Source organism: Aquarana catesbeiana, linkage group LG13, assembly GCF_042186555.1.
Source record: "Aquarana catesbeiana isolate 2022-GZ linkage group LG13, ASM4218655v1, whole genome shotgun sequence".
In the NCBI taxonomy this organism is placed as follows: Eukaryota; Metazoa; Chordata; class Amphibia; order Anura; family Ranidae; genus Aquarana; species Aquarana catesbeiana.
In genome coordinates this window covers 166,095,171-166,383,528 of record NC_133336.1, presented here as the reverse complement: position 1 = coordinate 166,383,528, position 288,358 = coordinate 166,095,171, and the positions used below count along the sequence as shown (strand labels likewise).

The 288,358-nt window shown below is 44.0% G+C and overlaps 1 pseudogene; it reads left to right on the top strand.

Annotated features, from left to right (window-relative positions):
- The first annotated feature begins 52,063 nt into the window (after window positions 1-52,063).
- Window positions 52,064-272,667, top strand: LOC141117404 (NACHT, LRR and PYD domains-containing protein 3-like; annotated as a pseudogene).
- Window positions 272,668-288,358: the final 15,691 nt, after the last annotated feature.

The window sequence follows — 288,358 nt, the reverse complement described above, 5'->3', positions numbered from 1 at the left end:
CTTGTCTCCCCCCTGTGGCCTTTCTGGGGAAGATATCAGTCAGTTTTTGTGGCTGATTGAGAATGGGTTTCCCCTTGGCAGGTTCCTCTCCGTGTCGAGTGCCGGTACCCGCATTAGCAGCAGGTGTCAGCACGGCTGCCATCACTGTGGGTTACTGTACAGAGGCAGGACGGAGCTCCTGGCTCAGGCTGCGATACGGCTCAGCGGCTCGGACACTCCCCCTGAATCCTGGCCTTTTTTAAAGCATACGAGCTGGACAGAACCAGCTCTTGAAGGAGTCAATTCCACATTCACATCTCCTACTGTGAAGAAAGCTTCCGTAAAGAAAGATTCCGTAAATCTCTTTTTCTCCAAACGTAAAGCGTGCCCCCTTGTCCCCTGTAATGACCTTAAACTGAATAACTCAACACCAAGTTCACTATTAGTGTGTCAGAAACCATGAAATCAGGCCGAGACAGAAGTACAGTTAAATCACACTTGTAATAATAAAAGTAAAAAGAACAAACATAGTCAAAACATAGCCAAAGTTCAGTAACCGGAATGGATAGACAGCCAAGCCAGAAGTCAGGGGTCAATGTAGTGGAACAGCAAACAAAATCTGGAGCCAGAAGGAATGTCAGCAAAGCAAGTTTTGAACAGGATCGCAGGAGATAGTTTCTGTGATGTGACCAAGGCGAAGGCAGAGCTCCTCTGGACTGGACGGCTTAAGTAGGCAGGACTGACGAGCAGGATATCATCAACAGCTGAGTAACTGTGGAGAGATAGAAGCTGGCAATTAGCCGACAGCTAAGTGGCCATCTCAGAGAAGGAAGGGCTGACTCCAGCCCTGAACATAGTGTTGGGTGAGCAGTTTGTGCCGAGCATATTGCCCATTCGTATGTCGGCGAACACCCAAATTTGCAGGGCACTAGGCGGGATATTCGCTTGCTGAGTGGCCCACAATGCACTGTGTGCTGCAGTTTATTCTAGGTCCCTAATTGGTAATAGCTGTCACACGTCCAAAATTTAAAAAAACGTTTTTCTTACAGTTCTACTAAATCCTAAGGGCTTGTTCAGACAAATTGCAGTGCAGGAACATGCATGTGTTTCCCCGCACGATACTAAAAATGCACTGCCATCTGCAGGTGTCATTAATTCCTAATGGCCCCCACACATCTAGCAAACATGGATGCATGTTCAGCCATCAGAAAGCAAAATACCTCAGTACTGTGGGGTTTGGTGTGGTGCAATTTTAAAATTTGTGTCTGCTGAGCTCTTTTTGTTTTTGGCAGCCAATTTAAATTAATGCGCTCCCAAAAATGCACAAAAACTGGGTGCACTTGGATGCACCTGTATAGTTTGAATGCCTCCCCCAGAACACCTCTACCTCCAACGTCTCCCCCAGAACACCTCTACCTCCAACGTCTCCCCCAGAACACCTCTACCTCCAACGTCTCCCCCAGAACACCTCTACCTCCAACGCCTCTCCCAGAACACCTCTACTTCCAATGCCTCCCCCAGAACACCTCTACCTCCAACGCCTCCCCCAGTACACCTCCAATGCCTGCCCTCTCCAGCACTATCCAATGTTCCAAGTCCCCCCTCCCCCAGCACACCTCTACCTCTTATTCCTATTCCTAGCATATCTCTGCCTCCAATGCCCCCAGCACACCTGTGCATACCTGTGCTCCCCCCCGCACACCTGTGCTTCTAATGACCACCCAGTATACCTCTGCTTCCAACACCCCCCAGCACACCTATGTCTCCAATATTCCCCCCAATCCATCATACATATGCCTCCAATTACCCGCCCCCTAGCAAGCCTCTTGTTCAATTCTTCAACATATCCATGCCTCCAATCCCTCCAATCCAACACATGTACTGCTTCCAATCTCTTCCACCCCCAACACACCTATGCCATTACCATTCTCCTGGTGTCTCCATAAGTTAGGAATTGGTGCACACTGAGGGTGGACCGAGAGCATTTGAGCTCACCCACTTGGGACATGCACAGCCCCACTCCTTAGATCTGCGTCAGGAGGGAGATGGAGAGAGGCGGTCTCAGGCGGATGTTCAGTACTTCACATTAGTGCTGCGAACCTGTGGGGGGGAAAGGCTATATAGAAAGCAGCCTGTATGACAAAGTGTGTGGCAGTGGTTATTCCCGGGACAGCACAGTTAAGGCGGGATCCCTTGCGAACAGGCGGGACAGTTAGCAGATATGGAATCCCCAGCAAATGGACTTTACCGCCCTGCCACCCCCCCATGGTGGTGTCCTAAGGTGGCTGCCTAATGCTGATGCTGGCCCTGGGGTTTGGGGGAAGGCAGTTCCAAATAGTGTAAACCTCAGGAAACCCCAGAGAACTCTGCTTCTCATGCCTCCACAACCTTGCAGAGCATAGGCTCCCTTATTCTTCAAAGACTGCAAAGGGACCCGAAAATTTGTGGCATCAAGGAGAAGGACCACCGTTACAAGGGGAAGGTCTCAGAACTAATCCTGCCCTCGCAGAGAGAGCACCTTAAAGAGGAGTTTATGTAACATCTTTCCAGTTGCTGGTAGGTTACAGTCTCATGGAAAAGGTATTTTTTAGACTTCTGTTGGTCAGTGGAGGAGTGGTGGAGAAGGGGACTGCCTAAGTGATGCATTTAAAAAAAAATGTAGTCCTCGGCACCCATGGCTGTCAGCTTCAACATCCCATCGGCAGCGTCTGCATCATATGGTTGAAGCTTATCTAGGGGAAAAAACAAACATGGAGAGCTTTCCAGTAGACGATCCACTGGGTTACTGGGTCATGAGAATAGACCACTGGCCAGAACTTGCCCAGTATGCAATTGAGCTGCTGGGCTGCCCTGCATCCAGTGTGCTTTCCGAATGGGCATTCAGTGCTGCCAGAGGTTTTGATGACAGATAAAAGAGTTCGTCTGTCCACAGACTCCATTGACCGGCTGACATTTCTCAAATGAATCAGTCCTGGAGGACGAGCAGCTATCAAGCCTCCTGATGCCCATGCTGCTGACTGATGTTGCTGATTAAATTTGTTGGGAATCTGGAATCTCTGAAAGACTGTCTAGGCTGCCTAGCTTTGTGGGTGTTGATTTTATCTTAAAGCATTTTTTTGGTATAGGTTTCATGGGCACAATTAACACCCAAGGCCCAATTTTTCCACAACTGTTTGACAGGTGCATATAATTTAATTTTTTTTATAGCAGGGCCAAATCTTGCTTTCATCATGTGTACCTCTATAGGATTACGGTAGGAAGGCACTAGAAACACCCAAGGCCTAATTTTCTGCACCTGTTAATTCTATCCAAAGTCTGCAAAAGAGACATCAAACTTTATATTAAAAAAAAAACTTTAATCTTGGCCTGAGTGTACTATAATTTGGCTTCTTCACATAAGGCTTGCTCATTGTGGTGCAAAACTTTATTCCCATCCAAAGTCTGTCAGAGACACAAGAATATATCCAAAAAATCTCTAATCTTGTTCCAAGTGCACTAAAATGTGGCCTCATCATACAGACTGGCTCAATTTAAATGTAATCATTTTTTTCTTTATCTTTATCAGTTTTGCTGCAGCAGGTTCTACAGTATACGCAGTACAGATGCACTACTTTACAGGCAGACAAAGGAGACCCCCAGGCACTATATATAAAGGAATTTTTATTGTTTCATTTTAACCATTTTAAAATCACTGCTTCTTTACATACAATCTTTTTTTTTTAAACAAAACATTTTTTTTGCATTGATACATGTCCCCCAGGGATGTACCCAGGCCCCCCAGACCCCCTTTTTATGTCCAATAACTTGAATATATACCTTCAAAATTGGGACTTTTGATTTTCGAGTCTGGGTGTGAACTGAACACGTTAATCATATCCCTCTTCAATCTCCTCTTCTCAAAAGAGAATACATTCAGTTCCTCTAATATTTCCTCATAGCTGAGCTCCTCCATGCCTGTTATCAGTTTGGTTGCCCTTCTGTGCACTTTCTCCAGTTCCCCAATATTTTGTGAATTGGTGCCCAAAACTGAACTGCGTATTTCAGGTGAGGTCTTACTAATGATTTGTACAGGGGTAAAATTATCTCTCTCTCTCTCTTTCTGAAGTCTATATCTCTCTTAGGCTGGATTCACACCTATGCATTTTTTGTGCTTATTGCATTTGACAGATTTGCACTACAGTTCCTGTTCCATAGGAAACAATGTTAAATGGACTCTAGTACAAATCTGTAAAATGCAAAAAGCACTAAAACTGTATAGGTGTGAATCCAGCCTTAATAAAAGAAAATATTTTGCTCACTTTGGAAACCACTTCTTGGCAGTGCATGCCATTATTAAGCTTATGATCTACCAGAACACCCAGATTCTTCTCCACCATTAATTCCCCCAGTTGTACTCCCCCTAGTATGTATGATGCATGCATATTCTCAGCCCCAAGTGCATAACTTTACTTTTATCAACATTAAACCTCATTTGTCACATAGTTGCTCAATTAAACAGTGCATGGAGGTTGGCTTGTATGTTGGAGACATCCTTTAAGGATGTTATTCCACCGCATAACTTGGTGTCAGCTGCAAAGACTGACATGGTACTTTTAATCCCAGACTCTATATCATTTATAAATGTTTTAAAAAGTAAAAGGTCCCAACACTGAACCTTGGGGTACACCACTAATAACCCTAGACCATTCAGAATATGAATCATTAAGCACTACTCTTTGAATACAGTGTTTAGCCAGTTTCTTATCCATCTACAAACTGATTTTTCCAAGCCCGTAGACTTTATCTTCCACTTTAGCCATGTGTGGGGAACTGTGTCAAACGCTTTTGAAAAATCCAAGTATACTATGTCCATAGCCACTCCTTTGTCTAAGGTTTTACCTACTTCCTCATAAATATAAATTAGATATGTCTGACAACTTTTGTCTTTCATGAAACCATGTTGTTGGTTGCTTAAAACATTTTTTTCCATATGAAAAAAAAAGTTTCCAGCAAAAACACATCTATGTGGTCTTTTATTAACCAGTTCAGATCCGCGCTATAGCCGAATGACAGCAACAGCTTGGACCTGCTTTGCCGGGACTATGTCTATTGACATTGTCCCGTGCATGAGCGGCCTGCACGCCCCCTGCAGGGTACGCGCGGCGCACTCTGTGATCAGCGAGTCTATGAGACTCACCTGATCACAGATCGGAGTAAGGGGTCGGTCCCGACCCCTTAACACGTGATCAGCTGTCAGCCAATGACAGCTGATCATGTGATGTAAACAGAGCCCGTAATTGGCTATTTTTTCTCCTCGCACTGACAGCGTGAGGAGGAAAAAAAGCCGATCACCGGCGACCATGAGAGGGACATCAGTCCCGATCACGGCGATCCTCAGTGCCCACCTGTGCCCCCTGCCAGTGACACCTAGCAATAGGCAGCAGTGCCATCTACCAGTGCCCACCATCATCACCTATCAGTGCCCATAGTGCCACCCATCAGTGCCCACAGTGCCACCCATAAGCGCCCACAATCAGTGCCACAACAGTGCTGCATATCAGTGCCACCTATCAGTGCCCATCAGTGTCACCTACCAGTGCCGCCCATCAGTGTCACCTACCAGTGGCGCCCATCAGTGCCACCCATCAGTGCTCCCCATCAGTGGTACCTATCAGTGCCCATCATTGCCACCCATCAGCGCCAATCAGTGGCCATCAGTGCTGCCTTATCTGTGCCCATCAGTACCGCCTTATCTGTCCCCATCAGTGCCGCCTTAACTGTGCCTATCAGTGCCGCCTTAACTGTGCCTATCCGTGCCCATCAGTGCAGCCTATCAGTGCCCACCAGTGCCGCCTCATCAGCGCATATCAATGAAGGAGAAAAATTACCTGTTTGCAAAATTTTATAACAAACTATGAAACATGATTTTTTTTCAAAATTTTCCATCTTTTTTTGTTTGTTTAGCAAAAAATAAAAATCCCAGCTGTGATTAAATACCACCAAAAGAAAGCTCTATTTGTGGGAAAAAAAATTATAAAAAGTTCATTTGGGTACAGTGTTGTATGACCGTGCAATTGTCATTTAAAGTACATCAGCGCTGAAAGCCGAAAATTGGTCTGGGCAGGAGGGGGGTTTAGGTGCCCAGTAAGCAAGTGGTTAGACTCTCCAGTATCTTCCAGACTATAGAAGTGAAACTAACAGGTCTATAGTTACTTGGTACAGACTTTGATCCCTTTTTAAATATAGGCACAACATTGGCCCTACGTCAATCCAGCGTTACTAATCCAGTCATTAACAAATTCCTAAAAATTAGAAACAATGGCTTTGAAATGACAGAGCTCAATTTCTTTTAGGATCTGTGGGTGTATGCCATCTTGCCCATGTGCTTTATTCACCTTTCTGGACCATATCAATTTTGTGCCATGGTAGATTATTTGGGGCTGTGTCAATACCATCCCCATTATGGACTTGAGCTTCCCCCTGCTCCTTTATATACACAGAGCTGAAGAAGTTATATAATACATTTTCATTTTTTGTTGTCCTCAGTCACCCACTCCAGATTATTTTGCAAAGGACCAACATGTTCAGACCTGACCTTTTATTTTAACTTAATATATTTGAAGAATTTTTGGGGGTTTGTCCTACTATCTTTTGCAATCTGTCAATCGTTTTAAATTTTTGCATCCTTCATTTCCTTTTTACATATTCTGTTATACTCTTCGTAACATTTAAACAATGATAATGTTCCTTCATTATTGTATTTTTTATAAGCCCTTTTCCTATTATTTATTATACCTCTTAAGTTTGGCCAAGAGCCATATAGGTTTTATTTTTAGCCTTTTAAACGTAATGCCCATGGTAATATATTTTGCAGTGTGTTCACATAGAGTCTGAATTCAAGAATTCACATTTCTGTTCTGTGTTCATTGATGCCAGTGCCAGGACATCCAGCGCCCAGGACAAACATGGCAAGCTGCACCACCCCCCTTTAGATAATGGTGTTATGTAATGTTTGGGACATGCACTGAAATAGTACTAACATATCATTCAACTTTTGGAAAGGAAATGAGGAACATTTCAGGGAGAAAGTGGCATGTGGCGCACATAGCGTGCTGCAGTGATAAGTGGGTGTGGTTAAATTATAATGGCCAGGAGGGGGCAAACTGGCATTCCCAGGGTGCCTCAACCGCTACACCCTTTAGCTTCAGAGGGAGTGCCTGGGATGTACACATGCTGCGGCCATGATGTTTTGCTTCACTGCTGCAGCATGAATGATACTCCTTGTTGAACTTGACCCATTGAAGTGAATGGTGCCCCCCAATTGTGTCCTGTAGGTTACAGCATGCTAATGCAGGGTTGAAGGGCTTAAAGCAGGCAATAAGGAGGTGATACTCCGGCTCCTTGCCACCTGTCAAATGCTATCTGAAGAGAAATCTGAATGCTGTTCACTTTTTTTAGAGATCAAAACACATGTGAACAAGCCCTTATTTATTTCTTAAAACAATGTTATACTTTTTATATAGTTTTTTAGAATTTAATATTTTTTGTGTACATTTTTAACTGCCCTGTTGGGGGCTTTGATGAAATATCAGGGTTCTAAACAGACCTCAGATGTTTCACTTTTGAGACACTATATGGTTTGGTGCATGTGAAAATGCACGTGTTAGCAGATGTGTGGGGGTGCCCCTTAACAAGTAATGGCACTGCCACATGTCTACTAATGGACAGGGTGTTTCTATGTGTGTGTGAGAAAAGCCACAATTTTGAGGCTGACATGGAAAGGTGTGAACCTAGCCCTATAGTGGGCTCATGCTGGTGTGCTGCAGTTTGGCCACAGTATTGCCGCGTACACACGGTTGGAATTTCCAACAACAAATGTTCGATGTGAGCTTGTCGTCGGAAAATCCAACCGCGTGTATGCTTCATCGGACATTTGCTGTCCGAATTTCCGACAACAAATGTTTGAGAGCTGGTTCTCAAATTCCGAGCGAAAGTACACAATTCCAACACAAAAAATTCCATGCATGCTCGGAAGCAAGCAGAAGAGTCACACTGGCTATTGAACTTCATTTTTCTCGGCTCGTTGTACGTCTTGTACGTCACCACGTTCTTGATGTTCTGAATTTCTAACAACATTTGTGTGACCGTGTCTATGCAAGACAAGTTTGAGCCAACATCCGTTGGAAAAAAAATCCACGGTTTTGTTTTCGGAATGTCCGATCGTCTGTAGACAGCAGAGGAGAGTTTGCAGCAGAAGAGTGTGTGCGGTTTACCTGGGTTTCAGGTGCACTCCCAATAATTCTATTATACAGTTAGTTTTCTGAAAATGCATCAAGGATGCAGCATGCGGGACTTTTGATGTGCTTTCATGTAAACACACTGTAATGGAATTCAATGGAATTCCATGGAAGTGCACCTAAAACCCAGGTAAACTGTACATACAATCACACTGTGGCCGAACCACAGCACAGGGTTATTAGGGATAAAAAAGAGTTAACCACTTAAGGGCCAAGCCTGTATCTGAGATTTGTTGTTTACAAGTTAAAAACTGTTTTTTGCTAGAAAATGACTTAGAACCCCCAAACATTATACTTTTTTTTCTAACACCCTAGAGAATAAAATGGCGGTTGTTGCAATACTTTCTGTCACACCGTATTTGTGCAGCAGTCTTACCAGCACACTTTTTTGCAAAAAAATACACTTTTTTGAATTAAAAAATAAGACAACAGTAACGTTAGCCCATTTTTTTTTTTTTTGTTAATAATTTCTTTATTATTGCATAAACATTTTATTGAGAAGATATAAACTTAGCATATACATCCATGGCTCAGCGAGCCTGTCTTATTAATACATATGCGATTACAGTACAATCAGAGAAAGGCACTCTGAACCCGAATTAAACAACTTTTGATTATGAGTAGAGGGTCAAAGGTGATTATGATGGCTAGTTGTATATATCTACAAAGGGAGGTTTAAGTGGGAAAAAGGGAGTTAAAGTAGAGCGAGAGGGGTACATGAGGAAAAGGCGGGAAAGGAAAGAGGGAAAGAAAAGAAAAACAGAAGATATATATATATATATATATATATATATATATACGCATATAGTAAATAGAAGGGGGAAGAGAATGGGGGGAGGGGAGAAAGAGAAGGGGGGGAGGGGGAAGGGGGAAGGTACTGAGGCAGAGAGCACGGGGTGGGGAATGCTGCTGAAGAGAGGGGGTGAAGTCTGCACCAGCTACCCTCTCCAGCTTCTAGTGTTCTAGTGTTCAGTACCCTACAGGTGAGCTTGAGTCTGAATTTGGCTTCAGGGGCAGGGGTGAAATCACCCCAGTTAGGAGTTAGTTTGAAGTGTTCCTAAGATCCCGATATGATTGGGTTCTTTTGAATGCTATCCATGCTTCCCAGATATCTGTGAATTTGGAGATATTATCCAGGGTGGTATAAATCAGCTCCTCCATCAAAGCAACATGATTTATTCTGATAAGCCATTCAGGGATAGAAGGTGGGGATGTGGACCGCCAGTGGATCGGTGTACACATCCTTGCAGCATTGATCATGTGCACGGCAACTGACTTGTAATATCGTTTTTTTAGGGAGTTTAATAAAATGTAAGAGATATTGCGCAAGGCAAAAGTTCAGTGGAAGCAGTGTCATTTGTTTGGTTAATTTGTGTACTTTGCTCCAGAATGGTTGGCGAATCGGGCAATCCCACCAAATATGGAGGAATGTGCCCGGCTCCGTACCACAGCGCCAGCAGCGATCAGAGACAGAGGGGGAGAACTTATGTATTAGGTCTGGCGTACTGTACCAGCAAGATTTCAGTTTATATCCATTTTCTTGAACAGAAACATTTAGGGATCCTTTATGGATGTATAGATGGATGCGATCCCAGTTCTCCCCATCTATCTCAGATCCCAGGGCAGATTCCCAGTATGCACATTCCGAGTGTAAGAGTGTGGACGATTCTTCGAATAACGACGGATAGAGCATGGAGATGACATGACTTTGGGGGGTCGAACGAGTGACTCCAAGGCTGTGGGGAGCTTTGTAAAGCCTTGCTTGTGGGACGGGTACTCTAGAAAATGTTCAGGCTGGATATAGGGCGAGAACGGGAATGTACCCGTGTTAGAGAGTTTAACAAGATCAGTTTGCTGTAGGAGGCGTCCTCTTTGGAAGAAATGTTTGGCTAACATTTCTGTGTGTGGCCACTCGGCTTTCAGGAAGGCTTCTAAAAGGCCTGGGGGAAAGTCAGGGTTACCTCTCACTGGAGTGATGGGGCAGAATTTAGCTGAGACTGCATGTATGTTACATGCCCTGTCAAATTCGTGTAGGGTAGCTCCTACTAGTGGATGGGTTGAAGCTTGTGGAGAAATGTTTCTTCTAGAGAGCCAGGGAGCATGACATAGATCTGAGTTTGTCATCAGATATTCTAAGGAGACCCAATCTTTACACCTACTGTGTAGTCTCCAGTCAATGATTCGTGCTAAATGGACCGCCGGGTAATAGCGTTGAAGGTCAGGGAGACCAATTCCTCCGCGCGCTTTGGGAAGTACCAATTTCACCCAGCTGATCCGTGAGGGTTTATTATCCCAAACGAAGGCTCTGCATATGGACTTATAAAGTCCAAAGAAGGAAGGTGGTAGGCGAATAGGTACTGTTTGCATTTTATATAGCAGCCGGGGCAGGATCCTATGGTCGGTCTATCCCATTTTTGGAGACCTTGGCGTATCTTATGTAGTTCTGTCTCAAAGTTTCTATTATAGAGCTCTGTTAAATCAGCAGGGAGTTGTATGCCCAGGTAGGTTATGGCTCCCGCTTTTCATTGAAAGGGGAAGTTGAGCTGACATTGTTTGGCCAGATCCGTGGGTAAGGATATATTTAACATAAATGATTTGGAGTAGTTTTTTAAGGTTGGATAGGTGTTTGAAGTGTTCCAGAGTGCGTAGGAGATTGGGTAAGGATGTTAGTGGCGAGGACAGAAAAAGTAGGACGTCGTCCGCAAAAGCTGCAATTTTAAATTCCGTTCCCGGATCTGTATACCTGTGATGTCTGGATTGGCTCAAATGCAGCGTAGTAGGGGCTATAGTGTGAGTATATAAAGCAAGGGGGAAAGGGGGTACCCCTGTCTGGTTCCACTATGAATGGAGAAGGCGTCCGACAAGTGGCCATTGACCCTAACTCGAGCCCTGGGGTTGGCATACCACGATTGGATGAAAGCTCTCATGTGGGGTCCAAGCCCCAAGCGGGGTCAAGACAGCGTCCATATAGTCCCAAGCCACTCTGTCGAACGCCTTCTCCGTTTCCATTGCCAGAAAGAAGCCCTCCCATTGCAAGGAGGTAAGCCAGGTATGTAGGTTCAGAGCCTTAATGGTATTGTCCCTGGCCTCTCTTCCAGGGACAAATCCGACCTGATCAAGACCCACCAAACTCGGTACGTAGAACAACAAGCGATTTGCCAAAATTTTGGCATAAAGCTTGATGTCCGTGTTCAGGAGGGATATTGGACGATAGCTAGCAACGTTGGTGGGGTCTTTCCCTTCTTTGGGGATTACAGAGATATAAGCTTCCAGGAGTCTGTCTGACCTGCTAAACATGGTGGGAGTGAATTAAATGCTTTGAGAAAGTGTGGCGCTAGAACGTCTAAGAAGGTCTTATAATAAAGGGCCGTGTAACCACCTGGGCCCGGACTTTTACACGGTTTTGTGGTTTTAAGTGCTTCTAGAAACTCCTCTAGTGTCAGGGGAGCCTCTAGAGCTTGTGATTTTTCTGTCGACATAGCAGAAGGACTATATTTACTCAGGAATTCTTTAATCAATTCCTGACAGTTCAATCGCGCACTATGATCCGTGGCTCCCGAACGCAAATTGTATAGGTTACTATAGAAGGAATAGAATTGGTGTGCAATATCCTAGTTTTTAGTATATGTCCTACCTGAGGAATCCACAATATGATGGATCGTGGAGGCTAATTTATGTTGTTGTGTGGCTCTAGCTAACAACCTACCTGGCTTGTTACTCTGCTCATAAAACAGTTTTTGAGTCAAGGTAATACGCCGGCGTGCCCTTTTAAAAAGTTCTTCTAGAAGAAGGGAGCATGTTTCCGTCAACTCCTGCGATGTTGCAAGTGCTAGCGTGCGTTTGTGCTGGGCCTCCAGAGTATGTATTTTATCTGATAGTGCTAATACAAGAGCCTGGTGTTCCCTCTTTCTCCGCGCTGAAGCAGAAAGGAATTGGCCCCTAATGACACATTTATGAGCTTCCCATTGCATTATGGGGGAAATGTCTGGCGTGTCATTGCGGAGAAAGAAGGCCCCCAGCTCCTGTCTAAGATTCACCAAGTCTCCAGGGTCCGCAAGAAGGGACGCAGCTAGTCTACAAATTTTGGTGGAGGTGACTACCTCAGGAAATCGTAAAGTAGTGGTGATAGAGTGATGATCAGATAATGTCATGCTCTCTATAGTGGCGCTATGAAGATATGATAAGTCTGCCTGTGTCACAAAGAGATAATCCAATCTTGAATACCTATTGTGTGGGGGGGGAATGTAGTCTCTGTCTCGGGGGTAGAGGGTTCGCCAGGTGTCATGTAATGTCAGGGATGCGAGTTGGAGCTTAATTTGGCGCAGAGCAGAATATGGAAGGGAGGAAGTGCCAGTAGAGGTATCTATTAGAGCATCCAGCGGTACGTTGAAGTTGCCTCCTAAGATTAGCAGGCCCGTGTGGAAAAGTGTGAGTTTTGCTACGACCTCCTTAACAAATGTGACTTGTCTGGAGTTGGGGCAGTAAATGTTGGCTAACGTCACCGATCTGTTTCTCCATTGACCCTTCAGGAAGATAAATCTGCCTTCCGGGTCTGTCATCTGGTCTCTAACTTATAGTTAGTAAGGTTGAATAAAGATACCAGTCCATCCAGTTCAACCTGAGTGAGTGTGGGTGTGTGTCTACAATTATCCCTATTTATTTAAGGTACCCATAAAGCGCTGTCAATTTACGCAGCACTCCACACACACACATTGCACACTCACATCTACCCTCAAGGAGCCCACAATCCAAGGTCCCCAACTCCCATTCATATACTAGGGCCAATTTTGGACAGAAGCCAATCGACCTACCAGCATGTCTTTGGAGTGTGGGAGGAAACAGGAGTACCCGGAGGAAACCCACGCAGGCCCAGGGAGAACATGCAAACTCCAGGAAGGTAGTGTCATGGTTGGGATACTTTTTACTGCTAGGTGATAGTGCTACCCACTACACCACTGTGCTGCCCAACTTCAAAGGGTAATGTTTTAGAGAGCAGAATGGAGACTCCCTTCATCTTAGAGTCAGGGCAGGTGGCATGGTAGGCAGTGGGATAGCGATCGTTATGGAATCGTGGCGTTTCCTTGGATTTAAAGTGTGTTTCTTGGATAAAAAGGATCTGAGCCCTAAGTCGGTATGCCTCCATCAGGACACTGCTGCATTTTTCCAGGATGTTTAATCCTCTAGCGTTAAGAGAATACATTTTAAGTGAGAGGGGAGCTGAGCATGTTGGATCGAGCGTCATGGTCTAATTGCGTGGCAGATATATTGGAGTGATCTTATCAGAGGATAACCAGGGTTACGTGGAGCTGGAGAGGGTAGTGCACGAGGTATGAGAGGGAGGGGGAAGAAGGGAGGAGAAGAGGACAAGTAAGAGAAAAAAAAAATTAAGGGGGGGGGAGGGAGAAAGGTGAGAAATAGGAAAAGGGGGGGAATAAGAGGATTACAACTTAACTTCCGGAGGTGGAAACAGGCCTGCTAGACCACCTATTTGGACAGGATATGGGGTGTAAATGTGAGAAAGGGAGGGTGAGCCGGATATGGTTCAAAGGGGAACCTGCCACTCTGAGTTGGGGTATGAGTCTAGTACCGGGTAGTGAGCCACATCGACAAACCAGGGATAACACATAATAAAATATCAACATGTAGAACAGGAACAGTCAACAAAAATAACAGTTATGCCCCGTACACACGATCTGACATTGATCGGACATTCCGACAACAAAATCCATGGATTTTTTCCAACGGATGTTGGTTTAAACTTGATTTGTGTACACATGGTCGCACAAAGTTATCGGAATTTCCGATGGCCAAGAATGCGGTGACGTACACCACGTACGACGAGACTAGAAAAGGCCAGTTCAGAACCAAGCGCTGCACCCTTTGGGCTCCTTTTGCTAATCTTGTGTTAGTAAAAGTTTGATGAGAGACGATTCGCACTTTTTCAGACTCATGGTTTTCAGATCATTTTCTGCTGTTCAGTTTGTGCTTGTGGGTTTGTATCTGCTCTTCAGTGCATGCAGTCAGTTCGTATTGTACTATTCAGTGCGATCTTGTCCGCTCATTACTGTTTTTCAGGTCGATCTTCACAGGCCTTGCTGTTCTTCAGTGCATTCTGTTACTTCGTTCTGAGCAGCCGACCGTTTTCTAGCCATGTTGCGTATACGTACTCCTTGTAGAGTTCGTGCTGTGCGGGGGCTTGGTGTTGGGGTCCTTACCTTGACACAAGTCCAGTCCATGAACAGGGTGGGGAGGAGTTCATGGACCAAGAATTGGTTGCTTCAGCGTGACCAGTTCTGTCATATGCCTTTGCTCCGTGAGATCCGTGAGAATAATCCTGATGATTTCAGGAACTTTCTCCGGATGACGGACCCCGTATTTCACCGTTTGTTGGCTTTGCTGACCCCCTATATCAGCAGGCAGGATACCTGCATGAGGCAAGCCATCACTCCGGAGCAGAGGCTCGTCACCACCCTGCGGTACTTGGCGAGGGGGAGAAGCCTGCAGGACTTGAAGTTCTCAACAGGCATCTCTCCCCAGGCTCTGGGGATCATTATCCCAGAGACCTGTTCTGCCATCATCCAGGTCCTGCAGAAGGAGTATATTAAGGTAAGATTTTTATCCTTTAACATCACATTTTATTGTATTTAATGTTTGATAATATATTGTATTTCTTTCCTCATTCCCAAATTACCATGATTGTAATATGCTGTGAATGTTCCCTTTGTCCTCATGCATGCTGGATTTTTATGTCATTATTTTTGTTGTCCTTCATACATATTTGCCTTCACTTACCTCCCCAGCATGGTCTCCTGGCCCTATATCCACTTCATGTAGTCACTTAACAATGTATTTTATCAGCTCCATAGTAGTGCTTTGCCCCAAACACCCCCTAAAATGTTTTTAAATTTGATTTGTGCTTTAAATTCAGGCAGAGTGCCAGAGGCTTTTTTGGGGGGGGGGGTCCCCAAATCATTTTTAACCCTCCCTCTCCCCAACTGCTAAGTCAGCTGATAACAATTCTCTATCTATCCTCAATCTTCTATCTGCTGACTTTGCCAAACCCATACACACTATAACCACCTCTTTTGTGGTCAGATTTATGGATGAATTCCCCAAAGCATGTAGTGCAAGGGCCTGCCTGAATACTTTCAAATGGTACTGTTTCAAGTTTCTGCATACTATTATTATCTTGATCGGTAATAGCAGAATGTCCAAATGTGCTCAAATGTGTACGTGTGTATTTATATCTTAGTATTATGACACTTCTTACCTGTTCAGTGGGCTGCCAATACTGTAACTAAGGAGGGGCTGTTCAAAGTAATACCCATTATTTAGGCATTCATCTCTCAATGAAGTGGAGAGGGTTACCTGTCCAAGAGTTCCCCCCCTATAATGTTAGAAATGGCCCATGAGAGGGAGGGGAGGGTGAATCTGATAGGTGTACCTTATACTTTGGTCTTTAAAAACTCCCTCAAATAAATGTTATCTTGATGTTGGCCAAGAAAAGAATGTTTGTGTCTAATCAGCTTTCCCTGTTTATGTGCAAAATGACTAAATTTTTTTTTTTGTTTGACTCCACAGTTTCCTTTCACGCGACAGGAATGGCAGACTGTGGCCTCCCACTTTGCCCAGCGGTGGGACTTTCCTAACTGAGAAGGGGCAATTGATGGGAAACACGTCCACATCGTCCCACCACCCAACTCAGGGTCGTACTATTATAATTATAAGGGGTTCAATAGTATTGTGATGTTGGCGGTGGTGTCGGATACTTATGAGTTCCTGTATGTGGATGTGGGGAAGAATGGCTGGATGTCCGATGGTGGAGTCATCACCCAGACGGTGTTCTACAGGCGTCTCCAGAATGGCAGCTTGGACTTGCCACCTCCAGAAGACAATGTGGAAGGACTCCCATTCGTATTCGTTGCGGATGAAGCGTTTGCCCTGGGGGACCATCTTATGCGGCCATTCCCGATGAGGACCCTCACCCCAGACCAGAGGGTTTTTAATTACGGGCTGGCCAGAGCCAGAAGAGTGGTGGAGAACACGTTTGGAATCATGGCCAGCCAGTTCCGCCTATTTCTTACACCCATACATATGGCAGAGTATAAACTGAATCATATAACCTGGGCGTGCTGTGTTCTACACAACTTTTTACGGCAACATTCTGCTAACTATGCTGTCTCAGTTGGGCCTGAGGCTGGAATTTAAAATGAAACAACCCTGACGGCGCTTGAAAGTGGCCATCCTGGCTTGCCCCCCCTGAGTGCCCGTGATGTTTGGCTAAGATACCTTGAATTCTTTGCAGGTAGGGGGGCTATCAATATGCCAGACAATGTCTGAAACCTTTTTCAAATAAAAAAACAAATAACTACTCAAATCTTTGGTGACATTTACTGCTTGTGTTTGTTTTAGCTGACCCTAACAGAAATGTGATGAGTCCTAAAAATAGCGTGATTGTGTAACCTTACAAAGCACTGTTGGGTGCTATTTACTAAAGGCAAAGACACTTTGCACTAAAAGTGCACTTGAAACTGCAATTGTAGTGCAAAGTGTCATTGCCCTTAGGAAATATTACCCATTGTCACAGAAAACACCAATTAGAGCACCACAAAAGTGTTGGAGCGTTGAAACAATAATCCACACATTCTTGATTAACAATCTTTTTAATACCAGCACAATCACATGTGCATTTAGAAAAGGTTTTTTATAACAAACCAACATGTTTGTTGTATAACAATTTTTGGGGTCACATTAGAAAAAGTAGAAATGTCCATTTAAGAAAAAACAAGCATGTTTAAAACCAACAAGAAAGACAGAAATCTTGAACTTACAAAGTTCACATTTGGTAGAACTTGAAGGCAATATCAGACAGTATTTTTTTTTTTAATTGGAAAACCAACTTTATTGAAAAAATATATGCTTGGTACATAAAATAACATAAGCCAACATGGCCAAATCAGTAATACATACATGAGCACATTAAGTCATCTACATGATATAGGATAACATATCCATCGGGGACATGAAGCCGGTACATAATAGAGAAGAAGGGGGAAAAAAAAGGGGGGGAAAGGAGAGAAGAAGATAAGAGATGAACATGACAACATTTCAAGTACATGTTTCACCATCCTTCAACCATCTGTTCCAGACCTACTCGTATTTAAGCGGGCATCCTCTATGTACATAAATCAGCTTCTTATATGGGAGAGTGTCATTGATTTCTTTTTTCCAACACTGGATTGTAGGGGGTAGGGCCTGCATCCAATTACGGGCAATCGCTTTTCTCGCCAAGAATAGCGTTTCATGTAAAAAGGTATGGAGGGGTTTCTCAGCATCTAAGTCAGGTAGCAGACCAAGTAGACACATCTTAGGATCTAGGGTAGCCGGGGAGCCCATTTGATCATGCAGGAAGCGTATTACTTGTATCCAATATGCTTGAATAGTTGGGCAGGACCATATAAGGTGATAGAAGGAGCCCGGGGTGTAATCGCATAGTCGGCATCCTGGATTATACATGGGTTTGAAACGCACTAACCTCTGAGTAGTCAGATATGTCCTATGTATAATATATAACTGTGTTAGGAGGTCCGACAGTTTAAGGGAAACTTTTTTCACATCTTCCAAAATCTCATCCCAATCCTCATCCTCAATCAGTCCAACGTCCGCCTCCCATCTAGTCTTAGCACTATAGGCCAAAGCTATGGAGTTGGGAAGGCGGATGGTGGAGTATAGAGTAGAGATTAGTTTGGCTGGCTCGGCACCTGTAATCGTGTCAACTATGGAGGGGACTATAAGGGATGGGGTAGAACCAGCAAACTGAGTTTGTATAGCATGGCGGAGTTGTAGGTGCCTGAAAAGGAGGTGATTGGGAAGTGAGAATTCATCTTTTAGTGTTTGGAATGTTTTAAGTCCCGTGGTGGTCATGATCTGGTGTATATACAAGATCCCACTGCGTATCCAAACTTCGGGGTCTGGGATAGACAACAGCTCAGGCAGGCGTGTGTTGAACCAAAGGGGGTGTGGGAATGAATCAGCGGAGTCCCTAGTTTTTGTAGTGCCAACCGCCACACCTTCCGATGATGTGTCAACATGCCTGTTTTGTATTGGGGGGTATGTCCTGTCGATGGGGCCCTTAGGACTGACTGAAGTGGGGTATTAGCAGGGTTATTAGGGTGTTCACAGATTAGTAGCTGGTATCTTGGTAGCTCGTTCTTGTCAAAATGATAGAAGTGGGATAATTGGGAGGCAAGATAATAGTCCTGAAAATCTGGAAGAGCAACTCCTCCCAATGTCACTGGGTTCTTAAGTATTTTCCAGGATAATTTATGTCTGCTGTGTCCCCATATAAACGAATTAAGAATAGATTCAATTGTCTTGAAAAATGTTTGTGGTATATACAGGGGAGCATGCCACACCAGATAGAATATTTTTGGGAGAAGTATCATTTTGACTAGACTGATGCGTCCCATGACACCCAGGGGTAGTCGAGCCCAATTTTGTGCCTTAGTCTTGATCAGAGTGTACAAGGGTTCAATATTCAGGAGTATGTAGTCTGTAAGCGATCTAGTAACTTGCACACCGAGATACTTGATTACAGAGACCCTGGGGAGTGTCAGAGGGGGGGATGTGAGTGCGGGGGGGGGAAATGGTCAATCGGAAGGATCTGGGATTTAGACCAATTTATGCTTAGGCCTGAGTGACTACCAATATGCTCTATGGAGTGGAGGGCTGCTACGAGGGAGGGACCCGAGTCGGCCAAGTAGAGGCATATCATCTGCATACATCCCAATCTTTTCTTCCAGATTCCCTATCCTGAGGCCTTGAATATTGGTGTCCGCACGAACCATAATGGCCAACGGCTCCACAGCCAATGCATACAGCATGGGGGAAAGGGGGCAGCCTTGGCGGATCCATCTCTCCAGCAGGAATTGATCGGAGAGCCAGCCATTTACAAACACCTTAGCCTTCGGGGATTGATACAGGAGCTGGACCCAACGGACAAAGTTGGGGCTAGACATGAGTATTTACAAACTGTGTTTGATATTGCTTTCAGATGGGGTGAAGTCACCCCAGGAAAAGCCAAATTTTGAAGATGCACACAAATTTACGAATGTCAACATGTGCTACCTGCCATCACGGGGGATCAAGGGACGTGTTTTGGGGGTGCAACCTCTTCCTCACAGCTACTTTATTATTGAGGAAGGCGTTGCACCCCCAAAACGCCTACATTGATCTCCCATGATGACAGATAGCACATGTTGACACACTGTGTGCATCTTCAAAATTTGACTTTTCTCAAAATTTCACAAAATGTCAATAATTTTTAGCAAACAAAAAACCAAAGGAATTTGGAGGGGTTTTAAACTCTCCCTAAAACATCAATGATGTTCTTCATTTTTTGTTGAACATCATTGATGTTTTTCTGGATGTTTTCCAAGTCCCTATTATACCCCATGATCTCCCCGATCAGGATCTGTGCACTTTTCGAGGTGAAAGGATCTGGATCCACAACATCACGATCACCTAAAAAGATAGAAACCAAAAAACACCATGTATTATAAATATGCCGGCATCCATCTCTTACCTGAGCCTGTGGTCGCAGACACTCACCTGTTGTGGTGCCAATTTCCACCATGTCTTCCTCCTCCTGCTCTGCTTGTCTTGGGTGGATTTCCCCTTCTTCCAGAGGTGGGGGGTCTCTTCGGATGAGGGGTGTCCTTCGAGTCTTTTCTCCCCTATGTTAAAAAAAATAGGTATACTTAGCACACACAGGTATTTGATGGCAGAACTATTAATATGAAACATTGCATGGAAGTGGGGTACAATTGTCTGTTTTGGCAGAGTTCCAAGATGTTGCATTTTTCTTGTCCTTTGTCAAGCTTCAATACTTTACCTGTTTTGTACAAGCTTCACAGATGGAGACACCCCTATAGTATACACTGGAGCACCTGTGTAGGCCCCCTAATAAAAAGGGTGTTCTTAGTGCTCCAGCGTCCAGATGTGTAAACAGCTGCTGAGTGTCCTCTCCTTACACAGAATCTAGTTTGGATTTCATCCTAGTAACAAACCCATCTACACAACCAAATTATTTTCAGACAAGTAGGCCCTAAAAAATGTTGGCAAATGCATATGGCCAAAACAATGGTGTTTTCTAAGCCGAAAGAAAAATGTTTGATACGAACGAATAATGTGCCCATGAACATGAAAGTTGACATTTTAAACTGGATAACAGTTAAGAAAAGCACATGGAGCAGCACGAACGTAATAAACATAAAAAGAATAGGAACACAGCACAACTACTTACTTTTTTGCAGCACTCTCCGGATCTTTCTGTACTGCTCGTGCTCTCTTAATTTGAGGTCCGACCACCGTTTCCTGAGCTGATCTTTCGATCGATGTACCCTGAAATTCCGCTGCAGACTTTTGACCACTTTCGCCATGATCTTGGCCTTTCGGACATTGGGGTTGGGGTAAGGTCCATACTTCCCGTCATAGTCAGCCTTCTTCAGGATGTCCACCATCTCCAACATCTCCCCAAAGGACATATTTGATGCCTTAAATCATCTCCTTCTGGATCGGGACGTTTCTGGTTTCGGGCTTTCCTCCTCCTCCTCCTCGTTGGTGTAATTATCTGACACCTGCTGTGTCTCCACCATGTGCTCTTACCCACTGCGACGAACGAGAAGGGGCAGGGAATAGAATAGAAATGCAAAATGATGCAGATGGAGGAGGGCCAACGACTCCTGTGTGGGTCCTTAATTTTGGAAGCTCTCAATAAGGGGTTGAGGGGCCAAATAACATGTGCTACCCACATTTGTGACCTCACACATAGTCCTCCTCCTCCTCCTCCTCCAGGTCCTACTCCTCCTCCTCCTCCTCCTCCAGGTCCTACTCCTCCTCCTGCCACATCTCCAACACCAGAGCCACAGCCGGGAAGGAAGCGTGGAAAGAAGACCAGAGAGTGATGGCCCTGGGCTCAGTCTGGTCTGGCAAAAATGAAGGCTCTTGTAGTACCACAGCCTGGGGACACAGATGTCATCTGCTGCTTTCATGATCTCTGGTACTTCTGGACCAGACTGCACTCCCTTAGATATGGACTCCTCAGGCCACCAATTTTGCAGGAAAAGAATTGATGTGTGCCCTGGGGGTCTAAGGCTTTGCCAATGTCTGCTGTTTCTCCAGCGTTGCCTCCCTCTTTGTTTGGTTCTGAGCCCTTAATAAAGGAATTTTTGTTTCAATTATACTCGCCTATGTGTGTTTTCCTTCAAAAAGGACAGTTTGTTTGTGAGGAGGCAGGTACATTTCAAAAATACAATGTGAAATTAACAAGGGACACCAACACCAAGCAACCTCCTTGAGATTAAATAATACAAGATATCAATGGTGTAGTGGTAACTTGACACACAAAACACACACAAAAATATTATGGCGTAAAACCCACAAAAAAAAAAATCAGCCTTGAAAAAAATACAAACCCCCCCAAAAAAAAAAATCAGCCTTGAAAAAAAACAAAACAAAAATAAAACAACAAAAAAAAAATTTGGTCAGATGTGACAAATCAAAATATATTGAGGGAATCACGATAAATAATAAAGAAAGAAGTTTGTGAGAAGTCTGTGTGAATATGAGCAGCAAAACTACTTCATTCTTCTCACATTATAAAGAAGAAGAGAGTGCGCTGTATTAAACAATTTAAAACATTGCAGCGTGACGAAAGTGCTGTATCCATTCCGAACACTAATTTTACCAGACCGAGCTGTTCCGTCTCGGAATTTCTTCTGAGCATGCGTGGGTCGGAATTGGCCATCAGATTTTGTTGTCGGAAAATTTTATAGCCTGCTCTCAAACTTTGTGTGTCGGAAAATCCGATGGAAAATGTCTGATGGAGCCCACACACAGTCGGAATTTCCGACAACACGCTCCGATTGCACATTTTCCATCGGAAAATCCGACCGTGTGTACGGGGCATTACAGTGCGAAGAGACCGAGAGATAATCTCTTTAATAAGTGAAAGGTTTGTTGTGAAGTGCCCACGTTTAGATCTAAGGGCTAAAGGGGCACTCAAAAAATCACAGAAACTAGATATTCGGGCTGCCTTAGGAGCAGTGTCCCGCTGGGGTGCCCCAAATGAGAGGAGTGTGGGATAAACCATGACCTCTATGCCCTTAGGTCAGGGTCAGAGCGGATGATCCTCTGGCTGCCCGAAGTTACTTTCACTCACTTACAACTTGCATGGTGGACGGTTTACCTAATAAGGCCCATCTTTGAGCTATAGGGGGCCAGGGAATGAGTCCACCCAACCAGGTAGTGTTGTGAGGACGTTGCAGTCTGGGACGCACGAGCCCATATGCGCACGGTGGGTCAACTGTCTTTCCCACAATCCCGCTCCTTGTAATCAAGGGTGGGTAGCTTAGGACTATAAATGGTCTTTATGTGGGGCTGTGACATCTCCCCCTGCAAAGCCCTGACAGACTGTCAGCCTGCACTGTGTACCTTTCCTTCCATCGATTGATTCCTGTAGCCCGCGATTTGTCACAGGCCACGGGAAGCAGCTAGTGGATGCAAACCCCATATGTAGGTAACCTTATCGCTTCGCTGTCAAACATATCAAAATACATGTTAAGTGATAGTGTTGTTAGAGGTTCAAGTGCTACAAATCATATCTAAATAATGGTGAGGCTTGGCTGTTAAACATAACCTCCATCACAAAAATGTTAGCCGACTTACAGGTGCAGACCTTAGATTGGGTGCAACTTGTAAAAGGATTACAGATAAACTTAAAAAACCTGAGTACGGACTTTGTGCTATATTTCTATCCATTAGACCAAGAAGATTTCTTATGTGGATGTTCAGATAGCAGTCCGGGCGAGCAAAGGAGGGAGAGCAAAAAAAAAAAAAAACAAAGCAAAAAAAACAAAAACGGGGCAAAAAACATGAGGGGGAGGGAGAAAAGCAGAACAGGTGAATTCCATTACAAAACCGCATAGTGTCAATGGCACCAGAGCCTCTCAAGGCTAAGACAGTATGTAAGGGTAATGAGAGGTAGGCATTATTGAAGGAGGTAGCCGCATGTCAGCTATGGGTCATGAGCGGTATTTCGGCATGTCACTCTTTGTGTAAAGCTTCAAAAGACAACTTGTAATGCTGTCCGTAGTATAATAGCATAGAGATTTAAGCATTCGCAGGAGTCTCAGTGAGGGGTAACGTATGGGAACCAGGTAGAACACAAACTGTAGGTAGCGGCGGACATGCCAACAAGAGGTGCGGGAGAGTTCAAATCGCGGGGCTACTCACAACGTCAGCCGGTGTGGGTTCAGTGCACCGTTTTCTGGGGGGCTGATGAGGGTGAGGATCTCGGTTCACGATCCGTAATGTCGTCTGCGTGTCTCCACGGTTAGTTGGAGGCAGATCTGCGGCGTCTCTGGCGAGAGCGTTGTGTCCCAGGGGTCACTCCTTGGTGTGTGGGGATCCAGGGTTCAGGTTGCATGAACGAACTGTACCATTCAGGGACGGCCACCACCGGGATATTCAGGATGTCACAGAATGCACGCAGATCCATTGGAGTGCGTAGGAGAGCTGTGCGGTTCCCCACTGTTGCTGCCAGGCAGAATGGGTATTTCCATCGATACATAATGTGTCTGTCATGCAAAACGTTGAGAAGGGGCGGAGCTCTCTTCTGTGTTGAAGTGGTATGGCCGACAAATCCTGGAAAATCTGTATGGTAGAGCCTTCATGCTACAGTTGCCTGTGGTTACGAGCTAGGCGTAATATGTACTCCTTTTGAGTGAAACTGACTAGGCAGCACACTATGTCCCTGGGGGGATCCCCGTCTCGGCCTCTGGGTCTAAGGGCCCTGTGGGATCTCTCCATTTCTATGGGGGCGTCTGGGGGTCTACCAAGGAGGGTGTTGCAGATCGCCCACACCGCTGATTGCAATTGGGGGGTATCTACAGTTTACGGTATTCCCCTTATATGGAGATTGCGGCTGCGCCCCTATTGTCAAGATCCTTCATATGACAGTGCATCTCAATGAGGTGCTGTGCATGCGTATCAGTGACTTGCTGTATCTGTTTTATGGCTGTGCCATGTGTCATGGCTGTTGATTCTACAGTCTCTAGGCGGCAGGCTACAGTTTTCAGGTCAGCTTTTAGATCTGATATGGCTGCGGTCAGGGTATTTTTAATATCAAGTGCCACTGACTGCAGGTCTGCCATGCTTAGGAATGGGGATGCCTGTGCAGCATACCTGGTATTGTTCAGATGCTCCCCGGGATCGAGTAGGCTGGGCTGGGTGTGCTGACTCACAGCCTCGTGGCAGAAAAGCTGTGTCGGAGCCTGTGAAGATGCCTGTGTGGAGGCCTAAGTGAGGGTCTGTGCGGCCGCATGCTGAGACCGGAATATCTCAGGAATAGTGCGGCTCAGCTGTGTGGCTTGATCTGCTTGGGAGCGGGCAGCGGGGCCGCTTCTCTCTGCCATCTCCTTGTCTGTGGAACAGTACTGTTCTGCTAATGAGGGCTGATGTGTTCTCCCTGGATGTCAGAGCACGGTCACGGTCTGGTGCCAGGCCACACCCCCCAGCCCATTTTTTTTATATTGTGAAAGATAATGTTACGCCGAGTAAATTGATACCTAACATGTCATGCTTCAAAATTGCGCCCACTCATGAAATGGCGACAAACTTTTACCCTTAAAAATCTCCATAGGCGACGTTTAAAACATTCTACAGGTTGCATGTTTTAAGTTACAAAGGAGGTCTAGGGCTAGAATTATTGCTCTCACTCTACCGATCACGGCGATACCTCACGTGTGTGGTTTGAACACCGTTTTCATATGCGGGTGCTACTCACGTATGCTTTTACTTCTGCTTTTACTTCTTTTTACTTCTACTTATTTTTTTTCTTATTTATTTTACCTTTTATTTTTTATTTTTACACTGTTCTTTTAAAAAAAATGGTATCACTTTTATTCCTATTACAAGGACAGTAAACATCCCTTGTAATAGAAAAAAAGTATTACAGGACCTCTTAAATATGAGATCTGGGGTCAAAAAGACCTCATATTTACACTAAAATGCAATAAAAATAAAAAAATGTTGTCATTTGAAAAAAAAAAAAAAGCCCTTTAAGAGCTATGGGCAGAAGTGACGTTTAGACGTCACTTCTGCCCTGCAATGGTATGGAGACGGGTGGGGGCCATCTTCGCCTCACTCGTCTCCATACCACACACAGATGATGACCCGATCGCTTCCGCCACTGATAAAAGTGATCTCGCAGTGAATTCGCTGCAGAGACCACTATTATCGGAAACCGGACCACCTGCTGAAGAAGAGGATACCAGGGTTATGGCAGCTAGCTGCTGCCATGACAAAGATATCCCTCTTCAAACAGCCGACGTATATTGGCTTGCGGTAGTCAGAAGTGGTTAATAGGTAAGGGGGTCTGGGTAGTAAGAATAAAAGTTAATGAAAAGCAGAGTGAAGGACTATAGAGAAAGTGCTAAGGCTGTATTTTAGGGACAGGACAGTTAGTAGAGGAATAAACTGGGATGGAAAGGGTGTCAGCCAAACGGCTGCATTGAATGTCCAGACCTGAGACCAGAGGTTAAAGGACATGTAGTGCAGATTTATGGACAGGACAGATGATAAAAGAAGGTGAGAGTTATTGTGAACAGGAGAACTGGTGCTGACTTACGATTGTGCAGGGAAGGTAAAGAGACTGTACAATGCTGGAAGTGAGATGAGCCGGACAAAGTGAAAGTGAATAACAAGGAAAACTGAAGTGACCTGGGAAGGAGAACAAGCAGAAACTGAAGCGACCTGGGAAGGAGAACAAGCAGACAGTGGGAGGGGAGTGCCACCTGTCCGAGATTCACCGGAAAGTCCGGGTTTTGAATCATGTGTCCGGGTTTCAGTTCCCCAGAAACCCGGACACATTTTTTCAGACATGAATGTAGTTCGAAACAGAGCCTGACAGGAGGGTGATGGGGAGCTTTGCACGCTGCATTACTATTCTCTTTGGAGCACCCAAAAGGTGTCCCAGGTCAGTTATCCTATAAAGCAGGGGTCTCCAAACTTTCTAAAAAAAAGGGCCAGTTTATTGTCCTTTATGGCAGGAGTGGACATTTTCCTGGCATCAGTGGGAGTAAACATCACCACAATTGGTATTAGTGGGAGGAATAGTGCCCCTTCATTGGCATCATTGGCAGGAATTGTATTGTGTTGGTGTCAGCGGGAGAAGTGGTGCCCCATTGTTGGTGTCAGTTGGCAGAATAGTGTCTCATATCAGTGGGAGGAATAGTGCTCTAAGGGCTGGATAAAGGCAAGAAAAGGGCCACATCTGGCCCCCGGGCTGCAGTTTGGAGACCACTGCTATAGAGTATATTAAAAAAAGAAGAACAAAAAATTGCTGTGCGCCACTAAAGTGTTCGGGTTTGATGTGAAGATAAAGTGGCAACCCTAACCACTATGGGTGAAGACTGGCCTTTGTGCAAGGATTGCTTTAGCCATCTCTGAAGTTACTGGGCTCTTATCATCATGTACTGGCATGCTCAACAGCTGTCGGGTATACTTGCTTGCCCAAAACTGTCATTGCCGTTGGTATGGGACATCGCCACTGTATATTCCTCACTGTCAATGGATGAGTATGTCCTTGTGATACTGGGTGAGTCTGATCTATCAACAGATACTAAGATTCAGGCTGCTCTGCCACTCTCAAATGCACTTGATTGCAGCGATAGAGCGTTCCTTCAATATCCACAAGATAGGAGCATGGTGCAACCTTTTGCAGACAAGTACAGTACCTATTCTCCAGTGGCCTGTTCGATCTCCAGGTAATAGTTTCATACAGATTAGTTCCCCAATATTCAATTCTGGCAAATCTCTGGCTGATGTGTCATATCGTGCCTTTAACACTTGTCTCTTAACCACTTCCCGACCGGCGCACGCCGATGTACGTCAGCAGAATGGCACGGCTGGGCAAATGGACTTACAGGTACTTCCATTTGAAATCCCCGCCGTGCCATTGCGTGCGCGCCGCTCCGTAAGTCGGGTCGCGGGTCCCGCGGACTCGATCGCCATGGGGAGAGGACGAACGGGGAGATGCTGATGTAAACAGCATCTCCCCGTTCTGCCTAGTGACAAGTGTCACTGATCACAGCTCCCTGTCATCGGGAGCAGTGATCAACGTAGTCACACACACAGCCTATCCCCCCTACAGTTAGAATCACTCCTCTAGGACATACTTAACCCCTCCCCGCCCCCTAGTGGTTAACCCCTTCACTGCCAGTGTCATTTACACAGTAATCAGTGCATTTTTAATCGCACTGATCGCTGTATAAATGAAAATGGTCCCAAAAATGTGTCAAAAATTTCCGACATGTCTGCCATAATGTCGCAGTCACAATAAAATCGCTGATCGCCGCCATTACTAGTAAAAAAAAAAATAATTAATAAAAATGCCATAAAACTATCCCCTATTTTTTAAATGCTACTTTTGCGCAAACCAATCAATAAACGCTTATTGCAATTTTTTTTACCAAAAATATGTAGAAGAATATGATCAGCCTAAACTGAGGAAAAAAAATGTTTTTTTATATATTTTGGGGGGATATTTATTATAACAAAATGTAAAAAATAATGCGTTTTTTTTCAAAATTGTCGCTCTTATTTTGTTTATAGCGCAAAAAATAAAAATCGCAGAGCTGATCAAATACCACCCAAAGAAAGCTCTATTTGTGGGAAAAAAAGGACGTCAATTTTGTTTGAGAGCTACGTTGCATGACCGCGCAATTGTCAGTTAAAGTGACGCAGTGCCGAATCGCAAAAAGTGCTGTGGTCAAGAAGGGGGTAAAATCTTCCGGAGCTGAAGCAGTTAATCATTAACTTTTCTGTAACACCTTGTATGACAGAGGGTTCAAGAAGCCTATTTGCTAATGGTAAGGAGTTCTTTAATCTCCTTGACATTAGTCTTTGTGCGGGACTACTATCCATGCCTTCAGTCAGAGTATTTCTCCAAAGTAAAATGGCCTTCCATGGGTCTTTACTTTGTGCTTTCTTGCATAAATTTTTAACAATCTTTACAGCTGATTTAGCTTTGCCATTAGCCTGTGGATGATGTGGTGAGGAAGTAACATGCTCAAACTCCCATTCAATGGCAAATTTTCTGAATTGTAGGCTTGCAAACTGAGGGCCATTGTCAGAGATTACTGTATCTGATTGGCCATGACGTGCAAACTGATCCTTACACCCTTTAATTGTAGCTTCAGTGGATAAGTCGGGAAGAAGGTCTATTTCCCAGAAGTCTAAAAAATGATTGACTAATAGCAGGTATTCCTTGCCTGCATAGTTGAATAAGGCCATACTGATAATCTGCCATGGACGTGTAGGTATCTCATGTGACATCATGGTTACTTTTTATTGTAAATGGACATATTCATAGCAGGTGGGACAATTACTGACAAAGTCTTTGATTTCACCATGCATGTTGGGCCAGTAAAGAGTATCACTAGTAGGAATGAGCTTGATGTTCGGGTCGAAGAGCCGAAGAGCGAACATTATGGGGTGTTTGCGGCAAATGTGAGTGCTGCGGAATGCCCCATAATGCATTGCGAGATCGCAGTGCATTGCTGTACGATGATTGGCCAAAGCATGCACCTGATCTGCATGCTTTGGCCAATACCAGCGCCCTCTGCTAAGAGAGCCATAATTGGCCAAAGGCAGGGTGCCTTTGGCCAATCATGGCTCAGGGGGACTAAGTCCACGCCCCACACTATATAAGGCTGCTTACACAGCGGCCCTGTGTAGTGTTGTTGGTGTGGACAGAGAGATAGCTCGAGTTAGATTAAGCAGGCAGGTTATTCAGTTAGTGGCAGTGTATTTGATATAGATTATATATATATATATATATATATATATATATATATATATATATATATATATATATATATATATATATATATATACACATATACACATACACACATACATACAGTATCTCACAAAAGTGAGTACACCTCTCACATTTTGTAAATATTTTATGATATAATTTTATGTGACAACACTGAAGAAATGACACTTTGCTACAATGTAAAGTAATGAGTGTACAGCTTGTATAACAGTGTAAATTTGCTGTCCCCTCAAAATAACTCACCACACAGCCATTAATGTATAAACCACTGGAAACAAAAGTGAGTACACCCCTAAGTGAAAATGTCCAAATTGGGCCCAAAGTGTCAATATTTTCTGTGGCCACCATTATTTTCCAGCACTGCCTTAACATTCTCGGGCATGGGGTTCACCAGAGCTTCACAGGTTGCCACTGGAGTCCTCTTCCACTCCTCCATGACGACATCACAGAGCTGGTGGATGTTAGAGGCCTTGCACTCCTCCACCTTCCATTTAACCACTTGCCGACTGCCTAACGCAGATACACTGCTGCAGAATGGCACGGGCAGGCAAAATCACGTATCTGGTACGTGATCTGCCTCCCGCGGGCGGGGGGCGCAGCGCGCCCCTCCCCGGTGCCCGAGGCGGTCGGCATCGTTAGGGGAGAGATCCGAGATGAGGGGGAGGCCACTCATTCGTGGCCACCCCCTCGTGATTGCTCCCAACGAATGACAATCTTCCTCTGTCTCTGTAATGTAGGCAGAGGAAGTGATGTCATCTCTCCTCGTGTCGGTCTTTTTTGTCCCGGTGCTGAGGAGAGAAGACATCCAAGTAAGTGCACCAACACTACACTTACAGTAGAACACTCTAGGCACACTTTTCACCCCCCATCGCCCCCCCCCCCCGATCACCCCCCTGTACCCCCTGTCACAGTGACACCAATAGCAATTTTTTTTTTTTACTGATTATTGCATTGGTGTCAGTTTGTGACAGTTATAAGTGGTAGGGCAGTTAGTGTTAGCCCCCTTTAGGTCTAGGATACCCCCCTAACCCCCCCTAATAAAGTTTTAACCCCTTGATTTCCCCCCGTCGCCAGTGTCACTAATTTTCATTTTTCTGATCGCTGTATTAGTGTCACAGGTGACGCTAGTTAGGGAGGTAAGTATTTAGGTTCGCCGTCAGCGTTTTATAGTGTCAGGGACCCCCATATACTACCTAATAAAGGTTTTAACCCCCTGATTGCCCCCTAGTTAACCCTTTCACCAGTGATCACCGTATAACTGTTACGGGTGACACTGGTTAGTTAGTTCCCTGATCGCCCGGCGGTGATACACCTCCCTTAGTGGTATAGTATCTGAACGGATCAATATCTGATCCGATCAGATTTATACTAGTGTCCCCAGCAGTTTAGGGTTCCCAAAAACGCAGTGTTAGCGGGATCAGCCCAGATACCTGCTAGCACCTGCGTTTTGCCCCTCGGCCCAGCCCTGCCCAGCCCACCCAAGTGCAGTATCGATCGATCACTGTTACTTACAAAACACTAAACACACATAACTGCAGCGTTTGCAGAGTCAGGCCTGATCCCTGCGATCGCTAACAGTTTTTTTGGTAGCGTTTTGATACAGTCGCTAACAGTCAGGAGCTTTTTTACCTGTGAGTCTCACTAGTGTACCACTAAATTTAGAGCCCAAAATGGCAAATCAAAGGTACACTAGTGAAGAGGCCTACACGCTTCTGAGCATGACAGATAGTGAAGAGGAAGTCACTCATCTGTCAGATTCAGTCTCAGAATACGATCCTGTAGGGGATGCAGGCTGGAGCAGAAATCTGATTGCGGGGAGGATGTTGACGTGATATGTCAGAGCGTGGGGAGGGCCTGTCAGTGTCGCTGGTGTGTGGGAGCTGAGGCGGGATGGTCGGACCGAGCGGCGTGAACTCAGAGCAGGGTGAGAGCCTGCAGAGGGAATGACAAAGGAAGCCCCGGGACAGACCTCCACACACTGCATCACTTCAGTACTACTGCAGCTGCCGGGAGAAGCTGGAGGCTAACGGTTCCTCCACGTGGGAAGCTCGTTCCTGTGTAGCTGGACGAATGTTACTCCCCCTGTGAGATTCCCCCCTCCCTGCAGCCCTTCTCACATTCCTACAAGCCATTTGGAGCTGACATTGGTATGAGAGAAGACAGGAGAAGAAAATAGGAAAGGAGGTGGAGCGTACAAGCAGCTTGTGATACCGGTGAACCAGGACGTCTCTGGCACGGTGCAATCAACAGCTGAGCACGATATCCTGCAGAAAACAAGTGTTTGTCTCAGGACATCTCTGGAGGAATGGAGATAAGATCATTCCAAGGTATGAAAATTAACCCTCTCTTACCTCAAAGAACAGCAGTACCATGCCTTTGAAAGTTATAAAGTATATCTAAAGCTACTTAAAGATACTACAAGAGACTGTTCTAAATAATTATCTCCACTGAGTGTATGGTACATTTTTATGGCACATTATAAATTCTCCTGTCTACCTCTCTGTCTGTGCTAAGCAATCTTAAAGAGATTGGGATGGACATTGGGTTGGAAAACTATTAAATACAATTAAATATAACACACGCTAGCATACTTCAACAGACCCCTGAAAAAGAATATACCATCACAACAGAGGTGTTCCCCCAGCTCTTAGGGGGTCTAGCGGGGCATTCTGCTACCCAAGCCCCTCTGGTTAAATACAAGCCGTAGCGCTGGGTAAATAAAGAGGAAGGGGAAAAGATAAAAGGAGGTAATATGAGAGGTCGATCACAAAAGCAGCTGAACCCAAAACCCCAAGAGAAAGCCTAAATTCCAGCACAATCCAGAAATATCTTAAAGACGTTAGTACAAAAAGTCCAGGATTGGATAAGAAACAAACAGGAACAAAAGAAAAAAAGAAAGAACTGGCGAAACAAAAGGGGGAACCGGGGGAGAATCCCAGGGAAGACTTGGAGCAGGCAAGAGTGCCTGATTGCAGCGAGATGGAAGAGCAGAGAAACAACGCGCTAATCCCAACCAAGTCAGAAATGCTAGAAATGTTTTCCAAGTTAGAAAACTCTATAAAGTCAGAGATATTGAGCATGCGGACTGACATGGGCCACCTGCTGCAAAGAGTAGAGGTGGCAGAGGAAGCATCAGGAAACCAGGCTAAAGAAATACTAGAATTAAAATCACAGATGAAGAAAATGCAGAGCGATTATCGCACCCTGTTATATAAAGTAGAAAATCAAAGTCGTCGCCAAAATTTGCGGATTAGATCTCTACCCGAACAACTGAATGAAGATCTGGTGATCAAAATGAAAAAAAATCTTTAAACCAATCCTGGGCAGACGGGAGGATGAGGCCCTAAAGATAGACAGGGTACATAGGATTAGAAAGCCCCCAAACCTGAGACAAGACGTACCCAGAGATGTAATCATTAAATTCCACTCATATGAAGATAAAGAAAAAATCTGGAGGGGACTTCGGGGAGCCCCCCCAGTTTGTTTTGAGAGTACGCAATTACAAATATTCTCGGATTTATCGGCAGGGACTCTGGCGTGGAAAAGACAGTTAAGACCGCTGCTTGATCAACTAAGAAAGTCCAACATAAAGTACAGTTGGGGATTTCCTTCATCCCTAGTAGTCCTGAAAGAAGGAAGATCGATTAGGCTGAGGTTCCTGGAAGACCTCCAGGACTTTTGTGAAAATTTGGGCATTCCCGTACCGGACATTCCCAGTTAAAGGATGTAAGGACTCTCATTTTCTAGACTCCAGAGTGGAGCTCGTTTTTGGACTGGGGAGTAAATTGGTATAGGGTTATCTCTTCCTCAAATTATAAATTATAATGAATATGATTTGGGATGGTGGGGGGGTGGGGGGGACTAATACAGGTAAAATGGGATGCTGGTGTGGGGGGTCACGGGGAAGGGCATTGTATGGTTCGGATCACCCGTCCCGGCCCCCAACCCCCACCCGCTTGTTGCGGGGGTGGGGGGGCACCGGTGGCCGCGGTTTAGAGTCACACCCTGGGTATGGAAGCATGTGGCACGGGATCAGTTGAGATCCAAGGCTACAGGCTTAGGGCCGGACCGAGGCTGGGGATGGAGGGAGGGGAGTTGGGGAGATTTAGGGAGGGAGGGTTTGGGGAGGGAGGGGGAGGGCGTTTTTTTATCCTGCTGGGATGTGAACAAATTCCCTTAGTAAGGTTGTTGATGTTAGGCAGACAAAACCCCTCGATAGATCAAAAAAAATGACAGAGTTAAACTTTTTATCATACAATGTGAAGGGCCTGAACTCTCCGGTTAAGAGACACAAAGTGTTAGAAGAGCTACATCATTACAGAGCAGATGTGGTATTCCTCCAGGAGACTCACCTTGCCCTGGATACAAGTATTAGGTTTTACTCTCCCACTTTTCCTGTCTGGTTTTATAGTGATTCTCCCATAAGGAGAGCTAAGGGGGTTGCAATTGGGTTTTCAAGGTCGGCTAATTTCACCCTGATTAATAGATTAACGAACCCCAAGGGTCGCTATCTGTTCTTGAAGGGTAAGTTGGGGGGAAAAATAATTACTCTCGCTAATGTTTATTGTCCGAACAAAAACCCGACCATATTCTTGAAGCAGGTGCTGGACAACTTGATGGAGTTTAAGACAGGGGAGGTAGTCCTGGCAGGAGATTAAAATTTTTGCCTTAATCCTGTTTTGGATAGTACGTCCCGGGCACAGGGGACAAGTAAGGTTCAACTAAAGAAGATTGGGCGTAAGCTGCATCAATGCCACATTATGGACGTGTGGAGAGTGCAGCATGCAAAAGTAAATGACTATACCTTCTTCTCCTCTGTGCACGGGATGTACTCAAGACTAGATTACATTATGACTGATCACAGTTTACTGGATTTGGTGGAGGAAACCAGAATAGAAATAACCACGCTATCGGACCATGCGCCGATCTCAATGAGGATTAGGTTACTGGGGTCCCAAAGACAACCATTCTCATGGAAACTAAACAAAAATTTACTAAAAGACGACAAAACGGCAGAAATAGTACAGACAGAGATCAATTTTTTTTTAAGGCTAATGAAATAGGAGAAATAGCTTCCTCTACACTTTGGGAGGCCTTCAAGGCATATATTAGGGGGATCCTTATATCTATTGGGGCAAAGGAAAAAAAAAGAGAGATTAAAAAAAAGGGGAAAACTTATAGAGGAAATACACTTACTGGAACAAGAACATAAAAAACATAAGGGACACCATCAGGAAAGCTTCCATAAGCTGACCATTAAAAGGGAGGAGTTAAGAGACAGTCTGGAACTGGATTCGAGGAGGGCCCTAAATAAAATAACAAGAGATAGATACTTTTGAGGAAATAAGTCAAGCAAGCACCTCGCAAGGTTATTAAAAAGGAAAAGAGACCCGAACTTTATTGAGAAAATCCAAAATAAAAAGGGTGCGGTAGTATCTACAACTAAAAGTATAGCAGAAGAGTTCAGGAAATACTATGAGGCACTCTACACTGTAGGACAAAAGGGACACCCAGAACAGATAGAGGATAGGAGGGTGGAAGAATTCCTGAACGAAGCAGGGGTGTCAGGGCTGTCAGAGGGAGACAGGACTGACATGGATAGACCCATAACTGAAGCAGAAGTCTACTCCGCATTAAAGGATTCCCCTGCGGGAAAGAGCCCAGGCCCAGACGGGTTTACTACTTTTTTTAAAAAAAATTATAAAAAAACCTTGGTGCCAAAGCTCTGCCATTACTGGAACAATCTGGGTACCAAATGCGTAATGGGAGAGGACTCCTTATCTGCAACTATTACCCTGATACTAAAAGAGGGAAAAAATAGTATGTTGTGCTTCAGCTATAGGCCTATTGCCCTCCTAAATGCGGATACCAAATTATATGCCAAGGTTATGGCGGTCAGGCTGAAGGATAAAATGACGACTCTGGTACATCCAGACCAAGTGGGTTTTTTTCCGGGAAGAGAGGGGAGGGACAATGGAGTGCGTTCATTGCTCCTTCTCGAGTCTACCAAGTCTGGTGGGTCCCCAGCTCTATTCCTGTCGATGGATGCCGAGAAAGCATTTACAGGGTAGACTGGGGACTCTTAAATTCAATAAAATACGTACATCAAGTAAGCATAAAAGCAAGCAATCAATCAAACAGGCAGGTAGTGAGAGTGTGTAAACTTCACCCAGAGATGTCAGCGCCGCTACACAGGAAATGATGAATACTTCCTGGAAGTATTCATCATTTCCTGTGTAGCGGCGCTGACATCTCCGGGTGAAGTTTACACACTCTCACTACCTGCCTGTTTGATTGGTTGCTGTTATGCTTACTTGATGTACGTATTTTATTGAAGGGGGGTTGCTGTCTTTTTGTGTGGAAGGGGTTTTAGTCAATAAACGGGATTACGCTATGTGCACTTTTCTCTCCGTTTTTTTATTTAATACGAGCCCTGAAAATCTGTGACCCTGATTGATGTGATGTTGACAACAAACTGCTGACAAAGAGTGATTATTCTGAATGCTTTATTGCTCCCCATTTCTGGTGAGTTTAACCCCCTAGGGGGAGAGTGTTTTGGCACCGGGTGGATTTCGTAGTGATCGGTGGAAGGTGCATGCAGAGGATTGTTTTCATGATCACCTGATTATTACTTCTTTGAACTACACCCTGAACTTTACATCACTACCCTATATAAGGGACTTTCTCCTAAGGGACTTTTCTGTTAGAGGATTTTCCTTTACATGTGTTGTTGGCCACATGTTGCAATTGCTCAACATTAGCGCTGTCTAGTGTGATGATGTAGTCCAATTTTGGATTATTTTATAACACAGTCTTTTCATTTATGTTATTCCCTTTACTGATTTCTTTTGTGCTTTGGACATCTTTTTTGCTATTTGGGTACAAGGATAAGCCATATAATAGCTACGGCATCATTATCTGTAATAGTAAATCTACAAGAATGGGTCCACCAGCATCCCATAAAAACAAAAAAACATATAGCACATGTGACAAGTAATGCTAATAAGCAAATAGTAAATGTTCTATTTTTCTTGTTCCTTGGAGAGTGAGGGGGGAAAAAGAATTTGACATGTTACTTCACCAGTCTTGGGAATAGGTGGGGGGCTAGAGTCTCTGGGGAAGTTGCTGTTGAAAAAGAGTTCCATTGATCCATTTGTGGCTGTGTGTCTTTTCCAGTGTTCAGGGTGCTTTCTTTAGCCTTGATGCATGGATCCATTGTGGGCTCTGGTCAGTCAGGACTGCTGTTCCGGAAACCTTCAAGACCTCAAAAGGTCCTTGGAAGATCAGAGTGTGTGTCTTCTTGCTGCTAGTTGCTTGACGAACACCCTGTCTCTGGGTAGAGAAGGATGTGTTGGTTCTGTGAAGAGGGAAGGAAAGTTGACAGCTACCTTGTCATAATTTTCTGTAAGGCTACTTACCAGGTTTTTCACGTACTCTTCCTGTAAAGAATATAGGTTAGGTTGCTCTCCTATTTCTGTCTATTTCCTCTGTGCTGGTTTTCCTATTAATATCTCATAAGGGCATAAGCCGTTTCTGGAATGGGGTGTGGTACAGATTTGGAAAAGTATTGCGGGAAGAAAAGCTAACCAGTTTCACAAAGTTCCTCCTGTCGCTTTCTTTAGTTTGTTTTTAATATTTCTGTTCATCCTTTCTACTACTCCTGCACTCTGGGGGTGATAAGGGATGTGTAGTTTCCATTGAATACCTAACAAATCAACCTATCAGCAAGTGCATTCCCTTTTGCTATTTCTGTTTTGTCATATGAGTGCCCGCGAACCTTAATGTGGCAAGGAAGAAGGAGCGCTTTCAATAAAGCGTCCACATGCTATATGTGTAAACATTCACATCCTGTCCTTCAAAGAGCTGACATGCTCTAGTAAGAGCAATTAGTTCTGCTTGTTGCCCTGAAGTTACTTGCAGTGGTTTACTTTCTAAGATAATGTCTTGGAGCATGACAACTGAGTAACCAGTCTTCTATGTGTAATCGTCAGGACGTGTACAGCTACCTTCTACAAACACATGTAGGTAATCAAGGTTTAAATCAGAATGTGTTGAAGTAGATTCTAAAAGCTGTTGATTACAGTCATGTTGAGGAATGGGATCAGTTTCTGAAAGATGCAAGAGAGAGTGTAGAAATCGGACTTGTGGTGTTGTCTCTGAGCATGATTTGATTTCAAGGTTCTGTGTGTTAAAGAGTATAACTTCATAGCCACTTGTACGTTGTGCTGTCATGTGCTGAGTACTCATGTTCTGCATAAGGTGAACTACCGAATGTGTTGTGTATAATGTTGTATGTCCTCCCAATGTGATTTTGGATGCCTCCTTTACAGCCATTGCACAAGCCGCGAGAGCTTGGAGACAAGAGGGCATCCCCTGAACCTGCACGGGTAATTTCTTTGACAGATATGCAACTGGTCTCAAAACCCCAACGCTGGACCTGAGACTACACAATATAAACAGAATGGTTTATTATGGTCAGGTAGACCCAATGCAGGTGCCCTTGAGAGGGGCGCAGTGAGGGTGGCAAATGCTTGTAGCATTTCCTCAGTCCAATTAATCATGTTTGGAGAGCCCAACAATGTAGCTGCTCTAAGGATGGAATCTCAGTGTGAGCAATCAGGTATCCATTGTCTGCAGTAGACAATCGAGCCAAGGAAGGAGAGAAGCGCGGTTTTCTCCTTCGGGGACTCAGGCATGTAAATGCTTTGACCTGAGCCGGTGACACCAAGCATTCCCCTTGTTTGATTATACACCTCAAGTTCTCAACCTGCAACCTGCACCACTGGATCTTTTTGCAAGGGGCCAAGTGACCTTCTGAGGCGAGGTGATGTAAAAGGTGCTCAGAATTGGACTCACAGCATCCCTGGCTCTCACTACACAGCAGTAGGTCATTTACATATTGGAGCAGTATGGAACCCTGAGGAGGTGTCCAGCCATCAAGGGATCATTTCAATACCATAGAGAAGGCTGCTGGGCTGTCAACAAATCCTTGTGGGAGCCGTGTCCAGGTCAATTGACCCGGTCCCCAAACAAAACCAAAGATCCTTTGTGAGTCCTCCCCAACCGGTACACACAAAAAAATGTGTTCCATGGACTAACTATTTCCTTTAGTATGCCTTCCTTTTTGTATTCTTCAATCAATGGTGAAATGCCCTGCCGTTTTTCTTCTGTAAGGGGATATTGTTTTTGGAAGTGTGGTATTGTGTTGGGTTTGAAAGTAGGAGAGTAAGGTGTACAATTAAGATGTCCTACAGAGGTTTTGTCCTTAGCCCAAATTGGATGATTTTCAATATTTTCAATACCTCCTCCCAATCTTCCACGGAACATGGTCCCGATGATCCCAAACCTGAAAGATGCAACTGATGTTTGCACATTTTCCCAAAAAGGATCGACACAATTTGCCCCACAAGTGCCTTTTACAAAATCATAGGGGGAAGGTTGGTCCCGCTCACCTTCGGGAACTTCCTTCCCTAACTTATTTTGCATACATATTTCACAATATCCTTAATGTCACAATGTACTAAAGACCTGGGACAGACCTGATATGAGTCTCCCCTTTTTAGTAATAATACTTATTACTCCTTTTATGCCCCGTACACACGGTCGGATTTTCCGATGGACAATGTCCGATCGGAGCGTGTTGTCGGAAATTCCGACCGTGTGTGGGCGCCATCGGACATTTTCCATCGGATTTTCCGACACACAAAGTTGGACAGCAGGAGATAAAATTTTCCGACAACAAAATCCGATCGCGTCAATTCCGACCGTGTGTGGCCTGTTCCGACGCACAAAGTGCCACGCATGCTCAAAAGAAATTCCAACACGGGACAGCTCGTTCTGGTAAACGTAGCGTTCGGAATGGATACAGCACTTTCGTCACACTGCAATGTTCAAAATGGTTTAATACAGCGCACTCTCTTCTTCTTTATAATGTGACAAGAATTAAGTAGTTTTGCTGCTCATATTCACACACACTTCTCACAAACTTATTTCGTTACTATTTATCGGGATTCCCTCAATATATTTTGATTTCTCACATCTGACAACATTTTTTGTTTTTTTTGGACTTTAATGTAGATTCTTTTTTTGTGTTTATCTTTTTTTTTTTTTTTTTGGTGATTTTGATTTGTATTCCCGAAAATGTTTGTGTGTGTTTTTGGTGACAAGTTCCCACAACACCATTGATATGTTGTTCTATTTAATCTGTAGGAGATTGTTTGGTGTTGTTGTCCCTTGTTAATTTCACATTGTACTTTAGAAATGTACCTGAATCGTCACCAACAAACTGTCCTTTTTGGATGAAAACACACACAGGAGAGTATAATTTACCCAAAAAAATTTTAGTAAGGGCTCACAACTAAACAAAGAGGGAGGCAACGCTGAAGAAACTGCAGAAGTGGGTGAAGCCTGGGACCCCCAGGGCAGACATCAATTATTTAAAAGCAAAATTGGTGGCCTGAGGAGTCCATATCATAAGGGAGGGCAGTCTGGTCCAGAAGTCCCAGAGATCCGGAAAGCAGCAGATGACATCTGTGTCCCCAGGCTGTGGTCATACGAGAGACTGCATCTTCTGTCAGACCAGACTGAACCCAGGGTCATCACTCTCAGGTCTTCCTTCCACGCTTCCTTACAGGCTTTGGCTGTGGTGGTGGAGTTGTGGCAGCAGGAGGAGGAGGAGGAGGAGGATCGTCCCTCTCAATGACATCTGTCTTGTGTGTCAGTTCCCCAGTCTCCCCCTTACGAAGGACTTTATAAATCAGGTCCTCAGAGATCTTGCGTTGACCCTCCTGCATGCCCTGCAATTTTGTGGCAGCCATGCAGGCAAAGGCCTCTTCAGGACTGGGGAAGGCTCTGAGGGATGCAGAAGCCTCCTGGATCAGCCTGTATGCTGAATCCTGCACGGGACTCGGAGTGGCCTTCCTGGCTCGTTTATATGGCAGGCGGAGGGGAGGGACCTGAGACTCAGTCAGGCTGCGACTTGTCCCAGGCTTCTCTTGGCTGCCACTTAGCCCCGCCTCCTCCTGGCTGCCACTAATCCCCGCCTCCTCCTGGCTGACACTAATAATCCCCGCCTCCTCCTGACTGCCACATTCCACAGCCTCCTCCTGGCTGAGGTCTTCCTGTGTATGAAAAAGGGACATAGTTTTAGTTTTTTATTGATCAATCACACACAATTTTCACCTCCTGACTGCTGCAAATTGAATGTTAACAAATATAACAGACTATCCTTCTGAGCCCAGCAGTTTTCATTCTTTTCCCAATTTTGGGTGCCCACTACTGTCTATTGATATGTAAAACACTTTCAATCAGCAATTAGTGATCAATAATAACATCTAGTAAACATAATTTCTTTATTGCCCAGAAATCTGTTGAAGAATGCTATACCTGACTCCAGCTGGGCTCCTCCACTTCTTCCTGGCTGGAAGGCCCAGGTTGGACATCGGAAGCCTCAGCTGGGGTGGAAGGAAGCGTGGAAGGAAGAGTAGAGAGGGATTCCCTGACTTCAGTGTGGTCTGACAGAAATCGCAGTCTCTCATAGTACCACAGCCTGGGGACATAAACGTCATCTGCTGCAGCTCCGGACCTCTGGGAATCTGTGACCTTCTTGCGCTCCCTAAGATAAGTGCTCCTCAGGCCACCAATTTTAGCTTTCAAATAAGGGATGGTTGCTGTGGGGACCACCGGCTTCACCAACTCCAGCAGTTTCTCCAGCGCTGCCTGCCTCTTCTGTTTGTGATTATAGTGGGGGTGTCTCACTTGCCACAGACAGGGCAGCTCCCTGTACTTGTCTATGAACAGGGGCAGGAAATTGTGGTTGTTGAACCCATCCATTTTCTCTGTAAGACACAACACAAGACAAAGCCTAATGTCAGGCCAAACTCCCCTAATCTTGTTACAATATAGGCTTCCATTTCGAAGCAGTATAGGCCCAAGTTTAGATCCTACCTTCGTTAGCACGATCGGCGTCTCCGATGCTCCTTCCTCCGCTCACAGATCGTACGTAAGACGCGCGCGTTACAATTTATACACACTGCGCATGCGTATAACTCCGCCCGCCCCTGACGTTCTTTCTAGTCTATTCCCCGCCCTTTTTCGTTCGGCGCAGTGGGGGAAGAGCACATGGCGGATAGACAGCAGGATCCACATCCCTTGATCCCCCCTGATGGCAGCTAGCACATGTTGACATTGGGAAATTTGTGTGCATCTTCCAAATTTGGCTTTTCCAGGGGTGATTTCCCCCCATCTGAACGCAATATCAAACACAGTTCCTAAATACTCATGTCTGATATTGCCTTCCAGTTCTACCAAATGTGAACTTTGTAAGATCAAGATTTGTGTCTTTCTTGTGGGTTTTACACAGGCCTGTTTTCTATAAAATGCACATTTTGATTTTGGATAATGACACCACAAAAATTGTTATACAACAAACATGTTGGTTTGTCAGAAAAACCTTGGGTAAATGCACATGTGATTGTGCAGGTATTAAAAAGATTGTTCATCAAGAATGTGTGGATTATTGTCTCACGCTACAACACTTTTGGGGTGATGTAATTGTTGTTTTATGAGAAAATGGGGGTTATTTCCTAAGGGGAAATCCACTTTGCACTACAAGTGCAGTTGCAAGTGCACTTGTAGTGAAAAGTGTCTTTGCATTTAGTAAATAACAGCCAACAGTGCTTTGTATAAGGTTACACAATCACGACATTTTCTGCACTCCACACATTTCTGTCAGGGTCAGCTCAAACAAACATAAGCAGTAAATGTCCACAAAGAAGAGCCTGGGGGGAGATGCCTGTCGAGAACTTGAGGTCCTGCAGGCTTCTCCCTGTGGCCAAATACCACAAAGTAGCGACCAACCTCTGCTCCGGAGTGATGGCTTGCCTCATGCAGGTATCCTGCCTGCTAATATAAGGGGTCAGCAAAGCCAACAAACGGTGAAACACGGGGTCCGTCATCCTGAGAAAGTTCCTGAAATCATCAGGATTATTCTCACGGATCTCACGGAGCAAAGGCATATGAGAGAACTGGTCACGATGGAGCAACCAATTCTTGGTCCATGAACTCCTCCCCACCCTGTTCATGGACTGGACTTGTGTCAAGGTCAGGACCCCAACACCAAGCCCCCGCACAGCACGAACTGTACGAGGAGTACGCATACGAAACATGGCTAGAAAACGGTCGGCTGCTCAGAACGAAGTAACAGAATGCACTGAAGAACAGCAAGGCCTGTGAAGAGCGACCTGAAAAACAGCAACGAGCAGGCAAGATCACACAGAAAACTCTGATACGAACTGACTGCACGCACTGAAGAGCAGATACAAACCCACAAGCACAAACTGAACAGCAGAAAACGATCTGAAAGCCACGAGTCTGAAAAAGCGCGAATCGTCTCTCACCAAACTTTTACTAACACGAGATTAGCAAAAGGAGCCCAAAGGGTGCCGCGCTTGGTTCTGAACCGGCCTTTTCTAGTCTCGTCGTACGTGGTGTACGTGACCGCGTGGTTGTCGATCGGAAATTCCGACAACTTTGTGCGACCGTGTGTAAGCAAAACAAGTTTGAGCCAACATCCGTCGGAAAAAATCCTAGGATTTTGTTGTCGGAATGTCCGAACAAAGTCCGACCGTGTGTACGGGGCATTACTGTTAAACCTTCTTCAGATACAGAATTATTATGTATATTGAATCTCAAAGTTTGAACCCTTGGGGTACCTTCTCTAAATAAAGGTCCCTTTCCCAGTTTAAGGTGGTAACCTCCCTGGACAGTAGCTACAAGATGTGTCCAGGGACCATTATAACAGAACAACAAACCAGTAATACACTCAAAACACCTTTGTGACATGTGTTTAACACACAACAACTCTAGAGCTCCATACACCCGTCCTGTATTTTAAGAAAGCATCAAATGCTCTCTATAATCCTATAAGTCCAGCCAGCCTAGCGGGACATCATTTAACTATTAATACTATGCAACTTCTTTATCCCAGGAGAGCCAACCTAGCAATCCTCAAAATTATAAAATTTAAAAAAAAAATAATAGGGGTCAATCATGCCAGGATAAGTGAAAAGACTTCGCAAAATGAGTTTACGAAGTTCCACTCACCTGTCAGTCGATTACCCTACTTCTGGTACCATCTGTAAGGTCGCTTCCTTTCATGATAATCTGGGTTGGACTTATGGGTGTATGGATAGTGTCACGGAACGTCCCACACTCCGCTTGAGTGCTTCCGTCATATACCACTTCCTCCCAGTCTGTATACAGATATCAGATATTCCAACCGCTCATAAGCACAAAACAAGACGAGACTTGCTTAGATGCTAACATGGACTAACTTTATTTAGAATCAAAATTACAACACTTTATATGCCGTTGGAACCTCCTCTAACAATACAACTGTAACCTAATTAACATGAGCTAGTTTACTAAATCATTTACCCAGGCTAGGTGACCATTTAATACACATTACCATAAACTTCAACACAGGGTTAATTAGAACAAACAACAATGTGTGGAATAGAAGCTGTGGTAAGCCAGACTGTTCATCTCCTAGCCAGTCCTGGTGGCTAATGTGATCAGCTCACTCAATTAACAGGTTGAGTTCAGAATCAATCAAACCAAGAATAGTCTCTACATACATCCTGGGAGATATTGTGGACAAATATTACTGTCCCATTTTAAGTAGTCCAAGATATATTTTCTCACTCACCCTGTGCCAGGATAGCACAGGGTGACGTAGACATAAGAGGTGTATGGGGAGCTGAAACTAGGGCATCCCCTACTTTCCAAGGGATCCTGAGTTCCACGGGCCCTCCCGTCACAGATAGAACTCTCTGATCGATCGAGTAATCAAGACTCCAAACACATAGGGATGGTGAATCAAGATTACAATGCTTTATTGGGTTCGCATATATCTTATACACTTACAGAGAGAGAAAAACCTCCCACTTGTTATCAGCCAATGAGATTGAAGCATAAACTTTATAAAAAAATAAGCATAAATGTCAAAAACTGCATATTCTGCCTCAAGACGTCTCTTAGGCTATGTTTAAATATACAGTAAATATATATGAAATTACGCATATTAGGCAATTTGCCAATGTTCCAGACACCCAATTTCTAACTTGTTATAACTTTGTTATTCATTGTCTAATATTAAGTGTCAGACTGACCACATGTACATCCTGTATGAGCACATAGCATCCTTGCATCAAACTTTTGCAGCCTACATTTCTAACTTTCTATTTATCAAAGCAAAATACATTTCTTCTTGTATAACATATTATAATGACTTAAAGCAGCACTCTAACTCCTTACAGAAATATGGGAAGCTACGGTGGCTTTTAACCACTTCCCGACTGGCGCATGCTGATGTACGTCGGCAGAATGGCACGGCTGGGCAAATGGGCGTACCTGTAAGTCTCATTTAAATTCCCTGCCGTGCCATTGCGTGCGCGAGCCGGCCGGGAGCTCTGTGAGTTGGGTCGCGGGTCCCACGAACTCGATCGCCGCAGGGATACCCGCAATCGCCTCACAGAGAGAACGAACGGGGAGATGCTGATGTAAACAAGCATCTCCCTGTTCTGCCTAGTGACAGTCTCACTGATCTCTGCTCCCTTTCATTGGAAGCAGAGATCAGTGACGTGACACAGCTAGCCCATCCCCCCTACAGTTAGAAATCACTCCCTAGTACTGACTTAACCCCTCCCCACCCCCTAGTGGTTAACCCCTTCACTACCAGTGTCATTTACACAGGAATCAGTGTATTTTTATAGCACTGATTGCTGTATAAATGACAATGGTCCCAAAAAATAGGATTTTTATAACATCTTACCTGTAAAATCCTTTTCTTTTGAGGTACATCACGGGACACAGAGCCTCAGTAATTACTGATGGGTTATAGGGTATCATTAGGTGATTGGACACTGGTCACACCCTATACAGGAAGTTCAACTCCCTATATAACCTCTCCCCTTCCTGGGGATACCTCAGTTTTGTAGCAAAGCAATACAAGTGTATTAGAAGAGGGGCGGGACCTCTGTGTCCCGTGATGTACCTCAAAAGAAAAGGATTTTACAGGTAAGCTGTTATAAAAATCCTATTTTCTTTCTCGTACATCACGGGACACAGAGCCTCAGTAATTACTGATGGGATGTCCCAGAGCAATGCTATTTGAGGGGAGGGGACAACACAAAGTAGGGTGTAATCAGACCTGAGGACCTCGTACCGCTGCCTGCAGCACACTACGCCCAAAGGCGATATCCTCATGCCTTCCCACATCCACCTGATAAAATCTGGAGAATGTATGGACTGAAGACCAGGTTGCGGCCTTGCAGATTTGAGTCATAGAGGCCCGGTGATGCATTGCCCAAAAAGCACTAATAGCCCTTGTGGAGTGTGCCTTGATTTGAAAAGGTGGAATTTTCTGTTTCAAACCGTAAGCTTAAATAATCATTTGTCGAATCCATCTTGAAATGGTAGACTTTGGCGCTGTCTGTCCTCTATTGGGACCTTCTGGCAGTACGAACAAAACATCCGATTTGCGAATTTGAGCAGTTGCTTCTAGATAGGCCTTGACTGCTCTTACTACATTCAAAAAATGCAGTGACCTTTCTTCAGGGATCTGGAAAAAAGGAACAATAAAAAAAAAAAAAAAAAAACAATATCTTGGTTTAGATGAAAATCTGAAACCACTTTCGGTAGAAAGTTAGGATGAGGGCGCAATACCACTCTATCCTTGTGTATGATTAAAAAAGGCTCTTTACAGAAAAGAGCTGCTAATTCTGATACTCTTCTAGTAGAAGAAATGGCTACCAGAAAAAAATTTACTTTCTTGTCAACAAGACCAAGGGAATTTGATGTATTGGTTCATAAGGCTGTTTCTGTAAAACTGACAGAACCAAATTCAAGTCCCAGGGGTTTAGGGGCGCCCTAACCGGAGGATTAAGACGCGTTACCCCCTGTATAAAGCTTCGGACTAAAGAATGCGAAGCAAGCGGCCGTTGAAATAATACTGACAAGGCCGAGACCTGGCCCTTGATGGTACTCAAGGCCAGCTTCATTTCTAATCCCATTTGTAGAAAGTCAAGAATTCTACTTATGACATATTTTCTGGAATGCCAAGCCCTGGATACACACCAGGAGATCTAAGCTTTCCAGACTCTTATGATAAATCATTCTGGAAGCTGGCTTTCTTGCATTGATTAAGGTACAAATCACAGGACCTAAAAGCCCACGACTCTTCAGAACGTGGGTTTCAATAGCCAGACCCTCAAATTTAGCATTTGTAAGGCAGGATGGAACACTGGACCTTGGGATAGCAGGTCTGGATGTGACGGTAGGGTCCATGGGGGACCTACTGCCATCTTACTATTTCTGCATACCAAGCTCTTCTGGCCATGCTGGGCCAGCAGAAGTACCGACTTCCTTTCCTGCCTGATTCTGCAAAGAAGTCGTGGCAGTAGCAGAATAGGAGGAAATGTATAAATCAGGGAGAATTGATGCCATGGAGTCACCAACGCATCTGTCCCGCATGCAAGAGCATCCCTTGTTCTTGACACAAAGCTATCAAACTTGTTGTTGAACCTGGATGCAAAGAGGTCTACATCCGGAACCCCCCCATCTTTGGCATATGATCAAGAAGACGTTGGGGTGAAGAGACCATTCCCCTGGGAATAACTACCGGCGACTCAAGTAGTCCGCCTGCCAGTTCTCTACTCCCGGAATGAAGATTGCCGATATGCACGGCACATGCTTCTGCCCAGATTAAGATCTGGTTTACTTCTTCTTGGGCTGCACGACTCCTGGTGCCTCCCTGGTGATTGATATAAGGCACTGCTGTGGCATTGTCAGACTGGATCCTGACAGGGCAACCCTGTAACCTGAGTGTCCAGGCCTTTAGGGCTAGATACGCCGCACGGATCTCTAGAATGTGTATGGGTAAGGTCCTCTCTGTCTTGGACCATCTCCCTTGGACAGTCGACTAATCCAGAACTGCTCCCCAACCTGAAAGACTGGTATTTGCTGTTACCACTGTCCAGGCAACTGGAAAAAAGGGTTTTCCCTTTTGCAGATTTTCGGGTATCAACCACCAACTGAGGCTCTGATGCACTGTAGGAGACAGACGCATCACGAAATCCAATGCCTGAACCTCCTTGTTCCAGGCAGACAGGATACTGTTTTGCAGCAGTCTCAAATGAAACTGAGCATAGGGAACTGCTTCGAACAAAGCCACCATCTTCCCCAGTAGCCTCATACAAAGGCGAATAGGAGGATCTTTCTTTGCCCTGACTACCTGAATCAGTTTTTTTATGGTACTGATCTTTGCCCTCTTCTGGGCTGTGTCTATGACCAAAATACTCTAGTCTTCTTACTGGTTTCAAAGAAGACTTTTCTGAGTTGAGGAGCCAACCTAGGTATTCCAGGTAGTTGACTGTGGTGTCCAAGCGGGCTACCGAGCGGTCTATGAAGAGCAGGTTGTCTAGGTATGCTATTACCATTATACCTTGGGCCCTTAATCTGGCCAGCGGAGGGGCCAAGATTTTTGTAAACACTCGAGTTGCAGTAGCTAGCCCGAAAGGCAGAGCTATAAACTGAAAGTGGCGTCTTTCTACTTTGAAACGCAGGTACTTTTGATGAGCAGGTAAAATAGGCACATGCAGGTATGCGTCCTTGATGTCTATTGATGCCAGAAATTCTCCTTCTTGTAGGATGGAGACTACCGATCGGATCGATTCCATGCAAAAGGATCGTATCTTTAGGAATCGGTTTAGATCCTTGAGATATAAAATGGGTCTGACATCCCCATTTGGTTTCGGAACCGTGAAAAGGTTTGAATAAAACCCCAATCCCTGCTCTTGCGTGGGAACAACCACGATAACTTTTTGCAACAATAGTCGCTCCAATGCTAGAAGAGAGACTTCTTTTTCTCTGGGTCTCTGGGAACATTTGATCTGAGGAAACGAGGAGAGGGGAATTCTCGAAACTCTAGTTTGTAACTTAGAGTTAATGTGGATATCACCCATCTGTCCTGGAAATCCTCCTACCAGAGCCTTGAGAAGTGTAGCAGTCTTCCCCCCACCCGAGCGAGCGGGGGCACTCCTTCCTAAAGAGGCTTTAGCATCTTGTCTAGTAGGCTTCCTCCCACAGGACTTCTTTTGTCCCTGGGTTGACTCTGAGATTTATTTCTTGAGCCTGACGGAGGAGGCTATCGCGACTGCCTGGAGGCTGATGCTCCTGGCACTGTAGACAGAGCCTGTTTAAAAGAGGGACGTATACCAAATCCTCTCTGAACAGCCTTGCACCATGAAGGGGAAACCCAGCCAGAAGATTCTTACATGGTGATTCGGCTGAAATTTTCAACCATAAGATTCTACGCATATGTACCAACCCAAGCTCAAGGCGAAAGGTTTGGATGATAGAATCTCTGATTGCGTCAACAGCAAATACAAAGCCGCTGGTAGGTTGGCAAACCCCCGGGCTTGCTGTTCAGGTAAAACTTTGAGGACCTGTTTAACATGGTCTCTCAAGTATTGACAGACTGATTGCTGCCACTGCAGGTTGAGCTATTAGGACCTTCTGCCACTGAACCTGCCAAGAAGAAAACACTTTTCAACAGGAATTCCAATTTCTTATCAGTTGGATCCCTAGGTATCTGAGCGTTGTCGACAAGACAAGCCATACTTATATATGGAGGAATGGCGGCATCAACTGCCGGTATACCCCCCATCTTAGTACATTTTTCCTCCATAGGATAAAGTGTTGCAAACTTTTTTAGGCAGAAAAAATGTTTATCTGGGTGATCCCACTCAGAATAAATAAGCTTTTTCAGTAACCATAAAACAGAAAAGCATGTGTAGTTTGAGGAGGCTTCAGTGAACCCAAACCAAAGGAGGGTTGTTTAACTGACTCAGATACGGGTAACCTGAATGTGGAGCGGACCAATCCAGCCAAAATTTGCACTAACACCTTCTCATCCTGAGAAGCTGAAGAGGGCCCTTCTCCACTTGATTCCTCAGAAGAGGAGTCATAAGTCTCATCCAGATCTTCTGAGAGGGATTCCTCTCCTTTTTCCCCAGCGTTCCTCTGCTTGAGGGTCCTGGGTAACAGAGGGAGACCTAGTGCGTTTTCTTTCACAGAGTGAAGATGCGATTAAGGCCACCAGTCTTTTCTCTAATCCATTAATGGTTGAGGAAAGAACCTCCTGTGTAATGTATACAGGGGCTGAAGTGCCAGAAGCACTGCAGCCCCTGACCCCGACGGCTCACCCTGGCCAGCTTCCCCTGGTCCTTCAGGGGGGAAGGTGCTGCAGAAGGGGGGTCCTCAGAGCCTGAGGGAGTCCCTTAGAGCCCCTATTGTTCGGGGTATATGTACCTCTTTTGCCCCTAGTGCAAAACACAAAAAGCAGAGGCACTACCAGAATGCACTGACTGCTGAGCAATGTAGTTCAGCAACTGCCGCTGCTACCAAGTCTCAGTTTGGTGCTCAAGTAAATGTTTGCCTGGGAATGCCTGTGTCTCCCACCTCACATGCGCCCGTCTGCTCTGTGTCCCTCCATAGGCCGTGTGCATCTGAAAAGAGTGCACCTTATAGCCTGTATGCAGCCTGCAATGTGAGCATTTCACCACGCCGACGTTGCGTTAACGCTCCACCCCCCCGCCACCCCTCCCGTACCCCCCTCGTCCTTTTTTTAAAAAAGACTGTTTCCCGTGTGAGCCGAAGCTCTAGATCCTCGGATAGCATGGAGGGGGGCCGGGGCAGAGGAGAGAGGAGGGCCGGTGGATGGGAAGCCGCTGTAATGGCATACTACCGCTTCCCTGTGCCTTTATCTAAGCCGTGGGGGGAGAATCCCTGTAGGAAAAAACCCCCTTCCCACATTCTACCTAGAGCATGGCTTGGAGGAGCATACAGCATGGACACCGAGACAAGACAGATCAAGCATGAAAAGGTATGTGCTCTTGGCAGCCCCCCGGTGGTGACTATAGACATAGCATACATTTACTTAAAGGAGAAACCTCATAAGAACTGGAAAAATTCTTAAGGAGTCTCCCTTTCTTATCCAGCTGAAGAGTTCTGTTGTAACAGACCCAATCTTCACCTCTCACAGTGGGCTCCGTTTAGAGAAAAAACCTTCAGAGGCTGGGGCCCCCTATGAATAGGAGGATCCACAGTTCTGGACCTGTAAAGCACCCTGCCAGGGATATGGCTGAAAAAAACAAATACTGGATCCCGGGGTCCAGCTCTCTAAAAAGAGAAGCGTTACAGGTAAAACCTAGTTTCTTCGGACACGAGGCCCGGGTACCATCCAATTTGGCCTGGAAAAGACACTTTGAATGGATCCGGCTGCATGGCTCAGCACAGCACATCTTATTCATGACCAACACCTAAGACACTGGCGAAAAAACTGAGGTATCCCCAGGAAGGGGAGGGGTTATATAGGAGGTTGAACTTCCTGTCTAGGGTGTGACCAGTGTCCAATCACCTAATGATACCCTATAACCCATCAGTAATTACTGAGGCTCTGTGTCCCGTGATGTACGAGAAAGAAATGTGTCAAAAATGTCCGATGTGTCCGCCATAATGTCGCAGTCACAATAAAAATCGCTGATGGCCGCCATTACTAGTAAAAAAAAAAATATTAACAAAAATGCCATAAAACTATCCCCTATTTTGTAAACGCTATAACTTTTGTGCAAACCAATCAATATTCGCTTATTGTGATTTTTTTTACCAAAAATATGTAGAAGAATACGTATCGGCCCAAACTGAGGAAAAAAAATGTTTTTTTAATTATTTTTTGGGGATATTTATTATAGCAAAAAGTAAAAAATAATGCGTTTTTTTCAAAATTGTCGCTATTTTTTGGTTTATAGCGCAAAAAATAAAATCCACAGAGGTGATCAAATACCACCAAAAGAAAGCTCTATTTGTGGGAAAAAAAGGACGTCAATTTTGTTTGGGAGCCACGTCGCACAACAGCGCAATTGTCAGTTAAAGCGACGCAGTGCCGAATCGCAAAAAGTGCTCTGGTCAGGAAGGGGGTAAATTCTTTCGGGGCTGATGCGGTTAAGCAACAATCTTTACCTACTTTCAGTAAATTAGAAACACTTGCTGAAGGCATGACACTCCCTGATATGCCATGGATGCCAACTATGGTGGTCCCTCTGGGGAGAGTAGTAAAATTAGTTCGGACACAAGTCTGATGAAAAGTTTAGGCTCGTCTTGCCTAATGACTTTAACCTCAACTTTCCTGACTTTCCCATCTTTGCTTGGAAACACTTGGGTTATAATACAGTTCAGAGTATACAGTGCAGTCAGTATAATATATATATATATATATATATATATATATATACACACTATACTGACTGCACTATATACTCTAAACTGTATTATATAATTATATATACTTCCCGCGAGCACACCATTTGTTTTTTTTGCTCTACGTCCAGCCTCTCCCTACGTATAAGCCTCCAAAATGGGCACTTTTGACTTTTCAAGTTTGGGTCCCATAGACTTTAATAGGGTTTGCAGTTTGGATCTGAACTTTTGTGATTTTCAAGAGTTCTGGCACAAACTGGGGAGGAGGGAGGGTGTTCGGCCCAACACTCATGCTCTTGAAACCAATCCCTGCCCAGTGTTTGTTCCACTTCTTTTAGTTGTTTTGCCCAGTCAGAGCCCAGTAGGACTACAGCTGTGTTTATTTGCAAGTCCAACTGCTGGCTGCCAATTGTACTTATATGGGACAACATGGAGCACTTAGGTGTCCATAGGACCCTGAAAGTTTGGTAATGTTGTTGGGAAATAACATCAGATACCAATAAGATGTTAATAGATAAGGAATGAGGGGCATGATAATAAAGGGCGGAGGATCCTGAGTAGATCTACACAAAGGCAGAAAGCAGCCTTTCCTGTTTTAAAGTAAAAGCAATATAGGTCACAGTACAATGCTTGTGCCACACCTAACATTCTCCTTGCTTTCTTGCATTGTGAGTTGCCTGAATGTCTTATGATAAATCAGTCTGAAAGGTAAGGCTAAAAGTTACTTTATATATTTGATAGACGTATTCATGAAAAGGGAACGTTTAAAGGTGGGATAAGAGTAAGGTATACGGTTTAGGACTGCTGATCTTCAATCTGTTTTCTTGCTTGTATAAAGTAGGTTTCCTGTCCTCTACGATGTCAGTGTCATCATAATATTTAATGCTTGGTAGTTTATGTGCTGAAAACATTTAAAAAGCCAAGTGTGTAGCCACAGATAAGAACAAAGTTGACTTCTCTCAGTCTTAAAGCCAGACTGAACTTTTTGTGTAAATCAGTACATTTGACATTGATCAAAACAAACCATGTGCAGTATCTCGCAGCCCCTTTTCCTTACAAAGCAGCCACAGCCTAAGTAAAAAAGTGTGTCCCCTGCGTGTGTCAGCAAAGGACCCTCCTACTCAATATGTAAGCAGTGGTTTTTCAACAGGGGTCTGACACTGCTCCTGCTGGATCACAGATAAAGTCCTAGAGCTTTGCTGATTGCAGAGCTATAGGTCTGACATGTCCACCATATCTAAGGGCTGGCGAGTCACATCATTTAACATTTTTAGTTTATGATTCAAATAGTTTGAACATTTTAAAGAGACAGTACACAATCCTTTTTTTTTTTTTTTTTTTTTTTTTTGTATTTTATTGTTTTGTTTTTTTTAAACATTTAACATATAACAATAAAGTAAGGAAAAATAACAAAGAAACAAAAAGCAGGAGGAAAAAATATTTATTTATTTTAATCACATCATACATGATTATGTTCATGCAGAAAACATACAAATGAATAAATCCACAAAATAAGTAGGAAATTTCAAATTGAAACATTTCTATGGTCTTTATAGAATGTTTTTCAGAAATGTTTTTGGTGCATTGTGCTGTTGTTTTAGGGATTTTACACTGTTATTAAAAAGGGTAAAAATAACAATGGTATCACTGTTTCTGTTTCAATTTCAGAAATGCTTAAGTTGCTAAAAAATGGGAAAGTGGTACATAATATGAGCTAGGGTAGCTGCACGCCCCGTTGCAAATACAAAAAATGGAAGAGATTTCCCTGTGGGGTTTTGAATTGCAGCAATGGAGTCATATGTTGGAAAAAATAATTTTATTACAACAATTAATAAAGTTACATTGGCATAACCATTGTTAAAAATATGTGCTCTGTAATGGAGGTTTGGCATACATTCAGAGGATACATAGAGAAAACTGCTGAACAGTGTACATTAAAACATTACATGATCTGACACAAAAACCATGCTGAGAGAGCCCCGATGCGTTTCCACCATATGTAGTATCGGTCTTGTTCAGGGGAAAAGCATTATAGATTTCTAAAATATATAGTGTATAAATAAGTAGATAATTAAACAAGTTATGTACAATAACACATACGTTTAAAATGGTATACATAAGTATATGATAGATAATTACCACTAACAGCAGTAGGACAGACCACTAGGACAGACCACTCATATGTATGCCTTAGAGTGTCATTTAAGGATCCAGACCACTTGGCAGGAGCCTGAGGTGAAATCCCCCATGCCAACAGTGGGGTGAATGCTCGCACCGCCAAGAAAGGCAACTACGAGAGGCCTCACTTGAGGGGAGAAGAAAGGGGTGTGGAAAGTAGGCAGGCCGGACACCGAACCCCAGAATAAGACTCCAAAATGCACTGTAGGGATTTAATAATACATGTAGTCACTTGGTTGTTCTATAAAGAAGAGTGTCATAACAGACACAGAGTGTGAAGTTCCCATACTCAAAAGGGTGTTGATGATATAGTGTGAATGAAAGATGCTTGTGAAACTTGTGTTAAAAACCACCAGATAGAATACAGTGGTTGGCTGGAAGCTGTGCAGGTTGAGGGGTGAAGAGGAAACAAGAAATAGTGTGGTAAAAGTGAAACCTAAGTGAAGTCCAGAATGGGTGTGAAACATTGGGGGGCATCATGGGAAAAGAGTGAACAATGGGCCAGAACAGTGAGTGTGCATGTTGGATAGGGATAGGTGAAAAGAAAACCACATAGAGTTCCAGGGTAAAAAGCAAAAAAAGGGAAAAAGGGGATAAACAAACTGCAAAACAAGTATGTGTGCAGATTCTAGCCATAGGCTAGTCCAGTGAAGGATATGAACAAAACAGTGCAGCATGAAAAAGGGACACACAAGGGAAAACAGGGAAGGGGAAAGGGGAAAGAAGAAAAAAAAGAAGAGAAAAGCAAAAGGGGTGAAAAGTGAAAAGGGCGGTGAAGGAAAAGAATAGACAAAAGAAAAGAAACAGAAGAAGAAGAAGAAGATAAAGGAAAACATATGAAGGGTGACAGGTGAAGGGTAAAGACATGTATAGGGAGGAGAATGGATGTGAAGCAAAGGGCAAGAAAAAAGGAGAAAAGACCAATGAGCAAGAATGTAATAAGGAAAGACTGGAAAGAATAAAACGTGGATGCGAAGTGCTAAACGACCGAATGTGAATACTAGTAAGAGTGAAACTGCTGTGCTGGGATGTGCATGTAGAGTGAAGATAGCCAGCAAGTACTAAACACTGTATACCTTGTTATAAAGGGGGCCAAGCTTCAATGGAGTCTGTATGGCGGTATACAGGATGAACCTGTAGACCCAATAATAAATCATTACACTAGAAGTAATATATTAGGCATAAAGGTCCAGCAAATACTAGTCAATACACAGCAAATTACTTACTGTTGCATCTGAACAAGATCTATCCAGTCTGATGCCTGTTCAATCTGGTGGTAATCAGAGACCTAGCTTAAACTAATGTGTCCTATTTAACTTAATGTCTTCTAATGAGGTGGGTAACCCGATTGGTCCAGTGTCCAGGTCAGCTCCCGCCCCCACCCTCACCCCATCCCGCAATACTCCGGCCAGGTGAGGAAGAATGCCACTCAATGGCGGAGTATTGTGTGATGGGGTGAGGGTGGGGGGCGGGGGCTGACCTGGACACTGGACCAATCAGGTTACACCCCTCATTAGAAGACATTAAATTAAATAGGACACATTAGTTTAAGCTAGGTCTCTGATTACCACCAGATTGAACAGGCATCAGACTGGATAGATCTTGTTCAGACGCAACATTAAGTAATTTGCTATTGACTAGTATTTGCTGGACCTTTATGCCTAATATATTACTTCTAGTCTAATGATTTATTATTGGGTCTACAGGTTCGTCCTGTATACCTCCATACAGATCACAAATTATAAGAGTGGCCATTGAAGTTTGGCCCCCTCTATAACAAGGTATACAGTGTTTAGTACTTGCTGGCTATCCTCACTCTTCATGCACATCCCAGCACAGCAGTTTCACTTTTACTAGTATTCACATTCAGTCGTTTAGCACTTCGCATCCACGTTTTATTCTTTCCAGTCTTTCCTTATTACATTCTTGCTCATTGGTCTTTTCTCCTTTTTTCTTGCCCTTTGCTTCACATCCATTCTCCCCCCTATACTTGTCTTTACCCTTCACCTGTCACCCTTCATATTTTTTCCTTTATCATCTTCTTCTTCTGTTTCTTTTCTTTTGTCTATTCTTTTCCTTCACCTCCTTTTTCATTTTTTCACTCCTTTTGCTTCTCTCTTCTTTTTTTTTTTCTTTGTTCCCCTTTCCCCTTCCCCTTTTTTCCCTTGTGTGTCCCTTTTCCATGCCGCACTGTTGTTTTGTTCATATCCTTCGCTGGACTAGCCTCTGTGTCTGTTATGACACCCTTCTTTATAGAACAACCAAAAAGTGACTACATGTATTATTAAATCCCTACAGTGCATTTTGGAGTCTTATTCTGGGGTCCGGTGTCTGGCCTGCCTCCTTTCCACACCCCTTTCTCCTCCCCTCTCCCGACATTTCCTCTTGGTTTCGGTGGCAAGTGTGGCCTTTTGTAGTTCCGTTGCTTGGGAGTGCGAGCTGTTACCCCACTGCTGCCATGGGGGATTTCACCTCAGGCTCCTGCCAAGCGGTCTGGAAATAGTTTTTGTCTCTTAATTTATTCTGAGCATGCATGGCACTTTGTGCGTCGGATTTGTGTACACGCAATCGGAATTTTAACGATCGGATTTTGTTGTCGGAAAATTTTATATCCTGCTCTCAAACTTTGTGTGTCAGAAATTCCAACGGAAAAAGTCCGATGGAGCCCACACACGATCGGAATTTCCAACAACACAATCCGATCGCACTTTTTCCATCGGAAAATCCGACCGTATGTACAGGGCTTATGGCATACATCTGAATGGTCTGTCCTAGTGGTCTGAGTGGTCTGTCAGTGGTAATAATCATATACTTATATATACCATTTTGAACTTATGTGTTATTGTACATACATTGTTTAATTATTTACTTATTTATACAATATATCTTTGAGAAATCTATAATGCTTTACCCCTGAAGAAGACCGATACTACATATGGTGGAAACGCATTGGGGTTCTCTCAGCATGGTTTTTGTGTCAGGTCATGCAATGTTTTAATGTACACTTTTCTCTATGTATCCTCTGAATGTATGCCAAACCTCCATTACAGAGCTCATATTTTTAACAATGGTTATGCCAATGTAACTTTATTAATTGTTGTAATAAAATTATTTTTTTTAATTATTAACATATGACTCAATTGCTGCAATTCAAAACCCCTGCATTTTATGTTTAAGTTGCTTTTTAGACTACACCTAAAACAAGTGAACATAATGTGATAAAAAATACCCCTAAAAGTATATGACATTTGTTTTCTTTGTCTTTTGGATTTTATTTTTAAATGTGTTGATGTTATTTGAGGTGTTTTACACAATAGGTAAAAATAAGCACGGATGTTTACACTTTTCACACTGACTGAAAAACCTCAAAGCCTATGTCGGCAACAGCATAGGGTTTTTCACACAACGCTAGCTCTAAAGACACCTGAAGTTGGTGCCCCTCCCCCAGCTTGACCCGCCCACCATGTTTCCTGGGCTCTGCTGTCTCAATTGCAGGTCAATGACTGCCATGGCAGGTGTCACCGGATAGAGGGGGGGGGACCAGCTAATGTGCGTTCACTGATCTCCTAACAAGCTTGTGTTCAACATTAAAGTCTTTTATTGATTATGTTCCATGCAACACGCCTATTCAGTTCAGTTGAGGATAGTGACTTCCATGATCATGTCACCTGCTTTGCAACTGTAAATACACATAATATCAGTTTAAATTAAATAGAAGTAATAGCTTAATGCAGTATTAAGCCAAAAATTGCAGCTTATCAATTCTTAGATGTGATGGCTTCATTCTTTTTTAGACTTTATTCTCTGCTATTTTCATCTGGTGATCAGGCCAGCAAGTCAAGTCCCTAAGGGTTAACAATATAAAAGGAGTGGTACACAACAGAGAGATGGTGTAGAAAATCAGTAGTAACATGTACAGTTTAGTACTAACATGTACAGTTTAATAAACCAAATGCCAATTTATTAAAAGACCATTATGCGATACTGTATTTGTCTGTGCAGAATGACCAGCAGTTGTCAAATTTAATGCAGCTCAGCGAGTTGATCGCTAACAGTCGCTCATAGGTATGGTTAAGTTGTACAGTACTGATAACCTCAGATATGTTTGCAGAATTCCACTTCTTAAGAATAGTATTACTTGCTGCTAGTAGTATAGGAGTTACTACTTGTCTCATGGGGGCTGGATATATGTCTATTCCTAGACTTAAAAGCTGTTGTTTTTCAACAGAAAAGCTCTCTTGCAATGAGAGGGCCTGGGACAAACCATTTAACATGGCTCCCAACTGTCCCTGATTTTGAGGGACTGTCCCTGATTTGGAACAAAGTCCCTCTGTCCCTCTTTTCTCATTTGTCCCTCATTTTGGTCTGATCTATATAGTTGTATATAAAAGACACTATTTATCTTTCAAAAATTATTTCCCAGTACTAAACCATTCATACAATTTCTAAATTGCTGCATTTGTAAATTTCAGAGGTCAGTATAAAATGATTGTAGTGGTAAAAAAAAGCATTTGTGGGTTTAACTAATCTTTTTTTGGTTTAATTGTTCTTTAAGAGGGTGTGGCAGGGTGTGTGTCTGATGCTACATACTTTTGCCAATAGGTGTCCCTCATTCCCATCCAGTGGCGGCTGGTAGTTTTTTTTTTGAGGGGGGGCGGCAAACAACCCCCCTGGGCCGCCAGTGGATCGGCACCAGCACAACTGCCCCTACCCCCCTGCAGCACGGCACTAACACTCCCAGCAAACCCTCCACCCGCTGTTTGCCAGTCAGTCCTTACCCTGGATGCGGGCAGTGAGAGCAGCGGTCGCATTATGTAATGCGGAGCTGATGCGGCCATCTTCCAGCGCGGTCTCCCCTGTCCTTAAAGCGGAATTCTGCTGAAAAAAAAAATACTGCAGCTGCTGACTTTTAATATTAGGACACTTACCTGTCCAGGGCGCCCGTGATGTCCTCACCTGAAGCCAATCTGTTCCTCGGCTCCCGGGTGCAGGCACTGGCTTCTTCAGTAAGGGAATCAGTAAGTGAAGTCTTGCGGCTTTGCAGCCTGGGTCCCTACTGCACCTGCGCGAGTGGCGCTGAGTGTCCTGACTGGTCCCTGCTGTCTTCTGGGACCTGTGTGTCTCCCAGAAGACAGCAGGGGGGGTGGAGGAGAGGCCGGACATGGCGTAGATGGCCGCGGATTCTGCGGCAATCTATCTCCGGAAGTGGAAGAAAGTACCTGTATTAGACAGGTATCTGCTCCCCCCTGAAAAATGCCAAATGTGACATCGGAGGGGGGGAGGAAACGGAAAAGCAGAAGTTCCATTTTTGGCTGGAACTCCGCTTTAAGCGTGGTGGGCTTGGGGAAAGCTGCTCCAATAGGATGACGTCATTTCACGTTTTGGGAAACGGGTTTCATACCCACTTCCTTATTGGCCGGGAGGCAACACACCTGGGTGGGATTGGAGCGCATTCTCTGCAATCCAAGCCCACCCTATTTTGAAGCCTATTAGAGCCTCTGCTTCAAAAGAAAAAAAACCTGGCTGCTGTAATTCATGCACCCGGTGCTCTGAAAGGGGCCGGACGCATGAATAGGGGGTGGCCGCGGCAGCTGTGGATAGATTCATGCTATGCATGAATCTATCTATTGCATATAGGGGTGTGTCGTGGAGGGGGGCGGAGCCCAGGCTCACCTAATGGACGGGCCGCCACTCTTCCCATCTCAAAAAGTTGGGAGGTATGCATTTACCACTGACCGGGGTGCTTACAATGATCAGCTTTTATTTATTTATGTAAAACCTTATCCCAATTGTTACGGTTTATAAAGCATTAGTTGGAATTTGGCTTCAATTTGTTATTGTATTTAAATCTGCTATCACATCTAACACTCCCTTCTGCCCATACTGACAATGGTGCTGTCCAAAGGTGCCCCCTGTGCTCTTTCATCCAGAGTGGACTCTAATACAGGCCAGATCACCAGGTGAAAACAGAGGAAAAAAAAATTAAAAAAAGAAAACTAATGCAGCCACCACATCTAATGATTGGTAAGCTGCAATATATACAATTTTTGGCTTCAATCACTAGTTACTAGGGATGAGCCGAACACCCCCCCGGTTCGGTTCGCACCAGAACCTGCGAACGGACCGAAAATTCGCACGAACGTTAGAACCCCATTGACGTCTATGGGACTCGAACGTTCAAAATCAAAAGTGCTCATTCTAAAGGCTAATTTGCATGGTATTGTCCTAAAACGGGTTTGGGGACCCGGGTCCTACCCCAGGGGACTTGTATCGATGCAAAAAAAACTTTTAAAAACGGCCGTTTTTTCGGGAGCAGTGATTTTAATGATGCTTAAAGTAAAAAAAAAAAGTGAAATATTCCTTTAAATATCGTACCTGGGGTGTGTCTATAGTATGCCTGTAAAGTGGCACGTGTTTCCCGTGTTTAGAACAGTCCCTGCACAAAATGTCATTTTTAAAGGAAAAAATCTCATTTAAAACTGCTTGCGGGTTTAATGTAATGTCGGGTCCTGGCAATATGGATAAAAATCAGTGAGACAAACGGCATGGGTACCCCCAGACCATTACCAGGCCCTTTGGGTCTTGTATGGATATTAAGGGGAACCCCGCACCCAAATTAAAATAAGGAAAGGTGTGGGGCCACCAGGCCCTATATACTCTGAACAGCAGTATACAGGCGGTGCAAACAAGACAGGGACTGTAGGTTTGTTGTTAATTAGAATCTGTTTGTAATTCTTAACGGGTACATTTTTAACGTGTTTAGCTCCAGCCAAAAAATCTTTTTTAGGCTTTTTGGAAAACATAGGGAAGGTTATCACCCCTGTGACATTTGTTTTGCTGTCTTTCCTCCTCTTCAGAAGATTTCACCTCACTTTTTGTCCCAATGACAAATGTTTTTTGAAAATTTGGGTTTTTTTGTGCAACAAGGATTGGAAAGCATCAGTGGAAAGGAGAAATGTTTTTCCCATATTAACTCTTACAGGAGAGAATTTCCCTTCCTAGGGGTAGATTTCATCTCACTTCCTGTTGTCTCCTTCCGTTTGCAAGTAGGAGTCGTTTGTAAGTTTGATGTTTGAAAGTAGGGGCCTGCCCTATATACTCAGCAGAAATTTGGGCCTTAGGTGTTGTTGTGGCCACGACACTGTAAGCCCTCACAGGGCCCTGCTGTGAAATATTAGATCAAGAATTGTAATTACATGCCCCTGTTGAACAAGGGCAGAAAAATTGGGCCTTTGATGGTGGTGGTGCCACAACACTGTAAGTCCTCACTCGCTCTTGGTGGGTGCAGAAATGGGCCCTGCTGTGAAATATTAGATCAAAAATTGTAATAACACGCCCCTGTTAAACAGGGGCTGAAAAATTGGGCCTTAGGCACTGGCGCTGGTGCCACAACACTGCAACCTCTCACAGATACTCTAGTTGTAACGCAGAAACAAGCCCTGCTGCAAAGTATTGCATCAAAAATTGTAATTACACGCCCCTGTTAAACAGGGGCTGAAAAATTGGGCCTTAGGCACTGGTGGTGGCGCCCAGAACCAAAAATGTTCTTACAAGCTATCAGCGTGATGATTGAGGAGGAAGAGGATAATTACTCAGGGATAGTCACTCAGCATCAGCATAAGCAGTCTTTGAAGGGATCTGAGATTTCAAAAAAAATTATTCGGTTACATCAGCATCAGGTGCTTGATAGCTGGTGGTGATCCAAGACTGATTCATTTTTATGAAGGTCAGTCAATCGACCGAGTCGGTGGACAGACGCACCCTGTGATCGGTTACAAAGCCTCCAGCAGCACTGAATGTGCGTTCCGAAAGAACGCTGAATGCAGGACAGGCCAGTAGCTCAATTGCATACTGTGCAAGCTCTGGCCAGTGATCCATCCTCAAGACCCAGTAACCCAGAGGATTTTCGGTGGGAAAGGTGTCCAAGTCAGATCTTGCCCCTAGTTATTCCTGCACCATGTAAAACAGACGCTGGCGATGGTTGCTGGAACCAATCATACCTTGGGGCTGCGGACCAAAAAATTGTCTGAACGCATCGGTCAGACGGCCACCTTCTCCACCGCTCCTTCCTGACTGACCGAAGCCTCAGCAACACGTTGTCCAGAAACAGGAGTTTGTAACCTCCCAGTCTCTGGGAACGCGTTGCACAGACCTTTCTGCAAGGCCTCCTGAAGATGTTTCATCCTCTTCTCCCTCTGTGATGGCAAGATAAGGTCTGCAACCTTACCCTTGTAACGTGGATCAAGGAGGGTTGCCAGCCAGTATTGGTCCTTCTCCTTGATACCACGAATACGAGGATCCTTACGCAGGCTTTGCAGGATCAGGGAGGCCATGCAGCGTAGGTTTGCTGAGGCATTCGGTCCGGAGTCCTCTGGGTCACTAAGGATGACATGGTCCGCAGCCACCTCCTCCCAGCCACGTACAAGTCCATGTGTTTCTTGGGACTGATCCCTTAAAGACTGCTGCTGATGCTGAGTGCCAGGCTCCACCTCCATACTGACACAATCCTCCTCCTCCTCCTCCTCCTCTTCCTGTGTGATCGGCGGGCACGCAGGAACACTGTCTGGATAAAAGGGGCCTTGAGAGCTAAGGAAGTCCTCCTCTTCCTGCCTCTGTTCTGCCTCAAGTGCCCTGTCCATTATTCCACGCAGCGTGTGCTCCAACAGGTGGACAAGGGGGACAGTGTCACTGATGCATGCATTGTCACTGCTCACCATCCTCGTGGCCTCCTCAAATGGTGACAGGACAGTGCATGCATCCCTGATCATGGCCCACTGGCGTGGGGAAAAAAAACAAGCTCCCCTGACCCTGTCCTGGTGCCATAGTCGCACAGGTACTCATTGATGGCCCTCTGCTGCGTGTGCAGCCACTGCAGCATGGCCAACGTTGAGTTCCACCTGGTGGGCATGTCACAGATTAGGCGGTTCTTGGGCAGGTTAAACTCCTTTTGGAGGTCCGTCAGCCTAACACTGGCATTATATGACCGGCGGAAATGCACACAGACTTTCCTGGCCTGCCTCAGGACATCCTGTAAGCCCGGGTACCTGCCCAAGAACCGCTGCACCACCAAGTTAAGGACGTGAGCCAAACAGGGCACATGGATCATTTGTCCCTGTCGGAGGGCAGAGAGGAGGTTGGTGCCATTGTCACAAACCACCATTCCTGCCTTAAGTTGGCGTGGCGTCAACCACCTCTGAACCTGCCCCTGCAGAGCTGACAGAACCTCTGCCCCAGTGTGGCTCCTGTCCCCCAAGCACACCAGCTCAAGCACCGCATGGCATCTTTTGGCCTGCATACTTGCGTAGCCCCTTGAACGGCTGCGGAGCACCGCTGGTTCCGAGGACAAAGCACAGGAAGAGGCCATGGAGGAAGAAGAAGAGGACGGGGTGGAGGAGAGAGGTGTGTCACAATCATTAGCATTTTGGAGGCGTGGTGGAGGAACAACCTCCAACACTACTGCATCTTGTCCTGCATCCTTCCCAGCTGCCAGCAGAGTCACCCAATGCGCCATGAAACTTAGGTAACGTCCCTGTCCATGGCTGCTGGACAATGAGTCAGCGGTAATATGCACCTTACCGCTGACCGCCCTGTCCAGCGAGGCATGGACATTGCCTTCCACATGCCGGTAGAGAGCCGGAATCGCCTTCCGTGAGAAAAAGTGGCGTTTGGGTACCTGCCACTGAGGAACCGCACATTCCACAAACTCACGGAAGGGGGCAGAGTCTACCAACTGAAAAGGCAGCAGTTGAAGTGCTAGCAATTTTGCCAAGCTAGCATTCAACCGCTGGGCATGTGGATGGCTGGGAGCAAACTTCTTTCGGCGATGCAGCAGCTGGGGCAGGGAAATTTGCCTGGTACAATCTGATGTCGGTGTACCAAAAGCAGATTGCCCACAAGTACTTGGCTGTGACACACCTAATTCTACACCTTCATTCCTCTCAGTGCAGGTCTCAGAGAGGACTGAAGGTATAGTGGGGTTGGAGATCTCAGCTGATGAGGAGCAAGGAGAGGTCCTCTTTGTTCTTTGGTGTGGGTCTTTTAGATACGCTTGCCAACGAACTGCATGGCAGGTCAACATATGTCTGGTCAAGCATGTGGTACCCAAGCGGGAGATGTTTTGGCCACGCGAGATACGCTTGAGACATATGTTGCAAATAGCAGCGGTGCAATCTGATGCATTCGTCTTAAAAAAGGCCCACACCAAAGAACTTTTTGAATAACGCGCAGAGACTGCAGCGCCCTGCACATGTGGAGCTTTGGGGTGTGATGCAGTCAAGGTGCTGCCCTTAGGCTGGCCCCTGGAGGGCATCCTGCCTCGTTGGTGATGTGCCACCTCCTCCTCCTCCTCTCTCCTATCAGGCACCCACGTTGAGTCAGTGACCTCATCATCCCCTCCCTCCTCATCACTGGAGCAAACCTGGCAGTATGCTTCAGCAGGGGGAGCATGACTGCCAGATTGCTGTCCTTCTTGGGCACCCCCTCTGTCCGTGCTCATGTTACTGCCTTCATCGAGCTCAGTATCATCATCAGAGCCTTCCAAACGCTGGGCATCCTCCTGGAGCATGTACCCAACACTGTGGTCAAACAGTTCCAGGGACTCTTCAGGAGGACATGGTGGGGCTAGGGAAGGAGTCACTGATGACATTGAACCAAGGGAAGAGGCCGCTGCTTTGCCAGACAAAGTACCCTGGGCATGGGTGAGAGAGGATGAGGAGGATGAGGACGGCTTGGTCATCCACTTGACCAAGTCTACCGCATGTTGCGGCTCAACATGGCCAGCTGCCGAAAAAAAGGCCAAGCTTGTCCCACGGCCACATGCTGATGAGGATGCACGGTTTCCATGACCAGCACTAGACACAGAGCCTGCTTGCCCTCTCTTATTGGCTTGTGACTGTCTGCCTCTCCTTCTTGGCCTTCCAGACATACTAATGGCCTGTAGCTGCACTAAGCTGGGATATATATATATATATATATATATATATATATATATATATATATATATATATATGTACTGATACTGCAGCTAGCAAAATCAACTGCCTGCCTGTAGTATGAGAACACCACCAACCTTCTACAGGTAGCTTTAGCTGAACACTGTGCAGAGCTCGCAAAAAAATAACTTGTAGCTTTTTTAGCTGCCTGCGGTAGTGATAGGATCAGGAAAACACCACCAATCTTCTACAGGTAGCTTTATCTGAACACTGTGCAGAGCTCGCAAAAAAATAACTTGTAGGTTTAGCTGGACACTATGAGGAGGACGCACCACACTAACTTGTAGTTTTAGCTGAACACTGTTAGCAGGACGCACCGCACTAACTTGTAGGTTTAGCTGAACACTGTGAGGTGGACGCACCACACTAACTTGTAGTTTTAGCTGAACACTGTGAGGTGGACGCACCACACTAACTTGTAGTTTTAGCTGAACACTGTGAGCAGGATGCACAGCACTAACTTGTAGTTTTAGCTGTACACTGTGAGCAGGATGCACCGCACTAACTTGTAGGTTTAGCTGAACACTGTGAGCAGGACGCACTGCACTAACTGTAAATAGTCTAGTTGCCTGACTGTGGTACTAATAGGATCAAAAGAACACCAGCAATTTTCTTCAGGTAGCTGTAAATACTGTAACAAGACAAGCCTGCCTGTCAGTAAGAAGATAACAGGAACGGATCTAGCTGAACACTGTGAACAGGACACACTGCACTAAGTTGTAGCTTTAGATGAACACTGTGCAGAGGTCTCACTACGCTAACTTGTAGGTTTAGCTGAACACTGTGAGGAGGACGCACAGCACTAACTTGTAGTTTTAGCTGAATACTGTGAGCAGGACGCACCGCACTAACTTCTAGGTTTAGCTGAACACTGTGAGGTGGACGTACCCCACTAACTTATAATTTTAGCTGAACACTGTAAGCAGGACGCACTGCACTAACTGTAAATAGTCTAGCTGCCTGACTGTGGTACTAATAGGATCAAAAGAACACCAGCAATTTTCTTCAGGTAGCTGTAAATACTGTAACAAGACAAGCCTGCCTGTCAGTAAGAAGATAACAGGAATGGATCTAGCTAAACTGAATACAGTGTATATATATATATATGCAACACCTGGGATGCATATATATACACAATACACTGTAAGTGCAGCTAACTGACTGACTGTTCTGCCTAATCTATCTAACTCAGATCAAATGACACTGTCTGTCTCTCTCTCTCTCTCTATGAACGCCGGAACACACACTACACAGGGCCGGCGTGCAGGCGGCCTTATATAGTGTGGGGCGTGTGCTAAATCCCCTGAGCTATAATTGGCCAAAGCCTCCTTGGCTTTGGCCAATTACGGCTCTCTGTTCAGACGGCGCTGTGATTGGCCAAGCATGCGGGTCATAGTGCATGCTTGGCCAATCATCAGCCAGCAATGCACTGCGATGCCGCAGTGAATTATGGGCCGTGACGCGCCACACGAATTTGGCGCGAACGGCCCATATCGTTCGCAATTCGGCGAACAGGCGAACAGACGATGTTCGAGTCGAACATGGGTTCGACTCGAACACAAAGCTCATCCCTACTAGTTACTAAGGAAATCGTCTTTTCCACACAATAAGGCGGTGACACCAGACATACATGTATGAGCCTGGCTGATTACAGCTACAGAAGCATGCGGGGAGTCATTTAAAATATAGGTGGCAACGTATTGCACAAGATTCCATCGTTCACACTGACACAAGCTTAGTGAGTACAGTATGGTGGGCAGCACAGTGGTTAAGTGGTTAGCACTTCTGTATAGAAGCACTGGAGTCATTGGTTCAAATCTCAACCATAGCATTACATGCCTGGAGTTTGTATGTTTTCCCTGTGGGGTTCCCCCGGGTACTCCGGATTCTTCCAAAGTCTAAAGACTTATAAAGACATGCTGGTAGGTTAATTGGCCCTATATGTGTATCTATGATTTTGCGTTAGGGACCTTAGATTGTAGGCTCCTTGAGGGCAGGGACAGATGTGAATGTACAATATTTGTGTAAAGTGCTGCGTAAATTGATGGCATTATATACAGTAAGTACCTGTAATATATATATATATATATATATATATATATATATATATATAGATTATAGTATGACATGGAATGAAGTAGTGAGACTGTTGGAGGAGGAAGGGAGATTTTGAGAGCTATTTATTTTGTGTTGTTAATGGTCAAGCTAAAGAGGAGGGCAAAATGCTGAAGGCTATCCATAAGATTGGATAATAAGGTAATGGGAATAGTAATGATAAGAAGAGCATCATCTACAAACAAACATATCTTGTGTGATGTACCTGCAAGGTCTAGGCCAGACATATTTACGTTACTACGTGTCAATGGTGAGATGGGCTCTGTTGTCAGAATAAAGAGGAGAGGGGATAGAGGGCAGCCTTGTCTAATACCTCAGAAGGCTAGAAAGGGAGCTGATTAAAACCCCAAATACTTGACAAGAGCAATAGGAGAAGTATATAAAGAAGATATACTTCTTGTTGATAAATCAATTATCAAATTTCCAAATTTGGTATAAATTAAGTAGGGCCATGGAAAGATATAAAAAATGTCTCTGATACTCATAAAGGATAGCATTGCAGATATTCCATGTTGGGTAGCCAGGTGAGTTAGCAGGGTAATCCTGCGGATGTTATCACTATGCTGGCAAGTAGGAATAAAACCCACCTGATCTTTCCCTATGCAGCTGCCTAGTATGAAGTTCACCTTGTGGAGAAAATCGTGACTGGCATTTCTGTGTCAACATTTATCAAGGATACAGTGTAGGCCTAAAATTGGATCAGTGTGAAGTGTCAGAATTGGGCTGAGATATCATACATAAAGATGCTATCAGGGGTTCTTGTATTAAGATTCCCTGCCCGTCAGATGCTATTAAAGGCCTTTACAAGCAAGGGGGTTAGAAGGTCTGGGAAATTCTTGTAATGTGAGGCTGTAAAGCTACCTGGCCCTGTTTTTTTATGTGGCTTTAGTGCTTATATGGCCATCAGTATTCCTAAGTTGGAAAGGTTTAAAAGAAGGATAAAGGTTTTGTAATCTAGTAGATAAATCCAAGTCATGTTTATTACTCTTCCAGCTGAATTTATGAGCTGTTCTGAGTAAATGTCTTTCTGCATGACCTGTTGGCAATAGACCAAAGTATAACTAAAGGCTATCTTTTTTCTTTAGTCTTGGATAGTGTGAAGAGGCAATAGAATGCTTGTCAGTTTTTTTTTTATTGCTGTCTGTGTCCCCCATAAACACCCCCCCCCCCCGTTAAGGAGAATCTCCCTCTCTATTTATTTATTATTATTGTTTTTATAATAATATTATATTATCTTAATAATAGCATGCAATGCCAAGCTCAGGTTTCCAAAGCGAGCAAAGTTCTTTCTTGTATAAAGAGAGGTATGGACTCCAGAGAGAGAGATAAAAGCGCCCCGCTAGTGGACGAAAAGTGCTGCTAAAACCAGCAGCGCTTTACCGCTAACGCGACTAGCGCTTTAGTGTGAAAGTGCCCTAAGTGAAAAAGGATATCCCCTCCTCCCCCCACACTGTGTGGATGAGCATTCACTTACCTGAAGTTGGGGCTGTATTATAAAATCACATTCCTTGCTGTTTATGCTAACATTTTTTGATAGGACTTCTGAGGTGCTACATAAATGTATTCCACATATATACTATATCTTATTAAAAAAGAATGATTTTATTAAGATATAGTGTGAATGTTGAATACATCTATGTAACAGAAGTCCCAGTAATTCATATCCTAATCAAGAAAGTTACTTTCCTTTCAGTAAATGGTCCCTGCAAGGTGCAGGACAGGGTTACAGCATAGCATTGTATAGAAGGAGAAGGTCAGGACTCACATGTGGAGAAGATGCAGGCTGCCATCTTCATTCGGCCCCAAGGAAGCTGTGCTGTGTATTTTGGCAGCAAGTAGTGCTGGGACTCCACTGTGATCATCTCTTCCTGCTCCGCCCACCTGCACTACAGCTGTGAAAGCCCCGACTTGTCAAGAGAATGAGAGACAGTCTTCCCTTTTCAAGCTTTTTGTGGCAACATGAAGAATTGGATGTGGTGGGCTCTGGTAACCCCTTACTGCTGTCAGTACTGCAGCCACCAGCTGTGTAGTAAGCAGTCAGGAATCCGATGCTGCCTCTAAAGTCCAGGCTACAGCATCTCAACTGAGAGCTGGCAGTGGAGTGATATGCAGCTGTCAGGGAAGCTGTATCTGGAACTATAGAGTCAGTATCGGAAAATTCGGCTGCCTGACTGCTTACTCCCAGGAAGGATATTGGCATCCAACTGAGAGATAGTCCCACTCCCAGCACTACAGGTTAGCAGGGGTGCCAAAATGGAGTTATCGCAAACACATTCTGACTAGGGATGAGCCGAACACCCCCCGGTTCGGTTCGCACCAGAACCCGCGAACGGACCGAAAATTTGCACGAACTTTAGAACCCCATTGAAGTCTATGGGACTCGAACGTTCAAAATCAAAAGTGCTTATTTTAAAGGCTAATTTGCATGGTATTGTCCTAAAAAGGTTTTGGGGAGAACACGTATCAATCCAAAAAAAAGTTTTAAAAACGGCCGTTTTTTCGGGAGCAGTGATTTTAATGATGCTTAAAGTGAAAAAAAAAAAGTGAAATATTCCTTTAAATATCGTACCTGGGGAGTGTCTATAGTATGCCTGTATAGTGGCATGTGTTTCCCGTGCTTGGAACAGTCCCTGCACAAAATGACATTTTTAAAGGAATAAAAGTCATTTAAAACTGCTTACATCTTTAATGTAATGTTCGGTCCCGGTAATATGGATGAAAATCAGTGAGACAAATGGCATGGGTACCCCCCCAGTCCATTACCAGGCCCTTTGGGTCTTGTATGGATATTAAGGGGAACCCCGCATCCAAATTTAAAAAAAGGAAAGGTGCCCCAGGCCCTCTGAACAGCAGTATACAGGCGGTGCTAACAAGACAGGGACTGTAGGTTTGTTGTTAAGTAGAATCTGTTTGTAATTTTGAACTGGTACATTTTTAAAGTGTAGCTCCAGCCAAAAAATCTATTTTTAAGCTTTTTGGAAAACATAGGGAAGGGTTATCACGCCTGTGACATTTGTTTTGCTGTCTGTGCACCTCTTCTGAAGATTTTACCTCACTTTCTGTCCCAATGACAAATGTTTTTTGAAAATTTGGGGTTTTTAGTGAAACAAGGATTGGTGATAAAGCATCAGTGGAAAGGAGACACGTTTTTCCCATATTAACTCTTACAGGAGATAATTTCCCTTCCTAGGGGTAGATTTCATCTCACTTCCTGTTGTCTCCTTCCGTTTGCAAGTAGGAGTTGTTTGTAAGTTGGATGTTTGAAAGTAGGGGCCTGCCCTATATACTCTGCAGAAATTGGGGCCTTAGGTGTTGGTATTGCCACAACACTGTAAGCCCTCACAGTTACTCTTGGTGGGCGCAGGAACGGGCTCTGCTGTGAAATATTAGATCAAGAACTGTAATTACATGCCCCTGTTGAACAGGGTCAGAAAAATTGGGCCTTTGGTGGTGCTGGTGCCACAACACTGCAAGTCCTCACAGTTACTCTTGGTGGGTGCAGAAACTGGCCCTGATGTGAAATATTAGATCAAGAATTGTAATTACATGCACCTGTTGAACAGGGGCATAAAAATTGGGCCTTTGGTGGTGGTGGTGTTTCCACAACACTGTAAGTCCTCACAGTTACTCTTGGTGGGAGCTGAAACAGGCCCTGCTGTGAAATATTAGATCAAGAATTGTAATTACATGCACCTGTTGAACAGGGGCATAAAAATTGGGCCTTTGGTGGTGGTGTTGCCACAACACTGTAAGTCCTCACAGTTACTCTTGGCGGGAGCTGGAACTGGCCCTGCTGTGAAATATTAGATCAAGAATTGTAATTACATGCCCGTTAAACAGGGGCTGAAAAATTGGGCCTTAGGCACTGGTGCTGGTGCCACAACCCTGCAAACCCTCACAAATACTCTAGTTGAGTGCATCAACGAATCCTCCTTGCAAAATATTGCATCAAAAATTGTAATTACAGTGCGCATAGTTTGAGTGTGTGACACCAAACAGCATTCGTGAGAGGGGGGAGGAGCTGCTGATTAAGATGGCCGCTCTGTAAAGATCGTGACCATGAGCTGGTCATGAACCTGAACCTGTCATGCCGCAGCTGAGCTGAGCGAGGAGTGAGGAGATTCTGAACAGCTGATTGTGAGGAGACTGAACCACACTCAATGTCAGGTACTCACCAAGGCCGAGTTGCTGGGAGAGGCTCCCCTTGCAGCTGGGCACACAATACCCTCTGGAAGTGGCACAGTGGGTATTGGGCACGAAGAAGCACGTTTCGCCAGCAGGTAGCGGAATAGCTGGGAGGTTCTTTAGGTAGACAAGAGATCCGTGCTGGGTGGCTGACACCTCACCGGAGCCGGCTGGACAGGAGTCTGGAGATGAAAACTGAAGCCAGATGCAGAGGGTCAAACACGAAGGCAAAAGTCCAGGAACAGGCCAGGGGTCAAACACAAGTGGTCAAGCAGGCAGAAGATCCAACACTAGGGTGAGGCAGAAGCAAAGTCCAAGAGCAGGCCGAGGGTCGAACACGGGTGGTCAGGCAGGTAGAGAAGTCCAGAAGGTAGCCAAGGGTCAAGCACGAGAGAGGTTCAAGCGAGGTCGAGGTCGATCCGGGTCACAACGGATAGGCACAGGCACACAGGTTCAGGAACAGGTTACAGGAGCTGAAAAGACAAACCAGCAACAAACACAGGACATAGCTGTCTTTATATAGGCCCGCCAGGGGAACGTCCCGTTGTGCGCGCACGTGTTCGTGCTGATGCGCTGCGTCGTGCACCCACGTGAGCCGATCCTTTCGGGACACGTGCTCGTACCCGCCGATTGTGTAACGGTACACGCTGATGTGCAACTCCACCACGCAGGCGCATGGGGAAGCACCGCTACTGACAGGCTCTGTTTCTGCCATTCCCCTGACACTCAACCTGCGTTATAGGATACATTGCCCAAACTACCTCCTAAACTTGGACTATATGCTTGTAGCCGTGGCTCTCAGTGGTGTGGCGAGGGCAAGGTAACAAGGTAGGAAGGTAGGAAGACCGGGAATCGATCATACCTGTGGGGTGCCGCAGACCAGAGCAGAGGACAAAGCCAGGAGTCAGGAGCGGGTCGGGGCGAGCGATTCGGCTTCGGCTTGGCAGCACACGCCGATAGCCGTGGCTGCGAGCCTGTGGATCCACCCTCTGGCGGGAGCTTCGAAAGCACGCGGCAGAGATCAGGAGTGGACAGAAAGATCCCGGAGAACCTTCAGTGGAGCCCAAGAAGTGAGAACGCTGAGGAGTATCAGCGGCTACATAAAAATTTACCCAGACCCAGAGAACAACAAGAGAGTTCCTCAGGAGGATACAGGGGAGCAGAGAACTAACCCCGAGGCTGATCAGAAACGAAACTGAAGGAAGAAAGGGAAAAAAAAACAAAAAAAAATCTCGGGAAACTCAAAAGTGGTGAGTTGGCATTCAAGAGGCAATGTTTGTTTTACAATAGAAGCTTAATCTAAATGCTATGCTAAATGGTAATGCTTGGCTCCATAGAGGATATTGGCTGACGAATGTTTAAAAAAAAAAAATCTCTGCTGCATACAATATATATGAGGACAATTGCTGAAAAGTGATTTAAATATAATAAAGTAAAATAGCAAATAGCAACAAGAGGAAGACAAGAGAAAGACATCTGAGACAAAGGGAAAAAAAAAAAAAGAGGGGTAAAGGCACATTATTAAGTAGAAAAAGTTTATATTGTGACTTTATATAGTGACTGAACTATTTAATAACAAAGGTCAGCAGGAAAGAACTCACTAGCTGAATATAGTAGCAGGATTCATCAGCATCAATATCAAAGATTTCAGCCTTCCTTGCTTCCATAGAGAGGTCATACAATAAATATATATTTCTACACATCTTTACACATCCTTACATTTTTGTGGATTTTAGGGTGCAGTCATGGCGCCCAAAAAGGGAAATAAAACACCACAACCTCAAAAAGATAAAAAGGACAAAACAGAAAAAAATAGCAAAAACGCTACAGGGGCTCAAGTAGTCCAAAACACAGATATCAAAGAATATCTACTACAACTACAATCCCCCCAAACATTACAGGCAATACAGTTATGGCAGGAATTGCTGAATATTGCGGAGTCATCTATAGCATCAAGATCATTGGGAGAAGAACAAATAAATCAACCTAGAAATATTTCACCAATGGACTTGTTGAGTTCGTCATTAGAACAGAAAGAAATAGATAAGGATGAATGGGACATGAGAAAATATATCCGCTCTCTTCCGACTAGGGCGGATATGGATCAATACGTACATAGACTGGAAAAATCATATAAAATGGAGATACAGGAACTCAAAATATCCACACAAAAAACACAGGAAAAAATGGATAAAGTAGATACAAGAGTGACAAATATGGAGCAAGAAATTATACAAGCAAGGGAGAAAATTCAGGAGCAAGATAAACAATTAAAGCAAGCTATAAATACTTTAGATGAACAAGAAAACAGAAATAGAAGAAATAATGTAAGAATTAGAGGATTAACAGAAAATGTGAACTCAAAAGATCTAGTCCAAAACCAAGATCCAGCTGATTTAATAATCGATTGAGCACATAGAACTGGGGGCCCAAGAAGATTAGAGCCTGGTAAACCAAGAGATGTTATCTGTAGGATGCACTATGCTCAAACAAAAGATAAAATCATGATAGCCGCAAGGCAAAATAAAAATATTCAATTTGAAGGGACACAATTAACATTTTTTCAGGACCTATCCAAATATACACTGGATAGAAGAAGAGCGTTAAAACCCCTTCTGGAGCAATTAACAAAGAGAAATGTTCAATATCAATGGAAATTTCCATTTCAGCTGCAAGTACAACATGAAGGTGCAATAATAACATACAGGGACTTGGAGGACCTACCGAAATTCCTGGAGGCGTTCGGCCTCCCGGAAATAAAACTACCAGATTGGCCCAGGACATATATAAAATCATTTAATAAGCCTTAGGGATTTATGGGGGGGGGGTGGGGGGTTAAGGGGGGGGGTTAGGAGCCTTTAGGGGTTTTGGAGTGATATACAACACGTGTACATTAGAATAACTGATTGATCACATAGGTCACAATATAGAGGCACTGATTAATAGCAACATATACATTATGAAGGGAAGAAGTATTTTTATATACAAGTATGCTGCACACCAGAGATCACATAACACTTTTGACACAATATTTGGGGAGGGGGGAGGGAAAGAGGGTGTTTATAATATTAGTTGTATACATTCACTTATTTATACGTTTTGCACAATCATAATTATTTATATATTTTGCACATAATCAACAACACTAATGAAGGCGTTTAGGCCTAGAATTTAATGGAAGGGAAATGGGAGTTTTTTTTTTTTTTTTTCTTCTTTGAAGGTATTTAAGGTAATGGAATATAGGGGTGGGAGATGGAATGCACTATAATTTAGGTGTTTTTTTTTTTTTTTGTTTGTTTTTTTTTCTCCCTGCACCCCCCCCCCCACTTGATCCCCTGACCCCGTATCTCCCCTTTTTTTAAAAGGGAATTATATGTTCACATATTTATGTTGATAGAAAACAACAAAGATAATAAAGGAAAATGGTAAACTGTTCAGGCTCCTTCAGAAAAGGAAAGGAGAAGGAAAAATAAAGAAAGGGAAATAGTAATAGCGGCATGTGGGTAAGGGACGAGCGGTAGATCTGAAGCGGCAGCCCCGATTTTCCCCCTCAGTAGGGACCTTACTTTAGTAAGATAGACTTTATATAAGTCAAATTAGGTTAGAGTGACTGGGAAGATTGAAGAAGTAATAACGTGTAACTGATTTGTGTGAAAAGAGTGTATTTTGGTAATTTTTTTTTTTTTTTTGATTTTTTTCTTTTAATGCAAGAAGCCTTAATTCTCCTTCTAAAAGAAACCAAATCTTGAACTCGTTTCATAAGCAAAAGATAGATATCATATTGTTTCAGAAAACGCATTTTCATTCAGATCACATTCCGAAAATTATTAGTAGAAATTATGTTACCTGGATCCATGACACATTTGTATATTCCAAATCAAAAGGAGTATCTATTGCGTTCCACAGAAATATACCCCAGCAAATATTGCAAAATTATAAGGGGGGAGATGGTAGATTCTTAGTTGTGAGGGTAATGATATATGGGAAAATCTTTACAATTATAAACCTCTACCTACCAAATTATGAGCAAATTAAGAGCGGGATGGAAGCTCTGTCAAACGCAATGGAGAAAGAGGAAGGAGTTATTATTATGGGGGGCGATTTCAATTTTATATTGGATACAAAAATGGATACTACTAGTAATCACATAGGTAGAAATAAAAGACAGTTAAGGGAATTTAAAAATCTATTGGGAAACTATCAGATGATAGATATTTGGAGGATTCAACATCAAACGGAAAAGAACTATACATACTATTCAAACATACATGACTCATATCATAGAATAGACTATTTTTTCATTAACTGTGCTGGTATAATGATGACCCCTTTAACAGATATAGGTGGATTTTTGTGGTCGGACTATGCCCCAATATATTTGGAACTTAAGATAACGGAACATAAAAAAAACTAGAGAGCCATGGAGGTTGAACGATAATTTAATTAAAGATAAAGAATGTGAGAAGGATATTCGAAAAGAAATTACAGAATTTTCGTTAACTCATGAAAAAGATGAAACCTCTAATCCAATACAGTGGGAAGCTTTAAAATGTGTATTACGGGGACTACTCATCAAGCACGGATCTAGACTTAAAAAAGAAAAAGAACAAAAGAAAGCTCAAATTATGATAGAAATTGAGAATTTGGAAAAAAAACATAAACAAAATCCTAGCTCGTTTGATAGGATTATTTTAAAAAATAAGCGAATGGAATTAAAAGGTGTGCTTGATGAGGAGTCTCTTCGATTAAGGGATAAAAACAAAACTCAATGGTACCAATATGGAAATAGAACTGGGAAAATGTTAGCTAAAACACTAAGGGATCAACAGCCCATGACATCCATAGTAAAAATCTTAAAAACAAATGGGGAAATTACTTACGATCCAATAGAAATAACCAAAACTTTTCATACATATTACTCGAATCTGTATAATATAAATAAACATCTTGGGAATAGAGAGAAAGAAAAAAAGGGGGAAGAGATTAGTAAATATATAAAGGAAACTGCTTTACCCGCATTCTCTAGGGAGGTAACTGAGGATCTGGAAAAAAAAAATTTAAACAGAGGAGATTCAACAGGCGATTTCAGAACTGGTCCTGGGGAAAAGCCCAGGTCCGGATGCGTATACCCCCAGATTCTATAAGACATTCCAGGATTTAATTATACCTATTCTTAAAAAAACATATAATTCCATATCTAGAAACCAAACATTTGCACCATATAGTACAGAAACTCATATAGTATTAATTCCTAAACCAGAGAAAGATCATACATTATGTAATAATTATCGCCCAATCTCCTTGACTAATATAGACATAAGACTATATTCAAAAATAATTTCTGGTGTGTATGCTGTGCTCCGTCCAGACATATCCCATCCATTGCCATCCCTGCCTTATTTCCCTTGGGAAAAAGCCCATCCATTGCTGGGAACGACCCCAACCCTCTCCGCTGCAGATCCGGCTGGTTCTTGCCTGAAATTCGGCACATCTGAGCCTCCTTAGGCCTCCGGCCTGCCCTGGACTTTCAGCTACCGCTGCCATATTGAGGCCTGCGGCCTGTCCGGAGCCTGGCGCTCGCCTACAGTGCGGACCGGGAGACGATCGGATCCTTCACCTGGGACTTCCCGACCGGGACATCCGAACCACCACCGAGAGGTGGCAGATGCCGGCAGCGTGAAGGAGAGCCGAGCGGGACCCTCTCTCCCCGTCCCGGATCCCCCCGCAGTCTGCCGCCACTCCTGGGCTTATCCACCGGCCATCCTGGACTCTGTGAGTACATGGGCTGTTGCCCGAGCCCTCTACCGCTGCTACTCTACAGTATCTGGCCCCAGAGTCCCCGTTTCTGAGGCCCTAGAGTCCTGGTCCGGGCCCGAGGGAGGACCCCCCCGGCCGGCCTCAGCCTCCAGGACAGACCGCGGCTTCGGCCTAGTCCTGGAAGTCGGCGGCCATCTTGGTACTCCAAGTACCCCCACAACCTATTCCCTGCAGATTAATCATCTATTGACTGCTTGTAGACACCATATCCTGCCTTACATCTGCAAATCTTACAGCTGTCATCTCAACACCCCCTGATCCTTAATGTGACCACCTCCAGACCGGCGTGCAGGGAAGCAGACATGTAAGAGGAGTCCTTTGATCCCCGTCTCTTTAAGAGATGCTCCTACAAAGCTAACAGTTCCCTATTAATCGCAGGAGCGATATCATAACAAGACATCAGACCTTTCCTAACACTGCATGGGGAAGATTGGTTTCTCAGAAGGCAATATACAGAGGTTTTATCCCGCCGCCAACGTCGCAGACCCCTAATACCATGGAGCACTTCTTATATAAACAGAGATCTCCGATCTCCAGTGAACAACCGAGATCCTCGGACACTGCTGACCCACATTCTCTGCCGGAAGGCATGACCCAAGATGATAACAGATCTCAATCCTCCCTACACTCTCTTCCACCCGATCACCCCGTGGATGTAGTGACAGTAGCTGTCCTAGACACAAAGTTGAACTCATTACTACACAAATTAACCCGCAGCATCGCTAAAGAAGTGAGCAAAATAGCACATGAGTTACGGGGTGAAATCGACCAACTAGGTGAACGCACCAACACATTGGAGAACAAATTTGATGAACTGACCCAATATGTACACGTTCTCGAAGAAGACAACTCCAACCTGAAACATACAGTCTCCCTACTTCAACTCCAACAGGAAGACCTGGAAAACCGTGAAAGACGCCAGAATCTGAGGATTAGGGGAATCCCTGAGACGTGAACGACAAGGAAATACGTCCCTACCTTTTAGGCCTATTCGTCACTTTAGCCCCACATATTCCGGACATAGACTGGCGTATGGATAGGGCGCATAGATCTCTGGCCCCAAAACCTCCTCTTACTGCCAACCCCAGAGATATCATTGTCCGCTTCCACTTCTACGAGAGCAAAGAAGCCCTCACACTTGCAACGCGTAATAAGTCACGTATTGACTATAAACAACACAAAATCCAAATATTCAACGATCTGTCTCCAATCACTTTGGCCAAAAGGCGCAGTTTCCGTCCTGTTACTACCCACCTACAAAACCATCAAGTTCCATTCCGCTGGGGATTCCCCTTCCGTCTAACCGTTTCAAAAGATGGTGTTCAACATTCCCTGAGAGATCTCTACGAAAGTGAAGCCTTTATCCGCAACCTAGGTCTTCCCCCACTGCCTGAGGAAGATTCTATACCCCAAGCTCTGAACCCCAAACCACTTACCACACCAGCCAAAATTTGGACCCCAGTTCAACGAAGATCCCAGAAGAACTTCTCTACCCCACAACGAGCCAATCGTCACAGATATCCAACCTGATGTGACTTATTTTTTTTTATTTTTTTTTTTCTCAATATTTTTGCCCTTTTTTCCATGGCCAGAAAATATTTACCATGGATACCCTAGTGACCTCACAGTGATCGGGTCACTTTGTTGAGAGGTCACACCTCTTATTGATGTCTCTGTTAGATGCCTTCTTGGGTTTTTTTTTTTCTCCCCCCTTTAACTTTTTTTTTTTTTTTTTTTTATATATACCTCTCTGTCATATACCAGCTTGTCTTAAGATTTATCTACATGTTCATAATAACATGCCAAACACCTTTGCTCCTCCTGTCTGTTTGTTCTTTTTTGGTTTTACAAAAACAGAGACGAGGATCTACCCATCTCCCCCCTCCTCTATTAATCCCTGCAGGCTAACATGCCCCCCCTCATGACCCAAGGCTTCTGCCTGGGCAGCCTGAAATTTTTTCTCAGGCTTTACAAAAATTATTTTTTCTTTTTTCTTTTTTCTTTTTTTAACATTTTTCATCTTCCTATGCAATTTAGTGCCTATTTTTTTTACCTCCTTTGGAGTTTTCATATGCAGGTCTTTTTTCTTTTTTTCTCTTTTTGACCTATATATGTTTTTTCAATGTTGTACTTACATTATTATAACAATTGTAAGAAATGTTTGTTTTCAAATGTTCCTTTTTAAGGATGCTCAGTTACATGCTCTCAGTCTTTATACTGCATTAGCACTTTTTTGTTTAACCAAATATGGCCCTCAAAATCTATTCTTGTAATGTTAAGGGACTAAATTCCATAGGCAAAAGGTGGCAGGCCTTAAAAGAATTTAAATCATCCAAATCAGAGGTGATTATGGTTCAGGAAACCCATTTTAAGCCCAGTGGCTCCTTTAAGTTTGCTTCTAGACACTTTCCCATAGCATATACTGCCTCTGACCCCTCTGGAAAAGCGGGAGTGGCAATTCTTATTAAACGCACAAGCCCAATAAAAATGCTTTCCTCCTACCTAGACCCTCACGGTAGGTTCATATTTCTGAAGTGTAGTCACTTTTCTACCTCTTTTTCCTTAATTAACATTTATGCACCAAATGTAGGACAGATCGGTTTCCTTGAAAAAGTTTGAGAAACTACAACCCTTCTCCCAGCCTTTCATGATCATGGGAGGCGACTTCAATGTGTGCATGTCCCCGACCAGGGACAGGAAAACTCTATTCCAAACCACCTCACAATCTTCCTCTAAGAAATTATCAACATCCTTTCGCAAACTAGTTAGATCCCATAATCTATTTGATTCTTGGAGGATAAAACACCCGACCCAAAAACACTACACTTTTTATTCTCATCCCCAGAAGTCTTATTCTAGACTAGATTACTTCCTTATTACAGGCCCTCTATTGCCCTATGTAGTATCTTCTGAAATAAATCCTATTACCTGGTCGGATCATGCACCTATTGAACTCGATGTATTATTGACAAAGTCTTTTACTAAAACCTGCCACTGGTGCCTCAACGAATCCCTGCTTAAAAACCCTTTATCTCAAACCCAACTACAGCAGAAACTAACTGAGTTTTTCCAGCTTAATGATGGCTCTGTCCCGGAGATTTCCACCCTGTGGGAGGCCCATAAAGCCTTTTTTAGAGGTGAATGCATAGCTATAGGCTCATGCCTAAAGAAAGATTCTGTACAACTTAAAAAGGATCTTATTACCCAACTACAAACAGCAGAAAGAATTCTGTTGGTCTCCCCCATGGTGGAAAAATTGAGAAATGTCATCTCAATCCGAGATCGGATTAAGTCTTTCGATATGAATCAAATTTCCAAATCCATGTTGTGGGCTAAGCAAAAATTTTACGACTATGCAAACAAACCACATAGGATGCTAGTGAACAAATTAAAACCTCGGCCCTTTCTATCTATACCCGATCACTTGATACAATCTGATGGCACCCCCACATACTGTCCGAAAACTATGTCAAAGGTCTTTGGTGATTTTTACAAACAGCTTTATAACTGTTTAGGTCCTGATTCACACCCTCAATTCTCGCAATCAGAGTTTGATAAATTTATAAATTCCCTCCCACTACCAAAGATCTCTGCTGACCATCTATCCTCTCTTAACGCTCCGATTACTGGAGAGGAAATAGGAGAGGTGATTAAAAATCTTCCAACCCACAAATCTCCGGGCCCTGACGGTCTCCCTTACATCTATTATAAAACCTTTACACATATTTTAACCCCCTATCTACAATCCCTATTTTCCTCCTTTTTTAAGGGATCCATCCCGCATTCACAATTCTTACATGCCAATATAACGGTAATCCCTAAGCCAGGTAAGGACCCTGCACTACCCGACAACTACCGCCCAATTGCTTTATTAAACTCAGACTACAAAATTTTCACTAAGATATTAGCCAATAGATTATCCCCACTATTAACGTTCCTGATCCACAGAGACCAAGTGGGATTTGTTCCCTCGATACATGCTGGAGATAATACAAGAAGAACCATAGATCTGATAGACCTAATAACTAGAACTAAACGCCCCACCATAGTCTTGAGCTTAGATGCTCAAAAAGCTTTCGATCGATTAAGTTGGCCCTTTATGTTCACAGTCTTAACCCGATTTGGATTCTCAGGCCCCTTTATACGAGCCCTACATACCCTATACTCCCTCCCTACGTCTCAAGTCCAGCTGTCCTCCTATATCTCGCAACGATTTACTCTCAGTAATGGTACGAGACAAGGATGCCCTTTGTCGCCCCTATTATTTATATTAAGCCTAGAACCTTTAGCAGCAGCTATCAGATCCCATCCTAATATCAGAGGAATCCCACTACGACATCAGGACTACAAACTCTCTCTTTTCGCAGATGACATTCTGCTAACCATCACACACCCCGAGATTTCATTACCCTTCTTACACGAAACCCTCTCCACATTTGGGTCCTTATCAGGATTTTGTATTAATCAGACTAAAACAGAAGCTCTCCCCATCAATATACCCTCAGATATACTCAGCTCCTTACAAAACAGGTTTAAATACAGATGGTGCCAGACTTCACTAAAATATTTAGGAATTCATCTTACCACTCTCTTTATCAAGCCAATTTCCCTGCTATGTTCGCAGAAATTGCTAAACTCCTACAACATTGGTCTTCCATCCCAATTTCCCTTCTTGGTAGGATTAACGTTCTCAAAATGTCGGTTTTGCCCAAATTACTGTACCTTTTTGAAACACTTCCGGTCCCGGTCCCGGTCCCTATGTCGCAGTTGAAAAATCTCCAGAGAAAGTGCCTTAACTTTGTTTGGAACAATGCATCCCATAGAATTGCTCAATCGGTAGTCCTTTCTCCTAGAGCTAGAGGTGGACTAGCTTCCCCCGACTTTATTAAATATTACTATGCCTCTCATCTTAGAGTATTGACAACATGGACCTCAAGGAAGGCTGCAAATAGATGGGCCGAAATTGAAATGGGGATTAATGCCCCTGTACATCCATGCTATCTATTATGGCCTTCCTCTCAGAAATTCATACCCCAACTACGGTCTCTGTGTCTCTCCCCGATGCTTTTTACGCTATCAATCTGGAAAAGGTGTAGAGACAAATTTCATCTCTCCTTACCTTGCTCCCCTCTCCAGAATTTCCTTTTTAACCCAGAAATTCCGGACGGATTATAGTACCTGCGAACAATTTCGTGGACACACGCGGGGATGTTTCAGCTGCGACATTTAGTTCACCCAGTAACACACAAACTTTTACCTTTCTCAGTCCTTAAAGAAAAACACGCCCTACCGAAATCTACAGAATACTTCTACCTACAAATTAAACATTTTTTCCAAACCTGCTTCCCCTCCTTATCCTTAGAAAATCCCACTGCTTTTGAATTATTATGTACAAATGGCCCTTACGAACCAAACCTAATCTCATCCATATATAAAATACTCCAGACAACACCCCCTTTAAATGACTCCATACATAGATACATGACAAAATGGTCCAAAATGCTAAACAGATCAATTTCATTACTAGATTGGGGTAAAATCTGGGAGTCGGCTTTTAAAGTTTCCAGATGCGTGGCACAAAAGGAGACCGCCATTAAGATAATATTTCTATGGTACAAAACTCCTGAGTTGCTACATGCCCAAAATGCGTCTCTTTCTGATTTGTGCTGGAGATGTGGACGGTCCGTAGGTACACACCTTCACATTTTCTGGGATTGTCATGTCTTAAGTACATATTGGACTGAGATACAAAATCTATTGCAATCACTTTTCGCCACATCTATTCCATTAAAACCCATACATTTCCTGTTAGGTCTACCCTTACCGGGTATCCCTAAACCACTACAGAGACTAGGGTCTTTTGTACTTTTGGCAGCAAAAAGAGCCATCCCTAGACTTTGGCTCTCTACCAACGCTCCCAATTTACACCACGTCCTTTCCATTGTTGCAGATATGCGTAAAATGGAACATTTAACAGCAAAAATTGAAGGTAAAATTCTGCAATTTGAAAAAATTTGGAAACCTTGGGATGATTCAAAATTTTGTTCTGTACCTTCCATTTCTGCTCCTTTTTGATTCCAACTTACATGTTCTCTTGAGCATCCTTGTGTTTTGAACATGTAATTGAGTTAGCAACATAGATACTGTATGGAATTATTTCTTTCTTAATATATGACCCAATTCGGGAAGAAGCTGACTTCTATCTATACAGATATCCTCACCATGTCTCTTTACAATGTATACAATTGTTTGCACTACTTTTATTTTGATTGTTTCTGTGTAAACTGTCATGACTTTTCCTTATTCCTTTTGTTATGCTGATTTATATTTGTTGAAAAACTTATTGAAAATAAAAAATTTATAAAAAAAAAAAAATAATTTCTAACAGAATAGCGCCGATATTACCTGAACATATAGATTTAGACCAGACGGGCTTTACTAAAGGTTGGGAGACTAGGGACAATGTTATAAAAACATGCACTTTGGTGGAATATGCGCAAAGAGCCGACATCCCGATGTGTATTTTGGCTATTGATGCTAAAAAAAGCATTCGATAGAGTGGGATGGCGGTTCTTAGAAGAAACATTAATTCAGATTGGAATGGGCCCTAGAATGATCGGCAGGATTGTCGCACTGTATTCTAACTCTAGAGCCAGGGTAAGAATGGGTGGGATAATGTCAGAATACATACAAATATCAAAAGGTACCCAGAAGGAATGCTCCCTCTCTCCTCTGTTATATATACTAATAATGGAACATTTTATTACGGCAATAAGAAAAAATAAAGATATTAAAGGGATAAAAGTTAAGGATAAAGAATATAAAATAGCCGTATATGTAGACGATCTGCTAATTTATATAACTAACCCTATTATCTGAATATAAAAATAAATGGTTACAATATCATCAATTAAGGATATTTATGGAAACAATAATACCCTTGATAAGCTTAAGAAAATATTAATGGAAGAGCAGGAACCGTCTAAAAAGCTTTCAAAAATGTACAATCTATTACTCCCTTCTGATCCTCTTAGAGAATTAACAGGAATGAGGAAGTGGGAGGAGGAAATAGGAAACTCCATACCAGACGAAAGAATACATAAAACATCTACAGCGATTAAATACCTAGAAAGAAATTATAAGATTGTAATGAGATGGTATTGGAATCCAGTGGCACTGAACGCAATTAACAAAAATAACACTGATAAATGTTGGAGGTGCAAGGCAGAAAGAGGTACTATGGACCACATATGGTATGGATGTCATGTGCTGAGGAGATTCTGGAATAAGATATATGAAATTCATCAAGTAGTATCGGGAGTAGAAGCGAACTCAAGTATTATTAGCTCATTATTCTCCTACACATCAGATTCGATAAAAACAATCAAAAAGGGAATTCTTCACCATATGATAACTGCAGCTAGAACATTAATAGCAGGTAGTTGGAAAAAAACAAACAGCCCAACAGTGACGGAATGGGCATGTGAAATGAACGAAATTCAATATATGGAAAAACAGATAAGAGAAGAAGGGTACACAAAAAATCAATTGCCAGTAATATGGCAAAAATGGGATGAAATTAATTGGGTCCTCAATAAAATTGAGAGAATACTTGTAAATAGAAGAATATGAGTAGGGGTGGGGCAGGGGGAAGGAGAGAGAAGGGTACCAAGCTATTTTTTTTTTTGGGTTATGTAAGGTGAATGAATGTAGAAGTAGTGGGAAAATGGGTAGGGCATGAATAATGAATATTAAGTTATAATAAGGTATAAGAATAAATGACATAGAGGGCTATTAATATGATCCTCTATTGTAACTAATATTAATGTATTAAGATAATATATAAGTTGAATGGATGTACATATGGTATTGTAAATTTTTTGATGTAAAAAGAGATTTGATACAAAAAAATTGTAATTACACGCCCCTGTTAAACAGGGGCTGAAAAATTGGGCCTTAGCCACTGGTGGCGGCGCCCAGAACCAAAAATATTCTTACAAGCTATCAGCATGATCATTGAGGAGGAAGAGGATAGTCATTTAGCATAACAGGATAGTCACTCAGCATCAGCATAGGCAATTTTGAAGGGATCTGACATTTCAGAAAAAAATATTCAGTTACATCAGCATCAGGTGCTTGGTAGCTGGTGGTGATCCAAGACTGATTCATTTTTATGAAGGTCAGTCGATTGACTGAGTCGGTGGACAGGCGCACCCTGTGATCGGTTACAAAACCTCCAGCAGCACTGAATGTGTGTTCCGAAAGAACGCTGAATGCAGGACAGGCCAGTAGATCAATTGCATACTGTGCAAGCTCTGGCCAGTGATCCATCCTCAAGACCCAGTACCCCATAGGATTTTCGGTGGGAAAGGTGTCCAAGTCAGATCTTGCCCCAGGTATTCCTACACCATGTAAAACAGACTCTGGCGATGGTTGCTGGAACCAATCATACTTTTGGGCTGTGGACTAAAAAATTGTCTGAATGCATTGGTCAGATGGCCACCTTCTCCACCGCTCCTTCTTTGACTGACCGACGCCTCAGCAACACGTTGTCCAGGAACAGGAGTTTGTAACCTCCCAGTCTCTGGGAACGCGTTGCACAGACCTTTCTGCAAGGCCTCCCGAAGATGTTTCATCCTCTGCTCTCTCTGGGACGGCAAGATAAGGTCCGCAACCTTATCCTTGTAATGTGGATCAAGGAGGGTTGCCAGACAGTACTGATCCCTCTCCTTGATACCACGAATACGAGGATCCTCCCACAGGCTTTGCAGAATCAGGGAAGCCATGCAGCGTAGGTTTGCTGAGGCAATCGGTCCGGAGTCCTCTGGGTCACTAAGGACGACATGATCCGCAGCCACCTCCTCCCAGCCAAGTACAAGTCCATGGGTTTCTTGGGAGTGTAAAAAAAAAAAAAAAAAAAAAAAAAACAAGCTCCCCTGACCCTGTCCTGGTGCCATAGTCGCACAGGTACTCATTGATGGCCCTCTGCTGCATGTGCAGCCGCTGCAGCATGGCCAACGTTGAGTTCCACCTGGTGGGCATGTCACAGATTAGGCGGTTCTTGGGCAGGTTAAATTCCTTTTGGAGGTCAGCCAGCCAAGCACTGGCATTATATGACCAGCGGAAATGCACACAGACTTTCCTGGCCCGCCTCAGGACATCCTGTAAGCCCGGGTACCTGCCCAAGAACCGCTGCACCACCAAGTTAAGGACGTGAGCCAAACAGGGCACATGGGTCATTTTTCCCTGTCGGAGGGCAGAGAGGAGGTTGGTGCCATTGTCGCAAACCACCATTCCTGCCTTAAGTTGGCGTGGTGTCAACCACCTCTGAACCTGCCCCTGCAGAGCTGACAGAACCTCTGCCCCAGTGTGGCTCCTGTCCCCCAGCTCAAGCACCGCATGGCATCTTTTGGCCTGCGTAGTTGCGTAGCCCCTTGAAAGCCTACAGAGCACCACTGGTTCCGAAGACAAAGCACAGGAAGAGGCCATGGAGGAAGAAGAAGAGGAGGGGGTGGAGGAGAGAGGTGTGTCAGAATCACCAGTAGTAGGATTTTGGAGGCGTGGTGGCGGAACAACCTCCAACATTACTGCACCTTGTCCTGCATCCTTCCCAGCTGCCAGCAGAGTCACCCAATGCGCGGTGAAACTTAGGTAACGTCCCTGTCCATGCCTGCTGGACCATGAGTCAGAGGTAATATGCACCTTACCGCTGACCGCCCTGTCCAGTGAGGCATGGACATTGCCTTCCACATGCCGGTAGAGAGCCGGAATCGCCTTCCGTGAGAAAAAGTGGCGTTTGGGTACCTGCCACTGAGGAACCGCACATTCCACAAACTCATGGAAGGGGGCAGAGTCTACCAACTGAAAAGGTAGCAGTTGAAGTGCTAGCAATTTTGCCAAGCTAGCATTCAACCGCTGGGCATGTGGATGGCTGGGAGCGAACTTCTTTCTGTGGTGCAGCAGCTGGGGCAGGGAAATTTGCCTGGTACAATCTGATGTCGGTGTACCGATAGCCGATTGCCCACAAGTACTTGGCTGTGACACACCTAATTCTACACCTTCATTCCTCTCAGTGCAGGTCTCAGAGAGGACTGAAGGTATAGTGGGGTTGGAGATCTCAGCTGATGAGGAGCAAGGAGAGGTCCTCTTTGTTCTTTGGTGTGGGTCTTTTAGGTACGCTTGCCAATGAACTGCATGGCAGGTCAACATATGTCTGGTCAAGCATGTGGTGCCCAAGCGGGAGATGTTTTGGCCACACGAGATACGCTTGAGACATATGTTGCAAATAGCAGCGGTGCGATCTGATGCACTCGTCTCAAAAAAGGCCCACACCAAAGAACTTTTGGAATAACGCGCAGAGACAGCAGCGCCCTGCACATGCGGAGCTTTGCGGTGTGATGCAGTCAGTGTGCTGCCCTTAAGCTGGCCCCTGGAGGGCATCCTGCCTCGTTGGTGATGTGCCTCCTCCTCCTCTCTCCTATCAGGCACCCACGTTGAGTCAGTGACCTCATCATCCCCTCCTTCCTCATCACTGGAGCAAACCTGGCAGTCTGCTGCAGCAGGGGCAACATAACTGCCAGACTGCTGTCCTTCTTGGGCACCCCCTCTGTCTGGGCTCACGTTACTGCCTTCCTCTAGCTGAATACCATCATCGGAGCCTTCAAAACGCTGGGCATCCTGCTGGACCATGTACCCAACTGTCAGAGAGTTCCCTTGGGCAGATACGCTGTTGGTGGGCATCGCGGCGCGTCGGCGCGCGTCGGCAGGCGCGCGCGCCCGGTGTTTGGCGCCAACCTGCCTATTTAGGCCATCTGCACAGGGGGCTCGGTGCTGTCCGATCTTCAGCTTCCTGTGTTCCTGCTTCCTGCTTCCTGTTTCCTGTTTCCTGTTTGGTTCCGATCTCCTGACCACCGGCCTGTCTCTGTTTCTCCTTGTTTGCTGCCTGCCACTGATCCCGGACCGTCCTGACTACGAATCTGCCTGCTCCTCTGTACTGCGTTGCCCGCCTGCTGCCGACCTCTGCCTGTGACCGACCAACCCGCTCCACTCCTGCTCTGCACCCACTGCCTGTGCTCCAGTTGACTGGTGATCTCCATAACCATCTTAACCGGGATCTTCCTGCAGCTACCCGCCAGGCTCTCATACCACTCTGTGCTCCCGTGCCTCCTGTCCATACTACCAGGGGCCGGTAACCAGATACGTAAGGGAGGCCTCCCCCTGCTACATCGGGCTCACCTGTCTGCTACGCACAAGTCTGACACCAACACTGTGGTCAAACAGTTCGGGGGACTCCTCAGGAGGACATGGTGGGGCTAGGGAAGGAGTGACTGATTCCATTGAGCCGAGAGAAGAGGCCGGGTTGGCAGCTGCTTTGCCAGACAAAGTACCCTGAGTATGGGTGAGAGAGAGTGAGGAGGATGAGGACAGCTTGGTCATCCACTCGACCAAGTCTTCCGCATGTTGCGGCTCAAATCGGCAAGCTGTCAAAAAAAAGTCCAAGCGTGTCCCACGGCCATGTGCTGATGAGGATGCACCATGTCCACGACCAGAACTGTTGCCTCTAGACACAGAGCCTGCTTGCCCTCTTTTATTGGCTTGTGACTGTCTGCCTCTCCTGGTTGGCCTTCCAGACATACTAATGGCCTGCAGTGAGATGTAGCTGCATTAAGCTGGGATATATATATATATATATATATATATATATATATATATATATATATATACTCTGATACTGCAGCTAGCAAAATCAACTGCCTGCCTGTAGTATTAGTATGAGAACACCACCAATCTTCTACAGGTAGCTTTAGCTGAGCACTGTGCAGAGGTCACACTACACTAACTTGTAGCTTTAGCTGAGCACTGTGCAGAGGTCGCACTACACTAACTTGTAGCTTTAACTGAGCACCGGGCAGAGGTCACACTACACTAACTTGTAGCTTTAGCTGAACACTGTGCAGAGGTCGCACTACACTAACTTGTAGCTTTAGCTGAACACTGTGCAGAGGTCAAACTACACTAACTTGTAGCTTTAGCTGAACACTGTGCAGAGATCGCACTACACTAACTTGTAGCTTTAGCGGAACACTGTGCAGAGGTTGCACTACACTAACTTGTAGCTTTAGCTGAACACTGTGCAGAGGTTGCACTACACTAACGAACCATGTTCCTTGGTGATGAGGCTCTATCGATGTACACGGACCACATTCTTGGGTGGTACCGGTACATCGATGATATATTCATCATCTGGGATGGACCAGCTGACCTACTCCAGCAATGCCTCTTGAGGATGAATCACAATGACTTTAACTTAAACTTCGCCATGTCTTTCGACACACAACATGTCACTTTCTTAGATGTAGATGCATACAGAGGAGAGGGGGGAGTGATTTTGAGCAGGCTATATAGGAAACCCACCGCAAGTAATGCCATCCTACACGCTACCAGCTTCCACCCTAAACCCTCTCATGGATTCTATCCCTTTCAGCCAGTATCTTAGAATAAGACAAAACTGTTCGGACGATAATATTTTAAAAATTGAAGCAAACAAATTACGTGAGCGACTGTTACAACGAGGCTACTCGCATGCGTCATTGAAACGATTGTTTAAAAAAGCCTCTTTAAGATCAAGGATGGAATTACTCTATTCAGAGAAATCCAAAAACCAAAACGATACCAATACCATCAGAATTATCACAAAATATAACAACCAGCAAAAACAAGTCAAAAACATCATAGAAAAATACTGGCACATGCTGCAAAGCGATCCAGCACTGGGACCATTTGTACCTCCCAAGCCCCGTTTCACTTTCAAATGAGCTACATCTCTAAGGGACAGAATCACCACTAGTGAATATAAAGGGGAATCAAACAAATCTCATTGCAAATATAGAGGCACTTTCAAATGTGGAGCATGCAACTATTGTCAATACATGCTCACACAGAAAAATCCTACCCTTCCCAACGGTCAAGTGTTTTAAACATTTTGCCAACTGTAGAACCCATGGGGTGATATATATGCTTCTATGTGAATGCACATGCTTCTATATTGGCAAAACAAAGGTGGAATTTTAGAGAAGAGCGTATAGGCACATAACATCTATGAAAACTTGCGACCCCGATCTCCCCCTTGGGAGACATACCACATTAGTACACAACGGAAAGTTCCCAAAAATAAGATTTCTCATTCTGGACCGCATCCCAGAGGGGGAGACTGGAACAAGAGCCTATTACAGATGCAATCAAGATGGATATATAGATTAAAGGCCACCCAACCTCCGGGCTAGAATGAAACAATATGGTTCAATCCATTTCTTGAGGGTTTTTCCTCAGGGGGTAGGGAACAATAATATTGAGATTCGTCTTCTCTCTTGCTTTGGTCTCCCCTCTAAACTCTGGGATTCGGATTCTGGCGGTCCAGTTATATCTATCCTTAGTTTCTGAGACTGGAACAAATAGGACAATAATGATTTTCTATTAATTATTACCATCCTAGTGTATTACCATACTAGCATTACACTATCCTATTACTGTACTTGTATATGGCATGATAAACAATGAATATGACATGCTATGTTTAATTTACGTATCTCTCAGATATGCATGTGGACATAGGAGCACAGATCACTATATATATACATTTATACATGGATGTGTTATCGCATTTATTGGTATTATAGAATATATAGCACTTGATATGTTATATAAGTGAAAGCTGCTTAAGTACCTTCATTATTTATTTTTATTTTTTGCGATATACCTATGCCATACTGATTAATTATATGATCTGGACACTCTCTGCCCATTTGCATTCCTTGATATCGAATTAGAAAATGTTGTTTAACACTATTTCTCAAAAAAAATTTCTGTTGATCCTGCCATTAACCTCCCCTTTCTGCCTATCTTATAATAATTAGTCCGAAGACCTGGACTCTCTGTCTATCTACATTCTTAATATGTATCCAATAAGAAAATGTTTTTTTTTTATTATTTTCCTATGCAAGAAATTCTGTTGATCCTGCCATTAACTTTGTCTTTTGATGTATATGATGATTTGGACCCCATACAACTTTTTTGATATGTTGAAGCATGTATTTTCTAAATATATAACAAATAGGAAAATGTTGTTTAACACTATTTCTCAAAAAATTTCTGTTGATCCTGCCATTAACCTTCCCTTCCTGCCTATCTTATAATAATTAGTCCAAAGACCTGGACTCTCTGTCTATCTACACTCTTGATATGTATCCAATAAGAATTTTTTTTTTACTATTTCCCTATGCAAGAAATTCCGTTGATCCTGCCATTAACTTTGTCTTTTGATGTATATGATGATTTGGACCCCATACAACTTTTTGATATGTTGAAGCATGTATTTTCTAAATATATAACAAAAGTCCCAACATTTAATTTATGACTGTGAGACCTTGCCTGTTACCAGTGTTCTCTTGCTCCCAGAATATCACACAAATCATTATTACACTTGTACTCTCATGCCTTAGTGGATGTTTTTATAACATCACACTATTACAATTACTTGGCGGTCGCCCGGCACAAAAAGCCGCCCAGGTTACAAAACCCGCGGCGGCGCTATGCGAGTATGCGAGGCTACAGTCTATATCTATCTTAGACTGGCCTCCATGTTGCGACTCTGGTGGACATGCGCAGTCCGCCAGGGAAGCTCTCTGTGTTGGTGGGTGGAGTGGGCGTGTTAACGTCCCGACGTATGGGCTCGCACATGCTCGCCACGGACGGGACGGCGATCACTCCTCCCAGAGGGCCATACATGGCTTGCACCTGCCTCCTCTCCCTCCTACTCAAATCAGCTGTTGTAATCAGATATCAACAGCTGATTGGAGGAAAGAGGCTTCTTAAACCAGCTGATTATCATGCCGGACATCCTCCACATGCAGCGGGATGTTACCGGCCTGAACAGCTACTTGATCCGATTCACTCTCATGTCATGTAAGTTAAACTACTTTTATTCACTAACTATGATACCAACCTAAGCTGGCAAACTTTACATCTATTTATTGTGGCTATAACTGGGACTTTTCTTGCTTGATTGAGCTCACACTAGACTGATAGTTATATGCTCTTAAACACCCTATGCATTACAATCAAGTCCTAACTAAAAAACTCATTAGTTTTATTTGTAGGCTCTACAGCCATAATAATTCCTGTATACTTCTTTATTCATGTAGCACTTGGATAAACTAATCTTGAATCTACATTTTTTTTTTACAAATTTTTTATTTATTTAGTCAAAGGGAAGGGTCCATGAACCCTTGGTACAGTACAGATATCTGTTCAACATAAACCGTACAATGAAGAATATAACATCATTAAACAAGAAATGATTAAGTGGTCTTGTACATACATTGTCTGGCTTAGAAAACCATGTAGTCCTCCCCTTTCATTTTATTTGGAAAATAAATCAAACCAGTCCCTGTGTAAAACACAGAGCAAGAACAGAAAGAACAGACGGGAAGGAAAATAGGAAGTTGGAATATAGAATTAAAGGAGAAGCAAGATAGGCTAGCAAGGAGGAGGGTGGGGGGGGAGGTAGGGGGGGTAGGGATGGAGGGTAATGTGACGTCACGAGTTTTTGTGTCTATGTTACGTAGAAAGGAATACGTAGATGACTTATGTAACCCCAGCAGGACGCTGTATTTGACATTGGGGGTCTATCTTCCAATTTGCTTAATCTTCCTCTGCATCTGGGGTCCCAAAGAGGTCTTTGCCTTCCTCCGAGTAGACAAACATGTTCCAAAGTGACCATGTTTTTGAGTATTTCTCCTGTTGGTTACGAGCTGACAGGATAAGATCTTCAAATTTATTGGTTTCCTGAACTTTTCTGAGCCACATTCTAATTGTCGGAGATTGTGAGGATTTCCACTTAAGCGGAATGCAGGCTTTGGCGGCATCAAGAAAATGGCGGATAATCGATTTTTTATAAGTTTTTGCCGAAACCTCTGACATATGAAGGAGGTAAAAGGCCGGGTCGTCTGGTAATTGCCGGTCTGTGAATTTCTGCATAATATTTTTGACTCCCAACCAGAATTGTTTTATATCGGGGCAGTCCCAAAACACATGGAGTAATGTACCTCGTTCCTCCTGGCATCTCCAGCATCTATCTGAGGACGTCGGGAATATTCTACTTAATTTCTCAGGTGTTCTGTACCACCTGGTCAGGATTTTGAAGTTTGTTTCTTGTGTTTTCGTACATATGGAAGATTTGTATGTAAATTGAATAATACGTTGCTTCTGTTGTGAGCTGAAGGTACAGTTTAAGTCTCTTTCCCAGTCCGCGATATGTTTTAGTGAATAGGTGTCTGGGGGAGTGATCAGAAGGTTGTACATGCACGACAGTGTGTGTGGTAAAGTCCCTTCTGTTGAACAGATTTCTTCCAATGTTGTGAGGGGTTGGTCAAAGCTTTGTGGTGGAGGGAGGGATCTGAAGAAGTGAGTAATCTGGAAGGCGTTTAAAAATTTTAATTGGAAAGTACCCGTGGGGTTCATGAGTTCTTGTAAGCTGGGCCATTTTTTTTGTTTTAGGAAGTGAGAAGCCTGGGTAAAGCCTGACGCCATTAATTGTTTAAATTGATCCTCCTGGAATCCCGGGGTAAAATCAGGGTTCCCCAAGATCGGGAAGAGTGGCGAGTTTGTGGATGAAATAGATCCCTTTTTTATCAGGAGGGCACATACTTTCATCGTGTGTCCAATAACAGGGTGGAATTTTATATCCTTAGGTAGTGTGTCGTAGCACCAAGGAGCTCTAGTCAGAGGAATAGAGCTCTGACTCTGCTCAATCTGAGTCCATAATTTGAGGGGACTGTGCCTGTTCCAGTCCACCAGTCTTCCAAGATGAACTGCTTGGTAGTACTTGCGAACATTCGGAACTGCTAGACCTCCATACTGCTTTGGCAACGAGAGTTGTGATCTCTTCAAGCGGGGGTGTTTGTGGGCCCAAATAAATTCAAAGAACAATTGTCGTATATGTCGGAAGAAGGTGGCTGGGATATGTATGGGAAGAGCCTGTATGAGATATGTGAATTTTGGCAGAATGCTCATTTTTAATATATTGCAGCGGCCGAACCAGGAATGTAAGCCCGACGATCATTTTTTTAAGAGAGCACGTACCCTAGAGAGAAGAGGTGGGAAGTTCAGGTTGAATATCTTTGATATGTGTGTTGGGATAGTAGTACCTAGATACGTCAGAGCCGTGTTGTTCCATTTCAGTTTAAAATTTGTCTGGACTTGTGTCTTGAGAGACTGTGAGAGGTTAGTACCCATCGCCTCTGATTTTTGAAAATTAATTTTGAGGTTGGAAAGGGTGCCATATATTTTGATTTCTCTAAGGAGGTTTGGGAGGGATATCACAGGGTTGGTAAGGGAGAATAACATGTCGTCTGCGTAGGCCGAAATTTTATGTTGAGAATTTCCAACTGATATACCACTAATGTCTGGGTTCCTGTGAACTGTACAAAGAAAGGGCTCCAGTGACAGGGCGAAAAGGAGGGGAGAGAGCGGACACCCCTGTCTTGTCCCATTTGATATGTGAAAAGGATCTGATAAGACACCATTCGCTCTGACCTGGGCTGTGGGTTTACAGTATATCGATGAGATCCGTTGAATCATTTGATCTCCAAATCCGACATACTGGAGTACTGCGAACATAAATTTCCAATTCACCCTGTCAAAGGCCTTCTCCGCGTCCGTGCCCAAAAATACACAAGGAATTTGGGATTTATTTATTATATGTAGTAAATTAAGCACTTTGGTGGTGTTATCCCTAGCCTCTCTACTGGGAACAAATCCCACTTGATCTAAGTGAATCAAGTGAGGTAAGTGTTGTTGAATTCTGTTTGCAAGGATTTTTGTGCATAATTTGAGATCTGAGTTGAGCAGTGATATCGGTCTATAGCTCCCGCAGGAGGAAGGGTCTTTCCCTTCCTTTGGAATTACTGCAATGTGGGCTTGCAATGACTCCACCGCAAACGGAGATGTGGGTCCTACCGTATTAAACAATTTCACCATGTATGGGCTCAGCGATGATATAAAGGTTTTATAGTACAGTATGGTCAGTCCATCTGGGCCCGGAGCTTTCCCTGGTTTGGATGAAGCTATTGCCCCTTGTATTTCTTCGCTTGTAATCGGGTCATCTAAGGCTTCCCTGGCAGATTCGGGCAATTTAGACATCTGAGAGTAAGGTCAGGTAGTCTTGTATGGCCTCTTGCTTTGGGGGGGCCCCAGGAATGTTGTAAAGAGTAGAGTAAAATTTTTGAAATTCACTAGCAATGTCATGAGGTTTAGAAATTTTAGTTCCTTGCGGAGAAGATATGTAGGGTATGTAAGTTGCCAGTCTTTGGTCTCTTAGGGATCGTGCTAGTAGTTTGACGCATTTGTTACCTGATTCGTATGACATTTTCCTACATATCTGAATCGATGCTTTGGCTTTAAATTGTAAAAGGTCGTTAATTTGCGATCTGCAGGTAAGTAATTCTGTTTCTATGGGCGGGGATGGGGGTTGTTTATGGGTTATTTCTAATCGTCGGAGGTCGTCTAGCAGTGAGTTAAGTTGTTGGGTCCGATGTTTTTTAATTCTTGAGCCGTGTTTAATGAGTATTCCCCTTATGACTGCTTTGTGAGCTTCCCACACAATGCCGGGGGTACAGTCTGCTGTTTCATTTGTTTGGAAGTAATATTGAAGCTCTCTGGTTATCTCTGCTATTACTTCGGTGTCATGTAAGAGGCTTTCGTTCAGCCTCCAATATTTTGTTTTTGAAGTAAGAGAATCAGTGAGAGCATAGGAGAGGGAGATTGGCGCGTGGTCCGACCACGTGATAGAACCTATTGTGGAGGTCCTGACAGAGTGAAGTTGTGAGTGTGGTATAAGGAAGTAGTCAATTCGGGAGTACACCTTGTGTGGGGTTGAGTAGAAGGTGTAATCTCTTTCTGTGGGGTGTAAAATACGCCAAACATCCACTAGTTGCGCTTTATGTAGGATCTGATCAATGCGTTTACGGGAGCCAGGAGGAACGGTTGAAAATTTCGAGGACGAGTCTTCCGTAGGGATCATGGGAATATTTAAATCACCTCCTAATATCATCTGGCCTTCAGAAAAGTTCAGCAATTTTTCGATAGTTTTCTCAAGAAAGGCATCTTGGTGGGAATTAGGAGCGTATAGGTTAGCCAGGGTCACCTTCACCTCCCCAATTTTGCCTTTTAAAAATAGGAAACGACCTGCTGGGTCTGCTATTGAATCTAGGCAGGTCCAAGGGACTCGGCTGGAGAATAAAATAGATACTCCTTTTGATTTGCTTTCCGGATTTGTAGCATGATAAGCTAATGGGAACGAGCGGTTCTTAAGTATCGGTAGCTTGTCTTCTCTAAAATGGGTTTCCTGTAGAAGGGCGATGTCTGCTTTATGTCGGTGTAAGTCATGTAGCAACATACGCCTCTTTTCTGGGATGTTTAGGCCTTTGGTGTTCAAAGATATCACATTAATTACCTCCATTGTGGTGGAGAGGGGGGGGGGAGGGGGGATAAGGGTGAAGGAGGGGGGTAGGTGGAAGTGAGGATTGAGTTTAGACGAGAGGATAGGTTAGTGGTTAAGATAGAGGAAGAGTAGAGAGAGGAGAAAGAGAAAACAGTAGTTAGAGCACCCTATGGAGGGTTTATACACTCCAAACTAATGAGGAGGCACTTTAAGTGCTGAGACGCTCCCCAGAACCAGTCTGGGTAACGAGCGAAAACCTAAGCGGGTTTGTGGAAAGGAGCAGCCAGTGAGGTGCTCACTGACCATCCCTCTCCGCCCCAAGTGTGAGGTGTTTGTGAGAGACTGATGTGGTGACGGCAAATAGTCTGCAACAGGCATGTAAAGAACTAACAGACATATAATAACAGAAAGCAATATAAAATAAAAAAAAAATACAACCTATTTAGTGTGATATGTGCCCCATGTGCTATAAAAATAAAATATATTGCTCCGACACAGCGTAAGTATGAAACCAAACAGATATAACATTCATACCATGAACTACCCCTTATCTCCCTGAATAGCATCTGTAGGCGTCAACTCTAAGCCTGTTCTCTGTTATTAATCATGAGGGGAAGGAAAGCAAGAACTCTAGCAAGGGGTGACTACCTAATCTGCCCTTTCTACATAAGTCTCTTGACCATGTACATTTTGCCCAGCTTACACGTCGGACCAGGAGGGTTTACCCTGTAAAATAAAGTGAATCAATTGCTGTAAGAGTAAAATAAAAAAAAAAAAAAAAAAAAAATTTTGAAAAAACGTCAGCTGACAGGCAGCCCTCTCTTTCGCTTCACCTACGGAACATCTCTAGTGTTCATCAGGGAAATTTTCTCAGATAATGTAGTAGTCTCTGGGAAGAGTGTCCAGCAACATAAGTGAGGTGCATACCGATCTGTATATGCAATGAGATAGAATAGTTAAGTCTTACCACAGGGACTTGAGTGTCAGAGATTTTCCCAGGAATGACCGTGTTGTTCCGTACTAGACCCCAGGCGGAGCAGCACCAGTGTTCTGCCATGTCAGCTTAGGTCGAGACTTCGTCATAACCAGCAAAACAGGGTTATCAGCAGTAGATCAATAAAAAAACGGTGAGCGGAGAGTTAAGGTCCCCGGCCGACGCTGTTTGTTCCTTCCTCTTTCCATGGAGGGGGGTAAAACATTTTAACAGTTGAGCAGTAGTCATACCTCCGGGAGTAGGGGTGAAAGAGCTTTAGCTGTGTACGGATGTCCTCTCCGGGCTACACTTTGTTAGAAAGATCATGACTCCCGAGATCCCTCAGCAGAGGGTGATCGATTTCTCCTCCTGGATCGCTGTCGGCGGGGGGGTTGGTTGGGAGGATGAGCGGAAGATCCTGACCGACCTGTGTTACGAGGAAGGATGATCAACCAGTTTGGAACCTGGATCGGTTCCACTCCCAGAAAATCAAAACAGGCTGGTAGATCTGCAGGAGAGCGCAAGGTAAAGGAGGTAGCAGATTTGCGGAATATAACCGCCAAGGGAAATCCCCAGCGGTATGTGCAGTTCTGTGTTCTGGCAAGGTCCAATATTGGTCTCAGCATGGCTCTTCTCTGCAACGTGGCTCTTGAGAGATCAGGTAGAATTTTAATAGCTGCGCCATCAAATGTTCCGTGTTCCCAGGCTTTCCGCAGTATAAGTTCCTTTTGATTGTAGTGATGTACTCTACAAAGTACATCTCTTGGTCTGTCTGGGTCTTGTGATTTAGGCCCTAGTGTTCTGTGCACTCTATCCAGCTCTAGGGAAGGTGGGGAGTCTCCCAGAACCTCCCGAAAGATGGCATTCACTGTCGCTGCCAGGTCTTCCGCTCCGGTAGCTTCTGGAAGGCCCCGCAGCCTGAGGTTGTTGCGTCGGCTGCGGTCCTCCAAATCTTCTAAGTGAAGCTGGAGGTCTATGGCCGTATTCGACTGGGAGACCTGTGAGCGTTCTAGGGTTTCAATCCGGTGTGTGAGGGATGTAATCGTAACTTCTCCCGAGTCCACGCGGTTCGTGAGAGCATGCAGGTCCTCTCTCAGTTCCTGGATGTCTCTGCTGTGTGCCTCTTCAATGCGGAGGATGAGGGCTTCTATGTCCGACTTGGTCGGGAGTGCCTGCAGGATCTCTCGGATGTCGTCTGGCATTCCACTCGGCTGGAGAGACATGCTGGCTATGTTTGCAGAGCAAGCTCTCTGTGTTTCTCGGGGACAGTCTGTGGAGGCGGATGAGGTGGAAGAGCACGGAGAGTCCGGTATGGTAATTCCAGGTGAACGAGGTGCACGTGGCGCGGCTAATATGGCACCTGGGGATACTCTCTGGGGTCCGCGGAAATATCTTTGAATTCCGTTTCGTGGTGTAGAGGAATAGTTGCCTCCTGCTGCCGATCTTGTTCGGTAATGTCTAGGGGTTATCATGCCTCTCTGTTGTTCAGATATTGCCGTCAGTTTAGCGGGCAGATCGGGGTGGCCAGGAGCTCTCTTCAAACGCGTCCTCACTCGGCCATTGCTAAGCCACGCCCCTGAATCTACATTTTTATAAATGAACAATCATTACCTTTTGGTTATGCAACCTCTACCCTAAATCTGCTAATTACATCTATATTTGGCTCTGTCTGGGACCTCTTGGTTGACTCCCAGTCAACTTGATAGATTAACCCCAAACAGGATTAATATATGATGACTACTATACTTTAGACCAAGCCTCACTATATATACTGTATATGTGACAGGTATGTCTCTGTCAAGCAAATCTAGTCCCATCTGGCCACCTAATATCACAGTATCTATATTATTTCTTTTTAAGCAACCCTTTAGAGTAAGGACACAATAATTTTAAAATAATACTTGCAATCTAAATAGACAACTAATTTAATACCCTATCTTATCTACTACCTCTCTAGCTATCAATAGATACACCTATGAACATCAACTTTTGAGCCACCTTCAGGTATGAACTTAATTTTGCAAACCAACTTCCTTACTATATTAAAATAGGACCTCCTTCTATATATTTATGTTATCACATTTCTTGCAGGATTTGCCTCTCGGCCTCAGTGGAGCCTCAAGCATTTAGTTTACGCCCATATTTCTTGGGCTTTTCTTTTCTTTTTGAAGAGAACAACATATATATATATATATATATATATATATATATATATATATATATATATATATATATATATATAATATATACTCTTTGGGAAGTAAAAAAACCTACTTCTACCTGTTTACATCATCTCCAACACATAGATGTTTGTTCATATTGGAATCAAGAGCATACTGGGCAGACAGACTTTGTCACTGTCGCTGCTTTTAATCGCAAATTTTATGGAATGTCAAATTAGCCAATACAGTGTTTAATGTAAGTGTAGCAGATATAAAAATTACATTATGAAATGCTTTATTGATGGATACTCAGATATTGATTATTATCTTTTCAATATACCTTCTTTAACACAGAACCATATAAAGCATACACTACCCCTGAGGAAGGAGTTTAATTGACTCCGAAACGCGTCGGTTGAAAAAGTACTGCTTCAAAACTCTGTATATACACGATTGTAATACTGATGGATTTACATTCCTAACAATAGATGTTACAGTTGTTGTCATATTTTATTATGTTAATTCAATAAATTATATTTGTACCAAGTATACCTCTTTTATGATTGCTACATGTGCCTGAAAAGTCCACTACTAAGGGACCCCTTTGCTGTTATGTATAAATAATTTTGGATGTGGCACAAATTCACAGTCAGATGCTGATCTACAATATACACTACACTAACGTGTAGCTTTAGCTGAACACTGTACAGAGGTTGCACTACACTAACTTGTAGCTTTAGCTGAATACTGTCCCGAGGTCGCACTACACTAACGTGTAAATAATGTAGCTGCCTGCAGTAGTGATAGGATCAGAAAAACACCACCAATCTTCTACAGGTAGCTTTAGCTGAACACTGTGCAGAGGTCGCACTACACTAACTTGTAGCTTTAGCTGAACACTGTGCAGAGGTCGCACTACACTAACTTGTAGCTTTAGCTGAACACTGTGCAGAGGTCGCACTACACTAACTTGTAGCTTTAGCTGAACACTGTGCAGAGGTCGCACTACACTAACTTGTAGCTTTAGCTGAACACTGTGCAGAGGTCGCACTACACTAACTTGTAGCTTTAGCTGAACACTGTGCAGAGGTCGTACTACACTAACTTGTAGCTTTAGCTGAACACTGTGCAGAGGTCGCACTACACTAACTTGTAGCTTTAGCTGAACACTGTGCTGAGGTAGCACTACACTAACATGTAAATAATGTAGCTGCCTGTGGTAGTGATGGGATCAGAAGAACACCACCAATCTTCTACAGGTAGCTTTAGCTGAACACTGTGCAGAGGTCGCACTACACTAACTTGTAGCTTTAGCTGAACACTGTGCAGAGGTCTCACTACACTAACTTGTAGCTTTAGCTGAACACTGTGCAGAGGTCGCACTACACTAACTTGTAGCTTTAGCTGAACACTGTGCACTGTAAATACTGTAGCTGCCTGACTTTGGTACTAATAGGATCAGAAGAACACCAGCAATTTTCTTCAGGTAGCTGTAAATACTGTAACAACACCTGCCTGCCTGTCAGTAGGAAGATAATAACAGGAACAGATCTAGCTAAACTGAATACAGTGTGTGTATATGTGTATGTGTGTGTGTGTGTGTGTGTGTGTGTGTGTGTGTGTGTGTGTGTGTGTGTGTATATATATATATATATATATATATATATATATATATATATATATATAATTTATTTACACACAACACCTGGGATGCATATATACACAATACACTGTAAGTGCAGCTAGCTGACTGACTGTCCTGCCTAATCTATCTAACTTAAATCAAATGACACTGTCTCTCTGTCTCTGTCTCTCAATGCCAGAACACACTACACAGGGCCAACGTGCAGGCGGCCTTATATAGTGTGGGGCGTGTACTAAACCCCCTGAGCCATAATTGGCCAAAGCCACCCTGGCTTTGGCCAATTACAGCTCTCTGTAGAGACGGCGCTGTGATTGGCCAAGCATGCGGGTCATAGTGCATGCTTGGCCAATCATGAGCCAACAATGCACTGCGATGCCGTAGTGAATTATGGGCGTCACTCAAATTTGGCGTGAACGGCCCATATTGTTCGCAATTCGGCGAACGACCGAACAGACGATGTTCGAGTCGAACATGGGTTCAACTCGAACACGAAGCTCTTCCCTAATTCTGACCCTGGGGGATGCCTGAGCATTAAGGTGTGCCTGGGCACACACGGCACACCCTGTGTGCACGCCTATGCTACATATGACACAAACTCAAAAACTGCTATCTGCTTTTCTTATGTGTCTTTAACAATGCTGGTATGTTATTTTTACTTAACCGTCTGTAGACCTGTCCACATTACAATGCTTTATTATCTCCCTTGTCTTACCCAAAATTATGGCCCGTTTAATTTCAGTGCCCTCTTGCTAGTCTGTTTCTGAAGTAAGAATTTTGCCCTGTTAACCAGCCAAGCTTTATTACCTCCTGAGTGATAATTGAAATCCACCCACACCCCACCTCTATCAGTATAAATATAAGCTTATTTTGAGGGAAGCGTTTGCAGGGGGCACACATTTGCAACTGGGGCTCTTTCTCAAAGTGGGCTATTTCTATAAGTGGGGGCACTTATGACTCTGCACTTCAGCAAATGCACAAAGCGAAGGGACACAAGAAAAAACTTTGAAAAACACCACACAGACATCAGGTGACCTTGTTTACCCCTTTAGCTCTTTCTCCTTGTAACATGCATTTTCTACCACTCCTTTTGCCAGCTCTGTCCTCTATCCTAAAACTATCTTTCCTTCACCCCTCTTCTCCCCCCCACAGCATATATATATATCACCCTCACTTCTGTCCTCTCCTTATTACTGCACCCACCAACTCCTGCTAATTCTAAATCCACACAGACTAAAAATCTCCAAGACCCTGGGGCATGTCCCTTCATATAAATCCCATTCCCATATTAACTTCCTCATCCCCCTGCTTCTCCTAACCTCTAGAGTTATATCCCCAAACCCTGGGCCTCCATCATTTAACTGTACCCCATGCACCCATCACCCTGCACCCTCTGGCAGCAGCCGCAATCAACACAATTTAGTTCCCATTTCTATTCTTCCCAAGACCAGACTCCCTTTGTCTTGTGCCCTATGGAACTCCCGCTCTGTCTGCAACAAACTCACCTCTCTCGATGACCTCTTTATCGCCAACTCATTTAACCTACTCGCCATTACCAAAACCTGGCTCCACGAATCCGACACTGTGTCTTCTGCTGCCCTGTCCTATGGTGGTCTTCTCTGGACTCACTCCCCTAGATCCAGTGGACGTAAGGGAGGAGGTGTCGGAATCCTTCTAGCCCTACATACCACCTTTCAGGTACTTCAGCCACCTCCCTCTCTGTCACTCTCCTCTTTTGAAGCACACTGCATTCGTCTTTTCACTCCAATTTCTCTAAGGATAGCCGTGATCTACAGGCCCCCTGGACCAGTATCAACCTTTCTTGATGACTTCTCTGCCTGGCTACCCTACTTTCTTTCCTCTGAAATCCCCAATCATTCTCGGGGACTTCAACATCCCTATTAATACTAACACTCCTGCCCCTTCCAAACTTCTTAGCCTAACCTCCTCCTTTGACCTAAAGCAGTGGACACATGCACCCACTCACTCCGAAGGCAATACCCTTGACCTCGTTTTCTCTCACCTTTGCACTCCATGCAACCTCTCTAGCTATCCATTCCCTCTCTCTGATCACCACGTTATTAGTTTCACTCTCTCCCTCCCCTCAACCTCCTCTCCCTCCAACTGCCTAAAAGTTACCCGCAGAAATCTATGTCATCTCAAACCTTCTCTTCTCTACTCTGCTATCGACAACCTCTACGACAAATTCTCACCCCTATCCTGCACCAACCTAGCCACTTCTGTCTACAACGCTTCACTTCTAGCCTCACTGGACTTACTGGTCCCCCTCACTACACACTGAATCAGGCCCTGACCTCTTCAACCTTGACAAACAGATGATACTAGAAGTCTGAAAAAATGTAGTTGTGCTCATGACCGCTTGTGGCGTAAGACTAATGCCGCGTACACATGACTGGACTTTCTGGCAGAAAATGTTCCGACTGAATCATTTCATCGGATATTCCGATCATGTGTGGGCTTCATCTGACTTTTTCTTTCGAAAATTCTGATGGAACTGGAAATAGAACATGTTTTAAATCCTTCTGACGGAATCAATTCGGGAAAACCGTTCGTCTGCATGCTATTCCAACGGACCAAAAATGACGCAAGGGCAGCTACTGGCTATTTAACTTCCTTTTTCTGGTCCCATTGTATGTGTTGTACGTCACCATGTTCTAAACGATTCGACTTTGGTGTGATCGTTGTAGTGATATAAAATGTGTATGTGTGGATAGTAGTATAGTGATATCGTGGGTATGATAATTAATTAGTAAGTACTCTTCCGCAGCAACCCAATTCTTCCAGAGAGATGCACTTTATTGACTTCCAACACAGAACAAAGTCCAAAGTCCACCGATGACAAAAAATCCGACAGAGTATATAATTCAGAGTCCCATTTCTTTCTAGGTTTGCGTTTTCATACACAGACGAGCCTAACTTAAAACTAAATGCCAGCTTGAATGTCCTCTATGAAATACTAGTCCACTAGGAGGGAGTTTCTGCTAGGTCAATCCAAAATACTCTTTGATCTTATTGTTACCCCCTCAAGTCTAATTACCATCAATAAATACTTCTTCTATGGTCCTTTAAACAATGTACCCTTTGAAATGTTCAATTAGGTTTCCAGACCATACCTCACCTCACACACCTAGGTAGACTTGCCTAATATCAACACATCAAAGAGTCTTCAGCTGTCCCCTTGATATGTTAAAATTCAGTTGACTTGGACAAATCAACCATTGTCAATTGAATTCTGGCCTGGTCAATATTGACTCTATGTGTACATACATATAATAATGTCCCACATAAATCGGTGAACATATTACAACATATACAACAATCGCGTGTACGCAAGTTCGTTTCAGCGGAACTCCGTCGAAACCGTCAGAGTTTATTCTGACGGAAAAAACAGTTGTGTGTACGCTGCATTAGTCTCAGAGATTTCAACCAATATAAATCTGCCCTCCAAAAATACAATTTCAGCCTCCTCTCTGCCAAGCAGAACAATTTTTATCACTCTCATTAGCAACTTATCACCCCGTCAACTCTTCTCTATCTTCAACTCTCTAATTCGTCCTCCACCCGCCAATTCACTCACTGCCCAGGAGATCACCAATCACTTCAAACAGAAGATTGATACAATTCGCGTGGAGATCTCTACTGTTCTGATACCCTCCACTCATTACACTTCATGCCCACAGGCACAATCATTACTTCCCTCTTTCAACCCCTCCACTATAGATGAGGTTGCTAAACTACTTGGTAATGTCCACCTTACCACCTGCCCTCTGGATCCTGTTCCCTCACAAATTCTACGTTCACCCTCTGGCTCTATGCTACACTTTCTAACCCACATCTTCAATTTCTCCCTCTCTTCTGGCATCTTCCCTCTTTCACTCTCTAAAACATGCACTTGTCAGACCCATACTTAAAAGCCCTCACTGGACCCATCCAATCTTAACTACGCCCCATCTCCTTTCTCCCCTTCTTATCCAAACTCCTCAAACGTCTGGTCTACAATTGACTGGGCATCCACCTCTCTGATAATAGCCTTCTTGATCCCCTTCAGTCTGGATTTCGTCCTCAACACTCCAGAGAAACTGCTCTCCTAAAACTAACAAACAATCTACTAACAGCCAAAACCAATCGACACTATTCTGTACTCCTACTCCTGAACCTCTCTGCTGCCTTTGATACGGTTGACCACCCCCTCCTCCTCAAAAAAACTCCATGCCTTTGGTCTCCATGACTGTACTCTTCGCTGGTTCTCTTCCTACTTATCCAACCGCACCTTTAGCGTTTCTTACAACTCTACTTCCTCCTCTCCTCTTCCTTTCTCTGTTGGGGTCCCCCAAGGTTTTGTTCTTGGACCTCTCCTATTTCCAATCTACACCTCCTCCCTGGGTCAACTGATAGCCTCCCGTGGCTTCCAATACCATCTCTATGCTGACGACACCCAAATCTTTTTCTCTACCCCTCAGCTCACTCCCTCTGTTTCCTCACGTATCACTAATTTACTATCAGATATATCGGCCTGGATGTCACACCACTTCCTCAAACTCAATCTATCCAAAACCGATCTTATAATTTTTCCTCCCCCATATGCCCCTTCCCCTGATCTCTCTGTCAAAATCAATGGCACAACTATAAGCCCATCCCCTCATGCCAAGGTTCTAAGTGTAGTCCTGGACTCTGAACTCTCCTTCAAGCAACACATCCAATCACTGTCCAAATCCTGCCGCCTCAACCTCCGCAAAATATGCCCCTTTCTAACCAATGACACAACAAAGCTCTTAATTCACTTGCTGGTCATCTCTCGCCTGGACTATTGCAACTCCCTTCTCATTGGCTTACCTCTACATAGTCTATCACCTCTTCAATCCATCATGAATGCTGCTGCCAGACTCATCCACCTTACCAATCGCATTGTGTCTGCCACTCCTCTCTGTCAATCCCTCCACTGGCTTCCCCTCGGCCAAATAATTCAACTCAAAATACTAACAACTATGTACAAAGCCATCCACAATTTCGCCTCCAGCTACATCACTAGCCTAGTCTCTAAATACCAACCTACTTGTTCTCTTCGTTCCTCTCAAGACCTCCTGCTCTCTAGATCCCTCATCACCTCCACCCATGCTCACCTCCAGGACTTTTCCAAAGCCTCTCCAATCCTATGGAATGCCCTACCCCAATCCGTCCGCTTATCACCTACTTTATTAGCTTTTAGACGATCCCTGAAAACCCTTCTCTTCAGAGAAGCCTACCCTACCCACACCTAACAACTGTATTTTCATTTTCTCTATCAGCTCATCCTCCACAGTTATTACCTTTTGTTTCCACTTGACCCTCCCTTCTAGATTGTAAGCTCTAACGAGCAGGGCCCTCTAATCCCTCCTGTATTGATTTGTATTGTAAGTGTACTGTTTCCCCTCATGTTGTAAAGCGCTGCACAAACTGTTGGCACTATATAAATCCTGTATAATAATATGATGTATAATCAGATAGTTGAGAATTTTAACAATAGTCAAGTAAACCAAGTAGTACATATATACGAACCAGCTCCGATTCAGGTTGAGACTGTTGAGGTATTCTTATTAGGAGTTTGTAGAGAAACCGGCCTCGCCACCAATGCACCCAGACACCCCTATCGGGAACAAACTGGGAATGGGTGGGGCTTTCACAACAGGACCTTTGCCTGCCATCTTTCCAGTTCTCCAGTTGGATTAAGTGAGTCTCTCAGTGTCAATTGTTTTGCAGGTATTTCGAATTCAGTATCAGGTATGTGTTCTCAGGGATACTTTCCTCGTCTAAGCGTGGGTTGGAGTTGTGTGTGTTCTGGTTAGTATAGTCCAAGAGTCCATCAAGGAACCTTAGTTTTTGTTATAGGGGAGGGAGGATAAGGGAAAAGTGGTGTACAGGGAGAAGGTGTAAGTGTGTGGGTAGGTGTTCGACGTAGATGTCTGAACCTGTGTGTTTGCCCCCAGGTCATGCTAAGTTGTTGTGGTTGATTGGTTGCGGAATTCTACGGATTCTGCAAAATGAATTCAGCAGGCCCATGTTTTGTAGAATTTCATCTGGGTTTCTCTCACCTGATGGCCTAGCTCTTCCATTTTGGCGATCCTTTCCACCCTTTGAAACCATTCTGATATGCTGGGGGCAGAGCTATCTTTCCAATGTACCGGGATACATAATTTGGCTGCACTGATGAGGTGTAGGTTGAGGGATCTTTTGTAGGCCGATTAAGGTAGTGATGCGGTGAAGTAGATATTGAGCTGAAGTCAAATGTGGGGTGTAGGTCGTTATATGGGAGATCAAGCGATGTACCTCTTTCCAGTAAGGTTGTATCTGTGGGCAATCCCACCATATGTGGAGTAGCGACCTGCGTGCTGAGTTGTATCTCCAGCAAAGTGGGGGGATACTGGGTTGGAATTTATGGATTCTATCTGGGGTCCTGTACCATCTGGAATATATTTTGAATCTGTTTTCCTGTGTGGAAACATTAGAGGACCCTTTGTGTATGTGGGTGAGTATTCTTTCCCAATCCTCCTTTGAGATATCCATGCAAGTTCCCTTTCCCATTTTTGGCTAATTGCGTTGTCTTTGGGGTTGATATTTGTGAATAATAGGGCATACATGTCTGATATTACGTGTCTTTGGGGTTCTGTTCTGGTGCATATTGCCTCAAAAGGGGTACGGTCTCTGTACCAGTTGGAGAGTGGTTTGGTACTGATCTGCAGAAAATTGCAGAAATTGTAGAAAATTGAAAAAAGGGATGTTCCGTTCAGGGTGTCGGGAAGAAAGGGTTTGAAAAGGAATAATCCTATTCATGTCAAAAGTTTTCTGCCCTAATGGAGTGGTCTGCGCGTGTGTCATTATTGTCAGTTGGGATGAGCCAAACACCCCCCGGTTCGGTTTGCACCAGAACCTGCGAACGGACCGAAAATTCGCACAAACATTAGAACCCCATTAATGTCTATGGGACTCGAACGTTCGAAATCAAAAGTGCTAATTTTAAAAGCTAATTTGCATGGCATTGTCCTAAAAGGGGTTTGGGGACCTGGGTCCTGCCCCCACGGGACATATATCAATGCAAAAAAAGTTTTAAAAACGTCCGTTTTTTTCTGGAGCAGTTATTTTAATGATGATTAAAGTAAAAAAAAAAAAAAGTGAAATATTCCTTTAAATATCATACCTGAGGGGGTGTCTATAGTATGCCTGTAAAGTGGCACGTGTTTCCCGTGCTTAGAACAGTCCCTGCACAAAATGACATTTTTAAAGGAATAAAAGTAATTTAAAACTGCTTGCGGCTTTAATGTCGTGTCCTGGCAATATGGATGAAAATTAGTGAGACAAACGGCATGGGTACACCCCAGTCCATTACCAGGCCCTTTGGGTCTTGTATGGATATTAAGGGGAACCCCGCACCCAAATTAAAAAAAGGAAAGGTGTGGGGCCACCAGGCCTTATATACTCTGAACAGCAGTATACAGGCGGTGCAAACAAGACAGGGACTGTAGGTTTGTTGTTAAGTAGAATCTGTTTGTAATTTGGAACTGGTACATTTTTAACGTGTTTAGCTCCAGCAAAAAAAAATCTATTTTAAGCTTTTTGGAAAACATAGGGAAGAGTTAACACCCCTGTGACATTTGTTTTGCTTTCTGTGCTCCTCTTCAGAAGATTTTACCTCACTTTTTGTCCCAATGACAAATGTTTTTTGAAAATTTGGGGTTTTTAGTGAAACAAGGATTGGTGATAAAGCATCAGTGGAAAGGAGAAAAGTTTTTCCCATATTAACTCTTACAGGAGAGAATTTCCCTTCTTAGGGGTAGATTTCATCTCACTTCCTGTCTCCTTCCATTTGCAACTAGGAGTCGTTTGTAAGTTGGATGTTTGAAAGTAGGTGCCTGCCCTATATACTCAGCAGAAATTTGGGCCTTAGGTGTTGGTGTTGCCACAACACTGTAAGCCCTCACAGGGCCCTGCTGTGAAATATTAGATCAAGAATTGTAATTACATGCCCCTGTTGAACAGGGGCAGAAAAAATGGGCCTTTGGTGGTGGTGGTGCTGGTGCCACAACACTGTAAGTCCTCACAGTTACTCTTGGTGGGCGCAGAAATGGGCCCTGCTGTGAAATATTAGATCAAGAATTCTAATTACATGTCCCTGTTGAACAGGGACTGAAAAATTGGGCCTTAGGCACTGGTGCTGGTGCCACAACACTGCAACCCCTCACAGTTACTCTAGTTGGAGCGCAGGAACTAGCCCTGCTGCAAAGAATTGCATCAAAAATTGTAATTACATGCCCCTGTTAAACAGTGGCTGAAAAATTGGGCCTTAGGCACTGGTGCTGGTGCCACAACCCTGCAACCCCTCACATATACTCTAGTTGGAGCGCAGGAACGAGCCCTGCTGCAAAGAGTTGCATCAAAAATTGTAATTACACGCCCCTGTTAAACAGGGGCTGAAAAATTGGGCCTTAGGCACTGGTGCCACAACACTGCAACCCCTCACAGATACTCTAGTTGGAACGCAGGAACTAGCCCTGCTGCTGGTGGCAGCGCCCAGAACCAAAAATGTTCTTAAAAGCTATCAGCATGATTATTGAGGAGGATGAGGATAATTACTCAGCATAACAGGATAGTCACTCAGCATCAGCATAGGCAGTCACACCTGGGAGGGAGGAGCCTGTTAATGGCGCCGAGTGAGGGAGCGCCGTAAGTTCCCAGGTCTCCAACCCTGTGAGTCCTCGCCGATGCCGATGCAATAGCTGCTGGTTTTCAGCCAGCCCAGCCATCCCTGCCTCCCAGCAGTTCGACATTGACCCCCCCCCGATGCTGGACTTACATGGGAGGTAAGGTAGGAGGCTCTCCTGTGGTGTCAGAGGTGAGAAGAGGAGTGGGTGACTGAAGCTGAGGCCAGGAGATTCAGTGGCGGATCCCGGCGGCAGCATGAGCGGCCGGTGCGGCTTCACCTTCCCCCACTCTCCTCCGGAGTTTGTCGGAAAGGACGCTGTGACTGCCTGCTCGGAGCCAGCTGGGAGGTGTAAGTGTAAGATGAGAGGTGGTGTGAGGGGGGTGAAAGTCAGACCGGAGCATCAAGAGCGCTGTGAGGTCCCCCTCTTCCTTTCCTCTCCTGCACCTGTCCCCTGGCTGCATCGCTGAGTGGGATGTCTCCGGCATAGAGTGTGATCTGTCCCAGGGTTTTAGCTGGGAGATCACTCAAGAACACAAGAGAAGAAAGAAAAAAGAAGAGAAAACTACGCTGGAAAAGGAGGAACAGGAGGACGATCCTAGCCCCCCTTCAAGATAAATGAACTACAGCATTTTATTTGATAAATGTTTGTTTTTTCTAGATGGATTTGTATGGGTCAATGTGAGAGTTAAATGTTGTGAAGGGGGACTCTGGTGTTCTCCCTTTATTGATTGCAGCCTTGGATGCTTATAAGTAAAACAGAAATGCATTACCATCCACCCCTAGATAAAGTAATAAGTAATAAGCTGTGAATAGCACTTGATTGTACATATATCAGCTAATAAGAAAAGAAATAGAGACACCACTGACTCTCGGTACCCGAACATTGTTTTGGATGTGATAAGTTTTAAGGATATGATTGCCAACAAAGATATGAATGAATAAACAACAGCTGCCACTTAAGTCAAGTACTGTATTGAAAGCTGGATAGAGACTTTTCTATATCCTACAATATTCTACAACAAAGCAATTAAAGGGGACTGTTTTGGGTAAAGAAACTGGTAGGGAAAATTGTCTGAAGCTTAAAACCCGGTTGGGTACTTTTCCTTTTTTTTTTTTTTTTTCCCCCCATTCTCATGAGGGGCAAAAGTGGTAGGGGTGGAGGGGTGGTGGCAAAATCCCCACACCCCAGTACAAGTCCCACTTCTGGCCCAATGCATAGATATGTAACCCAGGGGGGAGAAGAGGAGGAAGGGGCAGCTATGGCTGGGGAAAGGCAGCAAAATATTAAAGGAAGACTGGTGGAAACTAAGGAAAAAAAAGATAAAAAGAGTCAGATAAAAACAACCATGGACAACAGTATAACTCCAGATAACAGAACAGAGCAAGAAACTGAAGCTGACACCCTCCCCAGAACAACAGGCGATCAGAAAACGGTCCAATTACCAACAATGACAGACATGGAAAGGATGTTTGCAGCTCTGGAAAATTCATTAAAATCAGAAATGACAAAACTCCATAAAGATATGGGACACATGCTCGCTAGAGTTGAGGAAGTGGAAAAAAAAGCGGACACACATACAAGAAGAATAAAAGAGTTAAAAGGAGAAATTAAAAATTTAAAACAAGAACAACAGGAACAGGCGTGTACATTAGAGGATCAAGAAAATAAGGAGAGGAGGAAAAATCTAAGAATCCGCAGATTTCCAGAATTGCCTCAAACAGAAAATCTAATAGAAGTAATTGGCCAAGTTCTCAACCCAACAAGCACTAATGAAGCAATAAATGAATTAAAGATCAAAGGAGCTCACAGAACAAGAAGGCCACTGGATCTCCCGAATGAGACCTCGAGAGACATTGTAGTCCGTTTTCTGTAGCTTGGAAGGAAAGAATCAAGTATGGAAAAGATTAAAGGGGAAACCACCAATTCTAAACGAGGGAAAGGAAATTCAGATTTTTCAGGATCTATCCCAATATACTCTGAGAAGAAGGAGGACACTTAAACCGTTATTAAAAACATTGCAAGAAAATGGCCTTCAATATAACTGGGGCTTCCCAGCGTGCTTAATTGTTAAAAGAAATGGAAGAACTACAAAACTGAGATTCCCGGAAGAAATCCCAGACTTCTGTAAGACCTTGGACTAAGACTTGGTTGAAACAGCTAAAAAATTAGACAGGCAGACTGGGAATGAAGCACATTGGCAGAGGTAAAGGAAGAGGGGGTGAGGGGCTGGGGGGATTAGGTGGAAGGTTAAAACAAAAGAATAAAGGAAAGAGGCATGGGGGGGTGCAGGGAGGGGACCTGGAGGAAAGGGCACTCTTTACTGATACCATCCTAGCCAGTAGGGAGAGGGTAGTTTAAGGGGCCAAACAGATTTCCACCTCAGGTAAAGGAGTAGGGATAAAAAACCCTTAAAATCATATGGTACCTACTCATGACCTTGCGGCCAAACGAGCAAGGGTTCAGGGCCTTGGGGGGGTAGAGGGTGGGGAATGGGAGGGGTGGATGGGGAAAAGGAATTGGGAAACTGGATGGGAGGGAGGATAGGGGAGGGCTTAGGGTTTTGTCTCACCAAGAAAATTGTGTTGCCCGACTGACCGTTTGGACGGTGGGGCTTGCCTGGGTGTTGGCCCTTGGATGGGGGCCCGCCCCCCCGTGTCCCTTATTGGGGCATGGGGGGGCCCTCCTTTGGGGGGCAAGGCTGGTAACTAGAGCCGTAAATGGAAGAAATAAAGTAAAAATTCTGACATACAATGTCTGAGGGCTGAACTAACCCCAAAAAAGGCGTGTAATCCTGCGGGAATTGGAACGACTTAAGGCTGATATAATTTTCCTACAGGAGGCGCATATAACGCAGGACTCAAAAGTTAAAATATACTAAAAAAAAAATCCCAGTCTGGTACTATGGAGATTCACCAAGCAGAGGATCAAAAGGTGTCGCAATCTGGTTTGGAAAAAATAGAGGCTTTGTTATCGAAAAGATGAAAGCTGACCCAGAAGGACATTTTCTCTTCCTCACAGGGACAATACAGGACACAAAGTATACATTAGCAAATATTTACTGCCCCAATAAAAACCCTAAAAAAATGCTAGCAGAGAAACTGACAGATCTGTGTGAATTCAAACAGGGCAAATTAATAGTAGCAGGTGACTTTAATTTCATCATGGATCACAATCTAGACTCTACATCTACCGTACCAGATAGAGAAAGAAAACAACTAAGGAGAATTTAAAAAAAATTGCATGAATTTCAATTAGTGGATGTTTGGCGAATACAGCATCCAGGTATAAAATATTACACATATTTCTCAACAGTACACAAAATCCATACTAGATTGGACTACATTATGTTGGAACATAGACTACTGGAGGAAGTACTTGAGACAGAAATTGAAACATCCATATTCTCAGACCACTCCCCAGTTTCTATGCAGATAAACCTTCGGGGAGAGTCCTATGGGAAGAGGTACATGGCGAATTAATGAAGAATTACTGGAAGACAGAGATACCGTAAAAATTATAAAAGACGAGATTGAAAAATATTTTCAGGAAAATGACACCCCTGACCTGCCAAGAGCAACCCTTTGGGAGACACATAAATCTGTTATTAGGGGAAAATTAATATCTATAAGAACAAGAAAGAAGAAGGAAAAGGGAAGGAATATGCTGAAACTCCAAAACGAAATCTATAACCTGGAACAAAGACATAAAAAGGAAGTTAAAAAGGAAATATATCGGTCCCTGATCCTAAAAAGAGAACAACTAGAAGAACTGCTGGAAAAAGAAGACAGAAAGGAAATTAATAGGGTAGTAAGTGAGAGATTTAGGATGGGTAATAAAGCAGGAAAACATCTCGTGAACATCCTAAGAAAAAAAGAAGACCTTAAACTATATAGAGAAGATAAAAAATGAAAAGGGAGAAATAAAAAACAAAACTACGGATATAGCACAAGCTTTTGCACAATATTACAGCTCTTTGTACGTAATAAAAAAGCAAGAAACAAGCCAACAAGCAGAAAGAAAGAAAAAGATGATTCAAATCTATTTAGAAAAAGCTAACCTACCAAAAATTAAACCTGACCTTTTAACAGACCTAGAAAAAGAGATAACACAAGAAGAGATCAAGACGGCACTAAAGGAAACCTCTACTGGTAAAAGTCCCGGGCCAGACGGATTTACGATTAGATACTATAAAAAATGTCAAGATCAATTGATTCCAAAGTTGTGCGAATATCTAAACAAAATAGGAGAAGAGGAAGACATCAGAAAAGAGTCACTTATGGCACACATTACCATAATACCTAAAGAAGGAAAAGATAAAGTCAACTGCTCGAGCTATAGGCCAATCGCTTTATTGAATACGGATACAAAGCTCTATGCCAAAATATTAGCCACTAGAATAAAAAGTTTGATGCCACTCTGGATAAACCCGGACCAGACTGGGTTCTTTCCGGGTAGAGAAGGAAGGGATAACAGCATAAAAACAATCTTGATGCTGAGAAGAAAGAACATCAACATTTCCCCAGATCTACTCCTGTCAATCGATGCAGAAAAAGCATTTGACAGGGTAGACTGGGGATTTATGATGACTACGTTACAACAGCTTGGATTGGGGCCTAAAATTATGAAGTGGATAAACAATCTCTATAATAGGCCTACGGCAAAAGTAAGGGTAAATAGTAAGATGTCGCCAGAGTTTGAAATGTTCAACGGAATGCGGCAGTGATGTCCGCTCTCTCCTCTTCTATATGTATTGTCATTGGAGCCTTTCCTGGCAACCCTGCGAAACAACCCTGGGATAGAGGGGGCGAGAGTAGAGGAAAAAGAACATAAAATCGTGGCCTACGCCGACGATATCCTTGTGTATGTGACTAAGCCTAGAGAAACTCTGTTAAATATCCTGACGGAAGTGGATAAGTATGGTGAACTTTCAAATTTCAAAATAAACCCCATAAAGACAGAAATATTGAACCTCGGAGTAGGAAAATAAGATATCCTGGCCCTTCAAAAAGAATTCCCATTTACGTGGGTAAAAGGAGAGCTATCCTATCTTGGGATTAAATTAAAATCATCACTTGAGAAAATTTATCCTGCAAATTACATTCCATTATTAAACGAGATCAGGGCAGAAGTTAAGAAGATAAACATACAATCAATATCTTGGATTGGAAGAGTCAACACACTTAAAATGGTAATATTACCAAAAATATTGTACAAATTCCAAATGTTACCAATAGGGATCCCACAGACCTTCTTTAAAACTATACAAAAAATATTGACAAAATTTATCTGGCAAAATAAAAAACCAAGACTAAAATTTGCATTAATTTCCAGCACGGGGGTTTAGCAGCACCTGATATTTTTAGGTATTACAAAGCAGTAATCCTGGCACGTATGACTGAGTGGATGAAAGAAAACAAAGGAAAAAAATGGATAGAGATAGAAAACACTCTAAGCAAAACCACGCTTCACAAAAATATTTGGATTTCAAATAAATGTAGAACATTAGACTCTAACTCACATGATTTGACAAAAAATGTATTCAGAACTTGGGATGCACTATACCGGAAGCAAAAATGGGTACACAATTCACCATTAATTGCCCTTACGGGAACACATTTTTTTACACCGGGTGAGGATATATTCCGAAGACTTAGAATAGAGAATCCACAAATCAAAGATATCACTAGGAAAGGGAAGATGGAATCTGCACAAGAATTGGAGATTAAATCTGGTGGGAAATTGCGTGAATGGGAATGTTTTCAATTAAATCACTTAGTTACTACATCACCACATCCGTTTCGAGATGGAGAAGATTTAAACTGGTTGGAAAAGCTCTGTACGACACCAATGACATTGAAGGGAGGGATCTCAAAAGTTTACAAGTTCCTATCGGATCTTGAAGGTCAAAAAAGGCCTTCCTTCATAGAAAAGTGGGAAAAAGAATTAGAAACAAATTTGGAAGAGCAACAAATCGAGAAAATGATTACAGGAGAATACAATCAAGCATGGGATGTAAACACCATTGAGATGAACTATAAATTCCTGGTTAGGTGATATATGACCCCGGAGAGACTCCATAGAATTAACCAAGAAAAATCACCATTATGTTGGAGAAATTGTGGAAAAAAAGTCACGATGATACACATATGGTGGAATTGCCCGAAAATCAGCACATTCTGGCAGGAAGTAATTACATGTGTAAAGGAGATTACGGGAGAGAAGATAGAAAACAATAGACTGACTTGTCTGTTCCAAGACGCCAAACTTCCCAAAAAGCAATACATGAAAAAAGTAACATCAAAACTACTAAATGCTGCAAAGGGACTGATCCCAAAAAATTGGTTAAAGAGTGAAAGCCCAGATTTAAGAGAATGGTTCAATCAAGTGGAGCATTATCATAAAATGGAATTACTTTGTTGTAAAGATAAAGGGCAACTAGATAAATGTATCTCTGTCTGGAATGGGTGGGAAAGATATAAAACCTCGGACAGTTATTGGCAGAAGGTGTTGGAAGGTATAAGATCTTAAGGAGAAATAACATCTGGGAAAAGAAGGAAAAGTTTCAAAGGTGAGGCGGGGAGGGGTAGAAATTAGAGAGGGAAGGTCGTAGGGGAATGGCGTAGATTGGGAAAAATTTTTAAAGTCTTTTGTATAAATAAAAGAAAGGATTTTTTTGTTTTTGTGTTTTTTTCTCTTCCCTTTGTGTTTTTTTTCTTTTTTCCTAAGTATAATGCTACCACAATGAAGTGAACTCGAGAAGGGACAGGTTTTGAACGTAAAGTTGAAATAAGTCTCTCAAAGGTAAACACTGAAGTGGAAAAAAATAAATAAATATTAAAAATAAAAAAAAAATAAAAAAAGCAAAGGCAGTCTTTGAAGGGATCTGACATTTCCCAAAAAATTATTCGGTTACATCAGCATCAGGTGCTTGGTAGCTGGTGGTGATCCAAGACTGATTAATTTTTATGAAGGTCAATCGATCAACCGAGTCGGTGGACAGACGCACCTTGTGATCGGTTACAAAGCCTCCAGCAGCACTGAATGTGCGTTCCAAAAGAACGCTGGTTACAGGACAGGCCAGTAGCTCAATTGCATACTGTGCAAGCTCTGGCCAGTGATCCATCCTCAAGACCCAGTAACCCAGAGGATTTTCGGTGGGAAAGGTGTCCAAGTCAGATCTTGCCCCTAGGTATTCCTGCACCATGTAAAACAGATGCTGGCGATGGTTGCTGAAACCGATCATACCTTGGGGCTGCGGACTACAAAATTGTCTGAACGCATCGGTCAGACGGCCACCTTCTCCACCGCTCCTTCTTTGACTGACAGAAGCCTCAGCAACACGTTGTCCAGGAACAGGAGTTTGTAACCTCCCAGAGTCTGGGAACGCGTTGCACAGACCTTTCTTCGAGGCCTCCCGAAGATGTTTCATCCTCTGCTCCCTCTGCGATGGCAAGATAAGGTCCGCAACCTTACCCTTGTAACATGGATCAAGGAGGGTTGCCAGCCAGTATTGATCCCTCTCCTTGACACCACGAATACGAGGATCGTTCCGCAGGCTTTGCAGGATCAGGGAGGCCATGCAGCATAGGTTTGCTGAGGCATTCGGTCCGGAGTCCTCTGGGTCACTAAAGATGACATGATCCACAGCCACCTCCTCCCAGCCACGTACAAGTCCATGGGTTTCTTGGGACTGTAAATGATCCCTTAAAGACTGCTGCTGATGCTGAGTGCCAGGCTCCACCTCCATGCTGACACAATCCTCTTCCTCCTCCTCCTCGTCCTCTTCCTGTGTGATCAACGGGAACGCAGGAACACTGTCTGGAAAAAGGGGGCCTTGAGAGCTAAGGAAGTCCTCCTCTTCCTGCCTCTGTTCTGCCTCAAGTGGCCCGTCCATTATTCCACGCAGGTTGACAAGGGGGACAGTGTCACTGATGCATGCACTGTCACTGCTCACATCCTTGCGGCCTCCTCAAATGGTGCAGGACAGTGCATGCATCCCTGATCATGGCCCACTGGCGTGGGGAAAAAAAACAAGCTCTCCTGACCCTGTCCTGGTGCCATAGTCGCACAGGTACTCATTGATGGCCCTCTGCTGCGTGTGCAGCCGCTGCAGCATGGCCAACTTTGAGTTCCACCTGGTGGGCATGTCACAGATTAGGCGGTTCTCAGGCAGGTTAAATTCCTTTTGGAGGTCTGCCAGCCGAGCACTGGCATTATATGACCAGTGGAAATGCACACAGACCTTCCTGGCCTGCCTCAGGACATCCTGTAAGCCTGGGTACCTGCCCAAGAACTGCTGCACCATCAAGTTAAGAACATGAGCCAAACAGGGCACATGGGTCATTTGTTACTGTCGGAGGGCAGAGAGGAGGTTGGTGCCATTGTTGCAAACCACCATTCCTGCCTTAAGTTGGCATGGCGTCAACCACCTCTGAACCTGCCCCTGCAGAGCTGACAGAACCTCTGCCCCAGTGTGGCTCCTGTCCCCCAAGCACACCAGCTCAAGCACCGCATGGCATCTTTTAGCCTGCGTAGTTGCATAGCCCCTTGAATGCCTACGGAGCACCGCTGGTTCTGAGGACAAAGCACAGGAAGAGGCCATGAAGGAAGAAAAAGAGGAGGGGTGGAGGAGAGAGGCGTGTCAGAATCACCAGTAGCGGAGTAGAGAAGAAGAGAAGAGGGGACAAGACAGCGGCAGCAGACCGGGCCCCCGCTAGCAAAAGAGCTGGAAGAAGATAGTGGAGGGGCCCGGGAGAAGAGGCCGAACACCGGGAGAAGAGGCCGAACACTGGGAGAAGAAGCCAAACATCGGGAGGAGAGGTCGGAGGAAGATCCCCGAAGTCAGAAGAAGACCCCCGGAGCTGTCTAATAAATTACTTTTAAAACCTGTGTACTGTGTTTTTTTTATTGACACTTTTTTTCCTAGGTGAATGGGTAGGGGTACCATGTACCCCATACTCATTCACATAGGGTGGGGGGCCGGGATCTGGGGGCCCCCTTATTAAAGGGGGCTCCTGGATTCCGATAAGCCCCCCGCCCGCAGACCCCGACAACCAACGGCCAGGGTTGTCAGGAAGAGGCCCTTGTCCTCATCAACATGGGGACAAGGTGCTTTGGGGTGGGGGGGCTGCAGGGCACCCCCTCTCCCAAAGCACCGACCCCCCATGTTAAGGGCATGCGGCCTGGTATGGTTCAGGAGGGGGGTGCTTGCTCATCCCCACCCCCTTTCCTGACCGGCTGTGCTGCGTGCTCGGATAAGGGTCTGGTATGGATTTTGGGGGGACCCCGAGCTGATTTTTCGGCGTAGGGGCTTCCCCTTACAATCCATACCAGACCTATGGGCCTGGTATGCCCCTGGGGAGGGAAACCACGCCGGTTTTTTTATTTGAAATTTGGCGCGGCGTTCCCCCTTATGATTCATACCAGACAGCTGTCAGCACTGCCTGTCACTCATTGCGAAAGGAAAAAAAAGTTTTCCTTTCCCGATCAGTGAGCCATCTCGGCGCTGGCTCCCGTGACAGGGCTCGCAGATGTCAAATCTCTCCAATAAAAGCGGTGAGATTGACACAATATCGCGGTCACCTACAGTATGCACCTTACCGCTGACCGCCCTGTCCAGCGAGGCCAAGACATTGCCTTCAACATGCCGGTAGAGAGCCGGAATCGCCTTCCGTGAGAAAAAGTGGCGTTTGGGAACCTGCCACTGAGGAACCACACATTCCACAAACTCACGGAAGGGGGCAGAGTCTACCAACTGAAAAGGTAGCAGTTGAAATGCTAGCAATTTTGCCAAGCTAGCATTCAACCGCTGGGCATGTGGATGGCTGGGAGCGAACTTCATTCTGCGGTGCAGCAGCTGGAGCAGGGAAATTTGCCTGGTACAATCTGACGTTGGTGTACCGATAGCAGGTTGCCCGCAAGTACTTGGCTGTGACACACCTAATTCTACACCTTCATTACTCTCAGTGCAGGTCTCACAGAGGACTGAAGGTATAGTGGGGTTGGAGATCCCAGCTGATGAGGAGCAAGGAGAGGTCCTCTTTGTTCTTTGGTGTGGGTCTTTTAGGTACTCTTGCCAACGAACTGCATGGCAGGTCAACATATGTCTGGTCAAGCATGTGGCGCCCAAGCGGGAGATGTTTTGGCCACGCGAGATACGCTTGAGACATATGTTGCAAATAGCAGCGGTGCGATCTGATGCACTCGTCTCAAAAAAGGCCCACACCAAAGAACTTTTGGAATAACGCACAGAGACAGCAGCGCCCTGCACATGCGGAGCTCTGCGGTGTGATGCAGTCAGTGTGCTGCCCTTAGGCTGGCCCCTGGAGGGCATCCTGCTTTGTTGGTGATGTGCCTCCTCCTCCTCCTCCCTCCTATCAGGCACCCACGTTGAGTCAGTGACCTCATCATCCCCTCCCTCCTCATCACTGGAGCAAACCTGGCAGTATGCTGCAGCAGGGGGAACATGACTGCCATATTGCTGTCCTTCTTGGACACCCCCTCTGTCCCTGCTCACGTTACTGCCTTCATCTAGCTCAGTATCATCAGAGCCTTCAAAACACTGGGCATCCTCCTGGAGCATGTACCCAACACTGTGGTCAAACAGTTCGAGGGACTCCTCAGGAGGACATGGTGGGGCTAGGGAAGGAGTCACTGATGCCATTGAGCCAAGGGAAGAGGCCGCGTTGGCAGCTGCTTTGCCAGACAAAGTACCCTGAGCCTGGATGAGAGAGGGTGAGGAGGATGAGGATGGCTTGGTCATCCACTCGACCAAGTCTTCCGCATGTTGCGGCTCAACATGGCCTGCTGCTGAAAAAAAGGCCAAGCGCGTTCCATGGCCACATGCTGATGAGGATGCACCGTGTCCATGACCAGCACAGACAGACACAGAGCCTCTTTTATTGGCTGTCTGCCTCTTCTTGTTGGCCTTCCAGACATACTATTGGCCTTGAGTGAGCTGCACAAAACTGGGATATATATATATATATATATATATATATATATATATATATATACACAGTATATACTGCAGCTAGCAGAATCAACTGCCTGCCTGTAGTATTATTATTATTAGTATGATAACACCTGCACTTGTCTTTAGGTAGCTATACTGTAGGTGCAACTGTACACAGTACAGTAACTGGAAATACATCAAGAGCCTACACAAGCACCTGGCTGCAGGTAGCTTTGCTGTAGGTGAGACTGTGCAGAGTACACTGTACAGTAGCTGGAAATACTTCAATGAGCCTATACAAGCACCTGGCTGCAGGTTGCTATACTGTAGATGAGACTATGCAGGGTACACAGTACAGTAGCTGGAAATACTTCAATGAGCCTACACAAGCACCTGGCTGCAGGTTGCTATACTGTAGGTGAGACTGTGCAGGGTACACAGTACAGTAGCTGGAAATACTTCAATGAGCCTATACAAGCACCTGGTTGCAGGTTGCTATACTGTAGGTGAGACTGTGCAGGGTACGCAGTACAGTAGCTGGAAATACTTCAATGAGCCTACACAAGCACCTTGCTGCAGGTAGCTTTACTGTAGGTAAGCCTGTGCAGGGTACACAGTAGAGTAGCTGGAAATACTTCAATGAGCCTACACAAGCACCTGGCTGCAGGTAGCTATACTGTAGGCGAGACTGTGCAGGGTACACAGTACAGTAGCTGGAAATACTTCAATGAGCCTACACAAGCACCTGGCTGCAGGTAGCTATACTGTAGGTGAGACTGTGCAGGGTACATAGTACAGTAGCTGGAATTACTGTAAAAACACCTGCCTGCCTGTCAGTATATTAGGAAAAGAAGAACAGGATCTAGCTAAACTGAATACAGTGTGTGTATATATATATATATATTACACACAAACACACACAACACCTGGGATGCATAAATATACACAATACACTGTAACTGCAGCTAACTGACTCGACCTGCCTACTCTATCTAACTTAAATCAAATGACACTGTCTGTGTGTCTCTCTCTCTCTCTATCTCTCTATCTGAACGCCGGAACACACTACACAGGGCCGCCGTGCAGTGCCTTATATAGTGTGGGGCATGTACTAAACTCCCTGAGCCATAATTGGCCAAAGCCTCCTTGGCTTTGGCCAATTACGGCTCTCTGTTCAGACGGCGCTGTGATTGGCCAAGCATGCGGGTCATAGTGCATGCTTGCCCAATCATCAGCCAGCAATGCACTGCGATGCCGCAGTGAATTATGGGCTGTGACGCGCCAAATTTGAGCCCATAAATTTGAATGGCCCATATCGTTCGTAATTCAGTGAACAACCGAACACATGATGTTCAAGTCGAACACGAAGCTCATCCCTAATTGTCAGGTATCGTGATCCCTGGGGGGAAGTCTGGGTTTTGTTCGATTAGGATCAGGGGCCCTGGGGAAGATGCTGTTTGTCCTTTTACATACCGTCCGAAAAATCTGTAAGGTAGGGCCAATTAGAGGGTGGACAGGTGATCCATGGTAAGTGGTGGATTAGCAGATGGGGGAATGCTCCCTCAAGTCTGATCCAGTCTTTGGACTTAGCATGGAGGTGCCAGTCAACTATTCTAGCCAAGTGGCACGACCAGTAGTATTTAAGGCATTTTGATCGGTAGAGTCTGTACGAGATTCTAGGGAGGATATTCTTTTTCAGAATTGCTGCTCTCCCAAACCATGAAAAGGAACCCTTGTTCCATTTATGGAGATCTTGTTGTATGTTTTTGAGGATAGAGAGGAAATTCTTGGAGTAAAGGTCTGTTAGTTTAACTGGTAGTTGTATAAAGATAGGTGATGGCGTGTGCATCCCAGCTGGATGTAAAGTTGGCTTGGCAAAGTGTCACTGTGTTAGCGGGCGGAGGAACATTTAGAGCCCTGGATTTTGCGAAGTTTATTTGTAGGTTAAATAGTAATTTGAAGAGGGAAAAATCTTTTAGTAGGTTGGCAATTGTGGTCATGGGGTCTGTGAGGAATAGCAGGATGTCGTCTGCGTATGCTGCTAGCTTGTACTGCCTGTCTTTAATTTCTACCCATTTAATGTCTGGGTTAGCCCTGATTCTACATTGTATAGGTTCCAGGGTGAGCACAAATATGAGTGGGGATAAGGGGCATCCTTGGCGTGTTCCGTTCGACACAGAGAAGGCATCCGACAGGTGACCATTGCCTTTAATTCTCACTGTTGGGGACGAGTAAATTGCAAGAATGAAATAAAGTGTGCGGTCTCAAAACCCCAACATCTTTAAAGCCTCTGCCATGTAGTCCCGTGCCACTCTGTCGAATGCCTTCCCTGCATCGAGAGACAGAAAAAAGCCTGGTTTGGAGGAAGTAGATAACCAGTGATGTACGCTAATGGCCTTCAGGGTGTTGTCCCTTGCCTCCCTTCCTGGGATGAATCCTACCTGGTCCAGTGAGACCAACTTGGGGAGTAAAGGGAGTATGCGGTTGGTGAGTATTTTCGTGTAAAGTTTCACATTGACATTTAGGAGTGATATGGGCCTGTAGTTTGAAACCACGGAGGTTTCTTTTCCCAGTTTCGGTATTAAAGTAATGTGGCTTCAAGAAGATCTTTGCTAGTATGAAAAGGAGCGGGTATTGAGTTAAAAGTTTTCAGGAAGTGTGGGAGTACAGTGTCTGTGAATAATTTATAGTAGCTAACAGTCAAGCCATCGGGGCCGGGGCATTTGCCTGTCTTTAGTTGTTTCAAGGCTGCAATGGACTCATTCCATGCGATTGGTTTGTCTGTAGCCTCCGCGGTGGTAATGGGTTTTGGGCTATATTGCGAGAGGAAGTTGGTGATCATTTCTTTTCTGTCTGTGGTTGTCTCTGGTACATTTGGGGTCGGTAGGTTATAGACTTTGGTGTAAAATTGTTTGAACTGCTCAGCAATGCCCTCTGAGGTGGCAATTGTATTACCTGAGGGGTCTTCAATGGAATGGATTGTCGAAGTCGCCTTTTTAGATTGGAGGGCTCTAGCGAGCAGCTTCCCAATTTTATTGCCAAATTCATAAAACATTTGCCTTGTCAGTGCATAGTTGCGTCTGATCATTTTCCTCAATTCCTCAAGCAGGGCCTCCCTAGCCTGTAATAGCTCATTTAAAGTCTTTGTCGCCAATGATTGCTTGTTTTTTCTCGAGAGAATGAATGCATTCAGACAGCAATGGAGATAAGTTCACCCCTGATGACGCATTTGTGTGTCGCCCAGAGAGTCATTGGGTTTGTGTCGTCGGATTCATTCTCATAAAAATATTACAGTAAGCGTGAGTTTATGGCCTTCAAAGTTTCAGGGTCATTGAGGAGGGAGTTATCCAGTTGCCAAATCGTTGATCTCATGGGCATTGTCAGGAATGCTATAGTAATGGAGATGGGGTTATGATTCGAGAGGAGCATAGGGTCTATGGTCGCTGTTATAAGTGATGTTAGGTCTGTTTGGGTTATGAAGAAATAGTCAATCCGTGTTTATTTGTTGTGAGGTAGCGAAAAGAATGTGAAGTCCTTGGTGTTGGGATGTAGTGTGCGCCAGGTATCGTGCAGGGTCAGGTCGCTAAGCAGTGCTTTTATTGTTCGAAGGGCTCCGTCTTTCAAGGTATCTTGGATCTGTATAGGGCAGTTTTTGGAGATTGAAATGGAAACACCTTTGGATTTAGATTTGTCATTTGATGCATGATAGAGGTTACTGTGGAGTTTAGGGATGTTATTAGTTCTAAAATGCGTCTCTTGTAGAAACACCACATCTGCTTTGGATTATTGCAAGGTTAGAAGTAGCTGCAACCTTTTTTCAGGGGTATTTAGTCTGCGTATATTTAGAGAGTATAGCTTGACCTGGAGGCGGGGGGGTCAATTGGCACAGTTAGGTGGCATTGTTCAGAGGGAAGCGTTTGTACACAGGTGTGATGGGGGTCAATGAGTCTCAGGGATGGGAGGGGAGGAAGGTTGTGGCATGGGGATGGGGTAGAAGAGGGTCTCTCCTACTGTATACGATGAACCGAGGATAGGGGGGACCTGCCCGCCCTTCACAAAAGAGTGAGTTCGGTATGTACAGTGTATGTATAGGGAGCAAACTATGCCACTGTGTGGGGGTTGGAAAAGTCCTAGTGGGATAGATTAACTAGTAGGTCATGTCTACCCACCACTACAGGTTACAGCGGCATGTAAGTGGTGGTGCCTGGGAGGCGGGTTGTCATCTAAATGTTGGTTAAGCCTTTGTATGGTCAATGTAGGATCCAGGCCTATAGTAGCATGTAGAATTAACATTTCTTTAGGGTTATGCATAGGGGGTAAGTGAAATGGAGCAGCAGTGTTGCCAATCCTCAGCTTATGAACCCATTTTACTCTGTGGGGTTTATGCCGAAGGCATAGTCACTGTCAAAATCATGTTTTTTTTTGTGTTTTTTTTTTTAAATAACGGTTGTAACATCTTAAACATCTACTTGTATGCCTCTAAAACAAAGTCTTCCTATTTTCAAACAAAAATGTAAAAACATATTATAAAGCAAAAAGAAACAATCTTGCTCAATACCCATGGGTAGCTGGAGGGGGACGTTGCTGAAATAGGTGCACCCAAGCTATGTCTGCGAGTATTGAGTTATCTGTGGTAATGAGGACAATACTTTAGCTGAATGCAGGCATCATAAAGGTAATGCCGGGGGCGTGGCCTGCTATGGACCAGGATGGCTGCCTGAAGTCCGAGTTCCGCTCCACGGTCTGGATACCGGCAACCCTACGCTACTTTCCTCCCTGCTGCTTACACTGCCAAAGCAGGGGAGGACTGGGGAGACTCCAGGCCATGACGATGCGGCGATACAAGCTGCCGAATCCCCGCCATCTGACAGACTATTATCCGATGGCCGCCGCCATGCCGAGGTCCCAAGATGGCGCAGACGACAGTAACAGTGATCTCTCAAATAACAACTCAGAGTGCCTGCCTGCTGCTTCTTCAGCGCTCCCTGTTCAAGGAAATCCAGCCACAACTCCTAACAGGGACAGCATGGACACTCATCCCCCTCCAGAGGAATCCCCAGGAGAACTTCACCCTGACAGAGGTAAGAGGCTGGCTACCTCCCCTGCACACTCCCCAAACAAGGAGCCACATGCAAAGAAGCAGTTATGGTCCCATGTTGTTGCAGGGACACACGGATCCCAAAATGCTACCTCCCTGGCTGCTATCCCTGTCATGGACAATACTGTCTCTGAAGCAATGTTGAAATCTATGCTTCTTACTCTGCAGCAGGATTTGCATAGAGAGCTCCAGATGTCATTATCCCAGATGCATGACAAAATAGACTGCTTAGAGCGTATAGACGCTCTAGAAGAAAACCTGCAGGATTACTCTAAGACACACAACGAACTGTTAGATGCGCGTGAACATCACACGGAAGAAATCCACCGTATTAAAATTAAATTAGCGGATTTAGAAGACCGCTCTAGGCAAAACAATATCAAATTCAGAGGCATCCCTGAATCAGTCAAACCGAACGAAATAACACCTTACTTGCAACAACTTACCTCTGCTTTACTTCTGCGCCTAAACGCCCATGACACTCTAATTGACCGGGCCCACAGAGTTGCTAAACCGCCACACCTCTCAGATGACATCCCTAGAGATATTTTGGTGCGTATACATTTCTTCCATGTTAAGGAGCAAGTCCTCTCCGCCGCCAAATCCTTGAAACCCCTGCCGGCCCCTTACGCTAATATCAAGCTGTTCACTGACCTGTCCCTTGCCACAATGGAGATGCACAGAGCTTTTGCCCCTGTTACTTCCATTCTTCAACAGAAAAACATAGTGTACAAATTGGGCTTCCCTACGAAGCTGCTGGTTACTCACCAACAAAAAATCGTCCCTATTCTCTCTCCGAAAGATGGTTACAAGAAGCTCACCAACTGGGGTCTACTCCCCATCGCTCCCAGAGAAGCGGACCAACCTACTCCCTCCCACAAGCCATCTGATTCCAGGAATGCGGCGAATAAAACATCCAAAAAAACTTGACCTTGGTTTAAGCCCAGGTCCCCAGATCTACTCATATCCAGCCTGGGCGAAACACCTATCCCTTCTCCTCACCACTCCTCAGGTTTAAAGTTGTGCTAAGCACAGGTTTTATTTATTTATTTTTTTTATTTTTTTTTCTCTGATTTTTGATTACAGTATAGATTACCCAGCATCAGTTTTATTTCTTTCTTAGAACTTTAGTTTGTTTGTATTTTAGCAACTACCGTATTTATCGGCGTATAACACGCGCCGGCGTATAACACGCACCCCAAGTTTAGGAGAGAATTTTAAGGAAAAAAAATTTTTAGGAGGGAAGTTTAAGGAAAAAAAAAAATTTACATTAAAATGCCCATCAATGCAGCCTTATCTGTCCATCTGCAGCCTTTTCAGGGTCAGTGCAGCCTTGTCAGTGCAGCTTTGCCCCAGTGCAGCCTTGTCAGTGCAGCTTTGCCCCAGTGCAGCCTTGTCAGTGAAGCTTTGCCCCAGTGCAGCCTTGCCTCAGTGCAGCCTTGCCCCAGTGCAGCTTCGTTAGTGCAGGTCTGCCCCAGTCCAGCCATGTCAGTGCAGCTTTGTGCACTCGGTGTAGATTCAAAAAATGGCGCCGAGACTGCAGGGAGCCGAGATACACATACTCGAGTGTTCTCGGCTTTTTGCGGCGCCGCTGTCACGCCCAGTCCCGCCCCTGGACCTGTGTTATGTCCATCATAGGGCGGGACTGGGCGTGACTGTGAGCGGCACCGAAAAAAGCCGAGAACACTCGGGTATGTGTATCTCGGATCCGACAAGAGCCGAGATACACATGCCCGAGTGTTCTCGGCTTTTTTCGGCGCCGCTCACAGTCACGCCCAGTCCCGCCCTATGATGGACATAACACAGGTCCAGGGGCGGGACTGGGCATGACGGCGGCGCCGGAAAAAGCCGAGAACACTCGAGTATGTGTATCTCGGCTCCCTGCAGTCTCGGCGCCATTTTTGAATCTACACACGGCTGTGTATGTCGGCGGCGACCGCGGCAATTGCCGCGATCGCTCCGATGACACAGAAATCGGTGGGGATCGGCCTATAACACGCACCCACGATTTTCCCCTGATTTTCAGGGGAAAAAAGTGCGTGTTATAGGCCGATAAATACGGTAACTGTTTTTTGTCTTCTACCTGTAACATATACGGCATTTATTCAGCTGTCTGTGTATTTCGCAATTATCATTAATAGGTGAAGTCTCTCTCCCTCTGCCCAGGCCCTCATAATTGCCCTACTGTTATGACGCTCTTGATCACCTCCCTCAATGTTGAAGGCCTAAACTCGCCATTTAAAACGCAACCTTCTATGGAAGGAAGCATTACAACAACATGCAGACGTAATCTGTGCCCAGGAAACACATTTTACTAAACTTAAACAACCCCAATGTAATCACAAAAAATATCCCTACTGCTTCTTTGCAAATGCCCCAAAAAAAATGAGAGGGGTAAAGATTGCCATAAATGCGGCAGTAGATTTCCAATTACACCATTGTGAAAGTGACAAAGATGGCAGATTCTTAATCCTATCAGCCACGTTTGACAACCGTCCTCTCACTTTAGTCAACATTTATGCCCCCAATACAGCCCAAAAAAATTCTATGCCAATCTCTTTGCCAAACTAGCTCCTTATAGATCCTCACCCCTGATAATTTGTGGAGACTTTAATGAAGTAATTGACCCTACACTTGATACTTCCAGCGCTATCCACTATTCTTAAACGAGAGGATCTATATGATTCCTGGAGGTGCATGTACAATGAAGAGAGAGACTACACCTATTTTTTCCCCCCCGCACCAATCTTATTCTCGAATTGACCTATTCATAACAGATAAGCACCTCCTACAGTCTATCACTGCCTCCAACATAGAAACCATATCGTGGTCTGACCACGCTCCAGTCACGATCAAACTAGCATCCCCTTCCCAAACTAATAGACATACGGTTTGGAGATTGAACACCTCCCTCCTCAATAATCCCACCTTTGAGTCTCAGATACAGTCAGAGATTGATAGTTATTTCCAGCAAAATGTAAATTCTGTAACTGATCATGCTGTTGTTTGGAATGCTCATAAGGCTTGTCTATGAGGTCTTTTTATTAAACTTGGGGCCCAGGCTAAAAAACAAAACTCCTATATAACTGAGTCCCTCCTAAAACAAATTTGATCTCTTGAACTCACGAACAAGAGATCTCCCTCTAGCATTATCTCCTCAGAACTTAAAAATCTTAGATCCCAGCTTAGTGGTCACCTTCACAAAAATTTTGATTACTTTATCAAGAGACTACGATTACAGACCTACTCATCAGCCAACAAATCAGGGGCATTTATGGCCAAACAATTTAAAAAGCAACTTTCCAATAAAAAAATAGCATTTATCACTAGTTCCCAGGGCAAACGCTTGACTAATCCGCTAGATATTGCCAATGAATTTGGCAATTTTTACACAAAACTTTACAATCTTACGAAATCAGACCCCAAATTCGCACCTTCCCAAGCTGATATAGCAATATTTTTATCCTCTATCTCCCTCCCCTCGATTTTTCTGGAACAACTTGACTGCTTGGCAGCTTCTTTTTTTACAGACCGAAATTCAAAAAGTGATAAACAACTTACCACTACATAAAGCACCAGGACCTGATGGACTATCCAACGAGTATTATAAACGATTTGCCCAACCCTTGGTCCCCCATCTATGTGACATGTATAACCAATTTGCTACCACAGGCATAATCCCTAAGGAATCCCTTGATGCCTTAGTGGTTACCATTCCCAAACCGGGCAAACCTCCAGACAACCCAGCCAACTATAGGCCGATATCACTCCTTAACACAGACACTAAAATTTATGCCAAACTCCTTGCACAACGCCTCACTATCATCCCCCAAATTATCCACCCTGACCAAGTGGGATTTGTGCCCGGCAGACAGGCCTCAGATGGAACTAGACATTTTATTGACCTTATCCAATGAACGGAGCACACTCGAACGCCTTCTCTCTTCCTATCTTTGGATGCAGAGAAGATGTTCGATAGGGTATACTGGCTGTACATGGAAGCAGTGCTCCAAAAATTTGGACTGTGGGGCACCTTTCTCACTGCCATATTAGGCCTGTACACTCACCCATCTGCACGCATTTGGACGTCGGGTGTCATCTCAAACCCATTCCAAATTACTAATGGCACCAGACAAGGGTGCCCATTGTCCCCTCTAATATTTGCCATGATAATGAAGCCCTTAGCACAATTCATTAGATCCGACCCCTCGATCACGGGTATAAAAATTGGACAGGTCGATCATAAAATTGGCCTATACGTGGATGACGTGATTATTGCCCTAACCAATCCTCTTTTGTCTCTACCTGCAGTCCAACGAGTCCTAGACATGTTTAGCGCTGTATCTATGTACAAGCTGAATCACAGTAAATCTCTAATGCTTAACCTCGGCCTAGATCCTCAGACTTTAAAAACCATCACCTCTAGCTTCCCTTTTGCTTGGGCTCCCAATTCCTTTCTTCCATACTTGGGAATCCATCTAACATTCCCAAGCCGGATACTATTGAGAACCATCCTAGAAGACCTCGTGGACAGGCTCACATGGCTAGCAAAAGAACTAAGTAAGGTCCCAGCCTCCTGGGCTGGTAGGATAGCTCAGGCAAAAATGTATTTACTCCCCCATGTCCTATATCTTTTTTGTACAATACCCCTACCTCTAGTGCAAAATCAGATAAAAAAAATCCAGGGGATCATTAACGGTTTTATTTGGCAACAAAAACGACCTAGAATAAAAAAAGTCATACTTACAACCCCAGTTCAACATGGAGGCTTGGGTGCCCCGGACATCCAAGCATATCACCAAGCAACTATCTTGGACCAACTGAGAACCTGGTGGTCAGATAAACATCATACAACCTGGAAACAAATTGAAGCCACCTTACTACTCACGGACCCTAAACTCTTCCTAGCCGCATCGTGGCTTAACCCTCACCCCAAACGATACCCTCTTGATACCATCACGTCCTCCATAAGAGTCTGCACCTCAATACTGCAACTTACTGAAGGGTTGTCAATGGACACAGTGACAGAAATACCCACTGAGGCGCTACACCTTATCTCCCCAGACTTACCCCTCTCGGAATGGACAAAAGCCGGCATCAACATCCTAGGTATGCTTTTTTCACCATCAGGTTTGCATTCCTTTGAGCAACTAACACAGCAGTTTGGCTTAACCAAACACATGTTTTTTCTCTACTTGCGGATTAGATCTAGTCTATCAAAACTACGCTGGTCAACCTCGGACTGTGTTTCACTCCCTCTGCTCAAGTTCTACAACATGGTTACACCCAAAGCCAAGGGAATCTCTTTAGTGTATAAACTGCTCACCAAGCCAACTACTGACCGGCTGTCTTCCTCCTCACAGTATTGGTCCTCACTGTTGGACCATCCACCTACAGCTCTACAGTGGTGGAAAGCCCTCACATTGCCCCTACGTCTGTCTCACTGCATCAGCCACTGGGAATCACTACTGAAGCTTTTTCACAAATGGTATTTTAGCCCAGAAAGGCTAGTGAGGATATTCCCGAATACTTCCTCTAAATGCTGGAGAGGATGTGATAAAACTGGATCTCTTTCACACATATGGTGGGAGTGCCACTTCGTCAGAAATTTCTGGAGAAAGGTGCAAAATCCTATTGAGTCTTTGTGTGGTATATCCCAATCTATGTCCCCACTGGACCTACTCCAAGACTCTCGATCCCCACATGGCCTAACCATTTGCAAACGCTGGTCACACACATCCTCATTGCAGCAAGATTGACGATCGCAAAGAATTGGAAATCAACAAACCCCCTACACTGAAAGATGCCATCCAATTACTTAACCTACACTTCCAGATGGAGTTTTCCTTTGCCAAGGCCAATATGTCAACTAAGCTCTTTAATAGAACCTGGAAACCTTGGATCTCTGACTCTAGAAGTACACCATTGTCGTAGCTGTTCTACCTTTATCTGGGCTGGATCCCACACCAGCTTCCCTTTCCTTCTTCAGTCCTACGGACAACTTGTTATGAAAATCATTACAGTTCCCATTGTTTATGCCATTACTTTTATTGCACACAAGTGTTCACCCCACAGTACTCTAACTGACTGTTACATAGTTATTGTATGCTATCATAGGTATCTGTAATATAACCCGTTTACCTAACCCTAATCCTTTGATCTTGAGGTAGCTCAATAGAGGCTACATATATGTAAGCTTTTACCATCTTTGCCGTTTATATAAGCATAAAAACGCCAGGGTATGCCCAATTGGCGATGTTTCTGTACTCTTTTCGTACAATACAATAAAAGTCTTAAATTTATGTGGTGTAGCAGGTATTCGACTGGATGGTAGAGTGTACTATCAGTGATGAGGAGGGGACCCATTAAAGGTGTACTTCAATCCCACCTTTCCCGTGTGGGGTACATAACAGATACTATCTGCTGGTGAGCTCTATAGTGCACTTAGCACCCCAGAGTGGATCGAGTAGGACCTTTCATCTGACAATATTCCTGCTCCGGGTGCAATACTCTCCGACTGTTACCGCAAAGTAGGGTTGTTTCCATAGGATTACTTCATCAGTTTTCAGTGCTGTGAGTAGGGCAAATGCACTGTCTGAGTCTGGAGCGAGCCAAATCGAAAGCCCTTTGTGGAGGTATTTGCCACCATTCTGGGTAATCCTTCGTCTAAGTTCCATTATGTGCCCTTCGTTAAGCGGAGCACATCGTGCAAAGATGCCTGGGTGTGTGACTGTATGGTAGTCCTGGATGGTGTCTCCTACATGTGCTCCCATGAAGCAGGGGTGCCAGCGCACAGTGGAGATATTGGCAGGTTATTCTTATCGGTAGGTACAGTCTAAGTGCAGTCTAATGGGGGCATTTGAGTTGGTAATGAATGTCCCTCACCAAAAAAAATAAATAAACAAATGCAAGGTTGTGGGCAAGAATGGACGAACAAAACAGAAAAAAAAGAAACTTATCTGAACCAAACAGATCTTGCCACCGTTAACGTAGAGGGATGTCCATGGAGCATTCAGATGTCTCATCGGACCCTTGGTAGGCGTGGAGAGTCGGTCGGGCTTGAACCATTGTGGGGGCATCGGGTGGTAGTGTGGGATCTGTTCCCTGAAGGGGATCATTGTCTGCGGAACTGAGTTTCCTGTGTCTCCATGGGTTCTTCACGACGTGGTTCCCGTCTTGTCCAATATACAACAAGAGATGACTAGACTTAAGAAGTACTAGCTATTGTGGTCGAGACGCTTAGCAGCATATAAATTGTTGCTACTACCAAAAATACTCTATTATCTTAAAGCATTACCAAACTGATGCCTTCTGCCTTCTTCTCAGTAATGCAAAAACAAATATCAGACTTTGTTTGGGCTGGTGGTAAAGCAAGATGCAATCCCCAAACACTAATAAAACACAAGACGGCGGGCAGTATGGGGATTCCTATACTAAAAGGCTATTACATGGCAAGCATATTAGACCAGACCAAATATTGGTTCTCAGACCCAGATTCAAAACACTGGAGTCAGCTGAAGTTTGCCTGGCTACACCAAAAATCCCCTCAGTCTCTTCTCATAGCTACAAAAATCCTCCCTGTAAAGGAAACCACCACACATCCCACTATTCAAGCTTCACTGCAGGCCTGGGAATACTTGAAACTAAAAGGGTGTACCTCCCAACTGAACCTCGATGTTCCCATCCCCTTAGATTCTCTTCAGTGGGTAATCCCAGATCTTTCTGTGTCTAACTGGAAACACCACGGTATTTTACATTTAACAGATATATTTTCAGGAGGTAAACAAATGTCTTTTCCCAAGGTAATTGATAAAATATCACCTCCTGACATAATTATTTTTTTACTTATGCTCAAATCTCCTCACTTTGCCATCAATAACAAGTCCCTACTTTTAAAATGCTAAACAAGCTATGGAATTACTGGCACTACAAAGACGCCAAACAAAAAGGGATTAAAATATTCTATAACATACTCCAATCTAAAACCACCTTTTGTAAACCAAACCCTTTCCTTAAATGGGAAAAAGAATGAGGTAAGGCTTTCTTGGACCAGTAGTGGATAAATGCAATTATCAGTACTCGCAGTATTCCAACTACTGGAAACTAGCACAAAAGTTCCACTTAAGATGGCACTACACCCCATACATAGTCACAAAATTTGCCAAATCGAATACCAGCCTCTGTTGCAGAAACTGTGGACAGGTTGGAACTCTGTCCCACATGGTCTGGTCCTGCCTTCATATATGCAGCTTCTGGTACAAAATATTTAAGCTAATCTCCTCTATCATGGGCTTTTTAATTAAAGCAAATATTGAGCAAGCTATTCTCAGTATTAATATGTCACACTTCCCTATTTCCGTTCGACCTATAGCCATGCACATACCCAGTATCAGAAACATTATGAGACAGGTAAACACCATTGTGGAATACAAAACGATTTTAGCATATAGAGATGGAACAAATCGCTAAATACAATCAAAACTGGTCCTTATGGGTTTCAAAACATAGAACATGGACCGAAATTGTTACAATTCTTATAGACAATCTAAAGTAGTCGGTCTACAGATCTACATCAATAACAAATCAACATGCCTGTCTATGTTTTTGTTCAACTCTTCTAATGCCCCATACACACGGTCGGATTTTCCGATGGAAAATGTCCGATCGGAGCGTGTTGTCGGAAATTCCGACCGTGTGTGGGCTCCATCGGACATTTTCCATCGGTTTTTCCGACACACAAAGTTGGAGAGCAGGAGATAAAATTTTCCGACAACAAAATCCGTTGTCGGAAATTCCGATCGTGTGTACACAAATCCGACGGACAAAGTGCCACGCATGCTCAGAATAAATAAAGAGATGAAAGCTATTGGCCACTGCCCCGTTTATAGTCCCGACGTACGTGTTTTACGTCACCGTGTTCAGAACGATTGGATTTTCCGACAACTTTGTGTGACCGTGTGTATGCAAGACAAGTTTGAGCCAACATCCGTCGGAAAAAATCCTAGGATTTTGTTGTCGGAATGTCCAAACAAAGTCCGACAATGTGTACGCCCTATAATACTATGTTTTCACAAAAAGTTAACCATATAACAGTCTTGAGTACTTGTATCTGCATATTTGGCACACTTTCTTTACATTTGTATTTTGATGAAAACTTCATAAAAAATTATTTGAAAAAAAAAGATATCGGGGGAACTGGAGAAAGTTATATTTATTGATCAACATGTACAAATATATAAGGAAGGAGTCCATATAGTGAACTTGGTGTTGAGTTATTCACTTTAGGGTCATCACAGAGAACAAAAGGGCACTCTTTATGTCTAGAAGAAAAGAGATTTCATCTTCAAATATGGAAAGGCTTCTTCACAGTAAGAGCTGTGAAAATGTGGAATAGACTCTCTCTGGAGGTGGTTCTGGCCAGCTCAGCAGATTGCTTTAAAAAAGGCCTGGATTCTTTCCTAAATGTACATAATATAACTGGGTACTGATATTTATAGATAAAGTTGATCCAGGGAAAATCCGATGCCTCTCGGGGGATTAGGAAGGAGTTTTTTTCCTTACTGTAGCAAATTGGATCATGCTTTGCTGGGGTTTTTTCGTCTGCTTCTGGATCAACTGTGGGTGAAGAATTGTGTACATGGGATTGTATGATTTTTTTTTTTTTTAATCGGTTGAACTAGATGGATCTGTGTCTTTTTTTTCAACCAGACTCACTATATATGTACTATGTGTGTATTTATCATTATTATTGAAAGCGAAAAGAAAATCCAAAATTTTAGGTTGTTCCCAGGAGAGTAATAGAGGGAAAAACTTCCATGTTCCACACTAGTTCTGGTGATTTTGGGGATCCCAATTAAGGCTGCGATATTCCTGAATATAGAATTGAAAATGGAGGACAGAAGAAGTGGTCTGCTATTATGTAATCATTGTCCAAGTGTTTGCACTCTGCTTGAGAAATAAGGGCAGACAATTTTATGTACACTGCAGTATGATCAGACCAAAGGACTTGGCATATGTGGGATTGGGAAACTGTCATCAGTGACACGATTAAGACAAATATATGGTGTGTAGTCAAGTTTAGGGGATTTAACAATCTGTAAGTAAGATTTTAAATAAGAAAATTTCACATGCTCTAGATAGGTGTGAGTGTAATGGAGCACCCTCAGATTTGTCTCCGTGGGTGTAAAAGTAAGAATGGAGTCATCACACATGATAACCGTGCCTTTTTGTTGGGATGCAATAGTTTTCGGAGAGGAGTGAAGAATGGGACCTGGGCCTGGTTTAGAGCATAATAGGAAAAGACCTGTCAAAATCAGGTATTCACACAATTAATCTTTCATTTCTGAATGACAGATAAAATTAGCTGATCTTCTAAAGCCTCTCTTCATTTATGGGTGGTATTAGCCAAATAGATTTTAGGATATTGTTCACTAAATTGAGAATTGTTAAAAATTAGTCTCTTGAAGACATTTATTGATGGCATGAGTGGGGCAAAAATAACAGAATTACAGAGTTCCCTTATTAGGAGAAATAAGCCCTGCCCTGTATGCGATGCATACTAGCACATTATGCATGTTTTTTTTTTTTTGGGGGGGGGGGGTTCCCAGCGCTTTGCTATCGCTTTAACATTTAACATTTAAAACATCACACTTTAAAAGGCATACTACAGAGTACAGTCACTATAATGCTGCCATCACAAATAGGCCCCTATCCAATAACCATTAATAATGTACATACTACTTTGTTCTCATACTCTGCATGAGATATTACATTTCATATTCACATATGTGTTTGTTTGTTAACTAACTGGACTAAAGTCGGCCATAGACGGTTCAAATCTTGGCTGTTCAGCAGTGAGGGGCTGAGATTCAAACCATCTATGGGCAGGCTCATTGTACCTAATTCAATCCTGTGATCGACTTGGGTACAACCAGACTGACAGATTTTTGCATGCAATTATTGCCAGCAGCTGTAGATACTAGCAATAATCACTGTTCTCTGGCAGAGACGGCTCCCGCGTTCCCCCGCTGGGAGAACACAATAGCTCTGCAGAAGGGATTCCCCCATCAGCACTGTTGATGGGGGAATTGGGCAATTTTATTTCCTGCAACCTGTGGCTGCAGGAAAGAAAATCACATTGTCTATGGCCAGCCTAAGTGAGCCTTTTTAACTCTGCATTTTGGATGGACTCTGCTTGTGCTTTGGATGAACTCTGCTTGTGGAAATAATAAATTAGGTTACCTATGGCTGTTGGTATCTAAATTGTTCCTCATGTCTGTAAGATCAAATGCCATAGAAATATATTAACTAATATGCATTTACAGAAGGTTGAACTGTCATTTGTCTATTAAGTCTCTTTGTTAAGAACAAAACCATTTTGGTCAGGACTATATAATACTCAACATTGCGTACAGAGTGCAGGGGTCAGGAGAATCTGATAAAGAATTCAGAGTGCAGTGGTCATGAGTAGGAATCATAGGGTCCCTTACATTACTGGTCAGTGGAGGATCCTGTAAACCTGTGGTCTTGAGGGGAAACATGCCCTGGAGTTATTGGTTCATGGGAAAAGAAATGCCCTGCATCTTTCGTATACTTAAAAAATGCAAGTTGGGGGGAAATGCCCAGCACGAGTAGCTATCAGGAGGGAAAACATCTGGTGTTGGTGGCCAGTGCAATAAATTGCCTATTAAAGGGGAGCTCTGCACTAGAAACTCCTCTCTGAACTTATTTCTCCTTCGATTTTCCTTCATGTCTGCGCCGAACATTGCACTTGTGGATTTTGGTCAGAAGAACTACTGATTCTAGGCAAATTTCTAAACCTGCTCCCTAGAGACAGACTATATTAGCAGGGCAGATGGAAGTTTGTCTCAGATTTCTTCTTCTTTACCACAACACGTGTTGTTTAGCCCTTCTGTGTTTGTCGTGGTTTGACAACTACACAATGCTCAGCCATTAGGCTTGGGTTAAAAGGGAAAAAGAGGGGGCTAAGTTTCTATTGTGAAGGTGGCTCCTGGGCCTCTAAACACCTGCCAGGCTAAAGACTATTATCTAGGTTACTCTGTATAACAGAGGAAGAGAAGGTATTGTGCCAGTGGCATTGTCAAGAGTAAGGGGAGTAATGGGCATTCTTGATGGGTACCCTTTGGCATACCCTTCAACATTTTAAATAGAAGAATAACAGAAAAATTAAAATGTACAACCTAGCATAAACTGTGCAAGAGTCAGGAGTAGAACATACAATACAGCATATACAGTGCAGGGATTAGGAGTATAATATACAACATAACATATATGGTGCAGGTGTTAGGAGTATAACATACAACAAAGTGTATATGGTGCAGGGGTCAGGCATATATTGTACAACACAGCATAAGCAGTGCAGGGGTTAGGAGTATAACATGCAACATAGCAAAACTGTGTGGGATAAGGAGTATAACAAAGGGCATATAAAGCAGGGGTTAGGCATATTAATGTACAACATGGCATATACAGTGCAGAGGTCAGAAGCATAACATAAAACAATGTAAACAGTGCAGGGGTTAGGAATATAACATTACAACTGTAGCACAGTCCCCTTGAGGACTGCTTGGATTTACCTGCTCATCTGCATCACCATGGCCCTGTGAACCTTCCAACCCACCTGACACTCTGGGTTCAGACATCTTTCCACAAGAACCTTTAAATGGCACGACGTCACACAAGTCAATATGTTTATATTATCTCAGCTTTTACTGGAGTAAGGTAGTTAAACTCTAAAGGGGAACCCCTGGCTGGCCTATTCAACCTTTGAATCCTAATGAGAGATCAGACAGAATGACATACGCATGTCAGCCTTCTTCCTGTCACCGGCTCTTTCTTTTCCTTCCTCTTTTTAGCATTGCTCTGCCACCAGACCAGGACCTGGCTCTGCCAGCCAAGCACAGAGCAATGTGCTGAATTGAATAGAATACCTGGACTATAGGGAAGGACCAGAGTGAGAAGGTAGCTAATCAGCTGGACTGAGAAAGTAGGATATGCATATGAATGAGCCATGGAAACAATGTAATAATGTAGGGTTGCTGTGTAGAGGGGGTGACAAATGTATATCTTTACAGTGTCTCTTCTGTCATAAAAGAGCCTGCCTATCACCATAATATTATTAAAGCAAAAGTAAAGAATGTTCATATATTTGTCCTAATAATGGTGTTTCTATTTGTGCAGAGTGAAGGCTGTATTTCTGTTGTAATTTCATTCACAACAACTAACAACATGAAGAGGTCCCAGAAAATATTCAGCCACAAGAAAAGTTCTGACCACTGGGCAGGAGACACCACTGCTGGTAATCAAAGATCAATCACTGTTTATTCATTTATGTGATCATTTTAGACTAAATATCACTAATTATATAAAGTTATAATGAATTAACGAATGAATGAATGAACAGATGCATGAATGAACAAACTATAAAATATTGCTGGTTTGTCAAATTTGAAAGGAAAACTGAAAGCAGATGGGGACAGCAGGGGACTATGCATGTAAACAATTTTACTTGAATAAACCATATATTGTATTTACTACTGTTATGTTTACTGACAGAAACAGTACACACTTCATTTAAAGTCCCAGGGCGAATCTTTTGTTTTACTATATGTTATAGGGATGGAAGTGTGTTACTGGGGACACCAGACCTTTCTCTTTTTTCTTTAATTTTATTATCAAATACATCCAGTTATTCTAAAAGAAAAATTTGCGCTAGGTGTACAAATAATGTGAATGAAAATTATGAATACACAACCTGTGAGAAGGTGTCCTGCAGCTGAACACTATAACCCTGATAGGGGGCACCACTAAGTATATATGCAAAAGAGTGCAGCACTGGATATGAACAAACAAACAGTAGAAAAATAAATATTGAAAAAACTCTGTGCTAGATATAAACAAACACTAAAATTGTAAAATTAAAAAATTAAAAAACTGTGCACAATAATACACTAATAATGAATATTGTCCATGAATGTTCCCATATGATAATGACAAACTAAAGTGTGGAATAAAGTGCGTGGCTATCACCCCCGCAAACCTCTATCTCACTGAGATAAACCGTGCTTAATCTTCATATAGTGTCCATAAAAACATATGTGAGAATCCCTGTTGGGTAATTATATGACTTCCACCGCTGATAAAACCCGTCACCACAGAGAGATTTAAGGCTTACCAGACAGCCCTTAAAAAAAGGCATGAAATAACCTCCACTCTGGATGTTGTCCCTTTTGTGGATGGGTCTCGTCCGGAAGCATTGAATGGATATTTGTAAACTGTTATCAGTGGAGGGGATTCACTCTCAGCGATGATAGGTATCCAAAAAAAGGAAGAAATGCTCCAATAGTGTGAAAAAGTTTACCATTCCTTTATTAAAATTGCCATACAGGCATCCATATACACAAAATCCTTGCAAGGAGTATTGAAAACAGCTCCGATATAAAACGAAAGTTCGCGCATGCGCAGTCCGTGCGTGCGTGTCTACCCTACGGCCGTTTCGTCAGAAATGACATCATCAGGGGCACGCCTACACGTCCGCGCATGCACATTATGTACCCGAGTGGCGGAACGAAGGAGTTCAGCCATTGGTCACGTAATTACCGGAGCTAAAAAACAGCTGAAGCATCAACAAAGAGAATGTCAATTAAGGCTGGGTTCACACTGGTCCGACAAACGCTCCGACATTGGGAGCTCATGTCGCATGACGTGTGAAATTTAATGTTTCCCTATGGGAGCCGTCCTAACTGGTCCGACACAAGTCGTTCCGACTTTAGAAATGCTCCCTGTACTACTTTGGTCCGACTTTGATCCTACTTCAGCCTATTGACTATCATTGAAGTCGGATCAAAGTCGGATTGCCGTCTTGCATGATCCGACTTCGGCACGCGACTTGTGCTCAGATGTTCTTGAGGGGGAACTCCGCGCCAAATTTTAAATAAAAAACCGGCATGGGTACCCCCTCCAAGAGCATACCAGGCCCTTGGGTCTGGTATGGACCTTGAGGGGAACCCCCTACGCCGATAAAAACGGCGTGGGGGTCCCCCCCAATCCATACCAGACCCTTATCCGAGCACGCAGCCCGGCCGGACAGGAATGGGGGTGGGGACGAGCGAGCGCCCCCCCCCTCCTGAACCGTACCAGGCCGCATGCCCTCAACATGGGGGGTTGGTGCTTTGGGGGAGGGGGCGCGCTGCGGCCCCCCACCCCAAAGCACCTTGTCCCCATGTTGATGAGGACAAGGGCCCCTTCCCGACAACCCTGGCCGTTGGTTGTCGGGGTCTGCGGGCAGAGGGCTTATCGGAATCCAGGAGCCCCCTTTAATAAGGGGGCCCCCAGATCCCGGCCCCCCACCCTATGTGAATGAGTATGGGGTACATGGTACCCCTACCCATTCACCTAGGGAAGTGTCAATAAAAAAAAAACCACAGTACACAGGTTTCAAAATTAATTTATTGGGCAGCTCCGGTATCTTCTTCCGACTTCTCCCGGTGTTCCGCCTCTTCTCCCGGGCCCCGCCGCTATCTTCTTCCAGCTCTATTGCCAGCGAGGGGCCCGGTCTGCTGCCGCTGTCTTGTCGCCGCTGTCTCGCCGCTCCTTCTCTTCATCTCTTCTTCCGATGTTGACACGACGCTCTCTCCGGCTGGAATGCTCTCTGTGCGCTCTGCTCTGACTTATATAGGCGGTGACCCCGCCCCCTTATGCCGTCACAGTCTCTGGGCATGCTGGGACTGTGACGGCATAAGGGGGCGTGGTCATCGGGTGATGACCACGCCCCCTAAAACGTCACAGTCCCAGCATGCCCAGGGACTGTGACGGCATAAGGGGGCGGGGTCACCGCCTATATAAGTCAGAGCAGAGCGCACAGAGAGCATTCCAGCCGGGGAGAGCATCGTGTCAACATCGGAAGAAGAGATGAAGAGAAGGAGCGGCGAGACAGCGGCGACAAGACAGCGGCAGCAGACCGGGCCCCTCGCTGGCAATAGAGCTGGAAGAAGATAGCGGCGGGGCCCGGGAGAAGAGGCGGAACACCGGGAGAAGTCGGAAGAAGATACCGGAGCTGCCCAATAAATTAATTTTGAAACCTGTGTACTGTGGTTTTTTTTTTATTGACACTTCCCTAGGTGAATGGGTAGGGGTACCATGTACCCCATACTCATTCACATAGGGTGGGGGGCCGGGATCTGGGGGCCCCCTTATTAAAGGGGGCTCCTGGATTCCGATAAGCCCTCCGCCCGCAGACCCCGACAACCAACGGCCAGGGTTGTCGGGAAGAGGCCCTTGTCCTCATCAACATGGGGACAAGGTGCTTTGGGGTGGGGGGCCGCAGCGCGCCCCCTCCCCCAAAGCACCAACCCCCCATGTTGAGGGCATGCGGCCTGGTACGGTTCAGGAGGGGGGGGGCGCTCGCTCGTCCCCACCCCCATTCCTGTCCGGCCGGGCTGCGTGCTCAGATAAGGGTCTGGTATGGATTGGGGGGGACCCCCACGCCGTTTTTATCGGCGTAGGGGGTTCCCCTCAAGGTCCATACCAGACCCAAGGGCCTGGTATGCCCTTGGAGGGGGAACCCATGCCGGTTTTTTATTTAAAATTTGGCGCGGAGTTCCCTCTAAAGATTCATACCAAACACAGTGCCGGGCATTGGCGGGGATCCAAGTCGGATCCCCGTTCATTGAAAGTCGGACACATGCCGGCTTCATGTCGCAGGGCAAAGTCGGATCCAAAGTAGGACGGCTGTCGTGTCGCACCAGTGTGAACCCATCCTCATTCAGGTGCTGAATAACCTAGTTCGAACACATAGGACAGCATAAACCTTTCCTAGTGCCATCTTGTGGATGACTAGGATATTGCTTCAGGGATAAATTTATTTAATAATTTAAACCCAATAAAGTATATAAAAAATATATATAAAAATTGTACAAATGGCTGAAGGACGGTTCGCATTACCCTTCAAGGTAAAACCATTTATGATCCCACAATCCTCAAATTAGGGGGATTACTCCCCAAAAATCAAAAATTCAAGTAATATAACAAAGCTTAGAAACTTTAAATAGTGTATCAAACAGAATAGGTTGCTGAAAATCAGGATAATATGGCAAAATGAGATGGTTTACTTTTATAAAAATAGAGAATACTCTCCCTTAGAAAGTAAAGACATATTTTAATTAGAGGAGTTATTCCAAAGACTTTGTAATCTAAATGATATAGAAGCTGGGATAGTTCTCTCCTGAAAAAAACAACAAGATTGGGAAGTCACGATAGCCAAAAATGTGGAGGGGACACCAAAAAAGGAGATAAGGGGAGGGGGGGAGACAAAATCATCAGCTATTATTGATGAAACAATTGATGTCCCACTCCACATTGAAACCCATAGGCACATGACAACCCAATTTGTATATCCAGTTAGTCTCACTTCTAGATATGCTACGTTTACCATTACTACCTCGCCAGTGTGGTATATATTTTTCAAGGGCAAAAAACGTAGTGCCAGTGGGGTCCCTATTATGTTTAAGGTCATAATGTTTTGAAACATTATGTTTATCAAAACCCCTTCGGATATTGGCAACATGCTCCCCAAGCCTCATCTGTAACTTTCTAGTGGTGCGTCCCACATATTCCAACCCGCAAGGGCATCTTAAAAGATACGCTACACACTTTGTAGTACAGGTGATAAAAGATTTAATTGAATATGTGGTACCTGTTCCTGTTGATGTAAACTCAGTTAATCTTCTCCCCCTGAAAGCATTGATGCTACAGACTTGACACTTTTTACAGGGGTAAAAGCCTTTTAGATCTCCAAAGAAAGAAGGTCTTACTGGTGGGTCTGGAACATTAGGTGCTATGAAGTGCCTAAGATTTGAGGCACCCCTAAACAGCACACAAGGTTTATCTGCCAATAGCGGTTCCAAGATCCTGTCGTTCTTAATGACAGGCCAGTGTCTTTTAATTATACGTTTTATGGCCCAATGCTGGCTAGAGTAGGTGGTTAGAAAAGCTAACCCAAAATCCTCCCTTTTCTCTACTTGTGGTAGTTTGTCAACTAAGATAGTCTGACGATCTCTGTTTCCTACTTCTGCTATTAATGAATCAAGGGCCTGACCATCATAGCCCTTGTTTAGAAATCTGGATCTAAGAACCTGAGCTTCTTTTTTATAATCCTCCAGGTTAGAACAATTTCTCCTGAGCCGCAAAAATTGACCCTTTGGGACTGCTGACAGCCAGGAACGGTGGTGACACAAGTCGAGTGGAATATATCCGTTCCTGTCTGTCGTTTTGAAATATGTGGATGTAGTAATCCTCCCATTGTCTATAGTTATTTTTAAATCCAAAAAATGGATTTGGGTGGAATTGACCTCATGAGAGAGAACAATGCCTCTGTCATTATTGTTCAAAAAGGACAAAAAAGTTGTGACGGATTCAGTGTCCCCGTCCCATATGAAAAGGACATCGTCGATGAACCTTTTCTAAAAAATAAGTTCATCACGCCTATCATGTAATACCACATCCTCCTCCCACTTGGCCATGAATAAGTTGGCCATGCTGGGAGCAAATTTTGCTCCCATGGCTACTCCTTTCCTCTGCAGATAATGAGCTCCATTGTGCCAGAAGTAATTATGTTTCATCGCAAAATCCAGTAGCTCCACCACGAATTTCTTTTGCGTGATCGAGATACTGGAGTCACGATGAAGAAAGAATTGCACCGCTTCATGACCTAACTGGTGAGAGATGGCCGTATAGAGCGATGCTACATCCGCGGTTACCAGTAAATAAGTTGATTTCCACTCTATCTCCCCAAAGCAAGTTGATAAACATGCTTTGTGTCTTTTAAAAAGGAGGGGGTTCCCATCACCAGTGGTTGTAAGTACGTGTCAATGTACTTCCCAACTCTTGAAGTAACAGAGTCAATTCCACTGATGATGGGTCTCCCAGGGGGATTAGTCAAAGTTTTGTGTATCTTTGGTAGTATATACATAACTGGCATCCGTGGTGTCAAGGGTACCAAAAATTCTTTTTCCTTCCTATTCAGGATGCCCATATCGTAACCCTTCTGGACAAGTGTTTTTAAATTCTGTTTAAACCTAGATGTGGGATCTGCCGATAAGGGAGAGTATGTCTCAGAATCCGCGAGTATCCTTGACAACTCATTAGAGTAAGCCTCCTTGTCCAAAACGACAATGGCCCCTCCCTTGTCAGCGGGACGGACCACTATGTCTTTTCTATTACAGAGCGATTCCATTCCTACAGCAATATCCTGCCTAGATCGAATGGCTCTTGTGTTCAAGTTAGCCAGATCTTTAATAACCAAATCCCAGGAGATATTAACATTAGGGGCCAAGTTACCCGGGGGGTTGAAGAGCGAGGCGTTGGCCAAGTTGGAATGAACAATAGTAGAGGTTTCCCTCATTTCTTGTCTAGCTGGATTACTTATGATATACCTTTTAATGTTCAATTTCCGCGTATATTTGTGTATATCTATGAATGTTTGAAACTTATTAAGATTCCGTGTGGGGGCATATTTTAATCCCTTGCTCAAGGTCAGGAGTTCTTCCTTAGATAGTTCCTTATTACTAAGATTGATGATGCCACTAGTATCTAAGTTCGTCTTCTCTTTGGAGTGAAGTTTCCTCCCCCCTCTGCTCCCTCTCTTCCGTCCCCATTTCTTTTTTGGCCTCCCCTGTTGGCCCTCTGAAAATCCCGTTGATTTAGGGATGGGTGAGGCCCATTAAAACTTCCTCCTGCTCTTGAGTCAAAACCTCTATTATTGTTAGACAATGGAGTAAACCTATTCCTAGTGACCACACCATATTGATTCTGTGAATCATTATTTCTCCTCGAGTCATATGTCGTTGTCTGGTCAGAATAAGTGTGTTAGCCCTCCCAGTGTCTCCAGGGAGGTGGTGATTGGTGAGTGGGGCGAGGGAGAGAACCTCCGCCTCCACCTCTCACTCTAGAATGCCCCCGGCGCTGCTGCATACCCATTCTCCCCCTAGGGGGCTTGGGAGAAGCCTGATATGCACCAACCCCACCATTCACTATAGGAGCGGGAGGTGGATCTGCTGGAGTGACTGCTGATGGCGGTTCAGGGGGGGTTATAACCTGCCACCTAAAAACCACATTATCACTGTAGTCTTTTACATCCCTATTGCATTTCCTTTTTTTCTTTATTTTTTGTTCCAATTCCTCTTTAATCAAGATGCTTTTTAGAGCTTCTGATTTTTGTATATATTCTGACTCACCCTTAACGGGCATTAACTTACTTTTTTTTTTTTTAATCAGACAAGGTTTTATTAAATGATAATTGGTGCATACATAAAATGGTTACGTTAGTACGTTGTCATAGTAACAATATAACAATTGTCATAACCTGAATAAAGATGACATTAAGTACAAACATGTCTGGCGTGAAATATTGTTCAAGGTATACATATTTGGTTTGAATGGGTCATCCATCCATATTTATATCTATTAAATCACTCTGTAATCCTATGGTTACATTAGACACAGGTAGAAGATTCTTGAAGCCATCTGTCCCAGATCTTGTTGTATTTGGCAGGGCAACCTCTGTTAATATATATGCATTTCTTATATGGTAATGTATTGTTTATCTCCACCTTCCATTCCACTATTTTAGGAGGTTCCTGCCTCATCCATTTTCTAGCTATAGTCTTTCTTGCAGCAAAGAGTGTTTCGTGTAAAAAAATGTTGGTGTATTTGTCAATTGTGTCTGGAGCTATACCCAGGAGACACTGTTTAGGGTCTAAAGCTAGAGGCGAACCCATTATGTCATGTAAAAAAGCCACAATTTGTTCCCAGAAGCCTTTTATCTTAGGGCATGTCCATAATGGATGAAAGAAAGTGCCTGTTTCTTCTTTACACATCTGACATGTGATGGTTTGTGTGGACTTATATCTTGCCACTCTGAGGGGTGTTAGATATGTCCTGTGAAGAATATAGAGCTGTGTCAATCTATCTGAGAGTTTAGGAGACACAGTTTTGCAGGCCTCCAGTACCTCTCCCCACTCCTCGTCCTCCATCTGTCCCACCTCTCTCTCCCATCTTGGCTTGAGGTCATATGCTATTTTAGTAGCTACAGGGGTTAATAGTAAGTTATAGAATGCTGAAATCAATTTTTGAGAGTCTGTGCCCTTAATTATGGCTATAAGGACATTAGATGCAGGGCCTGGGCAGGGGCCGGGGAATTGTGATTGTAGCGCATGACGGATTTGTAAGAATCTGAAAAACATCTGGTCCTGGATTGTGAATTCTTCTTTGAGTAGGTCGAAGGTTTTTAGCTGTCCATCTTTTAATATGTGGTGTAGGTAAAATACTCCCTGTATGGACCATATGAATGTGTCATGTATTTTGGTAAACTCCTGAAGATTTCTATTATGCCACAGCGGCGTGTAGTCATTAAACTGTGGTATGTCGAGCCTAGAAACTGCTAAGTTCCATATTTTCCTATAGTGGTATAGCATGGTGTGCCTTCTTTTGCCTAGTTCTATCTCGCCCGAGTCCGCTGCTATTGCGTATATCGAGTCTTTGGTGTACTGCGCCCACTTCGGACATAGGAGCGTGAGAAATCTCTCCCTGTCAGTTTTGTCTAAATGAAAAAGCTGAGACAGCTGTGCAGCGATGTAGTATAGATTAAAATCGGGTAGAGCAGTGCCACCTAGATCAGTTGGATTTTTGAGAACTTGCCACGCCAATTTATGCCTGTTATTACCCCACACGAATGACTTTAGGAGAGACTCTAGAGATTTAAAGTGTTTCAAAGGTAAGTAAACGGGAGTGTGCCATAGGACATAAAGTATTTTGGGCAGTAGGATCATTTTGATTAAATTTATACGACCCCATACTCCTAGTGGTAATTTAGACCAGATCCGTATTTTATTTTTGACTACGGAAATGAGAGGATCTATATTTAGGGATATATAGTCTACAGGGGATCTGGTAATATGGATCCCTAGATATTTAATGACATCTACTCTCTGAAGTGGGAGCCTGGTTTGGGATTCTGGGGATGGGAAACTATCAATTGGTAGGATTTGGGATTTATCCCAGTTAATTTTCAGCCCTGAAAATATTCCAAATTGTTCTATCGTGTGGAGTGCATTGCACAATGATGGGCCCCAGTCTGCCAGGTATAACAGCGTGTCATCTGCATACATGCTAATTTTTTCTGTCAGAGAGCCCATTTTAAGTCCTCTGATCTCTGGATTTGCTCGGATGGACATCGCCAGGGGTTCCGCCGCCAGGGCATACAACAGTGGGGACAAGGGGCAGCCCTGTCTCGTGCCTCTACTGAGGTCAAATAGCTGAGACGACCATCCGTTGGCCACCACTCTGGCCCTAGGTGCCTGATATAATAATTGGACCCATTTAATAAACTTTGGGCCAAATCCATAGCCCTGAAAGCATCTCCAGAGATACCTCCACTCTACTGAGTCAAAGGCTTTTGCTGTGTCCAAGGTCACAACTACCCGCGAACCAACTTCCTCATGTATAGCCTGTAGGTTAATATATAGTTTCCGAAGGTTAAACGAAGTGTTGCGTCCAGGCATGAAACCAGCCTGATCAGCGTGTATTAATGTCAATATTACCTGATTGAGCCTGATAGATAGTACTTTGGCTAGTACTTTGATGTCGACCTGCAGGAGTGATATTGGACGATAAGATTCTGGGAGTCCCAGATCTTTGCCTGATTTAGGGATAAGGACTATTGTGGCCTCAGTCATAGAAGGGGGTAGAGTCCCGGTTTCAAAAAGATAGTTGTATAATTTTAATAGTTTAGGGGTCAGTATTTCACTAAATTGGGAATAAAACTCAATTGGGAGTCCATCTGAACCAGGAGATTTGGACCTGGCAAAGCTAGCTATAGCAGTTGATATTTCATCTATCGTGAGTGGTGCTTCTAGTAATTCTATCTGTTCTTTTGTTAGTTGTGGGAAAGTCACCTTTTCAAGGAGAAGAGACATGGATTGGGTCTCTACGGGGGCTGTCGTTGTATATAAGTCAGCAAAGAAATCCCTAAACATTGAGGTTACTGTAGGCGGGTCTGTGACTTTTTGTCCACCAGGACCATGTAATGTGATAACCACCGGGGGTCTATCCTCACCATGTACCAAGCATGCCAGCAACTTGCCTGCCCTCTCCCCATGTTCAAACAGTTTCTGTTTGGAAAAGAACATTTTTTGTCTAGTTTTCTGGTACTGTATCTGGTTAACCACTCTAGTTTGTAGTTTAAGCTGATCTGCATTTGCAGGTGTCGGGGTGTTGGCATACTCTCTTTCGGCAGAGGACAAGTCCTCCAGCGCCTTACCGAGGGCACCGGAGGAGTCCGTCTTAACTTTATTAATAGCAGTTATTAATGTATGCCTAGCAAATAACTTGAAGGAGTCCCATACTGCTGATGGTGATGCTGACTCGTCATTTTCCACAAAGTACCTTCTCCATTTATCCGTAATCTCATCATCTTCTGGTAGAAGAGATACGGGTTTAAACGCCATGTTCGTGGCGGTTTTGCCACTGGGATACTTAAGGAGATCCAATAAGGACTATGGTCTGAGAGTACTCTAGGGCAGAACATTACCTCCGTTAGCCTAGAAGTCAGCCTGCGGGAAATAAGTATAAAATCTATACGGGACATGGTGCCATGAGAGGACGAGAAGCATGAATATGACCTAGCCTGTGGGAACTTGTATCGCCATGTATCCATTAAATGGAAGGTAGAGACAAGTTTAAAGAATTTAGTTTCAGTGGGTGTATTTTGGGCTGTTGAAGTCGGTTGTAGCCTGTCTAGTGACGGATTTAAAGTGACATTAAAGTCTCCCATCCAGACCGCTGCTATATTTGGATAACGAGTCATAAATGATATACCCTCCTTGGCTATAGAAATATTAAATGGAGGTGATACATAGAAAGCCATTATAAGCAAAGGCTCTCCATATACTTTAGCGTGGATAAAGACATAGCGGCCCTGCGGGTCAGTGGTTAGTTCACACAACTCAAAATGTACCGATTTAGCTATTAATACAGAAACTCCCCTGGAGTGGGACGTATGGGTAGAATGATATGCCCACCCAACCCAAGGCCTACGAAGCGCCATCTGAACACTTCCCTCAATATGTGTTTCCACTAATGCAATAATATCGGCACGTTGTTTCTTCAGGAATGTGAAGACTGCCGCGCGCTTAAATTTATCGCGCAGGCCCCTCACATTCCATGTGAAAAACTTCAAAGATGTCATGGGCATAACTTAGTTAGTAATAAAGCATTTATATAAAGCGATTTGTTCTCTACATATAAAGCATACAAGTTTCCAACTTTCAGATATAGCTGCCCCGATAGCACAACACCCGACATGTATGTACATTTCCATAAATCTGGCACATGTAACGTTACCTGTTTTCTATAATAAGTATGCACACTAAGGTTTAACCGAACCATAAACATTTGAACTCCCCCCCCTCCCTGCCCTACACCGACCCAAACTTGTGCAGGCATGAACCCTTAACTGGTTGTAAGCTGGGAAAAATTTTAACTTCTTAATGATCAATGGAGTGTAGAACAATTGGTTGAGTCTCCGGACACTGAATGAAATCAGTGATATCAGCCATATCACGTGCAAAAAATACAGAATGGTCTTCTGATCTTCCCGTGTCCGTTCGACTGCAACCACTAAGTTTCGAACAAGGTTCCAAAGTTCATGGTATTGCTTCCCAGAACTGTGTGGGGTAAAGTCTCGCTGCACGATGCATGTTAACTGTAGGACTCTTTCCCCTCCGGAGCTCCGGGGTGTAATTTGACTCTTGTACTGTGAATAACCAGGATTTGTGCTTTGAACTTGCACTGGTTAGGGACAGTTCTCAGTCACAACTGGGACTTGGTCAATCAGCTTGTTGAGGATTAGCTCGTCGTTCCAACCAAGAAATCACCTCCTCTGGATCCTCAAAGAAAACTGCACGGCCCTCATGCTCCACCCTAAGACGGGCCGGGAAGAGCATGGAGTATTTATATTGCATATTCCGGAGCTTGCGTTTGGCTTCCGTAAAACTTTGACGACGACGTTGCACCTCTGCCGAGAAGTCCGGGAAAATGGCTACTTTAACGTTCCCAACTGGGATATTGCCTTTCTCCCTCGCCATTCTTAATGCAGTGTCCCGGTCCTTATAGTTAAGGAGTTTAGCTATAAACGTGCGAGGAGGAGCTCCCTGCGGGGGGGGTCTTGCTGGCATACGATGCGCCCGTTCTACCGCAAACATAGGAGAGAATGCCTCTCTCCCATAGGTAGTGATCAAGAGTTGTTCCAAAAATGTAGTAGTGTCCTTACCCTCAGATCCCTCCGGCAGGCCTATCAGGCGTATATTGCATCTTCTCAGCCTATTCTCCATATCGTCTTGCTTCATAAGGAGTTGTTGTATTTGCCTTTGTACACGGTCTGAGGATGTTTGTAGGGGTGGAATAGCATCCTCCACCTCGCTCAGTCTGGTCTCAGTCTCCTTCACTCTCTCCCTGAGCTTTTGGAAGTCCTGTCTGATAAGGGAAATATCCACCTTGACTTCTTCTATTTGTGCTGTGAGGGAGGTTCTACAAAAGTTAATTGCTTCAAGGAGTTTGTCGGCGTCGCCCGCAGTTCGTTCTCTCCCCCCAACTTTCTCAGTGGTTCCACCTTTCTCCATATCCTCCTTTTCTATTCGGCGGTACTGATCGAGTTTTGCTGCCGCTGCTTTTTGTGCTTTTGCTGGTGACATACTATGTAGGTCCTAGGGGACCCCCCAATAGTCTCCAAGCCTAAGTTAGCAAATGGACTAGCCTGCTGATTGGAGAGAGGTGTTGTCCAGAATTTTGTATACACCAAAATGCCCAGGGACAGAAGCTGCTTTTTCAGCGTAGGGATTTATAATGTCACCTCACCACCTGAGATGTTGTTTAGCTGAGGCTGTATCATATAGGGTACAAAAGTCCCAGGAGAGGTTATTTGGAGGAGGATAGCAGGGCCACAGGTCTTGTTCTAAGAACAGGCAGGAGTAGCTGGTGTGCCAAGATGGCCGCCGGTCCCCACATGCAGGGCTAGGCCGCAATTTAGGCCGAGTATGGGCGACGTTTTTCCCCGGGTCACTGCTAGCCACACAGACAATGTAAGGGGGGATTAAGGCAGTCCAGCTCCCTAGAGGAGTTGTTTAAGAGCAGGGTACCTGTGCCGCACGGTTCTCCCGAGGCAGAGCCAGAATGAAGGAGTACCAAGATGGCCGCGGCCTCCGGTTGTAGGCCGAAGCCGCGGTCTTGCCTAGTTCCGGCCGCCGTGTGAGCGATCGCCGCTCCGTTTGGGCCTTCGTGCGCCCGACCGCTCCAGAAATCAGCCCAGAGGTGTCCCAGGTGTCCCTGGGAGGTGGTCCAGCCAACAGGGCAGTACAAGCAGTCAGGATTAATAAATAAGAAGGAGTAATGGACGGAGCTCCTGGTACAAGCGTCCTACTCCATGCTGCGTCAGGCCACGCCCCCCCGCATTAACTTACTTTTGATGTTATTAATTTCTAAATCTAATGTGGTCAATTTAGGTTTCTTTTTTGCTATTAAAAATTGCAGGAAGTTTACTCCCGCTTCATTAAAATATTTAAACCATTCAGCTAACTCGCTGTCTTCCTTTTGGGGGTTGACATCCCATCGGAGGCTTCGGTGGACCATATTTAATCTAACATATTCTTCCAAATATGCTATGTCCCATCTAGTATGAACCTCTGCGATGGTCAAATTTTTTAATCTTAAAAAACAACCTCCTAAATCGTCCCTTGGATCATCATTACCATCGAAGACCCCTTCTGTGTTGGTAACAATCTGAGACCTGTAATCAAAAATATCCATTGCGGATGCACCAGCTGCAAATAATGCGTATCAAAAAACAAAAATTATTCTAAAAGAAAAATTTGCGCTAGGTGTACAAATAATGTGAATGAAAATTATGAATACACAACCTGTGAGAAGGTGTCCTGCAGCTGAACACTATAACCCTGATAGGGGGCACCACTAAGTATATATGCAAAAGAGTGCAGTGCTGGATATGAACAAACAAACACTAGAAAAATAAATATTGAAAAAACTCTGTGCTAGATATAAACAAACACTAAAACTGTAAAATTAAAAAATTAAAAAACTGTGCACAATAATACACTAATAATGAATATTGTCCATGAATGTTCCCATATGATAATGACAAACTAAAGTGTGGAATAAAGTGCGTGGCTATCACCCCCGCAAACCTCTATCTCACTGAGATAAACCATGCTTAATCTTCATGTAGTGTCCATAAAAACATATGTGAGAATCCCTGTTGGGTAATTATATGACTTCCACCGCTGATAAAACCCATCACCACAGAGAGATTTAAGGCTTACCAGACAGCCCTTAAAGAAAGGCATGAAATAACCTCCACTCTGGATGTTGTCCCTTTTGTGGATGGGTCTCGTCCGGAAGCGTTGAATGGATATTTGTAAACTGTCATCAGTGGAGGGGATTCACTCTCAGCGATAATAGGTATCCAAAAAAAGGAAGAGGTTCATACTAGATGGGACATAGCATATTTGGAAGAATATGTTAGATTAAATATGGTCCCCCGAAGCCTCCGATGGGATGTCAACCCCCAAAAGGAAGACAGAGAGTTAGCTGAATGGTTTAAATATTTTAATGAAGCGGGAGTAAACTTCCTGCAATTTTTAATAGCAAAAAAGAAACGTAAATTGACCACATTAGATTTAGAAATTAATAACATCAAAAGTAAGTTAATGCCCTTTAAGGGTGAGTCAGAGTATATACAAAAATCAGAAGCTCTAAAAAGCATCTTGATTAAAGAGGAATTGGAACAAAAAATAAAGAAAAAAAGGAAATACAATAGGGATGTAAAAGACTACAGTGATAATGTGGTTTTTAGGTGGCAGGTTATAACCCCCCCTGAACCGCCATCAGCAGATCCACCTCCCGCTCCTATAGTGAATGGTGGGGTTGGTGCATATCAGGCTTCTCCCAAGCCCCCTAGGGGGAGAATGGGTATGCAGCAGCGCCGGGGGCATTCTAGAGTGAGAGGTGGAGGTGGAGGCGGAGGTTCTCTCCCTCGCCCCACTCACCAATCACCACCTCCCTGGAGACACTGGGAGGGACAACACACTTATTCTGACCAGAAAACGACATATGACTCGAGGAGAAATAATGATTCACAGAATCAATAAGGTGTGGTCACTAGGAATAGGTTTACTCCATTGTCTAACAATAATAGAGGTTTTGACTCAAGAGCAGGAGGAAGTTTTAATGGGCCTCACCCATCCCTAAATCAACGGGATTTTCAGAGGGCCAACAGGGGAGGCCAAAAAAGAAATGGGGACGGAAGAGAGGGAGCAGAGGGGGGAGGAAACTTCACTCCAAAGAGAAGACGAACTTAGATACTAGTGGCATCATCAATCTTAGTAATAAGGAACTATCTAAGGAAGAACTCCTGACCTTGAGCAAGGGATTAAAATATGCCCCCACACGGAATCTTAATAAGTTTCAAACATTCACAGATATACACAAATATACGCGGAAATTGAACATTAAAAGGTATATCATGAGTAATCCAGCTAGACAAGAAATGAGGGAAACCTCTACTATTGTTCATTCCAACTTGGCCAACGCCTCGCTCTTCAACCCCCCGGGAAACTTGGCCCCTAATGTTAATATCTTCCGGGATTTGGTTATTAAAGATCTGGCTAACTTGAACACAAGAGCCATTCGATCTAGGCAGGATATTTCTGTGGGAATGGAATCGCTCTGTAATAGAAGAGACATAGTGGTCCGTCCCGCTGACAAGGGAGGGGCCATTGTCGTTTTGGACAAGGAGGCTTACTCTAATGAGTTGTCAAGGATACTCGCGGATTCTGAGACATACTCTCTCTTATCGGCAGATCCCACATCTAGGTTTAAACAGAATTTAAAAACACTTGTCCAGAAGGGTTACGATATGGGCATCCTGAATAGGAAGGAAAAAGAATTTTTGGTACCCTTGGCACCACGGATGCCAGTTATGTATATACTACCAAAGATACACAAAACTTTGACTAATCCCCCTGGGAGACCCATCATCAGTGGAATTGACTCTGTTACTTCAAGAGTTGGGAAGTACATTGACAAGTACTTACAACCACTGGTGATGGGAACCCCCTCCTTTTTAAAAGACACAAAGCATGTTATCAACTTGCTTGGGGAGATAGAGTGGAAATCAACTTATTTACTGGTAACAGCGGACGTAGCATCGCTCTATACGGCCATCTCTCACCAGTTAGGTCATGAAGCGGTGCAATTCTTTCTTCATCGTGACTCCAGTATCTCGATCACGCAAAAGAAATTTGTGGTGGAGCTACTGGATTTTGCGATGAAACATAATTACTTCTGGCACAATGGAGCTCATTATCTGCAGAGGAAAGGAGTAGCCATGGGAGCAAAATTTGCTCCCAGCATGGCCAACTTATTCATGGCCAAGTGGGAGGAGGATGTGGTACTACATGATAGGCGTGATGAACTTATTTTTTAGAAAAGGTTCATCGACGATGTCCTTTTCATATGGGACGGGGACACTGAATCCGTCACGACTTTTTTGTCCTTTTTGAACAATAATGACAGAGGCATTGTTCTCTCTCATGAGGTCAATTCCACCCAAATCCATTTTTTGGATTTAAAAATAATTATAGACAATGGGAGGATTACTACATCCACATATTTCAAAACGACAGACAGGAACGGATATATTCCACTCGACTCGTGTCACCACCGTTCCTGGCTGTCAGCAGTCCCAAAGGGTCAATTTTTGCGGCTCAGGAGAAATTGTTCTAACCTGGAGGATTATAAAAAAGAAGCTCAGGTTCTTAGATCCAGATTTCTAAACAAGGGCTATGATGGTCAGGCCCTTGATTCATTAATAGCAGAAGTAGGAAATAGAGATCATCAGACTCTCTTAGTTGACAAACTACCACAAGTAGAGAAAAGGGAGGATTTTGGGTTAGCTTTTCTAACCACCTACTCTAGCCAGCATTGGGCCATAAAACATATAATTAAAAGACACTGGCCTGTCATTAAGAATGACAGGATCTTGGGACCGCTATTGGCAGATAAACCTTGTGTGCTGTTTAGGGGTGCCTCAAATCTTAGGCACTTCATAGCACCTAATGTTCCAGACCCACCAGTAAGACCTTCTTTCTTTGGAGATCTAAAAGGCTTTTACCCCTGTAAAAAGTGTCAAGTCTGTAGCATCAAAGCTTTCAGGGGGAGAAGATTAACTGAGTTTACATCAACAGGAACAGGTACCACATATTCGATTAAATCTTTTATCACCTGTACTACAAAGTGCGTAGTGTATCTTTTAAGATGCCCTTGCGGGTTGGAATATGTGGGACGCACCACTAGAAAGTTACAGGTGGGGCTTGGGGAGCATGTTGCCAATATTCGAAGGGGTTTTGATAAACATAATGTTTCAAAACATTATGACCTTAAACATAATAGGGACCCCACTGGCACTATGTTTTTTGCCCTTGAAAAATATATACCACACTGGTGAGGTAGTAATGGTAAATGTAGCATATCTAGAAGTGAGACTAACTGGATATACAAATTGGGTTGTCATGTGCCTATGGGTTTGAATGTGGAGTGGGACATCAATTGTTTCATCAATAATAGCTGATGTTTTTTGGCTCCCCCCCTTATCTCCTTTTTTGGTGTCCCCTCCACATTCTTGACTATCGTGACTTCCCAATCTTGTTGTTTTTTTCAGGAGAGAACTATCCCAGCTTCTATATCATTTAGATTACAAAGTCTTTGGAATAACTCCTCTAAATAAAATATGTCTTTACTTTCTAAGGGCGAGTATTCTCTTTTTTTATAAAAGTAAACCATCCCATTTTGCCATATTATCCTGATTTTCAGCAACCTATTCTGTTTGATACACTATTTAAAGTTTCTAAGCTTTGTTATATTACTTGAATTTTTGATTTTTGGGGAGTAATCCCCCTAATTTGAGGATTGTGGGATCATAAATGGTTTTACCTTAAAGGGTGATGCGAACCGTCCTTCAGCCATTTGTACAATTTTTATATATATTTTTTATATACTTTATTGGGTTTAAAATATTAAATAAATTTATCCCTGAAGCAATATCCTAGTTATCCACAAGATGGCACTAGGAAAGGTTTATGCTGTCCTATGTGTTCGAACTAGGTTATTCAGCACCTGAATTAATTGACATTCTCTTTGTTGATGCTTCAGTTGTTTTTTAGCTCCAGTAATTACGTGACCAATGGCTGAACTCCTTCGTTCCGCCACTCGGGTACATAATGCGCATGCGCGGACGTGTAGGCGTGCCCCTGATGATGTCATTTCTGACGAAACGGCCGTAGGGTAGACACGCACGCACGGACTGCGCATGCGCGAACTTTCATTTTATATTGGAGCTGTTTTTAATGCTCCTTGCAAGGATTTTGTGTATATGGATGCCTGTATGGCAATTTTAATAAAGGAATGGTAAACTTTTTCACACTATTGGAGCATTTCTTCCTTTTTTTGGATACCTATCATCGCTGAGAGTGAATCCCCTCCACTGATGACAGTTTACAAATATCCATTCAACGCTTCCGGACGAGACCCATCCACAAAAGGGACAACATCCAGAGTGGAGGTTATTTCATGCCTTTCTTTAAGGGCTGTCTGGTAAGCCTTAAATCTCTCTGTGGTGACGGGTTTTATCAGCGGTGGAAGTCATATAATTACCCAACAGGGATTCTCACATATGTTTTTATGGACACTATATGAAGATCAAGCACGGTTTATCTCAGTGAGATAGAGGTTTGCGGGGGTGATAGCCACGCACTTTATTCCACACTTTAGTTTGTCAAATACATCCAGTAAATGTTTTTTTTTATATGAGATGAAAGTTTTATAGTAAATACCCTTGCTTGTATGAAAACAAATGTAATAAATATCAGGAGCTCCATCTCGATCCAGAGATGTGCATGAGAGCAGCGGCTGTCTCGGGTCTCTCTCTGTTCATTGACTCTAGGTGCGATTAAGGTCCGAGCCAAACATCCAACAATGAATTGCAAAAAAACACCATTGGCTAAAGTCTTGCACCTGCCCTCTGATCAGCCCACACAATATAAGGCTCGGTCTACATATATGCGAATTGGATGCGGATTTCGCCGCATCCAATTTGCATGACAGGCGAGTTTGACCAGCTCTAAATGGAGCTGGTTCACACAGGTCCCGGATGGCCGTGGTCCGGATTGCAGAAGGGTCCTGTGCGTCTTTGGGTCCTGTTCATGACTGTTGTATAACATATGTGATTATCACCAATTTCCTAACCCCAACCTCTTAACCTTATTATTTTAAATTGAGACCACACCAAGGTTGGAGTAACAAAAAAGAAAAGGCCGTAGCAGCCTACTTAATTAAACAAATATATATATAACATAAACATACAAAAAATATCTGTTATTCAACCCATCAATCTATATTGCACTGTGGTCCCTCAACAAGTGTATCAATAGGCCTCAAGCCAACAGGCTGGCTCAGAGATAACCACTGACTGCAGTGCCCCCATTAAACACTTCCCGGCTAACCTCCGTTAGCGGGAAATCACCATCAGGAACCATACCAACGATAGTTCTTGAACTCTTCCTTCTGACATATCTTCCTTCCCCTGCAAAGACCAAATGCCCACCACTGCCACGACATCCAACCCTCCACGAACCTGCCTTGAAAAAGAACAAGAAACAACCACCTACCAAATGTAAATTCAAACCCAACTAGGGAGGGTGGGAGGGAACTTTCCGCCATGCTGTGATGACTCGTCCAGACGGGGTGCACCAAAATTACCACTCCTTCTCCTGTTACCTTCCCACTGTTCCCATTGTCATGTCAGCCCGCCGCCTATGTATTTTATTTACTTTGCTCCGGGCTTTTCTTGACTGTTGTATAACAGATGTGATTATCACCAATTACCTAACACCAACCTCTTAACCTTACTCTTATAAATTGAGACCACACCAAGGTTGGAGTAACAAAAAAGGCCGTAGCTGTCAGAGAGGATCTCAGTACAGGATGGTTTCTGGGCACTCTGGAGTGCGCCACTTCGCATCGACCCGCGCTGGCGCGCTCCCGGGGGCGCCGTTGTGCGGGCGCACGCCTGGGCGCGTCGGCGCGCGCGTGCACGCAATGTTTGGCGCCAATCGCTCCATTTAGGGTGCTGGGATTCTGTGCTCGGTGCTGTCCGATCTTCAGCTTCCTGTTCCCGTACTTCCTGTTTGCCTGTGTGCTAGTCTGATCTCTCTGTGACCCAGCTTGTTTACTGGACTCTTCCCTGCTATCCGCCTGCATCTGACCCCGGCTTGCCTCCGACTTTGAACCTGCCTGACCCATTGTACCGTGCCGACCGCCTGCTGCCAAACCTGCCTGTGACCTGTACTTTGAATCTGTCTGCTCCTTTTGTACCGTGCTGACCGCCTGTTGCCAACCCTGCTAGTGACCGGATCTGCCTGCTCTGCTCCTGCTCTGCACCAGTTAGCTGATCTTCAGTCTACCAATTACCTTCTACCAGCCTGCATCAGGATCTTGGGCCTCATCCCTGCAAGTCACCCGCCAGGCTCTCATACCACTCTGTGCTCCCGTGCCTTCTGTTTGCTCTATCAGGGGCCGGGAACCAGAAACGTAAGGGAGGCCTTCCCCTGCTATATCGGGTTCATCAGTCAGGTACGTGCAAGTCTGACAGTAGCAGCCTACTTTATTAAACAAATATATATCTTCAAATTAACATAAACATACAAAAAACATCTGTTATTCAACCCATCAATCTATATTGCACTGCGGTCCCTCAACAAGTGTATCAATAGGCCTCAAGCCAACAGGCTGGCTCAGAGACAACCACTGATCGCAGTGCCCCCATTAACACTTCCCAGCTAACCTCCGTTAGCCAGAAACCACCATCAGGACCCATACCAACAATAGTTCCCAAACTCTTCCTTCTGACATATCTTCCTTGCCCTACAAAGACCAAACGCCCGCCACAGCACCCAAAGGTAACAACCTTACCCTTGGGTGCCCCTCCACACCCGAAGTGCTCTCTGAATACCATCCTGTAAGCCCAACGCTCACATATCAATTCCCACATCATTCAGATGCACCCCATCATTCCTCAGGTATCTCCAAGTCTCAAACTCCAATTCCAAGTGCCTAATAGCCAACCCTCCATTCCTCACCATGAACTTGCTCACCTCACTATTGATCTTCCTCTGGGCCCTGTTAACACCCTCCACCAACCTGGCCATCCTCCATGTTGTACGAGCCACCATGTCCGACCAAACAATGACCATCTCAGGAAAATCCGCCATTAACCACCACACATCGAATTTGATGTCTCGCATGATGTCCACCATGGATCTAACCCCCAAATCGTTGTCGCCTACGTGTGAAACTAAAATGCCAGGTGGCCTGTCCCTTTGCGCATTAACGATACACTTCCAAGACCAACCTACCCCACAACATCCCCGGGACCCCCAACCACTTGATCCCCGGGACCCCCAACCAACTGCCTGCCTTCATATCTAACATCTCCCCTCCGGGCCCCCCAGCACACATAGGAATGGCCCATTATCCAGACCAGTCCTGCCCCAGAACTTGCATTTAGAAGAGAACAAAAACAATACCATGACCACTAGTATTCTGCTCCACACCCGGGCAAACTGAAAATTCCTCCCCATCCTACCATTTTACAACCCTACCCCTAGGTGGGGCTGAACATATGTCTGGAACCTCTTCAATTCCCACCGCCCAATACGTTTCACTGCCTCTGCATCTATCCCATTTCTGGCCGCCTCTGTCGTGGCTCCTATCCAAAATGAATGAGATGAAAATTCCCTCTCATCCAAACCCAATGCCCATAGGCATTTTCTAAAGACTGCAACAAAATGGTATTGCGATAAAGGAGCTCCGTCTAAATGCACCAAAAAGGACCCTTTCACCGTCGGGCGGATATCTAGAAACCCCTTAACTGCCCCCACAGGACACAACGTCGAACCCGGCACTGGAAACACCTGTACTGACCTCCCTTTTCCCATTTGATCTGTCTTTGATCCACGTAAAAACGACAAACCTTCGTCTCCACATGTCACCTCCTGATTCCCAAGTCCCGCTTGCACTTTCTTTGACGGACTGACCAACTCTCCTATCCTAAACGCCCTAAAAAATGCCAGCAAAAATGCCGCCTTGAACAAGGTAACCTCGTATTCTGAGAAACAAACCCCCCCAAATGTGCTAAAATACCCAACATAATCTCAAAGGTTATTAGTCTCCTGGTATCCTTGCGGGCCACTGATCGCCAATAACCTTTTATTGCCTGCCGGACCCAGAAATCTTTGGTAAAGTCGGGTTGGCCTAATGTGAACAGAAATCCTAAACCAGCTAGCTTTTTATTCATAACAGACGCAGACACACCCTCTTCCATTATCCTTGCAATGTAATACAACACGAGCAGCAGCACCGCCTGTCCAGCCGCCTCTTCGCCCATCCCTTGAACGAACGCCAGTCACTCCTGTGACGAAAATGTAAGCGTAGGATAGTTTTGCCTTAACAAGATGTGGTGTGATCTGTAGAAGTAGTGTAATTGTAGATGTAGTTTAATTCTGGGTTATTAAAAATATAGTATTCAATGTCAGTCATGCACATATGTTCTTTCATTAGCATTTGACAGAGATAGTTTTTTTTGGATCGAAGTGACACCTAGATGCTAATAAAAGTTTCCATTAGAGTAAACAGATTGCCACCATCCTGAGGCTTCAAAGAAAACTGCTAGTCATTTTGGCTACATTGATCCACAGGAGGCATTCGCAAGGCTCCGGACAGTCTGTAAACTTTGATTAATACCAACAGATCTAAGGAACCTAGTTTATCTCTCATAAAAGCTAAAATATTAGCATCAGAGAGATGAAAATAATTCCTTTTGATCGTACACCTGATGGGTTACGTGTACATGTAACTCTGTATGTTTAGCGGGTGTGGAATCCTAGAGAACCACACAAAACCGTTATATGGCGCCTAATTGCAGCAGGCAGGCAGTGACTGGTACTGTTGCGATCGGCATGATGCGCTGGTATCCTAAATCCTATCCTTGACCCAGCAATCAGCGCCGCTCTGGGCCAATTCCGCTCTGGTAATTTCAGAACACAAAACCTTCTGTGGGCTGAGACAGGAACACCCCCCAGGGTTGATTGGCCAAGGGCTAAAGTCCAGCCCGCATCCATATTTCAATAAATTGGGTAGCCTGAGATATGGACATGGTTATTCCACAAAGCCAGTTCGAAACTGGGGAGTTCCCATATGTTCCAGTATGCTTCTACGAAAGGAAAGACTTCAGTAAAGTTTATTTCTGTTTTTATCCCATTTTATTTTCATAGCAAATTGCCAATTTGTGTGTCTTTCTGCATTTTTTGTATCTTTTTTGGCAAATCCTTTTTCTTTGTATATCTTATATGCACTGCCCACTTTCGGGATATTAAATGATAAAATTAATAAGTGACTTCTGTGTACTAAGCTAGGACTCATATCTCTGGAGAGGTTGGTGTATTTTAGTGCCTAAGTACTCGGTGTAAGTTACGTGCCAATCGGTATGCAGTTGCACTGTGTGTTGGCAGATTGCATGCAGATTGTAAGCTAACAGATCTGCCAGACGGAGATCTGTGTGTTTGGTGGCTCAGCAGACCAGTCTGCGGACAAACTGTTGGGTGGTGGCAGGCTATCGTTTATTGTGTGTCTGGTGTGTGGGTGTGGGGACAGTGGGAAGAGTAATTTAAAACCGGGGTTCAAGCTTGCAGGATAGCTGGAGGAACCCTAGAAGTGTGTGTGTAAGATTCGTATCTGCCTGTGTGTGGTCAGCTAGCTGGATTGGAGTGGAGTCTCCCTCTAGTGGTGGTCAAAGGTAGTGCAGGCTGTGAAAGTACCACAGCCAGTCTTACATGCTCAGTATAAGTTCCCCCCTATTCCCTTAGTTCCTCCTATACCCCGATCATGGAACACACGTCATGGTTAGCTAGTCGCCGTGGGCGTGTGCGTAATCGTGACAGATTGGCGGCAGCGAGCGGGATTTGCTTAGTACATTAGTACATGGTTTATTCATTTAACCTGTGTACTAAAGGTTGGAAGCTTGTTAGAAGCAATTGACCTACAGAAGCTCACTCAGTGCTTAATTTTTGTTTTGTAGAAGACATACTTGGCTATGTGGGGGAAGATGGTAGTTGCGCTGTGATGAAGGGGGGGAGCTACAAAGATGACTAAATTGGCAAAGTGAACTAAAAAAGCAGAAACGGGCCAATGCATGAATGGATCCTACATGCTAAAAGAACATGGTGGGGATGCAGTGCAGTGCAACTTAGCTAATCAGCATGACTATAATGTTGCGGGCAGACAAAACCTAATATATAAAGGTAATTGTGAAACAGTGACTGCTTGAATATAGCAAAGCAAAATTGCATATACTAACACAGATAGGATGAATAATGACACAATGCAAAAAAATATATATAATGCAAGAAAAATATATGTGGGCTAGTGCCCCATTAGCAAAAACGTGCCAAATCCTGGTGAACTACAAGTGACAAATCCCTAAGGGCAAACATGAATATTAGTTCTATCATCCAGTCCAAAAAACAAAAACTTGTGATGAGAAACACAAAACAATTCCAATCGTGAAGGGAAGGGGGATCTTCAGTGAGGACACCTCTGTGTTTGCAAGCCGCTTACCTTACAGCTGTAAGGTGTACAGCCTGTGTTGCAAATGACCCGCAGGTGTAGAGGGTTCCATGTATAAGGTAGTGACAATGATGAACATGCCATGCGAAATATAAAAAATAAAAAGTATACAGCATGTAAAATAACTCTGCGATGACTACAGTGGAGGGGGGGCAAGACACACACGGGGGGAGGTTGCAATCACTTTCATGAAGTGAGTGTGGGCATCAATTCACGAGCGCCGAGCTCATATGCCTCCAGGAGTATCACCAGTCTGGAATATGTCCTCGTGCCGGGAAACTGGAATATGTCCCCGTGCCTCTCTCCTCAGTGTTCGTCAGGTAGAGTAGTGAAGTAAAGTGTGAGGGGGAAAGAGACGCACATAGCGTGATCCCATATAAAAGGTATATTTATTTAATAAAACAAGTCCAATCAACTTACATTTAAAACAATGCTGCAGTGTGTAGTAACTACGAGCGCCGAGCTCGTCTCCTGTTGTACGGGAGGCCTTCCCCTCCCGTACAACAGACAAACAAGAGGAGACAGGCTCGGCGCTCGTAGTTTTACATGCTGTATACTTTTTATTTTTTATATTTCGCTTGGCATGTTCATCATTGTCACTACCTTATACACGGAACGTCTACACCTGCGGGTCATTTGCAAACACAGGCTGTACACCTTACAGCTTTAAGGTAAGTGGCTTGCAAACACGGAGGTGTCCTCGCTGAAGATCCCCCTTCCCTTCACGATTGGAATTGTTTTGTGTTTCTCATCACGAGTTTTTGTTTTTTGGACTGGATGATAGAACTAATATTCATGTTTGCCCTAGGGATTTGTCACTTGTAGTTCACCAGTATTTGGCACGTTTTTGCTAATGGGGCACTAGCCCACATATATTTTTCTTGCATTATATATATTTTTTTGCATTGTGTCATTATTCATCCTATCTGTGTTAGTATATGCAATTTTGCTTTGCTATATTCAAGCAGTCACTGTTTCACAATTACCTTTATATATTAGGTTTTGTCTGCCCGCAACATTATAGTCATGTTGATTAGCTATGTTGCACTGCACTGCATCCCCACCATGTTCTTTTAGCATGTAGGATCCATTCATGCATTGGCCCCTTTCTGCTTTTTTAGTTCACTTTGCTACTTTAGTCATCTTTGTAGCTCCCCCCCCCTTCATCACAGCGCAACTACCATCTTCCCCCACTTTTGTCTCATTTGTCCTGCCTTGGATCAGTACTTAGATGTTGCAGCAGTGTCTTTTTAGCGTAGCCCCCCCCCCCCCCCCCGACAGCGCAGGAGTTTCCACTTTCCAATACTTGGCTATTTGCTCCCCATCCCCTCTTGTTTTTCTTTTCTATCTTTTATTTGGGCAAAAAACTTGGAGATGGTAACCCGCGAGATGATATGCTGGTACAAGAGGCAATCCGAAGAGACCGCGATTGACCTCTGTGATCTAAGAGGCATCAGTACAGTTGGCAAGATGAGGACCCAGCTTTTATGTGCATTGATAGAGGATGACCGAGAACAGCTCGCCATGGTATCTAAACCCAGAGACTGGGGGGTGTGGCTTGGACTTCCATGTGAAAGGACGTGTCTCACAGAGGCTCCGACATCCTGAACACAAAGCATCCTGAAGTGAGCCCGATCCACCGCTACAATAGACCGGACACTCCGCTCCCGGCATGGGGCTACACCTACAGCGACTGCCGGCCGCTTTACATCCAAAACGGGGGTGTCTAGGAGGATTGAGGAGAGCCGTTCGGCCGGCCGGCCGACATGGCCAAGATGGCGGATCCCCGCTCCCACAGCGTGTAGAGAAGGAATCACATCTCTTGGCAGCTGCACACCTGGAAAGGTATGCCCATGACACTGACACACACAAAACTACACAGCCACATACCTCATATGCAAAGGCAGCAGCCAAAAGTGTCTCACAGCAAACAGGAAAGCATGGTACAGAGAAGATGGCCCCTGGAGCTGCAGATCACACAGTGAGGAATCCCCCATCCCCCCCTCCTTCCTCTGAAACAGCCAGAGCTCCAGACACTGAGCACTCTGAGCCTTCCCTGCATGATATACTGACTGCAGTTCACACGTATGGCTCCTCACTAACTGAACTCTCTATTGAAGTCAAAAGCATGAAAGAAGGCATATTACACATAAGACAGGACATGCAGAAAATAAGAGAGAGAGACACTGCTCTGGAGGGAAGAGTGAGCACACTGGAGGATGATATACCCCCTCTTGCTCAGGATATACATATAACTTCAGCTAAAGCCATTGAAACAGTGAATAGAGTTGAGGACATGGAGAACAGATTGAGGAGATCAAATATTCACATTGTCGGTATACCTGAAAAGTCTGAAGGAAAAAAACCCACTGATTTTATTGAAACCTGGCTAGCTGACATGTTTGGGAGAAACAATCTTACTCCATTCTTTTCTGTTGAGAGAGCCCATAGAGTGCCACTCCGTCCACCGCCACCAGGGGGCAATGACAGACCATTTTTGCTGAAGTTACTACATTACAAGGACAGGGATATTATCCTTCGTTTGGCCAGACAGAAACCCAATATGGAAATACAGGGTGCCAGAGTGTCCATATACCCAGATTTCTCAGCGGCTGTACAGAAACAAAGGGCAAAATACACTGAAGTTAAAAAGAGATTGTGTGCAATCTCGGTGGTATATTCTATGCTATACCCTGCCAAGTTGTGAGTGGTTGCTGAGGGCACGGTGCACTTTTTTGAAAATCCAATGATGGCTACCAACTGGCTTGACCGACACGAGAGACACTTACAGGCAGCCGCGCGTGGAAATGAACCAGGATAAGACAACGCATGAACCCCACACATTGATTCTTAATGCTCACCTTGGGGAAAAAATGGAGCCCGCAGAGAGTCACAACTGACCTTTTCTTTTTTCTTTTTTGATTTATCTTACCAGTGACCCCTATGGTTTACGACTTTGAGGGCACAAGGTTCCAGCCCTCGTTATTACCCCACCAAGAGCCCTGCGGGGCACCAATGGGAGGCTTTCCAATGGAAGTTACTTTGTTACAGTTTGTTTTTTTTTTTTTTCTGTTTTTAAGCCCTGGTTGAATGGGCGTTATATATCAGGGTTGCAAAGCAAATCCGCTTTGTCATTGGATGCAGACCTGCAGAGTGAAACACATAATACGAGTCACACAATACACTTTCTATACTTCAGAACTTATATTGCATTATCTGGGTCCACCTATCGCAGACCTCCAGTACGGGAGATTGGGTCACAACTAGAAATAAAACCAAATGACTAAGCGAACAGAATCAATTCTCTCATGGAATGTGAGAGGCTTACATGACCCTAAAAAGAGAACTGCCATTTTCACCTTTATCTCACACCGGAAGCCCACTGTATTATGTCTACAAGAGACGCATCTCACTAGGGACACCACCAACCTGTTACACCTCTCGAAGTATCCTATTCAATACCATTCTACACATACCCGGTATTCAAGGGGTGTGAGTATACTGTTTTCCAGGACTGTCTCTTTCACAAAAATTGATGCACAAATAGATGTAGAGGGCAGATTTATTTTTCTGATGGGAACTTGGGAATCACATACATGCATGATCATAAATGTATATGTACCTCCACCATTTAATTTAACAGTACTGCAATGTGTTTCCAGATTTCTAGCAAAATATCCTCAGGTACCGGTATATGTCATGGGGGATTTTAACAGTACACTGGACATGTCTCTAGATGTGCACAGGAAGTACTGTCCGCAGGGCCCCAGGGCATATACAGCTCTTGCCAAATTTTTAACGGAAATTGGGCTTTTTGATTTATGGCGATGTAAGTTTCCTTTTAAGGCACAATTTTCATGTCATTCACTAATGCATTCCACTTTATCGCATATTGACTTAGTGTTGGGTAATACATCAATGCACTGCTATGATCCAAAGGTCACCTATCTTGCCAGAGGTCTATCCGACCATTCCCCGGTACAGCTCAGTCTAAGCTTCCCCACTGTAAAATTATCAATACACTGGAAGATGAATCCTTTCTGGATCCCTCTGTTTAGAGACACTAAACATATGCAAACACAAATTCAGCATTTTTTACAGGACAATAAGCATTCTGCCCCACCGGGTATAGTTTGGGACACTTTGAAGGCTTTTATCAGAGGGATGTGTATCAAGGAAATAGCCACAATTAAAACAAATAGCAGACAAAGGGCAGCTGATGCCAGTATAGCGGTAGACAAAGCAGAGGAGGAATTCTTACAAGCGCCCACACCTGATAGTGAAAGAAAATGGAAAGAAGCACAAAAAATGTATCGCACTATACATACCCAACAAGCAGAAAACAAACGTTTTTTTTCCTCACAAACATACTTTGAAGAGGGAGAAAAAACAGGCCATATGTTATCGGTAATAGCCAAATCGCAACAACCATCACCAATTATTCACCGCTTGGCGGTGTCATCAACACAAGTAGCTATGGACACCCCTTCAATTATGCAGGGATTCTGTACATTTTTTCAGGATGTGTATTCCTCAAAGGTGAATTACTCCGAAGCCGACTCAACTGAGTTTTTAGATGGAATCTCACTTCCGACAATACAGGGGGCGTACAAAAAAATGCTAAATGCACCTATATCTCCAGAAGAATTGCAACATGCATTAGCAACATTCCCCAATTCTAAGGCCCCGGGAAATTATGGTCTCCCAATTGAGATGTATAAAAAGTTTGGTGGCATACTCCTACCAGAATTGCTCCACACAATTAAGGAAGCACATGCCACTGACTCCTTACCAGTCTCCATGTATGAGGCAGTGGTAGTGGTCCTGTTGAAACCTGGGAAGGATTCGATCCAACCTGAGTCATACAAGCCCATATCACTTTTAAATAATGATTTGAAATTGATCACTAAAGTCCTCGCTATGAGGTTGTCTAAGGTGGTGACAAAAATAGTGCACCCGCATCAATCGGGATTTATACCTAACAGATCCACAGCATACAATCTTCGCAGATTATATTTAAATATGCAAATTCCAATTGATAATACAGGTCAAAGAGCTATCCTTTCACTAGACGCCGCTAAGGCATTCGATAGCATAGCATGGAATTACCTTTGGAGGGTGCTAGAGAAATTCAATTTAGGGGAGACATTCATATCCTGGATTAAAATACTGTACAGGGCACCGAAAGCTTGTATTAGAATTAACACGCTATCTTCCTTCTTTGACCTACACAGGGGAACAAGACAGGGCTGCCCACTATCCCCGCTGCTCTTTGCTCTGGCCATAGAGCCTCTGGCTGCTGCTATCAGAGGGAACCCGGCTATCTGCGGTTTTAAAAGGGAAAATTTGGACGATAAAATAGCATTGTACGCTGACGATGCGCTCATCTTTTTGGGCGACACGTCTGCCTCCTTAACAAATCTTATGGAGTTAATCGGTAAATTTGGATCATATTCGGGGTTCAAGATAAACTGAGACAAATCCACACTGTTACTATTAGATCCCCTTGTATCGCCACTTCCTTCAGCAGCAGACCAGATAAAGGTGGTAGATACTTTCCGATACTTAGGCATAGTTATCCATCCCAATCTAGACCTATATGTTAAACTAAATATAAATCCCTTGTTTAAAAAATTCCAAGAAAAAGCAGCCAGTTGGATTAAACTTCCCCTTTTGGTAGTAGGCCGATGTAATTTGATAAAAATGGTCTGGGGTCCACAACTTTTGTATGCGCTCTACAACGCCCCTATCTGGATTCCTATACACGTTTTCAAAAAATTTAACACCATATTTCGCTCCTTGATCTGGAGGAAACAGGTGCCGCGTATTAAATTGGAAACATTACAGGAGGCAAAGGACTCGGGCGGGCTGGCAGTCCCAAACCCATACTATTATTTCATAGCGGCCCAATTACAACACCTAACGGGTTGGTCATCTGACCCTACGGCCAATATTATACGCACCGAACTATGGTGCTTATAGATAAGATATGGAATAAGGCCAAGCAACATTTGCACTATGAAGGGTATTCTAAAAAGGTCTTGTATATGGAACAATAGCAACTTTCCTGAACTGTGTAAATTAAAGGGCTTCTCTGCGTGGTCTAGGAGCGGGGTGGTGTATATTCGGCAGCTATACCAGGGCGGACTTTTACGGGACTTCCAATCCCTAAGGGAAGATTATGGCTTATCAAATGTTGTGTTTTTCCAATATTTACAACTTAGGCACACCATCTCAACACAAGCTACACTATCCAAATGGGAATTAACTAGACCCACGGTGCTCACACAACTAGTAACTTCAATGTCTAGGAAAGGACAGATATCATCCATATATGAATCCCTAATAGTGCAGGTATCCAAAACTATGTCATTAAAATGCAGGACAAGTTGGGGGGAAGATATAGGTCACATCACAGATGAGGAATGGTCTGCTATAATGGAGACTCTTTCCTCCTCCCAAAAACTTACACAATTATTTATTATACACCAAACCTACCGTACCCCATATAAATTACATAAATGACACAGAAGAGATTACCCCTTTTGCCCCCGTTGTAAGATAGATAACGGTACTCTTGTACACATGCTTTGGAAGTGCCCAAAATTGCAAAGGTACTGGTCTGAAATAATCAACTCTATAAATAAAATATGGAATCTTACATTTGTGGTTGACCCCAAGCTGTGTCTGTTGGGATGGTTGGATGAGGAACTATATACAACGCATACTTATATAGCCATTACCAGAATATTGTTTATTGCCAGAAAACTTATAGCTAAAAAATGGCTTTCAGTGTCACCGCCGACACATGCAGAATGGGTTAATACCATAAATGACACTCTACTGAGGAAAAAATTGACATACCAGCACAGAGGCAGCCCAGCAAAGTTTGAACGTATATGGGATCCATGGTTGGAGGTACCTGGTTTAGCTCCCTTCCAACTGGTCCAAAATAAAATACTTGGTGGCAGGACACAGACGCCTACTCCACTTATCTGAGAAAGGAGGCTGTCTGCGCTGGGTGGGTACAGAGTGATATGGTGACATAGAGACTCAAAATGTGGATTATTCTGATATAATATTTTAGATGAGAAGTTGTCTTACTCTGCAGTGACGAGTTATATGGTTTAATTATATATTAGTTAAAGAAAGAACACTGGAATCACCCCCCCCACTGTTTAGGGGGGAGGGGTACCTCTGCACCGACCGATTGTCCTTCAAGGGCCGGGAGCGGGGTAGAGGTACAAAGTACTAAAAGGACACACTTACTGAACGTAGAAATATGCAATATGGCAGAAATTGATATGGATATGTAAAGATTTGTTTTCATAAGCTGATTGTAAGTTCATATATACCATAATAATACAAGAGAAGCAAGTACATTTGGATAATGATATGTCCTTGGCAATGTAACTTGATGTATGTTTTTGTTTTTGTTTTAAGGAAGAGTTTTTTCTCTTCCTAAGTTTTATAAATAAAAAGAAAATCTCATTTAAAAAAAAAACCCAGAGACTGTGCCACTCCAGATGACTGTGCGAGACAGCATGACTCTCTTCTCAAACCCTCTCAGCAGAAGAAATCACTACAGCAGATGAAGCAAATAGAAAGAGATGACCACCAGAGTGAAATAAAGCACCATCAGAGGATGGAGCAAAGAGAGAGAGAGCACAAAATGAACAGTACCCAAATCCAGCATGGAAATGCAACCTCCATCTTCATCAAGAACTACAAGAGCCAGACCTACATCTGTGGAAACCTTGAAGTGTTTTGTCTGTAACCAAGGTGGACATTACTCAAGCCTTTGTCCAAAGAGGAGGAGGCCTAGCCCACCAGCAAGTGTGAAAAGTGCACCCCCTATTGTGTTGCTTGTTGGGGAAAATGTAGGAGACCGAGCGGATAACCTACAGCCAGTTACCGCAAGTAACAGCGTTACAGTCGGACTCCGAGGTGTGGGATCAAAGGATGTCCTAGCTCTTCCAGGATCGAGGAGCTGTGAGGATGTGATCCCAGGGGAAGCCGTGGTCATCACTGGGGGTGAAGGAGCCATCCCTGCCGTGCCTATGGCTTGTGTTTCGTTGAACCTGGACTCTGAAAGCCAAATGAAAGAAGTGGGCAGAGCAGATCCCACGTATGTAGGAGGCCATGCAGATAGCCTGCAGCTGGTTACCACAGGTAACAGTGTTACAGTTGGACTCCAAGCTATGAGATCAGAGGATGTCTTAGCTCTTCCAGGATTGAGGAGCTGTGAGGAAATGATCCCAGGGGAAGCCATGGTTGTCACAGGAGGTGGAGGAGCCATCCCTGCCGTGCCTATGGCTTGTGTTTCGTTGAACCAGGAATCTGAAAGCCAAGTGAAAGAAGTGGGAAGAGCAGATCCCACAAATGTAGGAGGCCGTGCAGATACCCTGCAGCTGGTTACCGCAGGTAATAATGTTTCAGTTGGACTCCGAGATACGGGATCCACGGATGTCCTAGCTCTTTCAGGATCGAGGTGCCATGAGGATGTGGTCCCAAAGAAAGCCACAGTTATCATAGGAGTTGGAGGAGTCATCCCTGTGTTATAAACAGCTTGTGTTGCTTTGCTCAGAGGATCAAAAAGCAAAGTGAAAGAAGTAGGCATAGCAGATGCCAGTAATGTACTATCGGGTACTGATTGGTGCAGTTGGTAGCTCGCTATGAGCCAAATTCAGCCCCCCTGGAACCTGCATCTCCACCTGAAGCCCCGGATTCACCTAAAGTACTGTTGGGTGACTCACTGCACATTGGGAACTCTGGGGAGGGTCAGGGGACTAGTGACAGTGTGCCAGGTCCAGGCCCTAACGGGTTTCTGGAACCAAGGCCCAGAGAGGAAACTAAAGTCAGAATGAACTCTGAAATTGATAATGTTTTGTGTGATGTAAAGAGTCATGATCTGTGCTGTGCAGACATTCCCTCTGCTGCAGTGGTGACTCCCGGGGCCCACCGGGCTGCCCCGAACTGGTCATTGCCCACTGCTACAGAGGGACTGTCTGTGAAAGGGCCCAATCCAACTGGGTCGGACCCTTGTGAACTTGGTCAAGCAGGCCTGAGGTCCCCTCACACTGTTGTCTCCCTGGTGTCTGTGGCAGATCACTCTGACTCCCCTGAGGCTGTTAAAATTGACATCAGCCTAGAGGAGCAGAGAGGTCTGGCTGATGGACTGCCAGTTGGGGATGGCGGGATGAGGGTGTACGGGGAACAGGACTGTGACTCTGTAACCACTTGTAAAGAAAAGGAATGTTTTGAAGTACCTACTGAAAAGGATAACTGTGTTTTAGTAGATCCTGGTAAGGACAAGCAAGGTGTGCTTGTAACCTTATGTGAGGCAAAGTCTTCTGTAGTCTGCTCCTCTGCCATCATAGCTACCAGTACTTCCATTGTGGATTCTGGGCTGTGCATCACAAAGGAAGGACCACAGGGTGAGGGGGCAAATCTGATCCAATCTGACTCTACTCCCTTGGCAGTTGCGGCTGACAGCACTGAGTTCTTAGGAGCTGATACATTTGTTGCCAGCCCAGAGGAACTCAGGTGTTGTGCCAACAGATGCTCTGCTGAGGACGGAGTAGGAGTATGTGATGTGGGTCAAAGGACAACCCACGGTGGAATTCAGTCTTCTGTGACCTTCTCCTCTGTCACCGCAGTGCGAGTACCGCCACTGCGGATTCATTGCTGTGTGTGATGGAGGGAATACTACAGGGTGACAGGGCAAATCTGGCCCTATTAGGGCCTACCACCTCAGCAGCTGCAGCTGACAACACTGAGTAATTTCTGGCTGATAAGTCTGATGATGGCCCAGAGGAACTGAGGTGTTGCTCTGGCAGGCCTTCGGCTGAGGATGGAGTAGGAGTATGTGATGTGGGTTAAAGGACAACCCCCGGTGGAATTCAGTCTTCTGTGACCTTCTCCTCTGTCACCACAGTTGTGAGTACCGCCACTGTGGATTCCTTGCTGTGTGTCACGGAGGGAATATTACAGGGTGACAGGGCAAATCTGGCCCCATCAGGGCCTACCACCTCAGCAGCTGCAGCTGACAACACAGAGTACTTTCTGGCTGACAAGTCTGATGTTGGCCCAGAGGAACTGAGGTGTTGCACTGGCAGGCCTTCTGCTGAGGAGGACAGAGTAGGAGAGCATGACACGGGTCAGAGGATGACCCCTGGTAGAATAAAGTCTTTTGTGGCTTTATCCTCTGTCCCCACAGCTATGAGTATCATGATTGAGGATTCCTTGCTGTGCATAACAGGGGAAGAACCACAGGATTATGACGGAAAACTGACCCCATCTGAATCTGCCCTCTCAGAGGCTGCAGCTAATGGCACTGTGTTCCTACAGGCTGATATGTTTGGTGTCAGCGTAGAGGAATTCAGGGGTTGTACTGGCAGGCCTTCTGTTGATGCAGAAAGAGAAAGTGTGGGAGACAGGCCAAAGGGTGGAGGCCCTGGTACCCAGGCCATGGAATCAGGCCCAGACCACCCAGGGACAGCCTTATGCCAGGCTCAAACATCTGGGTGTGGTAGCTAATAGCATACCACCAGATGGCCAGGGCCAATGGCTGAGAATGCTGACAACACACAATGACAAATTTGCCTGTACCCTTTCAGTAGGTAGTCAGTGACCAGTGGATGAAGTGGATCCACAGGGCAATCTGCTGGCCAATCCTGATCCAGACCTGTTAGGATCAGTCAGAGAGGGGTGCGGTCACCATCTCCTATCTGCAAAGGGACAGGCTGAAATGTCAGTGGTGCCAAGCTTCAGTTGGGGGAACCTTCACCCCCAACCTAGGGAATCTTCCATCCAGACGCGTTAGCTGACCCGTTTAGGCTCAGCTGTGCGTCATCTGGAAGGGGGAGATGTGACGAAAATGTAAGCGTAGGATAGTTTTGCCTTAACAAGATGTGGTGTGATCTGTAGAAGTAGTGTAGTTGTAGGTGTAGTTTAATTCTGGGTTATTAAAAATATAGTATTCAAAGTCAGTCATGCATATATGTTCTTTCATTAGCATTTGAAAAGGACAGAGATAGTTTTTTCTAGGATTGAAGTGACACCTAGATGCCAATAAAAGTTTCCATTAGAGTAAACAGATTGCCACCATCCTGAAAACTGCTAGTCATTTTGGCTACATTGATCCACAGGAGGCATTCGCAAGGCTCCGGACAGTCTGTAAACTTTGATTAATACCAACAGATCTAAGGAACCTAGTTTATCTCTCATAAAAGCTAAAATATTAGCGTCAGAGAGATGAAAATAATTCCTTTTGATCGTACTTATGATGGGTTACGTGTACATGTAACTCTGTATGTTTAGCAGGTGTGGAATCCTAGAGAACCACACAAAACCGTTATATGGCGCCTAACTGCAGCAGGCAGGCAGTGATTGGTACTGTTGCGATTGACATGATGCGCTGGTATCGGAAATCCTATCTACGACCCAGCAATCGGTGCCGTTCTGGGCCAATTCCACTCTGGTAAATTCAGAACACAAAACCTTCTGTGGACTGAGACAGGAACACCCCCAGGGTTGATTGGCCAAGGGCTAAAGTCCAGCCCGCATCTATATTTCAATAAATTGGGTAGCCTGAGATATGGACATGGTTCTTCCATGAAGCCAGTTCGAAACTGGGGAGTTCCCACATGTTCCAGTATGCTTCTACGAAAGGATAGACTTCGGTAAAGTTTATTTCTGTTTTTATCCCATTTTATTTTCATAGCAAATTGCCAATTTGTGTGTCTTTCTGCATTTTTTGTATCTTTTTTGGTAAATCCTTTTTCTTTGTACATCTTATATGCACTGCCCACTTTCGGGATATTAAATGATAAAATTAATAAGTGACTTCTGTGTACTAAGCTAGGACTCATATCTCTGGAGAGGTTGGTGTATTTTAGTGATCGGTCTAAGTTACGTGCCAATCAGTATGCAATTGCACTGTGTGTTGGCAGATTGCATGCAGATTGTAAGCTAACAGATCTGCCAGACGGAGATCTGTGTGTTTTGTGGCTCAGCAGACCAGTCTGCGGACAAACTGTTGAGTGGTGGCAGGCTATCGTTTATTGTGTGTCTGGTGTGTGGGTGTGGGGACAGTGGGAAGAGTGATTTAACACCAGGGTTCAAGCTTGCAGGATAGCTGGAGGTGTGTGCTAATTGCTAGACTGCTCCTCAGCCCTTAGAGTGCACCAGATTGTATGTAAGATTTGTATCTGCCTGTGTGTGGTCAGCTAGCTGGATTGGAGTAGAGTCTCCCTCTAGTGGTGGCCAAAGGTAGTGCAGGCTGTGAAAGTACCACAGCCAGTCTTACATGCTCAGTATAAGTTCCCCCTTATTCCATTAGTTCCTCCTATACCCCGGTCACAGAACACACGTTGCAGTTAGCTAGTCTCCGTGGGCGAATTCGTGACAACTCCCGCCATACTTTCGTGTATGCTGACCATGTAGCCTCACTTACCGACTTCTTGATCCATCCTGCGATGAGGCCAATGCTATCCCCCACAACCACTCGGGACAAAGGTACCCCCAGCTGCTCCACCTCCGGCACCAACTCTCCGAACCTGTCCCAATGGAAGCGAGAAGGCATCAGCTATAACATTTTCGACACCTGGGAGGTGTACTGTATGAATGAAAACATTCAGTTGCAAACAACTCAAAACCAAGTGTTGCAGCAACCTAATAACTGGTGGAGATGATGCCGTAATTCTATTGATCACCTGCACCATTTTCAGATTGTCCCAGTGGAAACGCACCTTCAGATCCCTGAACGATGCTCCCCACAATTCCACTGCCAGCACCACCGGAAACAGTTCCAGCAACACCAGATTCTTTGTAAATTACTGTCCCTGGAAGAATGCCTCAAAACCTGTGGATCCAGCCAGATCCGTAAAAAGTTTGAGGTCAAAATTGCTAACCGGTCCTGACATCCATATCGCCCGTCCGTTAAAGGACTCCAAGAAGGTATGCCATACCCTCAAGTCTTCCCTGTGTGTTTTTACCAAGCGCACAAAGTGTTTTGGGGACTTGATTCCGGTTGTACTTGCTGCAAGCCTGCAACTGAAAACCCGCCCCATTGGCAAAATGCGATACGCAAAATTCAGCTTACCCAGTAACGATTGCAGCACTCAAAGCCGAACTTTACGCAATCTAATCATACCTGCAATTTCCCTTTTTAGATCCGCTAACTTATCTTCTGGCAACCGGAATTCCATTGCATCCGAGTCAAGGACAATGCCCAAGAATGTGATGACCGTGCTGGGTCCCTCCGTCTTCTCGGGTGCCAATGGAATGCCAAACCTGTCTACTATGTGCTCCAACGTAGCCAGGAGCACCATGCAGATTCTAGAAGAAGCTGGTCCTATGCAAAGTAAATCGTCCAAGTAATGAATTATCGAATTCATGCCTGACACATCCCTTACCACCCATTCCACAAAAGAGCTGAATTGCTCAAACAGTGCACAGGATATGGAGCAACCCATCGGTAAGCATTGGTCAACATAAAATTGATCATTCCAATGACACCCCAGCAACCAGAAACTATCCGGGTGAACTGGAAGTAACCTAAAAGCTGATTCCACATCCGCCTTAGCCATCAACGCTCCTTTTCCATAACAACGCACCCACCCCACTGCAGCATCGAACGATGTATAAGACACCGAGCATGCTTCCTGATCTATTGCATCATTCACCTACTCTCCCTTTGGAAAGGACAGGTGGGGAATGAGCCTAAATTTGTTGGGTTCCTTCTTTGGCACTACCCCCAGCGGGGACACGACCAAATCGGCAAAAGGAGCCGATGGGAAAGGGCCCCCCATTCTCCCCAATGCAACCTCTTTTCTTAGTTTCTCAGAAACCACCTCTGGATGTTGCATGGCCGACCTCAAATTGGGAGACACTGGGGAATGACCTCTAGGGTACATGGGATCCTAAAATCTACTGTAAAACTTGAATCTAACAATTGAGCCACTTTTCTATCCGGATATCTATGGAGGAGTGGCCGCATCCTTTCCACCATCACTGGGGTCCTCCCTCTTGTGTCCAGCCTCCCTGGAGTGGCCTTTTCCTTGTTTGACACATCTGGACGCCGTATGAGACCCTCCACACCCTGAACACTCGTGCTTGTACCAGCACGTACCTCCGAACTTGCAGGTCCCTGTATTGTACTGCCAACAAACCCCTTTCTTGTTTCTGGCCGATTGTCTCTGGGCTGAAGGTCCACCAGCCCCCCCTGAAAAAACTGATTAGGTGCCCACGCAGTCGTCATCAGGCACATCCACAGGCTGATGCCCTTGTAGTCCCATCTCAACGCCGGCCGTACCGCTCTCCGTTGACAAAACTGCTCGTCATACCGCAGCCACGCCGTACCGCCATAAACTCTATATGCCTCCCCTATCGCATCCTGGTAACAGAAGAGCACTGAACAGTGTTCGGGGTTCTTTTCCCCAACTACACTTGCCATGATGGCAAACGCTTGCAGCCAGTTGGCAAATGACCTCTGGATCAACCTGTACCTCTTCTCTTCATCCTCCTTCTTTGAATCGTCCAGTTTCACCCTATCCAGGTTGAACTTTTCTAACAGCAGCAGTGAAAAAATCTGGACATACTCACCCTTCCACAGCTTTTCCTGTACCTTCGGCCCCTCATAATAGACCTCGCATTTTGCCACATCGGCTAGCCTGATGATGTCCTGCCTCCCCGCAGTCTCCCCTGCCACAGCCGCCTTGGCCATCCCCTGCAGAACACTACTCAACGTTGCCTCCACGGGGGGCAAAGTAACTGTGGTCTAAGCTGCCGGTGCAACTGCTCCCCCCTACCGCACTGGCTTCCCCGGCTCCCCCAGCTGGCGGGACCCATGCCGACGCCGGCCCAGAGGAAGCTCTTTCCGCATTTTCAAATTGCTGCACCAATTCCTTTATACCTGCTAAGAGACCCAATTAACCCTAGCCCCCCCGGCTGCCTCCGCAACCCCCGCAGTTATTTCTGTCCCACCGGACTGACCACTGGACCCTGCACTACCTGACACTCCCAAAAGAGGTATTTGTAAAAGTGACTTACCAGGCTGCACAGGCGTTGACCCATCAGCCGACCGTCCATTCTCCCCTGCCCTTGCCCTCCCGGAAAGGGGGGCTGCCTCCTCTTCCGACCCGGACAGTTCTCCTGGGGACATCAGACCCAGTCCTTCTTCTTCCTCGGACGAAAGCCCATCAGGCGTGACAGCCGTGGCTGCCACTGGAGCTGCTGACATCTGTCCCTGCCTCCGCGCAGCATACCCATTAGCACATTTTTGGACCAGTGTAAGGTACCTCAGTCCCGCTGGCCTCCGCTCTCCCGGGTGCCAATCCTGACCGTCCTCGATCGATCCTCCTCAGGTCCCCTGCCGAGGTATGGGAAGGCTTGGGGACCCATGTTGGTGCACTCCTCGCTGTATGTCCTGTATCCTGTGGCATCATCCTGGGGGTGGGGCCCGTGCTCTCACTGTCCCTGCGCCTCATATGCCGTGCTGTAGCCCTTAGGCCCTGCTGCTGTCTCTTCAGGGACCTCCTGGTCTGGATGTGCGTCCGAACCAGTTACCCCTGTCCCCTACCATCGCCTGTTTTGTCGTTGGACCCGTGGGGGGCCCTGTATTACTGTCGCCCGCCTGCTGCTGTGGCCCAGCATGGTGGTCCGTTGAGAACCACTCCGGTGGCCTGGACCTGCATGCCCGAGTACCTGCCAAGGGCTCCGGGTGTTGGAGCACAGTCCCCAAAGTGTTCTGCAGCCATGCCGAACCCTGCACCACCGCTTCCTCCCGGAGCTGGGCCAAGATTCTCTCTACCTCAGACATGTTGTTGCGCTCTCCAAACTTTCCCCCACACTGTGATGACTCATCTAGGCGGAGTCTCCCTTTTATCACCTCCTTAACCCCTCCCCTTGGCACCAAAATTACCACCCCTTCTCCTGTTACCTTCCCACTGTTCCCACTGTCATGTCAGCCTTCTGCCTATGTATTTTATTTACTTTGTTCTGGGCTTTTCTGGTGCAAATTCAGGAAAATATTCAGACCTTAATCACACCTGAACAGGACCCAAAGATGCACAGGACCCTTCTGCAATCTGGACCGTCCCATACCTGTGTGAACTGACTCCATTGAGAGCCAGTGACACTCGCCTGTCATGCGAATTGGATGCAGGGAAACCCACATCCAATTTGCATATTTGTGAACCCAGCCCCATTCACATTTGAGCATTTTGTAGCTTGAAGCCTGAAACTACAAAACGCTGGAGGGGAAAAAATCAATTATTCTCTATGGAGATGGTTGACATCTCCACTCTAAAATGCCTGAAGCTCAAACAAGTTCTGGAACTTTTTTTTAAACAGATTTGGGCGTTTTTCTGCTTTTTACATTGGTGATCTTTTGACCTGTACAAAATTGTGGCAAAAACGCATCAAAATCACAGCAAAACCGCAGCAAAAATCACAAATCAAAATCGCTGTAAAATCACACGACTTTCTGCATGAAAACGCTACACTCAGGTGTGAATGGGGCCTTATAGTGTGTGGGCTGATTAGAGGGCAGGTGCAAGACTTTGGCCAATGGTGTTTTTTTGCAATTCATTGTTGGCTATTTGGCTGGGCAATTCCTTCAGAACGTCCTAAAACTTTGAATAAATCTGAATCTCCAAGCAGCTTGAATTTGGTCCAAACCAGAGCAGTGTAATATTGTACACTTCAATACATTTTTATAACATGTCATCATTGTATGGCAGGAAGCAGAATCTTGAAGAATCTCAATGTGGGAACAAATTTAAAGACCAGCTGCAGCCAAATTTTTTTTTTTTTTTTTATGCTGGACTAAGTAGCAAAAGACCAGATCCTCTGGCAGGTGTTTATTCCTGTCTATATCTCCAATAGGAGATTTCCCATTACTTCCAGTCTCCGTAACCCCCAATCATCAGCGTAGGAAGTAAAAAAACGTGCCAAACAGACAGTCATAAAAACCTGACAGAGGGTTTAATTATTTTCAACATTGCAGTGCCTTGCAAAAGTATTCACTCCCTTAGCTTTTTACCTATTTTGTTACAATACAGCCTTTAATTCACTGTTTTTTTTAATCTGAATTATATGTGATGGATCAGAACACAATAGTCTAAGTTGGTGAAGTAAAATTAGAAAAATATATACATAAAACTATTTTTCAGAAATAAAAAACTGATAATTGGCATGTGCATATGTATTCACCCCCTTTGTTATGAAGCCCATAAAAAGCTCTGGTGCAACCAATTACCTTCAGAAGTCACGTAATTAGTGAAATGATGTCCACCTGTGTGCAATCTAAGTGTCACATGATCTGTCATTACATATAAACACACCTTTTTGAAGGCCCCAGAGGCAGCAACACCTAAGCAAGAGGCACCACTAACCAAACACTGCCATAAAGACCAAGGAACTCTCCAAACAAGTAAGAGACAATGTTGTTGAGAAGTACAAGTCAGGGTTAGGTTATAAAAAAATATCCAAATCTTTGATGATCCCTAGGAGCACCATCAAATCTATCATAACCAAATGGAAAGAACATGGCACAATAGTAAACCTGCCAAGAGACGGCCGCACACCAAAACTCACAGACCGGGCAAGGAGGGCATTAATCAGAGAGGCAGCACAGAGACATGAAGTAACCCTGGAGGAGCTACAGAGTTCCACATCTGAGACTGGAGTATCTGTACATAGGACGACAATAAGCCATATAGTCCATAGAGTTGGGCTTCATGGCAGATTTGCCAGAAGAAAGCCATTACTTTCAGCAAAAAAACAAAATGGCACGTTCTGAGTTTGCGAAAAATGCATGTGGGAGACTCCCAAATGTATGGAGGAAGGTGCTCTGGTCGGATGAGACTAAAATTGAACTTTTTGGCCATTAAAGAAAACGCTATGTCTGGCGCAAACCCAAACACATCACATCACCCCAAGAACACCATGTTACCTGGGGTTCCCCTCTAGACCCATACCAGACCCTTTTCAAGGATAAGATCTTGTATGACTCTGGAGCAACAACCCACATCTTTTTTTTTTTTTTTTACTCAGGGTCCTCCTTTAAATTCATATGTAGCAAGGTCCTAGGCCTCCTTCAGTCTAATGAGAACTTCCAGGGCTAAAGACAGCTGACATCCTTCTGTATATGGTGGGTTGTGAGGCATGGTGGATGCAAGGTAGTTAAAGTTATTGGGTGCCAGACACTTCAATGCAAAAGAGAGTTTATTTCTCTTAACAAACTTTTTGGGGGAGAGAGGGTTAGGGCCAGGACACCTTTAGGTAGTTGCAAGTTCAATTGGGAGACTCTGAGACTTCAACAGGAGGACAGCAATGCAGGGAAAGGCATTCAGCAAGATACCACATCTGCATGTGCAGGAGTGCTGTCTCTTATGGCAACAGTCTTTAACAGTTCCTAACACAAAGCATAACAGTGCTTTGACTACAATCACCTCTTGTAGTTCTTCAGCCCACTGAGCTCCCAGTCTCTCACTAGACTAGATGATTCACTGCCACTAAATCCCTCGAGTTCCTCAGATCTTCATGGTGGTATCTACCTCAAGCGTCACCCTCGCTTCTCTGCTGGGTCCCTAGCTTGGCACTCAAGATACCTCTCAAGCTTCACCCCATTGGCCTGCTCGGTCCCTGGCTTGACACACAAGGCTGCTCTGCAAGCGTCACCTCCGCTGGCTGGGTCCCTGGCTTGATACCCACTGAAGTTTCCCGATTTTTCACTGTCCCCGGTTGGTGAGAATGCGGCTCTGGTACTTGCTTTAGTTACTCACTGTGGTCCCTGGTAATAAGGTGGTTGGTCCCTTGGTGGCGACAGCTTCCCCTTCTAACTCCGGCCATGGTAGGTTCTCTGGCTGGCAGAACCGTCACTTCTGGTTGCACTGCAAGCCGCAGTCCTAACCCTGCTCTGCTCTCTTGCTTCTGGATAGGCCCTCAGACAACCTAGCAGCCAGATGTGCCTGGGATAGGCACAATCTCCGGCCTAGTGACCGGGCAATACAACACACGTCCACCCAGACAGTCGTCCAGGTGGCACAGAACACGGATCACCTGACTCCGCCCAAATATGTAAGCTCTCTTAGCAGGCCAAAGGATCCAAGAAAACCCCTGCCCATTGGCTGAGATACCACATATACCCATAATCTGACCTTGCATTGCTCTTCTCGTATCTAGTACCACCAGGTACCCAGCCACCTAGTGGTAGAAAAGTACAAAGCCAAACTTAGGGAGAAATCAATTGATCTCTAACAATTAACCAAGATGACTATTCCTGGGAGGTAATTTTGTAAGGAGCAACCCTGCCTAAACTCCAGGGTGCTACATCTCAGAGTTTGCAGAAAATAATTTTAAGCTCTTAAGCCTGAGAGCGAGTGTCCTGGCAAAAACTGTGATGGGTAGGGAAACAGGAAAGGGTTAACAATATATATATATATTATTTCTATATGAAAATAAACATTGATATCAAATATAACATATAAGAAAATACGGTGGATCACATATGACAAAAAGTATCAAAATAGTTATGTACAATTTTAAAGTCAAGCATAAGTGTAAGAGTCCAGGGCTTACTACGCATGCACCAATAGCGCATTGCTGCAAGAGGACATTCGTGCCAATTGAGCATGCGCCAAAGATGCCTCAGTGCACCAACCCGTACCTGCACAGAAGACATGATGGAAAAGGGCAGGAAAATGCCCAGGATGCACACAGGAAGTGACCTCAACCCAATGGAAAAAACGTGTGAAAATGCCCAGGAGACACACAGGAAGTGACCTCAACCTGATGGAAGAAGGCGGGAAAATGCCCAGTTGGCGCACAGGAAGTGACCTCAAACTTCCCTATATAAACCCAGCCCAGATTGCCAAATTGCTGGATTATCTTCAGTCCCCCTTGTTTCTGTGCTAGTGTGTGATCTTAACTTGTTGTGACCTGGAAACCTGTTTGACTACTCTTGATTGCTGCCTGCCATTCGACCATGGATTTGTATCTCGACCATTCTACTTTTTTGCCCCTTTTGTACTCAGCTGCCAGATTGGAACTGACCCTGGCTTGGATCTCCACCATTCTTCTGATTAACCCTTTTATACTTTGTTGCCAAATTGAACTTGACCTCAGCTCGGATCTCGGACTAAGGCTTGCACGGTACCACTCGGTGTGTGTGTGTGTGTGCGTGTATATGTATATATATATATATATATATATATATATATATATATATATATATATATTGTGTATGTGTATATGTATGTACAGGGATAATATGAACAATGGGTTCGTTTCTTCGGCAGGTTAGATCCCTGTCTCTCCTTAGCCAAGGAAGACGCACCGATACAGCAAAACCTTAAAGAGAAAATAAAAAAAATGCAAATGCATCCTATCCTATTGTAACAAGGTGTAGTATATACAGTATCTCACAAAACTGAGTACACCCCTCACATTTTTGTAAATATTTTATTATATCTTTTCCTATGACAACACTGAAGAAATTACACTAAGTTACAATGTAAAGTAGTGAGTGTACAGCTTGTATAACACTGTAAATTTGCTGTTGCCTCAAAATAACTCAACACACAGCCATTAATGTTTAAACCACTGGCAACAAAAGTAAGTACACCCCTATGTGAAAATGTCCAAATTGGGTAAAATATGTCAAATATTTTGTGTGGCCACCATTATTTTCCAGCATTGCCTTAACCCTCTTGGGCATGGAGTTCACCAGAGCTTCACAGGTTGCCACTGGAGTTTTCTTCCACTCCTCCATGACGACATCATGGAGCAGGTGGATGTTAGAGACCTTGCACTCCTCCAACTTCTGTTTGAGGATGCCCCACGGATGCTCAATAGGGTTTAGATCTGGAGACATGCTTGGCCAGTCCATCACCTTTACCCTCAGCTTCTTTAGCAAGGCAGTGGCCATCTTGGAGGTGTGTTTGGGCTTGTTATCATGTTGGAATACTGCCCTGCGGCCCAGTCTCCGAAGGGAGGGGATCAGGCTCTGCTTCAGTGTTTCACAGTACATGTTGGCATTCATGGATCCGTCAGTGAACTGTAGCTCCCCTGTGCCGGCAGCACTCATGCAGCCCCAGACCATGACACCATGCTTGACTGTAGGCAAGACACACTTGTCTTTGTACTCCTTACCTGGTTGCCTCCACACACGCTTGACACCATCTGAACCAAATAAGTTTGTCTTGGTCTCATCAGACCATAGGATATGGTTGCAGTAATCCATGTCCTTAGTCTGCTTGTCTTCAGCAAACTGTTTGCGGGCTTTCTTGTGCATCATCTTTAGAAGAGGCTTCCTTCTGGGATGACAGCCATGCAGGCCAATTTGATGCAGCATGTGGCGTATGGTCTAAGCACTGACACGCTGACCCCTCACCTCTTCAACCTCTGTGGCAATGCTAGCAGCATTCATAAGTCTATTTTCCAAACACAACCTCTGGATATGACGCTGAGCACATGCACTCAACCATGGCGAGGCCCGTTTTTTCATTTCAAGTGTGCCATGTTAAGTCTCAGGCCGGCCCCTGGCACCCTGTGTTTGGGCGAAATGGGTCATGTGCGGCAGGTGGGGCTGGCCTGTGCTCTATCGCGGTGGAGCTGGGCTGGCCTTCGCTGTGAGCTGTGGTCGCTGTCTCCTCCTCTTCCTCTCCTCCATCTCCTCTCTGGGTCACCAATCATGTCCCTGTCAGGGCAGGCAGTCTGGCAGTGTGACAGGCGGCAGCGCAGAAACAGAGCAGATGGAAAAAAAAAGGTAAGAGACTCACTTGTGAGTTTTGATGCTAGCCCAGGGGGGAGTATATATGGTCTGGGGAGAGGTCAGTGTAATGTATAGTGTTGTGGGTAGTGTATAGTGGGGTTCCTCCTCCCTTCTCCACACTCTGTTGCCAGAGCAGCGCCGTGGTGTGTGAAACTGTATGGAGAGAGAGAGGAGATGTTGGGGGTGGGTGGGACCCAGGGTGGGTGGAACCCAGCTATCCAACATCAGCCAATGTGGTGGGATCTGGGCAGGCCGCTATGTGTATGTGGCCCTGCCACTTTCTTAAACAGCCCAATCATTGGCTGGATAGCTGCTGGGTTCCGTCCACCCCGGGTCCCGCCCCCAGGTCCCACCCACCCCGGGTCCCGCCCCAACCTCCGACACCACACTGAATTTGTCAGCTCTTCTCTCTCTCTCTCCATACAGTTTCACACACCGCGTTGCTGCAGAGAGCATTCAGTTTCACATAGTTACACTATCGGTTGTGAAACCTGCCATTGCCATCCAGTGTCACCTGCCAGTGCCACCTGCCAATGCCAACCAGTGCCATCTGCCAGTGCCAACCAGTGCCACCTGCCAATGCCAACCTGTGCCACCTGCCAGTGCCAATTAGTGCCTTCTGCCAGTGCCACCTGCCAATCAGTGTCACCTGCCGGTGCTAACCAGTGCCACCTGTCAGTGCCATCTGCCAGTGCCAATCAGTGCCATGTGCCAGTGCCAACCAGTGCCACCTGCCAGTGCCAATTAGTGCCATCCAGTGCCACCTACCAGTACCACATGCCAGTGCCACCTGCCAGTGCCAACCAATGCCACCTGTCAGTGCTACCTGCCAGTGCCAATCAGTGCCATCTGCCAGTGCCATCCAGTGCCACCTGTCAGTGCCAATTAGTGCCACTTGCCAGTGCCAACCAGTGCCCCCTGCCAATTGGTGCCAACCTGTGCCACTTGCCAGTGTCACCTGTCAGTGCCACCTGCCAGTGCCAACCAGTGCCACCTGCCAATGCCAACCAGTGCCACCTCCCAGTGCCAATTAGTGCTATCTGCCAGTGCCATTTGCCAATCAGTGCCACCTGCCAGTGCCAACTAGTGCCATCCAGTGCCATCTGCCAGTGCCACCTGCCAGTGCCAATTAGTGCCACCTGCCAGTGCCAATTAGTGCCACCTGCCAGTGCCAACCAGTGCCCCCTGCCAATTAGTGCCAACCTGTGCCACTTGCCAGTGTCACCTGTCAGTGCCATCTGCCAGTGCCAACCAGTGCCATCTGCCAGTGCCAACCAGTGCCACCTGTCAGTGCCTGCCAGTGCCACCTGCAAAAAAAAAAACTGGCCTAAAATATCGGCCACAAAAATCGGCATCATTATTTATCGGCCATTGGCCACCCCGATTTCTAAATATTGACATCGGCATCGGCCAGGGAAAATCCCATATCAGTCAACCTCTAATAGTGTGTGTGTGTTTAGTGGGTAGTGTATTGTGTGTGTGTGTGTGTGTGTGTGTGTGTAGTCAGTGTATTGGTCTGTGGGTAGAGTATTGTGTAGCGTCAGTATGTAGTGTATTGGGTAGTGGTCTGTGGGTAGTGTATAGTGTATAGAGTATTGTGTAGTAGTATAGTGTATTGTGTAGTGGTCAGTGGATAGTGTAGCTTGTGTAGTAGTGTATTGTGCAGTGGTCAGTATAGGAATCAGGTAGGTTAGTGTGGTGTGGTGTGTAGTGTAGTGGTCAGTGTGTAATGTAGTGGTCAGTGTGGTGTGGTGTGTAGTGTAGTTTAGTGGTCAGTGTATAGTGTATTTTATAGTGTAGTGGTCAGTACAGGAATCAGGTAGGTCAGTGTGTAGTGTAGTGGTCGATGTAGGAATCAGGTAAGTTAGTGTAACGGTCAGTATAGGAATGAGATAGGTCAGTGTGGTGTGTAGTGGTCAGTGTATTGTAGTGGGTAGTGTAGTGTATTGTGTAGTAGTATAGTGTAGTGGTCAGTATAGGAATCAGGTAGGTTAGTGTGTAGTGGTTGGTGTAGTGGTCGATGTAGGAATCAGGTAGGTCAGTGTAGAGGTTAGTGTAGTTGTCAGTATAGGAATCAGTTAAATTAGTGGTCAGGTAGGTCAGTTTAGGAATCAGGTAGGTCAGTACTATTGTAGGAAGGGAAGAGACTCAGGGAGTGCGAAAAGTCCGGAGGTTAGGGGGTGCAAATTACTTGCCTTGCCCCGGGCACTGACAACCCACACTATGCCACTGGTTCAAATGTATGGTTTAGTCCATTATTCACATGAATGGTGGGAATTTACCTCTCTATTACGGCCTAGTCTAACTGACTATACACCTAGTGTCCATGAGGTGTCACAGTCCATCAATTTCACTCGGGGTGGACTATACTTCCCAGAAGTTTACCTTCTTCTTCAGGGACAACTCTGGGGACAAGGAGACACAGCTGCGTTTTAGGCAACAAGCACCCAGGCCTTAGTGCAAGGGACCGCACTTCAGGACATAGGTCCCCTTGCAAAGGTATCCTCAGTCTGTCCATATGACAGCCGAGGACATAGAAAATTCTCATTATCACTTGAAAAGCAACAACCTGCTGAAGATCATAGGTCGCTCTTCAGAGTTGATCACCCCAACAACTTCAACTTTTAGCCAACATGGCTCAGGTGTGCACTCCATGTATCTGCCAACAGCATTCATTCCAGCACAATCCGGGCAGTATAATTCTCTGGATTGTTCTCCACAATCAGCAACTTGAATGTGAGTGTGAAGTGGCTCTCAGCATAGCGCCCTTGACATCACACAACACATATTTGTAATCCAAGGTAATGGTGATAATATTTGATGATGTTTACCAGTAGTACCCGGGGTTGGGTAGAATTACGGACTCTCCCTTTGCATTCACCATGGTGACAAAGAGCTTGATGTCCTTTTTGTCTGGTCGGCGGATGACTACACCGTCTAGGTTAATCTTCCTGCCGTAACCCCAGGTGTTCAACTAGAGCTGCATGATTCTGGCCAAAATGAGAATCACAATTTTTTTTGCTTGGAAAAAAAAGATCACGATTCACTCACTATTCTCGTGACTTAAAATCTTTCACATTATACACAAAAAATTGGGCTGGTTAGTTTATTTTAGTTTTTTTTATTTCATTAAAGTAATTTTTTTCCAAAAAAATTGCATTTAAAAGACCGCTGCGCAAATACAGTGTGACATAAAATATTGCAACAACCACCATTTTATTCTCTAGTGTCTCTACTAAAAATATATATATAATGTTTGGGGGCTCTAAGTAATTTTCTAGCAAAAAAAATTTTTAACTTGAAACCAACAAATGTCAGAAAAAGGTTTAGTGTTTAAGTGGTTAAACTTTCCTCATTTACACACCTATTTACAGTCTATTCCATTGACAAATTGTTACAATGTTTATACTTAAAGTGGAGTTCCACCCAAAAATGGAACTTCCGCTTTTTGGAATCCCCCCCCCTCTGGTGTCACATTTGGCACCTTTCAGGGGGGAGGAGGGAGCAGATACCTGTCTAATACAGGTATTTGCTCCCACTTCCTGGCATAGATCACTGCGGGGATCGCGGTGACCTATGCCACTTCCGGCGCCTACTCTGTCCTCCCCCTCTGTCTTCTGGGGGACACACAGGTCCCAGAACACAGCAGGGACCAGTGAGGACGCGCAGAGCGACTCGCGCATATGCAGTAGGGAATCAGGAAGTAAAGCCGCATGGCTTCACTTCCTGATTTCCTTACCGAGGATGGCGGCGGCAGACATCACTCCCTAGACAGGTAAGTGTCCATATATTAAAAGTCAGCAGCTGCAGTATTTGTAGCTGCTGGCTTTTAATTTTTTTTTTTTCGGCGGACCTCCACTTTATGTTGCACTGCTAAAGAATGTTGTGATTCTTGACAGACTGCCCGTTTTTTTTCTTCCTTTCTTTTGATGGCTGTAGCTTCAGAAGTGCAGAGAGAATTCTTTGCATAGACAGAATCGTGAAACACTTTTGTCAAGATCGCAATGGGGAAAAAAACGCGATAACGATTCTTGACGATTAATCATGCAGTTCTATGTTCAACACTGATAGGTACTTTCCAGCCATCCTGGGTGACAACTTCAGGAAGTCTTTACTGTTAGGGATCTGGAGGAACCCACGCACAGCTTCATCAACCCATTGAATTTCCTTCTCCGAGATCTCCTCTTCCAGATGAGCGGGTATGTATGGGTATAAGTACCCGTATTCTTCTGCCACTCTCTTTATGATTATCCACTGTATCTTTGAGATCGAAGCACTCTTCAGCCGGGATGTAGTCGCGCTTGTCACACGCTTTAACTGGCACAATCATGGCATCTCTTTTAATGGCCACAGGCATCACCTCCCCCATGGGCACACCACTCTGTTCTCGCTGGTTTACCCAGCTCCAGTACTTTCCTCCCCAGGTGGCTTGGACATCCAGGCAAGCAGCTGAGCCTGACTGCAGCCTCGAGCAATCGATGCGCTGGGTCCCGGGGTAGTCACTGAGGCAAGGGTAGCAGTTTACTGCATGACTTTGGTGATGACAGGTGGGCTTTGGATATCACTCCCAGCCGGGATAGCGACGTTCCTGTCCTAATCCACTTGTAGAGTCTGCAGAGGTTGAGTTGGGGAGAGAACCTCAAACAAGTGCTCTCCACAGTGTCCACAGACGATTCAAGGCCTCAACTGCATGGCCATCCCAAAACATTTCCCATAGATCAGTTCCACTCCCAAAACCTCATGGCCTCCCCCTGTATACAGGGCAAGCTTACCCTTCGGTGTATACCGCACTCCGGTGTCAGTCAGGACAGGTTTTGCATCGCTCAGACTGAAACAAACACAATCAACCCACAATCGGACACACATGGCAACACTTCTTTATCCTCCTCTGCAGAGCGAGAACTCCTCCCCCTGCCAACGGATTGGTGCAAATGTTCTCTAGGATCTGTGTCGCCTGCCTTTTTCATGCTGCGGCACGCCAAAACTGTACTGGAGTCCAGTTTGAAGTCTTTATTAACCCTCACAGCGCTGGCGAGAAGTGTCAAAAGACCAGGCTGATCCTCTTCCATGAGCAATGAGACTTGTTGGTTCTTCCCCACATTGGCAGTACACATGACAACACAGTCTATTAGAAGTATAAATGTTACTTGCCCCCTTCCCATGGAGCCAGGCGAAATGAAGCTGAGGCCGGTTGCTAAGGGCGATTGCTGCAGATTGCTAGCCCCACATTGGGCGCCAAATGTAGCAAGGTCCCAGGCCTCCTTCAGGCTAATGAGAACTTCCAGGGCCAAAGACAGCCGACATCTTTCTGCATATGGTGGGTTATGAGGCATAGTGGGTGCAAGGTAGTTAAAGTTATTATGCACCAGACACTTCTTGAATGCAAAAGAGAGTTTATTTCTCTTAACAAACTTTGTGGGGAGAGAGGGTTAGGGCCAGGACACCCTTAGGTAGTTGCAAGTTCAATCGACAGACGCCGAGACTTCAACAGGAGGACAGCCATGCAGGGAAAGGTATCCAGCAAGATGCCACATCTGCATGTGCAGGAATGCTATCTCCTATGGCAACAGTCTTTAACAGTTCCTAACACAAAGCATAACAATTCTTTCACTTCCACTACAATCACCTCTTGTAGTTCTTCAGCCCACTGAGCTCCCAGTCTCTTACTAGACTAGATAATTCACTGCCACTGAATCTCTTGAGCTCCTCCAATCTTCATGGTTGTATCTTCCTCAAGCGTCACCCCCACCTCTCTGCTGGGTCCCTAGCTTGGCACTCAAGATACCTCTTAAGCTTCACCCCACTGGTCTGCTTGGTCCCTGGCTTGACACACAAGGCTGCTCTGCAAGTGTAAGAGAACTGCTCTGGTGCACACACGTGTGCATGCGCGCACTCACGGGCAACAGCGGTGTAAGAGAACTGCTCTGGCGCACACACGTGCGCATGCGTGCGTCCACGGGCAACAGCGGACTTCCAGCATGTGTGCAATGGACTGCGTGTACGCGCAGGAGTGCGCTCCTAACGCCAATTGGCACCTGATGGTCTATTTAAAGGGTGCTCTGACTCACAAACAGCGCTGACTGGTCTTCAGCTGTGTCCTGATCTTCTGATTCCTGTTGTACTCTGCCTGATACCTGTTGCTGAACCTGGTTTACCTTGACTCTGGACTCTGATACATTCCTGATTACCAGTTCCTGATCTCGGCTTCCATTTTGACCTTGCTTCTGCTCATGCCTTCGCACTTCGCTGCCCGCCTGTTACCGAACCCGGCTATCCTTGAGACCCTGCTCCTGCTCTTCGTCTGGCTCAAACATTGCCTGTTGTCCTGCCTGTGCCACCGAGCCTACTACTCCATCTGCAAGTTCTGCAAGCAACACTTACAGGCACTCGTGTTCCTCCTGGCCCTAGCCAACATCTGTTCCACCTTCAGTGGGGCTTGGGCTGGAGATACAAGGGAGGCCAACCTCGTCATATCAGACTCCTACCAGGTACGTGACAGTACCAGTCAGCCAGGGATGGAGTCTGAAAGGGAGGTCTCCCCACCAGAGGACATTTTCAAATCAGTTTCTGCACTAACATCTGTCGTGCAGAGTTTACAGAAGAATCTTAGTCGCATGTAGGAGCTACTTTCGGACAAGATGAATGTTGCTTCAGTCGGTACTTCTACTTCAGTTACAGATTCTTCTACTCAAACAAACAGAGTTTGGCTTGTTCCGCGAGGCTACTCCCCCTTCAGAACCTAGGGTGCCTATCCCCGAACGATTCTCTGGAGATCGTAAAATGTTTCGAACTTTCCGAAATTCCTGTGAACTTTATTTTTCTATGCTACCCCGAACCTTTGCATCGGAGGACATCAAAGTTGGATTTATCATCACAATATTATTGAACGAACCACTTGCCTGGGTGCATCATCTCCAGGAGCAACATGATCCTGTTCTGGCAGCCACTGAGTCGTTCTTTGCAGCCTTGGCTCAGCTATACACCGATCCCTTCTACCAACAGACTGAAGAATCCAGGCTTGGCAAGTTACAACAAGGCCCAAGGCCTGTTGAGGACTATATAACTGACTTTTGTGTTTGGAGCACTGACACTCAATGGAATAGTTCAGCACTTTGCCATCAGTTTTGTCTTGGTCTCTCTGACACCCTAAAAGATGAACTTGCCAGAGTGGGAGTGCCAACGTCACTGGAGGATCTGATCAGCCTAACCATTCAGATTGATCAGCGATTACGGGAGAGACAATCAGAAAAGCTTGAAGGAATCCTTTCTGTGGCTTCTAAATCTGACGTACCTGTCTCTTTATCTGCTACATTTCCCAGCAAGAAAGAACAGCATAAGGCTTACCACAGGAGCTTTCAGTGATCACCCCTTTCCCCAGCTGAGCGCCTCCGATGACAACATGCCAATCTTCGTCTTTACTGTGGGGAGGCTGGCCACTTTGTACGTACTTGCCCAGTAAAAACCAGCAGAGCTTGCTCCCATCAGTCTCATATGATGCACCTTACTGGAAAGGATCGATCACATGTCTCCCTCTCAATTACCCTCCAGTTTTCCAAAAGGTCAGTCTCCGTACCAGCTATCATAGACTCTGGGGCCTGTAACCAGGCAGCACATTTCCTTCCGCTAGACACCAGAAGCCCAAGAAGCCTTTGAACAATTAAAAGCTTTATTTACCTCAGCCCCCATCTTGAAGCATCCTGATCCATCCTTGGCCTATGTATTGGAGGTAGATGCTTCTGAAAATGCAGTCGGGGCTATATTGTCCCAACATCAGGGTCCTAAATCTTTACTCCATCCTGTAGCCTTCTTTTCCAAGAAGTTGAATCCTGAGAGGAATTATGATGTGAACGAGAGTTGCTGGCTATCAAAGCTGCGCTTGAAGAATGGCGTTATCTCTTGGAGGGAGCTTCTCACCCAATCCTCGTCTTCACGGATCACAAGAACTTAGAGTACTTGAGGACAGCCAGACGATTAAGACCCTGACAAGCCAGGTGGGCACTGTTCTTTTCTCGTTTTATGTTTCACATCACTTATCATCCTGGCTCAAAGAATGGCAAGCCGGATGCCGTGTCTCGCATGTTCAATGACCCTGTGAAATCCTTGGAATCTGATACCATTCTCCCGACCAAGAATTTTTTACTCCTTCAAGCAGGCCTGATGTCACAAATAAGAGCAGATGTGGCAAACCAACCACCTTCCCAGGCCTTGACTCTTCAATTAAGGAATGGCCTTTACTTTCATGAAGAGCAAATCTCTGTCCCTGAACAATTCAGAGTTGCCATTCTGAGACGCTTCCATGATCATCCCCTAGCCGGGCATTTTGGAATCTACAAAATTGCCAATTTGATCTCCCGTACCTTCTGGTGGCCAGATTTAATGCAGGACTGCAAGAAATATGTTAAATCTTGTATCACATGCCTTCAGAATAAAACAGACAGAACCAGAACTTGGGGACTCTTGGAGCCTCTCCCAGTACCTAAGAAACCATGGAGCATGATCTCCATGGATTTCATCATAGAGCTCACCCCATCTGAGGACTTCACTACCATTTTTGTTGTGGTAGATCGTCTGACCAAGATGGCTCATTTCGTACCCTTACAAGGAACTCCTTCCGCCACGGAGACTGCCTCAGCCTTCATCAAGGAAATTGTTACGTTACATGGCATTCCTGATAGCATTACCTCCGACCGAGGGGTACAATTCACCTCTAGATTTTGGAGGGCCTTATGTGAAGCACTAAAGATTGAACTCCGCCTCTCCTCAGCATACCATCCACAAACTAATGGACAGACTGAAAGAACCAACCAAACCCTTGAACAGTACTTCTGATGTTTTTCATCCTTTGCTCAGGATAATTGGTTATCTCTCCTCCCACTTGCAGAATTCTCATACAACATTTCCATCCACTCAGCAACCAAGCAATCACCCTTTTTTGCTAATTATGGGTATCACCCCTCTTTTTTGCCAGAATTATCTGTTGAATCTCCTGTACCTGCTGTACAAGACCGATTAGACTTCCTCAGTACTAATAATCAATTATTGCAGGATACAATCTCTAAGACCCAGGCAAGTGACAAAAAATTCTTCAACAGAAAAAGAGAGGCAATCTGAAACTGGAACCGGGGGACAAGGTCTGGCTGTCTACAGCAAATTTAAGATTAAACTGCCCTTCGAAGAAACGTGGTCCAAAATTTTTGGGCCCCTTTCCTGTTAAAAGGAAGATTAATGTGGCAGCATTTAAACTATTGTTACCCAAGAGTCTGAAGCTACATCCAGTATTCCATGTTTCTTTATTGAAACCAACGGTGCCAAATCCCTTTCCAGACCGTGTTTCTGAAATTCCTCCTCTGATTCCCATTGAATGTAATCAAGAATTCGAAGTGGAGGCCATGTTGGACTGTAGATATAGGAACAACCAAATACCGTTCCATGGAAGGGCTACGGCCCGGAGGAAAATTCTTGGGAACCAGCTTCAAATGTACATGCTCCAAGACTGGTGCAAGCCTTCTTTCAACGCCACCCAAAAATAGCCCTGAAGGGCATCCCGAGGCTGCCCACCGGGGGGGCAATGTAAGAGAACTGCTCTGGTGCACACACATGCATGCACTCACGGGCAACAGCGGTGTAAGAGAACTGCTCTGGTGCACACGTGCGCATGCGCACGCCCACGGGCAACAGCAGACTTCCAGGGAGCTGATGCGCATGCGTGTGCGCAACGGACTGCGTGCACGTGCAGGAGTGCGTTCCTAATGCCAATTGGCACCTAGCGGCCTATTTAAAGGGTGCTCTGACTCACAAACAGCACTAACTGGTCTTCAGCTGTGTCCTGATCTTCTGATTCCTGTTGTACTCTGCCTGATATCTGTTGCTGAACCCGGCTTACCTTGACTCTACCTCTGGACTCTGATACATTCCTGATCTCGGCTTCCATTTTGACCTTGCTTATGCTCATGCCTTTGTACTTCGCTGCCCGCCTGTTACCAAACCAGGCTATCCTTGAGACTCTGCTCCTGCTCTTCGTCTGGCTCAAAACACTGCCTGTTGTCCTGCCTGTGCCACTGAGCTTACTACTCCATCTGCAAGTTCTGCAAGCAACACTTACAGGCACTCGTGTTCCTCCTGGCCCTAGCCACCATCTGTTCCACCTTCAGTGGGGCTTGGGCTGGAGATACAAGGAAGGCCGATCTCGTCATATCAGACTCCTACCAGATACGTGACAGCAAGCGTCACCTCCCCTGGCTTGATACCCACTGAAGTTTCTCTGAAGAAATTCTTCACCGTTCCTGGTTGGTAAGAATGCTGCTCTGGGACTTGCTTCAGTTACTCACTGTGGTCCCTGGTAATAAAGTGGTTGGTCCATTAGTGGCGACAGCATCCCCTTCTAACTCTGACCATGACAGGTTCTCTGGCTGGCAGAACCGTCACTTCTAGTTGGACTGCAAGATGCAGTCCCAACCCTGCGCTGCTCTCTTGCTTCTGGATAGGCCCTCAGACAGCCTAGCAGCCAGATGTGCCTGGGATAGACCCAATCTCTGGCCTAGCAGCCCGGGCAGTACAACACATGTCCACCCAGACAGCCGTCCAGGGGGCACAGAACACAGATCACCTGACTCCACCCAAACATATAGGCTCTTTCAGCAGGCCAAAGGATCCAAGAAAATCCCTTCCCATTGGCTGAGATACCCCATAAACCCATAATCTGACCTTGCATTGCTCTTCTTGTATCTTGTACCACCAGGTACCTGGCCACCTAGTGGTAGAAGAGAAATGTGCAACAAGGCCTATCAATTGATCTCTAACAATTAGCCAAGATGACTATTCCTGGCAAGTAAATTTTTGAATTTGTCTTAATTTTGTAGTGACCAACTTCTGGCAATACTATTTTAGCTACAAAACGAGGGTGCGCATCCCATCGCACCAGCCAAAACTAAATGTTTGAGGGGCAACCCTGCCTAAACTCCAGGGTGCTACACATACTAGACCCTTTTCAAGGATAAGGATAAGAATCTGATCTGGATTTGGGGGATAAACTACTTTTTTTTATTTTTGACATGCCCCCCTTCCTAAAACATACTAGTGCATATACCTACTTGGGAAAAAATGCCTGGGGGGGCCAAATCATACTTTTACTCTTTACAAGAGTTGGACATGGATTTAAAGGGTGAATTCAGGCAAACACATGCATGCCCTCCAAAAAAGACCTATATCAGACTTTATGCAGGCATGCAGCCTGGCTAGCCAGGAAATGTAGAGGCAGTAAAAGTGTGGCTCCCTCCATTTGAACTATACTAGACCACAAGCCTTCAGCATTGGAAAGGTACCCATGTTGATAAGAATCAGAGCCTCATTGCCATACCCCTGGCCCAGTAGATGTGTGGGGCAGTTATCAGAATCTGGAAGTCTCTTTGAGAATAAGTGAACCACCAGGTATCCCCCTCTATGTGATTTAGCCAGGGGTATCCCTTACTGCTTACTCCATAATACACATCATTACTCACTCATTCAAAAAAGAAAATGTAATTAGGCTTATATGCAAGTAATTGGCCATAAAAGGGCTATGGGGGACCGGGTACTACCCTGGGGGACATGTATCAATGAAACATTTTTTTTTGCAAAGATTGTTTTTTTCTGGAGCAGTGATTTTAATGATGCTTAAAGTGCAAAAATAAACATGAAAAATTCATTTAAAGCAGAGTTCCACCCAAAAATGGAACTTCCCCTTATCTGGTCCCCCCCGGTGTCCCTTTTGTCACCTTTCTAATACAGGTATTTGCTCCCACTTCCGGCGATAAATCACCGCAGAATCCATGGCGATCTGCGCCATGTCCAACTCTTCCTCTGTCCCCCCCGCTGTCTTCTGGGAGACACACAGGTCTCAGAAGACAGCAGGGTCCAGTCAGGACACGCAGCGTGACTCGTGCACGCGCAGTAGGGAACCAGGCTGTGAAGCTGCAAGGCTTCACTTCCTGATTCCCACAACTAGAGGAGGACATATGTAAACGAGACCAAAGGAGCTTCACACCCCGAAAATGATTTATCTAAAGAAGATTTTTTGGTTCCCCAGTGGGGCTTTAAAACAGCAATGTACAACATTACAAAAATCTTGGATAATTAATATTGTAGAGACAGTTTATTGACAAAGTGTTCAATAAAATCATATGCTTAAATGCAGTATATACATATAAGGTCTGATCCAATGATAAGTTCATATTCCATAAAACAGTAAAAAATACATTAACACATCATTACATTACATGGTGTTGCATGATACAGAAGCCCCGACGCGTTTCGACCTAGATGCGGTCTCTTCAGGGAGCACATTTGAATCTATAAAATAGTACAAATATTCAGAGTTATAGAGATTTTTTTTTAAAAAAGTCACATTAACTAGATCATGATGGTGAGTTTTACCGTTAAGGATGAAATAAGTGTTTTGGGGGGCAGGAGGCGGAGCCTAGCGGAGCAGACATGCATTGTTAGAGCTCCACACCGCTGAGGAGAGAAGAGAAGGACAAAGCGGAGCCTGCAGGCTCAAAAGGTATCCATTTGAACCTTTTTGCCCCTGGGAACAAACTGTGAAAGTTTGGGCAGGAAATATGGTATTGGGAGGAAACCGTGGCAGAAATAAAAATCACCTCACAAAGAGCTCACAGGCACTCACTGCAGCTGAAGCAGCTCCACTCACCTCACAAGATACAGCATCAGGGCGCTCTCACAGACAGAAAATGTCACAGCAAGACTCTCCATTTGAGTCAGATACAGAACAAATCCTCTCACAAACTTCTCCACAAGCCTCCTCAGCATCCTCAGTAATATTATTACAATTTGAAAAGATGCTTCATAAGGCTTTAAAACAAACCTCAGACCAAATAACAAAAAGCCTAACCAAAGAAATAAGAGAGCTGGGAAACCGCACCGCAGCCCTAGAATTAAAAATGGATGAAATTGAAATTACAACCCAAGAAAATATAACAGAATTGGAACAATTAAAAAAAGAGAATTTAATACTTCAAACTAAGCTCGAAGATTACGAAAATAGAGCCAGACGTTCAAACTTGCGCATAAGGGGAATACCTGAAACTGTGACAGACCTGCAATCTACTATTACTGCTCTATTACAAGAACTAAAGCCAGATATCCCTATTGAACGTTTAGAACTGGACAGAGTACACAGAGCCCTCACAGCCAAAAAGAAAGATGGACCCCCACGTGATATAATCACAAAATTTCATTATTACAGAACGAAAGAACAAATACTAATTGCTGCAAGAGAAAAAAAGGAACTTAATTTTCAAGGACACAATTATCAAATTTTTGCTGACCTATCCCAACTTACTATTACTAAAAGACGATCCATGAAACCCCAACTAATGGAACTGCAACGCCACAACATTATGTATCAATGGGGCTTCCCCTTTTCAGTCAGATTTAACTACCAAGGTACAATTTACAGAAGCAGATCAGCAGATGAACTACAACAAACCCTTTTAAAATTAAATCTGACAGAACCCACAAGCAGCAACTCTCCCACACGCAGAAGAATGGCATCATCTTCACCTTCAGGCAGCACCCAGAAAATTTCAGAACAAAATGGGAATCATCATTCTCACAAAAGAGGCCGTTATGCCACATCATCCATGGACCAAGAAGATTCAATGGACTGACATCCTAATTCCTGATATCTCTTCATTTATTATACTAAGAGATGGTTCTCTATAAAAAAACCTATATTTATAACTGAATGTAACTGCATTCTGATAGTCACACACTGTGTGGGATCATGTTACATTCCAGTTATATTTCTTATTACTTCTGATTCATATAGCCTTAGAATATATAAGTGAAATAAGGAAATTCTTGTTCAGTTATATATTATCAGGTAATAACAGTAGATTTATTACTTTTTAGGACAAATATGTTCAATAATCCAGAAGTAATGGAAGCTTTTTCTATCTTTTCTTAAAACAAATATATTATCACCTAACTAGTTCCTAGAATTATTTTTTTGTTTATTCTAATCTGAAGCAATACAACAGTTGACAATGAGTTAACATATCTAAACAGTTGCATATGAATAAAATATGTAATTGTTTACTCTAAAAGGGTTAAAATCCCAAAATAATTCAAACTATCTTCATCAATACCAAAGTTATTAACAGTACCTTTCTAACTGAATTATTTAGCCTAGGGCAAGACTAACCATATACAACCACCCTGGAATAAATAATTTCAACAAAAACTATATTCTGCACTCCAATTAATGAAACATCATTTTGATGTCTTTTGACATAGCACTTCTCTCCTGTAAGCGGAAGATCCGTGTACCCCCATTAGCCCTCCTCATTCTCCCAACCATATTATGTGGGAGTGTGACAAAGGCACTTATTCCCCTGAGAGAGATATTTATTCTCTTTCACGGGTAAATTGTGATTACTTGCAAAAAATAATTTATACAATGTATCATCTAATCTCATATGTTTTTTGTTTACTCTTTACTCCAGAATTCACTGGTTTCTTTTCTATCTATTCATCTCTTCAGTCCACACAGGTTGATCTGCGCAGTCAGCTCCGCATAACAAAAAGTAAGTCAAAACTATTTGATCTATTGCCATGGCACCACTGAATATACTTTCCCTGAATGTTCAGGGAATAAATGTCCCTCAAAAAAGGACCAAAGCCTTCCGTACTTTCCATAACAAGAAGGCTCACATAGTATGCCTCCAAGAAACACACTTCACCAAAGATTCTACTCCAAAATATATTTCTCCTTTTTATCAACAAATTTACACGGCTTCTGCCTGTACCAAGCAAAGGGGAACTCTAATTGCATTTCACCGATCCACACCATTCACCTTATCATCAGAAATTAAAGACCCAGAAGGTAGATACCTGATACTCATGGGTTATATAATGGATACAGCAATCACAGTGATTTCCTACTATGCTCCTAACAAACAACCTACACCATTCCTCTCACATATGTTACAAGTGATTAATACACACAAAATAGGAACAGTGATAATGTGTGGGGATTCGAACCAGGTCCTCCTCCCATTTCTAGATAAATCACCTTTTACACCATCCAAAATAACCTCTAGATTACCTTTTTCTCAACTTCTTTCCAAATACAATCTGGTAGATTCGTGGAGAGAAAGTAACCCAATGAAAAAGAAATTCACTTATTTCTCGCACCCTCATCAAACCTTCACCAGAATAGATCATATTTTTCTAACAATAGGAATGATACCAGAAATTATTGCATCAGATATAATTCCGATTCCGTGGTCTGACCATAATGCAGTATACACTACTATAGCCTCAGCCATACCAAAAGCGCATGACTCAACGTGGTACTTACCGGACATAATGCTCAAACACCCACTACATCAGATGGCCATTGAACAAGCTTTAAAGGAATACATATCAATTAATAATACAACAGACATCTCCCCAATAACACTGTGGGAAGCTCATAAGCCTGTCTTGGGTGGTACAATACAAAGACAAATGGCACTATTTAAACGGGAACGCAAAAATCTAGCAAAAAAACTAGAACTCAATTTTAATGCAGCCTACATATCATTTCAAGATAATCCATCTCAGAGTACAAATTCTCATCTGGAAAAATCTAGATTGGAATACGATCTATTTCTCACTGAGTCAGTTGATAAATCCCTCAAACGCTCCAAACACAATTTCTACATGAATACAAACAAACCAGGTACATATTTGGCTCGGGCATTAAATTCAACTAACAAATCTTTCAAACCAATACGTTTGAAATTATCAAAAAATGTTTACACTTGTAATCCAGTTAAAATAGTCCATAAATTTCACTCACATCTCGCAACTTTATATAAGACAAACAATGAATTTAATCCTACAGAGGCTGAATCCTTCTTCTCAAAAATAACCTTACCTGAGTTATCTCAGAATCAAAAAAGCAGTTTGGATGAGCCTATAACTATAGATGAAGTTGCTAACGCCATAAAAGACCTAAAACTTAACAAAAGACCAGGCCCAGATGGCTACTCGGCTTTATACTATAAAACATTCTCAGAAATACTCTCTCCCATTCTCACTGAAACGTTTAACAAACTTCTAGATGGACATTCTTTTCGGCAAGAAACACTAATGGCAATTGTTTGTATGATCCCAAAACCCCTTTCTGATGATACTTCCTGTGTGAATTATCGGCCTATCTCTCTGTTAAACCTCGATATTAAATTATTAGCAAAAATAATAGCAAAACGCCTTAATAGCATTATAGGAAAATTAATACATAGAGATCAAGTAGGCTTCATGCCAAATAGACAGGCAGGCGATAATATACGCAGGGCAGTGTTATTGGCACATATTGCTAAAAAACGGAAAATCCCTTTATGTTTTCTATCTCTCGATATTAAGAGGGCATTTGACACAGTATCCTGGCAATATATGCAATATTCATTACAAAAATGGGGTTTTGGACCCCACTTTTTAACATGGATCAAAGCATTATATAATAAACCCAAAGCCTATATAAAATATGCTGGATACAAATCTGAAGCCTTTAATATCGAAAGAGGTACCCGACAGGGTTGCCCATTATCTCCCTTATTATTTGCCCTTATACTCGAACCCATGGCCCAATACATCAGAACAAACCAAACTATAACTGGCATTGAAGTAGGAGGTATTACACACAAATTATGTATATTTGCAGACAATATATTACTTTTTCTATCATCACCACAGGTCTCTGGTCCTAACCTAATACCAGCTCTTGATGGATTTGCAGCCCTATCCGGCCCTATGATTAATCCTAAGAAATGCCTAATGCTTAATATTTCACTCACAAACATGGAATTGATCCCGGCTAGGGCTGCACTCCCATTCACATGGGCAGAAAAATCAATCCCATATCTTGGAATTCATTTAACAGCATCTCATTCTGACTTATTCTCAACCAATTATCCTCCTGTATTAAGACAGATCACAAATCTAATAAAACAATGGTCGCAACTTCCTTTATCCTGGATAGGGAAGATTAATGCAATCAAAATGACTATTCTACCCAAATTGCTTTATCTATTCAGAGTCCTCCCTATTCCAATTCCTTCCTATTTTTTGAGAATAGTACAAAAAAGAGCAACTTCGTTTATATGGGGCTCTTCTAAACCACGTATACCTATACACACACTACATCTTCCCAAAAATAAAGGAGGCCTGGGATACCCAAATTTTACTAACTACTACAGAGCAGCACATTTGGCCAGTCTGTCCAAATACCATGCAAAACAGGAAATCCCATTATGGGTATTTATAGAGGCTTCAGAAAATGACCCTCTATTAATATCAAATTTATTATGGCTTGATCCTAAAGACCGCTTTAAAATTCATAATCCCATAACTAAACACTTCTTCTCTCTGGGATAAACTAAAAACCAAATATCAGTTACAATCTCCACACAATCCTCTCCTTTCTTTTATCAGAAATCCGGCCTTTTATCCGGCATGGATCTACCCAAATTCTTTTAAAGCTTGGACAACATCAGGCATTCAGACACTAAATGACTTCATAGCATCTAAATCATTCCTTTCATTCCCATCACTTAGAGAAAAATATGATCTACCAAACTCTGAGATATTTAGATATCTCCAAATCAAAAATTTCTATACACCATTCTACCACCTAAAGGGGGATACACCATTATCCCAATTATCCATTTTTGAATCAATCTGTACAAAAGATCCATTTGCTAAAGGTACAATTTCATCACTTTATAATCAATTATATGGAGTAGCAAATCTTAATAGACCCTCTTACGTTCAGAGGTGGGAGGAGGACCTGGGACGAACTTTAGAAGACACGGACTGGTCTAACATATGGCTCACATCTAAGTCATCTTCACCCAACATCTTAGCACTGGAGACAAATTATAAAGTCCTAACTCGCTGGTACCTTGTACCCGCTAGAGTGGCAAAATATTCACCTAATACCTCAGCTCTTTGTTTTCGAGGATGCCCAGAAATAGGCACATATTTACACATATGGTGGACGTGCCCAGTAATCCAAACCTTCTGGAAGGAAGTCTTCGTGATTGCTTCTAAAATATTTAAAAAAATAATACAACCAGATCCATATTTAACTTTACTTAATCTAAAACCGGAATGGTTAACACTCTCTCAATTCAAACTTATGATCCAACTAATAACGGCTGCAAAACAAACAGTGGCCAAGGCATGGAAATCTCCTACATTGGTACTAGCAGAAACAATTCACAGAATGAATAATACAATGTCCCATGCTAAGATGGTAGCCATCGATCAAAATCAAATTCCAAAATTTGAAAAACTTTGGCATCCTTGGATAAAACAACAGTTCCTGTCAAACTTCAATGACTCTGTCCTGTTGCCATGGTAACAGATTAAATGACTTACAGAGACACCCATTCTAAGGCTTCAAAGAGAACTAAAAAGAATAATAAACTGACGAGCGGGACAACCTTGTGGACCATACCTCTACCTTTCAACCCTTTTTCTTCTTTTTCTTTCCTTTTCTCCACCTTACGATTAAAGCTCATTATCAGAATTTATTTGACCTATATACACTCTACTTGTAAACAATATGTATAGTAGGTATAAATCATTTAAATACCTACAAAAGTAACTAAGGAAATGATATATATCTTTAATTTAGGTTTACGTAAACCCAATGTTTAATATTTGAAATTTCATTATATTTACCTATAGAAACCCTACTGTAAAACAATGAGCTTACTTTATAGATCCTTGTAAACTTACTTTATGTATCTTTATAACATTGTATACTTAATAAACTTCTTTCGACAAGGAAATAAGTGTTTTGAATTTTGAGATAGTAGGAGCCATTGAAGAGTCCGAATGGTGCGCAGGCCACCCCCACCTCCCCAGAAGGGGGGAGCCAGCCCCAAGGGGCTTACAAGGAGCCACACTTATACGCACCTCCCGGGGGGCGAAGGAGTGCACACCTGCAACAAACACCCATTGATAGCCATTAATAAAATAGTAAACTAGTATTTAAGTCATCATTATAAGTATTTCTAGTTATATATTGAGACTGGAAATGTATACGTATTTTAAGATATTAATTGCATCCCATGAAATATAAAAATAATATAAAAAACAAAAGCCAAAAATAAGTGAATGATCCAAATAAATGAGTGTTACTACCAAACACAATATGGTGCACAGAAAGTGCCCAGTGTATGTGTGAGAATGTGTACTGTGGATAAAATTATGAAATCACTGAGAAAGTGCATAATGTGATGAAAAACCTAGTGTAATCAACCAAATGTTGGCAAAACGTGAGACATCTAGGTCGAAACGCGTTAGGGCTTCTGTATCATACAACACCATGTAATGTAATGATGTGTTAATGTATTTTTTACCGTTTTATGGAATATGAACTTATCATTGGATCAGACCTTATATGTATATATTGCATTTAAGCATATGATTTTATTGAACACTTTGTCAATAAACTGTCTCTACAATATTAATTATCCAAGATGTTTGTAATGTTGTACATTGCTGTTTTAAAGCCCCACTGGGGAACCAAAAAATCTTCTTTAGACACTTCCTGATTCCCTTACTGAAGATGCCGACGCCTGCACCTGGGAGCCGAGGGACAGGTCGTGGGCGCCCTGGACAGGTAAGTGTCCTTATTTTAAGTCAGCAGCTGCAGTATTTGTAGCTGCTAACTTTTAATTTTTTTTTTGGAACTCCGCTTTAAATATAGTGCCTGGGGGGTCCCCTTAGTCTGCCTGTAAAGTGGCGCATCTGGAGCAAATACTGTATAGAACATTGACTCGTGGTTGCAATTGCCGACACCTGGCTATTTAAACAAAAAAAAGGCGTTGGGTCCTCCCCCCAGTCCATACCAGATACTTATCTGAGCATGCAACCTGGCAGGTCAGGAAAGGGGGGGTGAGCGAGCGACCCCCTCCTGAGCCATACCAGGCCACATGCCCTTAACATGGGGGGTGCTTTTGAGGCAGGGGGGCTGCAATGTGGGGGCAATCCTTATTAAAGGGGGCTTCTAGATTCTAGATTCCAATAAGCCCCTTGCCCTCAGACCTCCACAACCACATACCAGGGTTGTGGGGATGAGACCCTTGTCATGGGGACAAGGTGCTTTGGGGTGGGGGGGAGCCCCCCTGCTCCAAAGCACCCAACCCCATATGAATGGCATGTGGCCTGGTATGGTTCAGGAAGGGGGGGGGGGCTCGCTTGTCTCGCTTTAAATTTTGGTGGTGAGTTCCTCTTAAAATCCAGGCCTGAAAGGTTGGCCAGACCTGCTGAACACCCTGCAAATTTGGGTGTTCCCTGAATAGGGCGGACAGCCAATGTTCGGCCCTAACTCCTGCTCGGGTCAAACTGTTCACCCAACACTACACCCACACTGTTATAATGGGCTATATTTAAAAAAAAAGAGAAGTCCTTGTCACGGAACGTCCCACACTCTGCTTGAGTGCTTCTGTCATATACCACTTCCTCCCAGTCTGTATACAGATATCAGATATTCCAACCTCTCTGAGCACAAAACAAGGCGACACTTGCTTGTTGCTACCATGAACTGTTTTTATTTAGAATCAAAATTACAAGACTTTATATGCTGTTGGAACCTCCTGTAACAATACAACTGTAACCTAATTAACATGAGCTAATTAACTAATCCTTTATACAGCCTAGGTGATTGAGACATGACCTTTTGCCCAGACTGAGTTAATTATCACAGGACACCTTCTCACAATAGCAGCAGCTCCAATAGGAGTCGTCCCGTCTGCTACATTGTATAGAGGACAATGTGATCAGCTCATTCAATTAACATAACCACAGGTAGTTGGAGTGGATGACACCAGCATCTCCTCACAGGATGTGTCCCAACAGTATAATTCAGTCTTATCATTCTAATATGGCATATAAAGGGTTCCCAGAGTCTGTGTGTTTTGGGGGGACATGGAGCTGAATCCAAAGTAACACCAACCCCAGGGTCCCCAGGCATACAGCTCACAGAGAGCACCATTCCCCCAAATGCTAGGACCCATAATCAAAAGGCAACAGGCTTGCATTCAGTCCTCTCCAACAGCCTCTGTCCCAGATAGGTCTGTCACAGTCCTATAGTGTAAATCCATGGGCAATCACATCATCCAGTGATGTAAAATTATCATCAATCATGATAAACAGTACCCCACTGACCTGTCAGCAGGCAGAGAGGCAGGCTGATGATATTCCCAACTCAGCCATTCAGAGAAAGCTCTGTATTAATTCATAGAATACAAAGCTCCCTGTGAATGGCGGAGCAGGGCTCAGTCCAACTCTGCTTTGATCCGAGAGTGAGACAGGAGGTATGTAACTGAGACTACATACAGTTTATACAGCACACACAGTGGACTTATTTAGTAGTGAAGGTAATAGTTAGGACCATCTTGATTCAAACAAACTATTTAAACTTCACTAAAAGATGGAGATCAGCGTTAATGTTGCCCTTTAAGCATTATTGAAAGACCAGCTCCCTGCTGAACTGCATTTATTTTTTTTTTTGTAATGATACATACCTCCAGGGCTTTTTTTCAGGGGGAACTTGGTGGAACTTAGTTCCACCACCTCTGGCTCAGACCCTTTGGTGCCTGCTCACCACAATCACTTGTAAACACAGAAGTCTGGTTTCTGTGTTTATAAGTGACAGCTCTGCACTCTGTATGTAATGCAATCCTGATATTTAATGCCCCTCCTACTGTTTTCGTGAAATTTGACTGAACACACCCACTATTTGATGTGATTTGGAGGGTGTTTGTAGGGGAGGGGTGGGGCCGTGGTTAAGTTCCAGCACCTATTGTTTGAGAAAAAAAGCCCTGCATACCTCCCATGCCATTTCCTAGCTACCCATGCCATGTCCTAGCTACCCATGCCATTTCCTAGCTACCCAAAAGCTAGCAAATTGAAAGAGGCCAGAAAGGAAAAATAATTGGCTTCCATAGACTTAAATAAAGTTTGGGCATAGTGTTCACCACTAGTTTGCAACTCCTCCCATGAAACTGAGCCATGCTCATCACTAATTAATAATATTAATAAATAATAAGTTGGCTCTGGATTAGGTTAGAAAGGCAATTTTGCTAGTTGATTCACTTTTCATGTTGATTCATGTTGGCCTTTTATTTGCTCAAACTTTCAAGTCAAATGTGGCAAGAGGTTTTTTTTTTTTTTCTGAAAAGTTTTTATTGAGTATAGAAACAGTGTTTACAAAAATAGAACCGAGCACAATGAAATACATATGTGCGGACTCAGCCGCCATCAGATAAAAAAATGTTTTTGTACGTAAAAGCCATACAAGCTACATAAGGTATAATACGGAGTTAATGTTTAGTATTCCATCTTGTGCTAGCAAGCAGACATAGCATGTTAGGATATGGCTGTCATTGAACAACAAAAAAAAAAGCAACGTTAGGTTCTCGTGTTTTCGACTCTTAGGTTTGACGGTAGGTTTGATCCTAGTGGTATCGGAGTCAGAGATGAGAGTCTGAAGGAAAATGGATGGGGATATGTAGTCGGAGTAGGTGAGGGGGAAGTGGTGAACGGCATACCTTTTGTAAAGAGGGTCGTTCGGTGTTATATTGCGTTGTAGAGGGATGTGTGGTGCGTATCCGGAAAAGAGAGAGGAGGGATGAGGGAATGGGGAGTTGAGGGGAGGAGAGGGATATGAAACCTCTTTGGTCCTGCCAGAGCTAGTACGATCCTTTCAGATCATGTTCCTTTTGTATTCATCAGTGATGACGAAGTGTAACCAACACGACCATGTTTTGTTGAACTTGGCCGGTGTATCCTTTGCTTGATGTATTAGGTCTTCCATTGCCATCGTTTTTTGTATACGTTTAAACCAGTCTGCTGTGGATGGTGGGTCAGGGGAGCGCCATTTGAGTGGGACACACATTTTAGCCGCATTGACCATATGCATGGCTAGGGAGCGATAGTAGGCATGTATTGGGGTCGTAGAGTGATGGAGCAAGAATTTGGCCGGTGTGAAATCTAGTGAGTGGGTGGTTATTTGGGTGATAAGTCTATGAATTTCTTTCCAGAAGGGTTGGAGTTTGGGACAAGTCCACCAGATATGTAGGAGCGAGCCTGTCTCTTTTTTGCATCTCCAACATATCTGGGAGAGCGCAGGGTTGATTTAGTGTATTTTAAGGGGTGTTCTATACCATCAGGAGAGTATTTTAAAAGCGTTTTCCTGCACCGGCACGTTTACCGTTCCCTTATGGACGTGCTTGTATATGTTTTCCCACTCTAGGTCTGTGGAGAGTTCCTGTTCCCATTTTTGGTTGGCCCAGTGTAGTTTGGGCGTTTGGTCAGAGAATAGTAGGGTGTAGGTATAAGATATAAGGTGGCTTTGGGGTTCCTCACTTAAACATAAGGCTTTGAATGTGTGTGGTGCGTCTAGACCAATTAGGTCGGGGTTTAGGTTTGTGGAAGAAGTGTCATAATTGAACATATGTCCAGAAGGGGAAGGAATCTATCTTCATTTTAGAAGCCAGTTTCGATTGGGAGAGAAGGCGACCCTCTTCAAAGAAATGTTCTTCTCAGACATTTGGATGAGGCCAGTCATCTGCTATAAAGGAGGAATGTGTTCCAGGCATGAAGTCTGGGTTTAGTCTGAGTGGCGTCATTGGACCGTTAAGAGGAGAGATTTTGTGTTTGCTGCAGGTGTCTCGGAAGGAGATTAGTGTTGTGTTAATAAGTGGGTGAAGTTTACATTCAGGGGGAGTGTGGTGAGGGGCAACCCATGGGAGGTGAGCCAATGGAAGGGTCGACAAGGAATGTTCTAGCTGAACCCAGTCTTTATAGTTTGAGTGTATGTTCCAATCTATAATCCTAGCAAGGTGGCATGCTTGTTGGTATTTACGTATGTCAGGGAGGCCTATACCCCCTAGAGTTTGGGAGTGGTTAGTCTTATAAATCCTATTCTTGGACGTATTTTGCCCCAGACAAAGTCTTTGCAAGCTTTTCAATAGCTGGAGAAGAAGACAGGTGGGAGCTTAATTGGGATTGTTTGTAAAATGTATAGGATCCTGGGTAGGATATTCATTTTAATGATCGAGGCTCTGCCGAACCAGGAAAAAAGCCCAGAGGACCATTTCCTTAAATCTCCTATTATATTTTGTAGCATTGGAGCGTGATTCAGGGAGTATAGGTCAGGTAGGGAGGCTGGGAGTTGGATGCCCAGATAGGTAATTGCGTGGCTGTTCCATGTAAACAGGAAATTAGTTTGGCATTGTTTACAGGTTTCAGGGGGTAGTGTAATGTTCTGGGCCGTGGATTTAGAATAATTGATTTGAAGGTTAGTCAGGGTCTTGAAGGTGCTAAAATCTTTAAGTTGGTTTGGGATTGTCTTGAAAAGTTCCGTGAGAAAGAGGAGAATGTCGCCCACAAAGCCTGCCAGTTTCTAGGTGCAATGTTTAATGTCTAAGCCGTGGCAAGAGGTTTTAAAAGGTCTTAAAATGCCCTATTCTTAAAGCGGCATTGAGTTCATATTTGGAAAAAAGAAAACACTGACAGGCAGGGTTAGTACAATAGATGAGACCCTAGTGGTCTTGGTCTTTTCTGTCATTATTGCCTCCCCCTGCCTGTCAGCAGTAATGTAATTTGAGCTGTGCATGCTCAGACCACATTTACTGTACCTGCTCAGTGATGTGACTCCTGTGTACATGCGTGGAAGTGACATCATCGTGGCCGAAGGACCAAGGAAGACCAAGTGAAGATGGAATCACCGGGGACCAGTAGTAGTGGGGACAATGCAGCGCTGGAGGGTTCCATCTGACTGGTAAGTCTTTGATAGCATTCTAGTATGAGTTGTATAGTAGCACATTATGGTCTAAACCTGCAAGGAGATCATTTTTAATAATGTTTTGGTGGAGTTTAATGCCATTTCAATATCAGTTCATGAAATATACCCTTGAAGTATTAAATAAAGGGGGCTGTTCCAAAAGTGATGCAAAAGTGAGCCATTTTTATTAACTTACATACAGTAGTTCGTTCAAATTTTCATATGTTAGTAGAGTAACTCTTCCTCTATACAAAGGTACTATTCAACCTAGTCTCCATCTCAAGCGATGCATTTTGATTGCCATCATTAAACCCAACTCTTGAATCCTCAGCTGCTGAGGTACCCACTTTGCACACACTTTCTGATATCCTAAGTCTTACACCATTTTCTGTATGTCATTGCCACCACAGTCCAGTAGTGTAGCAAGTTCACATATTGTGACTTGTCGGCAGGTCTCCGCAAATCAATTTGTCCACTCTACAATTTGTGTCAGTGGCCACACTTGATGGTCTCTCACAGTATGGTTTGTCTTCAGTGCTGCTTTCCACATTGGTCACGTCAATGGTGTCATTCCGTGAACATTCTGTAGCCTTCTGTGAATGTCAGACAGCCTGCACCCCTTCTTTGTCAAGAACTCAATGATGGCACACTGCTTAAACTTGGAATCCATTATTTACCGGCAATGAAAAAGAAGAAGACTTACTATAGTGGATGGGTTACTTTACCAACATGTGAAATCAGATGTAAGTTCATACAAAAAGTCATGCCTACTTTTGTATTACTTTCAGTACAGCTCTTGTACAGTACATATACACATTTTAAAATATTTAAAACAATATATCAAAAAACCTACTTAAAATATATTGCATATATTGGAACAAACAGGAATATTTATAGGAGATCTAATAGATCATCGGGTCCTCCATTAAATTCTTAGACCTGTAATTGTATTTTCTGTGTGTTTCTCCAGAAAATATCAAGAGTGTTTTCTGTACTCTAATTCATCATTGAGGTTAAAAGTCTCCAATCACAGGCAAACGTCATCTTCAATAGTTCTCACTATTTATAAATAGTTAGTTTGGATCCACAAATATCTCCAGTCACAGGACAATTTAAGAAGAACCTCGGGCAATTTAGTTTTTTCCAATGCAGTGGGGCTGTGCCCGAACTGTATGGGTTAACTGCTCATTTTTGTCTAGGCGTGAGGAGAGCGGAGATATACTTGCCTAATCCACTGCTCCCCTGAGTGAAAGACCCGTCCCTGCCGCTCCTGCCCCTCTGCACACTAGCAGTCTTGTGCATGGACTGTTCCTGGCGTCATCACGCCATAGACCGGCTCTGGACATGAGGACAAGAACCGTCCATCGCTGGATGTGGGGGAGTACTGTTTTCCGGAGGATCGAAGGATTGGGTAAGTATAGCATTTCCTTACATCCTTTGTCAAAACAAGCAGTTAACCCATGCAGTGTGGGCACAGCCTCAATGCATGGGAAAATAAACATTTTGCCTGGAATTCTCCTCATGTAATGATTCTTATAGTGATTTTCACCTCCAATGTTCCTTATAGAATGTTTTTTAAGAAGGCCAGTAAATGTATTTGTTTTTTTTTCTAGAGGACCTCAGGAGGTTCCGTTGTCAGCTGTCTGCATATGATGACCCATCACTGAGGATGATATATGAGTATTACAAAGATGATCTGACCTACATTCTGGAGCACTTGAACCCCCGTGCCCTCATGGTAGAACTAAAAGCTCAAAACGTCTCAAATGCTGAAGTAAGAAAAAGATTTCTTTACTTATACATATTTTGCTGTATATAATTAAGGGAAACTCTGCATGAAACAAAAGAAGGGGGGAGAAGAGGTAACAAACCTCGGGACTTTTAAGGTGTTGGGTAAGGAGACTAAAAAGCTCACTTGTACAATATATAAAAAATACATTTTATTACAAAGATAAAAAACATGAGAACAATGTTTCATCCATATCAAAAATCAATTGTTCTATAAAAAGGCATAATTAACAGACACTACCACTCAACATGTTTTGCTCAGCAGAGCTTCCTCGGGAGATTCCAGTGTGGCGTTTTATATGCTATAGACCACAAAAAGACTGGAATGAATACTCATGTTGATTTTTGTTAATACAAAAACATGTTGATCAAAGAGATTGGCATATATTAGATATGCAGATATTGAAAAATAGTAAACTTAATGTCTTTATAGAGCATTAATCATGTTATAGATATAGGGGAGAGACATGGACCTTACCCGAGCTGCTCAAAGTCAATATATACGAGATGAGCTCAAAGAATAATATTCAGATTCAAAAGCTGTTGCTCCCAAGGCAAACCTGGAAAAGATGTATATTAATGAAGCACCATAGGGCAAAACTGCTGATTACCTAATCATTTAAAATAGATTAAATTATCTTTAATCATTCCAAGTTTATAGCTTACTAAATCAACTTCAATTGATTGCTGTTAAAACCATCCAGTGTGTATTTTATATATTCCCATTTGTTTTTTGTCCCGATCCTGATGTTTGTATGGACACCCCGGGCACTCATCGGTCAGCTTGCTAATCAATAATCCGACCAATTTCAGCCCTATGGGAGTGAGTCCCGGTATTGCCCATTTGACCTGAGCTTGTTTTGCTTTTACCAGCTATTTTTCCTCTGTATGATAGTTTTGGGTTTCGCAAAGGGATTTGCTATCACTCTTATCTTATTTACATTGGCTGTGTCCCATTCATTTCATCCATTATGGGCATTAGACTTTCAAAAATGGTGGCCGTGTCTGACGTGATCCACCGTCATAATATATGTGCCTTCCCAAGCTTTGGCGCATGCGCATCCCTACACTACGTCCGCGACCCAGCAGTGACATCAGACGCCGCCGAATCAGAAGGAGACTATGAATTGCGGCATCTCGTTGCTACAATCTGCCAGAGACATCTAGAGAGAAGGAGAGGGAACATCTCTCCCATCTCTGCCTTACTGCCTTGTCCTCCCTATGCTGGTAAGTCAATTTTTACTAACGTGGGTATTGGTCTTCCTGTTCACAATGACCAGATATTGCCTCCACTTTGAAACTGATGGGATCTCCCCTATGGTGCTTCATTAGTATAGCGCTGGGATTTTTGCCATCTAATGATAGGCAATATGTAATGCTATTAGATTAGTGGTTGGCTCCCTCTAGTGGTCAGCTCATCTCTGTGAAATAAGACTGTTGTTTCTCACATAAGGGCATGGGACAAAACATAAACAGGAAGTGGCTTCAAAGTTGATCTGCAAAAGACTTGTTTACCCACAGTGCCCCACTTACCTACCCACAGGGCCAAGTTACAGAATTGCCTGGTGGGTAGGGCTATATAAAGGACATGCTTGGCACGTGGCGCTCTCTCTTCTCCCTGGGACGTGAGACCTGCCTGCAGGAACCTGTGTGGGAGTGTTCAGAAGAGCGCGGCCTGCTTGGCGCGGAACGGAGTTGATGCCACTGGAGAGGTTTTGAAAACAGTGTGCTGGAGCCGCGTGTGATCGGGTCTGAGGTTCCAGGGAGCCTGAAGCAGCCTAATGACAGCCATTGTTCACCTGATGGAGTGGTGTGGTGTGCCGGAGCCCACCTGGAAGTGGGACTGAGATCACAGAAACGTAGCAGTACAGCTGTCCAGGCCTGGTGTGGTGAGAGGGCTGTTGCCCAAGATTTATATAAAGCACTTAACACGGTATAGACTAGTTGCTGAGACCTGCAGTTCTATGTAATGGTCTCATTTAAATAGACCGTGTTTAACCAGGCCTCAAAGCCTGTACTCCACTAGACATTGACTGATGGTCTGGTCGCATTTTCACAAGAAGAAGGTTACAAGTGTGTTACATAATTTACTGTTATCTACTACTTTATATTACTGCTCACTCACTGGAATACAAATACTGCAGTGTAATATGGCTAGCTGAAGAAAGAAGACAAGAGACTATACTATTCATTATAAGGTCTTCTAACTCTGTTACATACTCTAAGAACTGCATTGCACCACATGGGGAGCTTTTGGGCACCTATACTGTATTGTATTGTTTTTCCTAGCACTAGATAGTGTGCTGCAAGTCTGGTGTGTGTTTGCGTGGGTTGCACTGGAAGTGGGAAGGTGCCCAGTGTCAAGGTCTTACCATGCTGAGCATCAGTTCCACTTGGAGACGCGCCCGCATGCATCATTCAGGTGATAGTTATTTACATGCACCTAGTGTATTATTGTTCTGAATCTGTGCACCAGAATTGTTATTGTAATTACTGTCTTAGACCAGCCTTCAGTAAACTCAGTCTGGTTAAAGTATAATTGGCGTGAGGCTTTGGTTATTCTCATAGCAGGTGGAGCAACGGATACTCAGGTAACGATAGAGGTACAGTATATGTATATTGCTATTGTTGAGTTGTTCCTCGTTATTAGGTTTCACACCAACACTGTTACACAGCTGTGTCAAGTGGGTTGAGCCAGTTCATTGGGGGTGGAAAAGCAGAGTGCAGGCCCAATCAATTACCAGCAGCTCCTTAGGGGTAAGTGCTACATTAGTATACATCTTTTCCAGGTTTGCCTTGGGAGCAACAGCTTTTGAATCTGTCTATTATGCTTTGAGCTCATCTCATGGTATTTATACAGATTGCATTCCTGCTGGATATTCAACTCCGTTGGATTAGTATTTTTGCTGGACAACCACTTTGACCAGCAAGACTAACAAATTTTAAATTGATTCAACTTTTTTTAACCTACTAAGGTAAACCATTACCAATGATCTATCCCTTAATTGTTGCTAGATGGTCTCCGCATTATAATTTCACAAAGGGACACCATTATATATATCCCCCTTTTCCTGCTTTTTTTCAGGAAAATTGTTAGTTCTGTGTCCTTTTGCAAACAGTGATTGGGAATTTTACCAATGGGACGTCTTCTACACACATGGAACTTGTATTTCTCTATCTGAATTTCAAGCTATATATTGACTTTGAGCAGCTCCACGTAAGGTCCATGTCTCTCCCCGAATATCTATAACATGATTAATGCTCTATAAAGACATTAAGTTTACTATTTTTCAATATCTGCATATCTAATATATGCCAATCTCTTTGATCAACATGTTTTTATATTAACAAAAATCAACATGAGTATTCATTCCAGTCTTTTTGTTGTCTATAGCATATAAAACGCCACACTGGAATCTCCTGAGGAAGCTCTGCTGAGCGAAACATATTGAGCGGTAGTGTCTGTTAATTATGCCTTTGTATAGAACAATTGATTTTTTATATGGATGAAACATTGTTCTCAAGTTTTTTATCTTTGTAATAAAATGTATTTTTTATATATTGTACAAGTGAGCTTTTTAGTCTCCTTACCCAACACCATAAAAGTCCCGAGGTTTGTTACCTCTTCTCCCCCCTTCTTTTAAATTTCTAGTACATTGGGATATGGTGTCTGTCTTTTTTTATTTTTCTGTCTTATCTTGCAAAAATCTGCATGAAACAAGTTTCAGCTGACCCCCCTTTTTTTATTGAATTATTTTTCTTCTACTTTTTCAATTAAAGAGAAGTATGGGGTTAGTTTTTTTCTGCATTATATTTACCTAGGTGGGTACAGCCTTAGTCTGACACTGCATCTGTCCCCCCCCGCCTCTAAACACTAAGAACTGAGCGATCAAACCCCACTGAATGCTCGATTCTCAGAGCTCCCTGAGCAGAGAGCTGGTGACTGTAGGTCACCAGCTCTTCCCCCCTGGAGCTCCCCCACTGAAGTGGCAGGCTATGGAGGGGGCAGGAGAAGCCGGCTCAGGATTATTAAATACTTACCTTGGAATGAAGCTCCCGCAGTGATGCCCGGTCACCGCTGAGGGGGCTGACATGTTTCTCCGGCATTTCTTCCAGGTTCGCGAGCTCCGGCGCTGTGAGTGGCCGGAGCCACAATGACATCACTCCCATGCATGGGCGCAGGAGCCCTCCTTTCCAGCAAGGAGCTCTGAAGTTCACACATGATATGGAGATATGCATTGCTGCACTCTTTAGGAGATATTCATTTTGGTGATTTTTACCTACAGGCAAGCGGGTACTTTAATACAAGTTTTTCTTTTCTGACTGAAGGGTCCAGTGTAATCAGGAATGTTTATGACATTGTAGACAGAAAAATACATTTATAAATTAAATCATATACTACCGAAAAAGTAACAATAATAAAATATATTTTCCAGAATTACTTGTCAATGGAAAAAGATCATGCTGCTTTCTCCCAACAATTGTTACAAGATATTCAGGAACAGGGAAGAGAAGCTGTAAATGGCCTCTGGGAATGTCTCTATGCACTAAAGGAAGATCACCCCCTTCCTAATTTACTGGCAGTACTCGGAGAAATCTGTCAGACAGGTAACTTGTTGCTTCCCATCAAAACTTTGATAAAGTGTAGGCTGACACCAAATATTCCAAGAGTATTTTCTTTTTTTTTCTTTTTTCTTTTTTTTCTAGAAGGCAAAACGTTTATTGATGACTTGCACGAGAGTACAGTAAACAATGCTGTATTTATTGGTGTATAACACTCACTTTTTTACCATGAAAATCAGGTGCAAATAGTGTGTGCATGTTATACGCCAATACTTCAATTTTAGCTGCCTCGGAGGGGACAAGAAGGGGGGCCGGACGAGCGCTGTCAGATTACATACAGCGAGAATCTCCTGTTTACTTGGCAGCCTCTGTAATAGGAAGCCCTGTCTCCTGGGCCACCATTGGACCACTGTTCTGTCTATCATAGGAGATTCTCTTTGTATGTAATCTGTCGGCGCTCGTCCCGCCCCCTCCCTGTCCCCTCTAGGCTGCAGGTGGACGTCAGTCAGGCTGCACTGATGGCAATGGTGAGGCTGCTGCATTGAAGGCAATCGTGAGGCTGCATTGATGTGGACTGATGAGGCTGCAGATGGGCACTGACCCTTATTTTGCTCCAAAGTTCCTTATTAAAAATTTTTGTTTTTTTCCTGAAACTTCCCTCTTAAAATGAATGTGCGTGTTATACGCCTGTGCGTGTTATACGCCTGTGCGTGTTATACGCCGATAAATACGGTATATATGAATATATACAAATATTTTCTGGCGCTAAAGAGTGTTTCATGTAAGAAAGTAGTTAAATGTTTATCAGCATCTGAATTAGGGAACAATCCCATAAGCATTATTTAGAGTCAAGGGATACAGGAGACCCTATGAGGTCCTGCAGAAACAGCATTACCTGTGCCAAAAAATTGGTGAGTCGTGGACACTGCCAGATATATATGATATTGAGGACATTGGGGGTTGTGGTCAGGTCTGAAATCTGCTAAAGGGAAGAAATGGCACCAGGATGCAGCATGGGAAGAAGGCAAGCTAGAAGAGACAGTGTGATGCTGTGGGCATTGTTCTGCTGGGAAACCTTGGGTCCTTCCATTCATGTGGACGTAAGGAGGTTTAACTGTGGCCTTGGCCAGAGAAGAATAGATGATAGATATACCCCTCCTTTGATCCTTGATGTTGGAGCATCCTGTCTCATAAGCAGTCAGTGTAGGGGGATTAGGTTTATTATGCCATATGGATTGTAGAAAGTGTGAGATTTGGGCTAGTCTATACCTCTCTGAGTTTGGCATTTCTAAATTACTGACACAGTATCCAATGGAGAGAGAGACCCCATGGAATTAAGAAAGTGTCCTATCCTATAGAAGCCCTTGACGAGCCACCATTTGAAGGCTAGGATGCTTTGGCCTGGGGGAAAATCTGGGTTGTGGAATAGGTGAGCAAGCGGTCGGTAGGTAGAGGTCAATGCAGAATACTTCTGTAGCCTATTCTAGAGTGCCAGTGGAGATATATTTTTAATGTGTAGTAGTGGTGTATGTGAAAGGTCAGTTTCAGTTGTACGCTATTCATGCCCGTTATTATATTTCTTACAATAGGTGAGCGTCTAGTAAAGCAGATTCTGCTGGATAACTTTGGACACTCCCTGAATGCAGAGCTGACAGGTAAATAAAACATGTAGGATATCTGATGGAAAATACTGGCTTAGTGGTTAGCACTCCTGCCTTACAGCACTAGGTTCCTCACTTCAAACGCCAAGCAGGGCACAAAATGTATTCTGTTTGCATCTTTTTTTATTAAGTTTAAACAATTCTATTTTCATCTTGTGCTTGTGTGATCTTTTTTCCCACTCTCCAAAGACATGCTTTGAGGCTAATTGGGTCCCATCTAAATTAGCCCTAGGGCATTATCTGTGCCAATCACTTGCTCAGAATAGTAAGCACACTGTATTGAATGAAAGTCAATCATGACAGCTAAGACTATTGCTTATAAACAGTGATCATCACTGTTAAGAATAATTAAGAAATATTAGTGTAAAAAAAAAAAAAAAACCCTGATTACCCTTCTTTAAAGTAGTACAGTGGCACTATGGTGACACTGAACTACTCCGATGACAGGTTGTGAAAAAATAAATAAATAAATGGTGTTTTTAAAAATTGAATAAAAAATTATGTATTTATTTAGTTATTAACTTACATACTGTCACCAGTCAGTATCTGTGATCACGCACTGGTGACAGTGTGTAACCATTTTCTTAATTTCCCAAAAAGGTATGACAAAAAAAATTACAACTTCAAAAAACCCACCATGCCCCTTACTAAATACCTTGGACTACTTTCCAAAAATGGGTAATATGGGGAGGGGTGTATTTGTACTGTCCTGACATTTTAAGACCTCAAGAAATTATATGGCTGTCAGTACATTTTTTCATTTAATTTCCAAATACGTATAAATACCATAGATTGCAGACTCTATAACTTTCACACAGACTAAGTAATATACACTGATTTGTTTTTTGTTTTTTTACCAAAGAAATGTAGCCAACTACATTTTGGCCAAAATTTATGAAGAAAGATTATTTGTGTGCAAAGTTTTATGACAGAAACAAAGAAAAACATGATTTTTTTTCAAAAAAACCCAGTGGTGATTAAATATCCCCAAATGAAAAATACTATATATATATATATATATATATATATATATATATATATATATATATATATATATATATATATATATATATATAATGTGAAAAATACTATATAATATACAGTACATTTGCATACAGTGTTGAATGCCTGAGTAATTGCCAGTGAAAGTAGCGCAGCGCTGAATATTAGAAAATGCCCGGGTCATGAAGGGGAGGGGTTAAAAACCTCCGGTGGTCCAGTGGTTATATTTTGGATCCCAGATCCAAAATATATATTGTTGAGACCAAAGTGAAGTTACCACCTTCACTGCCTGTGCAACAAGATGGAAGACTCAGGCAGGTAAAAAGGTAGAAACCAAGGGACCTGTCATGGCCCATGCTATCACAAAGGATGTTGTTCACCCCTTGTTATGGCAATAAAGTTAATCCAAAAAAAAAAAAAAAATGTAAAACTTTTTTTTGTATAAAATAAATAACATCAATAAAAATAAAAAAAAATGAAGGCATCCCCACTACCCCGTATACGAACACATACATTACTTCTACATGCAGTGGCGGCTGGTGTTTTTTTTTTTTTTTTTTTGGGGGGGGGCAAACAATCCACCCACCCCCCAGTCACGGACAGCGGCCCCCAATCCCCCCATGGTCAGTCAGCCAGCTAGCCTGGTCAAGGGGGTCATGGGCGACAACCCCCTCCCCTGGTTGGTGAGTCAGTCGGGGCTCCGCACTTACCCCATCTTGCAGGCAGCGTGGCGGGTGGCTTCTCTCCGGGCTGCGTGCTGCTTGTTTGCTGCTCAGTTTCCCTGCGTACGTCTTCTTCCCTCTCCTCTGTGCGCTGTGCATCTCCTGCCAGCCAATCCGATCGAATCTCCTTTAGGCCAATTGGGTGATGGGTCTCATGACCCGCTTCTTAAATGGCCGGTAGGAGATTCAGTGTTACAGTAGCGAATATTCATTCGCTATCGTCACACAACTGGGTGGGCTCAGAGCGTAGTGCTCTGTGCCTCAAGACCCCCTTTTTTGAAGCCTATTAGAGTCTCTGACTTTAATCACGTGCTTCAAACCCCCCCATTGTAATCCTTGCATCCGGCGCCCCTGCATGTAGATCAGGGGCCGGATGCATGGATAGGAGGGGCGGCGCCTATGCGCCCCTAGTGGATGGGCCGTCACAGTCCACATGCATATGTAAATTGTGATCACACGACACATGTGAAGTATTGTCGTGAATGTCAGAGTGAGAGCAATAATTCTAGCACCAGACCTCCTCTGTAACCCTAAACTGGTAAACTGTAAAGGTGTTTAAAGCGTCGCCTTTGGAAAATCTTAAGCACCGTAGTTTGCCGCAATTCCACCGGCAGACACAATTTTAAAGCATGACATGTTAGGTATCTATATTTACTCAGCCTAACATCATCTTTCACATTATACAAAAACATTGGGCTAAAAATTGTGTTTTGTTTTTCTTAACTCATTAAAGTGTATTTTTTCCTTAAAAAATTGCATTTGAAGAACTGCTACGCAAATACCACGTGGCATAAAAATTGCAACACCCATCATTTTATTTTATAGGGCCTCTGCTAATATAAAAAGTAGATTTTTACAGGTAGGAGCAAAATGTCAGAATTGGCCTGGATACGCATCGGCTAATGAGACTAAAAACAAAGTATCAAACCAAGGCGCACTGCACAGACCGGACTTGTGGTACACAGAAACGTGTTGCCAGTCACTCTTCCCAATGTTTCATTGTCAGTCCTGTTTGCTAGGAGCTCCTGCGTCCAGCCTGTGTGCTGTGCAGCTCTCCCTGTAAATTCAGAGCGTAGTTAGGCTGTGTACTAGGAGTCTGGTCTTTGCAGTGCACCTTGGTTTGCGACAAGATGTTCCTGACATCCACATTGATTTATGAGTTTTTACTTTGTTTTTAGTCTTATTAAAGTATGCTTATACTGATGCTTCTTTGTGCCATGTTTTCTTCCTTTTTTGCCTGACTGAGTCTGCCTGGATCTTCCACACCCAGATAGTAAGCAATTGAGCTGCGCGATTGAAAATGACTTGCAAAGCTATTGCTAGACTTGCCAGGCTTCACAAGTTTATTGCACAATTGCAGCAAGTCCACATTGCATGACTCCAGATCAACTTTCTTTGCAAACATTCTACAAGTTTGCTGCAAGTTCTGGTTCAGTTATGTCGTGCAATAGTTATCCCACCACAGGGGTCTCTGTGACTTGCAGAGCTCTTGCTGTAGACTCGCCAAAGCAACTTTGCTCTTGCTAGAGACTTGCCATGCAAATTTGCTACAAATTGGGAAAAGTGTCAATTAGAACTTGTGCTTCAAGTGCTCTGCAAGTATACAACTTACCAATGAAAATGAGCAGCAAGTTAACAAGACAACAAATTTGTGGAAAGTTATACTTGCTATCTGGGACAGTTGCAAGAAGCTGCAAGAAACATTAGCCCCTAGAGCCCAAGACACCTTGAATTTGATTATACACATTTGTCTCAGAAACCAAGATAAGGTCTTACAATTTTGCAGATGCAGATCCTGGGTCTGTTATCTTGTTTGAATCAAACTCTTATGCCGCGTACACACGGCCGGTTTTCCCATTGGACTAAACTCTGACGGTCTATCCGACAGAGTTCCGATGGAATTCCGCTGAAACAGTCTTGCATGCACACGATCACTCCAAAGTCCGACCGTCCAGAACGAGGTGAGGTACAGCAGGTATGACGGGACTAGAAAAAGGAAGTTCAATAGCCAGTAGCCAATAGCTTCCCTCTCTTACTTGCTTCAGAGCATGCGTCGTTTTAGGTCCGTCGGAACAGCATACAGACGAGTGGTTTTTCCGATATTTCTATTTCTAGGTCCATCAGAATTTTTGAAAAAAAAGGTCCGATGAGGCATACAGACGAGCGCAATATACGATGAAACGACTCCGTCTGACTTTTTTTGTCGGAAATTCCGCTCGTGTGTACGCGGCATCAGAAACGTAGAAAAATGACGGCAGAAAAAGACCAGAGTCCATCGAGTCTTCCCTTTTTTAAATTTTTTTCCCAAGCATGTTTGAAGCCATTTACTGTTTACTGCCTCGCTACCTCTGCTGGAACTTTATTCCAAGCATCTACTACCTTTTCAGTAAAGTAGTGCTTTCTAAAATTAGTTTTGAACTTTCTTCCAGTTAGTTTGAGGTCATGTTCCCATGTTCTTGTTCTTCTTTAGTTTCATATTGAAAAAACTGCCCTTCTGAACCTTATTCATCCCCTTGATGTATTTAAAGGTTTCAGCCATGTCTCCCCTTCTTTCCTCCAGACTGTACATATTAAGTTCCTGAACTCACTCATGATATGTTTTATCCCCCAAACCTTTCACCATTTTTTTTCACCTCTTCCCCCTGATGTGCATGGGATCTAGTGTTGTATGATCCAGCATGGGTTCACACTGCTGGAGTGTGAGAAACTGCATGTAATTCACACAGGAATCGCAGAATATTCCTGTGCAAAATACATACAGTGTCTCTGGGGTGTGAATTGAGCCATGGATCTGTATTGCTGAAATCGCGTTGCATTGGCACCAAGCTGATGCAGGACCCTTTTTTGTCTGCACCAGAATCAGATCACATGGGTGTTTACACCCATGCGATCCGATTATGCAAATCGCACTGCGTTTTGCAAACCGATTGCGGGGTGTCGCATGGATGGGATGCGATTTAGATGTGGTGCCAAATCTGCAGCAAATTTACTGTGAATTTGCAACGTATCTAGTGTGAACCCAGGCTTAAAGTGGCTCAATAGGCTCAAGGTTTTTTACCTTCTATGCATGAAGGAAAAAAAAACCTGTGTGCAAAAGCCCCCTCAGCCCCCTAATACTTACCTGAGCCCCCTCTCCATTGGCTCCTGCTGCTGTCAATTACAGCCACTGAGCCAATCAGTGACACCAATACAGTGATCAGTGCTAAAAAAATATGCACTGTCACTGTACTAATGACACTGGCAGGGAAGGGGTTAACACCTGGGATGATCAAAGAGGTAAATGTGTTCCTAGGGACTGGGAGTGCTTTCTAACTGTGGGACGGGGGTGCTTTAACTGTTGGAAGACAGAGATCCATGCTCATGCTTAGCAGAAACACAGGATCTCTGTCTTCCCTACTAACAGAACGGCAATCTGCCTTGTTTACATAAGTAGATCACCGTTCTGTCTCTGTCAGGAATGATCGGCAAGTCCCAGTGGACATTGTGTCTGCCAGACTCGCTGATTGGCTCCCGCTGTGTCCAACCTGTACGTGATTCTGTGCAGAGGAGCTGCCGTCCCGCAGTAAATGTACGTGGCATGGTTGGCAAGAGGTTAATGCCAAAAATCACATTATGCTTTTGTTTTAACTTGCCTCATAAACCTATTTCCATTATGTTTACAGATATTCAAAAAAATCACAAACAACATCTGATGGAGAGGACTGAGATTCTTGTGGAGCATAGACCCCCAGGAACTACCTTGGAGCCACAAAGATTCCTCATCAATGAGCGTTATGTGAACCTGAATGTAGTCTTCACTGATCAATTCAAGCAGTGTCCCCAGAATGAGCTAATACAGGCTGGGGTAAAACATGAGGAATGCTCAGAAGAAACATAAACTAGACTGGAACACATATTCCTCAACAGGCTGTTCCGATGGAACCACCAGTCACAATGTGTACCACATGCAATAATGGTGATCGGAGTGCCAGGAATAGGGAAGACCACACTGATGCAGAAGTTTGTCTATGACTGGGTGACTGGAAAACACTACCAGAGATTTGCTTTTGTCTTCTTCTTCAGATTCAGGGACCTTAATAGACTGGGAGAGGTCAGCTTGGAAGAGATGATTCTTCAACAATATCCGCATCTAGAGAGTCAGATTGGAAATATTTTACAAGATCCAGAGATACTTTTGTTTATATTTGATGGCTTAGATGAAAGTATTCACCTAATGGATTTCAGATCAAGTAAACTGTCCAATCCAAAACAGAGAACACATTTTGGTGAGATTGTAGTCAGTTTGGTGAGGCAACGTCTACTTAAGGGTTGTTCTCTACTTATAACCAGCCGTCCAACCAGACTGGCATCAGTTGATACCAGTGTTTTCCAAAGAATAGCTGAGGTCATGGGACTTCTTCATGGAGACAGACTGATCTACTTTAAACATTTCTTTGGAAATGAGGAATTGGCAGAAAAGGCTTTTCATTATGTGCAGGAGAATGACACACTGTACACTTTCTGTTATATCCCATCATACTGCTGGATCATCTGTACAGTGTTATCAATGTGCTTCAGAGCCCAACCAACAATTACTGATCAGCTGATGACATCATTACCCAAAACAGTGACACAACTCTTTGTGACTTTTGTCTCCAATATTCTAGCCAATCACAACCAAAATAAAAATGATAGTGATGCTGCTCGGAAACTGTTGACATCTATTGGATGGATGGCAGAACATGGAGTCATGAATCACGTGATTGTGTTTGATGAACGTCATCTGGAGTCATTCAATGTGAGGAATGATAAACATCTATTCTCGTGTGTAATTATGGAATCTGGTCAGCCACCAGATGTGGATTATACCTTCTTACATCTCAATCTTCAGGAGTTTTTTGCTGCTTTAGTCCATTTTATTAACTATAATCCTGACAGATTACAGGAAACACTTGATAAGGCTGAATCTTACAATGATGGTCGTGCTGAAATATTTCTCCGTTTTCTATGTGGTCTCTCAGACTCTTCTACCAGATCCCTGTTAAAGTCTCATATGGGAGAATTGTCCACTCAGTCTGCCAAACATGTCATCACCTGGATTCAGAAGAAAATGAAAAAAACAAGATATGACAAGCTAAAAAGCAACAGAAAATGTCTTAACGTGTTCTATTATCTCAATGAGAGCAGGAATAAGGCTCTGGTGTCACAATATATTGGATCAAACATATTTGACTTTTCTGTTGTCCACCTCAGCCCCCTGGACTGCTCTGTGCTGACTTTTATCCTACAGTCCTGCAAAGAGACAGAAGAAGTAAATCTAAGTTCATGTAATATTCAGAGTGAAGGACTGAGGAAATTTATGCCAGCACTACACAGCATCAAGAGTTTGAGGTACATAATAAATATGGTTATTCAAATTGCTGTTTCATATGCTGATCTTGTCAGTAACACACTTTTTGTCCCAGGGTGGCCATGCTTACCCCTTTATTTTATCTTTGGAGGAATCCATGATGCCACCCAGACTGGACTTCAAACATACATACATCAGTCTTTCCCAAACTGTCATGCACAACCAGAATGGAAGTTTTTTGCCAACAGTGGCAGTGTGCAAATCCAAAGTCAGAGTAATAACAATTTTCGTTTTTCAGACCTCAAACTAGTCTGCCTTTGTTCATCTCTATTACACGGGGGTTACAGAATTAGCATAAAAATGAAATAGTAGTGGAGACACTATACCTTTTTTTATTATTATTATTGTAATTATTTTTTTAATAAGGAGAAGAGAAGAAAAATATATTTACATTATAGTAAAAAAAACCTTTCAGAAATTGGTCCCCCCACTCTCTCGTTTCTCACAGGAGATTTGGCATGAGTGTGTGTTTTTGGCCCCTGCTGCTGTCAATCAGTTCAGATCTTCAGATCAGATCAGTGAGGAGGGAGTGGGGAGGGGCAGGACCAAGTTGCACTGTATCTGTTTATAGACGCACACAGCCTAGCTCAAGATCAAGTTCGCATGAATGCCCCCATAGCAAGTGGTTTCCTAGAGGCACTGGCTGAAGAGGAGAAGCCTGGAGCAACAGCTGTTCATGAGGGGGTGAGTGGTGGAACAGGTGATCGTGAGGGGGTGCAGTGGTTGAATAGGTGTACAGGAGGGGGTGCAGAGGTGGAAAAGGAGGGGGTGCAGTGGTGGAACAGGAGGAGTGCAGTGGTGGAAAAGACGTGGGAGCAGTGATGGAACAACTTTTCAGGAAGGGGTGCAGTGGTGGAACAAGAGAAGTACAGAGCTGGAACAGGTGCTCATGAAGGGGTTGCAGCAGTTCAGCAGGCGTTCAGGAGGGGTGCAGTGGTGAAACAGGAGGGGGGTGCAGAAATGGAAAAGGAGGGGGTGCAGTAGTGGAAAAGGAGGGGGTGCAGTGGTGAAGCGGGTGCAGTGGTGGAACAAGAAAAGTACAGAGCTGGAACAGGTGCTCATGAAGGGGTGCAGTGGTTGAGCAGGTGTTCAGGAGGGGTGCAGTGGTAAAACATTAGGGGGTGCAGAAGTAGAAAGGAGGGGGTGCAGTGGTGAAATAGATGTGTGGTGGGGGTACAGCAATAAAACAGGTGTGTGATAGGAGTTCAGTGGTGGAACAGGTGTGCAGGGGATGGAACAGTGAAACAAAAGTGCATTGGGAGTACAGTGGTGGAAAAGGTGTGATGGGGTACAGTGGTGGAACGGGTGTGCGGTGGGAGTACAATGGTGGAAAAGTTGTGATGGGGGTACAGTGGTGGAACAGGTGTGCTGGAACTATGAAGGTGGAACAGGTGTGTGATGGGGGTACAGTGGTGGAAAAGATGTGTGACAGGGGTACAGTAAGGGAGCAGGTGTGCAGGGGGGTACAGTGGTGGAACAGGTGTGCGATGGGGGTACAGTAGTGGAACAGATGTATGATGGGGATACAGTGGTGGAACAAATGTGTGGTGGGAGTACTGTGGTGGAATGCAAATGTATGGGGGCTACAGTGGTGGCAGAGTTGTGCTGGGGTGCAGTGCTGGAAGGGAAGTTTTGGAGTTGGAGTGGTAGAATAGGGGGTTCGGGAAGTGCAGAGGTGAGCAGTGGTAGAAGAGGAGTGCAGATATGAGCCAAGGTCAGAGGGTGCAAAGGTGACACTCATCCAGCTTGGCAATTCTGAAGTATAATTTTGAAACATGGTTGCTGTGAGTAGAATCCTTACTTTTATCCTAGGCATTTTTCAATTGTCCACCTCCTTTTTGGAAAGTTACATTGAATATTCCCTGGATATATTTATACATGAATTGTGTTTTGTTCTCTTGTGAGTTTCTAGGAAAAAGTGAACAAATATTTTAAACTTGCAAAAATCTCAGAATGGGATTGTAGTGCACTTCAGTCCTCCTGCACAGTAAAATTAGTAATTTGGACATGTACTTCCTGTAGCAGCAAAGTCTATTACCACACCCATTGTAAATGAATGCCCCATATCGAATTAAAATACATTCTCAACCTACAGTGGCTTGGTAAATGCATGGCAAAAAAAATGGTGTTTCTGGAAAATTTTTTGAACCGTTCGCAACTATGCATTAGCATGGCTCCCAACTGTCCCTGATTTGGAGGGACTGTCCCTGATTTGGAGCAATGTCCTTCTCTCCCCCTTTCCACCTGATTTGTCCCTCATTTTGGTCTGATCTATATAGTTCTATATAAAATGCACTTTTTATCTTTCAAAAAGTGTTTCCCGGTGCTAAACCTTTCATCCAATTTCTGAATTGCTGCATTTGTACATTTTAAATGACAATATAAAGGAATAGTAGTGGTAAAAAAAAAAGTCCTTGTGGATTTAATTAACCCTTTTTTGGTTAATTCTCCTTTAAGGGGGTGTGGAAGGGGGCGTGTCCTATGCCTACATACATTTGTTAGTAGGTGTCCCTCATTCCCATCTCAAAATGTTGGGAGGCATGCATTAGGTTTTACATTGTCTCCCTGGGGAAAAGTGCTAGGTCTACCAGTCAATCACACTACCTATACTGACACCAGATGCATTGCATTCTAAAAACATGACAAGCAGCTAGCTACTGCTGATTTACATACAATGTATAAACCTCATCTGATTCTGTGTAAACAGTGGACACTGATGAAGCACAGATAAGGTAGCTGCTGTCTCCTGAGCAGTCACTGGCCCCTAGTTTCTCTGTAAACCAGACATGGCCATCAATCTCCTGTCAGGAGCACACATCACATAGCCTAGACAGGTAAATCTTCTTCATCTCTGGACTGCAGGTAACAGGTTAACCACTTGACCTTCAGAAGACTTACCCCCCCCTTCGTGACCAGGCCATTTTTGCATGGTCTTGCGACACTGTACCCAAATAAAATGTATGCCCTTCTTTCCCACAAATGGAGCTTTCTTTTGGTGGCATTTGATCACCTCGGCAGTTTTTATTTTTTGCGCAACAAACAAAAATAATATTCTTTACTTTCTGCTATAAAACATATCCGATAAAAAAAAATTAAAAAATCTAATTTGTTTATACATTTAGGCCAATATGTACTCTGCTACATATTTTTGGTAAAAAAATCCCAGTAAGCCTATATTGTTTGGTTTTCACAAAACTTATAGCATCTACAAACTATGGGATATTTTTATTTATTTATTTTTTATTTGATTTTTTTTTTTACTAGTAATTGCGGCGATCAGTGACTTATAGCAGCACTGCGATATTGTGGTTGACAAATCGGACACTAACTGGCACTTTTGACACTATTTGGGGACCAGTGACACTAGTACAGTGATCAGTGTTAAAAATATACACTGTCACTGTACTAATGACACTGGCAGGGAGGGGTTAAAATCCGGGGCGATCAAAGGGTTAACTGTGTGCCTAGACTGTGCTTTTTCATTGTGTGGGAGGTGCTTTGACTACGGGAAGACATTGATCCATGTTCCTGTTTTGCAGGAACAAAGCATCAATACCTTCCCTACTGACAGAATGGCAAACTGCCTTTTTTACATAGGCAGATTACCATTCTGCCTGTGTACCTTATAATCATCAGGTGCTGGTGGACATGTGATCACACGCATGCCCCAGACCCAGAAGTGTCAGATCATGTACGTGTTCTGACACAGAGTGGTGTACGGTGGGCAGTCCGCAAGTAGTTAACTTTTCAAGTCACTGCAGCAAAGAGCTGCATATAAGCCCACCCACATGGGACAGCCAATCTGAAGAGATCCACAGGCCTTTAAAGCCTCTGCAAATCAGAGGTGAGCAGTAATGTGGCAGGCTATGCTTTCCCTGTAGAGGGCGGGCTTGAGTCATGATGTCAGACTAGGAAGTTTTCAGTTCATGTGGAGGGGCCCGGGCTGTCATCTTCAAGTGAAGGACACTTCAACATGGGGACAAGGTGCTTTGGGGTGGGGGGGCGGAGGGCATGGCCGCTCGTCCCCCCCTCCTAACTTGCCAGGCTGCATGCTCAATAAGGGTCTGGTATGGATTTTATTTTAATTTTGGCGTGGGGTGCCTTGAGGGGATGGCACCCCACGTTGTTTTTTGTTTCATAATTTTTAATTGCCGGCATGTTGATTGCTGATGAGTCATCCGTTGTTAAGGACGTGGTGGCTGGCTTCCCTGCCCTCTCCTTAGCAACCAGCTATTGGGGGGGGAGACTGTTTCTGACAAATACCATGTGATACCGCCAGCAAAACCCTGGTGATATACTGGATATCACATATTTTTTACTCTCTGTTCTGATTGTGAATTGGAATTAAAGGTTACCACATTTTTTTGATGATATGCAGTAAACGTCAGTGAATTGACCCCAATACCTCCACCATAGCAAGTACTATGAAACTTACCTCTGTATAGTTTATCAGTATATTATTATAGGTTATTAGCCCAAGGTATATTCTTCACTAGACTGTTTCTAGTTAGTTATGACCAGACATTTACTACATGCATCCATTAGCAGTGTTTATGACAGTTCTGCTTTGTTTCTAGCTTGAGGCTATTTTCTGTCAATGGTGCCTTAATCTGGCCCGTGGCTTAATAAAGTTGTCACCTTCATTGTCAATGTGTCTAAAGTTCAGCTATGGGGGACATAAGATTTTTAAGCTAACAATTTTGTCACTGACTGCCTTGTGTCCCACACAATGTCCTCACTTTCTGAGCACAGTCCAGGGTTGTCAGACCTCATTATCATCACAGTAATAAAAACAGATCCCTTTTAACTAGGCAATCCCAGACAGTGGTCTAATAATTTGATCTAATAACACTCAGCCATTAAATAGTTGTTTCCCTGTTGTCTGGAAACTAGTAATAAAAAGAGATTATAAGAGGTCATACCCAGTGGAATCTCATTTTACTTCAATGAGCAGTCAGAGGCTTATATGCGTTTCCTGTCCCACCTGACATGACCATGAGATGTCAGGAGATCTCCCCATTAACTCACATTCACTAATCAGCATTACTTACTCTATTGCTGCACATCTTCTGTTTAGTGTCAAGAGATCTTCCCATTACTGCACATCCCCTATTCAATGTCAGTGGAATCTCAATACTACTGCACACCTGCCATTTGGCCATCTTCTATTAAGTGTTGTGGGAGCTCCCCATTATTACACATCTTCTATTCAGTGGTGGGGGATCTTCCTACTACTGCACACCTGCCATTCGGTGTTGGGGAAAGTCTCCACATTACTTCCTTTTGAGGACAGAGCTTTAATCAAGAGAGGTAAATAGCATACCAGACCAAATCATCCTGTACAAACACTAGCAAATGATTCTTACTTCACCTTGTCTACTCTTAGTAATAAAAAACAAATATAAGGAGATGATAGCACAATATAAACAATATCAGTGATATTCTGAGGTAATCATGTGGCGATATCTCCATCTCTACACATGTATGAATATTGGTGTGTCTACTGCATCATAGTTTTTTCTAGACATGTCCGGTTTGATTTGTTTCAAATTGAAATTTGGATGAAATTTTCGTTATTTGGAGATTTAGATGTATGCGAATTTCCGAATACCAATAGTAAACAAATCTGAAATGACAAAACAAAATTTTGTCCAAAATTCTAATCGAATTTGAATCAAATTAAAAAATGTATCTGAATTCAGATACAAATTTTAAATATAAACATATTGCTGACTATTGCTGATTTCCTTCAAATTTAAATTTTGAAAAGAATAAAACAGACTAGAATAGAAAATAATAGAATAGAATAGAAAATAAAAGAATAGAATAGATTTGAATAGAATAGAACAAATATAGCCATCCTCCAAAATTTGAATTTTGAAAAGAATAGACTAGAATAAAACAGAATAGAAAAGAATAGAGTAAAACAGAATGAAATAGAATAGAAAAGAATACATTAAAATAGAATAGAACATAAAATAATATAACAGAATAAAATAGAAAGACCACAACCGCCTTTTAATATTTGAATTTTGAATAAAATAGAACTAGCTATTCTTTACAATGAATTTGGATTGATTTAATATGTTCAAATTGAATACTTCAAATCCATTGTAATATTTTGAATCTAGTCAAAAACAAATAAACAAAACTAAACTAATTTTGTTACGAATGCAACAAAAGAAATTAGTAACTTAACAAATCGATCTGAAACAAAACAAATGTTTTTATTCTGCACGTCTAGTTTTTTCCTATAAAATTCTATTTACTGCAGTTTTACTGAGAAGCATGCTTCTTATATTTGTGGTCATTGGTTAAAAAGATAATTGGTGTTGATGGTTACTCAACTGAGAAGCAGAAATCACTGAATGTTCAAGGAACTCCTAGCAACCTCTGGAGCAAACTCTGCATTCCACGGTACTCTGGCTGAGAAACCCTGATGTGGAGAATAGTTTAATTCATTTCTGGGGGACAAATTAATTTTCTTTTGGTAACATTCTTCTCATTCTACAGTTTGTATAATAATCGCCTGACAGACAGTTCCTCCCCCCACCTGGCATCTGGAATAAGAAATAACCAGACACTGAGGAAACTAAACCTGTCTGATAACAATCTGGAGGGTCCTCATTTCTGTGATCTGATGGCAGCTCTGACAACAAGCCGGATAGAGGAATTACGGTGAGTATAACAGGACTGGCTGAGGCAAAAATATTCTGGGACAGTTTTACATCTAAACCACACCAATAATACATGTGTTAATGTAATCAAAATGCATAGTTAGACTCTATAAATAGTCAATCACTGACAGCTGTCAAATTATTGGATCTTATCACATTCTGTTATTAGCCCCCATCCGGGAGCGATACCATCACATTCCTCCAGCTCTGTGCCAGGAAGCCAAAGACTTGCTCCACAACATGGTGCAAAGAAGGGTGATTAGGGAGATAAAAATAAAATTAGGAGGAAGGCAGTGCTTCCCCTAGGAAAATGGGATTTTTTTATTAGAGACATCAGTATCTGTTGCCAAGGTAAACACGCAATCAATGAGATTTGTTTAAGAAAGTATTAAATTTATTATCACTTAATAGTATAAAAAAATTGCATAATCAACATTATACATAAACCATGGATGATACTGGATACAGGAAATAACAAGATGCTTGGATATGCAGAAGGGACGACATGTTTTGCAGTTTCCTGCTTCTTCAAAGGCACCGCATGCATCTAGAATTTCATCTGGATTACATAAAATACATCATTAGTAACTTCATTTAAGAGTCATAAATAATGATCATTTGGTTGCTTAAATGTGCGTGCTTACCCAATTTAAGACTGCAGATGCTTACAATCTTCTTGTTTATTTGTATTCACTACCAGAGATTTGGAGACCTCTATCTGTTTCTGGAACTAGTCCAATAATACTTTCTCTCATGGGTGATTAGGGAGAGTCATAGCCCTTGGGCTGCTCCCAAGTCCTGGTGCGAAAGAAGGATGGAAGTCTGCGATTCTGTGTGGATTACTACAATCTAAATGCAGACACTAATCCCTCTCCAGCAGGACTTCCATTCTCTGCTTGTACCATCTTGGATGCTATACCCTCCTCGATTAGGCAGAGAAGCTTGAGGACTCTAAATTAGGCCTCAACCATACTCTGGCCTACTCAGCACAAACCATTGCACACACTATCCTCAGGCAGAAGCGAGCTTTTCAAGCCACTCCCAAAGCATTTATAGCCACCACTAGCATGTACCGCTGGCCATGAACCTCCTATTGGTAGCCAGAAAGAACTTAAACTATTGCCCTGAATGCCAGTGACACCCAGTGGCCACAACAGGGAACTGCAGCAACCCTCAACCTAGGTGAGAAAACAAGTGATAAAACTACATATTGGCCTGAGCCGATTACTAGCCAGGAAAGCTAAATTTACGAAACGCCTCTGATGATAGTGTTGCTACAAACAAAAATGATTCTAATAAAGATAAAATAGTTCTATTGTATGAAGAGAATATTGACATTGATTTTTGGTGATAAAACTCCTTTTCTTCTAGTAACATTCTTCTCCTCTTCAACAGTTTGTATAATAATCACCTGACAGAGAGATCCTGTCCCCACCTGGCATCTGGAATAAGAAATAACCAGACACTGAGGATACTGGACCTGACTGATAACTATCTGGAGGGTCCTCATTTCTGTGATCTGATGACAGCACTGATAACAAGCCGGATAGAGGAATTACAGTAAGTATAACAGGACTGATTGAGACATTAAAATTCAGAGTCTATTTTACATCTAACAACAAGTAATATATAAATATGATAATGTAATCAAAATATATCTTTAGATGTAAATAGCCTATTCTGGACTGTTTACTAATTCTTGGATCTTATCACACATTGTTATTGGCCATGAAATAATCTGTATATAAATGTCCTCCTAGGTAGTGGCCAGTACTGGGTGAACATTTAAAACATTTAAACTTTGCAGTTGCAACACCTTGATCTACATGGGGGAGCCACAGACTGCTTTGGGCTAGAAGATTTTATCAGTATCCACTCTGATTGGACTTGGTTAACCCATTCACTTCCCCCCCGCCAGCACTATGGTGCAACAGTAAAAGGATGAAAATAAACCTGTGGCTGCTAAAGCTGCCATAAGTTTGCCTTCTTTTGAGCCTCAGCCATGTTTAGATACTGTATAAGTAAAATTAATATATATATACAACCTTGCCCCTTTTACATTTTGTGCAGGCGAGTAATTGATGGTTCCCAACCTCTGTGCTGCAACTTTGAAATCCCTCTCTTTTGACTCACATTGCTCACCTTCTACAGTAGCTCAGGACCACTAGGGACATTCAGAATGGAGAGCCAGTTGGGGGAGTTATTTTAGTTTAACTCTGGATTGATGGCCTGTAGCTGCCATCAATATTTGCATACAAATATTTGCATCTATTAACCTGGTTCAGACTCATCTTTTTTCATCTAACCTATTCGCAATGGCCTGTATGTTATCCTTGTCCCAGGCCAATCTCTGGATTACAGTCGTTGTACTGGAAATGCTTAAAATATCTAGAAATCTGAAATATACATACTTTTATATTTGCCATACAGAACTGACATTAAACCGTATATGGGGTGTCTCTATTCAGGATAAATTGTAGAAAATAACTTTGTGACAATTGTAGTAATATACTTTTATACAAAATGTTATACATAAAAAAAAATTAAATTTTCTTTTCCATTTCTTTGTTTATTAAAAATATATTCAGGACATTTTTAAAACCAAACTAAATAATGAACGTGGCCTGGTCACTAAAGTTTTGATTACCTCTAAGCATGACAGGATTAAAATTCAATAATTATTTTTTCTAGTACCGTTAAAACAGATTATGTGGTAACACATGAGAGGAATCTTGTCTTACAGTAATGTGACATCAGAGCCCCATTAGCACTTCATGTCACTTGAGATTATGCGCTTCCTTAATGCGGAGCAATGAGTAATAGGGCATGCTGAAGTTACGGTGGGGCTCGTGATTCCCAGGGGTTGGAGATTTAGGAGGAAGGCTTCAGTTTTGGGGTAAGTGGGAACATGCGTGAGATGATGCCCCAGTTATGCAGCTGCTTGATTCCATCTTTATGGGTCAAGATGGGGACCTGTTGGCTTTGGTATGTCACCAGCAGCTTAGTGGGGTATACCCATGTGTAGGTAATTTTATGCTCATTCAGCAGTGTGGTGTCTGGTGCAAAGGCCTTACGTGCCTGTGAGGTGGCTGCCGATATGTCATTGTACAACGATATCTTGGCGAAGGGCTCCGGGAGGGAGTGTTGGGACCTCGCTACTCTCATGATATTTTCTTTTCTCATGATGTGCAAAAAATGGACATGTGCTAGGTTATCTCTAGGGAGAGAGGCTGGCAGGTGCTATATGGCTTGTGGATTCTATGTGCAAGGTCAATGAGCATATCATTTGTTGTTAGAGATGGGTTCAGTTTGCGGAATAGCTGGTGTAAGTAAGATACAATTTCAGAGGAGGGGAGAGATTCAGGAACCCCCTGACTTTAATGTTATTCCTCCTTAGGCGGTTCTCCAAATCTGCAACTTTTAGGTGGAGCATATGTATGAATGCTGCTTGGTCGTCCTGTATGTCTACCATGGCGTTCTGGGCTTTAGTAGCATTACTGAGATGTTGTTCAATATGGTCAGTGTGCTCTTCCAAGCATGTAATTTTGTCATGTAAACGGTTAAGCATTAAGATCCCGCTGGAGATCAGCCTGAAGAGAAAACAACATGGCTTTGAGAGAGTGTTCTGAGGCCGGGTTATGAGTGGTAGGATATGCAACCAGGGTCTGTGTGGATGAAGAGCCTGTTGTGGGACTACAGGTCCCAGCTCCAGAGTGTCTTTTTACAGGTGGCTGTTTAGTAGGATATAGGTTTGGGGAGTCAGCGGTCTGCTTACCTCTCTTCTGGGGAAGAGGCCAACTCATTCAGAAGGTCTGCTGGCTCCTCCATATTGATGGAAGAGGCTTCAGCTAAGGCAGGCTGATCAGGCGGCTGTTCTGGGTCTCCTCGCTCCCGGTCGGAGTCATCTGGATGTACTTGCTGAGGGGGCCACATGTAGAAATCGAGTAGCCAGTGTGATCCCTTAGCCTGGGATCTCTTGCGGGACATAGTCCAGTGGGTGCCCTGGGTGTATCCCTCCATTCTGGAGGGCAATTGGTACTGCTGGAAGGGCTGGAGAAGCTGGACTGTAGTGTGGAGGAGCAGAGTTCATGATTCAAGTGGGCATCTTCTCCTGCGGCCAGGCCAAGCCCCCCAGCAAGTGTTTATGTGTACTGTATGTTGTGCTTTTACTAGGGAAATAAACGATTTTATTCCCTGCATTGGAGAGAAAGAAAATCTGTTACTTCCCTGCTGACAGGACAGGGCTGTGCCTTGTTTACATAGGCAGAGCCTGTCCTGTGTGTGTTCCAGATGATAAGTGGGTACTGGTGGTAATCTATTGGCTGGCACCCGCTGATCGACATTTGCTGTGTAAACATTCAAAAAAGACCCTGCATCTAGGTATGAAGCCTAGCTGGCAAGTAAGAGGCTGTCAAAGTCTGTTGGAGCAGAATATTTAAAATAAAATTCCGGCCTTTTCCAAGGCCAATTTGCAAGCTTTTGGAAAAAAGGGACATAGATAGTTGGGCACTGCCACAGGGAAATCTACCAATGCAAAAAAATTTTTAAAAATTCCATGAGGAACAGGTCTTAAAAAATCGAATCCCTTTTATTGCCACTGATGTAAAAACTACTTTGGAGTAGGGATGAGCCGAACACCCCCCTGTTCGGTTTGCACCAGAACATGCGAACAGGAAAAAAGTTTGTTCGAACACGTGAACACCGTTAAAGTCTATGGGACACGAACATGAATAATCAAAAGTGCTAATTTTAAAGGCTTATAGGCAAGTTATTGTCATAAAAAGTGTTTGGGGACCCGGGTCCTGCCCCAGGGGACATGGATCAATGCAAAAAAAAAAGTTTTAAAAACGGCCGTTTTTTCAGGAGCAGTGATTTTAATAATGCTTAAAGTCAAACAATAAAAGTGTAATATCCCTTTAAATTTCGTAGCTGGGGGGTGTCTATAGTATGCCTGTAAAGGGGTGCATGTTTCCCGTGTTTAGAACAGTCTGACAGCAAAATGACATTTCAAAGGAAAAAACCCATTTAAAACTTCTTGCGGCTATTGCATTGCCGACAATACACATAGAAGTTCATTGATAAAAACGGCGTGGGAATTCCCCACAGGGGAACCCCGAACCAAAATTTAAAAAAATGACGTGGGAGTCCCCCTAAATTCCATACTAGGCCCTTCAGGTCTGGTATGGATATTAAGGGGAACCCGGGCCAAAATTTTTAAAAAAATAGCGTGGGGTCCCCCCAAAAATCCATACCAGACCCTTATCTGAGCACGCAACCTGGCAGGCCGCAGGAAAAGAGGGGGGGACAAGAGTGAGGCCCCCCTCCTGAACCGTACCAGGCCACATGCCCTCAACATTGGGAGGGTGCTTTGGGGTAGCCCCCCAAAACACCTTGTCCCCATGTTGATGAGGACAAGGGCCTCATCCCCACAACCCTGGCTGGTGGTTGTGGGGGTCTGCGGGCGGGGGGCTTATCGGAATATGGAAGCCCCCTTTAACAAGGGGACCCCCAGATTAACGCCCCCCCATGTGAAATGGTAAGGGGGTACTTACCCCTACCATTTCACTAAAAAACTGTCAAAAATGTTAAAAATGACAAGAGACAGATTTTGACAATTCCTTTACTTAAATGCATCTTCTTTCTTCTATCTTCCTTCATCTTCTTCTTCTGGTTCTTCTGGCTCTTCTGGTTCTTCCTCGTCCAGCATCTCCTCCGCGGCGTCTTCTATCTTCTTCTCCTCAGGCCGCTCCGCACCCATGGCATGGGGGGAGGCTCCCACTCTTCTCTTCTTCTTTTCTTCTCTTCTTCTCTTCTTCATTTTCTTCTCCGGGCCGCTCCGCACCCATGCTGGCATGGAGGGAGGCTCCTGCTGTGTGACGGTGTCTCCTCGTCTGATGGTTCTTAAATAATGGGGGACAGGGCCACCCGGTGACCCCGCCCCCCTCTGACGCATGGTGACTTGACAGGACTTCCCTGTGACGTCACGGGGAATGCCACAGGGAAGTCCCGTCATGTCCTGTGCGTCAGAGGGGGGCGGGGTTACCGGGTGGCCCCGCCCCCCGTTATTTAAGAACCGTCAGACGAGGAGACGTCGTCACATAGCGGGAGCCTCCCTCCATGCCAGCATGGATGCGGAGCGGCCCGGAGAAGAAAATGAAGAAGAGAAGAAGAGAAGAAGGAAGAAGAGAAGAAGATAAAGAAGAAGATGAAGAGAAGAGCGGGAGCCTCCCCCCATGCCATGGGTGCGGAGCAGCCCAAGGAGAAGAAGATAGAAGACACCGTGGAGGAGATGCTGGATGAGAACGCCGGAGGAAGAACCAGAAGAACCAGAAGAAGATGAAGGAAGATAGAAGAAAGAAGAAGCATTTAAATAAAGGAATTGTCAAAAACTGTCTCTTGTCATTTTTAACATTTTTGACAGTTTTTTAGTGAAATGGTAGGGGTAAGTACCCCCTTACCATTTCACACGGGGGGGGCGGGATCTGGGGGTCCCCTTGTTAAAGGGGACTTCCAGATTCCGATAAGCCCCCCGCCCGCAGACCCCCACAACCACCGGCCAGGATTGTGGGGATGAGGCCCTTGTCCTCATCAACATGGGGCAAGGTGTTTTGGGGGGCCAATGTTGAGGGCATGTGGCCTGGTACGGTTCAGGAGGGGGGCCGCACTCTCGTCCCCCCCTCTTTTCCTGTGGCCTGCCAGGTTGAGTGCTCAGATAAGGGTCGGGATTTTTGGGGGGACCCCACGCCGTTTTTTTTTTGGCGCGGGGTTCCCCTAAAAATCCATACCAGACCTGAAGGGTCTGGTATGGAATTTAGGGGGAACCCCACGTCATTTTTTTTTTTTTATTTTGGCCGGGGTTCCTCTTAAAATCCATACCAGACCTGAAGGGCCTGGTATGGAATTTAGGGGGACTCCCACGTCATTTTTTTTTTACATTTTGGTTCGGGGTTCCCCTGTGGGGAATTCCCATGCCGTTTTTATCAATGAACTTCTATGTGTATTGTCGGCAATGCAATAGCCGCGAGTAGTTTTAAATGGGTTTTTTCCTTCGAAATGTAATTTTGCTCTCAGACTGTTCTAAACACGGGAAACATGCGCCCCTTTACAGGCATACTATAGACACCCCCAGCTACGAAATTTAAAGGGATATTACACTTTTATTGTTTGACTTTAAGCATTATTAAAATCACTGCTCCTGAAAAAACGGCCGTTTTTAAAACTTTTTTTTGCATTGATCCATGTCCCCTGGGGCAGGACCCGGGTCCCCAAACACTTTTTATGACAATAACTTGCATATAAGCCTTTAAAATTAGCACTTTTGATTTCTCCCATAGACTTTTAAAGGGTGTTCCGCGGCATTCGAATTTGCCGCAACCACCCCAAATTGTTGGCTGTTTGGCGAACTTGCGAACAGCCAATGTTCGAGTCGAACATGAGTTCGACTCGAACTCGAAGCTCATCCCTACTTTGGAGGGTTTTACACGCTGCAGCTGCTGGAAGTGTGTGTTAATCTGACAAGCCAACTGTTGTCTGTCAGATGGAAATGATCGGAGTCTGTGCCCCTCGTTGTGCCCCCGCCATGTTTCCCAGGCTCCATGCACCCATTTGTGAACCTGGGACCAGCAAGGCCGGTGCTGTTAGGTAGAGGGAAGGGAGATCTTTCAGACCCTTGATGTCTCATTAAAGAGAATCTGTCACTAAAAAAATCCATGAGGGACTTTTGTCTCCTATGCGATGAAAAAAAGTTTATTAAAGAAAAATGTAAGAAGTGTAAAAAGTAAGTTACACCCAAACACTTAACCCCCCCAAACATTTTTTTGAGCCCCCGCACCCCCACTTACACAAATGCAAACACATTGATTGTGCTATACATGTTACATATTGATACACACACTGAGAGAGATCAATAATTCTAGGCCCATTATTAATGGTTAACTCTAAAATGATGACCTGTAGGGCTTTTAACCATTTGACCACTGGACACTTAAACCCCCTTAATAACCAGACCAATTTTCAGCTTTTGGTGCTCTCACAATTTGAATGACAATTACTCAGTCATGCAACACTGTATCTATATGAAATTTTTGTCCTTTTTTTCACACAAATAGAGCTTTCTTTTGGTGGTATTTAATCACTGCTGGGTTCTTTATTTTTTGCGCTATAAAAGAAAAAAGACCAAAAAATTTGTAAAAAAATGCATTTTTCTTAATTTCTGTTATAAAATTTTGCAAATTAGTAATTTTTCTTCATATATTTTGGCCAAAATTTATACCGCTACATATCTTTGGTAAAAATAACCCAAATCGGTGGATATTATTTGGTCTTTGTGAAAGTTAGAGAGTCCAAGAGCTATGGTGCCAATATCTGAAAATTGATCACACCTGAAGTACTGACGGCCTATCTAATTTCTTGAGACCCTAACATGCCAGAAAAGTACAAATACCCCCCAAATGACCCCTTTTTGGAAAGAAGACATTCCAAGGCATTTAGAAAGATGCATGGTGAGTTTTTTGAAGTTGTCATTTTTTCCCACAATTCTTGGCAAAATCAAGGTTTTTTTTACTTTTTTTTTTCACAAAATTGTCATTAGCAGGTTATTTCTCACACACCGCATATGCATACCACAAATTACACCCCAAAACACATTCTGCTATTACTCCCGAGTATGGCGATACCACATGTGTGAGACTTTTACACAGCGTGGCCACCTACAGAGGCCCAACATGCAGGGGAGCACCCAAGCCAATTTTGACATTTCTCTCCTACATGTAAAAATCATCATTTATTAGCTAGAAAATTACATAGAACCCCAAAATATTATATATTTTTTTTAGCAAAGACCCTAGAGAATACAATGGTGGTCATTGCAACTTTTTATCTCGCATGGTATTTGCGCAGCAATTTTTTGAACTTTTTTTTGGAAAAAAAAAACAGTTTTGTGCTTTAAAAAAACCAAAACAGTAAAGTTAGCCCAATGTTTTTGCATAATGTGAAAGATGAAGTTACGCCGAGTAAATAGATACCCAACATGTCACCTTACAAAATTGCACGCGCTTGTGGAATGGCACCCAACTTCGCTACTCAAAAATCCCCATGGGCGACGCTTTAAAATTTTTTACTGGTTACATGTTTTGAGTTACAGAGAAGGTCTAGGGCCAAAATTATTGCTCTCGCTCTACCGATTGCAGAAATACCTCACATGTGTGGTTTGAACACCGTTTTCATATGTGGGCGGGACTTACATATGCGTTTGCTTCTGCATGTGAGCACACAGGGACAGGGGCAATTTAATTTTTTTTTTTTATTGTTCATTTTACTTTATTTTAGTTTGACTCTTTTTTCCAAAAAAATATTTTTTTGACCACTTTTATTCCTATTACAAGGAATGTAAACATCCCTTGTAATAGGAATATGGCATGACAGGTCCTCTTTACAGTGAGATATGGAGTCAATAAGACCCCACATTTCACCTCTAGGCTGGGAAGCCTGAAATAAAAAAAAAAGATCCTGGCTTTGATCAGAGCTGTGAGTCGGTAGAAGCACCTGAGGGCGGCGGGAGGGGGGGACGCCCCCTCTCGCCTCCCGTAAGAACGATCAAGCAGTGGAACAGCCGCTATGATCATTCTTATGGTGTAGGGAATTGCCGGCTAAAAAAGTTGATATCTGAATGATGCCTGTAGCTGCACCCATCATTCAGATATCCCCGCACAAAGTCAAGGACGTCGTATGACAACCGGCAGGCGGGAAGTGGTTAAAACGCATTTTTTTTTAACACAAAGTTGTCCATTTATACAATATTTATAACACATAGCATGTACATACCAAAAATGACACCCCAAAATAGATTCTCCTACTCCTCCTGAGTATGGCGATACCACATGTGTGAGACTTCCACAGCCTGGCCACATACAGAGGCTGAGTACAGCCAAGTATGGCTGGGTATGGCAGAGTATGGCCGAGCATGGCAGGGTATGGCTGAGTATCACCGAGTATTGCAGAGTATGGCTGGGTATTGCAGAGTATGGCAGGGTATTGCAGAGTATGGTGGGGTATTGCAGAGTATGGCTAAGCATGACTGGGTATGGCTGAGTATGGCAGGGTATCGCCGAGTATGACTGGGTATGGCTGAGTATGGCAGGGTATTGCAGGGTATCACCGAGTATTGCAGAGTATTGCGGGGTATGGCTCAGTATTGCGGAGTATGGCAGAGTATTGCGGGGTGTTGCAGAGTATTGCACAGTATTGTGGGGTATTGCACAGTGTTGTGGGGTATTGCAGAGTATTGCACAGTATTGTGGGGCATTGCAGAGTATTGTGGGGCATTGCAGAGTATTGTGGGGGTATTGCAGAGTATTGCACAGTGTTGTGGGGCATTGCAGAGTATTGCACAGTATTCTGGGGCATTGCAGAGTAGTGCAGGGCATTGCAGGGCATTAGGGATGGCTGAGCATGGATGGATGGATGGCTGGATGTCATTGAGCAGCGCTGTGGGCACTACAGATCCATCCCACAGCACTGCTGCCATCCATCCCCCTCTCCGCTCACAGTGTACCGATCGGTACAGAGAGGGGAGGAGAGGAACCGGTGTCATGAGATGACGCCGGTTTGTTTACATGTGATCGCTCCGTCATTTGACAGAGCGATCACATGGTAAACGGCCACGATCAGCGGCCATTTACCGGGATCCATGATGCGCCGGTCCAGAGGACACGGATGTGTTCGGGTGCGCGCCCCAGGGGGCGCGCGAGAGGGGAATTCTGGGAGGACGTCATAGTACGCCCTCCCAGAGTTAAGCAACTGCCCTGCGGCCGTCATTCGGCTATGGGCCGGTTGTTAAGTGGTTAAGGCATCGCCTGTAAAATATAGGGTACTGAAGTTTGTTGCCATTTCACAGGCGCATGCAATTTTAAGGCTTATCATGTTGGGTATCTATTTATTAGGCACAACCTCATCTTTTATATGTTACCAAAAATTGGGCACTTTATTGCGTTTGTGTGCCCCAAGATTAACTTTAGTGTATTCTTTACTGAAATTGTGCATTTCTTAAACCACTGTACTAATATTGTGTAACAGGATGTTTGCTTTCATAAAATATATAATGTTTGGGGGTTTAATGTAATCTTTAGGCCTAAATTTTTTTTTCGGGATGTGTGCAAAAAACACACAAAAATAGATCTGTCAGCAAAAGGGTTAAAGGGCAACAAAAAAGTACACATTTTTTTTATAAAACAATCTTGGGGGATGTCTTAAATCTGCAGGTGAAGTGGCACAACTATAGCATGAACTTCCACAAAATGTCACCAATGGATAGGGATCATTGACTCTCTGTGCAGCCTACCAATGCAGGCTTTAGCTGACCTAGTACAGGGAAGCACACAAGGTGAGGATCAGGGAAAACAAAGAATGTTAAACACACAGGTATGGCAGGAGTCTCGTACAGCGCTGGGATTACAGACAGGCAGGAGTATTAGTTAGAGACACTTGCAGCAGGAGTGATGGCGTCACAGAAATATAGTAGTACAGGGTATCTTATAGCAGTAGGATGCTGTGCTTAGAGGAACATAGGGGTAATGGTATGTGTGAGTAACACCAAGGTACCTAGGGGTGCCAGAGAATGCAGGTATACAGGATGCAGTTGGGGTGCATGAGGCATCTAGGACAGGTAGCGTACTCATTAAAATACTTATGGAAAGAACCCAGAATGCGCACACATACAGCAAAAATAAGGGCCATTGAAAGGGCCAAGATGCAGTGTCTAAAACACTGCCTTGTCTTTTCCAGAGCTCCTGACAGTGGAGATTGGTTGCCCTGCAGATAATTACCAGATTGCAGCCGTCTAAATCTCCCACATGCAGGCAGCTACTGGGAACTTAGGGCTGATAAGAAGGGAAGAGTCCCTTGAAGTGCTGAGATGCTGGAATCATGGGTCAAACTAGAAGGACTGCAAGGAATCACACAGGGGACATCTGAAATCTGGTAACCCCCAGATCTGCCTCCCCCCACAAGAATGAGTATGGGTAGTGATACATCCACTAAATGAATGACTTCTGGCAGCATCAGACAAAGGTTAAGGCAGGTGGGCAAACTGAACAAATCTGGCCATTTAGTTCTCTTGTTTGGTGAACTGAACAGCTTTGGGTCAAGCATAAGTTCAGCTAGAGCCCAAGTTCAGCTCTAATGGTCAGCTTGTTTGCCTGTTCACCCAACAGTGAATAGGCTGTATTCAACCTGGACAGACAACCCAAAACGTACCCCTACTAATAACAAATTGATTCTGATCTCACATGATCTGCTGATACGATTCTTTTACACAAGATTATAACACAATATGATGAGTTATGTCAGTGTATTCTGTGATAATCCTGTTTATGGAGACATCACTATGTAGCACCTCTCTGACACCCCAACAGCAGGATAGCACCTCCAGAGGCAGCAGGCTAGCATTTCACCCCCCGGGCTCAGTCCATGACTAAAATAGGGGGACCAAGAAAGCATATTAAGCACCAGTCACTGTTTTTATTAATATTATTATTATTATACAGGATCTATATAGCGCCAACAGTTTACACAGTGCTTTACAATGTAGAGGGGGCACAGTACAAGCATGCACCAGTGACCTAAACCACCTACTGGGTTAGCTGAAGAAAATATAAAAAAGATTTATAAATTTGTTTTGTATTTGAAATTTCAAACTATGACATGATACCAGTGAAAAATCACAGGCCAACTTAAGCTTAGGGAATAGCCAAGCGATACAATCAGTCTGAACTAACTATAGCCCAACCAAAAATGAAATGGCCATAGTAGCCTCTGTTTAGGACAAGGGGGCTACAAACATCTCTACACAAGGATGATACTATGGGCATGTGTCTACTGCATTAGAACATTTCTTATAAAATTATATTTACTGGAGTTTTATAAAGTGATCGCACATAATGTATTCCAATAAAGAAAAAATACCTAAATTCATGCATGGAATAGTTACATCCCCTGGGTAGGAGCTTCATTCTTTTCTGGTAACATTCTTCTCTTCTTCTACAGTTTGGATAATAATCACCTGACAGACAGTTCCTGCCCCGACCTGGCATCTGGAATAAGTAATAACCAGACACTGAGGACACTGGACCTGTCTGGGAACAATCTGGAGGGTCCTTATTTCATTGATCTAATGGCAGCGCTGACAACAAGCCAGATAGAAAAGTTACTGTGAGTATAACAGGGATGACTGAGACAATATTCTGATACAAATTTACATTCAAACTACCTAAATCAAATACCTATATTAATTCAAAAGCATGTGGTACCAGTAAATCCATAAGATAATAGAGGGAGAAAGTTTTGCTCCCTCTCTCCTAACCACTCTTTCTTGTTATGCCTAAATCAATTAATATCAAAATTATATTTGATCTCCCTATCACTAATCCCAGACTGTTGTCTAATTCTTGGATCATATCACACTCTGTCATTAGCCATGAAAAAAGTTTTCTTATAACCTTTTTAAAATTGGATTTTACATTTAGTCTAGTAACTAATAAAATTATGACATTTTAGGTAGCCATACACTGGGGATTCTGATGCAATCAAAACATATGAGCTTCTTGCCACTTGACATGACCACCACTATTAAGTGTTACAGATCTCTTCATTACTGCACTTATGCTATGCAGTGTTTGGTAGATCTCCCCATCGCTACTCATTCACTATTCAGCATTGGGATCTCCCTAGAACTTCCTAAGAACACAGAGCTCAGTAGAGGTAAAGACAATTTCAGATAAAAACATCCAGAGAAATGAATTTTCTTCTGATAACATTCTTTTTTTTCTTCTACAGTTTGTCTGACAATCAACTGACAGACAGTTCCTGCCCCCACCTGGCATCTGGAATAAGAAATAACCAGACACTGAGGACACTGAACTTGTCATATAACAATCTGGAGGGTCCTCATTTCAGGGATCTGATGGCAGCTCTGACAACAAGCCGGATAGAGGAATTACAGTGAGTATAACAGGACTGACTGAGACAATAATATTTTGGCACAACTTTATATGTAAACTACATAAATAATATATAAATGTGATAATGTAATCAAAATGTGTCGTCCGATCTCATACACCCAGATGGCCAAAAACATGCCCAGCATTGAATTATAGGCAAATTCCCACAAGTGGGGATTTAGGGCTATATAAATATTAAGGCCAGTGCAAGAATGTTTGCCTACTTAGGCAAAAGTTCATTTGGTGTCCCCCCTACAACTGTCCTCCTGCCACCACCCCTCCCCTCCACAATGCAAACCCCCACCCAGGGGTCAGCATGATGGATGATGGATTTACATCAAGGGACACTATTTTTTATTTTTTTAATAAAGGATTTGTCAAAAACAGTCTCTTGTGTTTATTACTTTTTGACACTTTTTTTGGTGAATGGGTAGGAGTATTATGTACCCAATACTCATTCACTTGGGGGGGCGGGATCTGGTGCTTCCAGATTCTGATAAGCCCCCACCTACAAACCCCCACAACCACCGGCCACGGTTGTGGGGATGAGGCCCTTGTCCCCATCAACAGAGCCCCCCAACACCCCAGAGCACCTACCCCCCAAAGGAGGGCATGTGGCCTGGTATGGTTCAGGAGGAGGGGCGCTTGCTCATCCCCCCTTTTCTGACCTACCAGGCTGCATGCCCGGATAAGGGTCTGGTATGGATTTTGGGGGGACCCTATGCCGTTTAAAAAAAAATGGCGATCAATCAAAACATTGATTGATCACAGGAAAGATTTTTTTAGCCCCATCCCTTAGTTATTTAAGAACTGTCAGATGGCAGGAGCCAAGCTTTTTTTTCTTTTTTTGGGTTTGACGGTGGAGATGGACGGCATGATTGACAGTGGATCTACACTGGGGGACTTTTTTTTGTTTTCTGTTTTTTTTTAATAAAGAAATTGTCAAAAACTGTCTCTGTGTTTTTATTTATTTTTGACACTTTTTTGGTGAATGGGTAGGGGTACTATGTACATTCCGATAAGCTCCCCACCTGCAGACCCCCACAACCAACGGCCAGGGTTGCGAAGAAAAGGCCCTTATCTCCATCAACATGGGGACAAGGTACTTTGGGGTGAGGGGGCCCCCCTGGCCCAAAGTACCTCCCAATATTGAGGGAATGTGGCCTGGTATTGTTTAGGTGCCCCCTTTTCCTGGCCTGTGGGGCTGCATGCTTGGATAAGGGTCTGGTATGGATTTTTCAAATTTTGGCACCAATTTTTATTCTTATTGGGTTCATTGAAGTCTATTACACGCAAAATGCATTTTCCTGTGGAAAAAAGTCCCTAACCCTTTTAAAAAACGCAGCGGTTGTTGACGTGAACATGTCCCATAGGAAACCATGTTAAATGGACTGTAATGCATTTCTGCAATCCGCAAAATGTACTTAAAAACGCATAGGTGTGACCCTAGACTTAAGGTCTATTAGAGTTCTGATGTCATCTCAAGTGGAAGCTTAATGAGTGCAGACTGTGCTCAGACCTGAGTGATTCTGGGCATGCAACCCAGGGGAGACCAGCAAATGGATGTTCACTCATTGCCTTGTATTTACCAACTTACCCTTCAAGGGGTGATGTGTTTTGCTGCAGGATGACTCCAAGGTAGGCAATCTCAGAAACAAGGACAATCAGAAGGTAAATGCAGGTAGTGGACAAGTGTGGTCAGATCCAAAGCCAAGGTTAATAAATGGAGAGACAGGAACTATGGAACACCAGAACTCAGGGACACTGAGTGACACTGGGATCACAAGTGACACAGAAACACGGGGTTACTGGAGGAGTTCACAGGGTGACAGAGTCTGTGGAGAAACAGGAGTGCAGAGGTTGAGGCACAGAGTTATAGGAAACAGTGGAGGCACAGGATTCACTGGAGACACAGGTCACAGATCATGGTAACTCCATAAAACTTGTACTAGGAACATGCAGGAGCAAGAACATGGAATACGAAGGAACTGGGGCCTGTGGCTGGGAATAAACCATAAAGCTAGCTATACTGTATTAATCAGTAGGTGAGATGATCAATTACAGAATAGGAACAGACATCATTTTTGTAAAACTACAGGCAGATCAAATTTGCATGTTTGTCAATTTTTAGGTAACAGATCTACAGTGAGCTTCCTGTCATTTTTACATGCCCATCATCATCATTCATTGTTGGGGGATCTCCCCGTTACTTCCTATGAGAACAGAACAGTTTTTTCCAGAAATTGAAAAAATATTTTAAAAAATGCTGGGTCAGTAAACAGACGCTAAATGAATTTGTGACAGCAAGTCTTAATATATTGTCATAGACTATGATTGGTAATGATAAAGGCATAAAAATGGATTAACAATAGTAGTAGTGCAATTCAGCATACGTTATGATCAGTAGTCAGCAGTAGGAATAGAAACAAGATGTACCTATGCTCAGATCCCAATAGCTTGTACATGCATATAATCTACCAGGTGCTAAGGGGTGTGGCCACATGTTAACACTAAAAATACTGATGGAATAGTAGAACATAGTAGAAAATAATAAAGTGCTGAGTATATTGCACATGACTTAAATTCTTCAGGCTTTACTCACTCCAGAACTTTTTTGCAACATCTAAAAGACACCCATACTTATTAGATCGATCTTATCTTTCTTGGCCAATAATACATTTTGGCTCAGATCCTTTTGAGGTCTTGTTGGCCCTAGCCTGACGCTCCTTGTTGCCTTGCAGACTGTACCTGGTGCCTTTCACTTTTATCCCAGTTTTGGGTGTTCAGTGAGGTGAAAGCATATCTCTTGTCCTTTTTTGTTTTTATGATCCGTGGTTTGAATACTTGGAGGCAGTCTACCTATGTGGCCTGAAATATCTTCATATGTATCTTATGAGCATCCCTGAAGAAGACTGTAAACCTATACTTTTGAAGCACGTTGGATGTCTCATCTTGTGAATGTTGATTGTTTAAAGGTTTTTGCATAGGCTGCCTATACATACATATGTACAAACTACCTTTTTTAAATGTATTTTTATTGATATATAATAAAATTTGTATTTTTTTTACTTCTGTTTTTGGAGTTTCCTTTGTCTGAAGTGCTCATAATAGTCCCTAAACCGTTGGAGGGTATCTCTATCTTAGTAGAAAATAGTAGGAATAGGAGAACACTATGCACCAGGATAAGCATAAACAGTAGAAAGATCATCATGAGCGTAGCGATGGACAGTAACTCTCAGGGAAATGGCTGAAGGACTGGCAATTCCGCCCAAGACAATCATGGCCTCCATGGTGCACATTGTGACTAATGTGGGTGGTACTTCCTCATTGTAACCTGAACTGATCACATGACTTACTTCCTGGTCTATTTAAGCCTGCTGCTGGAGCTGCTCATTGTTGGATAATCTTCAGCTTCTCCTTGATCCTGCGTTCCTTTGTATCCTGATTGAACTTCTGTTATTGACCCTGCTTGTTCTGACCTGTGATCCTGATCTCCTGATTTACCCTTGGCTTGTACTTCTGACTTCTCTTTGGCTTGCTCCACCGTGTCTGACCTTGGCTTGGCTTATCGTCACTGCTACAGATCCATCTTCCTGTGTGTGACCCTGGCTATCCAATCTCATCATCTAAACTGATCTCATCTTGTATGACCCCCAGCCTGACTCTCTTTTCTGTCACCGGTTGCTACTCCGTCAAGCTTACCTGGTACTCCGCAAGCGTACCAGCTTTCAGTTCATCCAGCCTGTTCCTGCTACATCACGGTGACCAGCTCATCTCCTCTCAGTACCTGGCTAGGGATGAGCTTCGAGTTCGAGTCGAACTCATGTTCGACTCGAACATTGGCTGTTCGCAAGTTCACCGAACAGCGAACAATTTGGGGTGTTCGCGGCAAATTCGAATGCCGCGGAACACCCTTTAAAAGTCTATGGGAGAAATCAAAAGTGCTAATTTTAAAGGCTAATATGCAAGTTATTGTCATAAAAAGTGTTTGGGGACCTGGGTCCTGCCCCAGGGGACATGGATCAATGCAAAAAAAAGTTTTAAAAACGGCCGTTTTTTCAGGAGCAGTGATTTTAATAATGCTTAAAGTCAATCAATAAAAGTGTAATATCCCTTTAAATTTCGTACCTGGGGGGTGTCTATAGTGTGCCTGTAAAGGGGCGCATGTTTCCTGTGTTTAGAACAGTCTGACAGCAAAATGACATTTTGAAGGAAAAAACTCATTTAAAACTACCCGCGGCTATTGCATTGCCGACAATACACATAGAAGTTCATTGATAAAAACGGCATGGGAATTCCCCAAAGGGGAACCCCGAACCAAAATTAAAAAAAAAAAATGACGTGGGGGTCCCCCTAAATTCCATACCAGGCCCTTCAGGTCTGGTATGGATATTAAGGGGAACCCCGGCCAAAATTTAAAAAAAAAAATGACGTGGGGTTCCCCCTAAATTCCATACCAGACCCTTCAGGTCTGGTATGGATTTTAAGGGGAACCCCGCGCCAAAAAAAAAAAAAAAAAACGGCGTGGGGTCCCCCCAAAAATCCATACCAGACCCTTATCCGAGCACGCAACCTGGCAGGCCGCAGGAAAAGAGGGGGGGACGAGAGTGCGGCCCCCCCTCCCTCCTGAACCGTACCAGGCCACATGCCCTCAACATTGGGAGGGTGCTTTGGGGTAGCCCCCCAAAACACCTTGTCCCCATGTTGATGAGGACAAGGGCCTCATCCCCACAACCCTGGCCGGTGGTTGTGGGGGTCTGCGGGCGGGGGGCTTATCGGAATCTGGAAGCCCCCTTTAACAAGGTGACCCCCAGATCCCGGCCCCCCCCCTGTGTGAAATGGTAAGGGGGTACATAAGTACCCCTACCATTTCACGAAAAAAGTGTCAAAAATGTTAAAAATGACAAGAGACAGTTTTTGACAATTCCTTTATTTAAATGCTTCTTCTATCGTCCTTCATCTTCTGGTTCTTCTGGCTCTTCTGGTTCTTCTGGTTCTTCCTCCGGCGTTCTCGTCCAGCATCTCCTCCGCGGCGTCTTCTGTCTTCTTCTCCTCGGGCCGCTCCGCACCCATGGCATGGGGGGGAGGCTCCCGCTCTTCTCTTCTTCTCTTCTTCTCTTCTTCTCTTCTTCTCTTCTTCTCCGGGCCGCTCCGCAATCCATGCTGGCATGGAGGGAGGCTCCCGCTGTGTGACGGCGCTCCTCGTCTGACAGTTCTTAAATAACGGGGGGGCGGGGCCACCCGGTGACCCCGCCCCCCTCTGACGCACGGTGACTTGACGGGACTTCCCTGTGACGTCACGGGGAATGCCACAGGGAAGTCCCGTCAAGTCACCGTGCGTCAGAGGGGGGCGGGGTCACCGGGTGGCCCCGCCCCCCCCTTATTTAAGAACTGTCAGACGAGGAGCGCCGTCACACAGCGGGAGCCTCCCTCCATGCCAGCATGGATTGCGGAGCGGCCCGGAGAAGAAGAGAAGAAGAGAAGAAGAGAAGAAGAGAAGAAGAGAAGAAGAGAAGAGCGGGAGCCTCCCCCCCATGCCATGGGTGCGGAGCGGCCCGAGGAGAAGAAGACAGAAGACACCGCGGAGGAGATGCTGGACGAGAACGCCGGAGGAAGAACCAGAAGAACCAGAAGAGCCAGAAGAACCAGAAGATGAAGGACGATAGAAGAAAGAAGAAGCATTTAAATAAAGGAATTGTCAAAAACTGTCTCTTGTCATTTTTAACATTTTTGACACTTTTTTCGTGAAATGGTAGGGGTACTTATGTACCCCCTTACCATTTCACACAGGGGGGGGCCGGGATCTGGGGGTCACCTTGTTAAAGGGGGCTTCCAGATTCCGATAAGCCCCCCACCCGCAGACCCCCACAACCACCGGCCAGGGTTGTGGGGATGAGGCCCTTGTCCTCATCAACATGAGGACAAGGTGTTTTGGGGGGCTACCCCAAAGCACCCTCCCAATGTTGAGGGCATGTGGCCTGGTACGGTTCAGGAGGGAGGGGGGGCCGCACTCTCGTCCCCCCCTCTTTTCCTGCGGCCTGCCAGGTTGCGTGCTTGGATAAGGGTCTGGTATGGATTTTTGGGGGGACCCCACGCCGTTTTTTTTTTTTTTTTTTGGCGCGGGGTTCCCCTTAAAATCCATACCAGACCTGAAGGGTCTGGTATGGAATTTAGGGGGAACCCCACGTCATTTTTTTTTTTTAATTTTGGCCGGGGTTCCCCTTAATATCCATACCAGACCTGAAGGGCCTGGTATGGAATTTAGGAGGACTCCCACGTCATTTTTTTTTTTTTTATTTTGGTTCGGGTTTCCCCTTTGGGGAATTCCCATGCCGTTTTTATCAATGAACTTCTATGTGTATTGTCGGCAATAGCCGCGGGTAGTTTTAAATGAGTTTTTTCCTTCAAAATGTCATTTTGCTGTCAGACTGTTCTAAACACAGGAAACATGCGCCCCTTTACAGGCATACTATAGACACCCCCCAGGTACGAAATTTAAAGGGATATTACACTTTTATTGTTTGACTTTAAGCATTTTTAAAATCACTGCTCCTGAAAAAACGGCCGTTTTTAAAACTTTTTTTTGCATTGATCCATGTCCCCTGGGGCAGGACCCAGGTCCCCAAACACTTTTTATGACAATAACTTGCATATAAGCCTTTAAAATGAGCACTTTTGATTTTTCATGTTCGTGTCCCATAGACTTTAACGGTGTTCGCATGTTCGAACGAACTTTTTTCCTGTTCGCATGTTCTGGTGCGAACCGAACAGGGGGGTGTTCGGCTCATCCCTATACCTGGCAAACCATGCTTCTCTGGGCACTGCTCTCCCTGTACCATTTTCAGGGAAGCACTGCACTTAGCCGCAAGGGGAGCCCTCTCAGCATCTTGGCCTCACACCTGGTACATGACAGCATAATCCAGCATTTCAGCATCTGGTGAATGACATATTTTGGGAGTTCCTGGATCATTTTGTCATTGTCTACCTTGACATTCTCATTTTTTCAGCTACCCTAGAGCTTCATAGGTCACATGTGAAAAAAGGGTTGTCAACTTTAAGGAAACATGGTCTAAATGTAAATGCCGAAAAGTGTGACTTTGAAAAGATGTTAATTCAGTTCTTGGGACTTATCATTTCTACAGAGAGTCGCCATGGATCCACAAAAAGTCAAGGCTATTCTGGAATGGCCCGCTCCTGTAGATAAAAAGGGGTTACAAAGGTTTGTTGGATTCGCAAACTTCTACAGAAGATTCATAAAGAACTTTTCTGCCATCATATCACCAGTCACCCAAGTCACCCGCCAGCATACCCAATTTCAGTGGTCGTCTGAAGCCCAAGTAGCCTTTGACAAACTAAAATCCCTGTTTACTTCTGCTCCAGTTCTCCAGCACCCTGATCCTGCTTAACCTATGTTTTGGAGGTTGACACTTCAGAAGTAGCCACAGAGGCAGTCCTGTCACAACATCAGGGTTCTAAAGCATTACTCCACCCTGTTGCCTTTTCTTCACGCAAAATGAGTCAGCCGGAAAGGAACTATGATGTTGGGGACCGAGAACTCCTGGCTATAAAGACAGCCCTAGAGGAGTGGAGGTATCTCTTGGAAGGAGCCGCACACCCTATTATGATTTTCACTGACCATAAAAATCTGGAATATCTTTGAACAGCCAAACTTCTAAGACCACGACAGGCTCGTTGGGCATTGTTTTTCTCCAGATTTAATTTAAACATTACCTATCGACCAGGGTCAAAGAACGGAAAAGCTGATGCTCTATCATGGATGTTTCCTGACACCCCAGAGGTAACAATAACTGACACAATTCTGTTAAGCCAGAACTTCTTGTTACTTCAACATGATTTAAGAGCATCAATTGAACAAGCCTCCGTCCAATGCACAAAATCAGAGGCTTCCTCTCTAAGAAGTCAAGAAGGGTTTTTGTGGCATCAGGATAGGATCTTTGTCCCTCAACATACCAGGTTATAGGTTTTGAAGACCCTCCACGATCACCAACTTGCTGGGCATTTCAGGGTTCAAAAGACAAGAGAACTCATTCAGTGGTCCTTTTGGTGGCCCACCTGGAAATTGGATTGCAGGAGGTATTTGAAGTCCTGTGCCATCTGTCAGCTCAACAAGGGGTCCAACACCAAGGCTTGGGATTTATTGAGGCCATAACCAGTCCCAGAGCAGCCATAGAAGAAAATTTAAATGGACTTTATAGTGGATTTACCCCCATCAGAAGGGTACACAACTATTAATGTAGTAGTGGATCGCCTGTCTAAAATGGCTCACAACCAGCCTATGATAGGCACACCTTCAGCTATGGATACAGTACATATCTTCATTAGAGAGGTACTCAGACTATACGGCCTTCCTGATAGCATTGTTTTGGATAGAGGGGTCCAGTTTACCTCAAGATTTTGGAGAAGTCTTTGCAGAAGTTTGGCAATAGATGTTTGCTTGTCCTCCACCTATCATCCACAAAGTAATGGGCAAACCGAGAGAACCAACCAAACTCTAGAACAGTATCTAAGGTGCTTTTCTTCTTTTTCCCAAGATGATTGGCTTTCCTTACTTACATGTGCTGAATTTGCGTACAATAACTCAGCCTCAGTACCAGCAGTTCAAGATCACATAACATTTATCCAGACTAATTACCAGACCCTCTGAGAAACTATGCAGAAAGCTCAAGAGGACTTCAAGAGACAATCTGATAGAAGGAGAAGAAGCAGTCCTAGCTTCCAGGTCGGAGACAAGGTATGGCTCTCTTCTGTTAACCTCAAATTGTCTTGTCCTTCCAGGAAATTTGTGGGGCTATTTGAGGTCAAGAGGAAGTTAATCCTGTGGCATTTGAACTGGCACTGCCAACATCATATCATATTCATCCTGTGTTTCATGTCTCACTGCTTAAACCATTCCCGCCATGTCCTTTTCTTGGGAGAGATAAAGTGCCACCTCCTCCAGTCTCTGTGGATGATGAACCAGAATTTGAGGTAGAAGCTATCCTGGACTGTCGGAAAAGAGGTAGGCAAAACCAATTTCTTATTAAATAGAAAGGGTATTCAGCAGAGGAGAACTCTTGGGAACCAACGGGTAACATACATGCCTCTAGACTACTACAGGAGACCCGGGATAGACATTCTGAAAAGTGGTCTCATTTAGGCATCCGGAGGCTGCCCCTTTGGGGGGAGCACTGTCAGGGAAATGGCCGAAGAAGGACTGGCAATTCCACCCAAGACAATTATGGCTGCCATGGTGCACAGTGTGACTAATGTGGGCGGTACTTCCCCATTGTAACCTGAACAGATCACATGACTTACTTCCTGGTCTATTTAAGCCTGCTGCTGGAGCTCACGGTGACCAGCTCATCTCATCTCAGTACCTGGCAAACCGCGCTTCTCTGGGCATTTCTCTCCCTGTACCACTTTCAGGGAAGCGCTGCACTTAGCTGCAAGGGGAGCCCTCTCAGCATCTCGGCCTCACACCTGGTACGTGACAGTAACATAGTAGAATTACATACATTCATCAGACTATAATGCCAAAGTGCATTAATGGTGACTCTGCTAGGGCTAGGCTAACTGGGTGGAGGTCCCTCTTAAAAGAATAAAAGATAGGAGCTATTAGAACAGATTTGCAGGGGGGCAGAGATGTGAGCACATAGGCTGATGTGCTCACATGGACTTCCGTGCTACCAACTCTGCATTCATGAGTCCCATTCTATTGTTGATTTTCCAGACTTCCAATTTCCACGATCCTTAGCGTTATACATAGAAGTCCATAAGGTTTCCTGGCTATAGCTCTCTCCCTGCTAACTAGAGGGGATAGTGCAACACAACATCCGCATAGCAGTTTACAGTGAAATTAAAATTGACTGTAAAGAGGACAGTGTATACTTCTCCATGTTTCTGTAGTCCAGTACCTGGCTACATAGTAACCTAGTTTGTCTTCTTGAAAAAAAAGACACAAGTCCATCTAGTTAAACCAATAAAAACTATATTTATAGCATTTTTCATAAAAAAATATATATATACTGCAGTTTTATAAAGTGATCTAACATACAAGATTCCAATAAAGAGAAATGAGTTCTGTTCATGCAGATAACAGTTACATTCATTCCTGGGGGAGAAATTAATTTTCTTCTGGCAACATTCTTCTCTTCTACAGTTTGTATAATAATCTCCTGACAGACAGTTCCTGCCCTCATCTGGCATCTGGAGTAAATAATAACCAGACATTGAGGACACTGGGCCTGTCAAATAACAATCTGGAGGGTCCTCATTTCAGTTATCTGATGGCAGCTCTGACAACTAGCCGGATAGAGGAATTACTGTGAGTATAAAGGGGCTGAATGAGACAATAATATTCTGGGACACTGTATTAGACATGTGCACACTGAAATATTTTGTTTCAGAATTTTGTTTTCGTTCTAAAAAAAATGTATTTAGTTATTCCTTATTTAGCTACTCCTGAAATTCGTTTTTATTCATTTTGTTTCGTTAAAAAATGCATTCGTCCGAAAATCCGAAATAATTAAAGTTGAATCTGTCATTGAAGGGTCATGGTGTCTGTCGAATGTTCTAAAAAGATTCGAAGAAGCAGCTAAACTGTACGACGCCGCAATTGTACATTTACGGTCGAATGTTCCGCCTACAAGCTATAGTAGAATTCTAATGTTGTATGACAGTAGTAATAATTATATTTAATAATTATATTTATTAATTATTATTACTAGTCAACCAACATTAGAATTCTTCTATAGCCTATGGCTGGAGCATTTGACCATAAATGTACGCTCACGGCGACTACTTCGTCGAATCTTCATGTTGAATCTTTTCTCTCTATGTCGAATAATCTTGGACTAATAGAGTTAGGTTAGGCACATTCAACCTTTTTTGCTATTGTCTCTATAATGTCGAATCTTTTATCTCTATGTCAAATCTTTTCTCTCTATGTAGAATAATCTTGGACTAATAGAGCTAAGGTTAGGCACATTCGACCACAGGTTCGATGGACACAGATCACTATTGTCAGTGTCATGTCGAATCTCCTATCTATATCGAACTGTTGTCGCAATGAAAACGAAAATAAAGCATTTGTTTATGTTGGATCTTTCGGTTTTCGGATTCTGCACGTTTATTATCGTTTGTTAAAACAATAACGAAAATACACGAAATTTGCACGAAAATGCGTTTGAACGAAAAATCGAATGCACATGTCTAATCTGTATTAGATATCTTTTGACTCCATAAATAGCCAACCCTAGACTAATGTTTTATCTTGGATCTTATCAAACTCTGTTATCAGAAATGAAATAATATTTTCCAAAAATGTTGGTAAATTCTGATATTCCATTTAGTTTGATAACCAATAAAAATAAATGAGATTTTAGGTTGTCATACATGGGGGAATAGGATATTATGACAATTAGCAATCAAATCATCCTGTCATGTGATATGACCATCTTCATCATTCATTGTTGAGGATCTCCCCAGTGTTGGAATTTATTTTTAGCCAAGATAAACTGAATTTTTAAAAATCCCAATATAGTGTATGGAGATATCATCTCTACACATGTATGGTAATATTGGTCTGTCTAAATGATAACATTTTTCTTATAACATTTTTATTTATTGGAGTTTTATAAAGGTATATTACCTCCTATGAGAATACTATGAAAGGAAAAAAGATAGTGTATCAGTAGGAGGGTTGCATTTCAGATTATAAACAAAGCGGCAGAGGGCCTTCTAACTTTTTTGGGCCTCATCATACATGGTACACCAAAGCTCATGTATCTAAAACTGACTATTATACAGTATATCACAAACAATTTCTGCCACTAATCATATACATTACCAGCTCTGTTCTATATTTGTGAAGTGTTATATTTCTAGCTGTGGTCAGCTGCTTCTCACTTTGCTGGTTACTCCTGGAGTCTCTGCTCCTCATGTCTGCGATGGAAAGAAGGGAGGAATAGTGGAAGCTGAAAGAGCTCAGAGGAGGAAAATTTGGGGTCTGATGTATAACTTCCATTGTAATCAACATTTTACATTTCAGTGAAAAACTCTTCCCCTCACTGGTGTTGTCTTGTAAACATGATAAATCCTGATTTGTTATGGGCTTTTCCATATTCCTCCAATCTGTGACTTCAGATAACTAATAGTTGCTGCCTGTTGTGCTGGTTTTTGGGTTATACACATCTTGGCTGCTGTAAAACAGGCTCAGATAATGCCTTGCTGTTCAGATAGTGATAGCTTTTGTACATGTAGTGGCTGCTCTGCATCCTCATTACATTGCCAGGCTGGCCGAGACTTTCACTGAAGAGACACAGCCTGTCAGCTCTGTAGGAGTGGTTTACCCCCTCCCTTTGTTCCCCTTCTCACTGTGAGATGAGTCATAGACATGTGATCAGGCTGCAGCGACAAGGAACTCTGGCAGATGAAGTTCTCAGCACAGGCTGCTGGATTTAAATTGACCCACAGAGAACTACACATCCCAAGAAGCACTGCTGCATGGGAGAATTTTTAGCCCAGAGGCTTTTTGGGAGGAAATCAGAGCTACCATGAGGGAGAAAAGAGTCTAGACATGGGGATAGAGGGCTGCAGACTTAGATCTGGCAGATCGCGCCTGCCACAGCCAAGAAGTCAGCTGCAGGCATCCAGAGCTAAAGGAGGATCTCGAGTGCATCCCCAGGCATCCCGATCAGCCTGCAATGTTTCTGTGAGGAGGTGTCTATTGGGCACTCGTATGGACTGGCACCACAGTATTTTCTCCCTGGGCCTCTGGACATAGGAGTCATGAGAGGGCTCCCGCCCAATCTTCCCTAAGCCAGAATTTTCTTTGTTGCTCTGCATCTCTGTTACACCCTACCTGGCAGTGAAAATCAGTATCCACTACCCTATAGGATTACAATATTGGTTTTGACATAGAAATTTGGCTGCACACAGAGCACACAGCTAAATCTCCTCTTTCTAATCATAATAACAATTTCATCTAATGATATAAATGCATCTCACCTTTTGATCGTATGCCATCCTCTGGTGTAGCCCATCCTCTGGTGGGTGCCTCATTCTCACAAACAGACAGACCACAACCTTACGTTTCCAGTTCCAACATCACACTGCCTGCTCAGCCGTGTGCTGACTCTTTATTAGCATAACAGGAAGTCCCAAAACTCGAGGGTTTGGCTTCCAACAGCCAAACACCTCTTACAAAGCTTGTGACCTCACAGGATATGACCTCACAGGATGTGAATGACCATATAAGGATTTAACAACAGAACACTAAATAACCACCAATTACTACAGGACATGATATAATATACAATAACTAAATATGATGGCTACAGTTCCTCATGGATGAGAGATGCTGCAGGTGTACGTCATGGCACCCCAAACATGTTGATCAGGCATATATTTGGGTGACAAGAGGAAACAACCGATAATGTCTTTGCAGAGCAAGCACACCCCCACCAGATGATCATTCTGTGCATTGCACAGGGGCCCTTCGCTGGCAGACATGTCCTCTCTCTGCAAACACCTCTCTCCAAACACAAGGAAGTTTTCCACTACCTAACAGGTCTCAACCAGCATCAGTCTGCCCCAGTCAGCTCTTTAGAGCGGGCTGCAAGAGAACAGACACTGGGAGACTCTTATGCCCCGTACACACGGTCGGACATTGATCGGACATTCCGACAACAAAATCCTAGGATTTTTTCCGACGGATGTTGGCTCAAACTTGTCTTGCATACACACGGTCACACAAAGTTGTCGGAAAATCCGATCGTTCTGAACGCGGTGGCGTAAAACACGTATGTTGGGACTCTAAACGGGTCAGTAGCCAATAGCTTTCATCTCTTTATTTATTTTGAGCATGCGTGGCACACGATCGGAAATTCCGACAGCGGATTTTGTTGTCGGAAAATTTTATAGCCTGCTCTCAAACTTTGTGTGTCGGAAAATCCGATGGAAAATGTGTGATGGAGCCTACACACGGTCAGAATTTCCGACAACAAGGTCCTATCACACATTTTCCATTAGAAAATCCGAACGTGTGTACGGGGCATTATGACAATACATTAATATAAAATTTTCCACAACAGTCCCTCCTCTTGTCATATGATCCCATGTGTCCCTCGATGAATCTACAACCGGTTATCGGCAGCCCTATAAATGTGTTGTCAGACAAACTACAAAGCACCATGAAATCCTCCACTATTCAAAACAATATTATGGCTTCTATCTGTACCTAGATATTACAACAATAACGTGGATGCCTCCTGTTTGCTCTCTACCAAAAATTGTATTACAGTATAAATCTTAATTTAATTTAAAAATAAAAATGATTTCATCCTTCCAAACACAAGTCAAAAGATCCCAAGCCCCTCCCACCAACTTCCTGTTGCACACCTGAGTAGGAAAAGGGAGGGGGACGGGAAGCCTTGAATAGCTTCATATTTTGTCTATCAAGACATTAGAAAAATCTATGGCTAACATCAACAAATAAAAACTTTTGTCCCATCTGGGTTGGGTGGAATAAGCCTCCATATTGCAAATGGGAGGGAATCCCCTTTAAATCACATATCCCCTGGGAAGTCAAACCACAAGTTTTGAGACCGAAATACCACACAACAGTGTAACAAAAGCCAAGAACTGAAACTCCTGCAAAAAGACGGCTGAAGGAGTTCAACCAAAGTCTTTTCCCTTCCACTGCAGCCACAAACAAAATGGCGCCATTAACACATGAAATTTAGTTTTTGATCCCACCAAAATCGAGATTTCTTCACTAGAAACATAAACTTCTTTAAAACAATTGGAATTAAAATTAAAACACTTTCAAACACCAGTATTTTCCCACTGTCCTTCCAAACACAAATCTCATTTGCTTGTGTGATACTCCAAGCTCCCCCCCACCAACTTCCTGTTGATACATAAAATGCTGCATGCCCAGCTCTAAAACCCCTCAAACTGGTTTATTTACATATCAATGTACAGGAAAAGGGAGGGGATGGATACTGCAGGCTAGGAAACTTTAGCTAAAGCGATACAAGCCTCAAAACAATAAATTGCCCTCTGAGAATCTCCCAAACATTAAAAAAAATTAAATAACACACACCACTGTGTACAAAAACTCAGTTAAAGCTAGTCTTGTTATCCATTGAAATTCAGTGCAAAGTAGAGATTTCACTCAAAACCAATATTCAGTGCAGAAAACGCAATGGTTTCCTTGAAAAGTATGTAAACAGTACAAAAATAGAATTCACAAAATGGTGCCTAGAAGCCAGATTGTAGCTTAAAGCACGTGGCTTTGCACACACAAAGGAATACACAATGGAGCAGCTTCCCCTATAGGAAGCCCCAGAGGTCTTCAAAATGGCCTCCGATGCACATGGTGACCACAACAAAAGCCAGACCCCAACAAAATGGCGCATTTTCCCGCCAAAACTAAAAATTTATCCCCACAAAATTACACATTTGAGATACTAAATGAACACTTAGACAAACATTTAAAAGTGTTAAAGTTACGAAAAATCACAACTTAGAAACACATAGTAGATGAAATCTGGACCACAGTAAGATGGCTGATGACAAAAAGGCCACATTAAAAAACACAAGCACACGGCTGCCACATACCCTCTCCTCAAACTCAGTTCACATCAGCTTTCACAGGAACAAGACATTGAGAGATACAAACAGTGATGCCTTCATGTTCTTTTCATAACCATCAAAGTCCACTAACCATCTGTGTCTTGAGTCAATCAAACACTCTACAAGACTCATGCAATCTACTTGTCCCATACATAAGTAATAATTACAATTCATCCATTTCTCACATGCATTACAAACTTGTTACACAGCATCAGTCACACCCACATTGCAGGCTGCAAATAATCATACATTTCTATTTCTCATAAACTTATTACACAACATACAGTTACTTACACATACACACAGTCTCCTTACACAAAGATTCGAGATACAAATCACACACACACACACAGGCACACACCAGACATACGATCAAACTTCCAGCATTATTTCAAAAGACGAAAAATTTGTTCTTTTCGCGAAGCAGAACCTCCCCAGCACATCTTAATGATCCGATTCTGAAGGAGGTTCTGTTCACTCCTATGTTCTGGCTCGCCAAGCTGACATAGAAATTTGGCTGCACACAGAACACACAGCTAAATCTCCTGTTTCTAATCATAATAACAATTTCGTCTAATGATATAAATGCGTCTCACCTTTTGATCGTATGCCATCCTCTGGTGTAGCCCATCCTCTGGTGTGTGCCCCATTCTCACAAACAGACAGACCACAACCTTACGTTTCCAGTTCCAACATCACACTGCCTGCTCAGCCATGTGCTGACTCTTTATTAGGGATGAGCTTCGAGTTCGAGTCGAACTCATGTTCGACTCGAACATTGGCTGTTCGCAAGTTCGCCGAACAGCGAACAATTTGGGGTGTTCGCGGCAAATTCGAATGCCGCGGAACACCCTTTAAAAGTCTATGGGAGAAATCAAAAGTGCTAATTTTAAAGGCTAATATGCAAGTTATTGTCATAAAAAGTGTTTGGGGACCTGGGTCCTGCCCCAGGGGACATGGATCAATGCAAAAAAAAGTTTTAAAAACGGCCGTTTTTTCAGGAGCAGTGATTTTAATAATGCTTAAAGTCAAACAATAAAAGTGTAATATCCCTTTAAATTTCGTACCTGGGGGGTGTCTATAGTATGCCTGTAAAGGGGCGCATGTTTCCTGTGTTTAGAACAGTCTGACAGCAAAATGACATTTTGAAGGAAAAAACTCATTTAAAACTACCCGCGGCTATTGCATTGCCGACAATACACATAGAAGTTCATTGATAAAAACGGCATGGGAATTCCCCACAGGGGAACCCCGAACCAAAATTAAAAAAAAAAAATGACGTGGGAGTCCCCCTAAATTCCATACCAGGCCCTTCAGGTCTGGTATGGATATTAAGGGGAACCCTGGCCAAAATTTAAAAAAAAAAATGACGTGGGGTTCCCCCTAAATTCCATACCAGACCCTTCAGGTCTGGTATGGATTTTAAGGGGAACCCCGCGCCAAAAAAAAAAAAAAAAACGGCGTGGGGTCCCCCCAAAAATCCATACCAGACCCTTATCCGAGCACGCAACCTGGCAGGCCGCAGGAAAAGAGGGGGGGACGAGAGTGCGGCCCCCCCCTCCTGAACCGTACCAGGCCACATGCCCTCAACATTGGGAGGGTGCTTTGGGGTAGCCCCCCAAAACACCTTGTCCCCATGTTGATGAGGACAAGGGCCTCATCCCCACAACCCTGGCCGGTGGTTGTGGGGGTCTGCGGGCGGGGGGCTTATCGGAATCTGGAAGCCCCCTTTAACAAGGGGACCCCCAGATCCCGGCCCCCCCCCTGTGTGAAATGGTAAGGGGGTTCTTACCCCTACCATTTCACTAAAAAACTGTCAAAAATGTTAAAAATGACAAGAGACAGTTTTTGACAATTCCTTTATTTAAATACTTCTTCTTTCTTCTATCTTCCTTCATCTTCTGGTTCTTCTGGTTCTTCTGGCTCTTCTGGTTCTTCCTCCGGCGTTCTCGTCCAGCATCTCCTCCGCGGCGTCTTCTATCTTCTTCTCCTCGGGCCGCTCCGCACCCATGGCATGGGGGGAGGCTCCCGCTCTTCTCTTCTTCTTCATCTTCTTCTCTTCTTCTCTTCTTCATTTTCTTCTCCGGGCCGCTCCTCACACATGCTAGCATGGCGGGAGGCTCCCGCTGTGTGACGGTGCTCCTCGTCTGACAGTTCTTAAATAACGGGGGGCGGGGCCATCCGGTGACCCCGCCCCCCTCTGACGCACGGTGACTTGACGGGACTTCCCTGTGACGTCACGGGGAATGCCACAGGGAAGTCCCGTCATGTCCCGTGCGTCAGAGGGGGGCGGGGTCACCGGGTGGCCCCGCCCCCCATTATTTAAGAACTGTCAGACGAGGAGCGCCGTCACACAGCGGGAGCCTCCCTTCATGCCAGCATGGATGCGGAGCGGCCCGGAGAAGAAAATGAAAAAGAGAAGAAGAGAAGAAGAGAAGAAGATGAAGAAGAAGAGAAGAGCGGGAGCCTCCCCCCATGCCATGGGTGCGGAGCGGCCCGAGGAGAAGAAGATAGAAGACGCAGCGGAGGAGATGCTGGACGAGAACGCCGGAGGAAGAACCAGAAGAGCCAGAAGAACCAGAAGAACCAGAAGATGAAGGAAGATAGAAGAAAGAAGAAGTATTTAAATAAAGGAATTGTCAAAAACTGTCTCTTGTCATTTTTAACATTTTTGACAGTTTTTTAGTGAAATGGTAGGGTACCCCCTTACCATTTCACACAGGGGGGGGCCGGGATCTGGGGGTCCCCTTGTTAAAGGGGGCTTCCAGATTCTGATAAGCCCCCCGCCCGCAGACCCCCACAACCACCGGCCAGGGTTGTGGGGATGAGGCCCTTGTCCTCATCAACATGGGGACAAGGTGTTTTGGGGGGCTACCCCAAAGCACCCTCCCAATGTTGAGGGCATGTGGCCTGGTACGGTTCAGGAGGGGGGGGCCGCACTCTCGTCCCCCCTCTTTTCCTGCGGCCTGCCAGGTTGCGTGCTCGGATAAGGGTCTGGTATGGATTTTTGGGGGGACCCCACGCCGTTTTTTTTTTTTTTTGGCGCGGGGTTCCCCTTAAAATCCATACCAGACCTGAAGGGTCTGGTATGGAATTTAGGGGGAACCCCACGTCATTTTTTTTTTTAAATTTTGGCCGGGGTTCCCCTTAATATCCATACCAGACCTGAAGGGCCTGGTATGGAATTTAGGGGGACTCCCACGTCATTTTTTTTTTTTAATTTTGGTTGGGGTTCCCCTTTGGGGAATTCCCATGCCGTTTTTATCAATGAACTTCTATGTGTATTGTCGGCAATGCAATAGCCGCGGGTAGTTTTAAATGAGTTTTTTCCTTCAAAATGTCATTTTGCTGTCAGACTGTTCTAAACACAGGAAACATGCGCCCCTTTACAGGCATACTATAGACACCCCCCAGGTATGAAATTTAAAGGGATATTACACTTTTATTGTTTGACTTTAAGCATTATTAAAATCACTGCTCCTGAAAAAACGGCCGTTTTTAAAACTTTTTTTTGCATTGATCCATGTCCCCTGGGGCAGGACCCAGGTCCCCAAACACTTTTTATGACAATAACTTGCATATTAGCCTTTAAAATTAGCACTTTTGATTATTCATGTTCGTGTCCCATAGACTTTAACGGTGTTCGCGTGTTCGAACGAACTTTTTTCCTGTTTGCATGTTCTGGTGCGAACCGAACAGGGGGGTGTTCGGCTCATCCCTACTCTTTATTAGCATAACAGGAAGTCCCAAAACTCGAGGGTTCGACTTCCAACAGCCAAACACCTCTTACAAAGCTTGTGACCTCACAGGATATGACCTCACAGGATGTAAATGACCATATAAGGATTTAACAACAGAACACAAAACAACCACCAATTACTACAGGACATGATAAAATATACAATAACTAAATACGATGGCTACAGTTCCTCATGGATGGGAGGTGCTGCAGGTGTACGTCATGACACCCCAAACATGTTGATCAGGCATATATCGGGGTGACAAGAGGAAACAACCGATAATGTCTTTGCAGAGCAAGCACACCCCCACCAGATGATCGTTCTGTGCATTGCACTGGGGCCCTTCACTGGCAGACATGTCCTCTCTCCGCAAACACCTCTCTCCAAACACAAGGAAGTTTTCCACTACCTAACAGGTCTCAACCAGTGTCAGTCTGCCCCAGTCAGCTCTTTAGAGCGGGCTACAAGAGAACAGACACTGGGAGACTCTTATGACAATACATTAATATAAAATTTTCCACAATAGTTTCATGCCAAGCCTTTCTGGATGTACTGTGTTCACCTCATTACAGGAGATCAATAAGTGCACCACCTTAAAATCTTAAGGGCCCCCTCCGTGTTCAGGACATTAGTCACTTACAAGTGGATACACAGTGGAGGTTAATTCAGTGCACTTGGTCAGGTATTGTGGTTAAGCAGGCCTGTATGGACTGTTGTGCTGGGGTGAAGAAGGGAGAGGACTGACAGACAAAAATAAGGTCATTCTTCTACCCTCCTCTTGCCTGGACTCATATAGCCCAATTAATTTGGGGTTGACAAATACTCTATTAAAATTAACATTGCATTTTCTTGACTTGTTATTCTCATATATTTACCTCTGCTCTTGGGGCCATTTCACCTAAAGGAGCCCCCTGAAAGCAGATAGACTTGATCTTCATTTTTTTTGTAACTTTTGCCCTTTGTTATACTTCACTGTACTTTCTTACTGCCTTATATTACTGTGACTGCTTGTTCCATTCTCATTTAACCTGTTGTCGACCTGCCGCTGTCGTTATACGGCGGCAGGTTGGCACGGTTGCGCAAATCACCATAGGTGTACTGACCAATGCCCCGGGCAGGCCCATAGTGTCTGCCATTAAGGGTCCACTGGAAAAACTGGGGAAATACATGGATGCCTTCATAAAGGAATGTGTTTGTGATTTACTTCCTATGTCCAGGATACCAGAGATGTCCTGTGCAGATTGGAGGACATAACTTTTCCACATGGAGCAATGCTCGTGGGAATTAACGTGGAATCACTATTCACGTCAATTCCTCATGAATAGGGACTTAAAGGTGTACAATATTTTCTGTAAAAGAAATTTCCACTTTTGGGTGCACAAAATGAGTTCATAATGGAAATGTTGGAATTCATGTTAGAGCATAACTGCTTTCAGTTCCTGGGATTGACATACCAGCAACTCAGCGGGACTTCTATGGGAGCCCCATGGGCACCCTCCTATGCCTGCCTACATTTGGGCCTTTGGGAGGAGGAGGTGGTCTATCGGTCATCTCTGTACCTCAGCCACAGTCATCCATGGCTGAGGTACATTGACAAGGTGCTCATGATCTGGGGGGGCACTGAATTACAGCTATCGGAGTTCATTGATGAACTCAACTGCAACAGGAGGAATCTAAGATTTACCTATTCATGTCACCGTGAAACCTTACCTTTTTTAGATCTCAACATAGGGGTACAGGATGACTGTATTTTTACCAATAAATTTTTCATAAAAAGACTGCGGCCAATGCTCTTTTGGACGCCTCCAGTCATCATCCCCATTCCCTGATACAGGGAATACCTGTGGGGCAGTTTCTACGGATCAAAAGAAACTGCTCACAAGAAATTGACTTTTCTACTGAGGCCATAGAGATGTACAGTAGGTTCAAGGAAAGGAGATACTCACATAAAAGTATCAGGAGAGCCAAAAAGAGAGCAAGATAAACTTATAGATGGGAACTCCTCATCACTACTAAACGCAGTCAACAGGATACTCCCCAGCAAGCCCCAATTAGAATCATCACTAAGTTTGGGTCACAATGGGATCAGGTTAAGGGTATTCTCAACCATCATTGGCACATACTCTCCAAGTCGCCGATTTTGGGTGAAGTCATAGGAGAAAGACCATTATTAACAGCACGCAGATCACTCAATTTAGGAGATAACCTCACACACTCTGAATATCAGAGATCACACAATAAGAACTGGCTGACTGACCTTCCAGCATTAAAAGGCATGTACCCATGTGGGAGATGCACAATGTGCAATTACATGGACAAAACGGATGTGTTCACGAGTTCTGACGGTCAAAAAAGTTTTGAAATTCTGAATTTTATCAACTGCTCAACTACATGAGTCATCTATATACTAATTTGCCCATGCGGTAAAATGTATGTAGGTAAAACAAAGAGACAGCTGAAAATAAGGATTAGTGAGCACATCCAAGGCATCAATAAAAAAAGACGATGAGCTCCCGCTGGCGCTACACTTCTTAAACTTTCATGGAGGTGACCCAAATGGACTTCGGGCCAGGGGCATATATAGACTCAAAATGGAAAAGAAAAAACTGCGCTAGAAGTCTAAGCGTAAAGCTGCAGCTATAAGTGAACTACACATATAAAGCAAAATAAACAAAAAAGCCGCGCTTAAAAATGATAATGATGATGATCAATCAAATATTAGTGAAAAAAATATATTGGTGAAAAAAATAGTCCTTGTGATAAATGTCCAACACCAAAATTTTAATTGAATGGTGAAAAAATGATTGTTGTTAATGATCAACAGCTAATGTTCAGGTATCACACTTCCTGTAAGATGGGGTTGCAGGGATCCATGGGACCATCCAAAACTCGTGTTCCTCTACTGCCACTTCCAACAATGTCTTCTCTCTACTTCCTCCAAACTGTTGGCAGTACGAAGTGGCGGTTTGCAGCACTTCGGTTTTTCCTTTCATTTTGTTGACCAAATTTATGCTCCAATCTATATTGTATCTGGTAAGCGGCCTCAGATCTGCACCTTGGTATTCCTTCACTTCTTTTGCTAAATTAGTTATATGCTCCATTTTCAAATAAATCTGGTAAGCGGCCTCAGATCCCTTCCTTTTCATCTATCATCTGGTGTTTTATCACATGCTTTTTTGGTGTTATTTCTGGTAAGCGGCTTTTTTGGATGTTTTTTTGCACTAGCCCTTTACACACGAAGTTTTTTATATTTGATGTCACTCACCTCATTGTCCTTTTTTGGGCTCATGGCACCAAATATTGTATGAATTTCATGATATATCACTGGTGGAGTGTCATTTTGTTTCTATTTTTACAAAATATCTATCCATGTCAGTATTACGCTATGTTATTTAAAACTTTTTCTGGGTTCAACCTTCGTGGATCCGATCTGGTCTGTGAGTGATTTCTGTCCAGGACGTATCCGGAAAGTTTCCCCAAAGGCCCAGGCTGGGTTTATAGCCACCTGTCTTATTTGGCTTGCTATCTGGTAAGCATTCCATCTTACAGGAAGTGTGATACCTGAACATTAGCTGTTGATCATTAACAACAATCATTTTTTCACCATATATAGACTCAACCTGCCCCAACGGAGAGGTGACTTTGATAGAATCCTTTTCCAAAAAGGAAAAAATTTGGAATTTTAATTTGAGAACTTTACAGCCTTAGGGATTGAACACTGAATGCAATTTAGCTGTCTTCCTTGAATCTTGATACATCAAAACATCATGACAAGAATGTTGCATTTTTATATTTAATTTTCTTTTCTCTATGGAGGCCCCCAATACTATTGGTAATCTCTCAAAGCACCCATATAAATAACTGTGCAGGTTGGATCTGGGCAGAAACTTTCCCCTTATGCTTTCACCATCTTTGTATTATATCAGGAATATCTTTTATCCATATTTCTCCTCTATTATGGTTCCCTGGCCTGTCTGATTGAGTTAAACCCCTCTCATTGAGGTTAATGGAGGGGAGTTTTTATTCTTTTCTATCTAACCTCACGGGCTACACTGAACCTATGGGTAATGAGTGTGTCTGGGCTCATATAGATGCAATTATGTCCATGTATATCTATTGATGTTTATATGTTTGTTCTATGACAATTAGACAACCTGGGGCATATAGCCCTACTATGTCTACGTCCTATACAAATATTATGATTTATTTCTTCTCACCACTAAGAAATAAGGCCAATATGAATCTGTCTGTATGTATATATGAACATTGCACTCAGAGAAAAGGGTTTCTCCAAGCTGGTGTGTGCTCTGGTTTGTCAGAAGGGAGTGGGCGTGTGTTTAGTGATGATTGGATATGCTAATTGGCCTAATTGATCTTGTAATTTAAGCAAACTCTTTTCCATGCCCATACATGCTCTGAAGAAACTCGAATCTCGAGTAAAATGCGTCAGTAAGACCACCACATCACATCTTGCCTAATGATGACACAGCTTCCCTACCATGAACTTTCCTCTCGGTGACACTCTCGGATGTTTAACGGGATGCGGTAGATGAAAGCAAAGGAAGTGATTCCCTGACCTGAGCGGTGCTTGCTGAGTGAGATGCTGGACACCAGTGATACTCATAGACCGGGTGTTCACACGCTCCATCCCTACTTCCACAACGTGGATCTAACTACCTCCAGTTCAGTTTATTGGTTTGGAATCCAGAGAGCGGTGAGCAAGACAAATGTTATTTGATTCCCGGCTGAGTTATTCACCCCTATTGTCCATCACCTTCCTTTCATCTGTGCCGTTTTGAGGATGGAAGGTGTTATATGGATACCGCATCTATTGTCTGAACTGCGATCTATACACTGGCTGTCCACCTGACTCATTACCAATCTTTTACCGCATTATTGTGAAATTCTGTCTCTACCTTCCCCACTTGCAATCTCTATCACCAGGACTGTGAAGTGCTCGCAATATGGGACTCCCCAGTTGATTGAAGTCAGCTCCTGAGATAGTTTACAAGCTAATCACTTTGTTCCTTCTTCTGATCATAGCTGCAGTTGATTTTACCATACCAGTGGACTGTTCATACTGAGTTACCTGGCGATTAGCCAATTCAGCATGGCTACAAGATAATCCCGCTTAGGTGTATAATCCAGCTAGTTCTTAACATATTATTACAGACAGTGTGAGTTGAATTGTTTGTGGTAGCTACCTGCGTCATGACAACGTTGTCAATTTTTAACTCTTCATTGTGGTGGAGGATACAATTTATGTTTTATGTGTTTTTTTTATCTCTAAAATAAAGTTCATTATTTTTGATATATACCTTTTGTTCCTCAGTGAAGAATATATCTCTGGACGTTGTTCTTTTTGTTTATACGTCGTAAGTGTACGTCGGCCGCTTTAAGAGCTGTGGGAGGCGCGTGCAAAGCTTCAATGCGACGCCAGAGGCAATGCATGTGGCTGGCAACCACGATGTCCGCCACCCCTGATCGCTCCACAGAGAGCCAGAATGGGGATCTGTCAATGTAAACAGACAGATCCTCGTTCTGACAGGGGAGGAGAGAGAGATCTGCTGTTCATAGTGATCAGGAAGAGAGATCTCTCTCCTCCTCCAGTCAGTCCCATCCCCTCACAGAAAAAAAAACCTCCCAGGGAACACATTTAACTCCTTGACTGCCCCCTAGTGTTAACCCCTTCGCTGCCAATGACACTTACACAGTAATCAGTGCATTTTTATAGCCGTATAAATGTCACTGGTCCCAAAAAAGTGTCAAAAGTGTCCGATCTGTCCGCCCCAATGTTGCAGTCCTGCTAAAAATCACTGATCACTGCCATCACTGATAAAAAAAAATTATAATAAAAATGCCATAAATATATCCTCTATTTTGTAGACGCTATAACTTCTGCGTAAACCAATCAATATATGCTTATTTTTTTTTTTTTTTTTTTTTAAATTGACGGTCTTTTTTTGTTTATAGCGCAAAAAATAAAAACCTCAGAGGTGATCAAATACCACCAAAAGAAAGCTCTATTTGTGGGAAAAAAAACATCAATTTTGTTTGGGTACACTGTCGCATGGCCGCGCAAATGTCAGTTAAAGCGAAGCAGTGTCGTTTCACAAAAAATGGCCTGGTCATTGAGGGGGAAAATCTTCCGGGGCTGAAGTGGTTAAGCAAGCTCACAGTAAAAGTCACTTTCTGATTTCATCATAAACTGTGTCCTTTACTGTGGAATTTAAACTACACTACTGCCAGGTGTGCCAGTGAGGTTGAGTCTGTTCTTGGGGTAGAAGAAGCAGTGAAGGGAACGAACAATATTCAAGCATCTCCTGCAGGGGTAGCGCTACATACATGATCTGCCCTCTGTTGTTTTCTGTTTTCATTATTCATATTCTGCCTCATTCATTAGAACTGCTCTTTTCAAACTGCCACCAATTTGAGTCAATTCTGCCCTGGAGAATGACAGTTGGAAAAGTGAAATCTGAATGTGACTGGTGGCTGTGGGACAACACAGAACAGTTCTTACAGGACAAATGGCCAATGAGGAGGAATATTCCCTGTTTTATATGTTTTAAACTTTCCATCGGCCTCCATAGTGCAGGGCCAGCTCTCAGTTATGAAAGTCCTATACAAAGGTGAAAGGTTGGTGTAATAGATGTCCTGAAGGATGTTGGGAAATAATGTGAGAGTTCTACTGAGATGACTGTTCATATCTTCTCTTCTAGGATCAAAGGCAACCCCATGTCAGATGATAGAAGAAGAGAACTAAAACAGCTAGAAGCTCTCCTTTCAGGACTGAGGGTTATCCATTAATAGATAATAACCCCTGAGGAAGAGGAACTGCTTCAGCTGTGAGTGGACTATGTTCTAAATGATGAGAAGAATGAGATTTAGATATGAGCAAGCATGACCCAATTAGAGAATGAATCATTATGAACTAATGGACCCATGCAATTCATAAATCCTGAAGCTCTGCATTAAAAACAAAGTATTCCAATGTGTATAGTGCATGCTGGCGAAAAAAGAGAACCCGGCACTAGTGCTGTACCTTTTGCTTCTGCAGACTTAAAGGATCATAAAGGATAATCTGTACAAAGAAGGAGGTGGTGGAGTCCTTATTCAGTCCTTGGAGAACCAGACTCACACTCACCATCTGCTGGTCAGATGGGATAAATGAGAAATATTTATATGAAATATATTCTTGACTAAAAGTAAACTTTTTTGTGATTATTATATTTTTCTAACTGAATCTAATAATAAAAAAAAAATATTGCAAATCCACTGTGCATCTTTTTATTTGTTCTCCTTCAAAACAATTCAAGGAGTTTTGGTTTAAAATAATAACATAAAAAAGCTCACACAAACACAAAGAGAACATATGAATTAAATTCATAGTTACATAGTTGGTATGTGTGGGTGTGTGTGCTTATGTCAAAAATCATATCCCATATACCTCTATATTGTGCTCGCTAAGATGCCCATCTAAATGTTTTTTGAAAACTATCAATACTTCCGGCTCACACCCCCGATTGTGGAAGTGAGTTCCACATCCTTACTGTCCTGACAGTGAAAAACCCCCCACAGTTTAAGGTTAAACCGCTTTTCCTCCAATTTCATTGAAGGGCTCCATGTCTTCTTACACTCCATGAGACTGAATACCGTATTTATCGGCGTATAACACGCACTTTTTTCCCCTTAAAATAAGGGGAAAATCGTGGGTGCGTGTTATACGCCGATCCCCGCTATTTTGTGATCTGTCAGAGCGATCGCCGCGATCGCCGCCGACATTCACATAGCTTGTATTTTTAAACATGGCGCCGCGGAGTTTGGAGGGACTCGGGGGCGCTCGTTCAGCTGAACGAGCGCCGCCGAGGACACAGTGACTGGGCGGAGCCGAGATACACATAGCCGAGGGTTCTCGGCTTTTCTCGGCGCCGTTCACAGTCACGCCCAGTCCCGCCATTGGACCTCTGTTATGTCCATCATAGGGACTGGGCGTGACTGTGAACGGCGCCGAGAATAGCCGAGAACCCTCGGATATGTGTATCTCGGCTCCGCCCAGTCACTGTGTCCTCGGCGGCGCTCGTTCAGCTGAACGAGCGCCCCCGAGTCCCTCCGAACTCCGCGGCGCCATGTTTAAAAATACAAACTAAACGTTTGTATGTCGGCAGCGACAAGGCTGCACGGACCACTGGGGACAAGGCTGCACGGACCACTGGGGACAAGGCTTGCACTGGGGCAAAGCTGAACTGGGGCAAAGCTGCACTGGGGACAAGGCTGCACTGGGGCAAAGCTGCACTGGGGACAAGGCTGCACTGGGGCAAAGCTGCACTGGGGACAAGGCTGCACTGGGGCAAAGCTGCACTGGGGACAAGGCTGCACTGGGGCAAAGCTGCACTGACAAGGCTGCACTGGACACTGGGGAAAGGCTGCAGATGAACACTGATGAGGCTGCATTGATGGGCATTTAAATGTAAGTTTTTTTTCCTTAAACTTCCCTCCTAAAAGTTTTTTTCCTTAAAATTCCCTCCTAAACTTGGGGTGCGTGTTATACGCCGGCGCGTGTTATACGCCGATAAATACGGTAGTTTATTCCCTATGCTAGAATCACCATTCATGTATTTGTGTATCACTATCATATCTCCTCTCAAATGTCTCTTCTCCAGAGAGAATAGGTTTAATGTTCATAGTAATTCTCATAACTGAGTTCCTCCATTTCCCTTATTACATTTGTTGTACTTCTCTGGACTCTCTGCAACTCCAGCACATCCTTTCTGAGAACTGGTGACCAGAACTGGACACATACTTCAGATTTGGCTGAACCAGAGTTTTATAAAGTGGCAAGATTATAGTTTTATCTCTTGAGGAAATAGCCTTTTTTATTCATGCTAGTATTCTGCTAGCTTTGCTTGCTATTGCATGCCGTTGCTGAGTCTGTCATCTACTAGGATCCCCAGATCTTTTTCCATCCTGCATTCCCCCAAAGTTTCTCCTCCTAGCGAGTAACTTGCATTCCTATTTATAGCCCCCAAGTGTACTACTTTACATTTTTCAACATCAAACCTCATTTGCCATGTAGTTGCCCACCCCTTTATTTTATTGAGGTGTTCTTGTCCTGCTGCATAATTATTGACTTGTTTAGTTTTGTATCATCAGCTAACACTGAGATTGAGCTATTTATCCCATCCTCTATAACATTTATGAATAAATTATACAGAATTGGTCCCAGGACATATAATTGCCTGGCGGGAATTGAAACCACAACCCTGCACTACAAGGGAGGAAGGCTTACTATGTGATCACATAATCCTTTCTATAGGTAGAGAAATGGGATTTTTTTCTCTTGTCTATCAGATGCGATTACCCTCTATAAAAGGTGATCTTGTGGGAGATCATGAACTCTGTATGGCAGATTCAAGGAAAACTTACAAAGCACAGTGTGAGGTTTCTGATGGGTAAATGTCAGGATTTAGCTCTAAGCAATAGATTTACATTTCCTGTTTGCTAGATTATTGTGCTGTTTCCAGCCAATATCTCACTCTTGACAAACATTATTACCAGATACCAGTGCCACAGGTGGGTGAGCTTAAAATCTTTTGGACTGCTGCTGCTCTAATTATTGATGGTGTCAATAAACAAGATAAATGATAGGTAGAGTAGTGCAGGTCCTCACACCAAATTCTATACACAATACTGGTAATATATATACTTGCATCAGTTGTATATAATCCCAAATGTGCAAATATGCAAAAAAGTGTAAACATACAAAAGTGCATACAAATTGTGTGCAAAATATGCAAATAAAGTACAATTATACAATTGTGCGTACAATCATAAGCAAAAAATATCTCAAGTGCTTATAAAATAATCCATGGACTTCATACCCCCCAAAAAATGTGTGTGTGTGTGTGTGTGTATAGTGTGTGTACTCTTTTCAATTCTAACTTTACTATACAGTGTGACTCTTCTCCACAAAGTGTCCCTGATGAAGGGATGTCTCGTCAAGTCCCAAAACGTGTAGGGCCGTGCTGAAGTTCCTCTAAAGTATCACTGCCTTGTCATACCGTTGTTTTTAATGGTTCTATATTTTGTATAATTCTTTTTTCTATATGATTTGATGTGTTTGTATGTGTCAGTTTGTATCAATAAATTGCCTTTTTTTAACATATCGGTGTTGCAGTTAAAGTCCCATTTCCTTTGGGGGTACCTTTATTTTTTCCTCTTGGGGATGTTGGCAACATTTATGGTCTAGTTTGATGGTCCTCCTTTTTTATACTACAAAACCAAGGACTGGTCAGACTATGGACACAGTAAGGCTCGGTAGAGCAGAAGTTTATTTTTGTTTGATCGATGGCAAGATGCTCTTTTTCTTCTGTTTGGGAATATCTTGTGGTTTAAACATGATGTTTTCCTTAAGAAACTGTGAGTTTGTCCCTAAATTGAGTCTGATCCCCTAAATTGATGTCCCTAAATTGAGGGGGACCATTCAAAGGTATCAATTCCTTCATCTTCCAGGAACAGGCTGCATACTCTCGCCACATGAGGCCAGGCATTGTCGTGCACCAGGAGGAATCCAGCACCCACTGCACCAGCATAGAGTCTAACAATGTGTCCAAGGATTTCATCCCGATACCTAATGGCAGTCAGGGTGCCATTGTCTAGCCTGTAGAGGTCTGTGTGTCCCTCAATGGACATGCCTCCCCACCACCAAACCAATCATGCTAAACAATGTTACAAGCAGCATAATGTTCTCCATGACTTCTCCAGACCATTTCATGTCTGTCACATGTGCTCAGGGTGAACCTGCTCTAATCTGTGAAAAGCACAGGGCGCCAGTGGTGGACATGCCAATTTTGGTGTTCAATGGCAAATGCCAATCAAGCTCCATGGTGCCAAGCAGTGAGCACAGAGCCCATTAGAGGATGTGGGGCCCTCAGGCCACCCTCATGAAGTCTGTTTCTGATTGTTTGGTCAGGGACATTCACACCAGTTGCCTGCTGGAGGTCATTTTTTATGCTCTGGTAGTGCTCATCTTGTTCCTCCTTGCACAAAGGAGCTGATACCAGTCCTGCTGATGGTTAAGGACCTTCTATGGCCATGTCCAGCTCTCATAGAGCAACTGCCTGTCTCCTGGAATCTCCTCCATGCTCTTGAGACTCTGCTGGGAGACACAGCAAACCTTCTGGCAATGACACATTTTGATGTGCCATCCTGGAGGAGTTGGACTGCCTCTGCAACCTCTATAGGGTCCAGGTATTGCCTCATGCTACCAGTAGTGACACTGACCCTATCCAAATGCAAAACTAGTGAAAAACAGTCAGAAAAGATTTATAGGGAAAAAAATGTCATTGGTCTTCACCTGTAAAACCATTTCTGTTTTGGAGATCATCTCATTGTTGTCCATCTAGTGCATCTGTTGGTAATTTCATTAACATCAAAGCAGCTGAAACTGATTAACAACCCCGTCTGCTACTTAACTGACCACATTAATATCCCAGGAGTTTAATTGACTTGATGCTATACTCTGATAAAAAAAGTTCCTTTAATTGTTTTGAGAAGTGTGTATATATACAGTATCTCAAAAAAGTGAGTATACCCCTCACATTTTTGTAAATATTATATTATATATTTTCATGTGATAACACGGAAGAAATGACACTTTGCTACAATCTAAAGTAGTGAGTGTACAGCTTGTTAATGCCGCATACACACAACCGGTTTTCCCGTCGGACTAAAATCGGCTTACCCAACGGATTTCCGACGGAATTTCGCTGAAACAGTCTTGTGTACACACGATCACACCAAAGTCCAACCGTCCAGAACGCAGTGATGTACAGCACGTACAACGGGACTAAAAAAAGGATGTTTAAAAGCCAGTAGCCAATAGCTCCCGTCTCTTCAGAGCATGTGTCGTTTTAGGTCCGTCGGAACAGCATACAGACGGATACAGACGAGCGCTTTTCCTAATAGGAATAGTTTCCGGTGGAGTTCAGGCGGAAAGATTTAGAACATGTTCTATTTCTAGGTCCATCAGAATTTTTTAAAAAAAGGTCCGGTGAGGCCCACACACGAGCGGATTATACGATGACATGCCTCCGTCTGACTTTTTCTGCCATAAATACTACTATACTGCCCTGCAGCCCAGTCTCCGAAAGGGAGGGGATCATGCTCTACTTCAGTATGTCACAGTACATGTTGGCATTCATGGTTCCCTCAATAAACTGTAGCTCCCCAGTGCCAGCGGCACTAAGGGACCCCTAAAACCATGACACTCCCACCATCATGCTTGACTGTAGACAAGACACATTTGTCTTTGTACTCCTCACCTGGTTGCCGCCACACACGTTTGACACCATCTGAACCAAATAAGTTTATCTTGGTCTCATCAGACCACAGGACATGGTTCCAGTAATCCATGTCCTTAGTCTGCTTGTCTTCAGCAAACTGTTTGCGGGCTTTCTTGTGCATCATCTTTTGAAGATTTTGGTCAGCCATGCAGACCAATTTGATGCAGTGAGCAGCATATGGTCTGAGCACTGACAGGCTGACCCCCCACCCCTCCAACCTCTGCAACAATGCTGGCAGCACTCATACGTCTATTTCCCAAAGACAACCTCTGGATATGGCTCTGAGCACGTGCACTCAGCTTCTTTGGCTGACCATGGCGAGGCCTGTTCTGAGTGGGACCTGTCCTGTTAAACCACTGTATGGTCTTGGCCACCGTGCTGCAGCACTGTTTAAGGGTCTTGGCAATCTTCTTATAGCCTAGGCCATCTTTATGTAGAGCAACAATTCTTTTTTTCAAATCCTCACAGAGTTCTATGCCATGAGGTGCCATGTTGAACTTCCAGTGACCAGTATGAGAGAGTGAGAGGGATAACACCAAATTTAACACACCTGCTCCCCATTTACACCTGAGACCTTGTAACACTAATGAGTCACATGACACTGGGGAGGGAAAATGGCTTATTGGGCCCAATTTGGACTTTTTTTACTTTGGGATGTACTCACTTTTGTTGCCAGCAGTTTAGACATTAATGGCTGTGTGTTGAGTTATTTTGAGGGGACAGTAAATGTACTGTTATACAAGCTGGACACTCGCTACTTTACATTGTAGCAAAGTGTAATTTCTTTAGCGTTGTCACATGAAAAGATATGATAAAATATTTATGAACATGTGAGGGGTGCACTCACTTTTGTGAGATACTGTATATATACAGTATGTCAATGCAGATTATTTTTATGAACAATTTGAATAATTTACACACAGCATGTAATTTTTAATGTAACAACTTGACCCTGTTATTTTTTCAATTTTTAATTTTCTTAAACAAGAAAAAAACTTGGAACATTTTTTTTTTAATCATTTATGTTAGCAATACATCAATTTCATAATTTTTTTTGTTTTTGTTTTTTTAGTTTTATGTTTTTTTGTCCCAGAGGTAGTGAAAATCTCTGGCCAGTACTTTTCTTTCTGAAGCCTTACTGGATTGGAAAACAGAAAGATGAAAAGAAAAAAAAAGTTGACCTGTGTTTTAATGCATTTTATGCATTACAATACTAAATGCAACAAGCACCAAAACACAAAAGTGTGAATGGATTCCCCCCCACCAAAAAAAATGCCTGATAAATTGATAGGTTTGCACTTAGGAGCAAATCGTGAAGTAAAATGCAATGAATTATCTAACTAGAGCAAAGAAAATGTGATTGTTTGTGGGTACAGATTGCGGTACTTGCCATGGAGTGGATTTTACAGCTTCATTACCTCTGGTCTTGGAGACACAATATAAAAATAAAAGATTAATAATGGAATTTCTTCTCCAAGATTGAACTAAGTTTACATCAAAACAAGAAGTCTGAGATTAATACAATTAATGAGAAAATCAATCTGTAGATATGGACACCTGGTCACACCTGGAACATCTCTAGAGGTTTTACATTATATCTATTGTTTTCCCAAAAGATATACATGTTAGTATATATATTTGTTCATAAGGGAGCATGAAAGCTATTCAAATCTTTTAAACTGGAAAGGAGAAGATCATTATGCAGAACTAAATAATTCATAACAATAATTATATTATTACACAGAAGACAATCAATGTAAAGATCAATTATAAAACAATTCACAATTTTATCATTGTATGAAATTGCCACCAATTTAAGTTTTCATGTAAATCATTACACGTCATGCTTGTCAAAGGTGGGTAAATATCTCCTACAGTTTTATACTAATTTTTGGATTATTCAATTTACAAAATTACATTTAGTAGGCAAGGATTTGCTGCCATTATAAGTGTGGTATTAAAGTAGTCATCCAAATGATGTGTGAATACATACCAAACTATGCTTTTTAGCTGGCAGAGCTCAATATACATAACATACAAATTTGATTACCGGGTTTACTGAATTGTTACATTCTATTACTTATAAGTGTATGTGAAATTTACCACAAATATGTGTTCATATTTTTGCCATAGACTTTTGTTCCTTCTAAACTAAGCAGTTCGAAAAAGAAAAATGTAATGCTTTCATCCATCAAGCTGTACATCCAGGTGCTCTTACCTAATCAGCTGAGCCTTTTTTTCTAGACAGCAGAGCTTATTATTTATCAAAAAAATGCTATAGCTTAATAATTTGGCATGTTTTTATAATATTTTATCTGTATAATGATCTATTTATGTATAGGTTCTAAGTGCAGTACTCATACTAATTAGCTTCAAAAATCCACTTAATTTCCATAGATCTTATGATGTAACCCTTTCTGCTTCAAACCAAACCTTAGTGTACTGCTGTTCCATTTCATTTATTATTTGGTTCGCACCAGAACCTGTGAACGGACTGAAAATTTGCGCAAACTTTAGAACCCCATTGAAGTCTATGGGACTCGAACGGTCGAAATCAAAAGTGCTAAATTTAAAGGCTAATTTGCATGGTATTGTCCTAAAAATGGTTTGGGGACCTGGGTCCTGCCGACAGGGGACATTTATCAATGTAAAAAAAGTTTTAAAAACGGATGTTTTTTCAGGAACAGTGATTTTAATGATGCTTAAAATGATAAAAAAAGTGAAATATTCCTTTAAATATCATACCTGAGGGGTGTCTATAGTATGCCTGTAAAGTGGCACGTGTTTCCCGTGCTTAGAACAGTCTCTGCACGAAATTACATTTTTAAAGGAATAAAAGTCATTTAAAACTGTTTGTGGCTTTAATGTAATGTCGGGTCCTGGCAATCTGGATGAAAATCAGTGAGACAAATGGCATGGGTACCCCCCACCCCCCAGTCCATTACCAGGCCCTTTGGGTCTTGTATGGATATTAAGGGGAACCCCGCACCCAAATTAAAAAAGGAAAGGCGTGGGGGCCCCAGGCCCTATATACTCTGAACAGCAGCATACAGGCGGTGCAAACAAGACAGGGACTGTAGGTTTGTTGTTAAGTAGAATCTGTTTGTAATTTTGAACTGGTACATTTTTAAAGTGTAGCTCCAGCCAAAAAAATCTATTTTTAAGCTTTTGGAAAACATAGGAAAGGGCTATCACCCCTGTGACATTTGTTTTGCTTTCTGTGCACCTCTTCAGAAGATTTCACCTCACTTTCTGTCCCAATGACAAATGTTTTTTGACAATTTGGGGTTTTTAGTGAAACAAGGATTGGGGATAAAGCATCAGTGGAGAGGAGACACGTTTTTCCCATATTAACTCTTACAGGAGAAAATTTCCTTTCCTGGGGTAGATTTCATCTCACTTCCTGTTGTTTCCTTCCGTTTGCAAGTAGGAGTCTTTTGTAAGTTGGATGTTTGAAAGTAGGGGCCTGCCCTATATACTCTGCAGAAATTGCGGCCTTAGGTGTTGGTGTTGTCACAACACTGTAAGCCCTCACAGTTACTCTTGGTGGGTGCAGGAACAGGCTCTGCTGTGAAATATTAGATCAAGAATTGTAATTACATGCCTCTGTTTAACAGGGTCAGAAAAATTGGGCCTTTGGTGGTGGTGGTGCTGGTGCCACAACACTGTAAGTTCTCACAGTTACTCTTGGTGGGTGCAGAAACGGCCCTTCTGTGAAATATTAGATCAAGAATTGTAATTACATGCACCTGTTGAACAGGGGCAGAAAAATTGGGCCTTTGGTGGTGGTGGTGGTGGTGGTGCCACAACACTGAAAGTCCTCACAGTTACTCTTGGTGGGCGCAGAAACGGGCCCTGCTGTGAAATATTAGGTCAAGAATTGTAATTACATGTCCCTGTTGAACAGGGGCAGAAAAATTGGGCCTTAGGCACTGGTGCCACAACACTGCAACCCTTCACAGATACTCTAGTTGGAGCGCAGGAATGAGCCCTCCTGCAAAATATTGCATCAAAAATTGTAATTACACTCCCCTGTTAAACAGGGGCTGAAAAATTGGGCCTTAGGCACTGGTGCCACAACACTGCAACCCCTCACAGAAACTCTAGTTGGAGCGCAGGAATGAGCCCTGCTGCAAAGTATTGCATCAAAAATTGTAATTACACTCCCCTGTTAAACAGGGACTGAAAAATTGGGCCTTAGGCACTGGTGGCGGCGCCCAGAACCAAAATATTCTTACAAGCTATCAGCATGATCATTGAGGAGGAAGAGGATAGTCACTCAGCATAACAGGATAGTCACTGTCACGGAACGTCCCACACTCCGCTTGAGTGCTTCTGTCATATACCACTTCCTCCCAGTCTGTATACAGATATCAGATATTCCAACCTCTCTGAGCAGAAGACAAGGGGACACTTACTTCACTGCTAACATGGACTGTTTATTATGAATCAAAGTTACAAGACTTTATATGCCGTTGGAACCTCCTCTAACAATACAACTGTAACTTAATTAACATGAGCTAATTATCTAATCCTTTATACAGCCTAGGTGACTGAGACAAGACCTTTCACCCAGACTTGTGGTCACCGAGCTTCACACAGTTAATTAACACAAACAACAATGGGTGAAAAGACTCTTAGAGCCACACTAGACTTATTTACAATAAACCCATTATAGCAGAATTGATGACATTAGCATTTAACAGTACGAGTCCCAACGGTATAAATCAGTCACCATTCTAATATGGCATATAAAGGGTTCCCAGAGTCTGTGTGTTTTTGGGGGGACATGGAGCTGAATCCAAAGTAACACCAACCCCAGGGTCCCCAGGCATACAGCTCATAGAGAGCACCATTCCCCCAAATGCTAGGGCCCATAATCAAAAGGCAACAGGCCCGCACCCAGTCCTCTCCAACAGCCTCTGTCCCGGCCAGGTCCGTCACATTTCTCCCCTTTCGGCAGGAGACTAACACAGGAGGAGACCCCAGACGGGTTGACTCCGAAGTTAGTCCATAGTTCCAGTCCTCTACTGCCTGTACCCACACAGTACCCCAAACAAATTATTCCAAACAGAGTATTACTCACCCAGCCATCCTCTGCCTCTCTCAGAGAACATATCCCCCACTGGGGAGAGGCCCGGACTGGCCCTTCTCCCTGGAATCCTTTCTGCCGCTGGAGAGAAGACAGGGGGACTGGGCTCACTCCATCCTGCTGTTGGGGATCTGGGCCGACTGTCCAGCATCCCTTGGGTATACAGGTGGGGACTGAAGCCCCATCAACCGACCCCAGATCAAGCTGCAGTTGTGAGGTGATGACTGCATTCTCTCCTTGGATCCTGATCTGCAGCTCACGATAGACTGCCACCTCCTCACCTTGGGCCTCCACAATTGCTGCAGGTGTGGGGCAGAGGTCTTGGACCCTCTGTCCAGTTGCCAGCACTTCTGCTGGGGATTTGCTAGGTGGTTCCTCCTCTACAGAAACGTCTATCAAATCCTCAGTCTCTAGAATTGCTAAAAGTGTGGGACAAAGGTCTTGGACCCTCTGTTCAGTTACCAGATCTTCAGCTGGAGAAGTTTGTTGTAACTCCATAGATGCTGCTGGCAGAAAATCACATGTCCCTGTCAGTGTTGTGGGAGAAAGGCTGACTACCTCTTCTCTCAAGAAGGCCGAAGCCACTGTTGGTGCTGGGCAGAGCACAGTGAACTTTGGCCCTGATAGCAGCTCTTCTGCTGGAGGCTCATCAGGTTGTTCTTCCTCAGCAGAGAAGTCTATCAAATCCCATGTCTCTGCAACTGATGTCTGGGGATAGAGGTTCACCATCTCCTGTCTGTGGAACTCAGAAGATGCCATCAGTGCTGAGCAGAGTGCAATGAAGTTTGGCCCTAATCCCAACTCTTCTGCTGGGGGCTCACCCGATGGTTCTTCCTCAGCAGAAAAGTCTATCAAATCCCCTGTCTCTGCAACTGGTGTCTGGGGATGGAGGTTCACCATCTCCTGTTCATGGAATCCAGAAGATGCTATCAGTGCTGGGCAGAGGTTAGCAGAGCTCTGCCCTGTTGTCAGCACTTCAGGTTTGGGAATGGCAATCTCCAGATTTTCCACTGCAGATTCTCTGGCATGCTGCTGGACAGGCACATTCCTCCATCCAAGATCATCCCATGCAGAAACAGGATCATAAAGGTCAGTCAGCACTTGCTGCATCCGCCATAAGACCTCCACCTCCATAGCTGCGGGGGCAGGTTGGCAAAGCACACTATTACTCTGCCACATTGCCGACTCTTCAGCTAGGATTTCAGAGTTGTCAGCTGGTATTTCCTGATAGTCCCAGGCAAAGGGAGCCCAGCCCTGGCACTGAGCAATGTCTAGCAGCCGTCTGTAGGCGATCTCTAGCTCCCATTCCTGAACGGCCAGAAACTCCAAATCTTCCTGTGCCCAGTGCACTTCCGAAATGTTCAGTAGCCCTTCTCTGAAATCCATGATTTCGTCCACTCGCCACTCCAAATCACTCCCAAAGTTAGAGTCCCCTGTCAGCTTCACATACAACAGTCCCAAGCCGCCGTAGCTTAAGCCTTCCGTTGGGCTGTCATCCGCTATCCAGGCACATGCTTGGGATACATGCCACTGGAGGGCTCTGTAGCTCTCATCCAGCTTTATCTCTGCCCAGACGAGCCTGCTTAATTCAGCTGTCTGCTTCTTGTGTGGTTTTTCTCCCAAAAACCGCACCCGCAGTCCATACTGCGACCAGTACCTTTCCTCGATGGAGGGGAGAACTTTTCCCTGGTGTCGCTGCTCACGGGCTAGAGCTTCCTTCCAGAGTTTGCAGCGAATAGAATCACACCATCCCAGCAGGACCTGCTCTGACACTGGTTCTCTGTGCTGTATCTGCATCTCTCGCAACCTCCTTCTGAATTCCTCATCCATGGCGGCTGGTATCTGTACCTCTCCTCTCCTGCTATCTGGACCTTGGATCCAGATGGAAGTTTGGATGTCCCAGACTGCAGGAAGCTTTCCCGCTGCTTGCCACCAATGTCACGGAACGTCCCACACTCCGCTTGAGTGCTTCCGTCATATACCACTTCCTCCCAGTCTGTATACAGATATCAGATATTCCAACCTCTCTGAGCAGAAGACAAGGCGACACTTACTTCACTGCTAACATGGACTGTTTATTATGAATCAAAGTTACAAGACTTTATATGCCGTTGGAACCTCCTCTAACAATACAACTGTAACTTAATTAACATGAGCTAATTATCTAATCCTTTATACAGCCTAGGTGACTGAGACATGACCTTTCGCCCAGACTTGTGGTCACCGAGCTTCACACAGTTAATTAACACAAACAACAATGGGTGAAAAGACTCTTAGAGCCACACTAGACTTATTTACAATAAACCCATTATAGCAGAATTGATGACATTAGCATTTAACAGTACGAGTCCCAACGGTATAAATCAGTCACCATTCTAATATGGCATATAAAGGGTTCCCAGAGTCTGTGTGTTTTTGGGGGGACATGGAGCTGAATCCAAAGTAACACCAACCCCAGGGTCCCCAGGCATACAGCTCATAGAGAGCACCATTCCCCCAAATGCTAGGGCCCATAATCAAAAGGCAACAGGCCCGCACCCAGTCCTCTCCAACAGCCTCTGTCCCGGCCAGGTCCGTCACAGTCACTCAGCATCAGCATAGGCAGTCTTGAAGGGATCTGACATTTAAAAAAAAATATTTGTTTACATCAGCATCAGGTGAAGAAAAGCAGATGTGGCTAGGTGGTTATGTTAGATACAGCACCTCATCCCAAAATAATAATAACTAATGAATAAAAGGACAGGGGATTATAACGGTGCTAGGAAAGAGGGATGAGACGATGAGATAAAGATATAAAATTACAAATATTTTATTAACAATAATAACTACATAAAAAGAGCAATAGAGTAGTTAGCAACCAAAAAACATATATGTTGCGTGTGACCCAGAAGTAGTAGGGTGGGCCAGGTGGAGACGGCCTTCAACACAAGGGCTCGGTTTCCTACATGTTTCGCCAAGGCATTGGCTTCCCCAGGGAACAGGAGCTCTATTGGATATATAAAGATCTATACATTGGGATACAGAAAACATCATGTAAACAAGCAGAAATACTAACCAATAACTTGTTGTAAACATTACTGGGTTTTGGAATATTGTGGCTGGACAATCTCACACAGGGAGGTAACCCTAAAGTGGCCCCTGGATCCCAGACATACCTGAGCAACAGACACCCAGGGGAGGCGCCGCAAGGAACCCCCGGATGGGGGAAGGGCAGGCTGCACCGTATTTAGTGCTTGCAGGGGGCACACAGAAAACCTGGCAATTAAATATATTGGGAATTAACAAATGGTAATATGAATATTAGATGTGTATTAAACATTTAATTTGAAGGACAAAGAAAGTGATGCATTATACATCAATAGTATAGGGCAAAAAGGCCTCTAGAGAACTCACACTTTTAATTAAAAGCAAGTTGATTGATAGGAGGGGAAACGCCTGTAGATGAATTCAAGGACAAACAAGAGCTTTTGGTACAAATATTTAGGTGGTGACCTATATAGGGAAACATGAACGAATTAGCGTTATAGGTGTATTTGGCAATCGTTGTTGTATGGAAATAGAAAAAATGGCAAAAGGTAGCTTACCACATAAGCTATGTTACAGAACATGTGACAGGCATCAAACACTAGTGTTCACGTAATTTTCATAGGAATAAAAGATTGAAAAATGGCAAGAGATTGATGAGTCCTGAAAAAGGATGAGGAGAAGGAACTGAATTAGGAGTGAAGAGACAATGAATTAAGGGATAGGAGATGATGTATAGCAAAACACAGCTTACCTAGTAAGCTATTGCAGAACTTGTAATTGTTCAGGAATTAGTGTTCACAGCGCTGCCAGAAAAAGCAGTCATAAATTGAGCAATGGCAGAAAGTTGGTAAGTCCTAGGGAGAGTGAATGGAAGCTGAATTAGATATAAAGAGATAGTTTATGGGAAGGGCAAAGAGGGTCACCATCCGTGATTACCTGGCTAGTTTGTGCAGAGCAGAGACAGGCGTGTTCCTCATCCAGCATGGTATCCTGGGACTGGCCAGCTACTTATGTACCCCCCACACCTGACCAAACAATGATCAGGTGTGCGGATGCTGAAGAAAGGCGTCCGCGCGTGCGCACTGGACGGCATCCCGGAGCCTACAAGCTCCGGCATGCATCGCGCGCGCATGCTCAGACGCTACGGTCCCCGTGGCCAATGGGAAGGTAGAAGCGCCGGAGTGGGAGGTCCCAAGGCGCCGCTAACCCCCATCCGCCGGTGGAATGCAGGGAGCCGAGCAGTGTGAGCGATGCACGGACACCTAGGGGCAGACAGGAATAGTACTGCCCTGGGCGTCCGTATAAGCACCAACAGCACTAACTCTGTCCATCCCAGCAGGAGGCCAAGGCAACGCCCCCCACGGGATGAATGAAGAACAGGCACTGAAAAACGATCCAGGGGGGGAAACCCCCCAATAGTGAGGTAAAACGCGGGCGGGAGCGGAGGGTAAGGGGACGGAGGGAACATCCCTGCGCCTCACCCCGCAGTGCCAGCCACAATAACCATATAAGACATAGAGAACCACAGGGTCCTGGTAACAAAAAAAAAAATTTTTTGAAATGAATACAAATACAAAAATTATTTAATAACTAGTGTGGATATAGAATATATCTCAAGACAAGGAGTGACAATATAGGAAAAAGTCAATGAAACAATATCATAAAAAACATATGCGAAGGTAACTATTGACATGAGCACATTACAAAAATCGCTGTAAATGCTGTAGTTATGTGTCCAGAACAGTACAAGGGGAATCCAGCAAAGTACCATGGCAATGAGATCAAAGAGAAGGAAACCGAAGGAAGAGAAACAGACAGTGGGGGACGAAAGAGAAGGAAAGAAGAGAGAAGGAGGAAATAGTAAAAAGAATACTATACATGGTGTGAATGGAAAAGGGGACATATAACACTCAGATCCGTAGAGTATTGTGATAAATAGAATGAGAAAGATTAACAGGTATCCTGACTCACAAAAAGGGTTTAAAACTTATGTGTTCATTTAGCCCGGGGAATTTTGTGGCTCGTAAAGTGTGGATCCATTTGGTTTCCAATTGTAGTAGTCTGTTGTCAATGCTTCCGCCTCTAGCATGTAAAGGAACATGCTCGAGTGCGGAGAATTGGATGACATGCGGGTCAAAGTTGTTATGGGCGGCAATGTGCCGATTAATGGCTGTAGTGGTGGTGTTTTTATATAGTGGTTTGATGTGGTCTCGAATACGGACCTGGAAGGGACGCTTGGTTTTTCCAATGTAGTACGAGCCACATTGGCATTGAGCCAAGTATACGACTCCCACGGTGATGCAGGTGACTCGATGTTTAATAGTGTGAGTACGTCCATTAGGCAGAATGACTTCACTGAAATTGGTTACAAAGGGACACACATCACAATTGCCACACTGGTATGTGCCAACACCAGTGGGCGCATATGGGGTGTTGATTGAATGATGACTTTTAATTAGTCGGTCTCGAAGTGAGGGGGATCGACGGTATG